Source organism: Diabrotica virgifera, chromosome 2 (genome assembly GCF_917563875.1).
Source record: "Diabrotica virgifera virgifera chromosome 2, PGI_DIABVI_V3a".
In the NCBI taxonomy this organism is placed as follows: domain Eukaryota; kingdom Metazoa; phylum Arthropoda; class Insecta; order Coleoptera; family Chrysomelidae; genus Diabrotica; species Diabrotica virgifera.
Window position 1 is genome coordinate 190,969,532 of NC_065444.1, and position 288,358 is coordinate 191,257,889.

General features: G+C 33.0%; 2 protein-coding genes across 3 annotated transcripts; both read left to right on the top strand.

Moving 5' to 3' along the window:
• Window positions 1–72,786: 72,786 nt before the first annotated feature.
• On the top strand, window positions 72,787–228,107 carry LOC114332032 (TWiK family of potassium channels protein 18). Of its 2 annotated transcripts, XM_050642979.1 has the most exons (6): window positions 72,787–72,965; window positions 90,910–91,399; window positions 167,752–168,018; window positions 203,467–203,669; window positions 216,109–216,783; window positions 226,778–228,107. In XM_050642979.1, the coding sequence occupies exons 2-5, from the start codon at window positions 90,982–90,984 to the stop codon at window positions 216,778–216,780; spliced, it is 1,560 nt and encodes a 519-aa protein (XP_050498936.1). In that variant the 5' UTR covers window positions 72,787–72,965; window positions 90,910–90,981; the 3' UTR covers window positions 216,781–216,783; window positions 226,778–228,107. The 2 variants fall into 2 exon arrangements, with proteins under 2 accessions (XP_050498936.1, XP_028137539.2); XM_028281738.2 differs by lacking the exons at window positions 72,787–72,965; window positions 90,910–91,399; window positions 167,752–168,018 and adding an exon at window positions 172,933–174,427.
• On the top strand, window positions 176,930–180,745 carry LOC126879750 (uncharacterized). Its single transcript, XM_050642980.1, has 3 exons — window positions 176,930–178,465; window positions 179,260–179,448; window positions 179,562–180,745. Exons 1-2 carry the CDS (start codon window positions 177,128–177,130, stop codon window positions 179,365–179,367), a joined length of 1,446 nt encoding a protein of 481 aa, XP_050498937.1. The 5' UTR covers window positions 176,930–177,127; the 3' UTR covers window positions 179,368–179,448; window positions 179,562–180,745.
• Window positions 228,108–288,358: the final 60,251 nt, after the last annotated feature.

Consider the following 288,358-nt stretch of genomic DNA (forward strand, 5'->3'; position numbering starts at 1 on the left):
AAGTATTCCTTGAAGTTCTGCGGTATAAATACTGCAGCCATCAGATAATCTAGTGGCGGAAATTACGTTTTCTGATACATTGGAGGCATCGGTAAAGAAAAGTTTGTAAGAAGAGTATTTGAGTAAATTTGTATGATATTGAAGCCTGATCTCAGCACAGGTGTGTGAATGTTTGTTAGAATTATGTAAGGAGAGGTCTACTATTGGTAAAGAAACTGTCCAGGGGGGTGCCTGATATTTTTTTATGGATGCTGAGGTGTTTTGATTGATGCTATACGGTAATCGTTTAATGCGTTCGTAAAATGGTATTGCCTTGGTGGTGTAATTTTTGTATTGTTCCGGTGGTTCTTCCGATACTAAACTTGCGAGAAAGGTATTTTCCTTTGCGTTTAGAATTTTTGAATTGTAGCATAGTGATAGGTATTGTCTTCTGAGGTATAATGAATGGTATTTCTCCTGCTAGAACTTGAAGACTTCTTATTGGAGTAGTTCTAAAGGCTCCAAAGATTAGTCGTAGAGATGTGGTTTGAATGATATCCAGTTTTTTTAGTTGATTTTTGTTTGCTGTTTCATAACACATGCATCCAGTGGCGGCTTTTCTTTATGTGCTGCTGAGCTGCAGAACTACCAAACAACCATAGCAAATCTTAATTATTAAAGAATAATTAATATAGTTTTATTTCAAATCTGCCATATTATCATATTAAACATCAACTGTTAATAATAATTCACCAACAACGATGATTAATATTATTTTTTTTACGTATTTACTCCTCTAGTGAAACCGTATAATTTTTTTACGTATTTGGTGCTCCAGTGAAGCAATCTTTTTACGTATTTGCTGCTCCAGTGAAGCCGCGTCGATAACAACCGAAACACTGGCAGCGGTAAAATGCATTTATTAGGCAAACGGCGATCTTAGCCGATGTGCTTCGGCAATCGGCTGATTAACGGCCTCGGAAATGTGTTTGCGAGCTGCAATTCACGACAGTTATTCGTGACCGTTGCATCTGTGCCGTGTTTAGAAATTCTTAGGTTACAATTTTGTTTAATTTGTTTTGTTCGAGCGTGTTTAAAACAATGGAGTTTCAATTTAAATTAGGTGTAAATAAATTTCAAAAACTTCACTATCAACAACAGTTGATTATAAAAGAACGTGGCCGTCCTATGCCTGATCTTAATATTGAAGTGTCCGGTAAAAGCCGTGGAAAAACATATACGCGTAAATTTAATAAAGACATGTATCTACGAAATCAGTGGATTTGTGGATGTTCCGAAAAAAATGCTTTTTTCTGTTTTCCGTGTGCATTATTCGGCGCAGATAAAGAGGAAAAATTGTGGCGCGAGACAGGAGTGCGGGATCTAGTGCATTTAAGTGAAAAAATAAAGAAGCATGAAAACACGCAAACTCATATGAACAATGAAATGCGATTTGCATTATTTGGGAAACTTAATATACAGGCCCAACTTGACTCTGCTTATTGGATAAATATACAAAAACACAATGAAGAGGTGACGAAAAACAGGTATGTTTTGTCAAAAATAATTGACTGTATAAAATTCTGTGGGGCTTTTGAGCTCGCCTTACGAGGACACGATGAATCTGAAACATCAGATAACCCTGGAATTTTTCGTGGTTTAGTGAATTTTTCTGCTGAACTTGATAAAACACTTAGTGAACACCTTACAAATGCGACAATTTTCAAAGGTACCTCAAAAACAATACAAAATGATATTTTGGATTGCATGCTAGAAGTATACGCTGAGGAGATTTTAAACGAAATCAATGAAGCCCCATTTTTAGCAGTGATAGCTGATGAGACAACGGATGTTTCTATGAAATTTCAAATGGTCATTGTTTTTCGTTATGTAAAAAACGGTGCTCCAGTTGAAAGGTTTTGGACTTTTTTGCTTCCAGAAAAACATGATGCTGAAACCTTAGCTAACACAATTTTGAATGTTTTAGACCCAATATTAAAGAATAACAAAAATAAGCTCATTGCACAAAGTTATGACGGAGCAGCTGTTATGAGTGGGATACATGGCGGAGTGCAAACAATAATTAAGAGAAAATATGAAACTGCTCATTTTGTGCACTGTTACGCCCATCAATTGAATCTAATAATGTCAAGAGCATGTTCTATTAATTCCCAAGTACGCGTATTTTTTGGAGATTTACATGATATACCTGGATTTTTTAGTCATTCACCTCAAAGAATAGCTGTCTTAAATCAAATAGTTGGAAAAAATATTCCTCGTTCAATCCCTACACGCTGGAATTTCAATATTCGTACAGTAAATGTCGTTTACGAATATAGAGACTTTATTATTGAGTGTATGGAGCAACTAGAAGAAGAGTCAAATGCTATTACTTCCAAGGAAGCAAGAGGACTTAGACGTATTCTGGAAGATCAAAATTTTACTTTCTGGCTGACTGTTTTTCATTATATTATGCCACATGTTGACGTTTTGTACAATAATCTTCAAAAAAAGAACATGGACCCAACCGAAGCACAGAAAGCTATACATGTTTTTGAGCAAAGTATTAACAATGTCCGAAATAAAATAGACCCTATCATACATCAAGCTTCAAATTTAAATGCGGCGCCTAGTGTCCAAAAAAGGAAACGCCCAAATAACAGCCAACAGGATCACCGTATTGCCTGTCTAGAAGTTTGTGATGTTATTATAAACAATGCAAAAGAACGGTTTGCATATACAAATCATCTAGTTGCCGCAACACTTTTATCTTCAGAACATTTCGAAAAATATAATAATAAGTTTCCTGAAAATGAATTGGATTTAACTTGTACAGCTTATAACTTCTTTGATAAAAACCGTTTGCGAACAGAACTGTCAGTTTTGTATTCCAATATCGAGTGTAGAACATTAAAAGGTGCAGTGCCTTTACTAAAATTTATAATTTCTAATAATTTAGAGGACACATTAACAGAAACCAAAAAGTTGATACAAATTCTGGTGACTACGCCAATGACCACAGCAGAAGCTGAACGTAGTTTTTCAACTTTAAAACGGGTCAAAACATTTTTAAGAAATTCAATGCGCGAAGACAGATTAACAGCCCTTTCCACACTCTCGATAGAAAAAAAGTTCATCGCTTCAATACCGAACTTTAACGATAAAGTAATCGAAAAGTTTGCGACAAAAAAGGACCGGCGTATTAATTTCCAATTTAGAAAAATGCAATCAATGTAAGTTAATCAGATTTTTATAGCATGTCGTTATTAGTTACTATTAATTAGTATTAAAGCTAATTTTATTGTTTTTGTTTTCGTATGTTATTCTATTTCTATTATTTTATATTGGCCGTGGTTCATGCAGCACACCCTATAGCAGATGTCACGAGCCGCCACTGCATGCATCCGTAGTCGAGCTTGCTTCTTATTAAAGTTTGATATAGCTTTAGGAGGATTCTAGTGTCTGAACCCCATTTATGATTGGAAAACACTTTTAGTAAATTTATTCGTTGTTGACAGGATTGAATTAAATTGTTGATATGTGAAGTCCATGTGAGTTGTGAGTCAAATACTATACCTAAAAAGTTGATTTCACGGACTTGTTTCAGAGAGTATCCATTTAGACACAGGTTTAAGTTGTATTCCTCTCTTCTTTTGTCAAAGATTATTACTTTAGTCTTCTCAGTTGAAAATGTTAAACCAGTCTCTAACGACCACTTTTCCAGGCTGTTTAATGTTCTTTGTAGAATTTGCCTAGCTAAACCTATATTTTTACTTTTAACATATATTACTAGATCATCAGCATAAATACTAGCTTTTACAGGAAGCTCTATGTAGTTTGTTATATTATTAATTGCGATTAGGAATAATATTGGGCTTAAGGCCGATCCTTGAGGAATTCCATTATGGAGTGATTTCGATGTTGATATGAATCCATTGATTTTTACTTGTATGGACCTGTTTTGAAGAAAATTTTTGGTAAAAGCGAGAAACTTACCATCTATTTTCTAGTTTTTCATCATTTTGAGAATATAATACGTCCATGTCGTGTCGAAAGCTTTTTTAATGTCAAAAAATATTGCGATTACTTTTTGTTGTTTTGTAAATGCTTTATGAATTTCCGATTCTAGTGCGACAATGTTATCAGTTGTCGATCTGTCTGAACGGTATCCGCTTTGTATTGGAGTAAAAAGGTTTCTGTTTTCCAAGTGCCATTTCAGTCTTTTACTTAATATTCTTTCCATTGCTTTGCATATATTACTGGTGAGCGATATTGGACGATATGAGGATGGTAAGTTTTTTGGCTTATTCATTTTTAAAAATGGAATTATAATTGCTTGACGCCATATTGAAGGGAACTTTTTATTTGTGTAAATATTGTTAAAGATGTCGACTAAAATTTTCTTTGCCGATTCCGGTAATTTCTCAATAAATATAGTTGGAATATCATCAGGTGCTGGAGAAGTTTTTTTAGCATTACTTAGGCTTTCGTTAAGCTCGTATAGTGTAATAGGCATATTGAGAGGGCATAAAATATCTTCTATTTCGATCTGTGACAATTCGGATTTTTCTTTGTGTTTTAAGAAAATAGGGTTATATTGGTCATTGCTTGAATGTAATTGATAGTGATCTGCTAAGATTTCTACAATTTCTAGTTTATTTGAAGTAATTAAGTTATCTGTAGTAATGGTGTCAATATGATTAACTTTGTTTAAGCCTTTTATTTTCCTTATTTTCTGCTATATATCACTTATTGGTGTAGATGAATTTATTGACGAGACATAATCGGCCCAGCTTTCTTTCTTAAATTTTTTGATTAGAAATCTGGATCTGGCTCTTAAGGCTCTAAATCTAGCTAAGTTGACTTCGGAATTGTGTTTTTTAAATATATTAAATGAATGTTTTGTTTGTTTCAAAGAAGTCTCTATTTCGATATTCCACCAGGGTATGGGTGTTTTAGTGGTAGCTTTAGTTTTTCCAATCGCTTCTCTTGCTGAATCAACTATAACATTATTAAAATTTGTTATTGTTGTGTCTACATCTTCTAATATTTTGAAGTCTTCCATTCGTGCAGTTACTAAACTAATGTACTTTTCCCAATCTGCTGACTTTAATCTCCATGTTTCATATGGTTTTGTATTAATGTTTGCGTCTTTAATATGAGTGATTAAAATTGGTAGATGGTCGCTGTCATATAAGTGTGAAAGCGTATTCCACTCAAGTAGTGGTGCTAAAGTTGAATCGCTGAGGGATAAATCAATGGTTGAAAACGTGCCATTGTATGCGTTGAAACGGGTAGGCATTCCCGTATTTAATAGTACTAGTTTGAGGTTGTTAATTATTTCCAATAGAGTTTTGCCATTTTTGTCAGTTTTTTTAGATCCCCAAGATTGGTTATGACAGTTTGTGTCAGCCAGAATTAATTTAGGAGATGGAATTTGTTCTATCACTTTTTGTAGTTCTAGGAGTATGGATTCGTCTGGATGTGGTAGATATATACTGCAAATGTTGATTTTGAAATGGTGAAGTATTGACACTGCAACCGCTTCTAAATTTGTGTTTATCGGAATTTCTTTGGACTCGACAGTAGATTTCATAAAGATACCTACACCACCGCTAGCTATCTGCTGCACCGGTCTACATTTAGTGTAAGATGTAGTTTTTTAAATTTACTTTATTATTAGAAAGTCGCATTTCTTGTAAACATATTACTAAAAGTGAAAATTCATTGATTAGTATTTTTAAGTTTTCGATATGGCTGTAGAAGCCATTTAAATTCCATTGAACTATGAATTTGTTATTGAATAGGGTTACAGTCGCTTTCTTCCTCAGTAACAGAAGAGTAGTTGTCTGTTCCGTTTATCTTTTTTAAAATCCTTGAAATATTGTTTTTAAGGCGTCGGTCGTTTGCGTTTGCGTGCACCATTTGCAATTCAGCGCTAAGTCCTTGTAGGTCATTAGTATAATCCTTTGCTATTGTTTCAGGCAATTTGGAGCCTATAGCATTTGTAATATAGTCACATAGTTCTGTATATTTTAGTGGGTGAAGAGTAGTGGCTGACGATAAAATGGCTTCTATAGGTTTCATTGAGGTTTCGATGTTAAATGCATTTTTTATTCTTTTGGGTGCAGATTGCTTTGGAGCTGGAAGTATTATTTTTTGATTTTCTGACTCAATTATTTCAGGAGATGTTGAAATTTGTCTTTTGATAGAAGTATGTGCTACTATGTTGGTAGTATTAGATGATGATTCAGATAGGTTTTGTGAGTTGGAGGAGGCACTTGGTGGTGGGTTGGTTATAGAAGTAGGAGGAGTACTGGATTGATGAGCAGTTGGAGACTCTGATGTAACGGATTTTTGATTTATTGGATAATTTTCTGTTTCAGAAATATTAACATTCATATGTTGAGATAACTGGTCAAGATTTTGTTCATTAATTGATTCAGTAGTGCAGTTTTCATCTTTATGCCCTGTGGTATTACATTTAGAGCAATTTAGACCATCTAAGGAAAGATAAATTCTGTAAGCGGTGTTGTCGTGAGATATTAGAAGTGAATTTGGGATAGACTTATTAATTGTTGGAGAAACAAATACTTGACGCCTAAAGCTCAATATATGACTGTATTCAGATTCAGGCATGCCAACTTTTAAAAATGTTATTTTAGACACTGCAGTGAGCTCCAATTTTTTAAGCTCTTCTTCGATTATAGTATTTGGAATACTGGGACAGACACCTGATATCACTAGTCGGCTTGCAGGAGTAATTAATCTTCTGATCTCTATGTCGTTTCCTTGTATTGAAATGGATTTGTGATTATGTAGTAAATTTTTCTACGATTGTGGTGTTACTAAGATAGATGCATACTCGGTTGTTTGAGATTCTCGACGCGAAGATGATATTTTTTGGTTGTACTAAAGTTCCTATTGCTGTTATGTATTCATGTATTTTTATGTCTGGTACAGATGACAAAACGACTGCTTGTTGCTTGGTGGGGAAGTTAAAATTCGTTACGGCGTTGGAGTAAGTAATTGTTGAAGATGTTGAAGAGGTAGTTTGTGTTGATAGTGGTTTGGTATGAATTAAATTATCGCTATCCATTTTTAATTTTTGCTTTCTTCATTTGAAGGAAATTTTCTAGAGCCGCTCCTGACTTAATTTAAATAAGCCGGTTATTCGGAGTTTTTATTTTAAATAAAAATGGATTTTCTGTTGGTTAGGTTTCAGCAATATTCTTTAAGAAATGGTTTGATATGGTCGAAATAAAAATTGTACTTACAATTTTTCTTCTCTGCACTTAAAAACCACTTTAAACTTCACTCTTATTACAAACTTGTTTTCTAATTATTGGTATAAACCAACAAAAAACACGTTTAATCGGAGCTGAAATGTATCGATACTTTTATAACGAGTTCCAGGGCCGGAGTCCATTAATTCAACTTTGTTTCGACATTCCAATTCAAGTTTATTTAAAAATAATCGAAACACGTTAATTGAAGATGGTTTTAAAATTACATCCTGTTGTAGAGAATGTCGTGACTAAATTTTACAACTTTAGAGTGAAGATTGCGCTCCTTAACTTTTTAAATAATAGGAACTGGCTACTTCTAATTATATTAGTCCATTCGCTAATAGCCCAGTGGGGATACCATTTTACCTTGCATTTGAAGCTGCTCCAAATTTTAATTTTCTAATCTTAAGGGGGGTTCAATGGTAGTATAAATTTAAAATCTCGACTGAATTCCACTGTTGCGTTAGCCGCCATCTTGATTTTAAACGTGAACTGTTTTTGGTCAATATCTCCTTCATTTTCAACTTTTCGAAAAAAATTGTAGAAACTGAAATTATTGTAAATGCGATTTTCTATAATTTAGTTAATTATAATTTTTTTAGTGCGGTCGATATTTTCAGAGTTATGGGGGGAAAATAGTGACAGTTAGAGCATAATTATTGAATTATTGAATTGTCTCGTTTATTATCAGTTTTACAACAAATATGTACCTATACAAAAACGAGAAGAATTAAATTTTGTACAATTTTGATATATCTTTCATTTTTTTCATAAAATCAGTACTTATGGTAGTAGGTAGGCGGTAAAAGAGCGGGCGTAAGACCTGATTGATTTTATAGCAATTGTTTTTATTCAATATTTCTGCCATTTTCAACTTTTCGATAAAAAGTGTAAGGACTGAAATTGTTGCAATTAGGATTTACTACAAGTTTTCGAGAGAACCACTGGCGGGTCTACGGTCCAAAATTTAAAAAAAAATTGTTGAAATATTAAAATATATTAGCTGACATGAAGCTTAAAATATAGACAGACAAATTAACCAATAAAACCCGCTAGTTAATAAAATTAAGTGAACTTAATGCATGTAAGTTATTATTTATACCTTTTATGTAGGTACTTAGTTTGGTTGATGTTTCATTGGAAGTTTAAAAAATTGTATAAAATATAATTTGCTTTATTTTTTGTACAATTACGTCGAAAAGTTAATAATAAATGAGACAATTCAATAATTATGCTTCCCCTCCGCTTCCACTATTTTCCCCCTTTAATTCGGAGAATATTGATCGCATATAAAAATTATCCAAGAGAAATTGTAGGAAATTGTATTTCCAACAATTTTAGTTCCAACCGTTTTTGTCGAAAAGTTGAAAATGGCGAAGATATTAAGCAACAACGGTTCTCCTTTAAAATCAATATAGCGGTTAATGCAACCGCGGAATTCAGTCGAGACTTTAAATTTACACTACTATTGATCTACCTAAAGGATAAATTTGGGGCACCTCGGAAATAAAATTCAATTCAATAATTATGCTCCCCCCCACCCCAACTTTTTACTATTTTCCCACTTAACTTGGAAAATATCAACCGCATGAAAAAAATTATTAAAAAGAAATTGTAGGAAATCATATTTGGAACAATTCTAGTTGAAAATGGCGTAGATATTGAACAAAAACAATTGCTATAAAATCAATCAGGTCTTACGCTCGGGCCATTTCGCATACGTGCTACCTTAAATATTAATTTTAGCAAAAAAATGAAAGGAATCAAAATTGTGTGGAATTTAATTCTCTCTATTTTTGTATAGAAACATTTTTGTCGTAAAACTAATAATAAACGAGATAATTCAATAATTATGCTCTAATTGCCACTATTTTCCGCCATAACTCGTAAAATATCGACCGCACGAAAAAATTATAACAAACAAAATTATAGAAAATTATATTTTCAACAATTTTTCTTCTTATACTTTTTGTCGAAAAGTTGAAAATTACGGAGATATTGAGTAAAAACAGTTCTCATTTAAAATCAAGATGGAGGCTAACGCAACGGCGAAATTCAGTCGAGATTTTAAATTTACACTACTACTGACCCATTAAAGATTAAAAAAATAAAATTTGGGGCAGCACCTAATGCAAGGTTAGGCCTGTTATTCGGCTAACCCGACTGGACTATAACGATAAAATATTCCAATAAAACCTCTGAATTTTAAAGAACGGCTTGGATTGTCATGAAATTTAGCATACACAGAGCTAAAATGTCAAAAAAAAAGTGATATTGTGCCAATGTGTGCTTTTAACCTGCGGGTAAGTTTCTCTCCTTCTCGTGGGGGAAAATATACGTTCAATATAGGTCTGGAAATAGATAAAATGACTAAATAAACTTTTGTTCTATAGCGGTTTTTTCTTAACTTGATATTTTCTAAGTTATTTTCAAGCGAATATGGTAATTTTTCAACAAAAAAACCACATTTTTAAACGATGTTCCGCAAATAACTCAAAAATTAAGTATTTCATTGAAAGAAATAGTCTTAGCAGAATATAGGCTATAAAGAGTTATAAAAATGGCCTATGTACAGGACCGTGCGGTGCTATGATGCGGTGAGGCAGTCGCATCAGGCGGCACCACAAGGGGGGCGCCATAATCAGTAAAATCAAAATACAAATTGAACTATAGGATCAAGTGAGCAGAGTATGGGTCCGTTGGTCGTGGGAAAATTTCGTATCTCAATAGCACTGTAAGCCCCGCCCACCACAAAGCCACGCCCACCACAAAGCCACGCCCACCGACCAATGATCGCCCACCTCAAAGCCACGCCCACCGACCAATGGAAATAAAGCCACGCCCACCTACCAAAGGAAACAAAGCCACCGACCAATGAGAACTTAGTCCTGCCCCTCGACCAATGAGAACTTAGTCCCGCCCATCGACCAAGGACCAATGAGCACTTACCGAACAATGAGAACGTCACAAAGGTCTCATCTAGCCTGTCTCTTCTTATAACACGGATGTAGTCAGAAAGCCAAATAAGACACTTATCCATCGGTCTACCCAATCCATCTAGCACCTATCTGCCATCTGCGCTGTTATTGGTTCGTTTATTACATGTAAGACATTAGCAAAAGAGCAGCAATCACAAAGACATTAGCAAAAGAGCATTGTAGCATGTCTCCGACCTGACTGATTATATATTGTTGGAAAGCGGAAGGAATATGTTACCATATAAACAAAGATGTCAGCAATGACAAAACGGCACTATATCATATCTTCGTGTCTATTGGTCCAATTCGTGTGAATATGGTCTCGTTGGAAAAAAGAGGGGGTATTGAATATGGTAACATAAAAACAAAGATGTCAGCAATGCCAAAACGACACTATATCTTCGTTGCTATTAATTTTAACGCAACAGACATCGAAGGGAAGGAAAAACATGGCAACACTGCCAAAACGGTGATATATTTGTTGCTATTGGAGATATTTTGACCTGTCAACTTAATGGGGATTCCACGTCTATTACAGTTCTTCGCCTAATCATGTCACCTGTCGGCTGCAACATGTAACTATGCCCAAGCCATCTAGAAGAACGTATACCATTCTTACAGTATGACCAAACCATCAAACATCCTATCACAGTTGATAATCTCGTCATACAAATCACCACCTGTCGGCTGCAGCATGTAACTATGCCCAAGCCATCTAGAAGAACGTATACCATACTTACAGTATGACCAATCCATCAAACATCCTATCACAGTTGATAATCTCGTCATACAAATCGCCACCTGTCGGCTGCAACATGTAACTATGCCCAAGCCATCTAGAAGAACGTATACCATTTTTACAGTATGACCAACAAACATCCTCGATCTCCCTCCAATCATACATTCCTACAATGAACATATACCATTCTTACGCTGTGGCCAAACCAGCAAACATCTCACGTACAAGTCTTTTCAGAAAAACGCGTATTATTTTTATGTAATTGACTGAATAGTTTCATACAATATTTTATCTACGGCAAGCCGGGTAATATTATTGTTTTTTTTTACAGTTTGATATTAAAGATCTGCGATAAGAATATATGAGGGCCATAGACGGTTCTTTAATAGCCATCAGGCAACAATTTCCCCTGATCATGTTTATAAAACATACGGAATGCACTGTATATACTAACCCAAGCTGACAACATACTTTGCAGATATGGATTACGATCAGCTTTTAGGTTTATGTACAATTCCCTTCGTAAAGGTACATAGGCGTGCATCCGTGCGGGTTAAAAGTCGACCGTCCTTTTTATACTCCAAAAGGAGGACCATATTTAAAGGTATTATATATCAGATATATTGAGAAAAAAATTATATACACTTAGAGTATACCTAGGTAGAAAAAAAAACTTTTGTTAATGTATAAAGACATATCTAACAGTATTGTCGTAAAGAAAAAGCATGTCGTAAAGGTCTTCACGTTAAAGCTAACATAGCTCCAAATTGCGTGCTGATTTTTTTTCAAGGATAATCTGAAACAAAGGTTACTCGTGTTGATTTCCAAGGCACCGATGAGGTACAACACATACCTCGTTGGTGTTTTATCGTGGACACCATCCCCTAGAGGCCTACAACCACCAAATTTCCTCAGAGGAATCAAATGTGATGTTGATTCAATATATATATATTTGTGATAGCATAGAACAAGCGATTGTTGCCCCACCTTCTAGTAAGTAACGAGCAAAGCTGTAATGATGTTACAAAATCACAAAGTGGTTCATAGCCGAAAACTGTTTATTGTATTTTAAAAATACCGGAAATGGTTCAGCAGACATCTTTTTATGATCTGATTGCCATCTTTTATAATGAGCGGCTACACGAGCAACGGTTCTAGAGTTAACCAGAACGGCTCATTAATTTGCCAGTGGGCTATATCAGATATCTTTTAATGGTCTTAACTGAACATCTTTTAAAGATGTTTAATCATGTAGGACAAACGACAACTCACTACAACTTTTTAGTACCCCACTTTTCAGTGTGACAGACGATCGGTTGTATCGCAGAGGAAAAAGCATCCACTGTTGACAAAACAAAAGTAATCTATTAATATATAACTTACTAGTTAAAAATGTTGATTGTGTGTGTGTGTTAAGAAAGGTATAGTGTTATAAAATAAAAAAAGCTGAGTCTGGGCCATAGTTTAAATTTTAAGTTTTTTATAACCATAAGGTAAGGATGTAAAATCGTCAAAAAAATTTCTTTTTGTTGAGTTTGGTCTATATTTTTTTTCAAGGGTTTTTGTGATAACACAATGATCCTGTGTCCTTTGTATTTGTTTAGTCACCACAGAAACAGGGTCAGACTTCATAAGTACCATCTTCTTAATGGTATCGAAATTAACTAATTTAGATGCCTCATAATTTAGACAAATACCTTTAACCTTACAACAAATTTTTTCTTTACCGTTAGGCAAAGTGTATTTATATGCGTAATTTTTAGGCCCTCCAGAAACAAACTCTGAAATTTACCCCCCCCCCCCCCCCCACCCAACTCATCAGTTAAGTCACCTATACACTCGCCTATTGGGAGATTAGGTAAGCCAGCCTTGGAAAGGTAAATACACGAATCTGTGTCGTAATATTTTGCCCGAGACCCAATAATCTCCAGATAAGAGTACAATTTGAGACGAGCCAGAGCCGTTACGTATGATGCCAGAACAACATTAACTGTTGACGACATTGAGTACGCCTCCTCCACATACTCCCACGTAACAACCAGTGTGTCCTCATTTACAGGGATCACCGTATTAACATGAATGGATGGATTAATCAACATAGCAAAAAATTCTCCAGACTTGTTTATTATGGATGTTTTAGGGAGGTTCTCTCGCTGAGCGAACTTACCCCAGAAAGAATTGAGCATAAGCTTAGCCAACGACCTCAGACCAGGGTTCTCCGTTATGTCGGAAAACTCCAGCCTGACATCCTCCCTCTGAAGAAACTCCTCGATGTACCGGCTCTTTTCCTCATCCGATACACATCCTCGCGGCCACCCTGAAGCTTGTTGTTTCACTTTGATAAATTTGTTCATCATATCGGAAAAAAGACCTTTCTGAGATTTCGATAACGGTAAAGTATCATAGGACCATATCTCATAGGTCTCAATTATTTTATAACCCTTTGATAAAGCTTTCACTACCTCCTCAATCACCCAAGTACCTGTTAGAGCCCGTTCATCATTCGAATGCTCACACTCTTCTTCCGCAAAGTCCTCTCCACACTTTCGGCATAAAACGAACATACATTTACTGTTCATCTTGGTAGGAAGAACAGGATGATAGAGGTTTGTAGGAGGAAGCACTTTACACTTTATTAATCCAGATAACTCAGTAATGTCTACAGCATTGCATTCCTGTCCAATATATATTTTCTTTGGATGTCCGATTGGGAACTTTCCGTACTTGCATACCCACGGATAAAGCGAACAAACATCAACGTATTTAATTTTTTCACCATCTTTACACTTGTAATACTCTACAGTATTGCCTGTACGCCCACCATATAAAGTATCTCTAGGATTCAAAGGTAAACTAGCCATAAGAGGATGCCCCTCGGTATACGACTTTATCTCGGCCGTCAGCATTTTACGGAATTGACATTCCCATATTTCAACCACCTCATATCCTATTGATCTGAGATGCTTAACTTTAGCAATTGTTTTATCATGACGATTTTCCATACAATCTGAAGGATCGTCATGAAGGGGTGCAGTTCTATCTGTAGGGTAACAAGTAGGACAACCGTGATAATAACAACCTTGGAATTCAAAGACGGTCTTTTCGTAAAGACCGTCCACCCTACAATTTCCAATAAGAGCTTCAAGTCCCCTGGCAGCGTGCTGAATTTCAATACAGCGTTGCTTCTCTTCCCACAATAACCACTGCAAAGCGATTTTAGAGTGATTATCTTTAAAACGATAGCCACCTTTTGGAATAAGGCCTATAGTGTCAGGCTGTAAGAAATTACGCCTGAATACCTTGTTGCAAGTCGATGCAACAGTTGTTGCCTCGAAAAACGGACAGACATTTGAAGTATCCATCAACTGTTTTCTGAAAGTGAGACAAGCCTTAGTCAAAATCTCAACATCACTAATACAATATTCAACAATTTCCTTTTGAAAATCAAAAACGTATCCCTCATCTACTCTTTCAGCGTGCCACGCGATCAGCTTGTCACGTGCATCATCTTTTAAATTATCGGGATCGTAAAATTTTAGATCAGGCATAGGTCCAACATAAGATTGATTTTCCTCTCTGTTAAACAGATGTGGAAAATATCCCTTTTTCAACTCTGTCAACCCAAAAGCTTTAGGTAGAGCAGACAGCGCCATTGGAAAGTAATTAAGACTATCGAGAAAACGAACGTTACCAACAGCCATTGACACTAGTTTCGTACCACGCATAATGAGATCAGGGGTTAAATTAGTCTTTGTTAAAATATAATTTAAAATAAATTGATGGTCGAAGCCTCCTCCATTGTGAGCTAACACGACAACATTCTTGAATTTTTTTCTAATTTGCAAAATATGATTCATAAAAAGACTTATTACGTCAAGACCCCTCAAAATCTTTAGGCGAAATCCACAAGATTGACAGAAAACTAATTTCATCTCAGGGAGACATTTGTAACAACGTTGATTAAATACACAGAGATTTGGTTCTTGAAGAAGCGAACCATCAGCCAATATCTTTTCCTGACTAGTTTCCAAATCATAAAATATAAATAGAAAATCTTTTGACGGTGGCCTACCAGAATCGGGCTGTATGTAACAAAGATGATCTGACGGACAATTTTTCTTACAAGTTTTACAGAAGACCTCACCACAGACATGACTTTTGGTGTAGATCTTGTAACAGGTCTTACACCTTTTGATTTTATCGCATACCGAACCAACATGAGCATTGAAACATGCCTTACCGTAGAAGTTTCGACCACATTGATCGCAGGGTATTTTCACGCAATCTTTGGAACAAGCTGGTGAACGACGACAAGCAAAACATGTACCACCACATCTGTGGTCGTTTTTGTTGTTAAACGGCTGGTGGCACTCCTCACAATAATAAATACAACAAAAAGCAGCTGTCAAAGAAGTGATCACGTTAAAGTGTCCTTCATGATACAAAAGATTTAACGCTGGACCATTAGTGTTACCACAGAACATAACGTCACGACCCTTGTTACCATAACTATACACCACAATTTTGTAATCTGTGAGGTGTCCCTGAAACTGTTGTAGCTCGGGTATTCCTGCCCCTCCGACAGGAATTGTTACATTAGCGGCTTCAATCAGTTGATGGGCTCTTTGTCCTTGTATTTTTCCAATATCTTGACTTACCTTCTTCCATTCTTGGTCCTTATCTACGTGAGCTTTTGCAACCACAAGAGCACGAGGTAAACAAAGATTATCCTTGTTTTTAATAACAACAGTTCCTCGCCTTTTCGAACACTCCTCGTTAAAGGAGTTATAAGCTCTTCCTCTCGGACCACCTTTTCCCGCGGGCAGTTTTACCGTCGTAATACCCAAACAAAATGTCTCGGTATTGAGGCCGATGCTATTACTCTGATATATGGAACTAATCTTATCCCATATATCATCAACGGTCACTTCACAGGCAGGCTTGAACCTCATCCAACCCTGACCTCTGGCAAAATCTTTCGAGCAAAAAGTGAAACCGACCTGATCGGTTGGTTCCAAACCTTCTGTTCCCTTAAGTACAATCCCCTCGATGGCCTTTTTTACCCATCCCACAGGTTCCTCACTCTGCGGCACATCCCTGATTTTAAATTCCAGAGTTCGTCCCTGGAGGCCAAATTTACGAATTTTCTTAAATGTATCTTTAGTGACTAAGAATTTGTTCATGTTTTCGTTATTAAAGGATGAAAAATTATTTAAAAAAAAATACTGACCAAATCAAACAACACTAAGTAATAAAATAATAATAAATATTCAAAACCTAGAATGCAAAAATTTAGAACCCAAACTCGAAAATATGTATACAATTTTCAAAAATTAAAAATTTTCAAAGTTTACCACTCACCAGAGCACACATCTGAACACTAGGAATATCTGAAACAGAATGAAGAACATACCTTAATGCCGGGTATTAAATATATGTTAGTCGGCCGGAAAACTGAATGGTAGCTCAAAAGACCCCTGAAGTGTGTGAATTTGTGCTTGTTCTTCCATAAGAATCAATGTAATAGTGCTACATTTAACACATTTATTGAACTTGGTTACATTTTTCCCTACTTATGCTACGAGAGATACATGAAAGTATCAGTACTACCAACATAATACCGATACAGCAAGTACTATAAACACTGTCTACCAACTTATATTAAATTTTATATGGAAACACTTAAAAATCTTGATTATTCCCCACCACTTTCATTACTAACTGCAGTACCTCAGAATTACAGAGGGGGGGTACCTCAGACGTACAGACGTCATCAGAGACATGCTAACATATAACTACACAGGGTACCTGAAACATTCAGATGCCATCAGAGACAAGCTAACAGAGGCTAGCACAGGGTAGCAGACGTCATCAGAGACACGCTAACAGATGACTACACAGGGTACCTGAAACATTCAGATGCCATCAGAGACAAGCTAACAGAGGCTAGCACAGGGTAGCAGACGTCATCAGAGACACGCTAACAGATGACTACACAGGGTACCTAAGACCTCATCAGAGACACGCTAACAGAGGCTAGCACAGGGTAACAGACGCTATCAGAGACACTTAGCACAGGGTAGCAGACGTCATCAGAGACACGCTAACAGAGGGTAACAGAAGGTAGCAGAGACATACAGACGTCATCAGAGACGTGCTAACAGAGGGTAACAGAAGGTAGCAGAGACATACAGACGTCATCAGAGACACGCTAACAGAGGGTAACAGAAGGTAGCAGAGACATACAGACGTCATCAGAGACGTGCTAACAGAGGGTAACAGAAGGTAGCAGAGACATACAGACGTCATCAGAGACACGCTAACAGAGGGTAACAGAAGGTAGCAGAGACATACAGACGTCATCAGAGACGCGCTAACAGAGGGTAACAGAAGGTAGCAGAGACATACAGACGTCATCAGAGACGCGCTAACAGAGGGTAACAGAAGGTAGCAGAGACATACAGACGTCATCAGAGACGCGCTAACAGAAGGCATAAACGACCACAGAGGGGTATCAGAGACATACAGACGTCATCACAGACACGCTTATAGAAGGCACAGACGACCACAGAGACGTACAGACGTCATCAGAGACACGCTAACAGAAGACACATATGACTACACAGGGTACCTGAAACATTCAGATGCCATCAGAGACACGCTAACAGATGACTACACAGGGTACCTGAGACATTCAGATGCCATCAGAGACACGCTAACATATAACTACTCAGGGTACCTAAGACCTCATCAGAGACACGCTAACAGAAGGTTACAGAGGTATAAATACAAGCAGTTACAAATCGAGAAGTCATTTGTTAACATGTCTTCAAATAGAGCGGTTCAAGTAAACAAACTTGCGGCAATAGTGAGAGAAAAGTACAAAGCTCTTAGAAGAATGCAAGCAGATGAAAAAGAACTTCTACAGTCAACGTTTAAACCAATAACTACTCCTCTTAAAGAAATAACCAATTATATGAATAAAAATGTTCCTAAACCAGATCTCAACGAAGATGACTCACAAACTAATCAACCATCACAGATCAGTGACCACGAACCTCTACATATACAAACATCGTACAACCCTTATTTAGAAACATATACGCAAGATTTAGGGAATACTGACCAGATCTTTGGCCCCACGTTTAACTGGGAGACGGGTGAATGGGAGTTTGGAAATCACACCATTCAGTTCGGTAAAGATAGCATTAAAATGGATTCACACATTTTTAAAGCTACACCCGGCCTGTACGAACTGATTTTCTCGAAGGAACCTACACAATATACTCTAGCCGATCAAAAAATTTACAAAACTCTTCTAGACGAATCCGGAGTGCATAAAGATGACCGTGGACGTCTACGTCACCAATCTCGCACAACAAAATACGAAAAAATTATTAAGCCAATGTATCTAGGAAAAAGAAGAACACAGGTCTTACATGGCACCGCAAAAAATGTCGAACCCGACGCAGAAAATACATCAGACATACAACAACAGGGTAAAAGAAGACATATATCACAGAAGGAACAAGATGCAAAGAACATGCAGATACAAGGTGCAAAGATACGTCACCAATCTCACACAACAAAATATGAAAAAAATATTAAGCCAATGTATCTAGGAAAAAGAAGAAGAAGAACACAGGTCTTACATGGCACCGCAAAAAATGTCGAACCCGACGCAAAAAATACATCAGACATACAACAACAGTGTAAAAGAAGATATATATCACAGAAGGGACAAGATGCAAAGGACATGCAGATAAAAGGTTCAAAGATAAACCGTGCTGATGTTCCCTCCAGACCTCTTGAAACACGGGATCGTGATATAGCAAATAAGCAGGTACTTAACGAACTGCAAGAAATATGGTTTCAGTATAACAAATATGGTGATCCGAACATGCTTGTGAAAGGGCTTAAAATTCTTTCAAAAGCCGATGCTTTAACCGGAAAAGAAGCAGCTGAAATTATAGAAGAACTGAAGTACCTAGATATTATTGACTAATAACAGACACATACTTCAAGAAAACAAGAAATTTTAGAACAACCAAGAAAAACTTCAGAATTTAAGTTCATCTTAATAACAGATAACATATCCGACCTTCAAGAATGAATATACTAAAGTTCTGTGTTTTATACGTATTAATTTTTAACAAATAAAATATTATAGATTTTATTTAGCGTACCTTTTATTATATACATACCAGTTCATCGATTGCACACGTCACTACCTTTAAAAGGAGCGATGACATCACCTATCCTAACTGGCTTTAACAGCCTAAACTATAAAAAAAATATTAGAAGTCACAGGTGTTCATAGAGGATATTTGAGACATCAAGCATTCCCGGATAAATTTAATAAGATCATAAAACCTTTGTTTAAAAATAACTCAAACATGCGTCGAAGCCCCTGTGAAAATGTTCGGAAAACTAAGAAAAAACATAGTAAGAGTGATGAACGCTCTGACCGACAATTTAAACAGCGCACAAGCATAGATTACAAGACATCATCGTTTAACCATTATGCCGTTGGACCTATGGATAAAAATGTTAAAATAAATCGACTAGGGCATTTAGTTTTTAATTAAAAACTGTAATAATGTACTAGTATAAAATAAAAATAATAAAATGACTCATATTGTTTCTTATTTACTAACCCAATGCAGTACAAAGATTGTCAATATATTTTTAAAAATAAAAATAAGTTGGGTCGTACATAAAATAGAAAATGCAACACGATTATTATCACACTGTTAAAAATAAATACCAGCTACGCTTGGTCGTATATAAAATATAAATGACAGCTACGCTTGATCGTATATTGCTGAAAAGCAAAAGTACGGTAGAATGCGGCATAAAAAGATACTGAAATAAATCATAAAATTGTTCAGAAATATACGGACAGGTGTTGCATCATACATGCCTGAAAAAACATGAAATAAAACAGATTTATAAATCAAATTAGAAAATAAGAACTAAACGGTAAAATACTATTATCCTAATGCAGATAACAAGAAAAATGTGCTAAAAGAAGACGGAGTACCGCGCTAAATGTATCATAAAAAGTTACTATTCTTGAGTGTCCGGGAGTCGGCATACCACCGATTCGGGACCACATGGCGATTTTGGTGCATGAAAGTGGCCCCCGTATCGGCATACCGATTCTGGCTCATGATGAGCTGGAATCCGCCTACCGCTTCTGGCTCATGATGAGCTGGAATCTGGTGCATGAAAGTGACCACGTATCGGCATACCGATTCTGCGCCACATGGCGATTCTGGTGCATGAAAGTGGTCACGTATCGGCATACCGATTCTGGGCCATATGCGGATTCTAGACCATGAAAGTATTAGAACTAAATAGTAAAATATGATTATCTTAATGTAAAAACCTACCTCATTTATTTATGTAATAAGGAAATATTAAAAGATGAAAAAAGTATAGTAGAAATGAGTCATAAACAGCTATTATTATTTTAGGGATAAAACGTAAAATCAGTTAAAAATATCAGCGACAGATACATCCTATGATATATAAAAACAAGTAATAAAATTACTTATAATAAATCACATTGAATATAAGAATAAAATCACCTATAGTACACACATTTTATTTTAAGAGAAGTATATATAGATACAAGAATCATAAATACTTAGAAGACCTGCAAACAAGTTGGGAAGAGAGAATTAAAACCAGTATTACCCATAGATAAAAAGAAACACATGTACATCAGAATTATTTAACAAAATAGCAAACCAATAAATTCACAAAAAACCATATGTAAAATAAACAACAAAATCGCTTACCTTAATTGAATATCTTTCACTGAACACTGCAACTATACTGTAGAAACTGTCAGATGTCGACTATGGTATATGCTCGTCTGTTTCAGCATTTATAGGCGAAATTCACGCAGCATGAACGTGATCAAATGTTTGAATGTGTTTTTACAAAAACAAGACCTTGTGGTTTTAAAAATATACGATAACATTTACACAAATAACAACTGTGGGTACGTATTATCAACCAACTCCATCCGGACTTTTAGCATTGTGGTTTGTCATATCTTTAACGGATTCCTGTTGTTGCAAAAATAACGTCTACATTCTTTCTTATCAACCATACGCATCCGGCATGTTAACAAACAACTTAAAATATTTTTGTAAATATTTCAAATTATTCGATTTTTCGTAATTTTGTACAAATATTTTTATCTTTGGAACGGATAATCAGAAATCAATGTATGACCCATCAAATTAAAGGATTTTGAATGACGAATTACGTTGTGATGTCTGTTTTAACACAATGTTCTGTATAAGGCCTTTTTTGGTACCATATAAGTACATTTTGTGTCAATATAGTACATTGAGAATTTGTAGTTTTTTGTTGTTTTCAGCCATAAATAATGACCGTAGCACACTTGGTCAGTGATTTTCATAATATGTATGAAAAGACCTTTCTAATGATATATTGCACGGAGCACTTGGTGCAAAATTGAGCTACTTAGGATTTGCTAGAGATCGAATTGCGATAAGAGATTTTTCTATGCTAATGGCTTTGTTTTAACGTCAATAACAATAAATAAGCATTTACAGTTCAACCAAGTTATCACTTAGGCCGTTATGGCAATGTACCATGTATCTTTGGAACGGATAATCAGAAATCAATGTCTGACCCATCAAATTAAAGGATTTTGAATGACGAATTACGTTGTGATGTCTGTTTTAACACAATGTTCTGTATAAGGCCTTTTTTGGTACCATATAAGTACATTTTGTGTCAATATAGTACATTGAGAATTTGTAGTTTTTTGTTGTTTTCAGCCATAAATAATGACCGTAACACACTTGGTCAGTGATTTTCTTAATATGTATGAAAAGACCTTTCTAATGATATATTGCACGGAGCACTTGGTGCAAAATTGAGCTACTTAGGATTTGCTAGAGATCGAACTGCGATAAGAGATTTTTCTATGCTAATGGCTTTGTTTTAACGTCAATAACAATAAATAAGCATTTACAGTTCAACCAAGTTATCACTTAGGCCGTTATGGCAATGTACCATGTATCTTTGGAACGGATAATCAGAAATCAATGTATGACCCATCAAATTAAAGGATTTTGAATGACGAATTACGTTGTGATGTCTGTTTTAACACCGTGTCATGTATAACGCCTTTTTGACACATTATCGTTTATTATTAGCATTGTATGGTGAATATCATCGTATGACACCTCAAATTACAGGATTTTGAACGACAAATTACGTTGTGATGTCGGTTTTAACAACATGTCACATATAACGCCTTTTTGACCCTCTATCTTATATTATTCGCATTATATGTCAAATCTTATCATGTAGCACCTCAAATTACAGGATTTAGAATGTCAAATTACGTTATGATGTTTGTTTTAACAACATGTCCCGTATAACGCCTTTTTGACCCTCTATCTTATATTATTCGCATTATATGTCAAATCTTATCATGTAGCACCTCAAACCTCGGTGGGTCTTGTCTGACTGCACAATGCACAACTCACTTTTATCGCATATTGGATCTAAATTACGATAAACAAACGTTTCTAGCTACTACCAGAGGCGTACGACAGGGGATGGTTAATTGTTGACCCTTCTCAAATTCTACGCCACTGGAGGAATTCCTATTTTAGTGACATTTTTAGATTCTCCAATACTTTCTACGAAAATAGTGTAGTCTTTATTGGTAACGATAAAGTCATTAGTTTTCGAGATATTTGAAGTTAAATATGAAAGGGCACAGTTATTTTGATTAATTGATGATATGGGCGTGGCTTTGTGGTGGGCGTGGCTTTGGCCGGTGGGCGTGGCTTTGGTCGATGGGCGTGGCTTTGTGGTGGGCTTGGTCGGTGGGCGTGGCTTTGGTCGATGGGCGTGGCTTTGTGGTGGGCGGGGCTTGGAGTGCTATTGAGATACGAAATTTTCCCACGCTGAAGTGGCCCATACTCTGCTCAAGTGTCAGCCGAAAGTATAAATATTATATTATACACACAACGCCTATCTTTTTCTATAAGTTCTTTGTTATTCCGATGTTGAGGTATATGATTTATGGATTTATGTTTTTACAGCAATGTTTTGTTTAAGCGAAAAAATTAAAAGTTACAGACAATTTGGCTATAATCAAATGAAAATTACTGCCAATGAAATTGTAGGAAATCTTGATAAAGTTGATATCTTGATATAAGTTGATTACGTTGATTACGAAAAGTCTGTGGATCAGCTCTTAACAGTGGAATATAAATTTAAAATCAATTTTTTCATTTCTATTTTAGACATTGTCATTAATGCTTTAATTTGATCGATATTCGCTTCTATTTTAGAAACCTAAAAATTTCAAATTTTTTGGTAGATTTTATTGTAGTTTTAAATTGAGGGAAATAGATAGTAAAACACTAGAAAAAATGTTGTATGAATCTACATTCAATACTTTCAATAGAAAAAGAAAAAGAATCGGATATAGAGTCAAATGAGCTTCTAGAAGAATTTCGTGATATATCCCAAATGATACCATACTCCATTAAATTTTAGAGGGTATGAACTATTTGTGCCAATATAACCTAATTTCTTTATACCTAAATATAGTTGTATGACTAACAATTTTATTAACACTCCCTGTCTCGGTAATAAACTACCTAGTGGGGAAAGAAGCTTTTCAAAATTAAAAATTATTAAAACCTTTTTACAAAGCTCCATAAGACAAACAAAACTAAACAAATTAGCACTCAATCAATAGAAGTCATCACTAGCTGCTACTTAGACTACACAAATCTGATTGAAGAGTTTGGGAAAATTAAAGTCAGAAGGGTAAAATTGTAATTTTTGTAAATGTTATTTAAATACATTTAATTTAAAGTAGGTTGTGTTTTTTAAATAAAAGTTTTGGTTCATTTTGTGTTTCATTTTGGAAAAATAAAAGTTAAGTTTCAATAATACTTAAGGGCATTGGCGCAACATTTCGGCTCCAATACTTTTTAAATGCATTCTTTTTTTTTTCGAATTCTGAGAAAACTAATAAATATTTTTGAAAAATTTAAACACAGAATGAAATACTACATTATTACCAAGGGCCAAAAGTCACTTAAACAAAAATTTCTATTGAATTAAATATTTAAAATTAAAAGTTACACTAAATTTTCACTTTTTTTTCACCCCTGTAACTTATTAAAATAAACATTGAAGTTTTCAGGGACTTTCGGCCCTCGGTAATATCGTAATCTTTCATTGTGCGATTAAAATTTTCAAAAATACTTATAGTTTTCTCAGGATTAGAAAGAAATTAATGCATTTAAAAACCATTGCAACCGAAATTTTGCACCTACCCCCTTAAGGGGCGGCATTTCAAAGACTTGCATCATATTAAAAAGATGTACCGCACGGCTCTGCCTATGTATAAAGTCTCCTGACCTAGAAGAAGCAGAATTGTACCTAATAATGAATAATAGTTTCCTATTCGTCACATTCCAAATCGAATACTTCAACCTGAAATATCCAAAAAATTAAGGGTTTTTTGGGGAAAATTTAGTACAACTTTTTTAAAGTGTTAAAAAATAGCTTTATTTTTGTTACTTTTTAAGTTTCTACCATCAAAAATAAGGCAGTTACGCTCAAAAGAAAGTTGGTCCTTTTTTTTGTAAAAAATCGTGAAAATCACTCCCGAATTAGCATATAAAATAAAATTAATCGTTACCGCCTCACAAGCTACTTTACTTATACAGTGATGAGCGCGCTATAACTGGCAAAATAGCGCAAAAGATGGAAAACATAATACATTGCGAAACAAAAAGAGATGAAACTAGTTAAGGTGGAAATGATCGTTATAAACGTATAAATTAACATTACATTACATAGTTTTCCACCTTCAGACGTCTGTGACGGGAGTATTTTATAAAATTCTACTGTCACAGAGACAGTTGTCATACTCCTCTGATACCTTTAAAGGTGGTAAACTATGTAATATAATGTTAATTTATACAATGTATTAGGTTTTCCATCTTTTGCGCTGTTTTGCGGGTTATTAGCGCGCTCATCACTGCATATTGTTTATGTATGATTTGTAAGTTTCATCGCTTCAAAGCGCTTATTTTTGAAAGAGCTGTAGTTGAAAGGGCTTGAACGAGTCACCGATCACGAGTGTATGCAAATTTTATACAATCATATCCCAACCAACTTTTAAGGGCTATATTTTTCCTTAGAATATGTTTTCGATACTTACTGGAATAATACTTTTTAAGATACTTACTTTTTGAATTATTTGCAAAAAATTGTCTAAAAACGTGATCTATTTGTTGAAAATTGAACATATTCACTCACAAATAACTCGAAAATATTGGCTTAGTAAAAGAGCTGTATATAATAAAAGTAGCTTAGAATTAGTCAGTTGATCGACTTCCGGACTTATTTTGGAGGTATGTTTTTCACTGCCGAGAAGGGGCGAAACTCACCCTCAGGGTAAAGGCACTCATCGGCACAATATCACGTTTTGTTCTGACATGTTAGCTATGCTTACGCCAAATTTCATGTCAATCCAAACGGTTCCAATTTACAGCAAAAACCGTCAAAAAATGTACTATATGTCAGTTTGTAGACATAACTCATCCGTCATTAGACCATATAGAATAACAAATAATGAGGTGCCGAATGAAAGCTTATAACAAAATGATGTTATCAAAGGCGAGAAATTTTACCTCGGACTTATTGTTCAGAGTTGCAATCGGAAGTATTGTTTAAAGTCACCCACAATAGTAACTGTTATATTATTCGACGCACCTTAGCAGCATGAAAACAACTGTATACTTCCAGTTTGATACATCATTTCTCTCCATTCGCATGTATGGTCGTGAACACAATTCCTCCGTTACTAGAAGAGATTAAATGACAAATGATATGTGTCGAATGAGAAATGAGAAGTTGTCACCCAAAGATGTGAGAAAGGACATCGCACACATCTTATGGAAAATATGTCACTCAAATTCAATAAAATTTATACGAATAGATTCGTTTTAAATTAACGGTCAAATCTTATCATTGCGCCAACTCTATATTTTCAATAATAAGAGCAGAAATTGATATAAATAAATCTGAAATCAAATGGATACCTACATAAGTTAGAGAGAGAAAAAATATTTTAAAACACCCAAATTGTCGGTACTCCATAAATCAGAGGATTAGTTTCACTAATTCGCTTAGGCCCAGCGGGGGGTTTAAGCTCTTTTGAATAGCACCCAGAGCAATAGTGATTATAACTGACACGTTTATAGACTCCAAAAATGTGATTTCGATAAACTTTAATTGCAATTTGCGCCGTAATTAATCATAATTAAGAGTTGGCGCAATGGTAAGATTTGACCATTAATTTAAAACGAATCTATTCGTATAAATTTTATCGAATTTTAGTGACATTATATTTTCCATAAGATGTGTGCGATGTCCTTTGCACTCGAACTTTCGGTTGCCTGGTTGCAATTATTGGAATTACTCTTTTTAAGTGGCAGAAAATAGGACAAGTGATATATTATGCGACGCACAGTGTTATCGCAAGATGGGAGCAAATATAAACTTTTGGTTTTTATATCATCACCGATTAAAAATTCTAACAAATCGTGTATAAATCGACGCAAAATTACACGAAGAGTTCAAATTTCCACTTACAGTTGTACTTCCAATTTTTACTTTGTGTCTCACCCATTTCCTTACGCCCCGCTCAAATCGTCAGATTTTTAAAATGTACACTGTTCTGCATACTTAACTTACCGTATCTCAATCTGAAGATTTCAAGTTTTATTAAATATATATTTTTTTTCGTGCCCCTCTTTAACGAACTCCCCTGTATCAAGATTCAACATATGGTAGGGGTACATTTACAGGTTACAAGGTTTCTCTCCATGTGATAATCTGACGCGCTCCAAAAGAGCAATTGAGTAACTGCAAAAATCCCCGCTTGGGCTCCATTACCATGAATATATTAGTAAAATATTGAAATAGAATGAGCTAAAAGTATGAAATAGTTTAATATTTATTTGACATTATGCCACACGAAAAAATATCTATAATTCATATTTGTTCGCTGATTATTTTAGCATTCCAAGAAATATTTGGCGCCATCACCTATTTAATTTAACATTTGTTAAAAACAAAAAGCTCATAAGTCTAGTAGAAACTAAACTAATTAATCAAATATTTCTAATAATAAACTGGGTGTTTTAACAATATTAATCCTAAAAATACTAATCCTAATCGATTTTATGATTCATAAAATAAAAATATATCTACGAATGCTGTTTTAAGGTCAATGATATTTTAACTGATAATGTATTTTTTGTGACACATTTCAATTAATTTTATTTTTCAAGAAATGACTACTCTTGTAGTCTCCTTGCGTAATGAAAATTTAATATATAGACCAGGGCATTCATTGGCACAAAATAAATCGATTTTTACGTACAGCTCCTAGAGACTTAGGGGAAGGGGGGTATGATGGGGTATCTAAGGAAAATAACAAAAATACAACATAATTACTACGTTTATTACTATTACTAATTGATGGCGCGTTACGTCATTAATCTAACTACGATTTGGTACAATCTTTGGAAAATCAACCTATCACATTTTTCAACATATATATATATATATATATATATATATATATATATATATATATATATATATATATATATAAAGGGTTGTCTACAGCTAATGCCGTTTCCCTTCCGTCAGCCAGGACTTCCATTTTTTTCCATCTTCCCAGTCTCCGTCTTCCAATCCTTTCTTAGACATTGCTTCGCTGACTTCATTTTTCCAAGATCTTCTAGGTCGTCCTCTTCTTCTCGTTCCTCTTGGGCTCCATTCTGCAACCTTGTTTATCCAAGTGTTTTCTGCTCTGCGTACGTGGCCGTACCATTTCAGTCTTCTCTCGTCTATATATTGCAGGGCATCTTTTTCCACTTGCATTCTTCTCCTTATCTCCTCATTTGTTATTATGTCTCTTCTGGTGAGACCACAGCATCTTCTCCAGTATTCCATTTCGGTTGCCAGAATGCTTTTTTGTGTTTTTTTGTTTATGACCCAAATTTCTGCGGCATATGTCATGATGCTTCTTACTATTGTTTGGTATATCATTCTTTTTGTTTTTCCCTTGATGTTTTTATTCCAGATTACATTATGGAGTTGTCTGATGCAAGATCTTGTTTGTCCCAATCTACTTTTTATTTCTGCTTCTGTTGTTCCGCTTTTCGACATTATAAAGCCCAAATATTTAAAATTCTTCGTTCCTTTTATTTCAACTTGTTCTTCTACTTCTAAGTTTTTTACGTCTTCTTCCGATATTACTAAGTATTCCGTTTTCTTCATATTTATTTCCAGGCCCACCTTTTTGTATTCCTCTTTTAGTTTTCTTACCATGTAACTGATATCCTCTTCATCTTGAGCCATCACCACCTGATCGTCTGCGAAACACAATGTGTAGAGATAATCGTCCCTTATCGGTATTCCCATACCCCTACACTTTGTCTTCCAAGTTGTTAGTGCGTTTTCTAAAAATATTTTAAATAGAGTCGGTGACGTTGGGCATCCCTGTAGTAATCCTTTTGTTGTTTTGAAGTTAGCAACTACCTTGTTTCCGATTTTTATATTTACTTCATTTCCACTGTACATGTTTTTGATTGCTTGTGTTAGGTTAGGTGGTATCCCTATTTTAGTCATTGCTTTGTACAGTTCTTTCCTTGGCACGGTGTCGTATGCCTTCCTAAGGTCTATAAACGCCATGTGTACATCTTTGTTCTTAGCTCTTTTTTTCTCTATTGTCTGTTGTATTGTATGGATATGATCTAGACATGATTTCCCTGCTGTGAAACCTGCTTGTTCTTCTCCGATTTTACCTTCTATATTTTTCTCTATTTTGTTCCTGAGGATCCTGCCATACAGTCTTCCCATTGTAGCGATGACGCTTATCCCCCTGTAATTTTCGCAATCTTTTCTGTTACCTTTTTTGTATATCGATGTTATGTAGGCTTCCTGCCATTGTTTAGGGATGTCCTCTCCATTTATTGCTCTTTCCATGATTCGGCATATCATTCTTCTTAATTTCTGTGTTCCGTATTTGATTAGTTCCGCCACAATTCCTCCTGGTCCTCCAGCTTTATTGTTCTTCATGGAATTTATTGCTTGTTTCATCTCTTTGTCTGTTATGACTATTTTTTCTTCCTCTGTGGTCATTATTTTTTGTTCGTCTCCATCGATGCTGAATTCTGGTCTTTGCTCTATCAGTAGATTTTTATAGTGGTTCTCCCACTCGTCGTCTGGTATGTATTGTATAAAAGTTTTCTCTTTCCTGTTAGTTCGTAATGATTTTACAATTTTCCAGGATTCTGAACTTCTTGTTCCTCCCATATTCTGTTCTATACTTCTACACGACCTTTCCCATTGTTCATTTTTTTCTTTCGTTGTAATAGCCCTAACTTCTCTGTTCTTATCTCTATATTTACGGAGGTCTTGCGGATCTTTTGTGCTTAGGTATTTATGGTATAGTTCTTTTTTTTTCTTTTATTTTCTCTAAGGTGTCTTCGTGGAATTCGCATTTGTAATTTTTATCTCTTGTATTTTCTATTTCTCCTAGCGCTTCCAGACCTGCTTGTATTATGCTTTCTCTTATGTGTTCGTATGTACTGTTGATATTCTCCTCAAAACGAAATTCCACTAGCTTCTGATCTCATCTTCTTTGGTACAAGTTTCTTATGGAGTCGTCCTGAAGTAAGTGTATCTTCAGTCTTTTTTCTGTTGGTAATTCTTTATGTGGTTCTTGGTTACTCTGTGCACTTTGGTGTACCCATGGTAGTTCTAATCTTGCTATCAGTAGTCTATGGTCGCTGCCGCATTCTGCTCCTCTTTGTACTCTTACGTCTCTTATTCGCATTGTGGTTTCTTTCTTCAGTATGACGTAATCTATTATCGACTTAAGGTTTCTTGTTTCTTGAGTCCATGTGTACTTGTGAATGTCTTTGTGTTCAAAAAAACCGTTGGTGATTCTGAGGCCGTTCATCTCACATAGTTCTGTAAGTCTTTCTCCATTGTCGTTTCCAACGTCTTCTCCAAATCTTCCAATTGTTTGGTCATTTTCTTTTTGCCCAACTCTGCCATTCAGATCTCCTGCGATGATTATTTCTTCCCTTTTTTTGACCTTTATGATTTTTCAACAATTAGCCATTAATAAGAACCTTATGAAAAACCATCTTGCCCCATACTATGTGGTATGATGGGGTAATGGAATTGGGGCATGATGGTGATGCTAATTAATTCTCACAAAACAAACAAAAATGTGTATTTGCTCCAGATCTTCATTGTCCACCACAGCACAAGCATTGTGAGCTCAACATCCACAGATCTGGCAGCCTACCCAGGGTTCTGACGATGTCACTTTATCTATGGTGGTTTTCATAGCATCTCTCCGACCACTCTCCTCTTTTTGTTTTTTTTTTTCTTGTAAGTACGTACCATGGTATTATCTAAAACAATAATCCAATGTTATTTATTAAGAAATTTAAATTAACCCAGACTTACTACCAATTTTCCATCATACCCCACACCCAATACCCCATCTGGCCTCAAAAGGTAACTTTGAACAAAAAAACATTCACTGATTAAATGTTTAACGTATTCACACAAACAATATTCCATTATCAAAATAAGAATACTAGTAAACAACGATAAAAAAGACATTAATGAGGTGATCATAATTACCTTAAAATAACGGAGGTTGTCCTTGCACAAAATTAGATCAACGGGGCACTAAAACAGTTTTCCGTTTGTAAACAAAAAACGCGTGCACTCTCATTCACGGTTTCTCTTGCAGTGACCGTTAGTCGAATGACTCTTCCTATTGAGTTAATCCATGCTATTCACCAACGTGTAGTTTCTTGTTTGTGTGCGGTACTCCGTCTTACCTCGCGACCCCGTCATGCCCCCCATTCCCCTATAACTTTTTGCATTGCATTCAGGATGATGCCAGAAAAAAATTCTACTCTAGAGAAATGAGTGGAAATGCACAGTTGCATTATAAGATGCATCTTAAAGTGCGTAATCATGGTTTTTGGGGTTGCTGAAGAAAAATAAGCCATCAGAATCAACCGTCGGAGCACCAAGTGCCCAGGTTTACTATTAAGATACGTCATCTGAATTCTAGAGGGTTTTCGGCAGTAAATTGATGTAAGTAGATTACTCGGGTGTTTTTGGGGTTTCTGAACAAAAATATGCTATCAATACCGAACCCCCAGTGAACCTGGTACCAAAAACCCTCCAAACTCCAGATGATAATATGTGTCTTAACAGTGACCTTGGGTACCAGATTGCCCCGGGTAGGTTCTGATGGCGTGTTCGTATTCAGCGACCCCAAAATCCATCTACTGATGAAAACCTACGAAACTCTAGAAGATGACGTGCCTTAGTAGTTTACGCTGGAGACCAGTTGCTCCGGGATCAGTTTTGATAGCGTATTCGTGTTCAGTAACCACAAAAAACTCCTCGTGGAATCTGTTTGCAACAATTTAGTTCCTACCTCTCTCGAAATTCCAGAAGATGACGAAGTCCTAGACACCAGGTGTTCCGGGTGTCAGTTCTGGTGACGTATTCGTTTTCATCAACCGCAAAAACCACCCGAGTATACTATTTGCTTCAATTTAATGCCGAAAATGCTCGAATCTCCAGAAGATGACGTACCTTAAAAGTGGTACTGGACACCAGGTGCTCTGAAGTTTGTTCGGATGGCGAATGGGTGTTGGGAGTCTCCAAAAACTTCCAAGTAACCTGTTTGCAACAATTTAGTGCTGATAACCTTCGAACCTCCAGATAACGTGCCTTAACAGTGACCTTTGGTACCCTGTGCTTCGGAGGTCGGTTCTGATGGCGTTGTCGTATTCAGTAACCCAATAATTCTCCGAGTAACAAAACTGACTTTTAATATGCTTATTTTGACATGTTTTTGCACTTTTGGATGTATTTTATATACATTATAATACAATTATGAATTTTCACCCATCATTCCCTAGTAGACTCTTTTCCTGACATCATCCTGAACACAATACAAAAAGTTGCACGTTTCTAGGTGCTCTATTTAAAAATCGATTTATTCCGGTGCTTCTAGTGCTAAATGCCCTGGTCTAATATACTCTGGGCTAATTAGCAAAATACAAGGAAAAGTTATTTACCAACAATGTTATCGCTGGAATGGAATTGTATGATTTTATTTATTAATAATATAAGTATGCAAAGTCCGCAGATAGTGTGCTACTTTTTTAAAAACAAAATGACGCCCGAAAGTAGTGTTTTTTCAATTTTTGCTCTATAACTCCAAAGATTTTAACTTTACACCAAAAACACCCAAATAAAATTTACCATAATTAAATTCTGCATAGAGATAGATCAAAATATTTAATTTTTAACTAAAATTTTATGTTATTAATTATTTATCAATAATTAAATAAATGGTGATATAAGAGTAGAATAGAATAGAAATATGCTTTATTGTCACTGAAAATACAAATTTTATGGACAAAGCTTAATTAAAGTCAGAAAAAATAAATAAATAATATCTAACAATAACAATAACAAATACAATTTTCTGATATTTGATAAATCGTCAATATAAAAAAAATATACATAAATACAAAATATAAGTTAATAAAGTAAAGAAAAAAAAACAAAATCGATATATTGCAACAATTTATAGAAATTGCAAAGTGAATATACAACAAAGTAAACTATTTATAAACATAGGAACTAATAAGTTTAAGCTGCTGCATGTGACACCCAGATATAGATAAGTTTGGTTACTTGTACATTACTGTAATTTCTTAGTTAGTCATTAAGAAACTCTTCTACTGAATAATATGGTGTTTTAGATAGATGAGCTTTTGTCATTTTACGGAACTTGGGGAAAGATGTTGCAGATTTGAGTTGTAAAGGAAGATGGTTGTATAGTTTTCTTGCGGAATATAATATAGATTTCTTTACTAACTCAGAGGACGGGATCGGTAAAACGACATCAAAATTTGAATTTCTGGTGGAGTAGTCATGACGAGGCCTTGCTGGAAAGACATGCATGTGTTTGCGAATTAAGCAAACAGTTTCTAAAATATATAAAGATGTAAGGGTTAAAATGCCGTGATCTTTGAAGTAACTTCTGCAATATGTTGTTCTTCTGAGGCCAAACAGATACCTTATTGCTCTTTTTTGTAATTTAAAAATAACATCTAATTGGGCAGCTGTACTAGAACCCCAAAAAGGAAGACCATATCGAAGATGAGACTCGAACAAAGAAAAATATGTTAGTTTAGAAGATGCTAAATTGAGTTCTTTCGAAACAGATCTTATAGCATAGCAGGCTGAGGCGAGTTTCTTACTTAACACATCTATATGAAGGGACCATTTGAGGTTGCTGTTTAAAAAAATACCAAGAAATTTTACAGAATCAACGGTAGAGATCTGGCTGTTATTAACAAGCAGGGGTTGAAGAGCACTTTTATAGGATAATGCTACTGTCTTATCCACGTTAAAAGAGAGTAAATTAGAGTCAGACCAGGTTTTTATCGTAAGCAAATCAGAAGTTATAGTTGCATGAAGAGATGCAATAGTTGAGTTGCTCCAAGTGATACTGGTATCATCAGCAAAAAGAAAAATTTTTCCATCGATTTTTAAGAGCTCTTTTTATATACATTATAGTTCCAGAAGCCGATGCAAATTAAATGAAGAGTTTAGCAACAATCAAATTGTTAATTAAAAACTTACGGTCGCTATAATAATCACAATAATTATGATGCATAAGAATAACGATGATTTTTGTATAAAAAGGCACTATACCTATCCGATGTACTTTACAGAATTTAAATTGGCCTATCTAAGCGGCGTCAGATCTAAGCGGCCTCAGAAATATTTTAAAATTATAAACAATTTTTTGGTTTATAAACAAATAAAATGTCTCGGAAAGTATTAAATTAAATTAAATCATGAAAATGGTATTGAAAATAACGCGGCAGGGCCTCGATTTTTGACCCTTTGCTTCGTTATCTAACGTATACGCTTCGTATCTGTTTAGCATACGTTGCGACTACGTTCGATAACGAAGCGGAGGGTCAAAAATCGAGGCCCAGGACGTTTTTTTAAAAGAAAAAACGTTTAATTATTGCGATGAGTGCTTCCTGAGATACAACCAGTCAAAGTTGACCGGCATGTACGGCGAAAATATAAACAATAGGATCATAATTTTCGAACCGTCACCTTTTTATTTCGGTCCTCTTTCTTCACACAAATTTTCATATCTTTAGAAGATTTACAATACATATTGTAATAACAAAAACTATCGGTATTAGGAGTGAAAAATACCGAAAATACCAAAATTTCAATAAAAAACCAGGTTGGAGAAAATGGAATCCCAAAGTTCACAATCGGTATACCTACGTTATTAAAATTCATTTTCTCGCCTTCCCATCGAGCAATTTCCTTCATCATCTTTTTTTTTGTTCCCAAGTAACTCGAGTATAGCCATCTAACTCATTATAAAATGTCAAAATTGGTCTTGTTTGTCATAATAAATTAATTGTTAATTTGTTTAAACAAAAATTGTTTAAATGATTATACAGCTTTCAAATGATAATATTTCTATTTTAAACGTTAAAAGGTAAGGGAAGGCGTGGCGGAATGGGTAGCGGGACGGAAGGAAGATTGGTATTTTTAAGTTTCAACGACGTGCTGCAGACTAGCAGTGATAAGAAAAAGTACATCAGTGTAGTGTGACTGAAGACCGGTAGGCATGTTTGTCTAGTTCAGTGATTCCCAACAGGGGGGCGATCGCCCCCTTGGGGGCGATTTGAGATTTTCAGGGGGGCGATAGAGCGAAGGGGGCGATATGGGGGTCAATCTGGGAAAAGAAAAATGGGTAATAGAGAAGAAAAAACAATACTTTCAATGGGATATCCATAGGATAATAAAAAGTAATTAAATGTACACCAATGCAGGTAATAATAACACAAACATCTCGTCTAGTAACAGAGGGCTATGAATCATGATACAATTTAATTCTATAAGTAAGTAATACATTATAATTAATTCTGTATTTTCCTTTGATCGAGCTTTCGTATTGGGCGAACATCCGCACAAAAGAGAAAGGGATAGAAGTGGGATAAGAATGATGAGAGTAGGTACCGACCCTGCCGATCTGACTCCAACAAAAAGTGTACGGCCAAAATTGTGGTCGTTTTGTCATCTATCTATCTATTGCCCTTCATTTGTCCAAAGTTGAACGTAGGCCTCCCTCTTATTTTTCCACTCTTCTTCGTTCAGTGCTAATCCTGTCCATCTGGTCCCAGCGTATCTTTTTGGGTCATTCGACCATCTCATCTGTGGTCTGCCCTTTCCTCTTTTACGGTCCCAAGGTCTCCAATGGATTGTCGCTTCATTCCATCTTCCGTCTTTTTTTCTGTCGTTTTATCATGTTTTTAACTAGAGAGTAGCTGCATGTTTGTTTAGTTAGATCTTTCACTTTGGTTTTATTTCTGATCCATGTATTTTTATTTTTGTCACTTATCTTGTTACCCAGCATATTTCTTTCCATTTCTCTTTGAGTATTGGCCATTCTTTCTATATTTTCCTTCGTGAAGGTCCATGTCTGTGCTTCATATGTAAATATTGGTCTTATCACAGATGAGGTAAATAAAATTAAAGCAAAACCAAAGAATGACGGAATATTTCGTACACTCTGACACTCTGTAAAGAAAATGATGAGATATTTAATACATTGCTACTACAGTACTACATACGGAAGTCCGCTGGCTTTCGAAAGGGAATTGCTTACGGCGGTTCTGCAGTCTCATGGATACTATTATCGAATTTCTGATAAATACTGACCCCACACTGAGTACAGCACTGCAAGAGAAGCGAAATGACATCGCTTAACTATTAGATATTTCTGAAAATTTAATGGAACGAATCTGGAATTACAAAGGAAGAATATAAATATGGCCAAAGCGAAGGGAGTAGTCGGAGCATTCATTGACAAACTATCTATTTTTGAAGAAAATATACAGAGAGGAGGTCTGACCAAATTCCCCAGAAATCATCATGTGGTTATTCTGAGGATCTTCAAACATATTGCCTCCACCTTGGAAGGGATTGGAGGTACATAGCTATTAACCAACATTGAGCCAGACATAAAGAAATTATGTGAGTATCACCAGGCCCAAGGGAGAAATTAACAATTATTACTAACCATGGTCACCAACACGTTGACAAAATGCAAGAGGCACAAGATCGAAATAGAGGGAAAATTATGAGAGAGATCTATGTCCAGCAGTGGACAAGCGAAGATTGAATGATACTTACCATGTATCATTTTACGAAATGTAAAAATAAATCAATATTGTACTGAATAATTTTTTGTTTCAATTTAATTGGGGAGGGGGGCGATTATAGTATTCACAACCGGTGAAACCTGTCTAAGGGGGCGATCATGGGAAAAAGGTTGGGAACCACTGGTCTAGTTCTCTGGACGTTAACAACGTGAATCTATCGTTGCGTGGTTTTTCGCTTATAATTTGTAGCTGTTTGTGATTTTATGACCAAGGTATTTTACACACGCTTGTTTTTTTACAACGTTAGTTGGTAATACTTGTAGGGTATTTATTTAGCTTTCGTTTAGCCTAGGCAAAAGTTTTCTTACCAATCGTTTTCGAGTGACCATAGCTTGATGAAATAAATCATGTGCTTGGGGCGGAATGGGGAAGTACCCCGTGCCGCCCACACTATTTTTATTAAACAGGAACTCTATATCTAACTATTTTTCTTCTATTTCAGATGGTTCTAATATACAAAAGGAAGACGAATAGACAGCCATGGTCTACTAAAAGTATGAATAATGCTGCCGAAGCGGTTATTTCTGGTCAAGTAGGTTATTTGAAGGCTCCAAAGCAATTTAATGTTCTCCAAAGTAACTGGAGATATCCTGCAGAGAAAAGGAAAGATCCGCAGTAGGTACCATATTGACAAAACAGCAGGGAAATTTTAAGCTGTTTTTACCGAAAGGCAAGAATATGAGTTCATGAGCTATTTGAAAATTATGGAGTATCAATTATTTGGTCGAACGATGATAGATTTGCGTACCTTAGCTTATCAGTTAGCTGTAAGAAATGGCCTAGCCCACATATTTATGAGCGAAGTCGCCGGCCAAGATTGGGTCAATAAATTTTTAAAGAGAAATCCTACTTTATCACTTCGACAACCTGAGTTAAAATATGGCGCCAGAGTTATGGGCTTTAATAAAGTGGCAGTGATGAACTTAGCTTAACATAACTTAACATACAATGCCTTTTCAACGGTACTTAATAATTGGACTTAATAATTACAATTATTAAGTTATTTTTTTATTAATTTCACTAATCTTGTAGCAGGGGCAGAACGGGGCAATTGACATTGTTTAATATTTTAGTAACAAACTTACTGTTCTTGTTCTTATAAAAAAATAATATTGTTATATAATGTCAACAACGTTGCAATGAGTTTATATAATGATATTCAGCTTAAATAATTAATCCTAACTTATTTTTAAAAATCAATTTCAACTTAGTACCCCAATTCCGCCCCGCCTTTCCCTACACTTGTACTAAGTGTACCTAAAAAAGTCTACAAATGGAAAAATATATAGTTTTATTTTCTTATATATAACTTAATTTATTATAACAAAACCTAATCAACTTTATCTAATAATGCATTAGTTAGATGGCTATACTCAAAGTTGCTCCATGGGAAGACGAGAAAATGTATTTTTTTTTAACGAATACCGATTTTGAAATTTGAGATTTCATTTTCTCTAACCTAAATTTTTATTGAAATTTTGGTATTTTGGTATTTTTCAGTAGTAATACCGATAGTTTTTATTATTATAATATATGTTATGAGTCTTGTACAGATATAAAAAATTGTTTGGAGTAGTAGTACCGAAATAAAAAGGTGATGGTTCGAAAATTACCATCCTATTATTATATCTTCGCCGTACATGCTGGTCAACTTTGACCGGTTTTATCTCAGAAACCTCTCATCACAATTAAACGTTTTTTCTTTAAAACAAGCGTCCTGCCACGGAATTTGCAATACAGTTTTTATAATTTAATTTAATTTAATTTAATATTTTCCGAGATATTCTATTTGTTTATATAATAAGACAAAAAATTGTTTATAATTTTAAAATATTCCTAAGTCAGCTTAAACAGTCCAATTTTAAGTCCGTAATAGTCTGCAATGAAGAAATATAATCTATACCAAAAGAGATTTTATACCACCAAGTTATTTAATTATTGACAAATAATTACTAACCTAAAATTTTAGTTGAAAATTAAAGACTTTGTTGAAAAAACCCGCATTTCATTAAAATCTTTGGAGTTATAGAGCAAAAATTGAAAAAAAACACGATTTTCGGGTACCATTTTGTTTATAAAAAAAGTAGTACACTTAGATTGTCACAACTGAATATTAATAAGGGCCAGGACCCGATGAGATTCCTCCTATTCTTGTAAAAGAATGCAGCTAGATACAGTCTAGACCACTTTATCATATTTTCAATGCCTCTCTCGATTCTGGTGAATTCCCCGACTGGAAACAATCTTATGTAACTCCTATTTACAAATCAGTTGTTAAATCTGATATTAAGAACTATCGCCCCATACCTATTCTAAGCACCATCCCTAAAGTATTTGAAAGCATTATAACTGAATTTCTTACTTACGACTGCTGTAGTGTTATTAGTAACTATCAGTTTGGGTTTTCTTCCGGTAAATCTGCTGAGCTAAGTATACTTAATTATACTGACTACCTATCTGAAGCCCTGGAGGAGGGTTTGCAGGTTGATTCAGTGTAGTACACTGACTTCTTCAAAGCCTTTGATAAAATAAACCACGACCTTCCATTACATAAATTACGTTCTTACGGTAATGATTGTCTGGTATTTAGGTGGTTATGTAGTTATTTAAAAAACAGAACTCAAATAGTTAGAGTAAATCACTGTTATTCCAACATTTTTCCTTTGACTTCAGGTGTTACCCAAGGTTAACACCTTTGACCGCTACTATTTAATCTATTTATTAATGATATTACCACTGACTTGTTCTTCAGCTCTCCTTTGCGCTGATGACCTTATGTGTTTTACAATAATAAGATCTCATGATGATACTCTTGGACAACAATGTGATATTAATAAATTATCCTAATGGTGCTCTCTGAATGGCATGAAATTAAATGTTGGTAAGTGTTATATTATGCGTTTCTGTAGGAATTACCATTTGCTAATACATGACTATACTATTAACGATCAAGCATTGCAATCATGCACACAAATCAGACACCTGGGCATAATATTAGACTCTTCACTCATCTTTAAACACCATATTAGTACCGTTGCTCAAAAGTCTATGAAAAGTTTCATTAAAAGAACATCCCGTGATTCCACAGATATCAGTTCATTGAAAATTTTATATTGCTCACTTGTTAGATCTCATCTTGATTTTTGTTCCTGTGTGTGGTCTCCATATTATCTAGTCCATAAAGATAAACATGACAGAGTTCAGCATACCTTTCTCAGATATGTAGCTTTTAAAAAACATAATATACTATAATAAATTAATAATAAATTATGGTTTTGCTTGTTTTTGTTTTCGACTCAGAGGGTTGCACACCAGCTAGACAGGCTGTTTCTACCATTTCAGGCGTCTTCAGCAGTTTTTGTTAGCGTGCACGCCTCTGAATCGAAAAATAGCTCCACCATCATTTTAAAGGGAATCTGAAAAATAATTCAAATTTCCCATTAGACGCGATACAGCGACATCTCATAACAAATTGAAGAGTCTCAGATGCAGAATCCACCAATTTAATAAAAATTAAAATGGTAAATAGTAGTTTAAACCTGAGACTTTTCTCGTTCAAAGTTCTTACTGGTACATCCTTAATCTGCGACTTTTTCAATTAATAAGACAGCAGACGACGAATATAGAAAACAAAAGGGAAACGATCACATTCCGCCTTCATTCGTCTAGGAAAAGGACAGCAGAGGAACTTTCAGTACTCAAACCGAGTAAAGGAAATAAAATAATAAATGATGGTTTTGTTTGTTTCCCCTGCTGTCCTTTTCCTAGACGAATGAAGGCGGAATGTGATCGTTTCCATTTCGTTTTCTATATTCGTCGTCTGCTGTCTTATTAATTGAAAAAGTCGCAGATTAAGGATGTACCAGTAAGAACTTTCAACGCGAAAAGTCTCAGGTTTAAACTACTATTTACCATTTTAATTTTTATTAAATTGGTGGATTCTGCATCTGAGACTCTTCAATTTATAATATACATGTATATCGTAACTACACGGATATTGGTTTATTATTGAATATTAATTCATTAGTAGCAGCTGTCCCGATCTTCTGTCAAAAATTAGTCTTTTTGTTCCTACTCGGTCAACAAGACAAACTCAAACTTTTCATATAAGCTTCCATAGATATAACTATATTTACAACAATTTTGACCACGAACATTTAGACTTGCAAATTCTCTAAATGACCGGAATATATTCTGCAATTTCTTGTCTAGATTTAAAAACCATTTGTTGAACCTAGAAATATAACTGGATGGAAATAATTTATAATTTCCACCATCAAATTTTAAGCTTAAACTTTGTTTGTATTTTATGTCGTAATGTTCTTTTTTTTTCCTTTAACTTGATAGCTTTGTTATCTAATACATATCTTAATATTTGTTCTTTGTGTTGACACTATTTTGTTTTTGTCTTTGTGATACTTTCTTTTGTAATAATCTTTTTTTTTTAATTGGGCTGGCCCGTAAATAAACAAGTAAATAAATAATTGAATAAAGTAAATAATCAACAATAAAACTTGCTTGAAACCGAACATGACAAACGTACAAATAGCCTATTGAGTTTTTTAATATGTGTCTTTCTTTAACTTGTATTGAAATGAATTTCAAGCAATTTTCTTTGACAAAATGCAAATAGTCCAGGGCGCATCTGTTTTGAGAGGGACGTTGAGAGGTGACTCAAATTTTTTTGCAGAAATTGCTTGAAAATAACTCAAATACTAATATTTGAGTTATCCTCCCACTCAGCATGGTCCGGAACATTGTCTAAATAATCTAAATGTCAAAATATGAAGGAAAAGCTCGATTTTTTTTATTGGTTTTTGATTATAACTTTAAATTCATTTCTGATAAAAGTTGTACTGACATAAAAGTTGCGAAATTAAATTTCCTACAATACATAATTCGTTAAAAATTTAAAAACTAGTCACCCTTGTTGCAAAATAGCAATAATTGCGAAAAAACCCATACAAAAACAAGTATTCGCATTTTACATTTTTCAACCATTTATGCTATACTCCGGACCTTCATATATTACCCAGAAAAACTTTATAACATAGTAAAATAACACTGTAAATTTCATTAAGATCGGTTTAATAGATTTTGCAAAATAAATTTTGCAATCCAGCTTTCGCAAAAAAAAATTATTTTTTTTTTAATGTTGCAGGACTGAAAATAAAGCAGATAGCAAGTTGAATTTTTTTTTGCTTATAGAAGTGCACTGTACCTTTGATTTGCAATTTTCAAAATTAAAATCTATTAATTACCACGGCGTCAGGAAATTTATTAAATAAACAATGATTTTTGGTGCTACGCGCAGGACAGCGGTGTTCGATTCACACAAGTTGACTTCCACCAAAATTTATTCCAATCTTGATGTAATATATTATTTTCTTACTCTATATTTTGTTGTATTTTAATATTTTAATTCCACAACAATCAAACTAATTTTATTATTGTTTGTGAAATATTGTTTAAACAATTGCATATGTTTAAAAATAATAAACTTTTATTCTCTAACCTAAAATATATGAACAAAGAAAGTTTTTGCTAAAAAAAGTGTTATTTCAATGGATAGAATATGTGTTTTTTCGTACTTCCGGGCCTAAAGTGACAACTTCACTCCCTTGTGACAGGTACTAAAGTGTCACATTTAATCCCTCCGGGATTAAATATTGACGAAACTCCCGGAACGATTAAATCACAAACAAACGAATTTAAGGGATATTTTATTGAAAAATATAATTAATTAGAATGGTAATTAACGTTAATATTCAAATTAATATTGTGACAGTTCGTCATATTGACCAGTCTTTCCTGGGTTAATGCAGCAGGTAACTGACGAGTAACAGATAGGTCCTTTTCATATTGAACTGGTGTTTGTTTCGAAGATCCTGCGGAAACAGGAAGCGAGAATGAGGACTGTGGCATAACTATAGTGGACGAATCGGCGACTTGACCAAATATTTTATCTGAAATTTTTTGTTTATTTTTAATAGACGATTCAATATATCCCTCGGCCACGTTGGAGGATTTCCATCCTCCATGTCTCTTCAGCACGTCTATTGTTGCTCCCGAATCAGCTAACAAAGACGCAGATGTGCGTCTAAAACAATGTCCCGTATAAGACGTCGCATTTTCTAATTTCAAGAAAGCTGCTATTTGCCGTGGAATTGTACCAAACATGTTTTTTCCTACTACTCGCGTAGTACATTCTTTGTTGATGTATTGAACAAAAAATTTTGAATGAGTTGTCCCTGTCTTTCGCAATGCCACATATTTCCGAAATATCGCCACAAAACTGATGGCACTGTTTTCTGAATTTTTGATCACAAAATTTCGGTCAATTTTATTTTTGGTGTTTCTAATCGCAATTAGGAAGGAATCGCCCAAATCTCTCACATCGTCGATTTCTAAATCAACCAACTCTTTTCCACGACAAGCTCCCGCAACGCCCAAAATAAGTGCAACCTACAAAAAAATTGATTTCTTAAAATTTCTGAATATAAACAAATTTCCAAATTTACCTTAAGCATTAAATATTTATCATCCGGAGCCTCCCGTAAGAACTGATCTACCTGCTCAGACGTGAGAATTCTTGACTTCTTTGGCTTAAATCCCTCATTTCTTCTCTTCAAAAAAGCTAATAATTTTGGAAATTTACTTATATCAATATCTTCTCTAATGTTAATAACCGATTTCAGCATTGAGTAATGTGCCCAGAGAGTTGAGGCACAAACCGCTTTTGATTTATCATCGAAGTAGACTAACAGCGCATTTTCAGTAGGTTGTCTCACATTTTTTAAGCGGCACCACTTTTTAAAAGCATCGTACTGCTGCTCGTATAGTTTTCTAGATTTCGGTGGTAACAATTCTTCACCTACTTCGGCTGCTCTTTTATCAATATCAGATACACCTTCTTCACTCATGATACCAATAATTATCAATAACAATGTTTCTTTACAATGACACTAGTAATGACAATGTTTCTAAATTATAACTGTCACAACGCAATGTTACTATGGTAACTTATTTTAAAGACAGTTTATTAAATGAGTTGAAGAGAGAAAAAACTGATTGAAATTATTGAAATAATTAATAAAATCATACCGGAAGTACGAAAAGTATCGTATATACCTTGCGACTGAAGTACATTTAATCCTTCAGGTAAATTATGGCCCTCCCTGCGGTCGGGCCATAAACTTTACCTTCAGGATTAAATGTACTACTTCAGTCCCGCGGTATATAATGTACTATTATTTTGCAATAAACAAATTTATTTATTTATACCGAAATGTAATAAAAATTAAAATGTATCAATCATTATCAAAGGTCATTGGAATACCCAATTAGAGCAAACTATCTGCTGTCCTGCGCGTAGCACCAATAATTAATGTTTATTTAAAAAAATTCCTGACGCCGTGGTAGTTAATCGACTTTAGTTTTACAAGTTGGAAATGAAAGGTAGAGTACACTTCTATATGCAAAAAAAAATTTAACTTGCTATCTGCTTTATTTTTAGTCCTGTAACATTTTGAAAAAATTAATTTTTTTTGCGAAAGCTGGATTGCAAAATTTATTTTACAAAATATATTGAACCGATCCTAATGAAATTTACAGTATTGTTTTACTGTATCATACAGTTTTTCTGGTTGAAATTAGAAGGTACTAAGTAAAGCACAAATGGTTGGAAAACATAAAATGCGAATACTTGTTTTTGTATGTTTTTTTCGCAATTATTGCTAATTTCCAACAAGGATGACTATTTTTTAAATTTTTAACCAATTTTATGTTGTAATAAATTTAATTATGCAACTTTTATGTTAGTACAACTTTTCTCTAAAATGAATACTTTTAAAGTTATAATAAAAAAATGAAGAAAAGAATCGAATTTTTCCTTAATTTTTTGACATTTTCATTATTTAAACAATGTTCCGGACCTTTTTGAGGGGGAGGATAACTCAAATACTATTATTTGATTTATTTTCAAGCAATTTCTGCAAAAAAATTTGAGTCACCTCACCATCCAAATGTACTAATATTTTTACAGCTGCGCCCTGGTCTAAAATGCTAGATACTATTTATTTGCGAAATATCATAGCATCATAATTTTCAGTCTCGCTTGCCTGATATTTTTAAACAAAAAACTGACTTTGAATTCACAAATGCGAACACAACTTGCAACTAATAGAGACTAAATTCAAATATGTTTAAAATGAACAAAGTAACAACTATCACCGCCCTTCTAATACAAAAATAATAGATTTACGCTGTCAGGTCATAAGTCCTTTGATGAGCGCTCAACATATATCTATAGATCTTATACCTCAATGAATGTTAGCAAGGACTTGGTGCTGACCTGCTGACCAGAACTTTGGCGCTAGGTGATAAAAGCGGCCCTTAGTGGGCGAATGTAGAAGCAATACAGTAACATAATGTATAAACTGCAAGAAATCAAATGTTAAATATAATGTTGGATTGGATGAGAATCATTCAGTGTTTAATAATGACTGTTTCAGTGATTTAAAAAGGCTAAAAAAATTTTGAGAAGAACGTAAAGAGCAATATAGTAACAAAAAGTAGAAGATACATCTGCGGTAAGTATGCTTGTAGTCAATGCTGCAGGGTTAATATGATGCTGCATGGATAGTACGAAAATACTGATTGATAAATCGAAACCTCTAATGATTATATTTACTTACTTACTTACTAGCCAAGGCCCACCCTTGGCATGTTAGCCATTTGGCGGCGCGCTGACCAGTATAGACGAGCCGTTTCTCGTAGGCGATCTTCATCCTCCTCGGGTGGGTCTGTTATCAGGACTGGGCACTCTGGGAGGTGACCAGCATCCATCTGGGGCTGATTACATAGTGGGCAGTTGTCATTTTCGCGGACGCCGATGCGATGCAGATGGGAGGCCAGGTAGTCATGCCCCGTAGTTGTTCTGAACGCGACTACACTGATGCGTCTCGGCAAGTTGCGAGGGATTGGTGACTCTATTAGGTGGGCCCAAGATTTTCCAGCACCGGCTTGTATTTGCTGGTCTTTTATCTTCGCTTTGATTCCTCTTCTAATGGTGGACTTTGCGGATGTGTACGATTGGAAGCTAGGGGGCTGTGGAAGAGTAGTTCTTTCTTTTGCAAGTTCATCCGCCGCTTCATTCCCTTCAACAACGACATGACTAGGGATTCATTGTAAAGTAATCAGCCACCCTTTTTCCAGCAAGTTCGATAGTTGGACGCGGCAAGATATTGTTTAGGCACAGTCGGTATATCGATTTGTCGACAGGGCGAGGATTGCGGCTTGGCAGTCGATGAAGAAGGCAACTTTTTGGGGGTGTTGGAGATTCTCGAGACTTTTAGCGGCTTCGTGTATAGCAGCAATTTCTCCATCATAGTTGGTGAGAGGGGCACCCACAGCTATGGAGCCTTTGGAGAACGTTGAGACATATCCTGCTCCTGTTCTTCCCGAGCCCGGCATCGAGGAGCCATCGCAGTAGATGTGAAGCCACTCATGCGCTGGGTAATTGGTGTGTATCGTCTCTAGGGCGGCTTTCCTTAGGACAATGTCTGACGATAAGTGCTTCGGGTCGTTATGGTTTTCAAGACGCAATTCTGTGTTTGGTAGACAGCGGGCGAGTGTAGTTTGCGCTGGGAAGGGGGCGGCTTCCGACAGGTCAATGTGGTATTTTTCCATGATTTGATTTGCTACTGTAAGCGGAGTGGTTTGTGTTTTAAGACGTGAGGCTGCTTGTCTATTATCGTCCCATTTTTGTGGAAGTATTCGTCTTTGCCTTTCCCAGAAGGTTAACACGTGTTGCTCTCTGCGGCATTGTATTGGTTCAATAACGGTCTGGGCTTCCATTGATGTAATCGGTGTTGATTTTGGAGCACCGGTGATGACGCGAAGGGCAGTGTTCTGGGCGACTTCAAGCTTGGAGGTGGTGTTTGTACTCGCAGTTATTGTAGCTTCACTCCCGTATTCTAGTATCAGCCGGACATAGGTTTTGTATGTTGCTACCAAGACATCTTGCGTGGCGCCCCATTTTGTTGCTGTGAGACGTTTGAGCAGTCGACATCTCTTTGTGGCTTTCTCTGCAATGTCGTCGATTTGAAGTTTCCACGTCATTTTCTTATCTATGTACACCCCCAGGTATTTTGTTACATCCTCTCTTTCCAGATCGACTCCTTTGTATGTCAGCTTGACAGCAGTCTGTTTTGTTGAAAGGGTAAGTACTTGATATACGGTTTTGGTTGTACTGACAGTTAGGCAGTTTTTATCCGCCCATTTTTCTAGATTTTTGAGAGCCTGGTTCATTACTCCCTCGAGCGCTTTCAGACTGCTACTTGATGCCCATATTAGGAGGTCATCGGCATACAGGAGGGCTTCAACACCAGGTGTCTTTCTAATCATTGCGACCACATCGTTTATCATTAGGTTGAACAATTGACAGCTGATGACAGCTCCTTGTGGCAGCCATTGTCTTTGTAATCTGAATTTGGAACAATGGTTGTGAAATTTGACTCTCTGATACCTTTCCCCGAAAAAAGATTTTATCCAATTGAACAGTTTACCGTCAATTCCAGACTTCGCTATCTTGTGTAACAGCAAACCTCTCCACACTGTGTCGTATGCAGCTTTGAGGTCTACTAGTACGGCTACTGTTGACATCTTACGGTGGAAAGCATCCTTGACTTTTTGAGCAAACTCGACTACATAGTCCATGGTGTTCCTGTGTTTCCTGAAGCCAGCTTGTGCGTCGTCAATCAGTTCAAGGTTGGTTATGGCTCGGTTCAGTCTGTCCAGAACCATTTTTTCGGCTACTTTGCATAAGGAGCTTGTAAGGGATATTGGTCGGTAGCTATCAGTCAGGCTCGGGTATTTTTGTTTCTTTAGAGTGGGTATAACCTCGCTCTTCCTCCATTGACTTGTGACTCTTGAATTCCATGTTAGGTTAATCAAGTTCAGGATGGTGCTTTTGGCTGCGGCTCCCAGATATTTAAGCACTTCCGGGTACAACTCGTCAATCCCTGCTGCCTTTTTCGTTTTTGTGTCAGAGAGAGCCGCTTCCAGCTCTGATATCGAGAAGTATTCTGTACAGATGTCCTTTATACTCTTGCTCATCCGTCGGGGAGGGGGATAACGCAACAGTCTCGCTCTCTTCCTCTTATTTATCTTAATATTACTCACTTTTGTGTAGTGTTTACAGAGTTCGTTTGCTATATCGGCATGTGTAGTGAGTTCTCTAGCCATGCCTCTCATAGCCGTGCGCTTTGACGCCGTCTTTTCGGAAGTCGAGCTTAGCAAGGAAGGACTTGAAAGCTTCTCTTTTCCCTAACTTAATGGCTTGAGTTAGGATCGCTTGCCTCTTTCGAAGCTCTACACAATCGTTCATTTGCCTGGATTTTTCAGCTTTGTCCCTGGCTGTATTTCTGGCAGCTTTCAATTTGGATAGCGATGGGGACCAGAAAGTCTTATACCCTTTAATTTGACCTCGCGGTATGCACTCTTTTGCACATTTAAGTATGGCCTCGGTTACTTTCTTTGCTGCTTCTTCTGGTTCTTGTAGTTGTTGGTTGAGTAAGGACTTCATCTGTGTATTCCCTGTACTTTTTCCAATCCGCCTTTTTAAAATTCCAGCGCGGGGCGCGATTTTGGGTTTTTGTCCTTTGCCAGTTTGCATGTCACTAGCAGAGCGCGGTGACCACAGCCTGCTGCGTCGTCCAGGAGGGTTACGCTGGTCTTCCCTGTAATGTGTGGGTGTGTTACGACAAGATCGGGACTTGTTTGACTTCCTCTAAACGATAAGAACGTAGGTGGGGTATTCACTACATCAAGATAGTTGTTATCCAGAAAGTCCTCGAGGTGTTTACCAACGTTGGTGGTTCTAGAGTAGCCCCATCTCGTGGTTGGACTATTGAAATCTCCAATTATGATGGTACTTGGCTGGATGTGTTGCTCTACCAATTCCAATGCAGGTATATTATCTGGCGGATTGTATAGTAAGAAAAGGGTGACATGTTTTGAGTTTTTCCAGACTTCGACCTGGAACATTTCCAATTTATCTCTATCCTGCATTTCGTGGATTATGTTAGTCTTGCATATTAGAGGGGTTTTGATTCCGATGATAACTCCTGACGCTACTTGTCTACTCCTCTTCAGCACATGGGTTGAATAGCCAACTGTAGAGTAGAGGTGAGGTGTGTCTGTAGCGGCTCCTGCCTCTACAATGACATATATATCCACGTTTATTTCGAGAACGCTTCGTTTAAGTTCTAAAAACTTGCTGTTGCTTAGATCTCCAGCGTTCCAGAAGATGACTTTGAGATCTGCGTCGCTGCCCTGAGAAGGGCCGTTTCGAGTAGGGATTCGTACACTCATGGATCAGCGCGCGTAACGACGAATCGCTGCTGCTCATTTAGCGTTACCCAGGGGACACGTGTGATCGTACCTTACGATAGACCACGGACGCGAGCAACTCTGTTCCCCTAATGATGGTGATGACAGAAGCACATGCATTTGATGAGGATAAACCAGCTCAAAAGTTATGTACTGGCTTCTTGTCCTTCTGAATCCAAGCATGCACGGGGCGTACTGTTATAGTTATAAAAAAGTTTAAATAATTGAGTACAGCTGGTAGAGCCAGGAGAAAGAATGGTGGCTATTGAAGGAGGAGGTGAAGTTGACTGGTGTTCAGGCAAGTCTGGTGTTCAGGTAATTGCAAGTAAAATGAAAGTTGTTATGTAGCGCATAGGAATAGTTTTAAGAATAAAAATTCAGTATTTGATAAGGAACTGGTGAAATATATCAGTTATTCATAGCTATAAAGACCAAGTAGTAGTATAGAACAGCTCAAAAGTAGGATATTATTGAATGTTTTAGGGCATACGATGTAAAAAAAAATAGACATTGTAATTAGTCGTACGGTTATCTATGCAAATAAATAATAATAATCATAAAAAATATATATTATTAATCAAAATAATATCTTACGTATACAAAAAACTTTATTGAAATTATTTAGTTTGTAAAAATCAGTATATCAATATACAGGGTGTAACAAAAATACAGGTCATAAATTAAACCACATATTCTGGGACCAAAAATAGTTCGAATGAACCTAACTTACCTTAGTACAAATATGCACACAAAAGAAGTTACAGCCCTTTGAACTTACAATATGAAAATCGATATTTTCGAATATATCGAAAACTATTAGAGATTTTTTGTTGAAAATGGACATGTGGCATTCTTATGGCAAGAACATCTTAAATAAAAATTATAGTGAAATTGGTGCACCCCATAAAAATTTTATGGGGGTTTTGTTCCCTTAAGCCCCCCAAACTTTTGTGTCCGTTCCAAATAAATTATTATTGTGGTGCCATTAGTTAAATTCAATATTTTTAAAACTTTTTTGCCTCTCAGTATTTTTTCGATAAGGCAGTTTTTTATCGAGTCGCGGCTTCTTTTTTAATATGTTTACATAAACATTTTATGAGGGTCTTGTTCCTTTAAACCCCCCAAATGTTTGTGTACGTTCCAATTTAACTATTACTCCGGTACCATTAGTTAAACACAGTATTTTTAAAACTTTTTTGCCTCTTTGTATTTTTTGATAAAGCATCTTTTATCGAGTTGTGGCTTCTTTTAATAAGGTTCTAAATATACATAAAAATGTAAATCTTAAATAAATTTTCATATTATTACCAATACAAGTCTCCATAATCATACTTTACCATATACAAATATGTGGTGGACTTGACAAATATTCAAATATCTCGATAAAAACTGACTTTTTGAAAAAGTACTAAGAGACAACAAAGTTTTTAAAAACTTGCGTTTAACTAATAGCACTACAATAATAATTAAATTGGAACGTACACAAAAGCTTGGGGGGGTTTAAAGGAACCAAACCCCCATAAAATTTTTATGGGGTGTCCAAATTTTATTATAATTTTTTCTTAAAATACTACTGACTTAAGAATACCACATGTCCATTTTCAATAATAAATCTATAATAGTTTTCGATATATTGGAAAAAATCGATTTTCCTCTTGTAACTTCAAAGGGCTGTAACTTTTTTTCCGTGCACATTTGTACTAAGGTAAGTTAGGTTCAATCGAACTATTTTTGGTCTCAGAATACGGGATTAAATTTATGACCTGTATTTTTGTTACACCCTGTATTATAGGATTACAATTATTAACATCAATAATATAAAAAATTGGTCAAGTGTGAAACAGACTGGCGCACCGATTGTTCCGTACAAACCTGTAGGTCTTGCCTGCAAAGGTAAAATAGTAATGTGAAAAAAATGAGTTTAGAGGTAAATGACTTTTTGTTCTTTTACTGTGCCATTTTGTCATTTATAAAGTTAGAAAAGTGAAATTTGCAATATAAAAAAAGTATGTTATTATAATAATTATTACAACAGCAAATAGGCATAGTTTCTTCAAATGTGCTTGTAAAGTGACATAATATACTGTTTTACCATTTTTCCAGTATACCCAAAGTGTATATAAAAGACTTTATACTTATATACCGTAGGGAGAGACAAAAATTCCCATTGGTCATACTATGGCAAAGGAGTATAATATGAAATGTTATACTATTGTACCATTGGAATTGGGACACCGTTTTTATGAAATATGTTACCGTATAACAGCATATTATACCACATATTATACCTTTTTTACCAGTAAAGTTTCAAAAAATAGGTATGACATAATTCCAGGGATAAGCAGTGTATGACGACGTATACTATTCTGCCTTTGTAGAGTTTGTCGAATATACTGTCTTACCATTAGTCCAGGGCGCATCTGTTCTGAGATGGACGTTGAGAGGTGACTCAAATTTTTTTGCAGAAATTGCTTGAAAATAAATCAAATAATAATATTTAAATTATCCTCCCTCTCAAAAAGGTCCGGAACATTGTTTAAATAATCAAAATGTCAAAAATTGAAGGAAAAATTCGATTTTTTTCCTCGTTTTTTGATTATAACTTTAAAAGTATTAAGAAAGTAGAAAACTCAAAGAGGTACCACAAAAATGTATATTATAAAAATGTCATACAAGGACGCGTTTCGGCTCTTACCGAGCCATCATCAGCTTGAAATACAGAAGCAAAGTCTAAAACTGTCCTACAATATAAAAAGGAAATTTTTAAGCATGTGGTGATCACGCCCACCTCGGCAAAGGAACTTACCAGACCAAGAAGGAGGAAGAATCTAATGGCTTACATTGTATTGGGTTCTTTAGGTTTCATTCTAAGTTATAAGTAGTGTATTAGACATTAAGGGTATAAATTCATTTTAAGATTTAAATGACTTCCTCTTTGAGAGAAACCATCTTGCGAACAGATCAGGTGCAAGGAACTTTTCGGTGAACTGTCAAATTGCTGTCAGTGATGACAGATGACATGTAGTACTCAAGAATGAATTTGTCGTTAGGTGGTAAATGTTGTAACTAGAAGACCCCACAGACTAGGGAAAGAAAAAAGAAGAAGATTAAACGTCAAATTCAAAATTCGTAAGGTGAAAGAATAGAGGAAAATAAATAGGACAATATTGAATGTATACGGTATTAAAACGAAGAGGAAAAGCTGAAAAACAATGAAGAATAGCAATAACCAATAAAATTTGATAAGTAATTACCGAGGAGGACAAGACCACCCCAAGTTCAAAAAGAAGTAGGACAGTTTAAGAAAAACGGACAAAGATTCAATCAGGACAAAACATATTAAGATCATAGAGGTATATATTAACATAGAGGGAGCCTACCTTCCGCGCTTCCTGACGACAAGATCTCATGGACTGGTTTGCTGCATCTCTTTCTAACACATTGTATCGAAAATCTATGATGACATTCAGTGTGAATATAGGCACGGAAGAGGAGGACCACTGTAGCTGCTTTACTATGCGTAAGAGTGAAAGAGCACTAATCCAAATAAAAAAGATGGTGTCGTCACTTCGCTCTGAATGACACTCTCTCTATGCTAATATATAACTCTATGATTAAGATAGCTCCATATAAAATACATTAAAAAGTCAAGTATCACAGTACAGTTGTGTCAATACAACTTATTAATTAGATATCACAGTTTTTTCCCGTGTCACTGAAAGATTAAACCCAACCATACCAACACCTAGTTCACTCATAAGTATTTGAAATAGAAGAGTCTATAGACTCGGTGTATAAAGTTATTAGGTGATATTATAGGTGTTGTCACGGTTCTGCTGCAAGTTGTTACAATCGTAATGAAGCCCTACAATGATAACAGTGACAAAATTATTATTGAAAATTAAAGGTGTATTTGAATGTGTTAGCTGGCAGTGGTATCATTAGTAGTATTTGAAATAATAAAGAATTAATGTTGAAATGTTGTTGTTTGATTGAAAAGTATAAAGTAATTTATAACTATATTATGACAAAATATTATATTTATTGTAATATGGGAAATGAAGACAAATAGAAAAGGTGGCTATGTTATTGAAAAAATGAATTAAAAAATTATTATTATTATTTGTCAAAGAGAATGTTAAAAACAGGTCATAACGACAACAGCAGCTCAACCCCAAGTAGACACCACCAATCAATTCATTGTTCAAAAGAGCCAAGAAAAAACTAAATAACTCCACCCGAGTTATCAATAGTATACTTATATTTATAGAAGGAAAATGGAAGAGGAAAATTAGGAAAACCAAAAAAGTGTTATCTAGTAGAAAGGAAGAGGTAACGATTAGGTTAAATATGAGTAAAAGTTAACCAAGAACTTAAGGAAGATCACACTTTTCTGGTTTTCCTAATTTTCCTCTTCCATTTTCCTTCTATAAATATAAGTATACTATTGATAACTCGGGTGGAGTTATTTAGTTTTTTCTTGGCTCTTTTGAACAATGAATTGATTGGTGGTGTTTACTTGGGATTGAGCTGCTGTTGTCGTTATGACCTGTTTTTAACGTTATCTTTGACAAATAATAATAATAATTTTTTAATTTTTTCAATAACATAGCCACCTTTTCTACTTGTCTTCATTTCCCATATTACAATAAATATAATATTTTGTCATAATATAGTTATAAATTACTTTATACTTTTCAATCAAACAACAACATTTCAACATTAATTCTTTATTATTTCAAATACTACTTATGATACCACTGCCAGGTAACACATTCAAATACACCTTTAATTTTCAATAATAATTTTGTCACTGTTATCATTGTAGGGCTTCATTACGATTGTAACATCTTGCAGCAGGACCGTGACAACACCTATAATATCACCTAATAACTTTATACACCGAGTCTATAGACTCTTCTATTTCAAATACTTATGAGTGAACTAGGTGTTGGTATGGTTGGGTTTAATCTTTCAGTGACACGGGAAAAAACTGTGATATCTAATTAATAAGTTGTATTGACACAACTGTACTGTGATACTTGACTTTTTAATGTATTTTATATGGAGCTATCTTAATATGTTTTGTCCTGATTGAATCTTTGTCCTTTTTTCTTAAACTGTCCTACTTCTTTTTGAACTTGGGGTGGTCTTGTCCTCCTCGGTAATTACTTATCAAATTTTATTGGTTATTGCTATTCTTCATTGTTTTTCAGCTTTTCCTCTTCGTTTTAATACCGTATACATTCAATATTGTCCTATTTATTTTCCTCTATTCTTTCGCCTTACGAATTTTGAATTTGACGTTTAATCTTCTTCTTTTTTCTTTCCCTAGTCTGTGGGGTCTTCTAGTTACAACATTTACCACCTAACGACAAATTCATTCTTGAGTACTACATGTCATCTGTCATCACTGACAGCAATTTGACAGTTCACCGAAAAGTTCCTTGCACCTGATCTGTTCGCAAGATGGTTTCTCTCAAAGAGGAAGTCATTTAAATCTTAAAATGAATTTATACCCTTAATGTCTAATTCACTACTTATAACTTAGAATGAAACCTAAAGAACCCAATACAATGTAAGCCATTAGATTCTTCCTCCTTCCTGGTCTGGTAAGTTCCTTTGCCGAGGTGGGCGTGATCACCACATGCTTAAAAAAAATTTCCTTTTTATATTGTAGGACAGTTTTAGACTTTGCTCCTGTATTTCAAGCTGATGATGGCTCGGTAAGAGCCGAAACGCGTCCTTGTATGACATTTTTATAATATACATTTTTGTGGTACCTCTTTGAGTTTTCTACTTTCTTACCTCGAGACCACATTTGAGAATGGATACTCCTCTTCATGTTTTTAAAAGTATTCATTTTCGAGAAAAATTGTACTGACATAAAAGTTGCGTAATTAAATTTCCTATAACATAGAATTGGTTAAAAATTTAAAAAATAGTCACCCTAATTGCAAAATAGCAATAATTGCGAAAAAACCATACAAAAACAAGTATTCGCATTTTACGTTTTTCAACCATTTATGGTAAACTTAGGACCTTCATATTTCACCCAGAAAAATTTCATGATACAGTAAAACAATACTGTAAATTTCATTAAGGTCGGTTTAATAAATTTTGCAAAATAAATTTTGCAATCCAGCTTTCGCAAAAAAAATTCATTTTTTCAAAATGTTACAGGACTGAAAATAAAGCAGACAGCAAGTTGTAATTTTTTTTGCTTATAGAAGTGTACTGTACCTTTCATTTGCAATTTTCAAAATTGAAATCGATTAATTACCACGGCGTCAGAAAATTTTTGAAATAAACAATAATTTTTGGTGCTACGCGCAGGACAGCGGTGTTCGATTCACACAAGTTGATTTCCACCAAAATTTCTTCCAATCATTATCTAATATATTATCTTACTCTATATTTTGTTGTATTTTAATATTTTAATTCCACAAAAATCAAACTAATTTTATTATTGTTTGTGAAATATTGTTTAAACAATTGCATATGTTTAAAAATAATAAACTTTTATTATTTAAGTTAAAATATATGAACAAAGAAAGTTTTTGCTAATAAAAATGTTATTTCAAAGGATAGAGTATGTGTTTTTATTTTGCAATAAACAAATTTATTTATTTATATCGAAATGTAATAAAAATTAAAATGTATCAATCATTGTCAAAGGTCATTGGAATTCCCAATCAGAGCAAACTATCCGCTGTCCTGCGCGTAGCACCAATAATTAATGTTTATTTAAAAAAAATTCCTGACGCCGTGGTGTTAATCGATTTTAATTTTGCAAAATTGTAAATGAAAGGTACAGTACACTTCTATATGCAAAAAAATTTTCAATTTGCTATCTGCTTTATTTTCAGTCCTGTAACATTTTGAAAAAATGAATTTTTTTTACGAAAGCTGGATTGCAAAATTTATTTTGCAAAATCTATTGAACCGATCTTAATTAAATTTAAAGCATTGTTTTACTGTATCATAGAGTTTCTCAGGGTGAAATATGAAGTTCTTAGGTATAGCATAAATGGTTAAAAAACGTAAAATGCGAATACTTGTTTTTGTATGTTTTTTTCACAATTATTGCTATTTTGCAACAAGGGTGACTATTTTTTAAATTTTTAACCACTTCTATATTGTAGCAAATTTAATTACACAACTTTTATGTTAATACAACTTTTCTCGCAAATGAATACTTTTAAAGTTATATTGAAAAAACCAAGAAAAAAATCGAATTTTTCCTTAATTTTTTGACATTTTGATTATTTAAACAATGTTCCGGACCTTTTTGAGAGGGAGGATAACTCATATATTATTATGTGATTTATTTTCAAGCAATTTCTGCAAAAAAATTTGAGTCACCTCTCAACGTCCAAATGTACTAATATTTTTACAGATGCGCCCTGGTCTACATAGCAAAGACGCAAGTACACGTACTCATATTCGCGGTGTGCAAGTACTTGGAAGGGAAACGAGAAACGACCGTGCGCGAGTCGCGGAGAAATATTGCAACCATCTTAAATAATTCATATTGTCAATTGAAATTGTCAAATTGACCTATATTTCATACCTTCTGTCATTGAAGCAGAAAAATTATATATTGCTCCACAATATCGATATGATATGCAATTATTATATAAAGGTAAATTTAATTAATTGTATTTTGCTTGCAGTACTGCATTTTAATAACTAATTTTATTTACTACATACAATTGTTTACGTTTGCATAACATAACCTGCATCTTATTTTTTCTTCTTATTATTTTTTTGGACTATGGCGTTGACAATTATCCAGTAACCAGGACTAATATAATTGGCCAATATAATTAAAAGTGCGAATAAAAGTACAGAGCGTAGAAATAGGGGTCGCTTTGCTGAACTTGCACGGTCCCAATACTGTTTTACCAGTGTCACATTTTAAAAATTAAATGATATAGAAATAAACTAAAAATTTCATATGAAAGAGCGGAAAAAATAACCCAGTTTCGGCGCCAAATTCAAAAATCGATTTATTTCACATATACTGTTTTACCTTTGCTGGCAAGAGGTATATAAGTAAAAGTTCACCCATCACGACAATTGAGTAATAATTATGGTATTTTTATTGCAACATGAAATCCACAACATTAATAATATGGAAAGCTGGAAGAGCACAAACTAACGACAAAACTCTCTTTCTCGTTTCAGTAATCCTTTATTTTATATTAACAAATATCATTTATTTTATAATATAAGCTGCACTAGCCCGCAAAACTCTCCTGACAAGTAATTGCAAGTTTTTTATCAAAGTTATTTATTTAAAACGCTTTTCTTAAACTAAGTTAATGGCACTCGCATAGCCAAAAGGCCAGTCATGTTTACAACGTTTTTAGTCTCTATTTAGAAATCTTGTGCAAAAATACTAATTAAATATTAAATTTGAACCAGATATATAAATAGTTGCTGAAAAAAGTATGAAAGTAAGTAATGTATGTAAGTTTAGAATTATTTTAAAAAAATGTGATGTAAGATGTAAAGGTGACCTAAAAATGTAAGATTTTGGGAATTTTTTTTTATTATATAAATTTGTAAAAACGCGGCTTACATTGCTGTTCTTTTGGATTGCCTTGACATAGAAGTTTAATTTTGTTGCAGCTTATAGAAATTACATACCGGAGTATTTGATATCAATTTCAATTTAACACCTCTACAAATTCATGAAGAAAGGGGTAGTAACTTTGAAATAATTATTAAATAATTTTTTATAAATATCAAAGAATTTATGGTCTTCACAATGTTTCCTAATCTGTGCTACAAGACGTTGCCTCATAACAAACTTCAAGACTGAGTCCACGGGAAGTATCCGAAGGATACAAAGGGAATAACAAGGCATTTGTTGAACTTGAATAATAGTAAAAATAATGAATATTTCTCCATCTATCTAGCATCAACTAAAGTGAGGTTAAATCAGTAAATGCAAAATAAACAACAACAAAACACTGACCGTCTGTTTACCCCTCCTACGTTAAAGCTTAAATCTGGCAGAAAATGGCGGAGTCAATCAGCTTTTAGCGCATACCATGGCCACACTCTTCCTCGACGCACACTGACAGGAATATAACACAACCTTAATAATAACAACAATTTGGCGGTTGTGTACAACTTATCAACAAATTATTATTCTTAATATCTTTTGACAACGATTCTAGATAAAAGATGTAATTTTCATTATAATCTAACTGTGGCTGATCGCATTATAATAAATAACATACCGTTAAATTAAACATGCAACAAGTGAAGAGTTTCAGAAACTTACTAATTTTTTTAAATTCCTATGGTAATTCTTTAGCAAATTTATGGAAACTAATTAACCTTCAGTTGTCATATTTTAGCCTGCAATGAATACAGAAAAAAATATATCTAAATCTCTTGATATTCTAAAGTTATGCTCGGTAATTAGAAGGGCATCTTGAAGAAAATATAAGACAATAATATGTTTGTCCCGACATTAAAACTAAAACATTAGTAAAATTAAACCGTAAAACAGGCGTATTAGTGACTAATATCTCGTCTGCCGATTAAATGTGTCTATATTTATGTCGAGGGTGTCACCAAAGGTAACGAGCTGGAATTTATTTTTTAAGTGAGTTTGTCTAAATATAAATCGGGACGAGTCAACAGTGATGAGTTAACAACACTACGAATAAACTATTTATATTATAATACGTAATACTTAATACGAAACAACGTCCCATAGAGTGTAAAATCTTGCAGAGAGTAAATTTTAATAATGACGATGCAAGTGACACTAGTGTAATAAAGATTCAGTAAAACTAGTCCGTGGAAATAAAGATTTTCTGAGGATACTGAATTATCCAGGTGTCTGACATCTTGTTCAGTTATTGTAAACCTGTAGGAAGAAACCTACATATTTTCTGCCTAGAGATTGAAACCCTTTTTAATAACCTACAAAGAATTTAGTGCAAAAAATGCGATTTTTGAATTTTTTTTCATCCTATTAAAAATCTAAATACTTGACATAAAATTACAAAATTTGATATTTTAGAACATCGAGAGATGTTCAATATGCCAATTTTTGAAAGTTAAAAATTCATTGTGTATTGGGGTACTTAACACACTTTTAAAATTGAGACCGATCCATTAATTAGTTTAAAAATTAATATACTAATTTCTTTATCCCAGAGACCTTTTTTAATTATTGTTTAAACAAATTATACTGTTTATTAATTAATAAATGTCTGACAAATTGCAGATTTGTAATGTACACAAAAAGTCTAAAACACATTGAGTACATAAATATTATATACAGTAAACGCCACAGTACTAGATACATAGGAACATTGAGCTATTACAATCCTGGACCCTTCACTTGTCGCAATGTTTATTTTTATGTCTAGTGACGTTTAGAACGCCAGAAAATGTATAAAAACTGAATATTAACATAGAAAGTTGACAAATAAGAGATCAGCAGTATTAAATACAGCTGATCTAATTTTGACGTTTATAGTAGTTGTCATTTTGTTAAAGTTTTAAAAGTTTTAAAGTTTTGTAATATTCTTGGTGTTTGAATAAATTTATTTTAAAGCAGAGTAATAATAATATTAATTAATATATTTTTTGTATGAATAACAATAATTATTTTGAATAGTTTCTTGACAGTAACATGACATGGATAAAAGTCACATCTGAGAACGGACCGATTCGTTTTTCGTTTAAGGAAAAAATCGCAAAACAGATCGATTTTTATTTTAAAATTATGATATTTTGGCATATCTATATGTCATACTAGTAACGCCATCCATCTCGACGTGATAAAATAATCGATGATTTTTTTAAATAGGAATAGGGGTCGTGAGCTAGCTCATTTGAAAGGTAATTTAATTCTCTATTGATTAATATAAACACTTATGGTTTGTTCAACAGTAAATGGTTTGAGTTCAATTAGTGCGGTCGTAAATATTATTAAATTTATCTCACCTGGCCCATTGTTAAGACCCACCCGGAGCGATAAGCCACCGAGGTAGACAGAGTTGGTCTTTTGCAATTAACACTGACTAGACGGTACTCCCATAATAAAGCCTAAAATAAATTTTACCTGAGACCGGGTCTTTTATACTATTATCGGTTAATCCGGGCTGTTTATAGTGGTAACTAATTGAACTTAACCATTTACTGTTTAACATACCATACATAATTACGTATACAGCGTGTCCAAAAAAAATTTTTAATTAAATTCTTTGACAAAAAAAAGAAGAATGTATGTAATTTATTTATTTCAAAATACATTTTACTGTTACCCGAAAACAGACAAGAATGTGTGTGTACTTTGTATGCATGTAAGAAGTTATACTTTTATTATATAATTTCAAAGAAATAAATACATTTAAAAGGTATAAAAACGATACCAAAAATAAAAAAAAAAATACGAATCGTCCAGGATTTGATCTCGGGACGTTCCGATCACACGCTCGACCACTGAGCTATATTCTCTTTGCTTTGACAGGTTATAAGATTTCTCATACATACTGACAAATTTAATAGACCAAGTGAAATATACAAAAATACTTTAAATATACTTACTATTATTATAAAATATCTTATTCCCGATTAAGACAAATCCAAAGACACAAAAATTATAATAAATAATACATTTACTAAAAACACTTATATATTCTTTTAATGACTTATTTGCGCTGACAGCGCTGATACATACATATCTTGAAAGATTAGCAGCGAACTACATACTGTCTATGTGCTCATGCGCCCGGCATTATAAAATTTCACTCTCGATCGTAAAGAAGTATAACTTTCAAAAAATGTTTATTTTACAAATAAACATTGCTCTTTGAGTAAATTCAATGTTCAAACCAGCTTCCGCCAGCCACTTTCCTCTTGAAAGTTTGAGCATTTAATTTAAGCGAAAAGCAATGTTTATCTGTAAAATAAACATTTTTTTCTGATTTGCAACAGCAGTAGAATGTATTTTAAATTAAATAAATTACATACATTTTCTTTCTTTTTTTCAAATAATTAAATAAAAAAAAAATTGGACACCCTGTATAAATAATTATGTAAATATTTATATTATTAAATAGAGAATTGAATAAGCTTTCAAATGAGCTAGCACACTATGGCTATTCCTATTAAAAAATATCATCAATTGCGTCATCACGATCCGATGGACGACGTAACTAGTATGACATATATGCCAAAATATCATATCATATCATCCAAAATCGACTTGTTTCGGGATTTTTCCTTAAAGTCGCCGATTTACGAAATAACGAATTTATTACTTTCATTTGCACCATACTGTATAGAAAATGATAATAGTTTTAATGATAAAAAAATTTTAAGTTGCTTTTTTAGTTTCTGAACTCGAGGATTTCTAGGCTCCCAGCTCCCCCTTCACTTACCGCGACTAGTTACCATTTGAACTACATTTTTTTTTTAATTTGTTTAAGAGCCCCAGTGCACGTTGAAGGCCAATTAGTTGGGCCCCTAGTTCGGTAACCAACTAGTTGGGCCCCTAGTTCGGTAACCAACTAGTTGGGACAACGTGTACAGGACCACTTGGCGTAAATTTGGCATTGGCGGCCAGCGCAGCGTTCGTCTACAAACCGAATATTTTCGGTTTTTCGTGCACATATCAAAGGATTGTTGGCGCGATCAGCCAAACCAGCGTTCACACGTTGGTCATTGATTTGGCTTTTTCTCGGTATCTTTTTATATTTTTGCGGCATAAAAAGTCGATTTCCAGTCTACAATGGTAGTTTGGAATAGTGAAGAAGTTTTAATAGTATGACAAAATTGCTCCAAATAATGGCATAACCCAGACATCAGACATCCAAAGTGAAAGTTATCCTCCAACACCAAATTGTTCTATATAGTTCACATAATGTTCAGAAAAAGTCACACCATTTTGAGCGTCGGGTTTTGGGGGGAGAGGGGGGAGAAATCGGTAAATTCGTAGTTTTTTAGGTTCTTCGTCAATATTTCTAAAACTATGCGGTTTAGCATGAACAACCTTCTTTACAAAAATGTTCTACATTAAATTTGAAATAAAAAAGGCCCTTTAAAAGGTACCCATAAACTGACAATGTCATACAATTACATTAATTAATTACATCTTTTTTTTTAATTGATTTACAGATTAAGAATTTAAATAATTGTAAATTACGCAAAAACTATGACACCTAGGTATAGGACATCGATACCTATACCATTCAAAAGAGGTAAAGGACATCGCACACATCTTACGGAAAATATAATGTCACTCAAATTCAATAAAATTTATACGAATTGATTCGTTTTAAATTAACGGCCAAATCTTATCATTGCGCCAACTCTGTATTTTCAATAATAAGAGCAGAAGTTGATATAAATAAATCTGAAATCAAATGGGTACGTACATAAGTTAGAGAGAGAAAAAATATTTTAAAATACCAAGATTATCGGTACTCCATAAATCAGCGGATTAGTTTCACTAATCCGCTTAGGCCCAGCGGGGTTTAAGCTGTTTTGAATAGCACTCAGAATAATAATGATTGTTACTAACACTTTATGGACTACAAAAATGTGATTTCGATAAACTTTAATTGCAATTTGCGCCGTAATTAATCATAATTAAGAGTTGACGCAATGATAAGAATTGACCGTTAATTTAAAACTGATCTAATCGTTATAAATTTTATTGAATTTGAGTGACATTATATTTTCCATAAGATGTGTGCGATGTCCTTTGTTTAGTATAATTATTTATTAATATACATGGTGTTCCATTTAAAGTAAGCATCATATGACACATTGAATACTCAACTAATGAAACCGTAAATTTTGAACACCCTGTAGAGAAATTTGTAATAATTAATCATGGAATACATTCAACCAATATCCAACTATTTAGATGTAAAAGGAATGTTTTTATAATTTCGTAAATAACTTGAGAATAAGCCTTTTTTTAAAAACTTTACATTTTAAGAAAAGTCAACATAACTCAGAACACTCTGTACATAGGTATAGGGAAGCCTTATGAAACTTATACCTTATTTTTTGCGGACAATTAAAAAATTCAATAAAATACAGGGTGTTCCATAAGAAAAAATATAACTTTGATAGATACGCCGCCATTTATTGGGACACCCTGTATATTTCAAAATATTTTTAAAATGTAACTATTATCAACTTACAAACTATTCAATTTAAATTTTTTTCAAATCTTTTACCATTTCGCTGTAATCTTCCGTCGCGTTAGTGGTGACTCACCCTGTATACAGTGCTAGTCAAAAGTCCGTACCCCCCCCGTATCTTTTGAACGGTTATACTTATAATAGTGAAATTTGGAGGGAGGAAATAAACGGACGTAGGCTTCTTAACTAGTCATGACAGGTGACGTAATAGTGACAGGTGACTTTACAACGCCACTGTGACAGATAATTTTAAATGGGACCTTATGGCAAGTGATACCTCACTTAAAAGGTATTGAAAATACCTATTCAGTCATACTAATTTTTTTGGGTATAAGTTGATTTTGATTTTGGTGAAATAATGAAACAAATATAAAATTGTAGTTTCGCATTTAATTAATAAAAATTCAAATATCCGCCTATGGTTTTTTTGTCAAAAAAGTTGACGTTTTTCAGCTCTCTAGTAGTTTTTACGTCAACGTTAACCTTTTTGATAAGTAACCATAGGCGGAGGTTTGAATTTTTATTAATTAAATGCGAAACTACAATTTTATATTATCTCATTTATTCGTTAAAATGAGCTTAAACGCAAACCAAATTGGTATGACTGAATAGGTATTTTCAATACCTTTCAAACGAGGTATCACTTACCATAAGGTCGTATTTAAAATTATCTCTCACAGTGGCGCTGTAAAGTCATCTGTCACTATTACGTCACCTGTCTTGACTAGTTAAGAAGCCTACGTCCGTTTATTTCCTGCCTCCAAATTTCACTATTATAAGTATAACCGTTCAAAAGATACGAGGGGGGGTACGGACTTTTGACTAGCACTGTATAGGTATGCTACATCAAAATAACTAACAATAAAAATTTAGTAACGTTGCATTGTCGGGGTGACTTTTCATGTCCTATAATAGTAGTTATATGGTCAAATCATTGTTTGTAATCATGGCGCCGTAGTATAATACTACGGCACCATTATTAAAAAACTTCTAATAAATTATTATAGGTCTGGATCCCGCGTATGAAAAAAAGTTGATTAATAGCAAGCTGAAAATTTGTTAATAGCTTAAGGGTGTGTAATCGGACAAACTTTGATATATGTGAACACTGGAACAGGGGAAGTTTTAATTGTGGAACAGGTTAAAAATGTGGAACGGTCAGACCACGAAAACGGCACGTGTATTTGGTCCGACAGAACAGACTTAAACGCCCCGAAGAGAGATTAAACTCTCATGCAAAAATCAGACTGCTATTTTTTACCAAATAAGCGTTTTAATAAGTGGAACATGTAGAATATGTGAAATGACAAGAATTATGACAGGTGATAAATAGCAGTCTGATTTTTGCATGAGAGTTTAATCTCTATTCGGAGAGTTTAAGTCTATTCTGTCGGACAAAATAAATGTGCCGTTTTCGTGGTCTGACCGTTCCAAATTTTTAACCTGTTTCACAATTAAAACTGCCCCTGTTCCAGTGTTCCCATATATCAAAGTTTATCCGACTAGACACCCTTAAGCTATTAACAAATTTTCAGCTTGCTATTAATCAACTTTTTTTTCATACGCGGGATCCAGACCTATTATTATACTGGAGGTTTTAATGTTAATAGTTTCGATTTTTAGGAGCGTACAAATATATCCTAGCGTATGCAGATGACACCGATATCATAGCAGGAACAAAGGCGGACCTGGTTCAATCTATAGGACCTAGAATCTATAGAATCTATATGGTTCAATCTATAGACCAGAATAGAAGCTGATTCTGGAACAGGCCACGACCAACCATGACTTGTAGAGCCAATGATGATAATAAACTGTTTTCTCTACAGTTTTAGTTTAACACAGAATAAAAAAATATAAAAAAACCATTTTTAAGAAACGCTTTTCTTTAGTTACGAGTGACTAAAATTAAAAATATTATAAAAAATCAACTAAAAAGCAAAAAATTAAAAAAAAATGGGAAAAATCTAACACATTTGTCAAAGAAAAGCGTGGCGCGTATTCATCGAATAAACGGTTTTCGCCCCACGCTTTACTTTAACGAATATGTTAGATTTTTCCACTTTTTTTATTTTTTGCTTTTTAGTTGATTTTTTTATAATATTTTTAATTTTAGTCGCTCGTAACTAAAGAAAAGCGTTTCTTAAAAATGTTTCTTTTTATATTTTTTTATTTTTTACTTGTTAGTCTTACACTTTGCAAACATTAAAATATATCGTCATGTTTATTAAAATATGTATAATACATATGATGTACTAACATGAAAAGTAGTCGGAATCGGCAAAAAATTTGAAACTTTATTGTTTATTTATGAAGCATAACGTAAACAATTAACGTAAAAAGTGAAATTATGTATAGTTCATATCATTAGCTACAATCCGTAAAAGTTTCAAGTTTTTACATTGTAAAAAACAAGAGAATTTAAGCATTTTTTATTAAAATTGTTATTTTTTTTATTTAAACAATTAATAAACATAAAAAAAAAATATTGAAAAATTCGTGTATTGTTCCCGCGAATGCATATGTCTGCAAATTTTCATTCATTTGCATTGAAGAAAAGGCAGTCAAATTAACGTCTAAAAATTTGACGCAAACTATTGAACTAAATAAAAGCGTTTAAAAATAGATTCCTAATAACGAAATATTAAATGATATTGTAAGTGTACTAAAAACTACTACCTATTTAATTACTCTTTTTAACTACTTTTAAATAATTTTAAAAAATAATTAAAAATAATCAAGTTGTTTTTCACTGTAATTATAGATATTGAGTATGACCGTGAGGCTGTATAATTTAAATTGGAAATAATAAATTGGTAATGTTTAATGACATATTTTAATTTTTTTGGAACTCTGAATAGAAATTTAGGTACTTATAATAGTATATGTACGAAGAAATTTGGCTTTTTACTTTTTCCATGAGCCCCAGATCATACTATTGACTTAAATTTAAATATATATTGTAATATATTGTATAGTATATAGTGTAATTAACTATTCTAATTGAGAAATAAGCCACAGTTTAACTTGAGAAAATAATTTTATTAACGTTTCGACTTCCACGTCGGACGTTAGGCGCCACTTTTTCAATATGGCGATGCGAGCGGCGGAGATACGAGGTAGCAAAGTTGAAATTCAAAAAGAGCATACCGAAATCTATATAATCTCTAATTTTCAAAACTCCCGGAAAACTTACCAGGTAACTCCATTTTTTTCCACCAAATTATTGAACTATTATTGCAAATCCAATATATTCAATATATTTTGTCACTTCTGATTTAAAGCTAAATGTAGTTTTCAGGATATAGTGTAGGAAACAGATGTTGAAGGTTGCAAACTGTAAACAAGTCCGGTGTTCTTTTTTTCTGGTATATCAGGAGGTTTTTATTATGAGACTAATGTTTTATTAAAAAAATTCGCCTTGAAACCCCCATTTTCATCCCTTTAGAGTGAGTAATTTGTGGTTTTTGCGAAACGTAGCCCTTACTGTACGTTTTGCAAAAAATTTTAGAAATATGAAGATGACTATATTTCCTGCAATTTATTCCCAAAAGCATATGTCTATTACTCACCGTTTAGCGGTGGTACCGCCCCAAAGTTAACAAGTTAAAAAACTGAAAATCAAGAAGATACTCTGCGCCAATTAATCACAAATAAGTGGCTGTTTATTTGGTATAGGTTTCACTTAAGTTCAATTGCCCATTTTTTGTTTACAGGGTGTTACATTAAAAAAAAACCTTTTTATACCATCTGAACCGCATATACCAGAGTAAAAAAACTTTCAGCACATTAAAAGCGATTACTTGGTGCAACTACTGTAGCCAAAAAAAACGTGGGGTTGAAAAAAAAATTCTTTGCTGGGCATATGCTTCATCAATGGGGTTTTTCATAAATATATATGGTTATTGCAACATCCCTACGGAAATCTCCTCTATGCCATATCCCTTAAAATAAGTTTGGAGAGCATGTTTTTACTATATTCTCATTACTTATGTATTTGTTTTTAAGCAAAACTTATACAAATTAAAAACCACTATTTGCTCTACAAAGACGATCCTGTGCATTTTTTTCGTATAAGCAACCGTTACGGCACAGTGGCGCCGTAAGCCTCAGAAATGCTTTGGTGGGCTCCAATTTTTATTTTTGTTTTCGTCACTTGTTCATTTTATTGATAAAGTACTTATGTCAAATAAAAGAACACAATTTCTACTAAATATTATGGCCTATGCATATTTTACTTTATTTGCACCCTAAAGCCACAGTAGTGGTCCAAATTCAATTTTTGCATAATATTTTCTTTATTAATTCTCCTTTTTTTTGGTAGTTCCTGGAAAAAAATGGGGGTGTACTATACAAATTTGTAAATAACGCCAGTACATAGGTAATCGCCGAATGTTTTGTACCCTAGCATAAGAGGTTCAGATGGTATAAAAATGGGTTTTTCATGCAGCACTCTGTAATTAAAAAAGGGGCAATTGCCCTTAAATTAAACTTATACCAAAAAATTAGCCACTTACATATTTGTGATTAATTGCCGCAGGGTTTTTTCTTGATTTCCATTACAGTTAGGGAAAAATAGATTTTTTTAAAAACATCGTTTTCAACCTTCCGTTACTCGCGCCAATTCTTTGTGATCGAATTCTCGCGCACGGTGCAGAAGACCGGGTCCGAAAATATGAGTCAGCAATATTTAAAAAAAATATTTTTTTGCAAAATTGTATGTAGTTATATTACTTATTGAATATCTGATCATATAATTTTGCAGATATGCGTTTGAGTCAACATTATATTAGTTTAATCAAAAGTAACTTTGTTCATCATCTTTTTCATACGTTTCCTCGTCGGTCAATAATTCCTCAAATAATTTTAATAATCTTTGCTTCTTCGTCTCGTAATCCATATCTAAATATAAATAAACAAATATATAAATTAGGAAATTGTTGAATGCTCGAATAAATGAATATTAAAGTCAAAAGGCAGATATCGAGCACTGAATTTAATTAAATCTTGCCAAGTATACTGTCGCTCACAAGAGCATCCTCAGGGGCATTTCGTAAATAAAAAGAAGGTATCCTCGAATGTCATTTTATTAATAAATAATTTTGGTGGCAAACTTAAATTAACATCTAACTAAACACTGAACAAGGGACAAAACAGATAAATTAAATTGCCAGTAGGTTCTACATTTTACAATATGGAGGCAGAATGAAGAATGAAGTAATCATTCCAGGCAACCAAAAATTAGGAAATGGTTGAATGCTCGAATAAATGAATATTAAAGTCAAAAGGCAGATATCGAGCACTGAATTTAATTAAATCTTGCCCAAGTATACTTTTGCTCACAAGAGCATCCTCAGGGGCATTTCGTCAATAAAAAGAAGGTATCCTCGAATGTAATTTTATTAATAAATAATTTTGGTGGCAAACTTAAATTAACATCTAACTAAACACTGAACAAGGGACAAAACAGATAAATTAAATTGCCAGTAGGTTCTACATTTTACAATATGGAGGCAGAATGAAGAATGAAGTAATGATTACTTCATTCTTCATTCTGCCTCCATATTGTAAAATGTAGAACCTACTGGCAATTTAATTTATCTGTTTTGTCCCTTGTTCAGTGTTTAGTTAGATGTTTTATTAATAATTTATTAATAAAATGACATTCGAGGATACCTTCTTTTTATTGACGAAATGCCCCTGAGGATGCTCTTGTGAGCGAAAGTATACTTGGGCAAGATTTAATTAAATTCAGTGCTCTATATCTGCCTTTTGACTTAAATATATAAATATCGAAACTAAGAGAAATATCTTAAATTACCTTACTAATTAACCCGGGAACAGTCACGCTCTATTCTGTCACGTAATCGGTCGCGTGTTAGATTTTGCCTAACAATACGAATTTAGACGCGAATTTATAACAAATATTTATGTTATAGTATTTTTATTTAGTTGTGATGTTAGAAGTATTATTTCTAACAAATATTAAAGCTAATTTTTTCTCACCAATGCCATAAATTTCAAAAAAAAAGAAGAAGAAAAAAAAAACCACGCATTACTACATCCTTCCTCGAGGCACTTACGAGTGGAAAGTTATGTTGCAAAATTTGTCATCAAGTTATCACGAAAAAGGATAAAATGTTAGATTTTTTCTGATTTAAACACAAAAATTTGTGCACAAATACCCGCACAGGGTGTGGCGCACCGTATTGGCTAGTAATAAAAGTACAATACTCTTTCTTACACTGCACGTAGACTTCACCCATAGTTGACTGACGACTTAAGAGGTATATGCAGCAGCAATTCAAAATCTCCACTTCAATCAAAGTTACAGGAAGTTATTTATCGGGCCCGTGTCACACACCGTGTGCGAGTAACGGAGGGTTAAAAACTTTTTAACTGGGACGCCACTCCCGCTAAGCGGTGAGTGACAGACATACGCTGTCGGGGAATAAATAGTAGGAAATATAGTCCTCTTCATATTTCTATAAAGGAAATATTTTTAAAAACGTAAACGAAGGACTACGGTTCGCAAAAACCACAAATGACCCCATTTAAAGGGATGAAAATGGGGGTTCCAGGGGGCGATTTTTTTTAATAAAAAGTTAGTCTAGCAATAAGCACCTCTTTATATACCAGAAGAAAATAAAACCGGACTTGTGTCCACTTTTCGAGGTTCAACCTCTGTTTCCTGTTCTAATATAGTAATTCTTAGGTAGAATTTAATGTAGAAGTTGCAGGTTTAATGGAGAGATATTGGCTTCATTCCGTAGTGGTACTTATATATGCGGTGCACTACGTGGTAATTTAGGATATCCTACCAAAAAGGGGAACAAGAGAGAGAATATTATAATAAATATTTAATATATAAAAAACCAAGGAGGAGTTTTAAACAGTAAAAATAAGTCGATGAACTAAAACAGACACTACGTTCTTCACTGTTCACTGTACTACTGCAACTGCACTACACTGCAGTAATACTGTGGATAGCGAAGAGTGTAATGTCTGGGGTCTCACGATACTGAAACCTTGGAAGTCTTAAAAATGACGTCAGAAAGATGTCGAAAGCTTGACCCTGCGAATATCGACGCGGTTCAACACGGAAGCCTGGTGAGTTTAATATTAATTCTTATAATAATTTTAATTTTAGTTTTAGGTTAAATTGTACACTTCCCGTCCTATAAAACTGGTACACTTTTTTCCCATGTAATCCTGTGCACTTTTCCAATGTAAACCTGAGAAACGATCGTGCGCGAATAGCGGAGAAATCTTGCAATTTTCTTTTCATAATTCATTGTCAATTGAAATTGTCAAAATAGAACAGACATCTTGCAACTTTCTTTTCATAATTCATTGTCAATTGAAATTGCCATATTGACGTATATTTCATATCTACTCTCAATGAAGAAGTAAAATTATATGTTGCTCTACAATATTTATATGATATGCAATTATTATATAAAAGTAAATTTAATTAATTGTATTTTGCTTGTAGTAGTGCATTGTAATAATTAATCTTATTTACTACATACAATTGTTAACCTTTTAATAACATAACCTTATTATTACTTTTTCTTCTTATAATTTTTTGGGCATGGCCTTGACAATTGTCCAGTAACCAGGAGCAATATGATTGGCCAATATAATTAAAAGTGCGAAAAATTTTGCCGAGCTATGAAATCAGGTGTCTTTTTTCCGAACTTGCACGGTCCCAATAGATGTCGTGATTCGCTATTATAATGAACTGGTAATGTTCTTCTTCTGTCTGTTAAGTATTCCTTGAAGCTGTGCAGTATTTTATATATTTTATTTTCTAGTAATTTGGTTGGATCTCTTTTTAGTTTTGTGTAGAGAATGTTTTTGACAAATTCGAGAATTTGTCAAATTCGTGAATTAATCATATACTATATTAATCACAGTAGGGTTGCCTTATTAGGGTAGGGTAGTATTATTGCGGATTCACCTTCTTTTAGAGCTTTGATAGCTTTGTGTTTGAGCTATACTAAAATTTGCTTTGGATTTTTTGCTTTTCTTTCAGTTCCTATTTTCACATTACTCAATATTCTTTCTATTCGTCTGGCAGTTCTTGACACTCCTTTTCCTCTGAAATAGGTATGTCTAGTTTGGAAATGGATATTCATGTTAAAGAATAATTCAGACCCTTTGACAGCCTCAGGTTCTCGTTTGCGTTCAACTGTCTTTAGTATAGATTGTCAACTCCTGTGCTATTTGCATTATATATTAATTATTATTATCTATTATCATTATTTGTTATTACTGGTATTCTAAAACAGGTAACATGTGTTAATACGTGGAGTCTTTTGTGATTGTATATATTCGAATAGACTTTGTGTATGAAATGTCTTATTTCATTAAAATCATAATTTGATATATATAACACAGATTGTCTTCAATACTTACAATGTCCAGTTTTAATAAAAATAAATTAAAATTGTGGTATTGACTCTTCTCCCTTATGAGGACGAGATTGGCTCTGTGGAGAATTTATTTTGCCTAATCTGCTACTTGAATGGGATGGTTTTAGCTTCAAGCCTTTGGAAATAATGTTTTTAGGGCTCCATCAGATTCAGAGCATATTTGTTACCTTTTGATTACTTAAATTTGGTAAAATTTGGTTACCATTAACATAAGTTCATATCAAAGTTGTTAACTCCTTTGATCTCTTTTTTGCTAATGTAATTTGTAATGTAATTTCTAATGTAATCTCTAATGTAATTTCTAATGTAATTTCTAATGTAATTAACCCTGGAAACTCACACTTGGGTGTGAGATACCCATCGCGACACTTAACTGCATGTAGCTTCTGCAGCTGCATTTCAATGGTAATGCTGCTTTATGTAAATTCAGTCTCTAGTCTGCCAAGGACGGGTGTGTAGTTGCGGTCTCATTTGAGCAATATTTCCAATCACGAAAATTTATTGAATACAGGCTAGGGTATGTAGCACCCATGTGTGAGGTTTGCGATCAAGTGTGCGTTCCAGTTAATGACCTAACAACACAATATCCCACAAATTTAGTAAAGCAAACTAGGTGTTATTTCTACAAAGGCAAAGATGGAAAAGCAAAGAGTGCATGCTCGGCTTGCTATAAAGCATAACGCATGGAGCATAGAGCCACACTGCCTTATGAATGTAGTCACTAAAATGAGTGAAACTGAAATACCTGGCTAAGAATGAATATGAGTTCTATAATCAAAAGGTGTTATGTTTTAGTTAGAAAGCTCACTTTTTAGTTGTTAAAATAAATTAAAATATTTTGAATTATATTTCCGGTTTTTTAGAAAATATTTGTTAATTATTTTTAGATATCTTTCATATTTTTTTCTTTTGTGTTATTACAATTAAGAGAGAGAAAATAAAATGATTGATTTAATTATTCTTATGTATTCAATAGTAATTAGAGAGTCTCTGGAAATTATAAAACATTTATTTTTTTTTATTTCTTCACAAAACATCATTGGGTATCTGATACCCATATATGCGGTTTATTTAAAAAAAAAACTGTTGCTGGAAATATGTAATATCTGATAGAATAGCGATAGTATAACTATTTTAATATTTTCTATTCAATATTGCTAATACAGTAGGATTATAGTGCATTGAATAAGTTGATTTTATCAAATCTACATTTTTAGAACATTTTTCTTAAAAGCTCTTAGTCTCACATAAATATTGTCAAATTGTTTCTCGAAAAATTCAAAACTTATTTTTCCAAAAATATCCCCACATGATGGCACGGTTCGGAGAGAGAGCCTTCAACAACTCGAAAACCAAAATACTAGTCGTCGGGACGGATTCAATTTAGAGAGACGCATCATAAAAACAGTTCAAAATATTATCTGTTGATTGTAGGAAAATACGCGCTAGAAAAGTGAAGTCAGTTTTATGTAATTGAGTGCGGTTAAGTGACTGTATTTTGTTTTTTTTTATTTTTTTTTTTAAGTTTTCGTAAGTGAAATATTTATTTTATTATTTTGTTACTAACTTTTTTGAGCTTAAATTCTGAGTTATACCTATTTCATTCAAATTGATTTTACTCTTATTGTCTGAAATTGTCAACGTATGATTGTCTTATTATCTATAATGTTTAATGGATTTTAATATTATTACAATTTATTCCTTAATTTTTAAAAAGACCCTGTCTGTAGGTATTTTTGTATTTAAGAAACAAACATCCCTTAACTTTTTTATTTTTGTATTCAAAATTGAATGACTGATATTGTATTCAACCGTTACTTGATGGAAGTTCATTTTATCTAACAATTAAACGCTCAAGATCCTTTGTTTTCGATCTTTTCATAAAAATTATCACAAGTTAATATCACTACAGTTGTTTCGGTAGTGTGGCTATCTCAAATGATAAATTTTACTGTGTATCTGCACTTTAAAGTCTTTAACTGAATAGCCTGAGGAGTGCGGAGCTATTTCTCTCAAGTTTGTGATTAAAAATAATTATTTCTGAATTTTTTAATTAGTTAACTTTAATAGATTCTAATAAAGATAGCTTATGTCCTTTATTTTGAATAAGGAGAATTTGAAACTGTTCATTAAAAGGAAGAATATGATCTCGAAGGTGAAGTGCTTACGTAGAATCATTTTTCTTTAATTGAAAGCCCTCTTGTATTCTTCTATCCGTTTGTTAAGTTTATGTTCGGCCAATTTGACCGATGTAAGTTTTTAGACAGTTACCATATTTATGTCAGCGTGTGTACACCACTCTCACATTGCCATTTCTTTTAGCTCTTATTGCTATGAATGTATTTGTTTAAATTGTTTTTTTCTGAAAGCTGGTGTTATTCCTTATTTATTGATATTCATCTTTTGTTGATATCTTACCTATATAAATCAGTAATAGAGCAGAAGATTCTGAGTGTTTTTTCTGGTGGGGGGAAGACTAGCTTTAGGTCTTGATTATACAGTTTTTGTTTAAATCTGTTTATTGTTTATTCGTTGTATCCATTGTACAATTGAATATCATTGAGGAATAGCAGTAAATAATGGGTACAACGAATAAATAATAAGAGTCAAAGAAAAAGCAATTAGAGAGTGATGTTTACAAACTGACATGTGGTTAATGTCAAAATAACGACACGAATCAAACTGGCAGAACCTTTAACAAACGCAAAGCAGAACACACAAGGGCTTTCAATAACTAAAAAATAGATTCTGCGTACACACTTCACCTTCTAGATCATAATCATTATTTTAGTTTCAAATTCTTCATACTCAAAATAAAGGCCTTAACCCGGGAGCAGTCGTGCCGTGAAAAAAAATCTCACATTTTATCCTTGTCCGTGATAACTTGAACATTTTTTCAACCCTGCTTTCAACTTATAAGTGCCTCAAGGAAGATCGTAGTAATGCGTAGAATTTTTTTTTAATTTTTTTTTTTGTAGAATGTATGGCTTTGGTGAGAACTAATTAGCTTTAAAATTGTTAGAAATAGATATTTTTAACCTAAAAGATAAATAAAAATATTATAAAATAGAAATTTGATTTAAATTCGTATTTAAATCTATATTGTGAGATTTTTTTCTCTGCGCGCGACTACTTACGTTACAGAAGTGAGCGCGACTGCTCCTAGGTTAAGCTATCTTTATTAAAATCTATGGAAATTAATAAATAGTCTAGGCGCCAGAGGTGTCAATGTGTCTTTTTTAATTCTGATGGACAAACTCAACGGTTTTATATGGATTTTTGGCTGCTGATTACGAAATTTGAGGGTGGATTTCGATCCAGGTGGTCAAAAAATTGTTATAAACAATTTAATCGTTTATAAGACTCTGGCTCATAAACTAAAAGAGATACAAAAAATATTTTAAATAAAATTTGTTCCTTAATAGAAACGAAGAAAAAACGTTTACTAAACTCAAATCCAATAATTAGAACTCAAAATATTGTAACATTAGTGCATAATGCAAATTTAAAATTGCAAAATAAGTATTTTTCGAAGCTTTGTCGATCGTAACTCGGCTTCTACGTATGAAATGAGCATTAGAAGGTCTCATTTTAAAGCTTAATTAATGGGTTTCCAAACATAGTTTGTTAAATTATTTTGTCTTTATTTGTTTTAAAGTTATACCAATTTGAATTTATAATTTTCTTAAAGGAATTGTACATTAATTTGTTTATAAGGATTTCAAGCAAATTTGAGCCATAAACATTTATACTTTAATTAACAATAATGACAGAAGAACTCAAAAGAAACAATTTGAGCCTATGAAAATATTCGTGAGTTTATTTTTGGCCAAGATATCGATATTTTAATGGCGCACTATGAGGTGCAAGATCGACTCACAGTCAAGTAATATCGCGGTAAAGACACCGATCGACTGCTCTCGTGTTACATTATTTTGCTCAGGAGGCCTTGCCTATCCTTAATAAATAATATCAGCTGTCTTTTTAGTTATATTTCTGAAATATTAGTTTTTATTGTTTTTTTTTTCTTATTTAGTAAAAAAATAGAAGACAAAATAAATAGAATGAAAGGTTATACGAGGTACAGTATGACGATTTAATATAAGAATTATATAAAATTTGATTAGGATCTTCCAAAATGAAGAATGAAGATAACGTATATATACATAGAAATTATAATTTGCATGGAGAAGTTAGCACGTCAACCTTTACAGTGTGAGCATCAGTCGATCTTGTTTCTCATAGCGCGCCATTAAAATATCGATATCTTGGCCAAAAATGAACTTAGAACATTTTCGTAAGCTCAAGTTGTTCTTTTTGAGTCCTTCTATCATTATTGTTAATTAAAGTATAAATGTTTATGGTTCAAATTTGCTTGAAACCCTTATAAACAAATTAATATCCAATTTTTTAAAGAAAACTATAACTTCAAACGGATATAATTTTAAAAGAAATGAAGACAAAGTAATTTAACAAACTTTGTTTGGAAGCCCATTAATTAAGCTTTAAAATGAATGAGACCTTCTACGGTTCATTTTCATGCGTAGAAGTCGAGTTAAGATCGATAAAGCTTCGAAAAATACTTATTTTGCCATTTCCAATTTGCATTGTGCACTAATATTCCACTATCTTGGGTTCTAATTATTGGATTTAAGTTTAGAAACGATTTTTTCTTCGTTTTTTTTAAGGAACAAATTTTATTTGAAACATTTTTTCGTATCTCTTTTAGTTTATGAGCCAGAGAATTATAAACAATTAAATTCTTTATAACAATTTTTCGACCAGTCGGATCGAAATCCACCCTCGAAATTCGTAATCAGCAGCCAAAAATCCATAAGAAACCGTCGAGTTTGTCCATCAGAATTGAACATGACACGGTGACCTCTATTTGGCGCCTAGATTAAAATTAAAAATATAGATATAATTCTGAATGTCCAACTTGAGACAATCAGCTTCCCACTCATCAACCTATTCATTAACGACTGTAAATTGTAGACATACAATAAAATATATCACTTGAGAAAGGCACTCTGCGGAAACAGCTATAGTGATATTAATTAGTAATAAATTTTGTGGAAGAATTGAAAACAAAACTTTTCAGTATTAGATGAAATTAAATGATATTAATTATTAAAAATATGTGTCCACTAATTCGATGCTTTTCCTGATATTTTGATTCCAGAAACTTTCCAATATTTATTTTATCTATTATTACTTTTACGTTATATTTGATTTATGAATTTATTACGTTTTTTTATACTTCCTGCTCTACTTCACAAATTTTTGATATAATTGACTAATGTGTTAGTCGGCGAATGACTGGCTCCATGTCCCCATATTTCTCTCTGATTTATATCCTCTTGTTTACCAACTTCTTCGCTATGTTAATTTTATTGCTGTTTTAAAACAAACAAACTGTGAAGTGATAAATCTTGTCTAACAATAAAATACTAAAATCTTTTGTTTTAAATATTTCCACCAAATTTATTATAACTTAAGGTTACTACAGCTGTTGCGGCAGAATGCCTTTCTCAAGTGATTTAATTTTACTATGTATTTTTTCTGCATCTTAATAGTCTCTATTAAATTTTGTGAAAGTATTGAAAACAAAACTCATTATTTTATTGTTAGATAAACTGAAATTAGTCAAGTAACGATCGAATCGATCAAATTATGATAAAAATATTGATTTATTACTTTGAAATTATTTTTGGACATATAAAGGTGTCCCCGAAAATAGTGCGTTCCTTTAAGGTGTGGATATAATACACAATTTAGAACAAAAAAGTCGTATAACATTTCTTCCTAAAGTTAACCGTTTCCAAAAAAAAAATACATTGTTCTCCATACGAGTGAATTTTTATTTTCATAAATTTTAATGACCTGGCAACATTGCGTAGAAGAACATGTGATTGTAGAAATTTTATCTAATGGAACCCCTTGTTTATTTACTAATTGAGGCGTGATTTTTAGGGTTGATGACCCTAGATGTAGGTACCTACCTGCAAAATAATTATTTCTTGCTTTAATAATGTGGCAATTTTGCTATTAATATCTAAATTATGGTTTTGGATTACGGCTCAAAGTTTTACATAAAAAATAACTTTTACTTAAGAGCAAAGAGTAGCGATCAACAGGAAGCAACAAATTTTGAATATTTTGTCGAGATATTTGGCACACATATTCGTAATATAATAAAGAATGGCGTTACAGAGCCTAATTTCAGAAATATGTTAGTATGTGGAAATTACTCTATAACTAAATAAAATATTGAAAAAAGGAGCCTGTACGGCCATTAAGAAAGACAAAAAAATAAAATTTCTTCAAATAAACTTTTTTATCCCGTGCCTAGATTTTGTGTTACATTGGAACTACTAAAAATCGATTTTTTTATAACAAGAAATCGAACGTCACTGACTTGGCAACATTTCGCGCCTATATGTATAAAAATTATTGTGTTTGATAGTATAAACGTCACTGTCAGTGTCGAATTACCGACGCACTGTTGCCTCACTTTTGAAAGTTCGCAGAACTTTCGCAATCTTGGACCGCGTTTGTTGCTACCTGTTGATCGCTACTGTGTGCTCTTAAGTAACAATGGTTTAACTCCTAAAATGTAATTAATGCTCTTAGTGGAAAAATTATTTGCATCAAATGTTTTTCTGAAATCTATTGAAATATGGAATAATTTTAAACGAATTAATAAAATGCCAATCATTTACAATAAAAACACTTTAATCTTTTAACTAAACTAGTATTATGTATTTATTAAACTTTAAAGGTGTTGAGTGCAAGGGTTTTAACTAAATTACATAGTTTACAATAGAAACTAAATACAACAGACAACGTTTAATGATTCTAATTTAAAAGATAAAGTTTTTCAATCCTAATAGCAACATTAAGATATTGAAAAATATTAAAAATATTACTAAAAGATTTTTAAATTGAAAACTTATTGGTACATTTCCCTGGTGACACCTCCAAGGCTTCTACAATTTGCAAGCCAAATGGATGCTGCAGTGACGACAAAAGGGAAGGAATTCTACACTATGTAATTAACAACCCTGTCTGTAGCTTGGTAAAGTTCCAACGGAAAATGAACCTGGTTACTCCACGGAGTAATACTACTATAAAATAACAATGTATACCATTTTTATTCATCTGCAATGCGAAGCCAAAAATATCTTAATTTTTACTTACATAGATTATAGAGCGCAACCAGCACTGGTTGCTTTCTCTAATCCAGTAAACTTTTCGAATTAGTCCCACATTGCAACTGACGTGAATGGATTAGGTGACTAGCTAGGTGACTAGCTGATTCTAATTTAGTTTTTTGCACTATGTTTTGTCTATCAATAATTTGTATACTTGTAGTCTAAAAATACCTTGAAAACACATACCTTGAAAATTCTATTGAAAATTATCCACGCCAGAATACACTCTAAACTGGAGCTGGATATTAGTGACACTCAATATGGGTTCCGCAATGGTATGGGTACCAGAGAGGCATTATTCTCCTTCAACGTGCTGACACAGAGATGTTTGGATGTTAACCATCCTCTTTACGTCTGTTTTATAGACTACAATTAGGCGTTTGATAAAGTAAAACATGATCGACTCATGGAAATCCTAAAAAATAAAAACCTAGATGAAAGAGATTTAAGACTAATAACACACCTCTATTACAATCAGCGAGCAATAGTAAGAATTGAAAAAGAAACATCTGAAGAAATGGAAATAAAGAGAGGAGTCAGGCAAGGCTGCATACTATCACCTCTATTATTTAACGCTTATTCTGAAGAGGTAATGCGAGAAACTCTGGAAGATGAAACAGTCGGCATAAGAGTAAATGGAGTCTTAGTTAACAACATCAGATATGCAGATGATACAGTAATAATAGCCGATAGTTTACAAGACCTGCAAAGACTCATGAGTAAAATAGTAAGGTGTAGTAGGGAGTACGGACTCTCTCTCAATATCAAAAAGACGAAGTTTATGAAAATTAGTAAAAACAACCATAATACTAACGAAATCTTGATAGTAGAGGGCCAGCAGATCGAAAGAGTAAAAAAGTACACTTACCTAGGAACACTTATAACAGAAAATAATGACTACACTGCAGAAATAAAAGTCAGAATCGAAAAAGCACGCTCTAATTTTATAAAAATGAAAAAGGTCCTATGTAGCAAAGATTTAACATTAGCTCTTAAAGTACGCCTAACAAAATGTTACGTCTACAGTGTTCTATACTATGGAGTGGAATCATGGACGTTAAATGTAGAGACAATGAGACGACTTAACGCCTTTGAAATGTGGACCTATAGAAAAATTATGAGGGTTTCCTGGGTAGATAGAGTTACAAACAATGAAGTACTGAGAAGAATAGGTAAAGAAAAGGAAGTTGAACTTACAATTAAAGAAAAGAAGCTACAGTATCTCGGACATGTGATGCGGGGCGAGAAGTATGGTATCCTACGACTCATAATGCAGGGAAAGATAAATGGCAGAAGAAGCATCGGAAGAAGACGAATTTCATGGTTGAAGAACCTGAGAGAGTGGTTTGGATGCAGCTCGAAACAACTATTTAGAGCTACTGCCTCAAAAATTAAAATAGCTATGATGATTGCCAACCTCCGTAGCGGAGATGGCACCTGAAGAAGAAGTCTAAACATTAAATTAAAGGTTTGTGCTTAATTGACAATAATTTTTATAATACTTAAATGTTCGAAGTCAGCTCTACCATGCATCGATACGACGAATCCGGTTGTTAGTAATGCCATAGTTAACTAATGCCTGGTTGCACCAACATTTCTTAAGCTTAAGCGTACCTTAAGCTCAGCTTACGAAACATACGCGTTGCACCATTAAGTCCTAGATCAATTTTCAGCTTGCCACAATGGATTGTCACGTGGAATGCACCTTAAACTTCGTCTTAGTTAAGATGTGCTTTGATAAGGATCGAAAATTATGGTGCAACGTGGTGGTGCAAGTGAGGCTTAAACCGGCCTTATCCATAAGCTGGGCTAAGCTAAGGTGGAGCTTAAGATTTGTTGGTGCAACCAGGTATTAATTATGTAGGATAGTTTCTGCAGCACCAAAAATGCGTTTCTGTAATTCAGCTTCTGTTTGGATTTTATGTCGGTTATCATACACTAACGATTTCAAATGTCCCCAAAAATAGAAATCCGATACATTGAATTGTGGATTCACGATGGCCACAGAATGAGTCCATTCCTACTAATTCCACGATGAGGATGAGTTGAATCCAGAAGATTTTTCACAGCTTTGGTAAAATGTGCTGGGGCTCCGTCGTGAAGAAACCACATTTGACGTCGCGTCGTGTTTGCGAAGGCACATCTTCAAGAAGTACCGGCAAAACATTTTGCAAAAAATTTATATAGACCGGTCTAGTTAGACTCAAAAATAGGAGTGAGGCTACAATAATTACCATCAAGCTGAAAATTGGCAGGATTGTTCAAAATACCATCATAAATGAAATCTTAAAAGTCCTCATAAATCCGACCCCTGCTAAAAAATTTACGCGGGGTCAAAAGTCACCAAATATGGTCTTTAGCGATTTTCAGCGAAACGGTAAGTTTTATCGTAAAATTAGTTCTAACAAAAAATGTAGATTAGATAATTATCTATAAAAAATATTTTAATAGTTTTTTTCCTAAGAGGCACTGTTTTTGAGATACAACGATTCAAAAGTTGAAAGACTTCTAATCGTCATAATATATAGTACACCAGGTAATATACGTATATACATCACTGAAGCTGTAATACAAGTAAACATAATATTCTACGGTCAACTTAACTTATATTACACATAATATTATAAGATTATAAATATGATAATGTTTCTACTATACAGCTTGCGGTCTACCGAGGGATGAAATCCATAAGCTGTATTATATTACAGTGCCAACAAAAAAATTATTTGAATTTTACGGCTTAATCCCAACAAGAATACACAACAAAATACAAAAAATGACAAAGTATTAACTTATAATAATTATTTTTATTTATGCGCCTTAGTTCAATTTGCAAAGATGGGTTTTGTCGGAATAAACACGTTCGTCAGCTAATCTAATCACCCTACCAATTCTCTTCTCAGAAGGGTTTGAACATAATAATCAAAGACAAGTTTCTAGGCAAAATGTTTATTGCTAAGTACTAATAAATACTTATGCAAATTACACCGTAATTTTCCTGGGTGGCGAAATCCTTCAGGTAGATGACACCCTCGAGGTATTAATTAGTCTTGAGTACTACTCCGGAGTGAAAATACATGTTAAACCTATATTTTTTTTTATCGTGCATTTCGTGTTATTTTCATTGTTATAACAAAAATGTCAGAATATTGTTTTATTTGCGCTAAAATTTTAACTGAATGTGAAATTGTTACCGTTGAACGTGGTACAAAAACATTAATCAATGCAAGTACTGAAAGAGCTGATGGATTTTTAGAATTTCTTAAACAGCAGAAATCTGTGACCATACATGTGGAGTGTCGTAAAAGTTATACTCGAAAGTGTTCTATTGCTGCAGCTATTAAAAGACAATATGAAAAACAAGAAGCCAGTACATCGACCAAAAGTCCTCCTCTTACTAGAGCACGTGTAAGTGAACCAGCTTTTTGTTTTAAAAAACAATGCTTATTTTGCGACCAGGAATGTAATAAAGAGCGTGAAAAAAATGGCCATCTCTTCTCTCTCTATGTATGGAGCGCCTAAGAAAACTACGTGCTTAGATAAGTTTCGATATGCATGTTTTTTAAAAGTACTCGAAACAAAAAAAAAGTGCTGTTATCTTGTCTTCCTCCAACCTCAGCGGCTTCTCATCAACAACCTTTTTGGGTATATTACCAAGTTCAAGTGTGGCTTGGTTATCAGCTAGATCCAAAAGACTGGGGATGGAAATTAGTCGACAGTTCATTAGAACCAATTCAAACTTTACTCCCCCCTGCGCCGGAAAAACTCCTGAACACAATTTTTTGCAACTGTAAAAGGGGATGTAACGCTAAATGTGGTTGCAAAAAAGTTGGACTGTTTTGTTCGGTAGCATGCACTAATTGTCAAAACCGGTCATGCTCCAATGTTGAATCACCAACAATTGAGGATTCATTTGATTCTATCGAGGAGCCATGCGATGTGTCATTATTGGGACAATTTACTTGCACCCAGGATGAACAAGAAGAAGAAGAAGAAGAAGAACAAGAATAATAAGAAGAAGAAGAAGAACTAGAAGATGAAAAAGAGGAAGAAGAACAATGAGAAGAAGAACAAGGGAAGCAGCAGTATTAGAAAATTATGAACCAGTTTGATAAATTTCCCTTTTTTTTTAATTTATACCGCTTTATATAATGTTTAATCATTTTTAACCCTTGCCAATATCAATTATTAAATAGCTTTAAATTAAACAGAATCATAACAGATCCGTGGAATAGGCCTACTGGGGAAACCACGTTAAAAAACGCGCTAAGTACACTACCTCAAAGGTGGTGTGGAAACGTGTGCGCATATTATGACGATTACCACTTTTTGAATCGTTATATCTCAAAAACGGTGGCTCCCAGGTAAAAAAGTAATAAGGCATTTTTTATAGATAATTATCTAATCTACATTTTTTGTTAACACTAATTTTACCATAAAACTTACCGTTTCGCTGAAAATCGCTAAAAACCATATTTGGTGACCTTTGACCCCGCGTAAAATTTTTAGCAGGGGTCGGATTTATGAGGACTTTTTAGATTTCATTTATGATGGTATTTTTAATATTCCTGCCAATTTTCAGCTTGATGGTAATTTTTGTAGCCTCGGATGCGTAAGTTGACAGGAGTAATAGGCCTCTACATTTAGTGTTTTGGGTAATTCATAAAATATTGCACCCTTTACCCTTTCTGTATCCTTTACAAATTCCTCATTGTTAAGAAATACCTGTTCTTTTGGAATAAAACTATGACCCCAAAATATCCAATGTCATTATGTCAATAACATCAAACAAACCAAGGGGTGAAAAAATGTAAACACTAGCCATTTAGTTGATATTTACATTTTTATTTTACTACCTACCAGATACAAATGACCGACAAACCTACTATTTTTAAATGTGTCAACGGTGTTGCCAGACTTCAATTTACATATCAAAATGTATTTTCGTTTTTTGGCCAAACGGCTCAATTTAGAAAAAAATGTTATAAGACTTTTTTGCTCTACACTGTGTCTTCTATCTATACATTTAAAGAACGCACTATTTTCGGGGACACCCTGTATATCCTGTATCATGATATTTCAGACTATAATATAGATCTAATAATACAGTTGTTTCGTATTCTTTACGATTAGACAAGCCGAAAGCGGTGGGTTCGTTGGAAAAAATATTCCTATGAGATTTTTTTGCATAAACAGATTCGTGAGACATCCCAGAATAAGGTTCAAGAAGTCGTCCACGTGAAAATTTGTCCAATTTTTTTAACAATTATTTTAATCAAATTGCAAAAATAAATATTTTCGGCCCGGACACTTCTTTTTTACATTTTTTGGGCAGTTCTGGACAAAAAAAATCTTATAATTTTTCTCTAAAATTGATCGTTTTCGAGTTATAAGCAATTTGAAATTAAAAAAAAAAACGAAAAATGGCGATTTTTAAGGCTTAATAACTTAGTTAAAAGTTATTAGAAAGTCAGAAAGTGACTAAATAAAAGAAAAAAGTCACCCCTACAAAATGTTTGTCATTATTTTATTAATAAACTGTTATTTATAAGTAATACTAATGAGCGCCATGCACGTATTAGGCTGCCGTCAATGATGAGTGCGAGAGAGATGCCATTTCGGCAGTCAATGGTGCATCTTACTCGTTATCACATTTACAGCTGCGTCAATACGATCATACCGCTCATTGTTAATAATTAAAAATAACAGCTTAGTAATAAATTAATGACAAAAATTTGTTCAGGATCATGTAGGGGGCTTTCCACTTTGATTAGTCACTTTCTGACTTTCATAGTAATAATTTTTAACCGAGTTATTATGTAAATCTTAAAAATGGCCATATTCGCGTTTTTCAAATTTTCAATTGCTTAGAGGAAAGGATGCAAATATGGGCTACCCATTTTATTTTTCTTTGTAAAAAAAGAATAAAAATTCTATTTTATTTCCAAAGGTATGCAAGAATACCTACATTTAGTTACTTATAACCTGCCCAAAGTGCAAATCGATTAAAATAAAAAATATACAACTGTTTTAAATGTATAAATAATGAAGAATTGTACTTTTGCGCCGTTTGAATAATGATCCTAAATATGGGCTACCCCGAAAAATGTGTCTTAAATTTGTGTGAAATGAGATAAATGCATGACAAATATATTTTAATATCTAAAATACAAAAAATACATTAAATAACTCATAGGCTAAAACTATTTGCAAAAGTCACACACATATTCTTCTTTTTCGGCCCCAGCGCACTCGTTATGTGCCCACAAATGGAACAGAAGCACTTGACCCATATTTCACCAAGATTATCCTCTGAAAAAAGTACTTCGCAAAACATACACGTTACGTCAGCTGCGTCTTGTGGAGGCTGTGTGGAAGGAAACTCATTGTAATCGCTTTCATCATCTGCAGGCACATATTCCTCCCTATCCTCGCTACTAGAAACCGATTTCTTTTTTTGGTTCTTTGTGACTTTGGTAAGCTGCTTACGTTTTCCTTTTTTATTTCTTTTCCTTTTTTTTTCTTTGCCTTTTCCTACTTCGTTTTGCCTACATTGCTACATTGTTCTAAATATGGGCCAGTAGCCCATAATGAAAACAGAGGCATAGCCCATATTGTAAACACGCTTGCTTTGCACAACAAAATAAGTTATGTCTAAAAGCAGAAAATTTGAAGAAAACTCATTAGCATATATCAAAGACTAATAATAGAGCTTCAACGTGACACAGACTTTTTTTGAAATTCGTGTTTATTTTTAAATACTGGAATTTATCAACTTACCCGAAAAAGTTTTGACACTCGCACCAACCGACAAACAATTATTATAAACTGGGAAATATCTACCACAGTGGTGCCATCGGTACGGTGATAGTTTAACTTCGTCAAATACCATTTGAAATAGTCAAAATGTAGAGATCTGCAACGAATAGCTGTGAAACCCACCTAGCCCATATTACAAGACCAGCCCATATTTACAGCCTTTCCTCTATAACTCGAAAACTATCAACTATACAGAAAAATTACAAGAAGCCTTTTTTGTCCAGAATGGTCCAAGAATCTAAAAAAATTTGTCCGGACCGAAATAATTTATTTTTGCAATTTGATAAAAAAAATTGTTAAAAAAATTTGTACCGCTTTTCGCGTGGGCGACTTCTTGAACCTTATTCTGGGGTGCCTCACGAATGTGAATATGCAAAAAAATCTCATGGGAATCTATTGTCCAACGAACCCGCCGTTTTCGTCTAACTATTTTATTTTGCGCGCAAACTGTCTATGTTTCTTATCTCAAGTTCTTCTACAATCGCTGCCATTTTGTGGTTAGTTGTTGAACCTAATTAGAAACCGTTTGCGGCTATCGTAAAAATATAGTGTTTGATTTCGTGACAAGTGACTGTTTATGGGATAGATAATTTTCTTTTCTAATTTTTGTGTTTACAAATATCGTAAATTTAATAACAAGGTGTGTATGCCTATACTAATAGGTAGTTGAACAACATAGTGAGAAATATAACAAAACCGTTTTATTAGGTTAAATTCACATTTGTTTTCATTTCGGCCCAGTTTTGTACCTTGGACCGCTATCAGGTCTTGTACTTAGCCACGGGCCGTACAAAGTTAATGAGAAAAAAAACACACATTTTTGCGTTGCACAAGTAACTGCAGTAAGTCCCTATTAACCGCTGCAGTATCTAAAGAGAATTCTGAACAGCAATAAATATTCTGGACCAAGTTGTCAACAATTTGACATTGACATTAAAGATATTTTGCTCAAACTTAATCCACCAAGTCAGGCTGGGTTGTCTGAAAGGAAAAAAGGAGTACATGTCTTTGACTTAGATTTTGGGAGCTTCAGTGTTGAAGAACACAATTTTTTTGTATATATTTTTAAAGGTTTACGGGTGGTTCAACGTACAAGACTATGTGTTTCAAGGTACAGGACTGGTTTGTACCTTGGACCAAATTAGCTCTAATCAATAAAATTCTAAAAAATGTGTCTGGTTTTGTTTTATTCCAATGACCTTTTAATATAGTATACTTGTATACTATGGTGTGTAAACTACAAGTTAGTCCAAAAATTTGTCTTTGAAATTTAAAAACTTAAAAATAATTGAACTTTGAAAAAATCCGGTTCAAGGTACAAGCCTCTCCCCTACATTATTTGAGGCCTAGCAGTAAACGTAGAAAAAACAGAATCCATGTGTATTGGGGAACACAACAAGACTTACAACTATCAAATGGTCAAACAATCAATATGCAAATATGTACAAGTATTTGGAAATGAAAATTGCAAAGAATGGAACACTCGATGAAGGAATACTTGGTAGAAATATGAAGGGAAGAAGAGCAATACCAATGTTGAACTGAGTCTTATGGGAGAAGATAAACAAAACAAAAAAAAAGAGAATATATGACACTATAGTAAAGAGCATAATAACGTATAGCTGCGAAATATTGCCATTGAAAAAACGAGTCGAACAATAATTTAAAGCCACAGAGATGGACTACTGGAGAAGGGCGGCGGGAAAGTCTCATCGAGAGAGGGTTACAAATGAAAAGATCAGAAAAATGATGGGAATAAGACAGATGAACACAGATAACAGATGAAATACGAGGTAACAATTAATATGGTACGGGCACGTACAAAGAATCTCAAAGAAAATATTTGAGTGGAACCCAAAAGGAAAAAGAAGACGAGGAAAATTACGGAAGAGTAGGCGAGAAGGTATTTACAAGGAAATGAGAGAAGGGGGTCTGAAGAATGACATGCGGACAAACAGGGAAGAATGGAGATTAGGAATCGCAAGACGTCAACGCACGATTTAACGCGATATGTATATTTACATACCAGGAAGTGGTTCCACGAGAAGTTTCAGATTAATTGTTTGGTACATTCCATGTCAAATCACTCAGGCAAAAAATTTTGGATCTCCGATTTGTCTGAAAATTGATATATAGCTTCTGCGGGACGTAGAAATAAGATATTTAAGGTCAAAAAATCTTCTTCTGCTTTTTTTCTCAAAATGTGATTTTATGGGGTTTTAGAGTGATTTGGTGTTTATTTAAACAAATTTGCATTTTCTGTTGTAAAGTATTACTGAAAAACATAATATTTTAATAGAAAGGACTCAAAAATGTCATTATGTGGCATTATAACAAGTTATTTTGAATCAAAACAAGTTTTTGGTCAAATTTTATAGTGTAAAAAACGTTAAAATTCCGTTTTTTACATTTTCCTTCATTCCCAAAATACATCATCATCGGTTTGGCTGAAAATTTGCCCACAGATATCCAAAAGATAGAACTTTAAGTGGTTAGAAGGATTTGAATTATATTACAATACCAAAAACGTTACATGCAGTAATATCAGACTCAAAAGTATATATTAGTCCAGTCGGGATAGCATTTGACCTTGAATGCCGAGCTGCCCAAAATTTTATTTTTCTGATCTTTAAGGGAGTCAATAGTAGCCCAAATTTAAAATCACGAATGAATTCCTCCGTTACGTTAGCCGCCATCTTGATTTTAAAGTAGAACCTGTTTGGCTCAATATCTCCGCCATTTTTAATTTTTCGACAAAAATGGTAGGAACTGAAATTGTTCCAAATAAATCGTATTTACAATTATTACAATTTTTTTTAACAATTTTTGTCTTGAGGTCGATATTTTCGAGTTAATTTTACTTACAGTAGACGCTTATATTTTTGACTATAATATTGCATGTAACTTTTTTGGTATTGTAATATAATTCAAATCCTTCTCAACACTTAAAGTCCTATGTTTTGTCTATCTGTTGGCAAATTTTCAGCCAAATCGATTATGATGTATTTTGGGAATGGAGAAAAATGTAAAAAACGGTATTTTAACGTTTTCTACACTATAAAATTTGATCAAAAGCTTGTTTTGAATCAAAGTAACTTGTTATAATGCCATATAATGACATTTTTGAGTCCTTTCTATTAAAATATTATGTTTTTCATTGATACTTTACGATAGAAAATGCAAATTTGTATAAATAAACACCAAATCACTGTAAAATCGCATAAAATAACATTTTGAGAAAAAAGAAGAAGATTTTTTGACCTTAAATATCTTATTTGTACGTCCCGCAGAAGCTATATACCAATTTTCAGACAAATCGGAGGTCCAAAATTTTTTTTGCTCCAAAATTGAATGATTTGAAATGCAATGACCCGTTTACATCTGGGAATTCTCATTTCTCTTATCTATTTGTATCTATGTATACAACCGTGTTTCAAATTTAGCCCAGTCGGGATAGCATTTGATCTTGCATTACGAGCTGCCCCAAATTTTTCTTATCTTTAGGGGGGGGTCAATAATAGTGTAAATTTAAAATCTCGACTGAATTTCGCCGTTGCGTTAGCCGCCTTCTTGATTTTAAACGAGAACGGTTTTTGCTCAATATCTCCTCCATTTTAAACTTTTCGACAAAAGTGTGGAAACTGAAATTGTTGAAAATCCTATTTTCTATAATTTCGTTTATTATAATTTTTTTCGTGTGGTCGATATTTTCTGAGTTATGGGGAGAAAAATAGTGACAGCATTATTATTGAATTATTGAATTACCCCGTTTATTATTAGTTCTACAACAAATATGTACCTATACAAAAATGAAGAGAATCAAATTTTGTACAATTTTGATCTGTTTCACTTTTTTTTATAAAATCAATATTTAAGAGAGTACGTATGCGGTAAAGCTGCGGGCGTAAGGCCTGATTGATTTCAAAGCAATTGTTTTTGTTCAACATCTCCGCCATTTTCAACTTTTCGGCAAAAAGTTTAAGGACCAAAATTGTTGCAATTACGATTTACTACAATTTTTCGGGAGAAACAGTAGCGGGCCTACGAGGGGGAATTGGGGAAATTCCCCCCAACAGGGTCTAAAAGTTGAAAAAATTGTTGAATTATAAAAAAAATATTAGCTGGCATGAAACTTAAAATATCGACAGATAAATTCAACCAATAAAAACCCGCTAGTTAATAAAATTAGGTGAACTTATTACATATTATAAGTTAATATTTACGTCTTTTATGTACTTAGTTTGGTTGGTGTTATATTGGAAGTTCCAAAATTGTATAAAATATAATTCTATTTTTTTTGTTTATGTACAATGATGTCGTAAAGTTAATAATAAATGAAACAATTCAATAATTAGGCTTCCCCTCCGCTTCCACTATTTTCCCCCTTAATCCGGAAAATATTGATCGTACTAAAAAATTGTGCAAAAGAAATTGTAGGAAATTGCATTTTCAACAATTTTAGTTCCTACCGTTTTTGTCGAAAAGTCGACAATGGCGGAGATATTAAGCAACAACGGTTATCCCTTAAAATCAATATGGCGGCTAATGCAACAGCGGAATTCAGTCGCGATTTTAAATTTACACTACTATTGATCTCCCCTAAAGGATAGAATTATAAAATTTGGGTCAGCTCTGAAACAAGATTCAATTCAATAATTATGCTCTCCCAACCACTTCGTATTATTTTCCCACTTAACTCGGAAAATATCAAGCGCATGAAAAAATCGTAAAAAAGAAATTGTAGGAAATCATATTTGGAACAATTTCAGATGAAAATAGCGTAGATATTGAACAAAAACAATTTTTATAAAATCAATCAAATCTTACGATCCGTCATTACCGCATACGTACTACCTTGAATATTAATTTTAGCAAAAAATGAAACAGATCAAAATTGTGTAGAATTTAATTCTATCTATTTTTATATAGGTACATTTTTGTCGTAAACTAATAATAAACGAGATAAATCAATAATTATGCTCTAACTGCCAATATTTTCCTCCATAACTCGGAAAATAGTGACAGCACGAAAAAATTGTAGTAATAGAAATTATATAAAATTATATTTTCAACAATTTTGGTTTTTACACTTTTTGTCGAAAAGGTGAAAACGGCGGAGATATTAAGCAAAAACGGTTCTCGTTTAAAATGAAGATGCTGGCTAACGCAGCGGCGGAATTTAGTCGTGATTTTAAATTTACATTACTATTGACCCTCCCTAAAGATTAGAAACATAAAATTTGGGGCAGCTCCTAATGCAAAGTTAGGCCTGTTATTCGTGTCTAACCCGACTGGACTAATTATTATTAGGTACATCAATTTAGGAAATCACCTCTCTACTGGCGTCTCCCTGATAATCCTAACACATTATATTTTACACTGTTTAATACAATTTTTTATTTAGTGGCTGCTTACTATTTATCTGTTTTTCTCTTTTTAAGATTTATATGACTAAAAAGCTCAAAGCTTAAAGGGCCCAATACTGAAGTACCTAGAGAGCTAGACTGATAAAAATGGCAACGGACGCAACATCACTCAAATCAAACTCAAGCAGCAAACCCAGAACTCCAGGAGTAGAGACTGGTAAAAGAGTAGGCTTCGCTAGACCTACGTTGATCATTCCTCCTCCTCAAACACACTACCCGCCACAGTTCAGTGCATATACTCCTGGAGGAATCAGCAATCATTCCCATCATTCTCATGGATATCCACCTTATGCTTACGGAAGAAAGGCATCGATGTTTATGATGCATCAGTTTGACGGAATTAAAGACTTTGCTAAATCTGGTTTAGGTGTAGGTGAAAAGTGCTCGTATTGGTGTTATGGCAAGATAACGGGTTTAAGCAAAAAATGGTTTACACATTGCTTCCTGTCTATAGTGCTGAGCTTATACACAGTTGGAGGAGCTCTTTTGTTTATGTACGTAGAAGGTAAGACTAAAATATGCCTGATGTGCTTCATAATACTACTAATTTTGATTGATTTTTATAACAACTAACAGTGCGATTTTAACTAACCTAGATATCAGGATGAAGTGGCAATAAAAAAATTGACACCAGGATGAACTAGCAAAAACTGGATGTACTTAAGTCTCAAAGTTCCTGCTAGAAGCAAAGTAAATTATAACGATACACTGTCAAAATTGAAAGCCATAATCAAAGAACGACACACAAATTTCTGTATCAACTCCATAGTAAATGAATGGTGGAGTAAAATGATTCCCAGATATACCATGGTTTCAAAAGTTTCCACCATATAGTGATATAGGGTAGGAATATAAAGAAAAAGTTTAAGTTTTTAATATAGTACATAAAATGATATTTAAAATACGATTTTTATAGACTACCAGATTAACAACAATAAAAAACCTTATGTGGTTACACCATTTACAATTTATAATTCACATCCCATCTGCTCAGGCAGCAAATTTCCAGTGAGAATGATACCCTTACTCCTCCAAATTGAATGAATATATAAATTTAAAATGAATAAATATTCTCAATTTAGTTGAAATCCGAAACTGCAGTCGTATTATATTTGTAGTTGACAGTAGTACAGCAATAGGGATGCGAAAATCCTACCGGTTATAACCTAAAACCGGTTTTTTTACTTCGCAATAACCGGTTTTATCGGTTCTTTTTTGTCCCGGTTTTAACCGGTTTTTTCTTTTTAAAGTAATAACCGGTGAAAAATCGGTGAAAAAAAGTTATCTCTGAAAAAAATACTGAATTCGGAGAAAATATATTGTTTGCAATTCATCAATAACTCTTGCTTGATTTGTTTAATGTTCATTTTCGTTAATGACTTTCACATTCATATGTTTAAAAAATGTGATAAGCTGAATTAGCTATTTTGATCAACTTGAGAATAAGCACGTCTGGTTTATTGAATTGGGGAGTCCTAGTAAAAATATATATTATTATCAATCATCTGTGCAGTCACAGTTGAATTTAGGTCTGGATCCTACGTATAAAAAAAAGTTGATTAATAGCAAGCTAAAAATTTGTTTTTTTTTTTGTTTTTTTTGTTTTTTTATGGCATTGACTTGGGTGTCATTTAGCCAGTCACAACTTTTTTTTTTTGTTTTCTGTTCATACATAAGGAAGGCAATGAGGTCCTTAGAGTTCCATAGCAAACTCTTCTACAGCTCTCTACTCAGTTCAAAAGCTGGCCGCTATGGACTGTCCAAGTTGCTCACCACATTTTCCATTATGTATCTTCTTCTTCTTCTTCTTCTTTTTTCATATGTACATAATATACCAAATAATCAGGATTAACAAGTTTAGAGATTAATTTTAGTTTCACAGATAAATTTCATTAAACAATCATATATATTCTTGCTGTTCAGAGACAATAGATAGGATACATTGAAAGGTGGAAAAACATTACATTTTATTAAATCTTGGATTAAATTATATGTGCATGGAATATATTTTGCGCACTCAAAGAAAGTATGATTTAAGTCACCAACCTTCTGACATTCTGTACAAAGATTTGAATCAAAAACTTTAATTCTTGCTAGATGTAGAGGGAAACATGCATGTCCAAACTTCATTCTAATTAATGTTGTTATATATCTTCGAGGTACTACGTAATTTTTAAACCAATATATATTTGGAACAGAAGGTTGAATCAGTGAATACTGAGATTTGGATTGTTTACAAAGATCTCGCCATGATTGACTCCACTGATTTTTAACTCGATGCTTAATAGTGTTAACTAAGTCAGATATGCAAAACTTACGATTATGTGAAGTACCATATTCAATGGCTTTTTTAGCCAACCTATCAACATATTCATTATGCGTTAGTCCTATATGAGCCTTAACCCATAAAAAGTTCACTCTTCTTTTATTTTTATGAATTTCAAAAAGGATTTTCTTAATTAGTAGGATATAAATATTTGAATTGTTATTGGGAAAATCTATAGTTTGAATAGCAAGAAGAACAGAGAGTGAATCGGAAATAATTGTTGCAGATATATCTTCTGATTCTTTAAAATATTGCAGGGCCTCATAAATTGCTATGGCTTCAGCACTGAAGATAGAAAAATCATGGCCTAACTTAAATATTTTTTCTGTTTTAGTAGCAGGTATGAAAAAGGCACATCCAGTGCCAACTAACGTCTTAGATGCATCTGTATATATATTTATAGAATCTGGCCAATTATCTAAGAATGTTCTTAAGATGTTAGAGCTAATATTACTGTTTTCATGGTAACTTGGTTTTACTAATTTAACTGTATGTAAAAAAGAATGAAAATCTTCGAGTCCAAAACTATCAATCATGTTATAATCACAGTCAAAATTTAACAGATCTCGAAAAGCCTCGCAAAGGGGAGGAGAGTTCTTTAGCTTCCAGTATTTATTAGTTAAATCTGCTACATTCAGCTTGTTAATATTTTGGTAAAGACCGATATTTAGGTAACGAATTTTCATTAAAAATTTCTGGCTGAGATATTTCCTTCTATAATTGAGTGGAATTTCTAAAGCTTCTACATGTAAAGCTTTATTTGGGGTTGATTTCATAGCTCCCAAACAGATACGGAGTCCTAAGTTTTGTACAACGTCTACTTTGTTTAAAATATGTTTAGAAGCTGAGCCATATAGAATACTACCATAATCAATTATAGATCTAATATATGATCGATAGAAAAGCAAAGAAGTTTCAACATCAGCTCCCCACCAGATCCTTGAAACTGATTTAAGAAAATTTAGACCCTTATTACATCGATTTATCATAAAGTCAATATGTAATTTCCAAGTCAATTTACGATCCAAAATCATTCCCAAATACTTAATGGAAGAAGCAAATGCATAGTCGTAGCCATTAAGTTTTAAATTCTCTATTTTTGGGATATTATGTCGAGTGAAAATACAGACAGTAGATTTATTTTGAGCTATTTCGAATCCGTTTTGATTGAACCATAAATTAACACAACATTGAATTCGTCCTAAGGTTTGAACCGAGTTATCATAAGTTTTGGCCTGTGAATACAGGAGAAAATCATCAGCATATTGTATTATTTGAAATTTAAAAATGTCAGTAGGGACTTTATGCAAATCCGCAGTATACATATTAAACAAAAGGGGACTCAATACTGATCCTTGTGGTAGTCCTAAATTATTATATCTAGGTCCTATCAGTTTATTATAATTAGTTCTTAGATATATCTTTCTGCAGGAATAAAAATTATAAAGAGCTTCAGCCAACTGAGGCGGTATATGAAAATGTTTTATCAATTTTTCCCTTAAAATGTCAAGACTGACATTGTCATATGCACTTTCAATGTCTAAGCATATAGTAGGTAAATAGGTGTTGTTAGAAAATGTGTTTTGAATATCTGTTACTAGTGTAGAAAGTGCGTCTAAAGTACCATATCCTTTTTTATAACCAAACTGAAAATCTGGAAGAAGTTTATTTTTTTCTACCCACCATTCCAACCTGTGTTTTATCATTCGTTCTAGAGTTTTCAACATACAGGACATAAGAGAAATCGGTCTATATGACTGAGCCAAATTTGAGTTTTTACCTGGTTTTAATATTGGTAAAACAATTACATCGTGAAATTGATCAATAACTGATTTATTGCTGATTACACAATTAAAAATATCTAACATTAGAAGTTTGGCAATTTTAGGGAGATGTTGAATCATTGGATATTTAATATTATCAAATCCTGGACTCGTGTTATTTCGATTTTTTAGAACATATTCTAGTTCTGTAATATTAAAAGGTTCTAGTAAAAAATGGCTTTGCTTTTCTGGAATATAATTATGAGTATTAGGTGGTTTAACAGATGGCGGAGCAATTTTATCAAAGATTTCATCCTCTAAGGTGTTATCCAAATTGTATGCATTTGGAATTGATTTTCTATTTAGTTTTCTGGCTTGCTTCCACAACGTTGTAGTTGGAGTATTTTTGTTTAGAGAAGACACAAAATCTTTCCAACTCTTTTTAGCTATCAATTTTAGATTCTTCTTAGTTTTAGCCATGCTAGCTTGACACTTTATATAATTATTAAAATTAGCATTTTTTTTATATTCTGTCAGTGCTTCTTGCCTTTCTTTAATAATTGTATCACATTCTGTATTCCACCAAGGTGGGGAACAACGAATTTTATTTTTAAAAGTTTTATATTGCGGGATTGAAATGTGCGCAGCATGATTCATACTATCTATTAGAAAGCAATATTTATCAGATGTACTGTCCATTTCGTAAACACTATTAAAAAAATTTTCAACTGAGGTTGTGTATAGATTCCAATTGGCTTTTCTAATGTTCCACTTACTTCTGGGTATAAACTCTTCAGTTGTAGTACTATCTAATATTTCCATATTGATAATAAAATGATTAGAGCCTAGTGTGTCAGAATGTATGTACCAGTGGATTTTATTAGCTATGTCAGGAGTAACAAAAGTTACATCAATTGCTGAACTATTTTGATCTGGTCGAGTAAGAACAGTAGGCTCGCCATTATTTATTACGATAAGGTTGAGATCATCTGCAGTATTAATAAGCTGTGTTCCAACTGTGTCATTGTAACTAGATCCCCAAATAGTATGGTGAGCATTAAAATCTCCTCCTATAATTGCTGAATTATTAACTTGCGAGAAGATGTTTGTCCAATCATTTATTGAACTTTTACTTTTAGGTGGTCTATATATAGATAAAATATTCAGATCCTTTGTTTTATATTTAATTGTTACACCACAAACTTCTATTTCCGTGTTAAAATTAGAGTTTAAATTTAATTCACTAAAAGTAATTGAATTGTGGATGAGAATAGCTACACCACCGAAGCCATCATTTCTGTCTTTTCTAACCAAATTATAATTTTTAAAATGATAACTAATATCTTTTTTGAACCATGTTTCACTAATTAGGAGGATGTCTATACTTTTATTATTTAAATAATGCATTAAACTACCTTTGTTTGATATAGCAGATCTGGAATTCCACTGACTTATTTTTAAATTATGTTGTATTGACATTATGAATTAATTATGAACTGTTCTACTTCTTTAATAATTATTTTGTTGTCTAAGGTTTTTATGTCTTCTACTGTATGAATATTTTTTAAAAAGTTTATTATAAATGTTGCTACAGATTTAGCTAGTTCAGTTTTATTTTCGATATTATTATTCGGTGTATAAGAATTAGTTGGCAAAGGTTGAGACGGTCCAAAAGTGAAGGGGAACATCGGTTTATGAGATGTTGATTCTAAAATAGGTGAATTTGCTTTTCTTTTCTTTCCTGAGTGTTCATTTGAATTATTTATATTAGAGTTTGATTGAGTCAAAAATTGAGATCTATTAATTTCTACAGTTGGCCGAGTCGGACCAAGATTTTTATCATTATTATTAATTGGTAGGGATGGAAATTCTTTTTCATTATTATTTAAACAAGAGAAAGAGTTGGGACTGATGAGTGCCGAAAAGGAGTTTTCACATATTAATCTAGCTTCCACAAAAGTAGTTTTTTGTTCTATCATAATATTCTTAATTTTCTTTTGTTTTTCATAAAATGGACATTTTTTTGATATTGTCACATGTTCGTTATTTTTGCAATGTATACAAAACATACTTTTTTCGCAATGATGGTCTTTATTTTTAATTTCACCGCACTGTATACATAGTTCCTGTGTACTTCGGCATTGCCCTGAAACATGCCCAAATTTTAAACACTTATAACATTGAACAACTCGGCCAAAAAACTGTTCAACAGAAAAATATACTCTATTAAAGGCAACATAATTCGGTAAAATATTGCCTTCAAAAGTTATAATTATAGTTTTTTTGTCCACATATTCAATTTTATCTTCTTTTTGTACCCTACGCTTAGTCCTATATATACTCAAAACATTAGAAGGAGTTTCGATGTTATCCATGAGATATTTCACATCATATCTAGTGTCAACGTCTTTCACCACACCTTTTATTTCTAGTAAATGACTAGGAATATATGCTTTCAAATTTTGTTCTTTAAGTGAGCTGTTATTGACGAGGTTATTTGCCTCTAACCGAGAAGTAAGCAAAACTTTTACACGGTTCCTACCTATACTTTTAATTTCTCGAACATTCGTTAACTTTAATTTTTTAAAAATAAGGTGCCCAATCGTCATTGCATGTAATTTTCCCAAATTAAGATCATCACCAATCCTTTCAATGTAAACCCAAATATTATCAAGATTATACTTATCTGACAGCAAATTGAATTGCTTAATCTTCGGTCTCGCATTTTGTCCATCATCTTGCATATTCAATTCCATTTTACTAATAATATCACCATTATCCGCAGTCACTCGCGTCACAAGAGACGTCCCTGACTCACTTTTATCCCCCATTTAGGGGGAAATAAGTTTTAAACCACTATATACTGAAATGTTTTTGTTTATAAACACTAAATTAATTATTAACCACTACTTTATCTTCCAAAAAACACCAAAACTTTTATCTTTTACAGGAGCAGATCAAAATATCAACATCAACTTTGACAGTTATTTTGACAATCGTAAAAATTTGTTAATAGCTTAAGGGTGTCTAGTCGGACAAACTTTGATATATAGGAACACTGGAACACGGGAAGTTTTAATTGTGAAACAGGTTAAAAATTTGGAACGGTCCGACCACGAAAACTTCACATGTATTTTATCCGACAGAACTTCCAATTGATTTGTTACCCATTCATTAAACTCTCATGCAAAAATCAGGCTGCTATTTATCAACAAATGGGAATTATAATGAGTGGAACACGTAGAATATGTCGAATGACAGGAATTATGACAGGTTATAAATAGCAGTATGATTTTTACATGAGAGTTTAATGAAAGGGTAACAAATCATTTTGAAGTTCTGTCGAACAAAATACATGTGACGTTTTCGTGGTATGACCGTTCCAAATTTTTAACCTGTTCCACAATTAAAACCTCTCCTGTTCCAGTGTTCCCATATATCAAAGTTTGTCCGACTAGACACCCTTAAGCTATTAACAAATTTTCAGCTTGCTATTAATCAATTTTTTTTCATACGCGGGATCCAGACCTCATTGTATAGATGCCATACCTACACAAACGAGAATAAGCTTATATTTTATCATTAATAAATCCAGGAGGATAAAGTCATACCTGTGGAATAACCTAAAAAAATTAATAAAATAAAATGGTTTTGTGTATGTTGTGTAAAAAGGAATTATTGTTTTTCAAAAATACAACAAATTTGCAAAAACATTTACGACAATAATACATCCAGTTCAGAATTTTAACAATGATTCATTATTATAAGTTATAAATTTTACTATTTTTGATGTTACATTTTTGTTTTTATAATTATTCATACAGTTACATGATGTATATACAGGATAGTCTAACTTCAGTACTTCCTATTACGTTCATAGTTTTATAAATAGGTGCTTAATTTTCATTACCTTTTGTATTTTGTAATTATTTGGTATTATATTATTAGGACCCGACACTTTCATTGCGTTAGTTTATTATAAAGGTAGTTCATAAATTAAATCACATATATTCTGGGACGAAAAATAGATCCGTTGAACCTAACTTACCTTAGTAGGTACATATGTGCACTTATACAAGTTTTGAGCTTGAGCTTCAAAGCGCCCTTTGAAATTACCAAATGAAAATATGTAGATTTTTTCCAGTATATCGAAAACTGTTATTTTATATTGAAAATAGACATGTGGAGCATCACAAACTAAAGCGCAATATAAATGTAACGTTGTTACATATTGTGTATTGAGTATTGATTAAAAAAACCGAATACCGGTTTTTGGAACAACCGGTTTTTTTGACCGGTTATAACCGGCAGGTTAAACCGTAAGTAAAAAAAACTGGTTTAACTAAAAACCGGTGTTTAGTCAACAACCGCCATCCCTATACAGCAAGCATCTCTACCGGTTTCGAGGCTTCTTAACCCCTCATTAGGAGATACATAATATGCTCTTCCCTTTAAGAAGCCCCGAAACCGGTAGAAATGCTTTTTGTACCCTCTGATTGAACTAGATTTATTTATTTATTTAGCAAATGGCTATATCACAGTTTTTGTATGTAAATAAAGATAACAATGTCTACATTGTATGAATAAACGAGAAATATAATACTACTGCAGTTTCGAGTTGCAGCGAAATTTTAAATGTTTATTCATTTCTAGGAATATAAGAATTCAAACAGTATATGATATATTTAGAATAAATTTTTACATGAAATTAATATTAACCCTTAAACGTCCAACCTTTTTTAGGTTCCATGTACGCCCAAGGGTGGGTAAAAAATGTCCACCTCCAAAATAGCTAATATATTTATTGAGAGTTGTTGAAAATGGATTAAACTTAACAATCTTATGCTTAATAAACACAGCATCTTCTAAAATATTAATATAAACAATTTACAAATCTTACAACAACATTAAAATGTACGTCAAAATTAACATACCAGTAAAAGCCATTAATTCAGATTTGTCGATTTTCTCCACATTCTTCCTTTCAGCCTCCTCATTTGCGGATAATTATGCCGACTATTTCACTTATCTTAAAATTTTCACATAATCTGACCAATCACAAACCAAAGGCAGCTTGTGTTATCGCGACAACACCAACTGCCTTTCAATTCTGATTGGTCTATCAGCTTCGTGTTTTCAACGACGTAACCATGGATACCGATCGCAAAGCAAAGTTTGACGTTTGCCAAAAAAATTATTGTAGCTGTATACGTCAAAATGAGTCTTTTCGGTGGTACTTCAAACGAAGTTATAAACCAAAATATTGAAGAAAATATACCGAGTAACACAAGAAAATCTAAATCTTATATATGGAGACAATTTATGATGTTCTGTGTGGATCGCAACTACAAATTAGATGCAGAAAATAACAACGAAAAACTAGCATTCATTCTAAAAGACTGGGCCGTCAACTATTTATGGTTATAAGTAAAAAATAATTATAACAAATTATTTATATTTATAATAAATATTTCATGATTATGACTAATTTTCAATTATTCAAAAAATGGGTAGATTCGGGTTACCTAGATCAAATGTATTATTATTAAATTCCTTCCTCTCATTCTACTGAATTTTTGACCTATCACTTTGTTCGTGAAATAGTCTAATAAAATACCACTCGTGATTTAATTTATCTTATAAGTCTGTCTTTTATTTCTAAACTCAACTGAGTTGCTTAAAGAAAACACCACTCGTCCTACGGACTCGTAGTGTTTTCAAGCAACTCAGTTTCGTTTAGAAGTAAATCGACAGACTTATCGCGAAAATTGAATCACTAGTGGTATTACTATTGACTATGTAATTATACGTCGATAATTATAATGGATTATGTTCCTACCAACGAGAAATTATAGAGAAACCTTTAGTAAAAAGTTTTACCAAGGTTGTACTTTTTATGCCCACCCATATTTAACTCAAGATATTACTTTTATTTTCAAAAATATCCGTAAAACCAAATTAACATTCGATAAAGGGCTGTATTTTTAACAATAAATAATTTTTGAAAAATTTTTAAATACGTAATAATTATGTTACAAGGGAATACGCATTAGGTGGACATTTTTTACCCACCCTTGGGCGTTTAAGGGTTTAGCACATCCAGACTGCGAATGCGGAATAAAAGTTGTAGATCATAGTTCCCTTCATTGCCCAATTAATAAAAGCAATTCATGGGATACCCGGACCCAAAACTATAACTATGCTTGGATCTTATAACCCGAAGTAACTTTTCAGCCTGTTTAATACCATTCATTAACTTACGAGGGATAAAGTTAAACTCCTTGTTCGTGCTATGTGTTTTTTACTAGCATTGTCATCAACATGATTACACCAAATTCATTAATATCTTGCAAAGAGTGTTGCGTATTTCCACGATCACTTTGAAATGCAATACTAACAAAATGTACTGATAAATGCCCTAGTGTACAAGTCAAACGTGAATAAAGAAGAAGAACCTTAATCTGTTGTCAGTATGTCTTATTAATCCTCCTATGAATCACGGTTATTAGACTTTATTACGGTTGTCTTGACCGACGGTGGTGGGGAGACTTATATTTTTGACTTTAAGTCACAAGAGTACACAATCCCATATTTTTAAATGATTTTCGATCATTGAATGTGTGTTATTGTGTACATATGTGTAAGGTTCTTTTCATGAGCATTTTCATTGCGTCACAGTTTTTCGATTTCTCTCTAACGCATTAAATTGTATGTGACAGAAAAAAAACGCACGTCGCTGATTACATTTCGTCAGTGACATTTATAACATTTAATCTAGTTGTCAATAGATGGCGCTAATAATATAATATTAAATAATATTATATTATTCTATATAAAAAAAATTTAATCTGTACAATTTATAAGATTATACAAATCAAAGGAAATACCATTTTATAAATGCAATAAAAAAAATTGATTTGTTTTTATACCAAATTGCAAATAAAATGTGACAACTGTCAGATTTAACTAAAATGTCATGTTAGAATAAATGTCATAAATGTGTATTTATCACGGACTAACCTTTTTTTCTATCATTTGTGGCGCACTGAAAAATGCTCATGAAAAGAACCATATTATTTGTGTTATTATGAAATAATAAGACAAATAATACACATTTTATCTTATACCGGATGGTGAATCGTAAAACGGGCTATAGGAAACTACCTACATAGATGTAAAATTCTATATTGTTCAATTCCTGCTTCCCTAATTATTTTACATCAAAAGTCATGAGAGAATACTTGTAGAGAATTAAAATCTGTATTAAAATCAAAAGTTAAAATTTAAATGCATTCCAAAATTTTTAAAAATATGATACTTTGCCACAATAGGTATGCGTGTAAAAGTTAGGCCACACGTTACTATTTAACTGAGTGCTCACACCATTGACTGCATAAGATACCTTTATTATTAATACTTTCTCCGCAACTGAGGGTATCTTATCAACTATATTGTTTTTAAACAATAAATGATAAAATAAAAATATTGACAGTTCAAAAATGTGAACATTATTTGTGTGTGAACAGTGTGTGGCCTAAGTTTGATCTAAAAACTGAAATGTATTACATTTTTACAATATTTTGGAATATGTTTAATTCGTAGACCAATTTAAACAGCGGTTTTCAATACAGATTTTAATCCTCTACAAATAGTTTCTAATGTCTTTTGATGTAAAATAATTAGGGAAGCTGGAATTCAACAGTTTAGAATGTTACATTGAGTTAATTCAAAATTTTGACGCATGTCAAAATTCTTAATGTGTTTTAATTGTATTCATTTTCTTTTCGAATTCTGAGAAAACTAATAAATATTTTTGAAAAATTTAAACTCAGAATGAAAGACTACATTATTACCGAGGAACGAAAGTCCCTGGAAATTTCTATAATATTTATTTTAATAAGTTACGGGGCTGAAAATAAAAGAGAAGTGTGATATTTAATTTCAAATATTTCATTCAATAGAAAATGCTTGTTTATTCTAAGGGGCTTTCCGCCCTCGCTAATAATGTAATCTTTCATCTTGCGTTTAAATTTTTCTAAAATACTTATTAGTTTTCTCAGGATTCGAAAAAATCATATTACGATTCAAATGAGAGTACACTCGTGACGTAATCGCACCCTTAATGTTCATTGATTAGTCGGTCTGGGCAACCGTAGTAATGTCTAAGGACCGTGCCTATAAATAACCACAATTATTGCCTAGAGAGATGAAAAACCAGAAATGTTACAACGCAAAAGCCTGATAGAATAAAGTAGCTTTTAAATGTTTCTAATGAGATACTTTTAACATAATTTACTATTTTTATTGGGAATTAACCACAATTTCAGTTTGAAATACGTTTATTTTGACGTTTGGATTTCCACTTCGAGAATCGTTCCCAAAACACAAATTTTTAAAACTATTGAGAAACTTTTAAATTTTGTTTACTTTAAATATTAAGCTGTAAGTTTTATTGACAATGTATCTTGTTTATTGAGTTTATTTTTCTATTCTCATACTATAATATATCAATAATGATGTCACTACCTGTATCATAATGAACTTCATTATGATACAGATTTTCATTGAGATACAGATATTTAACCAATAGAATCGCGATATGGCATTCGCGATAAAGGTGGTACATGCGCAGTGACCAATGGCGAGTCAAATACATACGCTTTGACAGTTCTCAATATGTAAACCAACTGTCAAACTGACAAACAATTTAATTTTTTTGCGTTACAAAATTAATAAATTTGAATATATTTTATCTTGTGAATGATCACAGAAAAAATAGTGTATACAACTTGCATTTAATTATCATTATGAAGCTCGTATTCTATAAGAAACTCGCCGCATACGGCTCGTTTCTTATCCCTCATACTCGCTTCATAATGACCATCATTATAGTCGGAGAGATAGAAGCGGCTTTTGTGCGTGATAAGTAATATGGAAAAACTATTATGTTGAATTATTTTGTACATGACTTTCACCAACGGCCGGAAACCGGAGTAGGGGCCGAGGGTAGATATAAGGGGTCAAAGTCGCGGTTTTTATTATTTTTTTTGTGACGCTTATGATCGATATGGTGCACCAAAATTTGAGAAAAAGTAGGTCATGACGTAACTAAGTAAAATCTCTAATGGCGAAACGCTGCGTGGCCGACAAAGGGGTGGGGGTAGGGGTGAATATAAAAAATATAAAGGGTTTTTTGCGACGTTCGTGATTGAGATAGTGGACCAAAATTTGGGAATTAGTAGATCAAGACATTACTAAGTAAAATCCCCTAGAACCGGAAACCAAAGTGGGGACGAGGGTAGTTATAAGGGTCAAAGTCGCCGTTTATATTATTTTTTTTGTGGCGCTTATGATTGAGATAGTGCACCAAAGTTTGGAAATAAGTAGGTCATGGCCTAACTAAGTAAAATCTCTAGGGGTGGCACGTTGCGTGGCCGACAAAGGGGTGGGGCAGGGGTGAATACAATAAATATAAGAGGTTTTTTGCGACGTTCGTGATTGAGAGAGTGCACCAAAATTTGGGAATAAGTAGACCATGACATAACTAAGTAAAATCCTCAGAGCCGGAAACCCGAGATGGGGACGAGGGTAGTTATAAGGGGTCAAATTCGCCGTTTAATTATTTCTTTTGTGACGTTCATGATCGAGAGAGTGCACCAAAATTTGGGAATAAGTAGCTCATCTCATAAGGTAACTAATTATAATCTCCAGGAGTAGAACGCTGCTTGGCCGATAAAGGGGTGGGGGTAGGTGTGAATATAAAAAATATAAGGGGTTTTTTGCGACGTGCTAGATTGAGATAGTGCACCAAAATTTGGAAATAAGTAGACCATGACTTAGCTAAGTAAAATCCCCAGAGCCGTAAACCAGAGTTGGGGATGAGGTTAGTTTTAAGGGTCTAGGACATTTCGCCATCGCCGTTTCGCCGTCGCCATTTCGCCGTCGCCGTTTCGCCGTCGAGCAATTTCGCCGTCGCCGTTTCGCCGTCGAGCCAATTCGCCGTCGCCATTACTTGTATATAAGTTTTGAATGGTTTTTCAACGACTATATTTCGAACACTTTTGCATAATGAAGTTTTTTATTTTTGATACAGTAAAAACAATTGAAATTGAAATCCCCTTTCTCAATACTGTTTATTTCGGGGAATCTGATAATAGTCATATTTTTAATACTGTAAATATTTTATTTTTCAGACGAAAACAATGTATAGATGAATACGAAAATATAACTTGGTTTATCTACCAACATCATCATTTTATTTACACTAACATTTAGTATAAAAAAAAGTTAGTATGTTATCACGTTCTTGTAAACTTAACCAATGCCGGGATGGCGACGGCGAAACGGCCGACGGCGAAACGGCCGACGGCGAAGTGGCTCGACGGCGAAACGGCGACGGCGAAATGGCGACGGCGAAAGGGCGACGGCGAAACGTCCCAGTCCGTAGTTTTAAGGGGTCAAAGTCGCAGTGTGTATTATTTTTTTGTGGCCCGACACAACATTTGTCCCCCACGAACGGCAAAAAAACCCCCATATATTTTTATACTCATCCCTGTCTACCACCCCTTTGTACCCCAAGCAGCGTTCCGCCCCTGGAGATTTTATTTAGTTACGTCATGACCTACTTACTTCCAAATTTTGGTGCACTATCTCCATCATGAGCGCCACAAAAAAAATAATAAAAAACGGGATTTTGACCCCTTATAACTACCTTCCTCCCCCACTCTGGTTTCCGGCTCTAGGGATTTTACTTATTTATGTCATGGTCTACTTATTCCCAAATTTTTGTGCACTATCTCGATCACGAACAGCAAAAAAACCCCATATATTTTTATACTCACCCCTGCCTACCACCCCTTTGTACCCCAAGCAGCGTTCCGCCCCTGGAGATTTTACTTAGTTACGTCATGACCTACTTAATACCAAATTTTTGTGCACTATCTCCATCATGAGCGCCACAAAAAAAATAATAAAAAACGGGATTTTGACCCCTTATAACTACCTTCCTCCCCCACTCTGGTTTCCGGCTTTAAGGATTTTACTTATTTATGTCATGGTCTACTTATTCCCAAATTTTGGTGCACTGTCTTAATCACGAACGTCGCAAAAAAACCCTTATATTTTTTATATTCACCCCTACCCCCACCCCTTTGACGGCCACACAGCGTTGCGCCCCTAGAGATTTTACTTAGGTACGTCATGGCCTACTTATTCCCAAATTTTGGTGCACTATCTCGATCATGAGCGTCATAAAAAAAATAATAAAACCGTGACTTTGACCCCTTATAACTACCCTCGACCCCCCACTCTGGTTTCCGGCCGTTGGTGAAAGTCATGTACACAACTAATTCAACATATCCCCGTGTAGTTTTTCCATATTACTTATCACGCACAAAATCCGCTCCCAGCTCTTAGACTAAATCAGCGATTCTCAACCTTTGGGGCGCGCCCCCCTAGGGGGGTGCGCTTTTAGTAACGGGGGAGGGGGGGCGTGAGCACATAAAAAAATGCACCAACATCATTAACTAATCTACTAAAATCAAAGCAAAACAAAATTCTGACAAAATAAAAAATAAAATACACATGAACTTGAATAGGAGTTATAACCATAAATAGCACTCAATACTAAAAAGTAAGATTTTACTGTTTTTTGTCAAAATTATTGAACGAGGGGGGGCGCGGTGAAAATAATTATGGAATATTGGGTCGCAAAGGGTAAAAGGTTGAGAAACGCTGGACTAAATATAGTATTTCCGTCGACCGTCCATTTATGATCAATTTTAACACCCTCAAAATCATTGATTAATGACCCCTATTAATGAATGATTTTCTATTAATAAACGATTTCATTATAGGCAACACAACATACATGGCTTGCATAAATTAATTAAACGCTCTGTGATTGGCAGTGACCTGTGGTGTAGGCAAACAAACATATACCTATTTATATTCCCACTAAAAAATTTAAAATCAAGTAGCCGCTGTTAGTACTATCTGTCATTGTGTATCATCATAGATAAAAGTTTTAGTAGGATTGGGTAGAATACGATCTCACTCTTCAAAAAATGTGTCGCGTATCTCAGCGCCACCTGATTAATTGGAAGTGTACCTACTACAATCTAGCCTCCACGCTAGGTACGGCTAGATAGCCGTAGCTAGATATCTAGATAGCTAGATAGCCTCCATACGGTACTTCCAAATACTTCCAATATTTAATATTTTAGTCAACTGGACAATAAAGATAAAACACAAGCAACTTTTGTTTCTTAATTATTTATTTATATAATGTGACAATTGACATAGAAATATGAGTATTTAATTTGGATTGAATATATGTTTACTTGTTGAACTTTTCCACCGTCTGCGCACAACAGCTGATCGGAGCCATTAGACCTAACAAAAAAACGCGAAATAAAATATGCATTTTAAACCCGTTGGATAAACAGTACAATCAGAAAATCTCTACCTTACACTCAGAAAAACTTACCTTTAACTTTAAAAAGGTACTCGATTACAACATAACAAAAATATCAAAAAACACGACTGAATAATATTATTCTTTTTATGGCGACACAAACAAACACAAAATAATACCGACCATAATGACTGAACACAAACAGCGCAGGATTTGTCAAAAGTCATGTTCCACCAATCACGATGCCGAAATCAGCGCCTCGCACACCCTCTGATTAATTGGAAGTTCACTAAATACTATTAAATTTTTTTTACTGGAGTGCGTGGGGCATGTATGTCATTATTTACTTCATTGTTTAAAATTCTCTGTATATGAAAAATCAAAAGATGGATATATCTTTATTTCTGAAAAGTACGGTCGACAGAAAAGTTTTGTAATGAACTCGTGAATTAAAATGGCGATTAACAATCTCGAACATTAACGCGCTCGCCCCGCTCACGCGGAGCGGAGCGGGCGCGTTAAAACATCTCAATTGTTAATCACCGTTATTAATACACTTTTTGGTTAAATAACTATTAACACCCCGTAAATATGGTTTTAGCGTACGTATTTATGACATTATTCTAGTTTGTGTAATGTACAAATAATTATTAGCAACAAAAGTAACTTATGGATATCAAGTATATACTCAGGTACAATAAATTCTGTAAATATATCAAACAGATCCACAAAAAATTCTATTAATTTACAGTTTGTAATAATATTGAAATTATTATTCATAGCAAACTGTCAGAAATTATGTCATGATTGATTAGTAAATTCTGGAGGTTAAAAATATATTAGACAGGTATCAAAGTCTTGCCAAATATTAAAAAGCAGTTAAAAATACAGAAAGTAAAGAATTTTTACATAAATAAAAATTATAATTTGAGGTAAGTAATTATTTTGCAGATACTGTTTTCTTTTTTGTATTTATTTATACGGAATACACCACTTTGCGCTTATCAATTTTGATTATAAACGAATGTGTCGATGTATTTGAAAAATAAATCCATTTTAACAAATTCAAGATTAGAGGAGAAAGAAACAAAAGATGTTGCTATATTAAAAGTTAAAATTGTTTATTCTCCATATGTCTTGTGATCAAAAGGAACAAGTTGACCAACAGTTTTATTTAATAGAATAATGTAAGTGGAGCAAATACCTGGTATTTCTTCTTTAGGTGACGTCACCCAATCGGAGGTTGGATATCATCGTTACTCTCATTACTGTATCTACCTCTATTATGAAGAGTTCTGTTAAACTAAACTACATTTAAACCAGTTCCTTATATTTTTTTAACTTTTCAAAGATGACACTCTTTCTATGACCTTTCTTTCTCATATGTATTGTTTTTCCTTGTATTACCAATCTTAGCATTTCCCATCGATGTTCCCAATTAAGGGTCTCAATAAATATTGTAACTTTCTTATTTTTTCCTATATGCAGCTGCTGCATTTTCGTGTTGCAAAGAAATTGAAAATGTTTATACATTTCTTATTTTTAATTAATTTATTATCTCTTATTCGTTGCACATTTCTCACAATATTTCCGTATTAATTTTCTTTGGTATCAATGTTATTCAAAGCATACAGAGTATTGTTTGCATTCTTACAAACACATTTCTTGCTATTTCTACACTGGCCCTTATTTCTGTTGTTTGATATTAATTATTTCTGAACTCCACTGGTATATCATCTTCTGGTACAATGGAGAAAAATAGATCTGTACAGATACGTCAAATGCGTTATAATATCATTATAATTGCCTGCAGAGTTTCATGGATATCGTATTTTTCATTGCACAGAGATTTATTTGATTCTCTAATTTATCCCACCCTTGTATATCAGTCAGATTTTAATTGACTTTCAAAAGAGGGTGTAAGATTTTATTATGCCAATACATAATACAGGTTAAGTCGCCACTAAATAGAAATAAGATTACAGAAAAAGCGTAAAAGATTTAAAAAAAAAACAGTAGTTTATAAGTTGATGACGGCTACATTTTAAAATTATTTTGAAACATACCGTATGTCTTAATAAAATGTATCGCATGAAAGTTATATTTTCTGTTATGGGATACCCTGTATTTTATTGAATTTTCTAAAACAAAACACAAAAACTGCAAGTATATTTATTTTTAAAACCGATTTTCCGATTAAGAATTTACATAATTTTAAAATATGCAAAAATTATGAGACTATGTAGATGTATGATACCCCTCTACCATTGGAAATAGGCATATATTTTTATAATAACTTAATATTTACGATGTTACATCTAAAATATTCTTCATATTACACATTGAATGGTCCAATAATAATACTGTAAATTTTTAACACCCTCTAAGTAAATGTTGAATAATTAAAGATATTATTACATTCAACCAATATCTAACTATTTAGGTCTAAGAGTAAAATTGGATAATAATTGCTTACATAGGATGAGAATGAGTCTTCTTTAAAACTTTACATTTTAAGAGATGTCGACATAAATCAGAACACTCTGTAGATAGGTATAGGGAAGCGTTATGAAACTATAACTTATTTTTTACGAACAATAATTAGAAAATGCAGTAAAATATAGAGTGTCCCATAAGAAAAAATAAAACTTTTGTCCGCCGAACTTTATTGGGATACCCTGTATATTTAGAAATAATTTTAAAATGTAGCTATTATCATCGACATACAAACTACTAATTTAAAAGTTTTTTCAAATAATCTACCATATCGCTGTAATCTTCCGTCCCGTTAGTGGTAACTCTCACCTTGTATATACATGTTTAAATGATTTCTGAAAATAATGTTGTTTTTATCGGTCCCTTTATAGCGACACCTTCACATATTTAACAACCCGAAATAATTGATTAATTAAGTTCTAACTGTCACCATTAAATTGATATAGTAGTTTCGTTTTTTATTGCTTTGGCAAAACTTCAAATAATTTATTTAGTTATAAATCGCAAGCTTCAGAAATTAACACAAATACGTCAAGAACATATTAATATTCAAGTGACTGTGTGTTGGTTAAATATATTAACTTTATTGGAAGTATCAATCGTAACCCTAATTCGTTCGCATTAGCTGTACTGTACTGTAAATATTTTAGAATCTATATCTACGGATAATATTGAAAGGCATAGTCCTGTCGCCAGTAGGGGTACAACGGCCTCCTTAATTCAGATGGACTTACCCAAGTTTTTTTATGTATTTTGATCCGTAGAATACGAATTTTTTTGGGCAACAGTCGATCCGGATGTCGATAAGGTTGTTATAAACAAAAAACTTGAGGAATCGCATAACAGCGATTTTTCGCAAAACAAAGCATTGTATTGTATTTTTTGGGTCATTCTAAGCAAAAAAATGTTTTTACAAGTGTTTTCGTAGGATACATAGTTTTCGACATAAACGCGGTTGAACTTTCAAAAAATCGAAAAATTGCCATTTTTGAACCCGAATAACTTTTAATTGAAAAATAAAATAGCAATTCTGCTTAACGCATTTAAAAGTTCAAGTCAAATTCTATCGGCTTTGATTACATTCATTGCTAAAAATTAATTTTTTTTATCGTTAAACAAAGCTATACGCTGTGAGCTCGTACGTAGAGGGGATATTTACAAATTCGCGAGCGCCAGTAGTGGCAAGTCTGTAAACGTTTACCGGAAATTTGACATAAATGTCAAAGTGATTAATTTAAAATTAAAATTAAAAACATTAATTATAAAAAATATTAGTTGGTCAAAGCTGTGGTATATATTTTTACCTTAAATATACTTACGTTTTAAATACTGAATAAGTTTTTTTAATGTTCCGTAATATGTAATTATAATTTAATCTAAAAATCTTAGCGCCATCTACACGATAATTGTGAAAGTATCCGAAGTAAGAAATTCATATTTTATCAATAGAACGTCAAAATGATTAGCAAAATCTCAAAAAAATCGATTACAATTTAATTACATTTTTGCGTTGTAAATGTTAAGCGATAACAATTAAATAATAAATTTAAAAATTACCGGTGAAACTTGAATTAGTAATCCGCTAGGAGCGCCACCAGCGAAGCTCAGAGCGTATAAACACATAGTGATTAAATGATGTTTTCAATGTATTTCCCATTTGAAATCGAACGAGTAGGCGCGCATACAAACAATTTTACGTAGATTACGTACAGTATTTCTCATGATCATCTTTCAGTGCGTGACAGTTTTTCGATTTCTTTCTAACGCATTAAATTGTATGTGACAGAAAAAAAGGCACGTCGGTGATTACATTTCGTCGGTGACATTTTTATAACATTTATTCTAGTTATTCTAGTTGTCGATAGATGGCGCCATAATAAAAAAATAATTCTTTTTAATTAGATAATAATATTACAAATATAATTTGTATAATTTATAAGACTATACAAATCAAAGAAAATACCATTTTATAAATGCAAGAAACACATTTGAGTTGTTTTTATTCCAAATTGAAAATAAAATGTGACAACTGTCAGATTTAACTAAAATATCATGTTAGAATAAATGTCATAAATGTGTATTATCACGAACTTACCCTTTTTCCTATCATTTGTTACGCACTGAAAAATGATCATGAAAAGGACAATACATTAAAACGCATGCATTGGGCCCGGGAAACACTATGTGTTTATGGCATTGTTTAACAAATAAAATCTTAATTTTTAACAATGCAAATAATCAAAACCGATAGAATTTGACTTGAACTTTCAAATGCAGTAAGCAGAATTGCTATTTTATTTTTAAATCAAATGATATGATGGGGGCAAAAATTGCACTTTTTGGATTTTTTGAAAGTTCAACCGCGTTTATCTCTAAAACTATGCATCCTACGAAAAAACTTGACAGACCATGTTTTACTGAGAATCACCCAAAAAATACAAAACAATGTTTTGTTTTGCGAAAAATCGCTGTTATGTAATTCCTCAAGTTCTTTGTTTATAACAAACTTATCGACATCCTGGATGAACTGTTACCCAAAAAATTCGTGTTCTACGGGTCAAAATACATAAAAAAACTTGGGTAAGTCCATCTGAATTAAGGAGGTCGTTGCACCCCCCCCCCTTGGCGGCAGGACTAGCAATAAATATGGAAGACAGAGGTAATTCTGAAACATCGGGAAATCTCGTTGATTTTATCCATTTACAAGAAATAGAGCAATTCCTTTACTATGCACGTCTATGCAAGCCTTCGAAAAAATAATTGAGAGGCGAATGTATAAGAAAATTTTTATCAAATCACCTGAGAAGTTATAAATTATAGAAATGAATTTCGACTCGATTCAAGTTCTCTGTTTAACCCAGGTTAGTTCTGTCGCCAGGGGGGGTACAACGGCCTCCTTAATTCAGATGGACTTACCCAAGCTTTTTTTATATATTTTGACCCGTAGAATACGAATTTTTTGGGTAACAGTTGATCCGGATATCGATAAGTTTGTTATAGACAAAGAACTTGAGGAATTACATAACAGCGATTTCTCGCAAAACAAAACATCTTTTTGTATTTTTTGGGTCATTTTAAGCAAGAAATATTCCTACAAGTTTTTTCGTAGAATGCATAGTTTTCGAGATAACCGCGGTTGAACTTTCAAAAAATCGAAAAATTGCAATTTATAAACCCGAATAACTTTTGATTAAAAAATAAAGTAGCAATTCTGCTTACCGCGTTTGAAAGTTTAAGTCAAATTATATCGGTTTTGATTATTTGCATTGCTAAAAATTAATTTTTTTATTGTTAAACTAATCTATAAACACATAGTGTTTCCAGTGCCTAATACATACGTTTTAACGCATGCTACGTAGAAATTGCCTCGCTTGCACTTGTACTCTATACTTGCACTCTACCTACTCGTTCGATTTTAAATGAGAAATCATAGAAAACATCACTCACATACTAGGTGTAAAAAACTTGGGTAAGTCCATCTGAATTAAGGAGGCCGTTATACTCCCCTGGCGACAGGACTAGGTATGACAACACCAAAAGGCACCGTTAGGAAAATATTCCAATTTGCCGTTCAGAGAACCTGTATCAAACGAGTCTGTGTACACTAATACAGAGTATGGCATTAGTAAAATAAGAAAATCGACGGTTTTGTTTTGTTTTAAATCTGCCTCCCTCATTTTCGGAGAAATCAAATGGAGGAATTAAACGGATTACTCTTAGGTTATTAACTCCAGAAGATAACCTGTCTTAGGCACGAGGTGCTCTTGTGTCTGTGCTGATCACGCATTCGTGTTCAGCAACTCCAAAAACCTATAACTTATCCGTTTGCATTAGCGTAGTAACAAAGACCCTCGAAACTCCAGGAGCCTCTTTCATTGACCTTGGAAACCAGGTGCTCCGGGAGTCGGTTCTGGTGACATATTCGTGTTTAGCGACCTCAAAAACCCTCCAGTAATTCATTTGCATCAATTAAATGCCGAAACCCATAGAAACTCAAGAAGATGACGTCACTTGCAGCAGCCCTGGCCACCACGTCCTCCGGAGGTCAATTCTGATGCCATATTGGTGTTTAGCGATCCCAAAAACCCATGAGTAATCAGTTTATATCAATTTAATGCCCAAAACCCTCGAAACTCTAGAAGATGATATCTGTTGAAGGTCAAGGTCAAAGTAAAGTTCGCCATTGAATAGTCAGGAAAAAATCCAAGACTACTAGTACTTTTCCTTGATCCAAACTTTTACATGTTGCCAGATAACCAGTAACTCAGTGAATTGAGAAAACCCTCGAAACTCTAGAAGATGACATTTGTTGAAGGTCAAAGTCAAAGTAAAAGTCGCCATTGAATGGTCAGGAAAAAATCCAAGACAACTAGTACTTTTCCTTGATCCAAACTTTTACATGTTGCCAGATAACCAGTAACTCAGGGAATTGGAATACCCAGTAAATCTTATAATTTTCCGAGTTTGTGCCTCTATATCTTGAAAATCCTTCATACAATTGGGTTGTGCCATGAGAACTTTTTATCAGGATGCTTCAAAGGGTATTTTCCCAAAGTATGAACAAAATCCATTGGGACCTAATTTCCATAAGGTTTGTCGGGGTATTTTGTCTTCCTCAGAGCCTCCTTGACAGCAGGTAGACCTAGAAATAGTACTATCGGAGGATGGAGGGAGACAGATTTAAATCAAAACGAAACCGTAGATTTTCTTATTTTAGTATAAATTATAGGTATGACTTTTTATGAGTTTGCGTATATGGCAAATTATTACGTATATTGCGTAATACGTATTACGTAATTACGTAATATTATGTATAATATCCCCTCCGCAAACACAGCAAAACTGTGGGAAGTCTTTAAATCAGATATTCCCACATGGCAGAGTTTGAAATCAAATTGTTAGTAGAAAATTGGTGTTACGGTGAACGGGAGTTCACAAGAATTACAATGGAACATGTTGCTAGAATTGAAGATGGAAATTGGAACAAGAAAATTTTAGAGTGGAGACCTAGACACGATGCATATCGTTGTCGGGGACTTCCTCCAGCAACGTGGATGGAAGGCATCAAGCCTTCCATCTAGCATCAAGCGCATTCAGCACAACTGGATTCACGATACTTTAGATCGGACGCAATGGGGTATTTTATGAGAGACCTATATTCAGTATTGGATTCAAACTGCGAATGATGATGATAATGATGATCATAATTATTTTTGATTATGTTTTATTATCTTTTCTATTCAATTATTATCTTTTTTATGTATTCAATTATTATCTTTCATAATAGTATGGTAAAATTGATCCAATTAATGGCATAACCCAGACATCCAAAGTGAAAGTTATCCTCCTGTTCAGAAAAAAGTCACACCATTTTAAGCGTCGGGTTTGGGGGGGGGAGAGGGGGAGAAATCGGTAAATTCGTAGTGTTTCAGGTTTTTCATCAATATTTCTAAAACTATGCGCAGTGCCGGATTAAGAATCCTGAGGCTCCTAGGCAACCCAAGCTATGAGGCCCCTTAAGAAACCTAGGTTTCCCCGTTTTTATTAATTTTTATTTTTGGAAATGTCCGTTCGCCTATTGCGAAATAACCCAAAATGACTGTGAAGCAGGAATAAATTGTTTTCCCTGTAAGTTTGAAGCTGGGCTATAAAATATTTGAACTGTTCTAGTTCATTTTTCAAGTTCAGATTCAATATCATCAGGATAGTTTTCATGTAGTTTAGAAGCACACTCCTTTATTTGATTATCACTTAATTTTGAAAAAAACACAAAAGACCAGATACTGAGTTTATTGACCCGTACACTGTCAACCGACGACTCAACTCAGTAATTAGAGTATAGTAGAGAATATTCAGAGTATTGTATGTAGGTCGCAGACCCTCTGCTCGTAATAAGCAAAATTATCTTTTTGGAATTATGAGAACTCTTAAAGTGAGTTTAGAAGCTGAACTGCAGTTTGAAGTTCAATCTCTTCTCTCTGCAATGATTTACTGACAGCGTTGATGCGTTCTAAAATTGTTACCCAAAACTCATTCATTATGAATGTTCCTTTTTTTGACATTTCTTTCAACAAATACTTAGCTTCATAAACTTTTTCAGCTTGCTGATTAGTGTCTTCAGCAAGAGTATGAAGAGCAGGTTTGAAAGCGTTTTAACCTTCAGGCAAAGGTCTTATGCCATGTGCTGCTTGTTCTTATCAGGACTAGATCGTGGCGAATGAGATCGCTTAGTACAGTTTCATTTAAGAATTTGATCATAACTTCCCAACGGTGGGTAGAGGGTGAAAAAAAGGTGTACACAGACTGAACAAACCCAAAATACGATATTATATTTGAGGGAAAATAGGTCAGCCAATCTCTTTTAATTTTGTTGTTCTGAAGCTATATTCTTGTGGCATTTTTACAATTTTAACTATTTATAATGGGAAATAAGCCACAATATTATTAAAAAAAAATGATTTTTATTAACGTTTCGACGCCCAAATCGGGTGCCGCTGTCAAAATACAAAATACAGTAGTATTTTGTATTTTGACAACGGCACCCGATTTGGGCGTCGAAACGTTAATAAAAATCATCTTTTAACTTTTGTTCCACTGATTTTTTTTTTTTTGAAAAACCATAGATTGTATAAAAAGCTTGTAATGCCTTCAAAATTTCTTTTTGACGCTGAAACACTTCCATCAAGGTTTTTACATTCTGAAGACCTTTCTCAAGCCAAAATGTTCTTACTTCTTTAGTTACTGTTTTCCGTAATCCTATGCCGTTTTCCGAATTTAGGACCCAATTTATCTTTAACTTAAATTTTTAACTTAGTTTCGGTTTCTGGTTCTTTAACTTATTGAACTGGAATAGAACTGTCGTTACATGTTTTTTCATCTCTTCAGTTAGGGAAGCTATGTTTCCCTCAGTTATTTCTATTCCATCATGTGAATTTTCATTGCTTGCTGCTTCACTAGCTATGGATTTCCGTGTGGAACTGAGTTTAAATAAGTTATGCTTCTGTTTTGGATTTTGATTAAGGATCTTTTCTTTCTCCTGATTTTTATTGTGTTTTTTGCTCATTTTCGATTCTTGTATCCATCTGTAGTACTGGTCCTTCTACCAAAGGGCATTCATTAGCGATGTATTCCCACAGCATATACTTTATATGTGAGCAAAAGTATGCATTGTAATATAGCTTTATACGTCCACCATAACTTTTATGGGATTGCGCGATATTTGAATCTTTCAACATTTTTTCGTTTTGGTCCCCGCGAGGCCCCCTTTGGGGCCGAGGTCCCTAGGCAACTGCCTACTTTGCCTAATGGTTAATCCGGCACTGACTATGCGGTACCTTCTGTACAAAAATGTTCAACATTAAATTTGAAATAAAATATTCCCATGTAATATTCTTCTAAAATGAACGGTTGCAAAGTTACGAAGGTAGTATTTACAGTGTAGGTCCAAAAAAACGCCTAACCCAGACATCCAAAGTAAAAGTTTTCCTCCAACACGTCGGTAAATTAGTAGTTTTTTTACGTTTTTCGTCAATAGTTCTAAAATTATGCTTTAACGTAAACAATGTTCTACATAAAATTTAAAACAAAAAAGGTCCTATACATAATTGTTATAAAATCAACGGTTCCAGAGCCAAACGGAGGGTGAAAATTGAAGGTTTTCGATACTCCTTATATTGTTTGGACAATTGATGATGATTTTGGGTGGTGAGGTCTACGTTTCTTCAAGGGCTTAGCACTAACATACGATAGGCTACTGAAATAGCAAATTCTATTTACAAAAAAATTTCTTTCATCAGTAGTAATATTATAAATTGCCCAAAAAATATAAAAAGTATCGAAAACCTCCAGTTTTCACCCTCCGTAACTCTGGAACCGTTGATTTTATAACAATTATACAGGGTGTCCCGAAAAGAATTGTCATAAATTATGCCACACATTCTGGGGTCAAAAATAGTTCGATTGAACCTAACTTACCTTAGTACAAATGTGCTCACAAAAAAAGTTACAGCCCTTTGAAGTTACAAAATGAAAATCGATTTTTTTCAATATATCGAAAACTATTAGAGATTTTTTATTGAAAATGGACATGTTTAATTCTTATCTCAGGAACATCTTAAAACAAAATTATAGTGAAATTTGTCCACCCCATAAAAAATTTATGGGGATTTTGTTCCCTTAAACCCCCCCAAACTTTTGTGTACGTTCCAATTAATTCATTATTGTGGTACCATTAGTTAAACACAACGTTTTTAAAACTTTTTTGCCTCTTAATATTTTTTCGATAAGCCAGTTTTTATTGAGATGCGGCTTCTTTTTCGATATATTTACGTAAAAATTTTATGGGGGTTTTGTTCCTTTAAACCCCCCTAATGTTTGTGTACGTTCCAATTAAACTATTATTGTGGTACCATTAGTTAAACACAGTGTTCTTAAAACTTTTGTCTCTTAGTCTTTTGTTCATAAGTCACCTTTTATCGAGATGTAGCTTCTTTTTCAAAATATACCTAAAAATGTAAATTATAAATAAATTTTCAGATTATTAACAGGTATTAAATAACCGTACTTAACCATATACAAATATGTGGTGGATTCGACAAATATTCAAAATATCTCGATAAACACTGGCTTATCGAAAAAGTACTAAGAGGCAAAAAAGTTTTAAAAATAATGTGTTTAACTAATAGTGCTACAATAATAATTTAATTGGAACGTACACAAAAGTTTGGGGGGGTTTAAGGGAACAAAACCCCCATAAAATTTGTATGGGGTGCACAAATTTTACTTAATTTTTTTTTAAGATACTGCTGTAGTAAAAATGCCACATGTCAATTTTCAATAAAAAATCTCTGAGAGTTTTCGATATATGAAAAAAAATCGATTTTCATTTTGTAACTTCAAAGGGCTGTAACTTTTTTTGTGTGCACTATTGTATATAGGTAAGTGAGGTTCAATCAACCTATTTTTGACCCCAGAATCTGTGGTATAATTTATGACCAATCTTTTCGGGACACCCTGTATATTGGACCTTTTTTGTTTTAAATTTTATTTAGAAAATTTGAGTATAGAACAATTTACGCTAAAGCATAGTTTTAGAACTATTGACGAAAGACGTAAAAAAAACTACTAATTTACCGAATTCTCCCCCATCTCCCCCCCCCCCAAACCGGATGCTCAAAATGATGTAACTTTTTACTGAACAATATGTGGACCATATAGAACAATTTTGTGTTGGAGAAAAACTTTTACTTTGGATGTTTCGGTTAGGCCTTTTTTTGGACCAATTATAATATACTATCTCCATAACTTTGGAACCGTTCATTTTAGAAGGATTATGCATAGAACCTTTTTTATTGCAAATTTTATGTAGAATATTTTTGTATAGAAGGTTGTATAGAAGGTTGTTCATTCTAAACTGCATAGTTTTAGAAATATTGACGAAAAACGTAAAAAACTACGAATTTACCGATTTCTCCCTCTTCTCCCCCTTTTTCTGAACATTATGTGGACCATATAGAACAATTTGGTGTTGGAGGATAACTTTCACTTTGGATGTCTGGGTTTGGGTCTAGTTATACCATACTATAAATTTAATTTTCAATTATCATACCAACTGAAATTGTAATTTGCTTTGTAATTTTATATTGTAATAATTATTGTAATTGTATTTTGTCCTCACGCTAATAACCCTCTATGGTTGGTGCGGTTAATAAAAAAATGTTATCATATTCTTATGTTTAAAATTTTGTCACATTTTTTAACTATTAAATCTACATCTTTTAATATGGTACACTATCTAAAAATACATCACATAATTTAAAATTCTAATGGGTTTGTACTATTTTTACGCCTTCAATAAAAATAAAACGATCATAATCAAAATTCAGAAGAATGATTCACAATATTTTTATAATATTTTATCCTACGAATGAAGTTTAAACACCCAAATATCTCGAACTGTTGCCAAAATCATAGACAACGTGTTCTAAATTATGATTAAAAATTTTAAATACGTGTGTGTACAAAGCAATTAATATCAGAAAGACGGCAGTAGTATTTTGACGGCAGCTAAAAGCAGTCAAATTAGACGTTTATAGTCCGGTCGGATTTGAGGAAACACTCTCAACCTTGCATGGTGAGATACCTCATGATACCTACAAATATTTTAATTCTGACCCATAAGGAGATCAAAAAGAGTGTACATTTAAAATCGCGACTGAATTACGCCACCCTGTTAGGTGCCATCCTTAATTAAAAGAAGAACCATGCTCAATATCTCCCCTATTTTAAATCCTGAACCAAATGTTACGGACTGAAATTATTGCAAATGCGGATTCCTACAATTTCTTTTTCAAAGATTTTTGCTGCGGTCGATATTTTCCGAGTGAAGCGGGGAAATAGTGACAAAGCATAATTATCGAATTATGACGTTTATTGTTATAGACCTTTATGAATTAAACGTATATAAATTATAGTTTACATAATTTTATTATATTTCATTTTTTGCTAATATACATATTTAAGTTCGTACGAATGAGGTAAGGGCGCGAGCGTAAGGGCTGGCGGATCATGGAATTATAGGGATTGAACTGTTGCAGTTGCGACTTTTTACAGTTTATTTTTTGCAAACGTTTGCGTGCTGTAAATATTTTCCCCGCTGATAAGAATCGAGATAATTGAATAATTTACTTAGTAACCGTTCTCTCCTTAACTCAGAAAATATCGACCGTACGAAAAATGTTCATCCTGCATGAAAACAATGCATAAATACGGCTTGGATATAATATTTTCTTCCACAAAATACCTGAAAGATGCCCTCTCCCATGGCCTTGGTGTTACAATCACATCCTTCAGCCACCTTGTATTTGTGTCAGCTTCACAGGTAAGGACTAGAAAGCCCAACCTATGGGCTTTTCTCAGGAAGCAAACCTCAGGTCCTCCTTCAGGAATTTTTTCATAAGCCAGCAAGATGAGTTTTTGGGCTGCATTAAGCTTATCCATATCCTTCTTGGTATCTGGGAATTCTAATAGTATAGAAGCTACAGCTTCGCTTAAAGTCACACCTTCAGTTCGTGACCTTTTTCTTTTGCGTGTGGTGCATCGGGTGGTGTGCTTTCGTCTGACCTTGGCCTTTTTAGATATTTGGCCTTATAAGTATATTGTTATTTTATAATGTCCTCCAGTGGCTTTAAAGACATGTTTTTTACCTTTTCAATGGCCTAAGTGAAATTGGTCTTGATTTGAGGCCTATGGAAGTATAAAAAGTAATAATGGAACTTGAAGACATTTTGTCCAGAAACTAAATGAAAAGACTAGGCAAAAAAACAGTTGGAAAGTGTTAAAAAATAATTGAGTGGCCGTTTGCCAAAAGCTGATATGTCCACTTTCGATATTTTACAGAAGAGCAAATTCAAATGTCCACGATGTCCATAAAATTACAGTTTTAGAAATATCATATTTGGTTTTGAGTTTAATGTTTATACAGCTATTCATGTGAGTTGACATTATAGGAAAAAACTGTAATTTTATGGCCGTCGTGAAAATTTGAATTTGCTCTCCTGAAAAGTACCAAAAATGGACATATTATCTGCTTTTGGCAAACGACCACTAAATTATATTCGTTTAAAAACAAGAAAGTACAAGAGATTATAGAGAAGCTTTCAAGAAAATCTGCTGATTTATAGATATACATATATCCATTTAAGTGAAAAGGCTGCTGTAACAACAGCTGTGATTACTCTAACGGTATCTTTCGTGACGCCGGCGCCAAATGGTTCTTCAAATATCCCTGAAAGCCAGTGAATCTGCTAATTCATTTTCTTGAACTCCTTCATGACCCGGCACCCATAACAAATGCATTTTATTATCTCTGGCTAATTTATTACAGAGGTTTTATTTAGATATTTTAATTAGATATTAGATCACAATATAGCACTCCCATAGATTTCATGAGGACTATCAGTTTAAATACTTTTGAAATGAGTTGATGAATACACTGGAATTCTGGAATAATTTAGCTTTCTAGTCTCTTGTCTGGATGCATGAACAATAGGGCTTTTCATTCAAAATCATTTGTTTCGAGCTTCTGTCATATGTCGTATAATCTGTGTATATTAATATTAGACACAGATTATACAACATATGACAGAAGCTCGAAACAAACGACAATCGATGAGAAGCCCTATTAACAGTTCTCGATATATTTTGTGATTTTTGTAATTTAATTTTGATCTCCGCTAAGAAAAATCCCGCTAGGAATTTTGTTGTGCCCTAAATTATCGTATTCGTTTTTTTTTGGTAAAGAAATGTATGAATGAATGTAATGAATGTGTGAATTAGCAGTATTAAAAAGGCTACTGGTAAAAACATAATTTCAATGACTAGAAATCACTAAGAACGTCGTTCATGAACTTTTCTTGATCCCTCTGATATTAAGAAACGTATCTGTAGTGTAGTATAATTTTTTATACATATCTATACTTCCATATATCTCAAAAAAGAATCTTAGTTTTTATATAGTTTAAAACCGATTTACACATATTATTGTTAGTCGTGCTACTGCTATATACAGCGAACAAGTAACCCTTTCATCACCCAGGATTGCACTCTTTGGCAGTCAAAAAATAGTTTAGCAAAAAATACAGACTCTTAATATAATAATTAATATAGAGGTAGGTATATCAGTAAAGCGACTAGAAAATATTAAAGTTTACTAAATAAATCAGCATATTATGTTAGGCCTGGATACCGCGTACCAAAAAAAGTTGATTAAAAGCAAGTTGAAAATTTGTTAATATCTTAACAGTGTCTAGTCGGACAAACTTTAATGTACGGGAAAACTGGAAAAAGGGAAGGTTTAATTGTAGAACAGGTTACAGGCTTCGAACGTCATACTACGAAAACGTCCCATGTATTCTGTCGGAAGATGCGAAGAAGAAGAGCTGGAAGGAATTCGGTGAAGAATTGAACGAAGGTTTTGGAAATAACAATAAACAGTTTTGGAATAAAATAAGAAGCATGAAAGGAACAAAAAGGAAACAAATAAGAGGAATTAGAAATGAGCGAAATTAATTGAAGACAAACATACAGGACATACTAACCATATGGAATAAGCACTATAAAGAAAAATTCGAGGCAAGCAACCAACAAAATAAGGAGAGAGGACAGCAGGAAAGAGAAGAGGATAGGGACAATCGAGAAGACGAAATTCATATCACAGATATTGAAGAAGGATTGGCAAAAATAAAGATTGGAAAAGCGGGAGGTGCAAATGAAATAGATCCGGAGATGATAAAGTACGTGGGAGAACGAGGCAAGTTTTGGCTACTGGAAATAATGAGGGAAGCATGGAGAACAGATAAGATACCGAAAGACTGGAAAGAAAATTTATTGATACCAATACACAAGAAAGGAGATGAAGCGGAATGTGATAACTAGAGCTATATGCTTATCATCAGTGGCATATAAAGTCTACACCGGGATAATAGAAAGAAAGCTCAGGAAAGAACTGGAAGGAAAACTAGAAGAAGAACAAGCTGCTTTTAGGAAGGAAAGAGGAACAATAGATAATATATAAATACTGAGAAATATAATTGAAAAGAAAAACGAAATAGGAGAAGACTTATATATTACCTTTATAAATATTAAAGCTGCTTTTGATTCTATAAATAGATAAGTAATATTAATATGGTCAGTAATGGAAGACCTGCAAATCCCGCAAAAGATATAAAGCGTGGTAAAAAGTACATATAGAAACGTACTTGCTAAAGTACAAATAAACGGAAACAGATCGCCAATAATTTATTATTATTATTATTATTAACATTCAATAAGAATAGAGGATTAGAATCCTATTATACTCTAAAAGCTAAACAAATTTTGGTACTTAGCTGTTTTACACTTATGCTGACTTACATATAATTAAATTAAAAATACAATCAATTATTATCGAGTCTATTCTTAAAACTATTTGTACTAGGCGCCATAGCGACATAAGCCGGTAATGAATTCCAAGCACAAACAACCCTATTTGATAAAAAGTTTAACCTGATGTTGGTTCTGCAGAGTTCTCTTTTTAGCTTTCTGGGATGGCCTCTTAACCGCTCATCTGTATTTATTGTAAAGAAATTTCTGAGTGAAGAAGTTTCGTAATGAAATGAATTGAATGTTGTAATTAAGTCGCCTCTAAGTCTGAGGGCGGATAATGGAACTAAATCCATGATCCTTAAACGATCCTCATATGAGGGACGCACCAATGAATACGGGATCCGTGTTACTCGTCGCTGTACATTTTCCAGCATATTTAGGTTACGCTGAAGAACCGGGCACCACACTGAATTAGCAAATTCTAATATAGGTCTCACATAAGTTTTATACAATTTTGCTAAGGTTCGACTGTCACAGGACGAAAAAACTTTACTAATAAGGTATACCATGCGATTGGCTTTATTACACTGTTGCAACGTTTGATGAGTCCAGGACAATTGTGAGTCTATTAACACGCCGAGATCAGAGTGACAATCGGTCTTTTTTAAAACGGTGCCGTTAATAAAATAATTTAACCGAGGGTTATTCTTGCCGAGATGAAGAACGACACATTTTTCTATATTAAGCGGTAGTTTCTATACACTTTCTATATTAAACACTGAGAGTTTATTTTAGGATTGTTGTACAGCTTTGTGTCATCCGCATAAACCGAAAACTTTGATGAAATGATGTATTTTAGCTCCGATGTAAATATATTAAACAGTAGTGGCCCTAAAACAGATTCTTGGGGGACTCCACTTATCACGTCATATAGGGGGCTACTTGAAGACTGTATTCTTACTGAAAATTTTCTTTCACTTAAGAAGGCTGAAATCCAGTTTAACAGTTGCCCGCGAATTCCAATCCTGTTTAATTTTTTCAAAAGCCTTTCCCTTGGAACTTTATCGAAAGCCTTGCTAAAATCTAAGTAGATAATATCAATATCCTGTCCCATATCTACTTCGGCAGTCCAGTCATTTAGGCAACACAACAAGTTGGTAACAACCGATCTTCCACTGGTAAAGCCATGTTGTTCGTTCGGGATTATTTGATGCTGGTTCAAAAATATGTGTAAATTATCCACAATAATTGATTCCATAACTTTGGATATAACTGGAGTGAGACTAACAGGCCTATAATTTTTGGGGTCTAGTTTATCTCCTTTCTTAAAGATTGGTTTCACCCGTGCTTCTTTCCAAATAAGTGGCAGAGTAGCAGAGTGGAATGATTGTTCCATAAGCAAATGGAGTGGATATTCCAGAGCATTTGCACATGATTTCAAGAAAGTAGGAGACAGATTATCTGGTCCTGGAGATTTGTTGGTGTCAAGTTCTTTAAGTTTTTTAAAAATATCATCAGGAGAAAATTCTACTGAGGTAATAGAACTATGATTTACGGGTTCATAATGTAAGTCTGGGAGCGGGCCATCAGGTTCTAAAGTAAAAGATCCGTAAAAGCTCCTAGCAAAAGTTGTAGCCACTTTCAAATCATCATTTGTAATATCACCTGAGTCTGTTTTTAATTGAGGAACAGAAACTTTTGTGTTTATGGAAGTTCTAATATACTTATAAAACTTCTTTGGATTATTGCTGTCTATAATATTTTTTGATAGTTTCTCCTAGCATTGCAAATTTTTGTTTTCAATAGATTGGCAACATTCCTATGCGTAACAAAATCATTCTCCAAACGTGATCTTTGATACTTTTGCCAAAGAGCTTTCTTTCTCTTAATCAATCTTTGAATATCCCAATTAATCCAGGGTTTAGAAGGAAATGTAGTTATAAGCCTTGAGCTTGTATTCTTTTTTATGATGTTGCTACATTGTTCATGAAAAATATTCCAGTTTTCCTGTACATTTGGTAACGACAGGACGGAACCCCAGTCAACCAGTGACACATCATGATTAATACCTCTATAATCAATAAAATATCTTGATGAGTATAGTTTTTTTGGATCAGTAACAAGAACTAACTGCATTTGGAACTGAAGAATTGCATGATCGGATTTAGCAAAAGGGGGATAGTATTCTAGATTGTATATTAAATCATTATCAGAAGTAATAATTAAATCCAAGATGGAGGGTTGCTGCCCAGAACGGAAACGAGTTGGTTCAGTAACGATTTGTTGGAGATGTGAATCTTGTACAAAATCAAGAAGAAGTCTAGATGAAGCATTTTGAGGTACAGGATGTGGCCGTTTTAAATCTCTATGATTGAAGTCACCGGCAATAATTAGGTTTTTGTAAGTTGAAGCTAGCACGGATAAAAAATTAATAAGTTGAACATAATTATTATAAGCAGTATCAGGCGGTCTGTAAACACAGCAAATCGTAAAAGATAAGTGTTTATTATGAAAGAGAAGACATATTGCCTCGAAGCCAGGAATATTGGAAGGTAAAACAGTTACTGTAAATTGAGAAAAACAGAATCTAACACATACTCCACCTCCAGTCGAAAGCCGGTCGTTGCGGAATATAGTATAACCTTGTACATCTATGATAGAATTAGGTATATGTGGTTTAAGACAGGATTCTGTTATAAGCATAATAGCAGGCTTCTCTAAATCCATATAAGAAACAAATTCATTGAGTTTTGCCATTAAAGAATCAATATTAGTATAAGATATAGAGAAATTAAGAAAATTTGACTGTTTCAGTTTTTTGATGGTACAATAGAGGGGGTTCCTCTGATGAACTTTATAGTAATATCAGTCTCGCCTTTAGCCTTTCGATCATTTAGCTCCTTTCTCAACTGATCCAAATACTCCATTTGCTTAGGTGTTTTATCATCTCTAATAATAAATTTATCAAAATGGGTTCCCGTTAATGAGTTCTTGCGTTTAAGAATATCTTTTGAAATTGATGCATTGTTAAATGAAAGTTTCATTAATTTTGGTCTATTGAGTGAAGGTCTATAAACCTATGGAGAGGCATAAAACAAGGGGACAGTCTCAGTCCAGTTTTATTTATATTAGTAATGGATAGAGTAATGAAGAGCGCTAAACGAAAGTCAAGGCAATTGCAGTCAACCATAGGGTACAAGAATTTCGTACCAGTGAGAATGGAGGGATTACTATATGCAGATGACCTAGTAATAATAGCAGACAATAAAGAGAAAATGCAAAAATTAATCGACATCTGGGTGGAAGAAATATAAAATTTGAAAATGGAGGTAAATGTAAAGAAAACGAAGACCACGATAGTAGCCCAAAAGAAAAGGGAAGAAATAAACCAAACGATATTTAGGTGCAAAAACGAAATAATAGAAAAAGTCTCGACGTTTGAATATCTGGGAGTAATAATATCAGAGGATGGAAAGCTAGATCAAGAAATCTCATACAGGGCGAAAAAAGCAAATAAGATCTACTATGCACTAAATAAAACAATATTTGGAAAGGAAGGAATAGATAAAGAAATAAAACTGAAGGTATACAATGCAATATCTGTACCAACTTTAATATATGCAAGTGAGACATAAGTAGACAATTCAAAAATAGACAGTACAATAAACGCAGCGGAGATAAAGCATCTGAGGAAAATAGAAGGAAAAACGAAATTGGACAGAATAAGAGATGAAGACATTAGACAAAGACTGAAACAGGAATCGATAATAACCAAGATCCAAAAAATAAAATTAAAATGGTATGGAGTATGGACACATTAACAGAATGGTCCAAGGAAGCCTACCAAAGCAGGTGATGGAATCAAAAAGATATGGTAAAAGAAGGAAAGGGAGGCCAAGGAAGAGATGGATTGATCATATTATAGAAATTGAAAGAGTTAGCAAAGGACCGCAAGAAATAAAAGATATGGATAGATGATGAATAAAACCTCCGACGCTCCTGATGGGCATAAGGAGTTGCGAGAAAGAAGAAGTATTCTGTCGAAAAGAACTTCCAATTGATTTGATACCCTGCCATTAAACTCTCATGCTAAAATCGGACTGTTATTTACCACCAATATAATTCCTGTCATTTGACATGTTCGACGTGTCAAACTTATTAACCCTTAAGTACTAACACTTCGTCTCTCAGACGGCCTCGCTTGTCGAAAGTGGGATATTTTCCCTTCCTTGAACATTTGAAAGTCACCCGTTTATGACTTTTCAAATTGGGTTGTTCTTTAGCAGTATTGAATTCGGCAATTTGCGGCAGGTTGTTATTCGAAAGATATTTAGGCTCAAAGTGTGATTTCCGTCTAATAGACGGGGTGTTAGTGTTTGTGCCCAGTTCGTCGTTACACATAATGTGCCCCAGTTCGTCAAAAAACATCAAATAAGGGAATAAAGACCCTAACGAAACTCTTTTGAAATGGTTTGATAAGGTAGAAGACGACATAAGCGAAGTGGAATCAATTTGTGATGAAAATATTGCCACTGACTACCATTGCTACCCTGTACTAATTATAGTACCTGTCAGTTTTTTTTTTTGTTTTAACATTTTTTAAAAACCTTTTTGTTTTCATTTTTCTTACTCTTTGTTTAACTCGATTATAAATTTTTATTAAGATTCTTTAATTTGTTTAAATTTTATCACACTTTTTTTTTTAGGAGTAAAAAGGTACACAAACAATCCTTCCATTCTTGTTATAATGTTTTTTATTTAAATAAATACAGAAAATCTAGATCAATTACTGTGTTTTTTAGATAATCAATACTTTCAGTAAGTCATCGAGGTATTTGTTTGCATTAAAATATTTAACAAAAACAAAAATTACCACTAAAATGTTAAACACGTCTGTCAGGCGGTTAGTTAGTGTTTACGTAATTGATTTAAGGTGTTAGTCTTTAAGGGTTAAAATATCCAACATATTTGTCGGACAAACAGTCTTTCATATAACAAATAAAGTTTGCTTTTGAATAAACTTCAAAATAACCTGCTAGTGTTCACAATCAGAAACTTGTCAGGATGACATGGTAGAAAATTAAAATCACGTTCAACAATTAAAACTTCCCCTGTTTCAGTTTTCCCATACAGCAAAGTATGTCCGATTAGACACCGTTACTCTAATAACAAATTTTCAACTTGCTATTAAGGTGAAACAGTAGCGATCAACAGGTAGCGAAAACGCGTTCCAAGATTGCGGCTGTAATTTTAAATATTTTTTCGAGATATTTGGCACACGTATTCGCAATATAATAAAGAATGGCGGTACACAACCCAATTTGAAAAATATATTAATATGTGGAAATTACTCTGTAATTAAATACAGTATTTAAAAAAACGAGTCTGTACCGCCATTTAAGAAGAACAAAAAAATACACTTTCTTAAAATAAACTTTTTTATCCGATGCCTAGATTTTGTGTCATTTTGGAACTATTAATGAAATAAAAAATTTTAGTAGTTCCAAAATGACACAAAATCTAGGCATTGGATAAAAAAGTTTATTTAAAGAAAGTGTATTTTTTTGTTCTTCTTAATGGCGGTACAGGCTGGTTTTATTAATATTGTATTTAATTACAGAGTAATTTCCACATATTAAAATATTTTCCAAATTGGGCTCTGTACCGCCATTTTTTATTATATTACGAATACGTGTGCCAAATATCTCGAAAAAATATTCAAAATTACAGCCGCAATCTTGGAACGCGTTTTCGCTACCTGTTGATCGCTACTGTTTCCTCTTAATAAACTTTTTTTTGGTACGCTGGATCCAGTCCTACTTATTATCCACGTCTTTCATAATTTAAAAAATAATTTTACCTTATGATTTACTGTTTCCATTAAACCTTATATTTTTATGCATTTGGGCATCCATGTCTCATACTAAAAATATGTTCGCTGATGATATTTTGGAATATTCGAAATCTATTTTTAGGAAAGATTTAGAAATTGGCGAAGATACTGTAAACACTGTATTGAACTTCCAGCAGATTCCTCATAATTCATAATGATAATTAAAGATGACTTAATGAAAATAAAACAATGAAAATCATTTTTGATCCATATGATAATAGGTAAGAACGATTTTAGTTATTTTTTTAATTAACTGAAAAATCTCTACGGATATTTCATTTATTTTAAGTACTAAGTGCTATGCTTGTTCAATTGATGCACTTTTAATAATTATAGTATCGGTAATTTAGACAACGCGCGACGTTTACACACCGAAATATACAGAGTGAAGAAATCACGAAACAGGTCGATTTTTGATCTAAGGGGGACACATTTTTACGGTACAAACATTTGTCATTTGTCAGTCCACCCTTTCCACTTCCCCTACCCCTTATTTTAAAATAGGGAATAAGGGTCGTGTGCTAACTAATTTGAAAGGTTACTCAATTATCTATTCAGTAATATAAACATTAACATAATTATTTATACAGGATGTCGAAGAAATAAATATTTTAATTAAATTAATTGACACAAAAAGAAGAATGTATGTAATTTGTTTAATTCAAAATACATTCTACTGCTGTCACAAAACAGAAAAAAATAATTTTTGATAAATAAGCATTGCTTTTTGCTTAATTTCAATGTTCAAGCTGCCACCCATCTGCCTCTTGCTACGTTGAATATTGAATTATAGCGAAAACAATATTTATTTGTCAAATAAACATTTTTCTCTATTTTCTGTCAGTAGTAGAATCTATTTTGAGTTAAAATTTTGAGCATACATTCTTCTTTTTGTGTCAATTAATTTAATTCAAAATAATTTTTCTTGGACCAAAATAATTATGTCACTGTAAATATTACTAAATACAGAATTAACTAACCTTTCAAATGAGTTAGCACACCACCCCTATTACCTATTTAAAATTAAGGGGTGGGGGAGATGAAAGGGAGGGGGTTGACAAATGGAAGATGTATGTACCGTAAAAATGTGTCCCCCTTAGGTCAAAAATCGACCTGTTTCTTTATTTCCTTTAGATCTAATAAATACTGCCAAATATCCAGGTAGGGTGTTTTATTTTTCTTACACTGTATTTCATTTTTTGTTTGCTTAATGACTGATGAAGCTTCTTCTCCTTTTTATTTTTTGCCTCTGAATTTTATTTTTCTATGTTCCTCCAGTGCTGTCGTTCAATCGTTCTGGTGGTGTTACTATTGATGATCCGATCTCTCTTGTTGTTTTGAAGCTATTTCTTTGTTCTCTTTTGTAATTAACTAAATGTAAAAATGATAGTGTGTTTTTTTTGGCTCACTGAAGACAAATATGATATCGGAAGTCATCTACGTAGAACCTGGTACCCAGGGTACCACCTGTTTACCTCGTCTTCTAGAGTTTTCGGCAGATTCATTAAAAAATTAGTCAAAAATTAATACTTTTGGGTTTTTGGGGTAACTGACAACGAATATGACATCGGAAGTGATCTCCGGAGTACCCGGTGGCCAGGGTACCTACTATTTATCTCGTGACTAATGATTTTTGTCTAATTGTTTAATGAATTTGCCGAAAACTCAAGAAAAAGAGGTAAACAGTAAATACCTTGGGTACCAGCTATTCTGTAGATTAATTCCGATGTCATGTTTGCCGTTAGCGACACAAAAACCCCCAAGTAATGATTTTTGACTAATTTTTTAATGAATTTTCCGAAAACTCTGAACGGCGAGGTAAACAGTAGGTACCCTGGGCACCATGTACTCCGGAGGTCACTTCTGATGTCATATTCGTCGTTAGCGACTCCAAATACCACTCAGGTCATGATTTTGGCTCATTTTTTAATACATTTTTTGCCGAAAACTCCACAAGACGAGGTAAAAAGTAGGTATCCTGGGCATGAAGTACTCCGGAGATCACTTTCGATGTCATATTTGTCGTTAGCATCACCAAAAACACCCCGAGTAATGATTTTTGTCTAATTTTTTGATGAATTTTCCGAAAACTCCACAAGACAAGGTAAACAGTAGGTACACTAGGCACAGGTACTCCGGAGATTACTTACGACATCATATTCCTTTTAATCGACCCCAAAAACCCCCGAGTAGCAAAATTGAACTCATTTCCGCTGATAATAATTGACGAGTTCTGAATTTTTTTATTGTCTGTTTGAGATGCACTTTAAGAATGCATTTTCTTGTATGCAGTTTTTAATATTATCTCATGGCTATGGCTCACAAAGTTTCCTGGCGCATTCACGAATCCAATGCAAAAAGAATTATTAAGTTCCGTCTTGTCGTTTTTTTTTTCGGAGGTAAGCAGATTTTAGTACTTTTTTATTTCGCCTACTTATTCATATTGCCAGTTCAGCAAAATATTATATTATTTTCGTATAAATATCTTTTATCCCATAAAAAGTATGTGTTTTCTAATAGCAGGTTAAGGGAAATAATATGTTGGATTATAGGACACAGGGATCGAGGCCTGTACAGAAAAATTTTAGCGAATGTGGAGAAAAACTGCACTGTGCTTGCGTTATTGGTGTAGTGGCCAAATCAAGCCGGAAACAATGCTGCTATAAAGCGCATGCAGGCATGAAACGTCCAAAAATACTGTCAGGCCATAACAGAGACCATCAGAAATAGATGGGTCTAACTGATAAGAACATTACTTTACATAATCAAGGAAAATGATCAAAGGCAATAATAAAAAGACCTTCTACTCCAATACTCACAAAAATTATTCTGAAACGATGCCCTCTCAAGAGGTAAACTCTTCCGAAGGAAAACTGAGCATCTGTTCGGATTTCCAGATAAGGACCATTTCAGAGGTTAGACTATTATAGGTCATAAAACTTAGGATATTGTCTTGAAATTTTGGTCTCATTTCAAACTCTGTTGTCTACCTGCTGTCTTTACGTCATACAGATAAGTGTATACAGTTCGTAGATGCGCTTAAAATAAGGAGAATATAAGTTGTTTGCATTCATGAGACGGGGTGGAAGGTTGAAACGATAAATGGATAAAGAACTGGGTGAAAGATAAAAATTTTGATATTTAAATTGAATTGGAGTTCGTATAATTACAAAAAAATTAAAGATGACGTAATAGAAGTTTTAAGAATAAGTAATATATAATAATATCGGTTAAATTTTTACTCAATTAGTTGATATACTGAATGACATTCCATCATAGGATAGAGCCATAATAGGAGGTATTTTTATTGCATAATAATATATTGGCCAATCTAAGAGATGACATATAAAACAATACATAAACGACTAGGCTTTGGAACTAGAAATATAGCCAGAAATATTGTGCAATTATAGGCCTGGATCCCGCGTACCAAAAAAGAAAAGATTAATAGCAAGCAGAAAATTTGTTAATAGCTTAACGGTGTCTAGTCGGACAAACTTTGATGTATGGGAACACTGGAGCAGGGGAAGTTTTAATTGTGGAACGGTTTAAAAATTTGGAACGTCAGATTACCAAAATGTCGCTTGTATTTTGTCGGACAGAACACCCAATTGATTTTTGCCCTTTCATTAAACTCTCATGCAAAAATCAGACTGCTATTACCAACCAACATGATTCCTATCATTTGACATGTTCTTCGTGTTCTACTCATTAAGATGCCCAGTTGGTGAATGAACACCAGTCTGATTTTTGCATGAGAGTTTAACGAAATTGTAAAAAATTAATTTGAAGTTCTGTCCGACAAAATACATGGAACGTTTTCGTAGTCTGACGTTATAAATTTTTCACCTGTTCCACAATTAAAACTTCCCCTGTTCCAGTGTTCCCATACATCAAAGTTTGTCCGACTAGACACCGTTAAGCTATTAACAAATTTTCACCTTGCTATTAATCAACTTTTCTTGTAGGTACGCGGGATCCAGGTCTATTAGCAGCAGAATTGAAAATGGAGTTTAATGACACATTTATTAAAATGAAAAAGCGAAATTAATCAAAATATCGGCGAGGACCACAAAAAATCAAGTGGTAGTTATTAAAAGATGAGAAAGGTATATTCCGGGAAAAAGCAGACAATTTGAAGAAATGTGGCCAGCACTATTGGAGACACTGCTGTTAGAAAATCCTGAGGAAAGCAGTTTGAGGATAAAGAGATCTGGTAGTGGCACTAGTTCTAAAATGAATTTACCAAAGAAATGAAGGAGAAGCTATATGAACTAGAGAAGAGTGGAAAAACAATAGTGACACATTTTCGAAACTAGAAGATCGCCATAGAGCAAACGAAAATAATAAATAGTTCACGAAAAAGATATCAAAAAGAGATGGAAAAAGTACTTTAATAGGTTATTAAACGAATGACAGAAAAGCAGTTGAGTTATCGAAAGATCAGTATCGGTTAATAATTGATCTCTACATTGAAATAATTTTGAGATCGTTAGATATGACAAAAGATAAAAATCGACTTTAGGGCGATTTTGTTTTGTTTAATATAAACGATTCGATAGAGGTAAGACGAGTATTTTTCCTTTACGATTTATAATTCTTTATAACACACCTCTGGTATATTTTTCTAGATACCTATGATTAGTAACTAATAATATTGCTAATTTTAGCCTGTCCTCACATTATTCAGAGAGAGTTCAGCAAGTGTCTGCCGAAAAGAGGTATCTATTTTTGTTTAAGTAAGCGTTAGGTGTATTCTCGTTGCCTTAGTGTGTGGTCCAAGTGCACTGTTTTGTATTCACTATTGTCTTCACTCCCGCTTTTAGGTTTCATTGTTAGTTGTAGTTGTATCAAAACGCTAAGATATTTTTAGTAGGTGCCAAGAGATTTACAGGGAAATCTTAAATCAACAAATATTTAGCAGCTGGCAGCAAGAATTTAACTGCATTTACGCTAAAAATTAGATTGATATTTTCTATAGAGAAATGACAATAAAGAAACGAACTTTCGATATATACTACAATCATATATGTACATATAGTTCATGTAATTTACTTACCGTTGCACGTCATCCGCGTCATAACCTGTGATGTCACATAATACCAACACGAATTATTTAGGCGGTAGGTGTGTTCTTTTTTAGAATCATTTTGCTTAGTACACTGGAATTACAGCCACTAGACATATTCTATTATATACGCGTAGAAATAATATTTAAAGATTTCTGTTAATGTCAACCTAAAGAAATACAAAATAATATGTTTCATTTAATTTGTATAAATGGATTATAAAGTCTTTTTATGAAGCACATTTGCTCGGAAAACACTGTAACTGTAATCGAACGAAGGTGACATTTTAGAATAAATTGGTAACATTTATTTGACAGTTGCGGTGATGACACTTCATATTTGTTTATATTCTTTAACTACAAGTATTTGTTTTATTATATTAACTGTTTTTATTATTTACTTTAACGTAAAATTATAACTTAATTCTGTTTCTCTATTTCTAAAGTTTTTATTTACTTACATTGAATATTAATTTGTTTTGATGTATAATCCACATCGCAATAATTATGTGATCTATTTGATTTAAAATGGATTCAGGATTTTTTTATCCTTTGACAACTATGTCAACTTAGATCTCTGGCGTAGATAATGACGTGCAACGGTAAGTAAATTAGACAGACTGTATAAAACTAAATCTAACAGAGGGATTACGTATAATTTTGACAGCTACTCAACGTATCTGTTTTGCCTTCGTTACATTTTGTCACTCTGTCAAAACTGTCAAAATGTCACTCGGGATGTAATATAGGTAGGACACTCTGTATAGAATAATATGTTTTAAGTTAATTTTAAATAATCTTATAAGATGTGTACTATTGGAGTGACATTGACCGCAGGTGAACTTATAGACGTGTTGTGGTAAGTAACAATAGAATATAAAATTGACGACAAAACATATGAGGAATCAATTATATTATTGTACGTAGAATTGCGACATATTTTGGCTGATTTAATATTATTGTTTATAATGCACTTCGAAGACTTGTAACTAAAGAATGTTGTAGCAGATGAAGCAGTAATTATCTGTATAAGGATTATTTGGGTACCAACCCTTCAATATTTCTTTACAGAGATACAAATCTGTTATTTTAGAGCTCTCGTGTAATTATTACTGAAAATTATATTTTAAATAACGTTTGACGTTCCGATTTTCACTCCGGAAATCGTTTTTAAAAAAGACTATTTTAAAGATTCTGCAGATATATATGACCAACAGATGTTGTTTAGGTTATGTTTTTCAAATTAATAGTTTACTCCCTTGACCTCGAGCTTGTAGGCAACATCATGATTATGGTAGAAAAAATTTGATGCTGCTCTTTTTGCCTCGGAATTTCAAAGTCTGAATGTTTTGTGTGATGTTTGTTGATGTATGGATCATGTGTCTAGTAGCTGTGGTTGTTCAATTTAGGTTTTGTAATGTGGATTACATGTTTGTGTATTTGGTGTTGCATATCGTCGGGGACACAAGAAAACCGCGTAACTCCAATTTTTACTTAAAATGAGATTTTACTGCCATCCATTAACCAATCGCCTATTCTAGCCATCCGACAAATAATACGTCATTTAAATGTAGATTCCTAATTTTAAAATGTATACTAGAAAAGCAGGTATCACCCTTGTCAAAAAATTATATGTTAGTAAAACACCCAACTCCTCCGCATTTTCTGTTAAGTCAGTTACGTGATTATTGCCGTTGATTTGATTTGTTTTGGAGTGAAATAGAGGTTTTTAAGTTCTAATTTTACATCTGTAAGGAAGTAAGCGAAAGTAAGTTGATTTAGGTAATAAATGTTTTTAGTACGATTTAAAAATAAATTTGTCGTTGGTCAACAATAATTTTGTTGCTTTAAACTATCGCTGGAGTAACATGGTTTTCCATATTTTATTTTATGAACCCATGTTGGAGTTACATGTTCTTCTAATGTTACTGTTTTTAGGCTCTCCTGAAAATTTAAGGAAAATGGAATTACGTTTTTCTTGTGTTGAGGATGATACGTATAGTGCATAAATTGCAGGTAATGTACTCTGACTTCCTATTACGCCGCTGTGGTTGGTATATTCTTTTTATTGCCTTATTCTGTTAGTATTGGCAACTTCAGCCTGCTGAAAATTTTGCTTCCGTAAGTAGGGGAGCTACTTCTTTTAATTTTGTCTTCTTCGTGTGTTTATTTAATGATTATTGATGAATTTTTCCATTGTATTTTGTGCTGGATGTCCCACGCATGTTTGCATATTTAGGATTTGTTGAAGTCTTTGTTACTGATATGTGTTTAATTCTCATTTATGGTACTTATCTCTGATACTTCTCTACACCCTACACACAACTTATCTATAGTACACTGCTCAAAATAAAAAGTTGCACTAAATGTCGCTGGCCTATACCTATTGAATATCTATAACTAGGTAAATCCATTTAAATTTCAATACAAGTTGTAAACATTTCAAATTAAATGTTTATGAAAATGGAAGATGTTTTATTACTTCGTAAAAGTCTTGTAATTCGGTAAAATTTGTTTTCATGGATTAAAAAAATTAGGTTATTTCCGACACGTCTCCTATATAAGAATATGCATTTGCTAACAAGATTTTTTATTTTAGATTTATTATTAGTAAACATAATAATAAAACAATTCGTAACAAACAATTTATATAAACAATTAACATGCAATTTTTTTAGCAATGACTTATCTGAAATTAAAGATAGTAAGTAAGCTACTAGTTAAGAAGATTAGGAAAATGGAAAGGTTCCATAGAGCATTTTTAAACGTTGAAGATTATTTTTTGCTGTATTTTGCTGAAAGAAACCAAAATATGTTATATTTTATAAAAGTAGTAATCATTATAGTATTGGGAACAGTTATTCCTGCTTACGGAATAATGGTTTTAGAAGGTATATATGAAGCATTATTTTTTTATTTTATAAGGTACATGTATATGACACTTTAGTATTACATTCACCAGTTATATACAATAACGGGCAAAATATTGCATATTTTGAAATTATCATGAGAAGTGAAATTTTTGTGTTGCTATCCTTAGCTCCCCAGTGTCATAAAAATAGGATTTATTGTCCAAATGCGACGTTTTGAAGTGTCCTATAAATGCCTGACTGAATTTAAATCTAATATGGGCTATATGGAGGCCAATAGAAAATTGAAGCTAGCGACTATTCTAGCGACATGAAGAATGAAGACATACGTCAGCACGAATTTGTCATTTTCAATATTGCTGGCAAATAGTAAAACATGATATTCTAAAACGTTTTTAATGTACATGTCAGCTGTCATTCTCTCCATAACCTTCACAACTTTAGTATGTCATTTCAAAGAAATACCACCCAAGTAGCACAATAAAAACAGTTTAGTTTTATTTACGGTTTATAAAAATTTTATTGTGGTAAATAAGAAAATAATGGTTTTAAAGTTACCTTGTAGATATACCCTTGTATACTTGTCAGAACTTTAAAGCTGTCACTTAAGCATTTGGCACTAGTTTTAAAATATCTACTTAGAATAAGAGTATCAATTAAGACTAATTAATCTTAATAGATAATTTGTCTTATTGTGGTTTTAAATTGGTTTACTCTCAGTTCACTTTAAAACTAATTAGTTTTATGAAAAACTTCCGGACTGTTTGGTTTTATTAGATTCTATTTTGTGACCTTCTGTTTTATTGGAGTTTTAAAGATTTTTTTAATATGACTAATAAAACTTATTTTTAAAACTACTTGATCTCAAGACAATTATGTCAGTAAATTATATGCCTTAAAGCTACTTTTTTAGTGTTCTTTAAAATTGCTTTCTGAAAAGCCAATCGTAGGCTATATTAAAACCGGACGCTCTTAACTGGATCAATTTGGTTATCGTAAAGACTAAATTATGCTTCTTGTTAGAATCAATAAAATTAAACTCATCCCCTCTTCTTTCATATTCAAAATGGTCGGCCATTTGTTTTAGAGCGATACAGTGGTGTAGTGTGTTGTAAAAAGAGGAAGTACAGTTAGTATGGAAGAAACAAGTCGCAAGTACATAAAACATAAACGAACTGGTCATTTTAAATGAAGAATACCACACACATACACACAGTACAACGACGCCTCGATCTTAGATTAGATTCACATTACAACCTAGTGGAATTATTGACAGCAGCGTTAAAACTAAACGGTTTTAATTCCAAAGCAACCTTTCTTTTATGTAGGATATATGCTCTTGGAAAGGTATAAAATATAACCAATTGATCTTAACAATTCTCTGTCAATAGTATAAATAGTTTTATTTTGTTTTCTGTCATATTGCTTTCTAGATATGCTGAAAGCCGTGATAGATTACAATTTAAGGCTTACATAAAAATTATAAAGAAGTGACTTAAAGTAATAAATTCGATTTATTTTAACATTAAAACATTAAAATTGTAGATAAAATTATTTTTCTTTCACATTCATATTTTTCGGATTTAAATATTTTTTTATTATTATTTTTATAATTGCCAAAATTCAGAAATTTTAGGGCGCGTGAGTTAGTTAGAGCTATTTTTGTGAAATTGTTTTATATAAAATTGGGTGCGCAAGTGTTTTTCTACCTTGACTGTCCGAAATATCCAAGTAATTTTTATTATTTTATGGTTACAAATACGTATCTACCTATCAAAACACATGTAAAAATTTGTTGGCCTATATGGAATAAAAATACATTATATGGTTTTAAAGAATCATTTTAATTTGGAGTTTATATTTATAATAAGGTAAAAGTCTCCATTTGGAAAACCTTTTTAAGTTTGCTATAAAACTATCTACACTTAAAGTCTCTTTTAACAAGGTTTTAAAAATACCTTCACGGCAGCTTTAAAACCAGTTGTTTAAGAAAACAAAGTTTTGAATGTTTTTATTTTTGGTTTTTTGTACCTCCTTTAGTGTAGGCCCTATTATGCTGAAAGCGGTTTTATTGCAACCTTAAGGTTTACTTAAAAACCAAATGGTTTTAATTTTAATTTTATTCTACATTTTTAAAGCATCCTTAAAATACTTAATAAACCCGTTCGGTGCTACTTGGGCACTCATACCACTATGCCGCCACCACCAAAACTAACGCTCTGTATGAGGTTACAACTATAAATACCGCTCACCATAATATAGAAACGAGATTGTCAAAACTTCGTCTACAGAAGAGTTGTTTAACAACGGTAATCCGGTTGTAACCTGACTACAGCGTTAGTTTTGGTGATGGCGACGTAAGGCTGATGCCACATTATGCGTTTTGACCGGATGCGGTGAAAACGCATCCGTTTCCAACGCAACCGGACCGACCTGTCACACTATGCGTTTAGTCTGGTGCAGTTTGTAAGCGCGTACCGATGACTCAAAACGCATCCGTTTCCAACGCAACCGGACCGATCTGTCACACTATGCGTTTTCACCGGATGCGGCGCAAACGCATCCGGTCAAAACGCATAATGTGGCATCGGCCTAATGCTATGAAATGGAACGGTATTGCCTTGAAAGGACGGGCAGACACGAATTTACTTTTAAAGGGTTTACTTTTATACCTGAAAAAATCGCACGAATTGAGGACCGAGACTTCTGATAATGAAATCATTATACTCAGGTATAAAATATTATTAAAAGTACGAATCTCAATAATCGTAGATATTTATCGCCTATTTAAGAAACAATATCTTACACATAAAAGCATAATGTTTGTAAAATTTTCTCTTGTAATACATATTCATTTCTTTATATCATTTTCAGGATTGTGCACTGTTTCTTTTCGGGAAATTGTATTATCTACACCTAGCGTAAACAATTTTGCGTTACATTTATTTACCGTACACACAGATCCAAAACTTTTCACCACTTTTTTCACGATACTTATAATCATCCAACACAAGTAATGAGTATCCCTTTTCACTTAAGATTATTTTAAGTTCACTCAATTTGACTACCTTTCAAGACAGCTCAAAATACACTAAATCTAAAATAATATTTTATTATTAAATATTTCTTTACTCATTAAAATCTCGTTAAAGAATCGGACCCTCATTAACACTAATTACCTACCTTAACCTACCTAACTATCTCTCGTACGGTCCGTAATTCGGTGCACTTATTTTGGCTGTTCAGGTAGCGGTCCTCAATTGGAGAATACCGGAAAGGACACACCGAACGTGTGGAGGTGATTGGGCGAATACCAGCTTATATGTACATTGTAAACATTTTAGAAGATCATGTTTTTCTATTTGCTAATCATATTACATATTATGACATATTCGTGCTAATTCACGATAACGCACGTCCTCATGTCGCTAGAATAGTTAATATCTACCTTGATGAGATTCACTTCAAAAATTTTATTGGCCACCCTATACGGGTAGCCCATATCAAATTTATATCCGATCGAGCATTTGAAATTAAATTTTAAAAAATCGCATTTGGAAAAGAAACCACAGACCTATGACACTGGGGGGACTAACGACTGCAACACCAAAAATTCACTTCAAATGATAATTTAAAAATATATGCAATACTTTTGTAAATAAGTACATAATTTTATCGAATTTTCTAGTTCGCACACTGGTTTTGTATATTTTTTTATCACAAGAATCATTTAGAAACAAGGCATGTTAGTAGTTTAGTCCATAGTAAGTTACGTTAGAATGGCATAATATTTATGACTTTTTTATTTAATTTGATGGCTTTGGTAAAGACCAATAAGCTAAGATCTTTATGACTTAATAGTCAATATAAAATTTGATTATAAAAGAGTGGCCCCGAGAAAGGCATGGATATAAAGCAGCTTAAGCACGACAGCACATGCGAAAATTAAAAGTAAAATAAACTAGAAATTAAGGAAAATCAAAGAAGATAATGTGAAAAATGTAACCATTGGCTACCAAAAATGGGTAAACTGCAACATGCCTTTAAGTTAGTTGGAAAAGAACACCTTAAATCACTTTTTGAAAAAAAAAAAAAAAGGAAAACCTTAGTGAACAGTAGAATCCTTGAACTTATGAAAAAACGAAGAAAATATAAAGCATAAGATCTGATCAAATACAACGAAATTTCGAGAACCATCAGAAAAAAAATCGAGAGGAAAGAGAGATGGCTCTTCGACTGATACAAGGAAAAGAAGATCTGAAAAAAGTGTGAAAGCATTAGGTTACCAAGAAAGAATTAATAACTATACTTAAATTGGTAAAGGGGGTCTTATTAGTGATGTAAAGGAGATAGTGTGTCAGTGGACTTATTACATCCAACAACTATTTAACGATGAAAGAGAAGAACTGTCATTAGAAACCACACAGGATACTGGAACCACCATTATTACGAGAGGTTATATATGCCTTCAAAAATACAAAAGAGCGCAAAACTACTAGACCAACGTTTTAAAGTTTGACTATTATCATTGCTATTTGGATCTTAGATAGAGCTGCATAAAGGCTCATTCAAGTTACGACCAAATCAATCTCCTAAAATTTCGCAGTCTTCTTTTCGCATCTTTCTACACGCTAGACTTCCCCCCCCCTGAAATATGTGTAAAAGAAGTTGATACTTATTTTTATCTCGCTCATAAAATGTCCAAAATATTGCAGTTTTCTACTTTTAACGGTCAAAAGTACATATTTTTCTGTTCTCAGAATCACAACTAGCTTCGTAACTGAACATTCGTCAGTGAAGGACTATTTCATGGAGATTAATAGCCCTGCATATATAATGTGGCAGATAATATGAATTGTCAATCATATTTCGCATAGCTAGGAGGGACTATATCGGAGGCGACAAAAACTTTTTTAAGCTATCAAATGAGTTCAAAATAATATGGTATACATTCACTAGGCCTCTGTAACCTAACACAGCGTTCAATAATTGTTATTCTTGACAATAAGACACTTGGATGAAGTACCACCACTTTGCAACAGATGGTTATCAGAAAAAACAGTATTCCGGCTTATTTTTAACGTTTTTCTTTAGCACTCCTTGAATCACCCAAACATAATTTTTATAAAGTTTATCAATTAGTACAAATTACACATTTACTTATATAAATATTGACTTCCGATGCTTAATCTTATTGCTGGCTTTGAGAATGTTTATGTTTTCACCAGTTAATTAAGACATTTTTATTGACACCAGAATACAACCACAAACCTTAAATGAAAATGAAGTCTCTTGGCTGTAAACTCTTTACCTGAAGTCTTAAAATAACGAAATATTAGGTCATATATTTTAGGAATCTAGGTTGGCAAAATCTTATAATATAATATTATACTTAGTGCAATTTTCACCGAAGTTTGATAATATATACATACTTACAGGTTTTATAAGGATAAATTATACACACCTCGCAATGAGGTGAGCATCTGCTGAGAATAAAGTTAGGGTTACAAAGTAATTTGAATTTATTGTAGAAATTTTTATTCTTTTTTAACTAGTTTTTAACGTTTAACATTTTTAACTAGTAGGAATCGACTATAAAGACATTCAAACAAAATAGCGAGTCCCTCTTGGGGTCCAACAGCTAAAGTTAACCTAAGATCTACATTAACCAATAAAATTAAGATCAAGAAAGGGATACGGCAGGGCTGTATCTTGTCTCCTATTCTCTTTAAGCCAAGCGTCCACAGACCCGCATCGTACGCATCGTACGCAACGGATTTTAGTTTGCCTTACAATTGAAGGGCTCGGGTGAAGATAATGGTAAGTCACACTTCTGCAAATGTCCAGAAACTCAACTTAAAAGTTTACTAATTAATTACTCTGTTGTAATGACATTTGTCAGAGCAGTATTTTCACATGTATAATCGTTAATCTTCTAACTAGCTTATTTTAACTTCACGGCTGAAAATGAAGTTTAGTTTTATTAGTAAAACGATACTTTGAATAAAAAACACTGTAGATACCATTTTTTACGTTTATTGAATTGCACATAGGTTATAAAAATGAAACAAATATACTTAACAATGTTACTAGAAATAAGCACAAGAAACAATAATAGAAATAAGAAATACATTAGAGGGACAAACACGAAAGTACATGTTCAATTTACTAGGTTCAATACCAAGCCGTGTAGCATATTTTTTCTGAAGATCTTGAATAAAATGTTCTTGTAGGATCCCAGTTCTTCCTCTTTTTTGAATTGAGTATGAATTAAACTCACCATTGTATGTATCAGCGATTTCGATATGTTCAAAGTTTTCAGCAAGAAGCGCATTCGCACAGCATTTCTAATACTACATGGATTAGCCGGTGTAGATTTGGGTTGTACAAAATAGTTTCTCATTTCAGACACTTTTAAAAAATCTTCTTGATTCATCTTGTAAACGATGAATGGATTTTTCCTTTGGCATGTTCTCAGTATGTTTTCCCACTCAGCTGGAGAATATACATATTGACAATGAGCTCGTACGTATTTTTCTACAACAGCAAAATCTCTGTCTGATGGTAACATTGTGTGTCCAACCTGTGGAAAAATATGTATTGTTTCCTTAAAATTTCCCAGAGCTAGTAAACGAAGCCACACTCCAACCAAAGACCAGTTTTTATTTTGGCCGATGCAGTTATCAGAAATAGCTATTAACGTATGTCCTTTAATATTGTGCATTTGGAAATGTTTAAGCAGACAGCTTCCGATCTCGTCTGCGCCTCTAGCAGCGGTTGACTCGTCCCATAAATAAAAGTATCCCTGTGAGGGATACAATGAGTGTATACCGAGATTGTAAGAAAAAAGTTTCTTTTTATAAAATGTAGGACCAGTAGACAATTTGGGGGTTGGAAGTGCTTGTTGAAGGTCAAATGTTATTGCATATGTTTCGTTGTTCTCTTGTGCTGTTTTTGTTGCGTTTTTTATAGCGTCTTGTCCAGCTTTAGCCTTCCTGTGATGCAGTTTTTGCTTCAATTTTAGCGCTTGGATTTGTTCCTCATTTCTTTGTATCGTAGCCTCTTTCATACTAACATAGATTGAATCACATATGTGGCACGTATCAGATTTAGGTGATTTAAATTTAATATTAAAATCCTCGGTAAATACTCTTCGAAACTTATCAGCAGATACACATTCTTGATTTTGCGACAGACATTCAATTTACGGCGTTAGTAAACCTTGTTTGATGTTTTTAGCAATATTCTCGACTCTACCCCTATTATGTTGTAGTCCATGAATATTCAGAAATGCTTTCTTACAAATTTGATACCTCGTATTGCCTGTAGCTGTTATTAAATATTCGACAGTGTGACTCCTTCGGGAAGGCGAGTCCTTTGGTTTGGTACTGCGGGCCTTTATTTTAATCTGCATGCATCCAAATAAATACGCATTTTGGGTATTAAAATTATTTATCTCCCAAAACTTCTGAAAAATACTTTTCCTTTCGTCTGCTGATACTACCTCAAAACATTTGCACAAACAATCGTCTCTCATCGATTTTTGTAGTAGGTATAACGTTTCCCTTTCCTCTTTTACAAGTATATGATTGCCCACTGTTGCGTTTGTTTTGTTGTCGCTGATCAATGTTACATCCGCGTTTCCTTTTTCTTCCTCGAACAGAGTTTTCCTTGTCAGGTTCACCAGATACTGCATTAGTATTGTTGTTGGGCAAAGGTGTAAGCCATATCTTACGATGTTTCTGCAAAGAAAATAAATTTGTACATACAGAACATTTTTAAACATAAGAAAATTTCGGGTCCATGCATTTTAAATGCATACATTTTTTAGAATCCTGAGAAAAATAATAAGTATTTTTGAAAATTTAAACACAGAATGGAAGATTAGATTGTTACCGAAGGTCGAATGTCCCTTAAAATAAACAAAAAGTTTCTTTTGAATAAGATATTTAAAATTAAAAATCACACTAAATTTTCTCTTCATTTTCAGCCCCGTAACTTATTAAAATAAACATTATTGAAGTTTTCAAGTACTTTCGGCCCTCGGTAATAATGTTGTCTTTCATTCGGCGTTTAAATTTTTCAAAAATACTTATTAGTTTTCTCAATATTCGAAAAAAATAAATGCATTTAAAAGCATTAGCCCGATCTTTACAATGTATCACTGCACATGTAAATTGACGAAAATAATGGTAACTACTCGTGAATTGGTTATATTCGTTAGTTTCGTCATTATACGTAAAAAATGGTATCTACACAATTACCATTATTTTCATGCTAAATGAAGTTAGAGACAAATATTCAAAAACTTACCTTTTTCTTGCCAATCTCTTCGTTAAAACTGTAGTCTGGATCTTTATCGCTATCATCGCATTCAGAACTACCATTTGTGTCACATATTTCTTGCAAATTTCTCTTATTTTGTTCACACAACAACTTAGTGTTCGCCGCCATGATGACAGATACCATTATATTCGTCACGACGACTGTTAGTTACCAGGATGTTAGGGTGCTACTGTAGCGCCATCTATCAAGATATCGATAAATCTTCACAAGGAATCTATTTCTAGCCACATTTACCATTAATTCCATATAAAAAGTAGATTTCGCCAAAAATGTTAGATACCATTATCTTCACCCGAGCCCTTCAATTATTGCCGATAATGCGATCCGTACGATGCGGATCAGTGGACGCGGTTACATAAGTTTCTGTACAAGGCAAACTAAAATCCATTGCGTACGATGCGTCCGATGCGTACGATGCGGGTCTGTGGAAGCTTGCCTTTAATGTATACTCAGAAGAAATATTTAAGACAGCGCTGGAGGAAAGCACAGAAGGCAGAATAAAGGTAAATGGAGAAATAATTAATAACATAAAATATGCTGATGCCACTGTGATTCTAGCGAATAGTATGAAGAAACTGAAGTGCCTAATGAGTAAGATGCAAAAAACAAGTGCACAATAGGAACTCAAACTAAACATCACAAAAACCAAATGGATGTTACGTTAGCAACACCCAACAACGTCCAAGACAAGTGATATTAGACAATCAAAGAACTGAACACATGGATTCGTACATCTACTTGATCAAGAGTTAATGTAAGTCGGTATCAAACGGAGGAAATACGTATAAGAATAGAAAAAAGCAAGAGCATCGTTCACTACCATGAATCAAATTTTTACCACTAAAAGCCTGACCCTACCTCTCAAAATCCGACAGTTGAATTGGTTTTGTATTCCCGGTTTTGTTATGGAATGGAGACGTGGGCAGTGACCGCAACATTAATGAAAAAAGGAGAGGCCTTTGAAATGTGGGCTTACAGGCGTATAATACGTATGTCCTGGGAGGTAGCACGTGAGCACGTGACCAACGAGGAGGTACTACGGCGGATAGGTAAAGAGAGGAGGTAGGAAGAACTATACAGGAAAGAAGGTTGGACTACTTGGGTCACCTTATGAGGCACAATAAATATAGAGTACTACGGCTCAGGCGCGGATCCAAGGGAAGTCAATGGGGTCAATTGCCCCCTCCTTGAGACCTCGCCTGGTGTCTACTGATAGTTTTTTTAAGAAAGAGATAATCACGATTGAAAATAAATAGTGAGTTTTTTGTCCTGTTGATAACTGAATAACTGAAACATAACACAGAATTCCTTGAAATCGAAGATTATTAAAAGTTTTTAGAGCATAATAAATGAAAAATTCTCACAATAAATCTGTTTATTACCATCTAATGCCAGATACCAGATATCAATAGTGATTTGTTTTTTCTTTGTGGCAAATTAATGACTCAGTTTCGTTTCAAAAAATGTCATTCTCATCTAAGGCTAATTTAAGATATGAACTACAAACAGTAAAAATTCGGTCATGCAAAGCTTTAAATTTTGCGATGAGGATGTGCTTCCACATTGTAAAATACTATTACAAATATTGCTTACTTTGCCTTTTAGTACATCACGTGCAGAACAATCGTTTTCTGCTTTTAAACGCCTTAAAACTTGGCTTATAACAGGGCTTCCCAAACTGTGCGTCGCGACGCCCTGGGGCGTCGCGGCGTTGTGCCTGGAGCGTCGTCTGTCAGCCCGGACGTTTAATACAGAAAATATATTTTTTTGATTTTAAATGAGTAAAAAATATTAGTAAATAAATCAAATAAAAAATATATGTAACATCAAGTCGATAGACCCTTGAAATGCGCAAAACTTTATTCATTCAGAGTTCGTAATAAAATTAGCATACCTCTGTGACATACTTAACAAATTAAATGCTCTTAATAAGTTTTTGCAGGGAAACAATACTCATATTATGCAATCGGCAGATAAAATTATTGGGTTTCAGAAGAAGTTGCTTGTATGAAAGAGAAAATTAGAAGATCAACAAATTGACGGTTTCCCTGCTTTACAAGGTATTCTACAAAAAAAAATCGATAGAAATCTTCGATCCCTCTTTAAAATTATGTTTACACAGCACATAATATCATTGAGCGAAAACTTTGAGAAATATTTTCCCGAAGATCTGGAGCAATATGACTGGGTCACAAACCCTTCCAGTCATCCACACCATCGATACTTTCAACAGAGGAAGAAGAACAACTGACAGAATTGTCCTTTGATTTCAGCCTAAAGCTTCAATATGACAATGACAAACTGTTTGCCTTTTGGAGCTCAGTTTCTCAGGAATATCATGCCATCAACACTGCTGCATTAAAGGTTTTATTGCCATTTGAGACTTCGTACTTGTGCGCAACGGGCTTTTCTGCAGTTGCAGTAATTAAAAACAAGTACAGTTCAAACATAAACTTAGAAAAAGAAATGAGAGTGCCAGTTTCCAAACTGGAGCCTTCATAAGGGTTTCATAAGCTGTGCTCAAAAAACCAAGCACATCCCTCACATTAACCAGCCAGTTACATAAAAAAATATCCTTTTTTTGCTTTTGTGCCTATGTTTTTATTTAGTTTTTAATTTCTAATAAAAATATAACTATAAGCTGTTACTAGGCTAGTACTAAAATTGGTAAGTATTATTGGGGATTGGGTTGAGGGGCGTCGCAAAAAAATAGCAAAGTCCCAAGAGCGTCACAGTACGAATAAGTTTGGGAAGCCCTGGCTTACAAACAAAATGAGTCAGGATCGATTGTTATTGTTAGGTCTATCTTTACTTTATGTTCATTTTGATTTAAAATTAATATAATAAAATTGATTATTTAAAATTAACAATCGTTTTCTGATTTCAAACGCCTTAAAACTTGACTTGGAAACAAAAGGAGTCATAATCTATTGTTAGGTCTAGCTTTACTCCATGCTCATTTTGATTTAAAATTAATATAGAAAATATTGTTAATAAATTTGTGTGATTTATTTATGGGATATACTTCGAGCGATACTGCGTTTTCGTCTAATAGCGATTAAATATCAAATATAGTTGGTGTTTATGGTACTACTGATAAACATTACCAAATTACAAGTTTTGCTATCCTTTAGAAAATAATTATTAAATGTTATTAAGGTAACTTTAAATAAATTTACAAACTTTGGATGTATGTTCGTTTTAATTAAATATATTTAACAAAGCAAAGTTAGTTAAATCTATTTGATCATTTACTAAAAACCCTCCGAATAAAAGCCGCTTTTAGAAGGACGTCCAAATTATTATGTAACAGAGACCTAAAACTGGAATTAAGGATGCGCCTACTTCGCTACAAAAAGAGAAGTACGTGGTCTTGGTCTTACTGTATGGTATACTTTTACTGTGAATAAAATTAATCTAAATCGCCTTGAGGCTTTAGAAATATGGTGCTATAGAATAATTTTAAGAGTTTCTTGGGTGGAGAAGATTTGAAACTCCAGAATACTAGAACGTTTCAGCCAGACTACTACGATTTTAAAAGGCATCAACAAGAGGAAGCTGGAGTATTTCGGACATGTAATTAAATAAGTGGTCCCAAATATAGGTTGCTACAAAATATTATGTGAAAATATAAGGCAAACGCAGTCCAGGACGAAGAAGCACTTCGTGGTTCATCTAAAATGGCAGTGAATAAATATAAGCTATGATGCTAACCAACGTTCTGAAAGGATATGGAACATGAAGAAAAAGAAAGTAATAGCCCATTCTGAAAAAGAATCCTGCCTACGCCAGTGACGAGAAAATTTTTATTTCATTGCCCCCACCTTGACAGGTTGCTGGATCCGCCGCGCCGTTGCTACGGCTAAGAAGAGGTCCAAGGAGGAGGAGACACTCAACTTCCGGCAATGGTTCGGATTGTCATTTGTCGAACTATTCAGACGTGCCGTACACAAAGTCAGAATAGCCATTTTAAATTCCAACATTAGTAACGGACAAGGCATATGAACTAGTTTCTGTTGTAACATAGTTTACTAATGGATTGTTTGAAAACATTTTTGTTGTTGCTGTTTGGATAAAGGTTTGAGATTAAAATGGCCTATAATCCTAACTCCCAAGAACCATTGTCAGCATAGGTTTTGTATCTGTGGTTTTAACGTCAATAATAAATTGTTTATGTAGTGTTGTCACTGTCAGTGTACTGTAATAGGGAATTCCAAGACTTTGGTGTTTATATTTTTTGTACGACATTGATAACTTCGCATTCCACATTTCAAAACCAAAAGAAATGAGGCATATCTTTTTAACTAAATTTGTTCAGTGATAATGTTAAATTAATCCTGGTACAAAACAAAATTCGAAAGAAACGCAAGAAAAATTATCCAAAACACATCAAGCACTGATAGAATAGCATTTATGTTTGTTTCCCAGCCGCCATATTGGTTTAATTCTGACAGCATGTTGGAATGCCCTATGAGCATAGGTTTTGTTGTGGTGATAAGAATAATTGTAGCGGTGTTCGAAGATGGCCACCACGGTGAGTGGTAGGCATCGTTTTTTGCAAGCTGTTATTACTGTCAGAGGAGGGAATACTCTCTAGCGAAGTTCTTAAATTTTTTTAGTTTCAACAAAAAGGGCATGTGCTTTTTCTCATGAGGATCTTTCAGTGCGTCACAGTTTTTCGATTTATTTCTAACGCATTAAATTGTATGTAACAGAAAAAAACGCACGTCGGTGATTACATTTCATCGGTGACATTTATAACATTTATTCTAGTTGTCAATAGATGGCAGCATATTCGAAAATAAAATAATTTGCGAATTAAATAATATATCTACGAATATAATCTGAATAATTTAAAAGACTATGCAGATCAAAGAAAATACCATTTTATTTATGCAATAAACACAATTGATTCCTAAATTGCAAATAAAATTTGACAACTGTCAGATTTAACTAAAATGTCATGTCACTAAAATGTATATTATCACGGACTTACCTTTTTTTCTATCATTTGTGACGAACTGAAAAATGCTCATGAAAAGAAGCATACAATTAAAATTGTCCTTTTTCAGTATTTACCTAGTATATCAAAAGAAATTGTTCATGTTCATTACTTTCAATAAAGGATAAAAGCATTGTTTTGTTTCCTATAAGCAATCTTTTAATAAACTATGTTTTAGTCGAAAATGGTTAAAAAAGTGTATGAATTTCTAAACTAAATTACTGGGTCATCCTATTTTCATGCTTGGCGTTGTAGTTTTCTCTTAATTTAAACGAAAATATACTAAAAATAGATGTCTATTGAGTTTTACTATGCCAATTTAGGGTAATGTAACCTCCTTAAAATTTTAATAGTTTTTAAACACTTATTTTTTTCCATAGATCGCTTCAATTAAGGCGCACAGGGCAACAGTGGTGTAAGCCACAAATTGAGCATTTTTAGATCAATATATCAATAAAAGCAGCAACGTTATACTTTTATCTTGTGATTAACAAGAGTCTGCACAACCTACCTCTATATTTGATAAATGGCGCTATATAATTTGTAGAGACATCCCATAAGCATAATGGAAATATTAATGCAGAGTTTGCATTTATTCCAAAACTTCGTTTCTGGGGTTAGGCCACTGTTGTTCTGAGCGCCTCAATTATGGGGATGGATGTTTTTAACATCATCGCTTGATTTTTTTAATAAAATCAACGAACTACCGTTTTCATGTATATATTTTTTAAATAACAACCAAGGTTTTGTTAAAATTTACTTTTCACTTACGCTATACTTTAAAGTTAACCCTGTGCTGGGGGTTGTTTCAACACTAGGGTGCCACTCTTCCTCTGGGGTAAAAATTTTTTGATTGAAAATAAATGGAAATGTTTATACATATCCATATTTGTTCGTAAACAAATTACTAAGTAATTTGTTTACGAATGTACCAAGAGATGAGACCATTCCTATAGTGGAGAATTTACTTATTAGCAGTAACATTAATAGAGATACAATTTCAATTTCATTTGGGGGGTGGAAATTTTTTATTATATTTTAATTGCAAAAGGTGGTAAAAACGTTCATTCTAAGCAAAAAACGTTCTATACATTTATTTGCTAAAATTGATAGTTTTCGATTTATTCGCTATCGAAAGTGTTGGGTTTATATCGGAAAAAATCAATGTTTTTAATCAGTTTTCTGCTAATAACTCCAAAAGTTTTCATTTTATCAAAACAACTATGTTTAATAAAAATTTACCTTTATAAAAAATAAACAAAACCGTTTTTTTAATTTTCTTTAAGACCAATAGTAATCGAGCTATACGTTATTATATGTTGGCTCTTCTTCGTCAAATGTTAAATATTCTAGTTTCAAAGTCAAAAGACTGCAAAACTGTGCATTCTTCGAGGACAACTTACTCAAACTAATTTAAAGTACTTAAAAATATCTATCCCGAAATTAAAAAGAAGTCTCTAGCTCAAAAATTAAGTGACTTATAATAAAATGAACGTCAGTCCCCATTTTTTTTCATCGAAAAAGTGATCGCAAGCAACCCCCTAATCACCACCCTAATTAAAATTAGTCATTAACCTTATTTGAACTTTTTTACTTATGTATTTTTAATAGGTTCTAGAAGTTTGATCGGCTTATAATGATTAGTTTTTTAAAAAATGGAGTTAAAAGTGAATAACGAATTTTTGTAGGTTAGAAAAAATGGCATTTTCTTCAGAATAGCAAGATTACCATCAGAGATACGAAAAAGTGTTTAAATATGAAATTGTAGCTCGTTAAATTCCCAAGAAAAAAATTTATAAAAAAATTTTCTACGGTAAAAATTGAGTGAGCTATTGACAATTAAAGCTTGTAATAACATGCAAGAACCACCTTTACCATCCCTCTAAACGTCACCTCTTTTTGCGATTGAGGATTACAAAAAGATTTAATATTAATAGGCTTATAGATCTTATAAAAGCCTACAAAATTATTTTTTACAAAACTTTCTAAGATAAAAACTAAAAAAGTTACGGTTAAAAAATCAATATATCTTTTTGAAAAAAAAAAGGAGAAATCCAATTGGAAGCATAATAATGTAAGTTGGCGGTATTTTTAGTCATTGGGCTTATTCATTCTTATTTATTTATGTATTGTTGATAGATTCTAGAAGTTTGACTGGCTTAGAATGATTAGTTTTGAAAAAACTGTAGTTAAAAGCAAATAAGGAATTTTTGTAATCTGGTAAAAAATGCCATTTTCTTCAGAATAGAAAGATTAGCATCAGAGATACGAAAAAATGTTTTGATATAAAATTGTAGGCTATTTAATTCCCAATAACTTGGTTTGAGAAAAATTTTTCTACGGCAAAAACTGAGTGTATTGTAAATGAGTATGTATCGAAAAACATTGATTTTCCTATACAATACTAACACTTTCGATAGCGAATAAATCGAAAACTATTAATTTTATCAAAAAAATGTATGGAACCTTTTTTGCTTAGAATGAACGTTTTTATCAACTTTTTCGGTCAATATATAATTAAAAATTTCCACCCCCGAGATGGGGTGGCAACCACCCCCATGATAAAAGCGCCTTTCGGCATCATATAGATTTTGATCCTTGGACTATCCACTACTTATTCTAAAATTTTCAAGCAAATCGATCCATTCTGTAAAAATTGCGAGGTGAAAAGCTTGAGTTCCTGGTCTACAAATCTATTTTTCTCATACTAAGACAAAATTAACAAAACTTCGAAAAGTGGTATATATAAATTGTCCTGTGGAGACTGCCCGGTGGCTACGTGGGTAGAACGATGCGACCTATGGCTACACGTATTAAAGAACAAGTGTCAAAGATCCATAAATCTAGCTTTCGTCATCATTTGCATGCATCGAAACATTACTTTGATCTCCAAAGAGATAGTAGGATCCTACATAGCATACCTAATAATAGGGCAGAGTCTTGTACCTTGAGCCAGCTTGTACCATGGGCCACCCCATTTTTCTTTTATTTTGCGCGCGAACTGTCTGTGTTTCTTATTTAAAGTTCTTCTACAATCGTCGTCATTCTGTGGTTAGTTATTGAACGTGATTAGAAATCATTTGCGACTATCGTAAAAATATAGTGTTTTATTTCGTGAAAAGTAACTATTTATAGGAAAGATAATTTTCTTTTTTAATTTTTGTGTGTACAACAACATATATCGTAAATTAAATCAAAGGGAGTGTATGCCTAGACTAGTCTATGCCTAGACTAACAGGTAGTTAAACAATATAGCGAGAAATCAAACAAAACCGTTTTATTAGGTTAAATACACATTTGTTTTCTTTTCGGCCGAGTCTTGTACCTTGGACCGCTATCACGGCTTGTACTTTGGGCCGTACAAAATTAATGGCAAAAAAGAAGACACATTTTTATGTTGCACAAGTAACTGCTGTAAGTCCCCATTTAACGGTCCAGTATCTGAAGAGAATTCTGAAGGGCTACAAATTTTCTAGGCCAAGAGGTCACCAATTTAACATTGACAGCGAAGATGTCTTGCTCAAACTTAAACCACCAAGTCAGGCTGGGTTGTCTGAAAGGCAAAAAATGAGTACATCTGTTTGACTTCGATTTTGAGAGGTTCAATGTTGAATAACACAATTTTTTGTATATATTTTTAAAGGTTTACGGGTGGTTCAACGTACAAGACTACGTGGTTCAAGGTACAGGACTGGTTTGTACCTTGGACCAAATTAGCTCTAATCAATAAAATTCTAAAAACTGTGTTTGGTTTTGTTTTATTAAAATGAACTTTTAATATAGTACACTATAGTGTGTAAACTACAAGTTAGTCCAAAAATTTTTCCTTGAAATTTACTTAAAAACTTAAAAATAATTGAGTTTTTAAAAAATCCGGTTCAAGGTATAAGCTATATATACTAAGATGAGTCTAGTAGAAAATCTAGAAATAAGCAGAGAATTGAAAAGAAACCCTCAAAACTGTGTTAACAGTCATATTCAATTAAATTGTAAATTTGATCTTATCTTTAAGAAATATCTTTAATATTTTGGTTTAGTATACAGTATAAATTATTGCTGAAAGTTTTTTGAACATTACTTTTTAGGTATTCTTGAGTTTTCTTTCATTAATTACATATAAGTAAAATATTTGAGATTTGACTTAATCTATTAATATTGTTATCAATTTTATAAAATAACAGCTTTCGAACTCTGAACCTGGCAAATGAGACTTCTCCTTGGTTTGTTTTAATCTAACTTCTTCTACATTTAGTCAATCTAAAACAGTTATGTTTTGGAAATAATTTTTGATAATTTATATATACGTTAACATTTCACTTCAACATTAACAATTGTAATTTTTAAAATTTAACTTTAAAATTTAGTATATTTAACTAACATTCATTTAACCTACACATGGATTTTTAGTCATTTTCAATATTAATTCATTTTTAATTATTATTTACCAATATAAAAGGTTTATTGTCAAGAAAAAAAGTTATCGCTTATTTTCTCAGATACGCAAATAATATCCTAGATAACTGCCAACCGGTAAAGTATCTCCCGACGTTCGTTTGTGTCGGATATGATAGATATGGCAGTTGCTACTAGATGGGCCGACAATATAGTTTTTGCAATTTTATTAAATAGGAGATTGGAAACATTGATGCGCACAATTACCCGACGCGCACCATTAGCCGACTCTCCCCTAACACATTGGCTGCCACCATAAGAGTATTAGGTACGTTCACCAGGTGCCAAAGTGAAAAATGCTTACAAAACAATATTTATTCATACAAATGGTTAATAATACAATGTAAGTTTACATTCTTACAAATTTTTTTGAAAAAAATAGCAAGATCACGGGTGATCCTAATGGCACTGCACTAACATATTACACACGTATGTGCCACTAGTATTACCGGTGATCGTGAACAACTTAATGCTTTTTAGTGAAACATGTCACACAGTAAAATTTTTCACAAACATTACAAAATGTAGAAACAAGTTTGGGTTTCTTTTGAGCTTCTTTGCTGCCTTTTGTTGCAACTGTTTCAGTGTAACATTGGTTACAACGTTTTCTCTTCTTCCTATTGTTTGTAGTTTTGGCGTCAACTGTAACAAGCATATGCTTTACAGTAGTAATAGGCTCAGGCATCGGACTGTAATTGACTAAACTTAGGATTAGCATTTCCCGAAATGAGATAACTTGTTGTTTTGGTGTGTTGAAGAAATTATATATTACCAAACTATTGATGACAGCCGTATTCAATAAAACTTCAATTGCAGCTTTATGGTACCAGCGAACACTTTTTCTCAGAGGTGAGAAATAGCTTGCGAGTTGATCTGAGACATCAACACCATCTTTTCCTTTGTTGTAGTATATAATGGCTTCAGGTTTAATTATAGCTACACCATCTTTCTTATGTTTACCTGTCTCTTTCATGTCGATTCCATGTCTGGTCGTCAAGAAGAGGACATCACGTTTATCGTGCCATTTGCCTATTACAATGCCATCACGATGTTTCTTTCCAATTATCTCTCCTTTTTTTAATTTTGCGGAAAGTATATCTTCTGGAATATATTTTCTATTTTTACGTAGTGTCCCTAATAAGTGACTATTAGCATCTAATAATTGTTTTGCTAAAAGCACATACGTATAGTAATTATCTGTTATTAAAACAAACTCTTCCTTTTTGTAGATAGTCGTTTGCTAAATCTAGTACAATTTTTCCCGATAAATCCTGCCCTTTATTAGCCATTTTTCCGGTATACATAATCATTTTTAGAGTATAACCTGCAGGATTACATAATTTAAACAGTTTCAAGCCATAGCGGTGACGCTTTGAAGGTATATATTGTTTGAAAAGTAGTCTTCCTCGAAAGGGAATCATACTTTCATCAACAACTAGTATTGAGCCAGGATTACATTGTTGGGCAAAACGTAATTGTGTCATTTCAAATAATTTTCTAATTTTATGGCAACGATCGTTTGGTAAAGCAGCCGTGTTATCAGCAAAATGCAAGAATCTCAAAAGAAGCTGAAATCTGTTTCTAGTCATTACAGAAGAAATAAAAGTAAAATTATACAATGGTGACTTACTCCAATAATCAGCAATTTTGGGAAGCTTGACAACTCCCATATACATAACACAACCCAAAAATTTTAAAATTTCTTCTTTATTGGTAGGTTTCCATGCATGAATTCTGGATGATCTGCTATAACGTTGTGCATTTTTTACTTGCGCAGCATTTCTGTTAGTCTCCTCTACAATAAGTTGTAAAATTTCATCATCGATCAGTTTCCTGTATACATGAAAAGGAGTTAGTTCGGTTCTATTTTGAGGATACCTATCATCATAGACATATGATTCATTACCAGGAAACTGTATATCGAGACGTAAATGAGTACAGTCAACTTCGTACCATTCATCGTCATTATTTTGCTGGTCGTTAGATTTTACCGATTGTCGTGCATTTTCATCTAATAAGCTTGAATCACTGTTAGATTCATCTTCTATATCAGATTCTTCTTCGTCACTCGGGTTGTACTCTGAACCGGATAACACAGATTCATCAGAATCCTCCTCTAAAAATTTGAGCAACTCCGCCTCTGTCAACTTTTTATTTTTATTTGGCAGACGCTGCATTTTACTTGTACTTGGTAAATTATCCATGATCTGAAAGACAAATTCCAATTAAAAAAAGTAACTTTACTATCACCATTTTTCATTAATTAAATCTAAGCAAAAACATTTGAGGTTATGTAAAATAAATACTGTAATATTTTGTTTATCCTTACAAATATTCAAGCAACAAGATTTTAAAACGAATAAACTACATAATATACTTACTTCATATAATTTCAAATCCACCAAAAAAACTGTTAATTCCATAGAAAAACTTGATAATGAATGCCACTAATCGTTTCTACAACGCCTTATTATCAACTGTCGTTATGGTCCAAGAGCTGTGAGACATTTTTGAGTAGGTATTTTAGGCAAGCTGAAAATTTTTCAGGTGACTCTTCCATAATAGCCTAATACAAAAATGCCGGTCTGGCTGGAGGGTAGCGGTTATTTTCCCCAAAAATCCCCCCCAAAGTTAAAAAAAGGGTAAAAATTGTTATTACAAAAAATATCATTGACGTGACTTTAAAGTAAATTTAAATATTCAAATATTAGGAAAATAAACAAGCCAGGCGATTTGAGGGCGATTTTAGCTCTGCAAGATACTTGCATGGGCGTCCCAGGATTATTTTCAGGGGATGCATATTAACTTCAGAAGATTTTATCTGAATCTGTACATACTATTAACATGTATAAAATATACAACTATACATGCATAGCTATGTATATTCCTTCTGGACAGGGAGGTACAATTGTTATTTTGACAGGGTATTTTTTAATATTAAAAATAAATATTCTAAAAAAGGCAGCTTTTTGGTGAAATTTTCCAACTGCCATGTGATCAAACAAATTACGGGTTCATATAAATGAAAAGCGCTATAGGTAAGCAGCAGTGTGAGAAAGAGCGTATACCGATAGCTGTTTGCGTCCTCTGTTCTAGCGAAGTGAGTACGTTCGCTCGAGAAAAATCACGTGACCTGGTGATACCCATGTTGTTGTGCCTCGAAACGTTAGAGTAATTGTTATATATTATAGTTTTTTAAGTAACTTTTCCTTAATTAAAGGAAAATAATACGTACTATACAATAGATTTTGCAAATATGATAGGAAATGACAAATTTATTATTATAAATATATAGGTAGAAAATTATAAAACTATAAACTAAATAAATTCTGTGTCCGAATCTTGTACTTCTTCTTCAAACTCCTCATCTGAGCTTAAATATTCATTCTTTTCTTCTTCGTCAGACTCCCCTCGAGACTCAGATTATTCTTCTACATGAACTGTAGATAGTTGTAATATGCATTTAGAATTTATTAAAAATTAATTACTGATTAATTAATTGATTTGCTACGTATTCTCTGTCATTTTGTACGGAGTCGAAGCCTGCACAACCACGGGCGCATCTGAAGAAAGACTTGCCATTGTTGAGATGTGGTGTTATCGAATAATGTAAAAAAATAATGTACACAACACGTAACAAACGCGGAAACATTAAGAAAGATGAAAATTAGACAAGAAATACTCAACACTATGAAGGAAAAAAATGAGCTACTTTGGTCATATACTAAGAAATAAAAAACCTGATGTGATTGGTTATATAAGGAAAAGTATTAAGTATTGGTTTTAAAAGAAAGAATACGTAGCAACTCAATTAATTAATCACTAATAATCTTTTAATTAACTCTAAATACATATTATAACTATTTACAGATTAGGTAGAAGACGAATCTGAGTCTTGAGGGGAGTCTAACAAAGAAAAAGAGAATGAATATTTAAGCTCAGATGAGGAGTTTGAAGAAGAAGTACAAGACACAGAATTAATTTAGTCTATAGTTTAATACTTTTCTACCTATATATTTATAATAATACATTTGTTTTTTTTTCTATCATATTTGCAAAATCTACAGTGATGAGCGCGCTAATAACCGGCAAAACAGCTCAAAAGATGGAAAACATAATACATCTCGAAACAAAAAGAGATGAAACTCTTTTTGTTTCGCAATGTGTTATGTTTTCAACCTTTTGAGCTATTTTGCCGGTTATTAGCTTGCTCATCACTGTATTGTATAGTACGTATTATTTTCCTTTAATTAAGAAAAAGTTACAACAACATGGTTATCGCTAGGTCACGTGATTTTTCTCGAGCGAACGGACTCGCTCAGTTAGAACAGAGGACGCAAACAGCTATCGGTATACGCTCTTTCTCACACTGGTGCTTACCTATAGCGCTTTTCATTTATATGCACCCGTAATTTGTTTGATCACATGGCAGTTGGAAAATTTCACCAAAAAAAACCTGTCTTTTTTAGAATATTTATTTTTAATATTAAAAAATACCCTGTCAAAATAACAATTGCACCTCCCTGCCCGGAAGGAGTGTACATAGCTATGCATGTATAGTTGTATATTTTATACTCGTTAATAGTATGTACAGATTCAGATGAAATCTTGTGAAGTTCAGATGCATCCCCTGAAAATAATCCTGGGACGCCCATGCAAGTATCTTGCAGAGTTAAAATCGCCCTCAAATCGCCTGGTCTGTTTATTTTCTTTATATTTGAATATTTAAATTTACTTTAAAGTCACGTCAATGGTATTTTTTGTAATATCAATTTTTGCCCTTTTTTTAACTTTGGGGTGGATTTTTGGGGAAAATAACCGCTACCCTCCAGCCAGACCGGCATTTTTGTATTAGGCTATCATAGAAAAGTCACCTGAAAAATTTTCAGGTTGCCTAAAATACCTACTCAAAAATGTCTCACAGCTCTTATACTATTACAAGCTATTTACGACATTATCGCGCCTAACAAAATAACATAAGCTAGCTATGGGTTCCTAGTGTGCCACAGTAAAACTAGTTGAGCGTCCTCACAGTGCCGACCGTTATAATAATTCTGAAAATTAAATACGCACAAGTAACACCGGTGATCCTAATGGCACAATTGTAATCTGTTAGTTAGGATCGCCGGTGATCCTTGTGGCAGCCAATGTGCTAATCCAGACTCCTAAGTATTTCATTATGTCCACTTGATCGATATCTTCATTTTTTATCTGGATCCGTGTGATAACGAGTAGATATAGTGAATGAAAATACCAACAGTAGAAATATATTTTGTTTATATTTGATATTTTATTTACTCTTTCGGTATCTAAGCCTAATTAGTAATTAATAAGGTACGTAGTTTATTTTTTGTGTAGATTTTCCACATAAACAAAAATTGTTTATATAACTGACAAAAATTACCATCATGTTATTTATGTATACACTTGAATCTTTCACTGAAATATTAAATTTTTAAGAGATTGAGCTTTTCAGTAATTATATTACTGTTTGATACGTTTTTGGACAGATAACCTAGAGAGAACTTTATGATGTTTATAAACCTTGACTTTAATATTCGACCGGGTACATTGCAAAAATCTGTTTTTTTAATCAATGAAAGCGATAAACGAATAAATGTTAAAGAAAAGCAATAAAAAATTTACATAAAAGCGTGACGACGGATCGGAACAGGCGTGTGTTTTCGTTCGCTTAGTTTACATAAACAGTTTAGACATACGAATCTAATAGTGGTGATTGTACTAAAATTATTTCTTAATATTGTTCTGAAGCTATTTCCTTGTGGCATTTTTATGATTAATTATTTATATGGGAAATAAACCACAATTAAAATGAAAAAAATAATTTTATTAACGTTTCGACGCCCAAATCGGGTGCCGTTGTCAAAATACAAAATATTACTAAAATAAACTAAAGTGTTGTTGCTAAGCAAAAAAATTCTTCTAATAATTTATTTAATCTCACTCATTTATATTGGCAATTCAGACATATATTATACATTTTAAAGTTGGGGTTAATTTCATGTAATCGAATGAACTATCTTTCAGTAAGTCGTCCCAGGAACGCAACTCATAAATATTGGCAATATCATTTTAAAGTCTTCTACTTTAAAATGTATAATATATGTCTGAATTGCCAATATAAATGAGTGAGATTAAATAAATTATTAGAAGAATTTTTTTGCTTAGCAACAACACTTTAGTTTATTTTAGTAATATTTTGTATTTTGACAACGGCACCCGATTTGGGCGTCGAAACGTTAATAAAATTATTTCTTCTTGTACTATTATTTAACTTAATTATTTGACTGCTATATTAACCCGGCATTTGTCGCTATGTGGGATTTTATCTCACGGTTTCAGGTTATTGCACACAGCTTCTTCCCTGTTAAATTACATAGATACTCTAGTTCCCTCTAGTATTCTATTTATTCCCCCTCTACAATCTAATAGACTCGTTTGCTCAGATTGTGGTTCAGCTAACTTCTTTATCATTCATTTATCTATTCAGAAATCAAACTTTATTGGAGTAAGTACAATAATTTCTCCATGGCACAATATTATAATAAAACTTCCATCATCGACAAGCTTTTAAAAGCGGTAATCTCTAGGATAGTGCCATTTTTATAATACCTAAAATTAATTAATGGCATAGGCGCAAAATGTCGCCTGTCAAAATGTTCAATGTGTTTTAAATGCATTATTAATCTAATTCATCTAATTGTCAACAAAATCCACGAGGAAAATAAACTTCCTGTAGCTGGCTGTATACCATAAATCACAAAAATACCAAGTTTCTTGTAAAAGGTATATATTAAAATACCCTAAATAAGGGTCACAATACAAAACGTTTTCGGATTAAGGAATCCATCATCAGTATTTAAAAGTCCTAAAATTAAGTATAACCTAATTAAATGAGATAAAAGTTAAAATTGACAGAGGTTTTCAAGAACAAGAGGTCATACTTACAAAATTTGCATGCCTGAGCCACCAAAATGTATCGGGTAAAAACCCTTTAAATTTAAATAATAAGGATGTTTTACATATTTATATAAAATTCATTGGATGATATAGATAAACCTGGATGTTACCCAGGGCAACACAGGACTCTCCCCACGTGGTTGGAACTTTTTTTGGAAAAAACCTCACATATTGGATTTCAATGGCCAACTGACAAGTGAATTCAAGAGCAACCCAAAATGACATCAAGAACTGTCAATGTAACCTAGTTGTAATATTACTTCAGCCACAACATTAAAGATTAATTTAAATGTTTTAAGATAAAAAAAAACAGTACCAAATTTACAAATAGTAAAAATAAAAGATGTTCACAAAATATGAAATATTTTTTTTTATAAAAATAATGCATTAATTAAGTATTCAAAATAGGGAAATGAAATGTTTACGTTACAGGAAGTTATGCAGTCAACAATACCAATAGGTGTTGTATTAGTGGTATAAAATTGTCAATACGATTAGACAAATAATGGTAAAGGCCTTATACTAGGAACACAAAATAGTATGTAATGTGTACATATGTGTACGATTTTAAGAGTATTGATGAAATGATAATTGTTTAATGACTGATAACTTTCTTGGTAGTCGACCCCACATAAATTGTATAATGATAGAAAAAGTGATATGATAATTGTAAAAATACTGTTTTGTTTTTATCTGATTTTTATCTGAAAATGAGACTAAAGTAACTTGATGACACTGAGTCCTCCAGAGACCTGACATCAAATTGGTTAAAAATGAAATGATTGTAAAATATGGGGGGGAGTAGGACGGTATGAGAAGTCTGACAGAGTATGTTGTGATATTGGACCATGGAAGATGTGTAGTGTGTTGTTATGAAATAATAGTTATCTAATCTATAAGCTATGAGATGAGGCTAAGAAGACAGGTGGCTGGAATGAGATTCAATTCTGATGGATGTGGTTGTATATGTGATGTAGGAGCTAAATTTTGGAAAATTAAAGCTGGTGTGAAATAATGAGGATGTAAGAGGATGAGGTACAAATGAATATTAAATAGTTAAAGTAAGATGTTGCTTATCGACAATTGGGAGTGAAATAGATGTATGTGGTCGTCACGAATGGTGTAGCAGAGAAGAGGAAATTGTATCTGATGTGGTTTATGAAAAAAGTTGACGGTGTAGGGGTTGAAAATCTCGGTTAAATGACACATGGTGATTGACACAATTAGGACTTCTCTGCTTCTCTTTAACTATTTCTTTAACTCTTACACCACTGTATAGATTACAATGTTCTGATTGTGACGCTACATGTATAGGTAGGACCTGTAGATCCTTATCTTCACGCTCCTTAGAGCACACCAAAAGAGAAAACACTTCTACTTTCTCTCAACATCTTGTAAAAAACAAACATACCCTTAATATCCCAGAAGATGTCTCGTTATTACATAATATTTCACAAAAAAACTTCCTAAAATTGGACCTGTATGAAGACTTAGAAATAGTTAAAGAGAAGGAGAGAAGTCCTAATTGTGTCAATCGCCATGTGTCATTTAACCGAGATTTTCAACCCCTACACCGTCAACTTTTTTCATAAACCACATCAGATACAATTTCCTCTTCTCTCCTACACCATTCATGACGACCACATACATCTATTTCACTCCCAATTGTCGATAAGCAACATCTTACTTTAACTCTTTAATATTCATTTGTACCTCATCCTCTTACATCCTCATTATTTCACACCAGCTTTAATTTTCCAAAATTTAGCTCCTACATCACATATACAACCACATCCATCAGAATTGAGTCTCATTCCAGCCACCTGTCTTCTTAGCCTCATCTCATAGCTTATAGATTAGATAACTATTATTTCATAACAACACACTACACATCTTCCATGGTCCAATATCACAACATACTCTGTCAGACTTCTCATACCGTCCTACTCCCCCCCATATTTTACAATCATTTCATTTTTAACCAATTTGATGTCAGGTCTCTGGAGGACTCAGTGTCATCAAGTTACTTTAGTCTCATTTTCAGATAAAAATCAGATAAAAACAAAACAGTATTTTTACAATTATCATATCACTTTTTTTATCATTATACAATTTATGTGGGGTCGACTACCAAGAAAGTTATCAGTCATTAAATTATCATTTCATCAATACTCTTAAAGTCGTACACATATATACACATTACATACTATTTTGTGTTCCTAGTATAAGGCCTTTACCATTATTTGTCTAATCGTATTGACAATTTTATACCACTAATACAACACCTATTGGTATTGTTGACTGCATAACTTCCTGTAACGTAAACATTTCATTTCCCTATTTTGAATACTTAATTAATGCATTATTTTTATAAAAAAAAAATCTTTCATATTTTGTGAACATCTTTTATTTTTACTATTTGTAAATTTGATACTGTTTTTCTTTTATCTTAAAACATTTAAATTAATCTTTAATGTTGTGGCTGAAGTAATATTACAACTAGGTTACATTGACAGTTCTTGATGTCATTTTGGGTTGCTCTTGAATTCACTTGTCAGTTGGCCATTGAAATCCAATATGTGACGTTTTCTCCAAAAAACAGTTCCAACCACGTGGGGAGAGTCCTGTGTTGCCCTGGGTAACATCCAGGTTTATCTATATCATCCAATGAATTTTATATAAATATGTAAAACATCCTTATTATTTACATTTAAAGGGTTTTTACCCGATACATTTTGGTGGCTCAGGCATGCAAATTTTGTAAGTATGACCTCTTGCTCTTGAAAACCTCTGTCAATTTTAACTTTTACCTCATTTAATTAGGTTATACTTAATTTTAGGGCTTTTAAACACTGATGATGGATTCCTTAATCCGAAAACGTTTTGTATTGGGACCCTTATTTAGGGTATTTTAATATATACCTTTTACAAGAAACTTGGTATTTTTTTTTTAATTGTCAACAACTTATAGAAACGACCAAAATCTGAAAACGTTTTTACTATTTCAACAATTCACCACTAGAGGACATAATGTATAACAATGAGTAAAACAAACTCGTTGCAGTCGCCACAAAGCACCGATTGATAAGTATTTATAGGTTAACATAATTTAGAAAACAATTTCAGAACCCCAGGTAATGTCACTGTGACGACGACGCAGGAATATTTGCTGAACGCGTGGAAGACTTTCAGGTCTTTGTTAATCTTGTTAATAAAATAGCCCCGTTAAATACATATTTTAATAACAATATCGCAAAACTTAAACGGATAGCAGTAGGGAAAATACTTGTGTATCCAAATTAACTATAACGGTATAGTTGTTGAACTGGAGAATATTTTATATAACTTGAATGAAATGAATACTGGCAGTGACCAGACCGAGAAAATTATTTCTATAATTGATGCTAGACTAAGAGCCACTAGAGATGAAATTTGCTAATAATTTTAGGCACCTTAAGAGTCTAAAACTTACATAGGAGAACGTAAAAGAAAATGTATGAGCCCTATGCCGTCGCTTTTTAGTGGTACATGCGTTGAGAGTGGCGCAATAAACTTTCCATTTATGGACAAGATAAATAAATTAAACGGTACTCCCCCACTGCCAGAATTCAAATTTTCACATTTTTTATGTAACTAAAAAATAAGACACAAATTAAGTTCTCAATCCAGGAGTACAGAAAAGGACAATAAATATCGTTCTCATACCACTAGATTGACAACAGATGGAAACTCTCTGGTCACTACCTCGGCGAGTTTCAAAAATTATAACTCATACGGGTGCTGAGACGAACATTAAGATTAGGGAATTTTAAATAATCCACGTCCCATCTGCTTAGCGTCGTAAAGTTCCAACGAGAAGGTTTCCTAAGTACTCCACGAAAGATTAAATGAATTAAAAATTTATAAACATTTTCAATTTCTTTGCAACCTTAAATTCAGCAGCATTATACTCTAGTTAAATCGGAGAGTGTAGGAAGAGTGTTACCGGTTTCGGGGATTTTTCCCCTCATCAGTAGTCCCATATCCTCTTCTCTCCAATTCAACCAGTTACCTCGATCTGCGCCTTCCCAGATTGCAAAGAAAAAAGGTTGCAGATGGGATGTGAATTATTTAAAATTCCCTCATCTTAATGTTCGTCTCGGCACCCGTATGACTTATCATTTTTGAAAGTCGCAGAGGTAGTAACCAGAGATTTTCCATCTGTTGTCAATCTAGTGGTATGAGAACGATATTTATTGTCGTTTTCTGTACTACTGGATTGAGAACTTAGTTTGTTTCTTAGCAAATATCGCTACGATATTCGTGACATTTCTTTCTTTGCAATCTGGGAAGGCACAGATCGACGTACCTGGTTGAATTGGAGAGAAGAGGATGTGGGACTACTGATGAGGGGAAAATCCCCGAAACCGGTAAAACTCTTCCTGATCTCTCCAATTTAAGTAAATCATAATAATGCTGCATTTTCAGGTTTGCAAATAAATTGAAAATGTTTTAAGAAATAAGACTCGGCGCAATTTGTATATTTATGTATAATATAAATATAATATAAATGTATATTTATTTAGAATTCGTTAAAGACAATCGTAATAAAAGTCCGTGTGATGTTTAACAGTTTTAATTAATAAAATAAATAACTAAATTCTAGATACTATTAAATTGACGAAACGTAAAAGTGTTTGTGTAATTGCGACTAAAATTTTACGTGTTCTTATTCTTTCAAAAAGAAATGTATTTATAGATAATTTGCGTCTAACCAATATTATAACCGTCTTGTCATAATACCCGTCTTTATTCGTCTTTTTCTATTATCCCAAAGATCACGTCCGTCGCGTTTATGATGTTAAATTCGACTGCCCCACTAACCAAAACAGTCTCCTGTCTTACCATTTTCATGCTTAAATCCGAAACTATTAAAATTCTACTGCAATAAATTTCGATCACTATTAATAATAAAATTTGGTTCACAGTGGCGAGTGTTATTCTTACTTATAAAGTTAAAATTAGTCCGCTGCCGTCGTAATCCACAATCCATTCCACCCATCTGGACCAACGTAGGTCCATATGTATGAGACACTGATTTCGTTTTCGTAATAATTATTAAGAAAAATTGTATACAGGGGAATTGAAAATATACGGTAAAATATTTACAATAATTACACATTTATATAAAGACTTGTTAAAAAATTGTATGCCACTTATTTTTATTAAGCCCATTATATTATTTTGCAAACAACTTTCTGCCTTTAATTTAAATGTTTGCATGTGTAGTAAAGAATGGAAGCAGTTAAAAATATAACCTGACTAATATGTTTTTAACAAATGGTCCATATCTAAATCATGCATCATCTGTTGCAACTTCTAATAAAATCTTTAAATTTTTAGGTTCACATGAAACCAAAATAGTAGAACATGATCTTAGGACAGATCGATACAATCTAATTAGGAATCTACGGAACTTATCAATAAGTATGCCTGACAAAACATCAGAAGGGGAATGGGAGGGAGCCGCCGCTCGAATGATCTTCAAATATGAGGATAATATTATAGCAGCTTATCAAAAATCACAACTCATTCTTATAAACCGGGGCAACAAAATATGGACGCTCTGGAACGCTATTGTATATTGTGCAACTGTTTATACCACATTGGGTGAGTATGTCTTTACTTTTTAACTTAATGTGTCATATTGATCATTATCAATCCTTAACCTTCCACAACTAACATAGGTTTTCTGAAGATTAAAGCTAACGTTGGTGTCAGAGACCGACATAAAAAAAATGTTTCCTTTGACACATTTTCAAGCGTTGTTGTGTTTACTCCTTGAAGGAGTGAAACTAAACAAGAATGATACCTATTTTTGATTTATTAAGCCTCTTAGACGTTAGCAAAATACCAAATAACATAAAAATAATTACATAGTCGGTTTGCTAATTTCAGACACAACTGGCTGGTGATTTTAGTAGGTAATTTTTTTTTGTTTTTGGCCAATTTTGCCAAAATTGGAAAAATTACTAACTATTTAGTAATAATTAACTATTTAGTAATTATTTTTTTTACTAAACCACTAGCCAGTTGTGTCTGAGTTTAGCGAACCGACATATAACATCTCATTAGTGAAAAACAAGCTCAATTTTTGCACTGCTGTCTTCTTGTACCAAGCTTCACCTTTTACTCCTGGAAATTGAGATACTAAATTGTCAGCATCTGTTCGCACATTTTTTCGGTAATACAAATATTATTTGAACTCTGTCCGGACAAATAATCCCCGGAAAAATGATACCGGACAAGAAACCCCCACAAATTTTCTCTGGTCAAAAAATTCTTCTTCTTCTTATACTTGTTGTAGATCTATCTGTAAATTCGGACGTTGAAGTATTTCTTGAGAGGTAGACTGCCAGCTATCTCTCCATCTTTTTGGTGGTCTCCCCGGTGGACGCTTGCCTTCTGGTTTTCCTTCTAGCGCAATTCTTGGTAGTCTGTGCGCCTCCATTCTTTTTACAAGACTGAACCATTCTCTTCGTCTTTGCCTGCCCCATCCGACTACATTTTTCACGCGCCACATTGTTCCCTGATGATGTTGTTTCGTATTCTATCTCTTCTTGTCTCCCCTGCTATTGCTCTTAGTGTCTTCATTTCGGCTGTTCGTAGCATGTTCTTTGTTTTATTGCTGTCTTCTCTTGATTCAATGCAATAGGTCACAACAGGTCTGATGCCAGTTTTATAAATTCTAACTTTGCTTTCCACTCTCAATATGGGATATTCCAGACCACATCTCTCAAACATCCGGACAAGACAAAGGCCTTGTTAATTTGTCCTCTTAGGTCTCTGACTGGGTCATGATAACTTAATAACTCTACACCTAGATACTTAAACTGGTTTAGCTGTTGATAGGTTTCCCCTCTACAACGAGCTTGCATCAAATGGGGTCTTTCGCAGTGGTAATACATTTTGTTTTCTGTGTGGATATGTTCGTGATGAGCCGTCGACATGCTTGATAGAATTGATAAAGTTGTCTTTGTAGGTCATCCTCGTCCTCTGCAATCAGGGCTGCATCATCAGCATAGCAGAATCTACTGATTCTACTGTGGCCGAGTCTGTATCCTATAGTTGTAGAAAATAGTATATTGAATAGAAATGTACTGAGGCTGTCTCCCTGCCTGATTCCTTCTGGTGTTGGTATGTTGGCCGTAGTGGTGTCGTTTGTTTTAATTTTTGTCATGTTTTTATTGTTTATTAGTTTTATTACTTCAACAACGTTTGCCGGTATCCTTTTTTGCTTAATTTTCTTAATTATATCGCTAAGTCCGACTCTGTCAAATACTTTCGTTAGGTCTACGAACAAATATATGCAGGTTTGTTATATTCTATTGACTTCTCTTTCATTTGTTTCATGACAAATATTGCGTCCGTCATCGACCTGTCTTTTCTGAATCCTTGCTGTTTTTCTCTGTTCTTTATCTGTGATTCCAATCTATCCTTGAGTATGCCTGTGAATAACTTCATTGTCATATTTAAGAGAGTTATTTCTCTGTAGTTGTCCGCATATAATCTTTGCCCTTTCTCAAAAATCGGTATTGTGATACTGGTGTGCCAATCTTGTGGTATCTCTGCTCTGTCTAAGATTTTGTTAAACAATGTTGTGAGAGAATTAGTGAGTTTCTGACCGCCGTATTTCAGCAGTTAGTTGAGTATTCCATCATTACCTGGCGACCGTCTATTCTTTAAGACCTTCGTTATCGCTTCTACATACTTCAGTTTCTTTAGTGATATACCTGTCTTCTCTTTTGTAATCGTGTTGGTGATCCTCTAGGCGTCTTTACCTTTGTAGAGTTCTTTGAAATATTTTTCCCATATCTCAGTTGGTATCCCCTTTATTTGTCTGAACAAATTCAGTTACTAGTTTTTTCTGTTTTTTAACATTTTCCAAACTATCCTGTGTCCGCCATAGATGTTGTGATCCATGTCACTTGTGAACTTGATCCAATGCTCTCTTTTTATTGCTCTCATTCGCGAATTTATTTCGTTTCTAGTTTCTATGTAGATGGCGAGTACAGCGCCGTATTTAGCATTAGGAGGACTAGTAGGCCGCCTAGAGTCCGGGCACTTGATGGGGCCCGCATCCCGCTCAAATGCATTAATTAACTAGGGCTAACTGAGACAAAAAAAAAATGATTAATTTATGATTTTCAATCAAACTTAGTGTTTTGCTTTGTCTTCTGTCAAATATCAGGAAAATTCAACCGACTTCAAGACAAATTAAGCAGTTATCTTCAAATGCATTTTTATATTCCATGTTCTAATAATTCCCTCAATTTGGTAATCAATTTTGCAAGCAAATTTTGCTTAGAAACTGGTAATTATTTTGGTATGATACGTTTTTTTTTTTCAATTTCTACCCACCGATGGGCCTTATAGTCTATTCACTCACGGTAAAATATTGCAAAATATCCGAATTTTAAAGAGCCTTTGTATATGATAGAAGAGCTTGGATTGATATGAAATTGGGCATACCTACGCATTGTTTACATGTCAAAAAAAGTGATTATTATTTTTCGTGTGTGTATTTTTGCTCTAAGGATGAGTCCACCCATTCTCGTGGGTGAAAAATATACCGTCAAAATACGTCCGGAAATAGATAAACTTACTAATTCTAAGCAACTTTTGCTCAATAGAGTTTTTTCATCAAGTCAATACATTTCGAGTTATTTGTAAGCGAATATGTTCATTTTTGAACAAAAAATAAACACCTTTCTAGACGGTTTTCGCAGATAACTCGCAAGAACGAAATATTCTTAGCAAAAAAATAGCTTTTAAAAAATTGAAAAAATGGTTTATTGTCTGTAAAACCAATAGAAGCAGAGTTGTAGCTAATAAAAAGTATGTTTTTATTAATCAAATTTAAAATGGAACATTGCAACGTGAAATAATCTTCTTCTTATTTCTCGAAACTCCTTATGTCCCCAGGGGCGTCGGAGGTCTGAAATAATCAAAAAATGAAATACTTTTCAGGGAAAACTCACCATAACTTTTTTATATGTTTAAAAAAAGCATTATTCTTGTTTAAAAAAAAGTTTGAAGCGTAAAAAGTATGCAAGAGATGCTCAGAATAAAGTTGACCCCTTTTTTGAAAAAAAAACAGGTGAAAGTATCCCCCTACCCCTAATTATTAGCAAACCAAATAAAATTAATCCTTACCGCTACTTAAGCTACTTTACTTATGTATTGTTGATATGCTCTGTTGTAAGTTTTATCGGTATAAAGTGCTTATTTATAAAAGGGTTGTAGTAGAAAAGGCTTGAACAAGTCACTAATCATGAGTGTATGCAATTTTTTTTATTTAGCTTACTGCCTCGACAAATAAGTGTATTACGAAAAATGTCGCTGTTTTGCGTCTCAAAAGGTGGATTCATTGCATCGCGATGTTTTCCCTTAACTTAAATTGGCAGGGTTTGTTGATTTTGTTTTAGAGTTGTGACTGCATAGCTCCACTGAGGATGCATAGATGCTGAAATAGCTATATGGAGATGGTGGATGGTGGTCCAACTCTGAATCAAATGAAAACAGAAACTACCTTTATCTTTTTCATCTTTACTCAGATTTGAGTACCTAAAACTGTCTTTCGGTCCTTTTCCTACAGGAAAAGAAGGTAAATACGTGGCCTAAGTGTCCTTTATTTACTTTCTTTTATATTCGTCGTCTCTTGTGCCTATATATTTTAAAAGCCAGAGATAAAGGATGCAGGCAGAAAGCAGTTTCTTATCGAAAAGTCTTTGATTTAAATTATTGTTTATTATTTTTATTTCAATTATTCTAATTGCATAAAAGTAGTAACCTTTGCATCTGTCGCTTTTGACTTTTTTTCAGTTTTTCGGTCCGATGTTCGTTTCTTGAAATATTTGCCCGTCGCGCTACTTTTGACACACCCTATATAATAAATAATATTTTATGTGTGTTTAATAATCTCATGTGGTAGATATTATTTAATTCTAAATACGCATCTTAATCCATCTATACTTTCCTGTAGGTATATTAAAATTTTTTGTTATCAAAAAATTATGGCTTATTCCAGTTTACATTATTTGTATCGATAATATTCAAATTACTATGCTATTTATATTTTTTCGTTGTTTTATCTTATCTTCTATAATTTCTCTAAAAAGTTATATTTATTTGTATTTATAAATATAGGATTTTATATCACAATTGCAGCGCTCTGTATATAACAACGCGAACTTATTTCTAGACTATTTTAAAACTTTGTACATAGTAGTTCCCCCTATACTACAGATAATGAAATTTTAATCTATCAATACGTTACAGTATATTATTAATATCTGTTGTTATCACAGAATTATTATGGCTTATTGCAGTTTATATCTGTATCAATAATATTTAAATTAATACGCTCTTTATATTATTTCTTTGAATTATCTTATCGTGGCCTGTAATTCCTCTATACAATTCTACAATAATTATTATATTTATTTATATCACAATTGCAGCGACCTGTATATTTTTTGTATATCCCAACGCGAACTTATTTCTAGACTATTTTAAAACTTTGTACACGGTAGTTCCCTCTACACTGCACACAATGAAACGAACCACCTGATGCCACCGCATTGCGATATTTCCCCGAAATAGCTTCCAGTCGACACACATCTCCTCGCTCTTGATTCTATATATAAATTTAGTTGGTCGGCAAGCATGGATTCCATGCCAACATCTCGCGAGAAAAGTGAAGTGAACTGTGTGAATAATGAATCGGAAAAAATCGACATCGAGAAAATTAAAAACCTTCTCACAGAAGAACAAGTGCATAGTGATACAATTGCCAGAAGACGACGAAGATTCACAAAGAAGCGAAGTACTAGCTTGACCAGACGAGATCCTACACCGGTAAGAAACTTGGATGACAAATTTACTTCGGACGAAGAACCAGTCGAACCGAAACCGAAGACACCCGAACGACCACGTAGGCCGAAAAGAAATAAAAGTCTAATAAAACACAATCTGAGCGAAACAGATACACCTTCTGTTGAAGATAGCAACAAAAGCAACAATGTTAGTAGAAACAATAGCTTTAGAACTAAGCTTAAAAGATTTGAAGCGCAACTCAAGGCCATTGAAACAAATGCTCCTAGAAAGAAAAGTTTATCGGATTTGGCTCAGGATGAAGTGGTTGCTCTATTTACGAAAACTAAGAAAACTATAACAAATGCTGCTATAAAAGGTAGGGAGAGGTTTAGAAATAATAAGGAAGTAGCAAAGAGAAGCCAATCGGCACCAAATAAAATAGTAGATCAAGAGTTTAATAAACATGTCCAAAGCGGAGAGCAAATGGAACAACTCCTACAAGAAAAACCTAGGAAATATTCTGAGTCAGATATGATTGTGGAGAGACCACGAAAGTATTCAGAGACTAGCTTACAGACAACCATGCAAGATATTGAGTTCTCAGGTCCTATAATCAAAAAAGCTAAAGCGTTAAGACGAGAGTCCCCATCAGGACTTCGTCACAGAAAAAAACCTGAGTACTCTTCAAAGGTAGTGGAAATACTTGATCCTAGGACATTGAGTGTTGTTTCAAGGAAAACAGTTGTACGTCTTCCACAGGTAAAATTAAGAGACCTGTACAAAATACTAAGGTTCTATTCAATATTTGAAATTATTAGAGCTTACAGATTATACAAAGTTGAGATGAGAACTGAATACAAAAAAATAAAAACTTTGTGGAATAAATGCATGTTTGAACTGTTTTTGATTATGATGTTTTGTGGTGCAGCTGGTTTTATTTTTAAATTTACTGAAGGCAAATTTGAAAATTTCTATAAATGTGGAGTTAAAAGAGTCAAACGAGATTTTATTGATTTGCTTTGGTCCAAAAGCCATAATTTAAGAGAAGATGATTGGAAATCGTTGTTCCGAAATAAGCTGAAAACATTTGAAGAAGAACTGCATGCAGCTCATGAAGCCGGTATGACCTCTTACAGTGGACAACGATCCTGGAGTTTTTTGAACAGCGTTGTGTATGCTTTGACTATTGTCACAACCATTGGTAAGCAACTTAGTTTAGTTAATAAATTTAATATAACTTTGTCAGTGAAGACAAATCTCTTATTTTGTGTTTTACAAAAATGTCAGTATTATTCTTTATATTAGTTTATATTAGTTTTATATATTGCGACATTTTAAATATCTTGATTATAGGTCTATTCTATTTGGTCTAAATTTTAGACTTTTTTATGTAGCTGATGTTGTATTATTTATCTTTATTATATTCTTTACGTTTATCTCTTTGCGTTTGCGTTTATCATTTAGTTTCCATTTATAGTTGCGTATCATAATTGTTTTATTAATCTTTATTCATATAGGGTATATAACTATTATTTGTGTTATTCTATTAAAAATCATAAAAACAATGATGTCCAGTTGCACCAACAAATAAACGATTGATTTTTGAAGTTATACTTCCATAGGCTCGTAGGGAGTAAATGTACATGTGCGAAAATTCATCAAAAGTCTTGGTCCTGGGCGCAGCTGAAACAATATACGTGCTCTGATTGGGTAATTACAATGACCTGTCAATAAAATTGTTCAATATATGTCGGTTGTGGGTAAAGAAATGCTGTGTATATTAGTTTTTATTGTTGTGAGAACAGAGAAAAAGCAAGTTTGTAATTGTAGTGACTTTTTAAATAGTTTTAAAAAGCACAAGGTACGTAATTGTAAATGGTTCAGTATTTTAAGAGGGAGATTTACCTTGTAAATATCAGTATTTTAAACGCTTTCGTAGTCCCCCACTTTTAAAACTTATTTTTAACTTTAGGATGACGAAAAAAATGTATAATGTAGGTAGAAGCCCAATCTTTGTTCCTGTGGAGAGATTTTTTAAAATTTTTATTTAGTTTTTTCTAAAAAAATTGGTAAAATGTCGGTTTTTTACCCATTTTTCTCAATTTTTTTTAAGGAAACCTAAATAAAATTTTTAAAAACTCTCTCCACAGGAACACAGATTGGACTTTTACCTACATTACATAATTCTTTCGTGAGCCTAAAATCAAAAATAAGCTTTAAAAATGGGGGACTACGAACTCTTTGCAATCCAATATTTTGCTTCTATAAAGTGGCTCCGCCGATTGGAAAGTAAAGGAACCAATATTTTTTAAAGATAATAAACTCATTCACAGATATTTGCATTTTACCGGGGAACGATGAAAAATACTTTTTAATTTTTGCCTTTATTTCTATATATCTTTGGTACCTTCATAAGTAATTTTTGTGTTCTCTTTATATAAAATATTTGTATCGCTACGTATATTTGTATCGTATTTAGTTATTAAAATCTGACATTAGTTTTCAAGTTAAAATATTAGCAAATATTCTAATATATAAAAAAGAATTAGTAATTCAATGCAAAAAATAAAATAATTATTAGGAATCACATTTTAATAAATCAAATTAACTAAAAACTAAAATTGTTGTTTTTCTGGTGTTGATTTCAAGATTATTTTTTTATTGCATTAAATTGCCAATAAAAATAGCTTCAAATGAGGAATCGCACTTTGAATTTTGTAAGTAACTATTATTTTTACCTGTAGAATAAAATATTTGCATCTATTAGGTTTAGTGTCTGACAGTGGTATTTTTGGTATTACAATTTGGTATTACATAAAAACATCTGCAAATAATATAAACAATCAGCAGGTAGGTATCGAAGGTAATTATATCATTATCTTTCCTGTATTTGAGCAGTAGTGTCGTGTATTTTGTGTATTTTTCGGACTTATCTGTGTATTTTTGTGTTTCGAGTGTTATTTTGATATTTTGACGATGCCTCTTCGAAAAAGTGCCAAAAAACGATTATGGATGTCATCTAAAAGAGTATCAACGCGATCCCTAAATCGCAAGCGTCAGGAGATATTGAAAGTAAGTAAGAAAAAAGAAAGTAGCGAATAAATTCATATATTACTCAGGTTGTTTTATAAAGAGTTGACTAACTTTAGAGCTATTAGCAACGTAACTATATGTATACAGTGTGCCCCAAAAGTGTGAAATAAATTCATTATTTTCTAAACTATAAATATTTTCGGGAAACATTATATACCTATAACAATTTAGTAGATAATTGAAATACCCTTCAAATGAGGTAAAGTAATCTTCTTCGCAACTGTGCCAGGAAACGTAATTTTAAGAATTGAAATCAACCTATTTCAGGTTTTTTGAAAATATTTTCAGTTTATGAAATAATGAAGTTATTCCACACTTTCAGGTCACACTGCGTATAACAGTGGTGACAATGGATATCTAGTGAGATATTTAAGATTTTATTGGTTTTCTAAGGGACTATTTTAATTAATATAAGTAATTATTAATAATCACAGTTGAATTGCTTATTAATTGCAAAATTTAAAGGAAACCCAAAGTTTTTTTATTAGACAAAAAGTAATTGGTAGGTACAATACATTCATTTAATTTTTTCTTGTAGTTTTAAAAATAGAAATTATACCCAGGTTTAGCTTTGCAGAGTTATTCAGGTCTTTACAAAGTACCATATAAAACAAAATGGACACAATGAAACGCCCTATATAAAATTTATGCGATTGTAAAAATCTTATTGTCTATGAAAATGAATTCTATCAAAGTAAAATGGAGAAATTATTGATACAAAATACGGTTATTTCAGGATAGAGCTTCAACATCTGGACAATTACAACTTCTAGAAGTTGAGGACGATTTGAATTTGCAACTTAATAATATGGCAAGTTCTACTCCTGCTATTGAGAATTATACCGAAGAAAGCAATAATTTTATTAATGTAGATAATGTAGACAATATTTATAATAGTTCAGTAGACAATTATATGGTAGAAGCAGTTTTACGTGGTGTACAATCTCTGAGTGAAAATAAAGTTGATAATTCTCAACTCCGACATGAAGAAAATTCAAATAGCGGAGCAAACCTTTTTGAGAATTCAAATAGTGGAACAAACCTTTGTGACAATTCAAATAATGGAACAGACCTTTGTGAGATTTCAAATTATGTAAACAAACAACTCAAACAAGTAGTAGTTTCTAATGTTAGTGAAAATATGGACGCTAGTGATACTTTTAATTCCGAACTTAGTCAACTTACAGTTTCTAAAAATGTGAAGAAAAATGAAAAAGTAGACTCTGACTCAAAAATAAACCTCGAAGGACGCAGAATAGTTGATATTCAATATTTTTTAGATTCCCTGATTTTAATATCAAACCATGCGCCTCACTTTGGATGTTCTCTTCAAAATTTAAAAGTAACAAAAGAAACAAGATTTGGATTAGCATCTAAAATAACATTTAAATGTAATATGTGTCTTTCTACTGAGACTGTGACAACAGTTGAAGATTTCGAAGAAATCAATAAAAGTGCTGTCCTTGGCATTACTAACGTTGGGTCAGGATATGCACATTTAAATGAATTCAATTCTTCTTTAAATATACCAACATTATCCTCTAAAACATATAACAAGATACAGGATAACTTATCGGACCTTTGGGAAGAAGCGGCATTAGAAGAAATGGCAAAAGCTGCCAACGAAGAAAAAAGATTAGCAATAGAATGCGGTGAACTAAGTAAAGACGGAATCCCTTTAGTTATCGTCGTTTGTGATGGTGTTTGGGCTAAAAGGTCATACAGAATAAACTATAATTCATTTAGTGGGGCTGCTGCAATTGTGGGTTTCAAAACAAAAAAAGTACTATTTTTAACAGTGAGAAATAAATTTTGCATCATCTGCAAAAAATATTCCACTGATACACCACAACATAATTGTTACAAAAATTGGAACGGTTCCTCAAGTGCTATGGAAGCTAACATTATTGCTGAAGGATTTACCAAGAGTATTGAAATGTATGGATTAATTTTTAATAAAATGGTTGCCGATGGAGATAGCAGCTGCTATGATGCTATATTGCAAAAGAACCCATATAAAAATTTTGATATTTCTGTTCAGAAGGTGGAGTTCCGAAATCACTTGCTGAGAAATTATCTCAGAAAAATAAGAGACCTGACTCAACAAAAGGATTCTGGGCCTTTGCAACTCCGAAAAGAAGTGAAGGTAAGATTGTTTTTTTCTTAACTTTCAAGTTTTATTTTTTTGTAAAGGGCTTTCAGGACATTTTTGATTACAGAAAATAAGCATTTGTCGGTCTTGTGACATGTAAGATTTAGGATACTTAACCTTTTAGTCAGCTTTTGACTTATAACGCCCTTTCTTTTAAACAACCTACATTTAGAATTCACAGACATTCTGTTCAATTATAAGTTATATCACAAATATTTTCTTTATTTATTCAGTTATTTCGGTTACGTTTACGTACCTTCTTACTTTGTTTTTCAAAATCAGATGTGTTTGTGTTCTATCAACTTGACAACTAATAGCTACGTAATGTGTAAACATTGTATATAATGTATTTTATTTCAATTTTTAAACAGTATGAAATTATAAATAAATCAATTACCTACGTTACACGTCCATGAAGTGATAATTAAAGTAGGTACTCGTTTAGATGTTCTCAACTCGGCTCCTTCATCGCACATAAGATCTACTCGTACTTTAACAAGTCACTTGCCTGTCTTATAATCAGTTTCTTGGACCCGATCCGACAAAATACGATTTTCGAGCCTCAATGACCTTATGTCAATACATAAATAATAATTACAAACACTGAATTCAATTTAGAAAGTAAAATGAGTTTTATAATCTCAAAATGAATAAGTGTCTTTTTTGTTCCTAAAAATACTAGTTTCAACTAAGGCGGTGTAAAAAGGATATGTTCACACTAATGCATCTAATAAAATTTGTAGAAAATATTGAGTATGTGAATAATTTTTTACCATTTGATGTTTTAGAAAAACATGTTGAGATTTAGATATGCTATAACAGAAGCTATCAAGTATAGAAAAAATCAGCCACATATTTTGGGCAAAAAAATTGAATATTTAAGGCAAGATATTTAACCAGGAAACCATAAAAATTGTGCAGAATACTTTTGTACAAAAATGAAGTTAGTACCACTATTTCTGATATGAAATTAACTCGTAAGTATTATTATTATTAAAATGCTGCTTGATAAAACAGCTGCAGTAAAAACTGTTTAGATATAATTTTTTTTTGTACAAAATTTATTAGTATAATTTTTTCTTATTTTTAGCTTTATATGACAAGCTAATGGTACCTGTCAGATATATTGCAAATCATCCCAAAAGCTTAATTTATGATGTTGACAATAATTGTGAAGAGCAATTTAACAATATAATTGCTAAACATACTGGTGGGAAAAGAATTAATTACATAATGAGAAGATCATACCAGACGCGATGTTATGCAACTGTTGTGGCCCTAAATAGTCGAAAGGAATTGACCACCATAAAAAATAAGTACGGAGAGTGCAGTAATCAATTCCTTCAAACATTCGAATCTATGAAACAAAGAAGACTTGCACAGAAATCTATCTATAGACAAAAAATAAAATTAAAGACGCGACCACAAAACAAAAAAAAAACCAGATATGGATGACTTAACTTATCAACTGGCAAAAAAAGATTTTTTGAATAGCTTATGCATTTCTCTGAAAGAAAAGCATCTTATTGAAAAACACACCAGAAATCAAGCCGATTCCAGTTTATGGCATAACGAAAGAAAAAAACGCATTACTGCTTCAAATTTCGGCGAGATTTGTAAAAAAAGGGAGAAATCTTCATTAAAAAATCTCATCAAGTCAGTTGTTCATCCTGAACAATTTTTTTCTAATGCTACACAATATGGGGTTGACAATGAAAAGATTGCTAGAAATGATTTGCAAAATTACTTAAACAAAAAAATTGTACAATGTGGTCTTTTTATTGATTCTGAACTTAATTATGTAGCTGCCTCTCCTGATGGAATTGTAGAAAATGAAAACTCCATTGTAGAGATAAAGTGTCCCTATTCATGTAGAATGTTTACAATAGATGAGGGAATAGATACAAGAAAAATTACATTTTGGAGAAAATACAAATCAATTAATGAAAACCACAATTGGTATTATCAAATTCAAGGTCAATTGCATGTTACAAAAATGGATTTTTGCTACCTTTGCGTTTGGACTCCAAAAGGAATAAAAATAGAAAAGATTCCAAGAAACCAGGAATTCTGGACCCAAAAAATGGAAGAGAAAATAAAAATGTTTTATTTGGAGTATGTTTTGCCTGAAATCGTTGACAGCAGGGTTAACAGGGGAATGGCAATTAGAGATAAAGATAATATTAAATAAAGTGTTATTTTTACTGAATGATTTTTTATTTTTATACCCAAGATGGTCAAAAGGGACATGTAAGTCGTTTTTTCTAATTTTGAATTTTTAGGACATAAAAACACAAAACTTTAAAAAGTGTGATTTTCTAAATTCTGTCTTATTGATAGTACCTAATAATTAAAAAAAATAACTTTATCTTGCCATTACATATTGGTACATCCTGTAATTTTCAAAATAATTCAACTTTTATCTCTGACTGTTAAGATGACAGAGATTTTAAATTTTGTCATAGATAGGTTACTGTGTATATTTTTCCTGTAAGATTTTTTATAAAAGGCAATAATCCGAAACCATATCTCAATATAAAATCATTTAAGAGTTTGTGTTTAAAATATTTCTTGATGCAATTGATTTTTCATATCTTTTTCAAATTTTTTTATAGCGAGTGTAAGATTTTTTTATAGCGAGTGTAAGTTTTTTTATTTTTACGATATTACCGAAAATCGATAGTTTAAGCCCTTTTTTAACTTGTGATCAGTATGACAGATATTCACTATTCGATAAGTTATGACAGAGTTGACATTAAGAGGAAACAGTAGCGATCAACAGGTAGCAAAAACGCGTTCCAAGATTGCGGCTGTAATTTTGAATATTTTTTCGAGGTATTTGGCACACGTATTCGTAATATAATAAAGAATGGCGGTACAGAGCCCAATTTGAAAAATATATTAACATGTGGAAATTACTCTGTAATTAAATACAATATTAAAAAATCGAGCCTGTACCGCCATTAAGAAGAACAAAAAAATACACTTTCTTCAAATAAACTTTTTTATCCGATGCCTAGATTTTGTGTCATTTTGGAACTACTAAAATTTTTTATTTTATTAGTAGTTCCAAAATGACACAAAATCTAGGCATAGGATAAAAAAGTTTATTTGAAGAAAGTGTATTTTTTTGTTTTTCTTAATGGCGGTACAGGTTCGTTTTTTTTTTAATATAGTATTTAATTATAGAGTAATTTCCACATATTAATATATTTTTAAAATTGGGCTCTGTACCGCCATTCTTTATTATATTACGAATACGTGTGCCAAATATCTCGAAAAAATATTCAAAATTACAGCCGCAATCTTGGAACGCGTTTTGGCTACCTGTTGATCGCTACTGTTTCACCTTAAATAAAAATGTTCAAACAAAAATTCATCTTATTTTCACAATTATTTACTGATATCTAAATACATACCCTAGTACAGAAATAAAAAGTAGAATTGCCAAAGCAAGAACAAGTTTTATGAAATTTAAGAAAATCCTGTGCAGTCATGATCTAAATTTGGAACTTCGCATAAGAATGGTCCGATGTTATATATTCCCAGTACTACTTTACGGGGTTGAAGCATGGACACTGACAGAATCGCTTTTAAAAAACCTAGAAGCATTTGAAATGTGGGTCTACCGCCGTATTCTGAAGATCAGTTGGGTAGAAAGAGTCACAAACGAAAGGGTTTTGCAACGTTTGAATAAAAGTTGCGAAGTAGTGAACACGGTTAAAAGGCGCAAATTGGAATACTTTGGTCATATAATGCGTCACCCAGAAAAATATGACATACTTCACCTTGTCATGCAAGGTAAAATAATGGGAAAAAGAAGTGTGGGCCGCCGTACAACTTCTTGGCTTAAAAACCTACGCCAATGGTTTGGGAAAACTAGCACTGAACTAATTCGTGCGGCTGTAAATAAGACAATGATTGTTAATATGCTGCGCAACATGAGAGCCAACGATCTACAAGCGGTCTCGGCACCTTAAGAAGAAGAAGAAATATTCATCTATGTATATGTAACAAACTCACAAAAGGAATTAGTAGAGTGTAGGTATTACAATATTCGCTCTAGAAAACGATTTACCTCCCACTTATTTGTAACAAGCTGAATTTTTCAAGGATAAAGTACATGACAAGGTAATCCTTATTTCCTTATTATTGCAGACTGTGCAAAATAAGTCTTTAAACTTATTTCAAAGATTTCAAATCCCCTCGTATTTATGATACTTAGAGATAAGGAAGATTATTTTATTGTATGAAACGTAATTTATAGTATTTACGCTCCGCCCATCAGTAGCCAAATATCTACCTCCGCCTTTACCGAATCCCCGCAGGTCTTGCTCTTGATAAGGTAAATCCCCCACTTAATAAAAAATTACATAGGTACCTACCTATTTGGAAAATGTAAAACACTATGTAGTAGATAATGCTTTGATTTATATAATTTGATTACAACAAAATTTCTACCAATCTTCATCTAATACATTGTTTTTTTTACTGTATGATTTGTGGATTTTAATATTTTAATTCCACAAAAATTACTAAGATTAAATTCAGAACTGTCAAACAGGTTAAAAGGTTCAGTTGATCTATCTTCCCAAATGACAGGTATGTTGAAGTGATTAAACGCTAAGGTGCTTTGATTCCAAAACTTGACCACCCTAATATACGAGGGTTCGATCCACAATGCAAATTTTTATTTTTTTATTTATTTATACATTTTATCATTCTAAGTATATTTATTATTATTTTTTTAGAAAATACGTATTTATTTAAAATTTTTACCAACAATTATTGTACAGAAATAATTTCTTTGTGGCATTTTTCAATGTGTTTGTGAGTGTTTTATTCTTTTATATCATTTTAAATTTTTGGTATTGTTTTAATAAAAATTTTTGGAGTATTATTAAAGTAGTAAGTATTAACCCGGGAGTAATCGCGCTAACTTCTGTAACGTCGATAGTCGCGTGTGAGATTCTATCTCAAAATACGAATTTAAAGCAAATTTTTATTTTGTACTATTTTTATCTACTTTTTATATTGAAAATATATATTTCTAACAATTTTATTGAAAAAACCTGTGTTAACGGCCACCTGCCAACATCGGCCACCTGCCAACATCGGCCACCTGTCCTAACAGACAGTTTAAAAATTTCCCAAACCAATTATATTGTAGACTACAAAAACTGGCAATACCGTCCACCTTTATATATCGGCCAATAGTTCTTTCATTTTTAGTGGCCGTTACTGACAAATTTTACTGTATATATTACGAAAAAGGATGAAATGTGAAATTCTGTCTAACGGCGCGACTACTCGCGGGTTAAAGCTAATTGGCTCTCCCCAAAGCCACAAATTCCAAAAAAAGAAGAAGAAGAAGAAAAAAGAAAATTCCTACGAATTACTACACCCTTCCTCGAGGCACTTACGAAATTTTTTCAAAATTGCAAAATTTTTCATCAAGTTATCGCGAAAAAGGATAAACATTGAGATTCTATCTCACCGCGCGACTACTCGCGGATTAAAATTAGTTTAATATTTAAAAAAAACATAAATAAACTGTTTAAAGTATAGTAATTTCATTGAAATCATATAACAGAAGTATAACTTCTTACGTGCTTACAAAGTACACACATATTCTTTTTTTTATATCGATTGCCCGTTTATTTTAAAATAAATTGTCAAAAAACTGTCAAGCAAAAATATAAATTTTAACAATTACATCCCGAAAAATATTAAATTTTTTACATCAAATATAATAACGGAACACTTTTCTTTAGAAAAAGGTTAAAATTTAACATTTTTTGGGAGAATCATTAAAATTTCTGTTTTAATTTGACAGTTTTTTGACAATTATATTTTAAAATAAACGAGCAATCCAAATCAATCGTTACTTGCTGGTGCAACTGGATTTGAGACCCGTTGATTGTTTTATATACATGTGCGCTTTTTAAACATAAATGTAAATATACAAAGTGAATCACGTAAGTCATCTTTATTTTTAATGAGGCACCCTCTCTATATTTTGATGTTTTTAAAAGCTACTTCACAAGCTTATAAAATAGCTATTTGTAACACAAGGGAGAAAAGTGCTACTTTTCCTCTCGAGAATGAAGTTTACTGCCCGACGCGTAGCGGAGGGCATTTATCATTCGTGGGAGGAAAAGGCACTTTACTCCCATGTTATACATATGATTTTTCCACCGCCCTCAAATATATCAAGTAATTTTTTCATTTTTAAATAATTTATTTATGTATCTAGCTGGCAAAATTTATTAGAGCGCTAAAGCTAACAAGTAGGTACAGTATAACTGTCAACTGTCAAATATAAATTAAATTATGAATGTAAACATTGTTAAATCAAAATAACAATTTACTGTTTTTACCATTCTGCAAAATACAGGGTGCTCTATAAATAAAGTTAAAATGTATAGATACTTACGTAGTAGATAATAGAATATTGTATAGGGCGTCAATAAGTCATTTCGTCAATGACATACCATGACGTCACTTTGACTTTTCCTCCCTAGTGAGGAAAAGTACTTTCCCTACCCAGGGAGGAAAAGTACGACTTTGCTCCCTACAATCAGGTCAGGAAAATTATACTTTCGGTAGAGGTAGGTGGAAGAATATATTATTATGTAGGTTCTATTATTATAGATAATACCAGGTGAAATTTTGCAGTTTATATATGTAATTTTCGTCAAGACATTTATTGGGATCAATTTTAGAGATAAAGCCAAATGGCTCTAACACGTCGATTTTTAAACTTCTTCTAATATCGGACGACATCAAAGTTTCTGCATATTATTGGACCTGTATCAGGTGACAGCCACCCTTTTATTTTTTTTTTTGTATTAACTGGTGTCAGGTGACACTTCATTTGAAAGGTTATCGAAGTTTGTTTCCAACAATTAATTAGACTAATAATATTTTCTTGTTTATTAATTCATTATAAAAGAAATTTTACAAATAAATTTATTGACACAAGCTCAAAATTGTAGTTTCTTAGGTTGGTGGGGTTCAAAATAATCAAAAAAATTTAATGTGTTTTTATGAAAGTCCCATGTGTCGTTCTAAACTTTTCTACCTTTTCTACGATAATTAATAGACTAATTCATGCTTTTTGCATTTTGCAATACATGAGGAGTTTTTTCTAAAAATTTTTTCCACACCAAAAATGAAATCCCTCGCATTTTATTAGTATTTGACGTAAGTTAAAACTTCATTAAATTTTTTAAAAATTACTTATACATTGTGTTTCAAAAACAGGTAACACCGTCTCTAGGATATTTGTAACACATTAAAAAATAATTCGGGTTTGCTTAGTAAAACATTTTTGCGACGCTGTCCATTTTTAAGATACAGGGATTACTGCAGTTCAGACCATTACTCGTATGCTCACCCATGATGAATATCAAATTCTTGATTATATGTCATAAATGCACAATAATTACCTCTTAAAACTACTATGTATATGCCAAATTTCAATGTCATTAGTTTCGGCAAAATCATAGAAAATGTGTAATTTTTTTTTTCAACGCCCTGTATCTTGAAAATGAATGGCGGTACAAAATTTCTTTACTAAGCAAACCCCAATAATTCTTTAGTTTTTTACCTATCCTAGAGACGGTGTTGCGTTTTTTTGAAACACCATGTTTACTTCTTTTTAAGGATCTTTTTAAATACTTTTAAATCTTTTAGATCTTTTAAATACTTTTTAAGGATCATACAGAACAAGTAAAAACTTCGTTTGTATAATGGTATAAAAAGTTTATTGAAAAACTATTAAAAAGTCATCCAAAAGGATTTGCAAAACGTTTTCAATCTAGATCAGATCATCTTCAGTGCGTTCGGCTTAGTACATGGAACTAGCAATCTTGTAGAATAGGTGACATCGAGAAATATGATTTACATTTTTAAAAGATGATGTTGTGGCGACTCTCAGTCGATGTTAAACGATAAAATTTAAGAGTGCTCAAAGGGCAACATGATTCACTGCTCGATGGTAACGTGTGGTACTTGCCAGTTAGATGGACACAGACCAACCTGGTTGGTCTGTAAACGAAGTTTTTACTTGTTCTGTATGATTTTTAATTATGGTATACAGCCAGCTACTGGGACTTTCCCATTGATTTTATTTTTTTTTTACTTTTTAAGGATTAAGATATTTTGTTTTTTGAATAAAAAGATATATTTTTAAAAATAAAATAAAAATTTTATTTTTAATTCAGTTGCAAAGCGAAGGCAAAACAATCGTACTTTTCAATTAGAATACGGAGCGCAGTCCAGTCCCTTGAATCGCGATTTTCGGCTCTTATTGGAGCCTCATCGGAAAGAACGTAGGCTTGTTCTCCATATCCCAATTGATCCGTACTGAGAGGTTTTCCCACCCATTGCAACTGAAGTGAAAATATTAGGTGACTAGCGTCATCTGGCAATTAAAAGATGAAGTTTTCGATCCTAATAACATTATTAAAAATATTTAGAAAATATTAAAATATTACTAAAAGATTTTTAAATCGAAAATTTATTGGTCCATTTCCTTGGTAACACCTCCAAGGCTTCTAAAATTTTCAAGCCAAATGGATGCTGAAGCGAAGAAGACAAGAGGGAATTCAAAAAACTTACAATTCACGACCCCGTCTGTTCAGCTGGTAAATTCCAACAGAAAATGGACCTAGTTACTCGAAGGAGTAAAGACCAATATAAAAATAAATTAAAAATTTTATTTTTGAATTCCCTCTTGTCTTCTTCGCTTCAGCATCCATTTGGCTTGCAAATTTTAGAAGCCTTGGAGGTGTTACCAAGGAAATGGACCAATAAATTTTCGATTTAAAAATCTTTTAGTAATATTTTAATATTTTATAAATATTATTAATAATGCTATTAGGATTGAAAACTTCATCTTTTAATTGCCAGATGACGCTAGTCACCTAATATTTTCACTTCAGCTGCAATGGGTGGGAAAACCTCTCAGTACGGATCAATTGGGATATAGAGAACAAGCCTACGTTCTTTCCGATGAGGCTCCAATAAGAGCCGAAAATCTCGATTCAAGGGACTGGACTGCGCTTCGTATTCTAATTGAAAAGTAAGATTGTTTTGCCTTCGCATTGCAACTGAAGTAAAAATAAAATTTTTATTTTATTTTTATATTAGTATTTACTCCTTCGAGTAACTAGGTCCATTTTCTGTTGGAATTTACCAGCTGAACAGACGGGGTCGTGAATTGTAAGTTTTTTGAATTCCCTCTTGTCTTCTTCGCTTCAGCATCCATTTGGCTTGCAAATTTTAGAAGCCTTGGAGGTGTTACCAAGGAAATTGACAAATAAGTTTTCGATTTAAAAATCTTTTAATAATATTTTAATATTTTCTAACTATTATTAATAATGATATTAGGATCGAAAACTTCATCTTTTAATTGCCAGATGACGCTAGTCACCTAATATTTTCACTTCAGTTGCAATGGGTAGGAAAACCTCTCAGTATGGATCAATTGGGATATGGAGAACAAGCCTACGTTCTTTCCGATGAGGCTCCAATAAGAGCCGAAAATCGCGATCCAAGGGACTGGACTGCGCTCCGTATTCTAATTGAAAAGTAAGATTGTTTTGCCTTCGCATTGCAACTGAATTAAAAATAAAATTTTTATTTTATTTTTATATTGGTCTTTACTCCTTCGAGTAACTAGATCCATTTTCTATTGGAACTTACCAGCTGAACAGACGGGGTCGTGAATTGTAAGTTTTTTGAATTCCCTCTTGTCTTCTTCGCTTCAGCATCCATTTGGCTTGCAAATTTTAGAAGCCTTGGAGGTGTTACCAAGGAAATGGACCAATAAGTTTTCGATTTAAAAATCTTTTAGTAATATTTTAATATTTTCTAAATATTATTAATAATGCTATTAGGATCGAAAACTTCATCTTTTAGATATATTTGTAGTAACAAATTGAACGAGGAATTTAAAAAAGATTATTAATTTACAATATCTTAGTTGCGTACTATTTTTGTTCTTAGAATGATGCAAACCAGTTCTTGTATGCTCGCCAATGATGAATATAAAAATTGTAGGTAAAAAAATATACAACAAATACCTCGTAAAATCCAATCATTACAATATTGGCAGTAGTTTCGGCAAAACCGTAAAAAGTATGTATTTTTTTAACTTCATATAATGATACTTTTAACTGAAAACTTTTTAACTTCATGATAAAGTGAGAAACAATGGATATGTCGCGCTACTTCATCAATTTTGGTAATTTCTCCTTAGTGAGTTCTTTTAATCAATCATGTAGTTAATAGGATATTGTACAACTAATGAGAAATACGTCATTTTCTCAAGTGATGTACACTGTACTTTTTCCATGGATGCGTTGTAGTAAAGAGTTTAAACTTCAAAATAGAAAATAGTTTAGGTACTTTTAGTATATTGCATGCTAAATTGAAATAAAATATATAATAATATATGTAGGTATTTTATAATTTTAATATTTATATACTTAATTTATTTAAAACTATATACAATTATATTTGAACAGTTTTAAAAAGTAATTTCTGGTACGTTTTGCTTCAACACATTTTGTTTGACAAAATAATTGTGTTTGTATTATGCATGCTACCATGAAAACTGCGATCATCTGTACGGAAATCGACGGAGAACCAGTGCGAAAAATTATTTTTCTACAACCACTATTCAAAGTGCACTTTTCTGCACGGTTTTATGTTAGCAAACTTGATATTTTCTCACAGTATAAGATATTTGACACTAGTGTGCAGAAAAGTGACGTTTCTGTGCCGCAAAGTGACGTTTCTGTGCCGCAAAGTTCTTTTCTGCACAGTTGACTACCTCATTCTGAGTAACGTTATATTCTGTTTACATCCGTGGACTACCGCATTCTGAGTAACGTTATATTCTGTTTACATCCGTGGTTAAACTTTAGACAAATATATAACCTATAAGACAATTATTATATTTAACTATAGCATAGAAACTAAATTATGGATGTTACAACTGTTTTATTTTACAATTTTATTCTTATTAAACATTTTATAATTATCAAATAACCAATAAGGATTTAGCAACCTGTGCAAGAGACGTCGAATGAAGTAGGTTTTGTGTAAATCCGTGACCATAGAGTTATATATTAGCATAGAGAGAGTGTCATTCAGAGCGAAGTGACGACACCATCTTTTTTATTTGGATTAGTGCTGTTTCACTCTTACGCATAGTAAAGCTGCTACAGTTGTCCTCCTCTTCCGTGCCTATATTCACACTGAATGTCATCATAGATTTTCGATACAATGTGTTAGAAAGAGATGCAGCAAACCAGTCCATGAAATCTTGTCGTCAGGAAGCGCAGAAGGTAGGCTCCCTCTATGTTAATATATACCTCTATGTCCGTGACTGCATAAATATAATGTCAATAATGTGTAATAATTGTTTAAATTTAAACAAATTAAGGCAGTGCATTAATTTTTTAACTGATTTCTGTGCAATTTATTTAGGTATAAGGAATTTAAATTGATTAGTTTAAATACAGTTTAAAATTTATCACATAGGTACCTCCCACATAACAATTTCATGTTCTTAGTAGATTCATAGAACATACTTTTCAGAAAAAGTATATACTTAGAATATGCGTAATTACCATTGCGAATGTGCAGAGCATATACTGAGTATATACTACATTACAGTACTTAAACGTTCTATGTATATACTTAGAATGTACTACCGCACTTCTTTTCAGTATATACCAAGAACATACTTTTTAGAAGATTCTAAGGAGGTGCTATAAACCTTCTATTTATATACTTAGAATGTACTATCGCACATATTTTAGTATATGGGAAGAATATTCCAAGGAAGTGCTATATACCTTCTAGTTATATACTTAGAATGTACTATCGCACATATTTTTAGTATATGGGAAGAATATTCCAAGGAAGTGCTATATACCTTCTATGTATATACTTAGAATGTACTATCGCACATATTTTTAGTATATGGGAAGAATATTCCAAGGATGTGCTGTATTTCTCAGAAGTATGTTTTCAACATCACCCAATCTCATCCTATAGGTTCTACCAAAGAATACTAACACACCCACAGGGTGTGTTAGTATTCTTTGGTTCTACGAATATATTATATTTACATATTTTAATTGCATATGAGAATGTAGATATTACATTCTACAATATTACGTAAAAAGTAAGTATAAAATATATAAACTTTAGTTAGTTATATAGGTACCTATGTATAATAAATATTATATGGGTAAGTAGCCTATATATAAAATATAAGTAATATATTTAGTTATTATGTGCACATCAAAATAAAAATGCTGCTTATATAATTATATAATAGCCAAATATATTATAATATGTATGTAAATTACTAAAATTTATAGGTATCTATATACATTATACATACTTTTACTTACTAGGTATTTAGGAAATATTGAAATACCAATATGAATTTATTATTTTCAAACTGCTTTTTATGTTCTTAAAAATGTTTTAGTCCTTGTAGCTAGAAATACTTGGTCCTACCTAACAGCGTAGACATAAATGATAAATGCATAACTGTACTGGAAACTATTTTCATATTTTGCTCTTTTGTTACCTACCCCCTTCCCTTGTGCAGGTATAAAATGCAATGCAAGGGTCAGAATGACAATGAATGGCCGTTTCCGGATTCCCGAAAATTATTTTACTTATGGTATAAACTACTTAAATCAAAATGGTATATTCATTTCAACTGAAAACGAAACGAGAATTTCTCATTTTTCTTCACAATAGAATTAAGTTTTAAACTTTTTACCATAGAATTAAAACGGTTTAAAAAAAATGAATTAGATAGTTCAGTAGTACCTACTAAAATACATAAATTTTATTAATTATTCGAAGTTGATAATCTATAGGCTCACATTATTCTTCTTCCTATAGGTAGGTACATACAGTATATTATTTTTTAGATATTTTAAAAGTATATACAAGTAGGTACGTGTGAAGTATATACTTTTGCATATACTTACGCATATACTAAGAATATTCGATTAAGGTATATTCTAAGAATAAACTTTTACGAACATTCCGAGATACTACGTACCCGAATGTGCTCAGTATATTCGGTGCAAGAATATTCTTTGAGGCACATGCAAAGAACATGAAATTTAGAATGTTTTTTATGGTACATGCTATGCTTGTACTACGCATATACTAAAAAGGATATACTTCGACGAATGTTGGTAGGATATGCTTAGAACATGATGCGAACATCATTGTTATGTGGGCTATTGGGACCGTGCAAGTTCGGCAAAGCGACCCCTATTTCTACGCTCTATACTAAAATTCGCACTTTTAATTATATTGGCCAATTATATTAGTCCTGGTTACTGGATAATTGTCAAGGCCATAGTCCAAAAAAATAATAAGAAGAAAAAATAAGATTTTAAGATTAAATAAAATTAGTTATTAAAATGCAGTACTGCAAGCAAAATAAAATTAATTAAATTTACCTTTATATAATAATTGCATATCATATCAATATTGTGGAGCAATATATAATTTTTCTGCTTCATTGACAGAAGGTATGAAATATACGTCAATTTGACAATATGAATTATTTAAGATAGTTGCAATATTTCTCCGCGACTCGCGCAGGGTCGTTTCTCGTTTCCCCTTCCAAGTACTTGCACACCGCGAATTATAATTAATCGTCGTTTGGAAATTGTGATTTTTATTTTTAGGAAAAACTGTGCTTGTAGAAAAAGTATAGTGTGAAACACGTGCAGAAAGGTAATTTCTCACTCGTTTGAATTGCGGCACTCGCTTGCGCTCGTACCGCAACTTTTCAAACACGTGAGAAATTAGTACCTTTCTGCACTTGTTGCACAATATACTATTCTGACTGCGTGAGAAATATTTCGTTTTTAATGTATTTATGTAGTGAGAGAAGTTGTGAGAGAAGAATGTACACCGAAAAGAAGTATTGGGAATGCAATATACAGGGTGTCCCGAAAAGATTGGTCATAAATTATACCACACATTCTGGGATCAAAAATAGTTCAGTTGAACCTACCTTACCTTAGTACAAATGTGCTCATAAACAAAATTAAAGCCATTTGATGTTACAAAATGAAAATTGATTTTTTCAATATATCGAAAACTATTAGATATTTTTATTGAAAATGGACATGTATCATTCTTATGGCAAAAATATCTTAAAACAAAAGTGTAGTAAAATTTGTCCACCCAATAAAATTTTATGGGGGTTTTGTTCCCTTAAACCCCCCCCCCCAAACTTTTGTGTACACTCCAATTAATTCATTATTGCGGTACCATTAGTTAAACACAACATTTTTTCTCCTAGTATTTTTTCGATAAGCCAGTTTTTATCGAGATGCGGCTTCTTTTTTAATATACTTACATAAAAATTTTAGGGGGTTTTGTTCCTTTAAACCCCCCAAATGTTTGTGTACGTTCCGATTAAACTATTATTGTGGTATCATTAGTCAAACATAGTGTTTTTAAAACTTTTTGGCCTATTAGTTTTTTTTATGTCACCTTTTATCGAGATGTGGCTTCTTTTTCAAAATATACCTAAAAATGTACGTTCTAAATAAATTTTCAGATTGGGAACAGGAGGTGTCTATAATCATACTTAACCATATACAAATATGTGGTGGATTCGACAAATATTCAAAATATCTCGATAAATATTGGCTTTTCAAAAAAGTACTGAAAGGCAAAAAAGTTTCAAACACATTGTGTTTAACTAACGGTGCCACAATAATAAATGAATTGTAACGGACACAAAAGTTTGGAGGGGGGGTTTAACCCTTAAACGCCCAAACTTTTTTTGGTTCCATGTACGCCCAAGGGTGGGTAAAAAATGTCCACCTCGAAAATAGCTAATATATTTATTGAGAGTTGTTGAAAATGGATTAAACTTAAGAATCTTATGCTTAATAAACACAGCATCTTCTAAAATATTAATATAAAAAATTTACAAACCTTCCAACAAAATTACAATGTACATCAAAATTAACATACCAGTAATTCAGATTTGTCGATTTTCTCCATATTCTTTCTTTTAGCCTCCTCATTGGCGGATAATTATGTAGATTATGTAATTATACATTGAAAATTATATGGATTATCTTCCTACCAACGAGAAATTATATAGACACCTTTAGTAACAAGTTTTGCCAAGGGTGTACTTTTTATGCCCATCCATATTTAACTCAAAATGCTGCTTTTATTTTCAAAAATATTGGTAGAACCAAATTAACATTCGATAATGGGCTGTCTTTTTAACAATAAATAATTTTTAAAAAAAATTTAAACACGTAATATATATGTTACAAGGGAATACGCATTAGGTGGACATTTTTTACCCACCCTTAGGTGTTTAAGGGTTAAGTGAACAAAACCGCCATAAAATTTTTATGGGATGCACAAATTTCACTGTTCTTCACTCAAATATTTCTTGGGGATTTTTTGTCCGGGATATTTTGTGGGGATATTTTGTCCAAAAAAATTTGTGGGGATTATTTGTCCGGGATTTTTTGTGGGGATTTTTGTCCGGGGATTATTTTTCCGGGGATCTTTTGTCCAGGGAAAATTTGTGTTGATCTTTTGTCCGGGATTATTTGTCCGGGGATTATTTTTCCGTACCCCATTTTTAACGTTATATGCCTTTTTACACTTAGCATAAGAAAAGCATTACTTTTCTACCACCCGGTATACGTTCAAAAAAAAAAAGTTTGTATACACAACTGTATGTCCAAAGACCAAAGAAAAATCTAAAGTAATAAAAAAAATTAGCGCAATCCGTTAAACAGTTTAAGAAAAAATCAACTTTGAAGAAAAGCATAATTTTAGGTGATGAATACACAGGCCTACAGTGTTTTTGGTGCCGAAGTATTTAAAGCTGATTTTGGGTATATTTGGGGTGCTGGTTCCGAATATGGCCTTAGTTTTGCTCTATCAGCTCTAGTTTTCCAGATAACGTAGATCATGCCAGCTTTTATGCATTAAAATTCGAATATGCTGATATGAATATACTAAATTAAAATAAAAACCAAACAATTAAAAAATACGTATATTTTAAGCCATTTCATCATCATCATCCTCATCCAGCCCTTTGCGTCCACTGCTGGACATAGGCCTCCCTCATTTTTGTCCATTGTGCTCCATTTTGAGCACTTTGCATCCAATTCCTTGACATTTTCTTGAGATCGTCAGTCCAACGAGTAGGGGGTCTTCCTCTACTTCTTTTGTCTAATTTAGGCCTCCACTCAAGTAATCTCTTCGTCTACCTCCAATCACTGATTCGGGCGACGTGCCCGGCCCAGTTCCATTTCAGGGTGGCAATTCGGGAAATTACATCGGTAACTCATGTTCTTAGTCTAAGTCTTAATTTCCAACTCGGTCACGAAGCGATATACTCAGCATTGACCTTTCCAGTTTCCTCTGAGCTATTTGCAGCATTTTAGAAGTTGTAGCTATCAATGTCAAAGTTTCGGCACCATAAGTCACCACAGGCAGCACACATTGGTCACATGTTTTACGTTGCCCATGCCCAGCATTTTGAAGATGTCTTTGAGTTTTCCATAGGCTGCCCATGCCCCGTCTTCCTTGGTAGCGGTCCTCAATGGTTTTTATTTCTTGGTGAAGTCTCTCACCTTACTCATTACTTGTGTCATCTAAGTTTTCAGCAAAACCGTACAGGTGGCTGTGAAGATAGTTGACTTTGATGCTCATATTCCATCCAAGTAATTGGAAGTCATTCAGCAAACGGTTTACCAGCTCAGCATAGTTTTCACTTTTGTGATTTCCCAGAAAATTTTTCATAATATCCACAAATGAAAGCCGAGCTTTTTTCTCTACCTCATTCATTGACCCCACAAAAGCCGGATCCTCTGTAAGAAGTCTGATCTGTGGTCCATCAAAGATTCCAGCTTTAAGTTTTTCCATACTTATCTGGGGAAGCTTCCTTCCTATGTAGGCGAAGCACGGTCCATGGGCTATGAGCCATTATTAGATGGAGGCTGAATGGGTTTACAAGTGGTAAATGTATCATTTTAAAAGTTTAAAAATACTCTCCAAGCTTTTTTATTTCCTTATAAAATAGTAATGTAACGATAATAAAGTATTATTTCTTGCATAAATAAGGCATAATACAGTGAGGACAACAAATATATAATGAGAAATAAGTTTAATTAACAATATTCATTCCTTTGAATAGCACATTCTTCATTATCTCAAATATTAAAGCTCTAATTTCGGATTTTGCCATATCCATAAAACTAGAGCTGATACAAAGAAACGAAATCCATATTTCGATTTATCGCCCCTAATATAGTAAAAATCAGCTTAAAGATTCACGGCACCAAAACAATTTTTTTTTTCTGTAGGCCTGTGTAATTTTTGAAACATTGTTTATTTACCCAATTAATATTTTTCTTTTTTTAATTTATGTTTATTTAATCCGACAATATCTTATAAGCATTTATATATTCCTTTTATATCTTTACAACATATTAATATTGGAGTTAGGTGTAGATTCCCTTTTTTAGTATCTTCATTTATTCATTTATTCGTCACGCCATGGCGACCAGGTCCCTATAATTCACGCTTTGAGAAATCAATTTGATGCGTCCCGTGATATATGACTGAAGCATAGTTATTAGGTTGTTAATTAACTAATTGCTTCATAAACTAGTTTGGCTGCTATCCTTTACTTACACTGTTTTTTTTTCGTATAAATTCCTATATAGACATAGAGGGTGAGTTTTTAATGCGACATTGGCGATAATTCCATTACGGTACAGAATATCAAGCAAACCTGTTTAGAAAAAATGTAGGCAATGATATTTGTCAGGCTAGATTAATATGCCGAATTCTAGATGGTATTTAATATCTACATGGTAAAGCAAGCAAACAACTTTTAAAATAAGACACCCTATTTCTCATATTTAAAATACCCCCAAAACTCCTGTTATTACCAGGGCCGCGTTTAGGTCAATTGACGCCCTAGGCAATTCTCTAGTAGCCGCCCTTCAACCATGTACCATTTTTGCGAAAAAAATTGCAGAAATTTGCAGAAATTTGCAAAAACACTAAAAATTGATTTAAACTACGATGTGTATATACCTATAACAGAAAAAATTGTCATTCCAGTTCGATCACATCAGAGACTTTTTTTCAAAAAAAAAAAAATTTTCTTGACAAAATCGACAAATTGCACGTTCTTGCGTCATACTTGATGAGAAATTATTTTTAGTTCTTCATATTTTTGAAAATGACCTTTCAGCGGATACGTTGGCACCTGGGATGCACAAGTAAATGTGCAAAGCGATGTCAAAATTAGGAAAAATATCTTTCAATCCACTTAGTGCAGTCACTGAATGTTTTCACCTCCGATATCGTTGAACCTTCATCAATTTTCATGAAAATTGGTGAGTAGTTAGAGGGTACCTCAAGGAACACAGGTGACATGATGCCAACTTGCGCTTTTACCGTGATGGTGAATACCACACCTTCTCGAGGATGAAAATTATTATTTTTTTAATAATTAAATAAATCGATAGAGAGACAAATTCTAAGCAAAATTTGTTATATAAACTTATTAATATAAATCAATACTTTTTGAGTTACTAAAGATCAATGATTTTATTTTTTCTTAAAAAATGCATATTTTAAAGCTGTTTTTCACGTAAAACTCAATAACTATAAGCTTTTAAAAAAAGTTATTATTATCAAAATTGAAGATAATAAAAATCTAAATACACTCCTTGCTTAAAGAACTAAACTAATGTTAATTCAAAGTGAGTTATGGTTAATTATTGAATGTATATTTTTTTCGACGAGTACTCAAATCTAAGTATTCAAGCTTAAATAACGGGAGAAGATGCATCTTATAAAATATATCTACTAAACACTTGTCAAAGTACTTCGGAGTACCTATCAAATAAGCTCCAGTAGAGGTCAATATCATCACAATTAAGCAAGTTATGATGAAAATAAGAGAACCATTTAGAAGTTTTTAGGAAAAAGTGAAAAATAAAACATACGCCATTTCCACACAAATTAAAATTTATAGTAGTCCTTAGAATAATTTCTTTATATTAGCATAAATAATGATTTAACAATTTTGACTGGTTTAGAATGCATATTTTAAAAAAGATATCATTTTAAAAATCAGAATTTTTAAAGGTATCGTAATTTTCATTTTCTTTTGATAATAACTCCAAAAATACTCAATATACGTAAAATGTTATATATGTATAACCAAATTTTAGTTTTGTCTATCAAATATTTTAACTTTATATAACTATATAAAACTATAGGGTATATAGCTACGGGGTAAAAAATAACGGAGATAGAAACGTTTAATTAAATTTTTCTTCGAGAACCATGTAACCGGGGCCATTTCACCTTTTATTTTTAAAAGAAGTAAGGGGTTTAAGAGATTAAATTCAACGTGGTTTAATAGTCAATAAAATTAACTTTCGAATGGTGTTAAGGCACACCTGATATCGTAAAAATTAACGGAGTTATTTAAAAAAAAACAATATTTTTTTTTGAAAAATTCTTAAAAGATAAATTTTGAAAAATATTTGTTGCATAAATTTTAATGCTATCAACTTGCTCGTGTGCTCATTTGATAGATACTTCTAAGTACTTTGACAAATTAATGTTTAATAAGGTTATGTTATAAAATGTATCATTTTCCCGTTATTAAAGCTTGAATACTTAGATTTGTGTACTCACCGAAAAAAGTATACATTCAATTACCTATAACTCACATTTAGTTAACATTAAAAGATCTTTTCAGTAAGGAGTTTATTTCATTTTTTATTAGATTCAATTTTGGTAGTAATAACCTTTTTGTAAAATCTTATAGCTTTGAGTTATCTATGAAAAATCGGTAAAAACATGCATTTTTCTCACAAAAATTAAAATCTTTGATCTTTAATAACTCAAAAAGTTTTGATTTATTTTAATAACTATATGTAACAAATTTTGTTTAGAATTTGCCCCTCTATCGAATTCTGGGGATATTTTTAATAAAATAATTTTCACTCCCGAGAAGGGGTGGCATCCACCCCCAAGGTAAAAGCGCAAGTTGACACCATGTCACCTTTGTTCCTTGAGATATTCTCTAACCACTTACCAATTTTCATGCAACTCGATGGAGGTTCAACGAAATCGGAGGTAATAGCTCATATCCACCTTCAGTAACTGCACTAACTCTCTTTAAATATTAAGATAATGTCAATTGGTGATTTTATTGTGGTTTTCAAAATGCATTCCGAATGCATTCATGCATGAATGATGTATCTTGGTCTCTTTATGTTGTGCCGGATTTTCAGCTTCTTTAATAATTTCTTCATTGCTTAATTTTGGCAAATCTGTTAACAACATGAAAACGTTGATAAATAAGTCGATAAGATTCCAGATGTCTATTCAGGTCTCTAATCAGAGTGTCGATTATAATATAGAATGTGTGGATTTTCATCTCACCACTAGCTGAAAAGTTTAGTTCATCATCGGCCCCCTCGTAAAATTGAATTTTTATTTTTCTCTTGTTTATTTCTTTATATGTTTTATTTGGGCACAATTTTTTGGCTTCCTTGCGGTAAAGTAATTTGAAAGAGCTTCATACAATTTAATGATAGAACCCAGATCCATAATTTTTATATAAAAATATTTTTTGTACAGTATTTGTGCCGCCCTCTCATAATGTGCCGCCCTAGGCAACTGCCTATATTGCCTAATGGATAAAGCAGCCCTGGTTATTACAATATGGTGTTTGATACTATTACATTATATGGTGTGCGTTACGACTATTTCTATTTCTATATCGCTATTAACCCTTATCCGGGCAAGGTGGGTCCAACTGGCCCGAGACGCCAATTCTTTTATCATAAACTGATAAAAAAAATTTTATTGAATTTTATACATCACTGAATTTGTTTAGAAGTATGTTTCCTTCAACATAGTTATGAGCTATTCAAAATATTCATTAACATTTTTGAAATTAGTGCGTCGAAAGAATTTTGTCACGTAAAGGGGCAACACAGGCCCGTCGAACCCTATTTGTATTTATACCTAAAGTCTAAATCTTTGTTACAGAAGTTATTCTGGCAGTCAGGTAATGTTTTTGTGGATTATCTAAACGACTTTTATGATTTCGGAAATCGAATAATAAAGTCTAAAAGTCTAACAAACAATGTAAACATGTCTTTGATGTGAACATCAAAGAGATGCTTACAAAAGGTGTTCCATCTATTATAAATCAATTTTAAAAACTAATAATTATTGTTGGAATGCAATAATATTGTTAGGTAGGTACCTATACACATTTTAAAATAAATAATGCATCTGCTCTTAGTCCTTTGATATCGATGTTAGTGTCGACAACTAGCTCCTAAATTTATATTGAATTACAGTGAAAGTAGGTAGTGCGAATAAAATGACCCGAATTATAAGTATTGCAATAAAGAAAAATAAATGACTAATCTATGGTTTTTTTTATTTTTATTGTTTTTTTGCCCAAAAATAATTTAATTTGTCATATCAATTTGCTATTTTAGTTGGGAATAAGCTAATCTTGTGGCTTAGTCCCAACTAAAATAGTAAATTGATGTGACAAAGTATTAATTTGTAAAAGTAAAAGAATAATAAAAAATAAAAAACCTTTTTAAAAGGTATATGTATTTAAAATCCCTAAAAAGGGCTGTATCACAAAACGTTTTCGGAATCAACATTCCATCATCAGTGTTATCACCTAAAATAAGTATAACTCTATAAGTAAAACAAACGTGAGGTTAAATTTTGACAAAGGTGAAAAAAATTGAATAGGTAGTTATACTTACAGGATTACATGCTTTAAGCCACCAAAATGTACGGGTAAAAACCCTTAAATTGATTTTAAACAGTTGGGGTTACATTATATTATTTGATTATGAAAGATGTTTAAAATATTTCCAGATTAACTCCTCGCATCACATGACATCAACCATATTGGTTGGAAAATTGAAGGTAGACCTTACATGGCAGAGTTTAGGTGACAACTGATCGAAATGATCGAAGGATGTCATTATTTTTTCCTTGTGATATTTTTAAATTAATATTATTCTTCTGACTTTGCGTTTTATTCATTTTGTAAAGATTGTTTTTGTCAGTACTTTATACATGAACTGCTAGTTACCATAATCTTTTTTCAGTATAAGACTCATAATCTCAGGTTTTCACATAATAATGAAAGGCTACAACACCGTAATCTTTTTCCAGGGTATGCGTAAACGTCAACCCTTTACAAAAGTTTTTATTTATTTATTAATTAAGTCTTTATTTGGCTCCAAATGTTTATTACTTGTGAATAAATATTTTCTCTACAAAAGTTTTCTTGCATTTCATTATTTTGTGCAAATCCTTCAGGTAGATCACACCCTCGAGGTAGACCGCATACTATGGTAGCACCTTTTTTTAATATAGACAATTTAAAATTAACTTTAATAAAAAATCAAAAAAGAATATTAGAAATATATGGGTAAATATGAATAGTACATTCAAGAACAGTGGTGGACCCAACGGACCCAAGTTGCCCGGTTACGTAAGTAAAATGTGTTGTCCGGATAAGGGTTAAATAAATACCCCGAATATAAGGAATAATAATTCAGAATAATCAATCCATTTTACGTAAAAAAGTAAACAGTACATATAATTTAGTTTTCAAATAAAATTTTAGAGAAATAATTGTCTAACATTTGTTTACAGGGTGAACTATGAAAATATATAATTTTTAATATTTTTAAATGTACCTACATCCTACATCTCTATATTTTATTTTTATAAAATATTTGATTTATAATCTTTTTGAAGCATTTTATATACCCAAACTTATTCTTTTCTGAGATAATTTTAGTTTTCTTCAAATTTCGGGAATAACTTTAATTTATTAAATAGAAATAACTTAGTGCGCTGAAATATTATTATAAAAAATATATGTTTCTTTGAATATATATCGAAAAAAAATATATAAATGAACATAATATGCAATAAATACAATAGTTTTTAGATTAATGTTAATTATCACTTTAATCGGTCTGTTTGTAACATAAAGGTATATAGGTAGGTATAACAAAAAGATTATACAATACAGAGGGCCTAGATTCCGTACACTGTAGATATCTACAGTCGCTTTCTGTCGATGGCAATTGTCATGAAAATATTTGAATTTTTAGTTTTAATTCAAATATTTTCTTGTTTTACTAAGTGTCACTTTAGCATCAATTAGAGTATAACCTAGCAAAACTAGAAAATAATTCAATTAAAGTTAAAAATTCAAATATTTTCATGACAATTGACATAGATAGAAGGCGACTGTAGATATCTACAGTGCACGGAATCCAGGCCCAGGTTAACAGATTATAGGTTCAGATTCCTTACCACCTATAAATATCAAAGGAAAAAAATATATATAATAATAATTTATTAAGTTATCCATCAAATTGCTTACAATGTAACTGTAATAAAATTAAATAAAATTAGATTCTAATATTTTATGGGTGATTTAATTATAAATAAGAACAATGCAAAACCTCATTATTTTGTAGAACGAAACATATAAAAAATGGTTAAATATACTAAAATGTCAGTTATGAGTTCAGATTTCTTTCCAAGATGGCGCTAGGAGTTATCGTTCCAAACAAACTGCTCTTTCGCTTGATGTTGCTGTATAAAATACGCTATATAATATGTCTCTCATATTTGAAAGTATCGTCTTTAGTCCCAACTTCAACATTAATACAGTTCTTACAATTGTAATTATATATTATACATAGTATACTAAAATCACAATAAAGATGCACTAGAAATAAACAAACCAAGTTAAGGGGACCGGCGCAAAATTTAGCCACTATGCTATTTATATATTTTTTGAATCCTGAGAAAACTAATGCGTATCTTTGAAAAATTTAAACACAGAATGAAAGATTGCATTATCACCGAGGGCTGAACGTCCCTGAAAAATTTAAATAAGTTACAGGGGTGATAAAAAAGAAAAAAAATAGTGTGATTTTATTTTAAATATCTCATTCAAAAGAAAGTTCTTGTTTATTCTCAGGGACTTTCGACCCCGGTAATCATGTAATCGTTTATTCTGCGTTTCAATTTTCCAATAACATTTATTAGTTTTTCCAGGATTTGAAAAAAATTAACACCATGTCCGTGGTGATAATTTCCAAATTGAACATTCGCTATCTTTGTCATACAACGCACTTTAGTCGAACATAATGTGCTGACAAGACAGAGGCAATTTTAAATATTTGATACGGCGCGACTTCAGGAATATTTTGATTTGTTTGTTAAACATTTGTGTATTTGATAGATAATTGATTTAAATCGTGAAATTAATAGAAAGTTATTTTATTGTTTATTATCTATGGAAGATTCAAGCAGGATGTATATTCTGTGATCCAAGTATTTTACCAACTATTTTTTACCCAAGCATATATTATTAAAAAAATTACTTTTCCTCTTTTCTCGATTAATTTGCCGTGTAAAAATAGTAAAAGTAGGGATAGCTCTGTAAAATATTTGCGCCTATACTTTTAAATGTTACGAGGAGCACTCCAAAATCATAATTTACAATTTATATACATTGTTAATCCAAAATAATGATTTATAACGTTTATACATTGTAAAACATGATTAGGGAGTGATCCTCGTTGTATTTACCGTGTCTGGTTTGTTTATTTCTAGTGCATCTGTGATTTTAGTATAATATATTTTTTACATGTAGCCATCAATACTATGACTAATATGTACTTTACTTAGTATTAGTATCAGTTTTAGAATAAGAAACGAAAAATGACTAATAAAGTAAAAAATTGGCGAATGGCTTTAGTGTCCGCAGTCGTATAAACCTAAACAAACAACAATACTTCGTGAATGTACTAAAATAATTTTTTTTTTGTTTTTAGGATATGGTCACCTCTACCCCTCCACTACCACTGGTCGAGCTTTAACGATCGTATACGCTATAGTGGGAATTCCTCTCTTTCTTATAGCGCTTACAGATTTTGGTAAATTATTCACCAGAGCTATTAAATTCTTATGGTCGTTTGTTAGACGACTTTATTATACAGGAAGCTGTAGGAAAGTTAGAAAAAGTGCAACTGCTTCGGTAAGTTGTTTAAAATGTAGTAAGACTCATATCAGTCTTCTAAATTCAAAACGCGATATCTCCACTTAGACGAATTTTAAGTAACCTGAAAAAGTTATACGTAGAAACTTTATTTCAGTTCGAAACAACCTGCATCAAAGTACATAATATATTATTTTTAAGTGGCTATTTCTACACTTAATAAAGGGAGCCCACAAATTTATGGTATTGGAGTTTTTTACTTACTTACTTAGTCCTAAGCCTTTCTACCTTTAGGTGTAAGGCTGGTGGAGTTGAGTTTGGCATTGTAGTCTCCATGCTTTCCGATCTTGCGCTAGGTTTCTTGCACTTTCCAATGTCAATCCCTTCTTCTCGACTTCTTTCCTGATTTCATCTACCCACATAACTCTTGGTCTCCCTCTTTTGTTTTTCCCCTGCACTCTCGTTTCGAACACTCGTTTTGTTAGCCTCTCGTTCGACATTCTACACACGTGCCCGAACCATCTAAGTTGTCCTTCTACTATTTTTTCATTGATTGGTTCTAGTTTTAGGTTTTGTCTAATTGTTTCGTTTCGTATTTTGTCTGTCCTTTTTCTGTTTGCTATTTTCCTCAGGAACCTCATTTCCATAGCATTGACTCTGGATTTTTGTCTCCCCGTCAATGTCCATGTCTCGCTGCTATACATGATTGTTGGTCTAACTACTGATTTAACGACTGCCGTTTTTACTTTTTCCGGTATCCCTTTTTTCCCAAAAAATGTTGTTTTCATAGTGTTAAATAAGCTTCCTGTTCGTCCCATTCTCTCGTTTATTTCCATGTCTTGTTTACCATTTGATTCGATTATTACTCCTAGGTATTTAAAATATTCCACTTGCTCTAGTTGTTTCCCGTCTAATTCTATTGCGTGTGTCTTCCTCGTATTTGAAATTATCATTGTTTTTGTTTTCTCTGTATTAATTTTCATATTTATGTTTGATAGTTCTTCTTCTAGGATTTCAAGATTGTTCTGTAAGTCTTCTCTGTTTTCTGCTATCAATACCATGTCGTCTGCAAATAGTAGCTCCGATAGTTGAGTCTGTTTCATTTGCCAGTATCCTAATGTTAGTTTTCTCATTCTTCTCTTGGCTTTCTTTATCGCTTCATCCAGTACCACTGAGAATAGCAGTGGACTCAGCACGCATCCCTGTTTGACGCCTTGACTTGTAGAAAATTCTCTGGATTCCTCGTTATTGGTTCTTACTGTATTTGTATTATTTTTGTACATATCCTTTATTACTTCTATTATGTGTCTGTCGACTCCCCTTTCTGTTAGTGTCTTCCAAACGTCCTTTCTTCGGATTCTGTCAAACGCCTTTTCCAGGTCAATGAAGCACATATGTATCTCTCTATTTTTCTTGATTACCTTCTCACTTACTTGTCTTAATGTGAATATTAGGTCTTGCGTGCTTCTGTCCTTCCTGAATCCACACTGTGTGTCTTCCATAGTTGTTTCTATTTGTGTTTTTATTCTTGTCTCTAGTATTCTTGCTAATACCTTCCCAGGGATACTTGATATGGTGATACCTCGGTAATTATTACAGTTTCTCTTGTCTCCCTTTTTGTGTATTGGTAATATAATGTCTTTCTTCCAGTCCTTTGGTAATTCTGCTCTATTTATGATATCATTCATTAGTTCTTTCATGCTATCCATTTCCTCTGTCCCCATGAATTTTATCATTTCCGGGGTGATATGATCCTTGCCTGGTGCTTTGCCCAGTTTTACTCTTTCTATTGCTTTCTCTAATTCCTCTCTTGTTATGGATTCCACTTGTTGTTCTTCATTCCTTTCTTGTATCTCCCCTATGTTGTCCTTGTCTACATGAGTTAGCTCTTTGAAATGTTCTCTCCATCTTTCCATTATTTGTTTTTCTTCTGTTAGTACGTTTCCATTCTTGTCTTTTATATTCGGCATCGTGTGCTCTTTCGTTTGTCTGAGTTGTTTTAATGCGCCGTAGAAGAGTTTTTGGTTTTCCCTATAATTTTTTGTCATTTTTTGTCCAAATATCTCCCATGACCTTTCCTTTCCTGCTTTCACCGCTATTTTAACCTCTTTCCTTTTTTCTTTATATGCTTCGTAATCTTCCGGGTGTTTTGTGCTTAGGTATCTTTTCCATTTGTCTTTTTTGTTCTTTATTTTCTCTCGTATTTCTTCCGTCCACCATTCTGTTCTCCTCATGTTAGTGTTTGCTATTTTTGCTTTCCCGCAAGTTTCCTCAGCTGCTTTGATTATGCTGGTTTTTAGATATTCCCATTTTTTTCTATATTTGTATTTTTTGCCCTACCTTTCAGTATTATCTAATTTTTCTTGGAATTTCTTCTTATATATTTCCTCTTTTAATTTGTAACTTTTTATTTTTTCATTTACTACCTTTCTTCTCTTTTCTTCTTTTTCCTCTGTTGTTCTCATTCTCATTATTACTAGATGGTGGTCACTGCCAATCTCCGAGCCTCTTTTCACTTTCGTATCCTGTACTCTTTTCCATTTGTTGCTGCTTACCAAAAAGTAATCTATGATTGATTTTTCGTTTCTGCTGTCTTGTACTCTCGTGTATTTGTGTACTTCTTTATGTTTAAATTTTGTATTTGTTATAACTAGTTTATTCTCCATACATATTTCTATTATTCTTTCACCATTTCTGTTTAGCATTCCTTCTCCTTCTTTTCCCATGCACTCCTCTATTCCGCTGTTGTTGTTTCCGACTCTACCATTTAGATCTCCCATTACAATTATGTTTTCTTCCCCATTATCAATTTGCATTTGGAGCTCCTCGAAAAATTTATCTTTCTCTTCCTTTCTTGCATCTTCATTTACTCCGTAGGCTGTTATTATTGTCCATATTTCTTCGTCCATCAGTTTAATTTTCACCGATAATATTCTCTGGTTAACATATGTTTCTTCTATAACGTGTTGTAGTCTATTCGGTGCAATTATTATCCCGACTCCTTCTTTTGCTCTCTCTTTTGTATCCGCTCCTACCCAAAGTAACCAATATCCTTTGTATATTTTCTTAAGACCTTTTCCTTTCATCTTCGTTTCTGTTATTCCTAGTATTTCTATTTTTTGTCTTATCATATCTTCTACCAGTTCTTCCTATTTTCCATTGATGCTTCTCACATTCCATGTTCCCATTTTTATCTCTCCTTTTTTCTGCAATCTAGCTTTCCCCTTTTTCCTATTTTCATCCTTGTTTACCTTTGCATCATCTTTTTCCCTATCGCTTTTCCCATTCATTGCCTTGGTTGTCATTGTTGTGGGTCCGGTCTCATTATTTTCTTTTAGTTTTTTGAAGTCCCTTCCCCGATATTTCTGTGAGTTAGTATAAGTTTCTCTTTATTATGGTCCCATTTCCACTCCTTTCCATTAATCTCCAGTTTCATATATCCTATCTTCGTAGTATTACCTTTGTCTTTTTCTTCTTTTGCCATTTTCCTAATTTTTGCTTGTATTTCCCTTTCCTTTCTTGTTAAATCTGATTCTATATACACCTTTTGTCCCTGTAGATTTTTCAGTTTTCCTTTGTTTTTTAGTACACTCATCTTATCCGTTAGGTTTTCCATTTCTGCTACAAAGATTTGGTCGCCGATCTTCACCGCTCCTCTCAGTCTGACCTCTAATTTCAGATTTCTTCCTATGAAGTGTTCTACTGACTCCTTTACAGGCTTTCCGTCGGTAGCATCTAGTGTTAGGCCTTTTAATACTATATTATTTCTCCGTCTATCTTTTTCCAATTGTTCTATTCTATTGTTTGCCATTTTTAAACCTTCTTCCAATTTTTCGTTTTTTTCTTTCAGCTCCTTAATATATTCCATCGTTTCTTTTTGGTCTTTCCGTATGGTTCTTATTTCTGCCATCATTTCATCATTTTTCCACATAACTTCCCGCATCATTTTTATCATCTCTTCATTTGTGTCGTTGCTTCTATTCGGTGTTCGTCTCGTCAGGTTACTCTTTTCAAAATATAATTTATCTTCTTTATATTTTTTCTTCTTAGATTCTTCGTCGCCACTATCAGATAGTTCTTCATTCTTTCTATAGGTTTCCTTTCGGATTGTTCCTGTTCCGCCACTGGCCATTTTAAATTAAATGTTAACCTCAGCACTAATATAAATATTATTATTATACACTTAGAAGTTTATTTTTATTTCGCACAAGAACGCTTTTTAAGTTTAACGATTATCGATAACGATAGGTCTTTTAAAAAACCGGTGTTTTTATTGTGATAGGTTTCGAATTCGAAATTACCTTATCGCCAATACACCTGCCACACGACCTCTCGCCTCGCTTGCCAAACTCGAACTCTCAGGAGTTTTTTAATGAAATTTAAATTCGGACATGTCGGGTTTTCCATGCTATCGGGTTGGGCATACATGTCGTGTTTTGACCCTATGGTCTTGTGTGAAATCGGAAAAACTTAACGTTTAAATATTTTTATTAAACAGTATATATGTAAGCAAGCAAGCAATTTGGTTAAACCCGGTGGCTTACGCCTTTTTTTTTGTTTTTTGTATTTTTTTGTTGGCTTGCGCCTTTTCCTCTATTTTCTTACTGGCTGACTTTACCTGGTTGTGGTGTTGGACCTACGTTTGGGTTGCGTCTTTCTTCGGCACTTGGTGTTTCGAGCTACGAACTAACTACTACTTTCACTTTTACTTTTTCTTTTACTTCGTCACTCTTTGTTTGCTTTATTCGATTCACTTTAATCCACTATTTGCTGTTTAGGACGTTTGTGCTTCCATCGGTGGAAAGCGTCATACCTTAGCATCTCTCGCAGTATGTGACTTGAGTGGTGCTCCAGCTCCGCGAATTTGACCCTTGCCTTATCTGTCATCATTTCGGTGACTCTCACCTATTGTAGTTCTCTGAACAGGACTCTTTCTGCGACGTATCTTGGGACTCTGGCTGCTTCTCTTATGCTGCTGTTGTGGACCGCTTGTATCTTCTTTTTGTGGGTGTTGCATACTTGTCCCCATGCGAGAGATGCGTATGTTAATACCGGTAATATTATGCTGTTTATTAATCTTAACCTCGTTTTTAGTCTTAATTTACTGTTTCTGCCTGTGAGTCCTCTTAGTGTTGCTCTCGCCATGTTGGCCTTCTGGACTGTGGCTGCTACGTATTTTTGGAAGGTTAATCCTTTGTCCATGATGACTCCCAGGTATTTAGCTTCGTTTTTCCACTCGATGGGGTTGTTCTGCACCGTCAGCTGTTCTTCTGGCTCTTGTCTTCCTTTCTTATATAGTACCGCTTGCGTCTTTTGTAGGTTTGTAGGTTGTTCACTGTTATGTCTACGTTTCTGTGTTTGACCGCTATCGCTGTATCGTCGTCGTAGAGGCTCATAAGGGTACCTGGTGTTATAGGTACGTCAGCGGTGTATATTGTGTACAGCAGAGGTGACAGGACCGCTCCCTCTGGCACTTCAGCCTCCGGGTTTCCGAGCTCGGACAGGACTTGTCCTATCCGAACCCTGAAACTCCGACCGCCTAAGTACGAGGAGATCAGCCTCGTCATCGCTCCGCTGTACCCATAACCTCGCATTTTGTATATGAGCCCCCTATGCCATACTCTGTCGAAAGCTTTGCTTATGTCCAGGAATGCTGCTCCAGTGTACTGCTTGTCGTTGAATCCAGCTGCTATATACTCAGTTAATCTGAGTACTTGTAGCTCGCTGGAGTGCTCTGCTCTAAATCCAAATTGAGCTTCTGGGATTATCTCTAATCTGTTTGTTTCCGTTTGCAGTCTGCTGAGAATAATTCTTTCCACTATCTTGTTGATCGCTGGGAGTAAGTTGATTGGCCTGTTGTTCTGCGGGAATGTGTGGTTCTTGCAAGGTTTTGGAGTCATAATGACATGGGCCTTTTTCCATCTGTTCGGGAATATTTTGTATCTTACTATCGCGTTCACTATGTTTGTAAATTACACTATAGCTCTTATGGGTAAGTATTTTAGGGCTCTATTTGTTATTTCGTCTAGACCAGGCGCTTTTCTCGGTGAACTGTTTCTTAAATGTTCGGTTATTTCTTCCGGTGATGTTGGCTAAATAATGTCTTCTGGGTCCTCTAGTCTTTCTTCTTGCTCTTCGACTTCTTCCATGAAGTCTACGTCCTCGTCTGGGTGGAAGTTTAACCTGCATTCTCTTTCGAGCGTAGACCCCATTACCTCTGCTTTTTCTTCTTTAATATATACCATGCCGTTTTCTCCGTGTAATGGGGGGATGGGTTTTATGTCACTTCTCATCATTTTCTGGAGCTTCCAAACATTTTTTCATCTCTTGTACGAAGTTGTCCCATTTTTCACTGCGGTGTTGTCGAAGAGCCGTTTTGACCTCTCTGTTTAATGAGTTTGCTCAGGTTTTGTCTACTCGGTTTCTTTTTCTTCTGGCTATTTGCTTCGCTTTTTTTTTCCTTCTCAAGTTTTGTACTCCTTGTGTCATAGGCATACATGGACTAATGACATGAAATAACACAAAATATTTTTCAGGCGTAATCAGTTGTTTTGTTGTCTGCTTCAATCTTGCAATATTAGACAAATAGCTTCTTTTGACATATTATATTGTAGGTTTTTCGTTAAATGTTTTTTTAAATGACATTTTTTTATCATTTTAATAAGAGTCCTCGCATTGTTGATCAACCAGTTTACTTGTACTATTATTTTTATTTGGTTTTCATAATATTAAATTTTTCTTTATAGCTGCAGGTTTCATATGTAGTTTATGTCCCCTTCTTAACAAAGAACAATCAAAGCACTTCGCCAGTCCTTTCTGTTTATCGCTTACCGATTAAGATCCGTCAAGATCGTCAATGATCTTCCTCGGATCTTCCACGCTGTCTTGTTCTGCCTTTACTCCTATTTTTACTTTTGTAAGCGTCTTTTACTCACTATTTCTGAGTGGGTACGTTGAAGCTGCGCTTGCTGTCAAACTTTGGCATCGAAGCTCTGGATGCTACGGCAGATCTTATGAAACCATCTTGTTTCTAACCACTAAGAGGTTCCTTACCATCTTCTAGACATAAGTTGTGCGATAAAGTCAGGCAACTGACCTGTGGACTTATCTGTTCGAGAACCGGGCCCACTTTCCCACTCTCGATGGTTGACTACAGCTAACAGAATTTTAAGACTGTATGTAAGTGTGGAAACACCTTCAGTTGAACATAAATTGTTAGTGTCCTTCATTCTTAAATCATACATGCCTGTATGGTTCAAAATAAAGTACAGCAAATACATAGCAGATGAACCTGAACACGTTTTTGAGGCTATCAAATCAACCAGATTTTGTACCAGAGAATTTGATTAAAGAAGTTGATCCTGCAATCGAAATAAATGCATTTTTTCCCACCCAGAAAATTTGCTACTGAGGATGACAGTGGATGAAAGGAAGCACATAAGGGAATTATGATTCCGAAGAATAATCAAAGAAAGGATGTAAGCTACAGAAACAGAAACAGTTAGGATTTTTAGACCTCCAAAAATCAACTTTCATGCGACTGACTCTACGGAATTAATTGATTGGAACACCACTGAAATTACACCACCATCACTGTTACAAAGAGTCTCTGATGATGAAGTTTGGGCTAAAATCACTGCTGGTGAAACACCCGAGGATTGGAACATAGGAAATTTCCATGTCATACTCAAGCCCTGGAACGCTGCGTCAAGTTAGTGACTGAAGCATCTAAAAAAGTCGTCGGTGCTAAGTAATGAGATGGTTTCATAAGCTCTGCCGTATCATCCAAAGCTTCAATGCCAAAGTTTGACAGCAAGCGCAGCATCAACGTACCCACTCAGAAACAGTGAGTAAAAGACTCTTTCTAAAGTCAAAATTTCATTTAATTTGTTGACATTGTTTGGCTACAATTTGGTTTCTTTTTTTTATCAATTAAACATGTTATTAAAATTATAAGTTGTTTTATTTATATCCTTTATAACTTTAAAAACACTATAATAATTAGATTCCAATTAAATGGAGTGAAAAGCAAAAGTACAAAAAATGGATTGTGCTATTAACACCCAACACAACAAACCAAACCACACCTTCTTTTAAAGTGCTAATATGTGAATTTTACCAATTTTTGTGTATTTTGCGCTACCGCAAAAAAGACATTGTCTGTTTCAAATTTATTTCCTATTTTTTAAACTATTAACTAAACAGTTTTCACTCTAGCAGGTTCAAATATTATTGGCTAAAGATTGTAAAAATAATTGGAAAATGTCTTAATTTCTGAAAAAAAACTAAATTTTAAGTATGATGCCCTAGTTGGGGATTCAAAATAAAACTTAATTTTATTATGCATTTTACTTATATACCCCAAAGGCAAGTTTTCCGCGGTATAGCGATTAAAAAATGAAACATTATTATTTGTTCGACCCAACCTAAATTGTACAGCTCATCTAAGTCTATCTAAATATATGAAGATATTACATCTCTACCATTTACTATTTCTTTATACCTCTCTAAAGTCTAAGTCCAATTCTCTAAATTCTAACTTCTTTAATTTATATCGCCTTCTCTAAATACCATTCTCACTTCTCACACATTGCGCCCGTTACTCTTAGTATCTACCTTTTGAACACCGGCAGACGATCTGACTCATCTGACCCATCTGTTAGAACTAACTGGTGGGACGATTGTTTTTTATAGTTTGTTAGTTCGTTTTTTGGTCTAAATTTCTGTTTTTTAGTTATTTGTTTAGTCCAAAATAACACTGTTCTAAAGCTACTTCTTTGTGACATTTTTTTTGTGGCATTCAGGAACGCAAATAATAAATATTGGCAATATCATTTTAAAGTCTTCTACTTTAGACTGAGTCATATTAAATTAAATTATTAGAAGATTTTTTTACTAAAAAACAATATTTTTGTTTAAATAATTTATTAATATTTTGTATTTTGACAACGACAACCAAAGTGGAAGTTGAAACGTTAATAAAATTATTGTTTCAAAATTAAATTGTGGCTTATTTCCCAATTAGCTTATAGCTAATTAGTACAAATAGTAAATTATAAAATAACATTTGTTAGCTAGCAGTATCCTTCGTTTTACTTCTTCATATATGTGTCATTATTGATTATTTTGAAAGAACTCAGATAAACTTATTTACGGCCTGACAATTTAGACCAAAACTGGTCTATGCTGAAGTTCTGTTCAGATGTTTCTAGTTCTAGCATTACTATTTGGAATCAAATCGGTTTATTTTAAGGACCATATTTTGTAAGGATATTAGAAGGTAGAAACCATCTCCTTAAGTCCTCTTGTGGCTCAGGCGATCAAATCCAAATCACCCGCGCAGGCCATAATCTGCGTTAACCTATTAAAGATTTTTTCTCTCTTGTGCACCTTTGCATCTCTTGTAGTCTTTTTTAAGGGTACGAATATGCCGAAGATACATGGACGAGCGCGGTATAGGTCGCGATCGCGGTCGAGGTTTACATCGATGATGGGCAGAACATACCGAAGATACCTTCCTTTCAGTGTTATTTGCGGTTTTCATATAACCAAAACTTGTCGCAACCTGATTACAACAAGAAATGAATAAATACACTAGCCGTATTTCCGGCGAATGTCACATGCTTTAAAAACCACCAATAAACTTTAATTTACCACGCGATCAGCACCTCAATCCCGATGTAAAAAAATATTTTGTTTTGGCATCGACATGCTGTAAACCGCGATGATAGGTCGCGAGGGTGAACGGATGATACATCCTTGGTATGTGCGATCTCATAAAAAAAAAGAATGTGTGTACTTTGTACGCACGTAAGAAGTTATACTTCTATTATATGATTTCAACGAAATCAATATACTTTAAACAGTTTATTTATACTTTATTTAAATATTTAACTAATTTTCATACTTACTACTTTCCAAAATTTTTTATTAAAACTATACCAAAAATTAAAATAATAAAAGAATAAAACACACGCAAACACATTGAAAAATAAAACAAACAAATGATTTCTGAACAGTAATTGTTGAGGAAATTTTTAACTAAATACGTATTTTCTGAAAAAAAAAAATATAATAAATATGCCTACAATCATAAAATGTATCAAAAAAATAAAAAAATAAAAATTTGTATTGGGAATTGAACCTGCGCCTATCAGGTTGTTAGATTATTTTGAACTCACCCCACGCAGAATTTAACTACCGAGACATGTGAATGAACGGAAGATATAGCAATTAAACGTTATTAAAAAATTTTTACAGTTGCTTATTCTCTTAGTTTAATCAAATAAATTTGATTCTTGTGGAATTAAAATACGACAAAATATCAAATTATGTAAATCAAAGCATTAATACCTACTAGCTAGGTAGGTACATTTTCCAAATAGGTACGTAATTAGTAATTTTTTATTACAATGATGAAATATTTACAATAAGGAACGTACCTGTTGCTTTTAAAAACTATTTAAAAAGTCACTAAAATTATAAACTTGCTTCTTGCTTTTGTCTCTGTCCTCACAATAATAAAAATAATATACTGTTATGATCTGCTTTCTCTTACTTTTATATTAATTAGTATTTATTTAATTAATTATTCAATTGTCGCAAATCATAATTAAAATTAGAAAAAATCTCAGGGAGCCTTTTTATCACACAAAAAAATAACTAAATTATATTAGGTTATACTTATCCTTTCTCGTGGTTTCAGTATCTCTTAGTTGTTCCTTATCGGGATAAAATAGGAAAAGGAAATAAATAGAAATACCATAAATAAGCACATACAAATATCTTTTATTATCAAAAGCAATACTCTGAAAATGTATCAATTAAATCCTGTGGGCATAACTGTCCCAATGAAACTGTTACTATATAAATTAATTTTAATTCCACAATCATTTTCCTTGATAACATTGATAAAACAAGCTAAACAAACAAATTTAGGTATTCGCAAAACTACTTATACTTCCTATTAAATTTTTGAAACATGTATTGGAATCTTAGTTCATATGCTTTTACTCAAAAAAAAATTAACTTCTGAATATAAAGAAAATCTACCACATAAATTATTGACTGACCTTTCGATTCACACACAATGATGTCTCCTCTTGACCCAAACAGCTCTCCCTTGTTGATTATGTTAGGCTACCCATCAAAGCCCTCTTCGTTCTCAGCATCAATCCAGCAGCATACCAGCAACTAATTCTCAAAAACACGAGCCAGGCCTCTTTTAACCAATACTCTATACAAAAACTCCAAAATTCTCTTCTCTCTTTCTCACAATAATATTCTCTCCCTTGGACTTTACAGAATCAAAGAGGCATTTCTTCTCAATTTGATCTATCTCTCGTACCACTGGTACTTACTTCTGAACTATTCACGAAAACTTTGACTGCTCTTCTCCGATGCCGGTCACATAATAATCTCCTTTTCCAAACTATCTGAACATTCAACATTCTCCCATCCCCATTCCAAATTGCTAAGCCAATCAGAAACATTTCTCTCTCCCCATTCCTCTTTTTTTCATTCAAAAAACCCATGCATCCTTCCAAACACATACTCATGATAATTACTTTTCGGGAATTCTACAAAGTTACTTGGGACTTAAACAAAGAGACTTAAAATTCCAACTTTCTGTACATTACTTTTATAAATATAATAATTACCTGTAGCTTTTTGGCCTCGCGCGTAACAAAGCAACTGTTTTAAAATTATAATCCCGAAACAAATTGTCTATTCACATCACTTTATTTATTAGTGTCTTTAATTCTTCAGGAAAAACTGATTAAGGATAAACCCACTGCTTAAAACTAACTTATAATAAATACTTACAAATCAATACACAGGGTGTATCAAATTTATGTGCCCGCGTTACATTAAAAAAAATAAAGTTTTTATTCTACCTTTGATTGAAAAAATGATACACAATAATACAAAACATTTGTTTATCCATAATCTCCATATTATTATTATTGAACAAATTTGACAGATGATTTTAACACCCAATCAGATCCCGTATAACGTTTGAGTGACTAATACCATACGTGACCATACTGTCGGTGTGCGCATGCGTCCGGCAAAATAAAAATTCACCCTCGTGCCTAAAGAAGTATAAATTCAAAAATGAAGGTTTGTTTTGACATCGATGCAGCCACCGAGATCGCGACATACACCGCGCATATCCATGTATCTTCGGCATGTTCGTTCCCTAAAGCTATATTAGAGAGAGAGCTGCATCATTTTTCAAAGGCGTGTGACAGATCGCCTTGTATTTGCACTCTGCAGACCACTTTACTCATAATCGTGTTTACAAGGCTTATTAATTTATGGGCAACGTTAAGGTCATTCATGGCTTTATATTATTATCATTGTTTCCTATTTAATGTTAAGTAAAAAAGTCAAGAAAGGAATAAATCATCCTTTTATAAATTACTTACTAATTTATAGTCATCTAAGAAAATATTCACATGTTATTATGTTTTAGGAAATATTTAAAGGAGCCCAAATGATGTACGGCATAGCAACTTTCCGTAGACCCTCAAAGGACCCCTCCGCCGAAAGCGCCGCATCACCGTTTTCAACAGATATTACCAGTATAAAACCTATGTCATCGCACGACACTGTGATATCGGCAATGTCCGAGGACACACCAACAACACCAGATTTATCAACTTTTGAAATAGATGATGAGTTTAATCTACCCATCTCCGTCGCTCTGTTCATACTTGTAGCGTATATGTTTATCGGAGCCTTAGTATATTGTGCCTGGGAGGGGTGGGAATTTTTCACCTCCTTCTATTTCGTATTCATTTCCCTCTCTACAATAGGGTTTGGCGATTTTATCCCAGCTCAACCCGTTGTGCTAATTGTATCAATAGTTTATCTAGTTTTCGGATTAGCTTTAATGTCAATGTGCATTAATGTCGTTCAAGTCAAACTCAGTGATACTTTCCAACAAGCTTCCATTAAGTTATCCAGTACCATGGGTTTTGAAATGCCAGATAGTGGGATGACTCTCAATGAGGATGAAACAGATGTTGTTCAAGTACATAAAGATGTCGAAAAAAATGAGGACGAGGTTAAGAGCGAGAAGATAGAAGTCGAAAACAATAACTCAGCTACCGTTGATAAACCAGAGTCTGAAAAATCACAATAAAAGGTAGAGTATAACTATTTTAATCTGTTCACTTACATTTACGTTTATTATATAAATATGTATTCTCACAGAAAAAAATATTGCATATATTATTTTAAACCTGTTCATCTACACGTAGTGGTAGGGGAGCAAAGTATGCTAAATGTGCAGTCACTCGAGCGCTTTGGGGACCTATTGGCTTGTGAAGAGTAGGTCCTAAAACCAAAAAAAGTTAAGTAAAGTTTTCCATTTTAGTGGGCGCTTGCCATTTTTTAATTTAATTTTCCATTTCCAACAATCGTTTTTTCCGATTATAACGCCATCTATCCATAATTCGAAAAAATGTTTCGAATAAAAGTTACTTATTTTTACGTAACGAATCCAAATCTGCAATAAAAAATGAGGGCTCCTATTTAAGATTTTAAAGTAACCCCCCACCCCACATCCATGGGGGGTCGTGTTTGGTACCATTCGATATATTTTTCAAAAATATTGAATAAGTGTATTTTACAGTTTTTCGATCTGATGTTCATTTCGCGAAATATCGCGGGATTCGTATTTAAAATATTAAATTTACCCCCCACCCCTCTCCGTGGGAAGTCGTGTTTGGTATCATTCGATAGATTTTTAAAAAACATTGGGCACAAATTTTTCAGTTTTTTTCGATCTGTCATTCATTTCGCGAAATATTCGCTTTTTTCTTGTGAAACTTTGGGACTCACCCATTTCCTTACGCCAGGCTCAAATCGTCAGATTTTTGAAATATACACTCTTTTGCATGTACTTAACTTACCTTATCTTAATCTGACAATTTCGAGTTTTTTTAAGGATAGATTTTTTTTTTCGGGCCCCCCTTAACGAACTCCCCTGTGTTAAGAGTCAATATATGGTAGAGGTACATCTGCAGGGTACCAGGTTTCTCCCATATGCTAATCTGACGCGCTCGAGTAACTGCAAAAATCCCCGCTTGGGCTCCCCTACCATAGCGCTACAACACTGTTCCGTTAACCTAGGTTCAAATAGAATGTGTTCATTTTCCGGAGAACTGCTTGGATGTTATCTCTCCAACGCATTCCAGGACGTCCAAGCGGTCTTTTACCTGTACGAATTTCCTCCCATACCAGTCTTACAAGTCCCTCGTTATGAAATCTGTGCACGTGGCCTGACCATAATATTAGTCGCTGTGATTTATTTTCTTGGATAGTATCGGCTTCATTGTAGAGTGCTTTTAATTCGATATTGGTTTTGATCCTATACCGGTTTTTGGTGATGTCATGGTGAGGTCCGAAAATTATTCGGTATTTCTTACGGAATGGAAAGTAGTTTTAGTTCAAAACGTTTGAGCTTTTCTTCGTTTGCTTTGGTCATGATCCACGTTTCGCATCCATATGTTAGTACAGTTCGGTCAATGGATTTATAGATCTTGATCTTTAAACTTCTTGTAAGGTTTGGTTTTAAAAACTTAATCCACTTAGAATAGACAGCGATTTGCCGATTGGATTCTGTCTTTTATTTCTTAAATAATACTTGAACGCTGTGATTACGGCCCCCAAATACTTGACACGTTGTATTTTTTAGAAACTGAAGGAGTTGGTCGTCACAGTTTGTTCTAGTCTGTCTCTTCGTGTCGTTTATTAATACACATATATTTCGTCTTCTCTTTATTAATATTCAGCCCTACTTCACTTATTGCTCCTTCCACCTTGTTAAAAATATCTTTTATGGATAGGATGGAGTCTCCAGCGAGATCAGTGTCATCTGCACATGCTAGTAACAGCTTGGGACCTTGAACCGATAATAGCAACTCTCTTTTTATTTTGGCCGACCTCGCGGCTTTGTCTAATACAAGGTTAAAAAGTAGTAAAAGTAACGCATCACCAAGTTTGACTCCACTGTTGATTTCAAAGATGCCAGACAATTTAATATTTACACGTACATTAGATGTTCCACCCTCCATACAGACTTTGATCATTCTAATGAGTTTCTTTGGTATTGGCAACTCCGCCATGGCATTTCATAATAAATTGGCTTCTTTCTGCGCTATAATATGCCTGTCGAAAGTCTATAAAGAGATTGCGTATGGGCCTACTATACTCGTATTCCTTCTCTAGAAGCTGTCTCAGTGTAAGTAGTTGTTGATCTCTTTGCTCTTTGGTCTCTTTGGTCTTTTGCCTGTACGAATCTTCTCCCATACCAGTCTTATAAGTCCCTCGTTATGAAATCTGTGCACGTGGCCTGACCATAATATTAGTCGCTGTGATTTAATTTCTTGGATAGTATCGGCTTCATTGTAGAGTGCTTTTAATTCGATATTGGTGTTGATCCTATACCGGTTTGTGGTGATGTCATGGTGAGGTCCGAAAATTATTCGGTATTTCTTACGGAATGGAAAGTAGTTTTAGTTCAAAATGTTTGAGCTTTTCTTCGTTTGCTTTGGTCATGATCCACGTTTCGCATCCATATGTTAGTACAGTTCGGTCAATGGATTTATAGATCTTGATCTTTAAACTTCTTGTAAGGTTTGATTTTAAAAACTTAATCCACTTCGAATAGACAGCAAGTTGCCGATTGGATTCTGTCTTTTATTTCTTAAATAATACTTGAAAGCTGTGATTACGGCCCCCAAATACTTGACACGTTGTACTTTTTAGAAACTGAAGGAGTTGGTCGTCACAGTTTGTTCTAGTCTGTCTCTTCGTGTCGTTTATTAATACACATATATTTCGTCTTCTCTTTATTAATATTCAACCCTACTTCACTTATTGCTCCTTCCACCTTGTTCAAAATATCTTTTATGGATAGGATGGAGTCTCCAGCGAGATCAGTGTCATCTGCACATGCTAGTAACAGCTTGGGACTTTGAACCGATAATAGCAACTCTGTTTTTATTTTGGCCGACCTCACGGATTTGTCTAATACAAGGTTAAAAAGTAGTAAAGGTAACGCATCACCCAGTTTGACTCCACTGTTGATTTCAAAGATGCCAGACAATTTAATATTTACACGTAGTTTAGATGTTCCACCCTCCATACAGACTTTGATCATTCTAATGAGTTTCTTTGGTATTGGCAACTCCGCCATGGCATTTCATAATAAATTGGCTTCTTTCTACGATACAATATGCCTGTCGAAAGCCTATAAAGAGATTGCGTATGGGCCTACTATACCCATATTCCTTCTCTAGAAGCTGTCTCAATGTAAGTAGTTGTTGATCTCTTTGCTCTTTGGTCTCTTTGGTCTTTTGCCTGTACGAATCTCCTCCCATACCAGTCTTACAAGTCCCTCGTTATAAAATCTGTGCACGTGGCCTGACCATAATATTAGTCGCTGTGATTTAATTTCTTGGATAGTATCGGCTTCATTGTAGAGTGCTTTTAATTGGTTTATTGGTTTTGATCCTATACCGGTTTGTGGTGATGTCATGGTGAGGTCCGAAAATTATTCTGTATTTCTTACGGAATGGAAAGTAGTTTTAGTTCAAAACGTTTGAGCTTTTCTTCGTTTGCTTTGGTCATGATCCACGTTTCGCATCCATATGTTAGTACAGTTCGGTCAATGGATTTATAGATCTTGATCTTTAAACTTCTTGTAAGGTTTGATTTTAAAAACTTAATCCACTTCGAATAGACAGCGATTTGCCGATTGGATTCTGTCTTTTATTTTTTAAATAATACTTGAAAGCTGTGATTACGGCCCCCAAATACTTGACACGTTGCACTTTTTAGAAACTGAAGGAGTTAGTCGTCACAGTTTGTTCTAGTCTGTCTCTTCGTGTCGTTTATTAATACACATATATTTCGTCTTCTCTTTATTAATATTCAGCCCTACTTCACTTATTGCTCCTTCCACCTTGTTAAAAATATCTTTTATGGATAGGATGGAGTCTCCAGCGAGATCAGTGTCATCTGCACATGCTAGTAACAGCTTGGGACCTTGAACCGATAATAGCAACTCTCTTTTTATTTTGGCCGACCTCGCGGCTTTGTCTAATACAAGGTTAAAAAGTAGTAAAAGTAACGCATCACCAAGTTTGACTCCACTGTTGATTTCAAAGATGCCAGACAATTTAATATTTACACGTACATTAGATGTTCCACCCTCCATACAGACTTTGATCATTCTAATGAGTTTCTTTGGTATTGGCAACCCCGCCATGGCATTTCATAATAAATTGGCTTCTTTCTAATCTATAATATGCCTGTCGAAAGTCTATAAAGAGATTGCGTATGGGGCTACTATACTCATATTCTTCTCTAGAAGCTGTCTCAGTGTAAGTAGTTGTTGATCCCTTTGCTCTCACGCCGGCTTGATATTCTCCTAGGACGTTTTCAGATAAGAGGTTAGTCTACTAATAATGACGTTTGAAAGAATTTTATATGCCGTGTTTAGAAGTAAATTTCCTCTATAATTCGCGCATTTTGTCTTGTCCACTTTTTGTGGATGGACACTATGATCTTTTCCTTCCATCTTGCTGGTATCCTTCCTTCTACCTATATTGCGTTATTAACTGGTAGATTTCAGAAGTCTCCCATATCTCCCCCATATTTCAGAAATTCACCCGTGTTGAGCTGCGCCCCCCCCCCCCCCACTTGCAAAAAAAAACTAATAGTCCTGATTTATGAGCTATTTATGAGCTCGCATATTCCGCAAACTAAAAATTTTGCCCCCCCCCCCACTACTTAAAAATAGGAATATTGAATCGGTTTTTGCGACAGAATTACGAGCTATTTATGAGCTCTTGAAATTATATAGTTTCGATTTTTGAGCTCATCCCCTTCACCCCCAAAAAACCCTTTAATTGATTTAACTTAAGAGAAAAATGCTGAGAAAACTTAAAATATATCGTATTGCGGATTTAATTCCTATAGCGTATATACTCTAAGAATAAACTATTAAATCACGTGCGTTTCGATTATTGAGCTACAACCCCTTCGCAAGAAAACCACCCTATCTTCCCGGCTTAAGAGAAAGTTGTACTTAAAATGCATTAAATTAATTACTTGGTTACTACATTCTTTAATAATTTATAAGCTTTCAAATTACGCGCATTTAAATCAGTAAATTGCAATTTATTTTATATAGTGCAGTCACTGAAAGTAAAAATGAACGATTATCTTCAATTTCGGTGAACCTTCATCGATTTTTACGAAAATTGGTCAGTGGTTAGAGGATACCTCAAGAAACAAAGGTGACATGGTACCACCTTGCGCCTTTACCCTGAGGGTGGATACTGGGGGTGGATACCCTGGGGGTGGATACCCTGGGGGTGAAAAATTATTTTATAAAAAAATAACTGCACAAATATATAAAAGAACAAATTATAAGCAAAATTTATTATATAAAGTTATTAAAATAAGTCAATACTTATTAAGTTATTAAAGATCAAAAATTTTAATTATTCGTGAAAAAAATGCATGTTTTGAAGCGGTTTTTCGTAAATCACTGAAAAACTGTAAGTTTTTACAAAAAAGTTATTAGTAGTTTTATTCGAATAGCTTATATTCTAAGAATAAACTCTTAAATCACGCGCCTTTCGATTATTGAGCTACAACCCCTTCGCAAGAAAACCATACCATATTCCCGGCTTAAGAGAGAGTTGTACTTAAAATAATTTAAATTAATTATTTGTCGACTAGATATCGTTTAATAATTTATGAGCTCGCAAAATATACGCATCTCAATTATTGAATTGCCATTTTTTTCTATAGTGCAGTCACTGAAGGTAAAAATCAACTATGACCTTCGATTTCGGTAAATCTGCATTCATTTTCACGAAAATTTGAATAAAAAAATTGAATGAAATTGCTCATTTTTGATAGGTATTTCTAAGTACTTTGACAAGTATTTAGTACCTAAGTGTTATAAAATGCATATCTTTCCCGTTATTTAAGCTTGAATCCTTAGATTTGAAAAGTCGCAGAAAAAATTATACATTTAATTACCAATAACTTACTTTAAATTAACATTAAAGGGTTTTCAAGTAATCACTTTATTATATTTTTTATTAGCTTCAATTTTAGTGATGAACACTTTTTTGTAAAAACTTACAGTTTTTGAGTTATTTATGAAAAATCGCTTTAAAGCATGCATTTTCTTTCACAAAAATTAAAATATTTGATCTTTAATAACTCAAAAAGTGTTGATTTATTTTAATCACACTATATAACAAATTTTGCTTACAATTTGTCCCTCTCTCGATTTGTGGGGTTATTTTTAATAAAGTAATTTTCACCCCCGAAAAGGGGTAACATATACCCCAGGTTAAAACCCCAAGTTGTTATTGTTAATTCGTGAAAATGAATGGAGATTTACCGAAATCGAAGGTCATAGTTGATTTTTACCTTCAGTGACTGCACTATAGAAAGAAAATGGCAATTCAATAATTGAGATGCGTATATTTTGCAAGCTTATAAATTATTAAACGATATGTAGTCGCCAAATAATTAATTTAAATTGTTTTAAGTACAACTCTCTCTTAAGCCGGGAATATGGGATGGTTTTCTTGCGAAAGGGTTGTAGCTCTATAATCGAAAGGCGCGTGATTTAAGAGTTTATTCTTAGTATATAAGCTATACGAATTAAACTACTATTAACTTTTTTGTAAAAACTTACAGTTTTGCAGTGATTTACGAAACCGCTTCATAACATGAATTTTTTTCACGAATAATTAAAATCTTTGATCTTTAATAACTTAAAAAGTATTGACTTATTTTATTAACTTTAAATAATAAATTTTGCTTTTAATTTGTTATTTTATTGATTTGTGCAGTTATTTTTAATAAAATAATTTTCACCCCCGAGAGGGGGCGGTATCCACCCTCAGGGTAAAGGCGCAAGGTGGTACCATGTCACCTTTGTTTCTTGACGTATCCTCTAACCACTGACCAATTTTTGTGAAAATCGATGAAGGTTCACCGAAATTGAAGGTAATCGTTGATTTTTACCTTCAGTGACTGCACTATAGAAAGTAAATTGAAATTGACTGATCTAAATGCGCGTAATTTGGAAGCTTATAAATAATTCAATGATATGTAGTCGCCAAATAATTAGTTTAATGCATTTTAAGTACAACTTTCTCTTAAGCCGGGAAGATAGGGTGGTTTTCTTGCGAAGGGGTTGTAGCTCAATAATCGAAATGCACGTGATTTAATAGTTTATTCTTAGAGTATATAAGTTATAGGAATTATATCCGCAATACTATATATTTTAGGTTTTCTCAGCATTTTTCTCTTAAGTTAAATCAATTAAAGGGTTGTTTGGGGTGAAGGGGATGAGCTCAAAAATCGAAACTATGTAATTGCAAGAGCTCATAAATAGCTCGTAATTCTGCCGCAAAAACCGATTCAATATTCCTATTTTTAAGTGGTGGGGGGGGGGCTGAGTCAGCCCCCCCCCACTAAAGTATCAAATTCCTGCTCAGTGGAACGAGCTCAAAATTTTTATTTTGCGGAATATGAGAGCTCATAAAGAGCTCATAAATCAGGGCTATTTGTTTTTTGATTTTTGCAAGTGGGGGGGGGGGGGGGGCAGCTCAACACGGGTCAGAAATTCTGCTGGTATCTCGTCCATACCCAGCGCTATGTGATTTTTTCAGCTTATTGAGGCCGTCTTTTGGATTTCTTCAAAAGAGGGATTTTTGACGGGCATATCCGCTGTGATATCCATCTCTTTCTTGCGCTGTTCTTCCTGTATGATTTTTAGAAGTTCGCTGAAATATTCCCCAATCGCAACGTCATCAAGATATTATATGGCTGTTCCTGCGGCATGTGCACGGGTATTACCATGCATTAGCATAATATGCTCTTCGTGGACTTTCCGTTTGTACCCATCAGCATTCATTCTAGTATTCATCTTAATAAGCTTCGTATGACTCTCCCAACTACTGCCATCCCATAGCATTATGGAACCGCCAGTAGAGCTAACTTTGTCTACAATATTACATTCTGCGGAACGTTCCCCAGACCTTCTGTATACTCGAAGAGATCCATCTAGCTTCGATAATCGTATGTTTGTTTCAGTTGTAAAAAGAACTCTCCCATTGATGTTCGCTCCAGTTAAAATGGGCTTTTACAAATTGCAATCATTGGGTTTTGTGTCGTAGGAAAAGCCGTGGAACTCTGGTAGGTAATTTTGGATCTAAATCAACCTCCTTAAAGCCTCTCGTTACTGTGTTGACACTTACAGTAAATTGTCCTGTGATTATTTATTCTTTTTTATGATTGGGAGCTGTAAGTGTGTAAGATATCGCAAAGATTTAATTCTAAATATTGGTCATCTCTTGGCATTGCGCATCTTTTCCGTCCTTTAACAGGAGGCCGTTGGTATTCTACCGTATCATTGTTTTATTTTACTACACGGGGAACAGTCTCATAATGGATACGCAGTCCCAGCTCAATATCTTCTGCAACCCTCACTGGCTAAAATAACAATTCTAACACAAACTAACTCGCTTAAATGTGGCATCCCACCAAGAAAACTGTATTACTGAAAAAAAACTAAAACTGAAAAAATAAAACTTTCCAACTGATATATTTCAACTGATGTTTTAATACCAAGACACAAAACAAGAATCGTTGTAAGAAAAATAACAAATACGTCACGTTTATAGTATTACCGGCGATTTGAAATTCATCGGGTCTACCCCAAAATTCCGACAGCCAAAATTCCGACACGCCAGAATCCCGACAGGCCAAAATCCCGACAGGCCAGAATCCCGACAGTTTTGATAAGTTTCTTTTTAACATGTAATTACATTTATTTCTTTTTTTTTTTGTTTATTTCCATTTCTTTTTTATTTTTTGTTACTAAACAAAAGTATACTTTTCGTAACTATGCCCTTTAATATGAACTAATTTTCTAAATAAAATTTCTAACATGGGAATATGAATTAAATTATTGTTTTTGCCAATATATAGTCCAATAATGTGTATAATCAAATCCTGAATTCAAGTTCACTTTCATATAATAGATATTATCATGTCACTTACAACCTTCCATTTCAGTAAGTATAGCTTTTATATTATAAAATTAAGTGTTTAATTTTTTCTTTTAAAGTACATAATAATTTGGATTGTTGCATGTCGGGATTTTGGCTGTCGGGATTTTGAATGGCACCGAAATTCATCTACCTACATATCTATCAAAGCGCTCTTAGTTTTATAACTTCGTCCTCATCGCATTTATCGCGTTTACTGTTATTGCCTTCCATATTTGTCGGTCCTGTACCGCTATTTCCCATTGTATTACTACCATTTTCTCCAGATCTTTTTCTCTGACAGCATCGTTCCATCTTTTTCTATGCCGTCCTACAGACCTTCTGCCATCAGAATTTTCTCAAAATACATTGTTTATAAGGCGATTATCGTTGCTGCGTATTATATGCCCTGCCTCTCTTAGTCTTGGCTATCTGCCTATCTTGGCCTTCATTTTATTATACTCTGACTAATTTTTCTCTCCCAGTAGAGACTGTAACTTTTTATTTTGTTTGCACCTTTATTCGTTTGTCACGCTGTCTTAGCAAGGACCTTATATCACTCGGAGGATTTTACATTCCTACACCAGCAATTTATTTACTTCTCTTTTTGTTAGCGTCCATGTTTCGCTTCCATACGCCACTGCTGGTTGTATTATGATCTTACATATCTGACAGCGAAACCGGTCATCCGATGTTAAAAAAATTGATTGTGAGAACGTCTTTTATTTTATTACTTACTTTTTATGGGCTCACCTTATACCTATGCAATCCATTCATTATTATAGTTTTATAATTTTATATAAGTATACCTAGGATTTATTATAACTTGCATTGGTTTAATGTTAATACTATAAAAATGTTTTACTCTTATCTACCTCATTCCTAAAAAAAGAATAAAAATAATATTGCCTGTCTTATTTTATATTTTATGGATATTTTTCTAAAATTTTAAGCCCGCTGCAGTATGACGGATCAGTATAATACAGATTATGTGTATGTGTATATTATTAATTTGTTTTATTTATGTTCTTGATTTTTTTTTAGAAAGAAGTCAAATGTTTTCCTTTCTTCAAGTAAATACATGAAGATAAATTACAACTTTAATTACAATTATTGGACATTGAACTATTTAGATATGAATATGGCTGTTACACAAAAAGTTACTTTGTACATGTACATACCTACTTTTAAAGTTAACAAAACATTTTATTTCATAATATCTTATTTCGTTATCGAATATTGAACAAATTAATGTTCGAATTTTTTGACTTTAACATTAATAAAAATAATATTCGAAATTTGTAAACTGGGTGTTTATTGGTTTTATTTTTAATTCAAATTGAGACTCATGATTATTTTGTTTGTTTTTTTTTGTGGGAAGTGATTACCTGTTAAGAAAATATATTAAGAGCAATATTTTTAATATTTCAAGACCTCCATTAATGTTCTATGGTTAGTGAAAAAATTATTTTTATTGTTTGTGTTACGTATATGTACAGCTGGTTCCTAAAAAACTGATGCTTAGTAAGATGAACGACTCTATTTTGAGCAGTGTATTTGATTGCTTTGACATTATACTTATTATATTTATTATGACAGACAAATAATAAAATAAGCAAACAAATTACAAATAAATGATTACATAATGTTAATTCATAAATTATAATAATTATTAATATCTTAATTTTGATATTATTAGGTATTTTAAATTTTTGCAGTTTTCGCCTCTTCAAAAGGATTTTCTTCTAATCTCTCCAAAAGCGTACGATCTTCATGAGCGGTAGATATTTTTGGACTTCCATGACCTTGCTTTCTTTCGAGAGTTTCTTGTTCTTTCCATCTTTTATTAATATTAAGAACTGTTGTTCTGCTTACGTTAAAATGGTTCTTTACGGCAGAGAGTGACCAACCATATCTTCTAATTTCGTTACAATTCTTGCTTTTACTTATTTGCTAGCACGTGGAGCCATTTTTTGAGGTTGAACAGAATAAGTTATGTGGTATAAGTTATGAGTGGCAAATTTTAAGAAATCGTAGTGACAGTATGTAAATAATAAGTATTTATCCTTCAAAATAAACTGCTCAATTTTCTACAAAATACGCTTTAAGAGTCGTATCAGTTTTTTTTGGAACCAGCTGTAGTACCTGTCTATATGTTTTTAAGTATGTAACAAGTTCTAAGTCACTTTTCATCAACTATCCTTAATATCAGGTTACGAACTATTCATGTAGGTATATACTACATATTATGTAAAGACAATGCACATTGTTATCTTGGATTTCTTTTTCCTTTTTGCGGAAGATGCTAAGTGATTAACACTATAATCCATTTTATTGGACTATATATCAATGCCAAAGAGTTTTTGTGCGTATGGGAAAAAAGCTCATAAGCACAGTAATTATAATGTAGCTAACTAAACATATTAGGTACATTAGACAGAAAATCAATTTGGAATATTTTATTAATAAAAATATCAAATTAACAAATCGCTTAGTAAAAAATTGGATCATATTAGTATTTGTCGAACTTACCTATATAAAAATTTAGAAAAATTATTACCTATATTATGATGAACACTGAATATGTTCGCCTGAAACTAATAATTAAATACCCAGTTAAAGTATAAATTTAAAGGTAAAACTGATTTTGATCAATTTTCTAGTCAATTATTTTATTAGTTTTATACATTTGAGTGATATTTTGTGCCTAAATGTAGATATTGTAAATATTTATCTCTATTTTAATTATATAAATTTATATGAGAGTTTGTTAATAAAATTAAAATAATTTATTTATAATCTTCATATTTTGATTTACCTATTCCCGTCCTGTTTATTTTAATATAATAATAAATTATGTGTTATCCCTATGCCTCTCATCATCTGCCTATCAGCAAACGATATAAAGGCTCATAGATAGATGACGAAGTACTGCATAAAAAATCACTTAGCGATCGGCTCAGAGTAGAGACATGGCGCTTATCAATCTTAGAGCTCATTTACATGAGAGGCGCTTATCGCGCCTCGCTTAACGCGCGATGACGCGTGATTACAACTACATACATTTTACTTGAGATAGTTCACATGCTAACGCGCTTCTTAGGTCATTAAACATGATTAGATAACGAGTGATTACAACTATATAGGGTGAGGCAGATAACTGGCCTACTAGAAATATCTCGAGAACTAAAGGCAACAGAATCATGAAAATTGGAATAAAGGGGTTTTGAAGGATGATCTATTAAATGGAAATATTTTCATCTCTTCGTAACTTCCGGTTATACCGGAAGTTGCTTATAACTTCGTTTTTTTAAATGGGACACCCTGTATATTTTTACATTTTTGGATTCTCATCGATGTCTTCTTTCTTAAAATATGAGGTTTTGTAATATTATACAGGGTATTTTAAAAGATAATTACGTTTTTTTTATTAATTTCGTAGCAACATTCACACCCTGTAGAATTGTAGTAGTTTAACATCTAAAACTCTACTTACGTTCAAATTATTTTTAATATACTGTACTATTGTTAAGAATCATTAGTATAGCTAAATTTTTAATTTTAGTATACAGGGTTGGTCGAAACTCGGAATGAGTATTTTCTGAGTTTTCTTAAATGGAACACCCTGTATTTTTGTATTGTAGTGAAATGATACTTTATAGTAGGTTTTTATTTCTTAAGCATTCCCTATACCTAACTGCTTTAATTTGTGAGTTATTGGTGATTCAAGCTAAACAATAATTGCAACAAAAAATACGTAAAATTTTATTAGGTTGGCCGTGAAAATACTCAATCCCAAATAATTTTTCAGAAATAAATACATATTAATCCAGACTGGTCCTTAAAATTACCAATAATGGTTTACCTATCAAAATACCTACGTAGTTAAGATTGTTGGTGCGATTAACAATTAAGCACAAATTAAAGCAGTTAGGTATAGGGAATGCTTAAGAAATAAAAAAGTACCATAAAATATCATTTCATTACAATACTAAAATACAGGGTGTTCCATTTAAGAAAACTCAGAAAATACTCATTCCGAGTTTCGACCAACCCTGTATACTAAAATTAAAAATTTAGCTATACTAATGATTCTTAACAATAGTAGAGTATATTAAAAATCATTTGAACGTAAGTAGAGTTTTAGATGTCAAACTACTACAATTCTACAGGCTGTTAATTTTGCTACGAAATTAATAAAAAAACGTAATTAACTTTTAAAACACCCTGTATAATATTATAAAACCTCATATTTTAAGAAAAAAGACGTCGAAGAGAATCCAAAAATGTAAAAATATACAGGGTGTCCCATTAAAAAAAACGAAGTTATAAGCAACTTCCGGTATAACCGGAAGTTGCAAAGAGATGAAAATATTTTCATTTAATAGATCATTCTTCAAAACCCCTTTATTCCAATTTTCATGATTCTGTTGCCTTTAGTTCTCGAGATATTTCTAATAGGCCCTTTATTTGCCTCACCCTGTATACATTTTACTTGAGACCCTTCACATGCTAACGCGCGTTTTAGGTCATTAAAACGCGAGTTAGCGTGTGAACGGTCTCAAGTAAAATGTATGTACTCGTAATCGCGCGTTGTCAAAACGCGTGTCAACCGCCTCTAATGTGAACGGGCTATAAAGCAGACTGCTCCGAAAGTCATTATAGGACACGCATATAGTCGGTCCAATGCCAAAACAGCGAATGTGCCAAATTGCCCATTTTCATTTTATGTCATCAGCGTATGCAATGTTACTCCTAGTCTAGTATACATCACCAAAACCACGAAAGTGCTGACCTATCCCCTTTGCTTCACCCAACTGGAACACATTCCACGAAACCGTCAGTTGGAGATTTGCTGCTATACCGAATAAACGAATGTGCCACAATTGTGCTTTTTTTCTACAACCACTATTCAAAGTGCACTTTTCTGCACGGTTTTATTTTAGCAAACTTGATATTTTCTCACAGTATAAGATATTTGACATTACTGTGCAGAAAAGTGACGTTTCTGTGCCGCAAAGTGACGTTTCTGTGCCGCAAAGTTCTTTTCTGCACAGTTGACTACCTCATTCTGAGTAACGTTATATTCTGTTTACATTCGTGGACTACCGCATTCTGAGTAACGTTATATTCTGTTTACATCCGTGGTTAAACTTTAGACAAATATATAACCTATAAGACAATTATTATATTTAACTATAGCATAGAAACTAAATTATGGATGTTACAACTGTTTTATTTTACAATTTTATTCTTATTAAACATTTTATAATTATCAAATAACCAATAAGGATTTAGCAACCTGTGCAAGAGGCGTCGAATGAAGTAGGTTTTGTGTAAATCCGTGACTGCATAAATATAATGTCAATAATGTGTAATAATTGTTTAAATTTAAACAAATTATGGCAGTGCATTAATTTTTTAACTGATTTCTGTGCAATTTATTTAGGTATAAGGAATTTAAATTGATTAGTAGGTATTAATTAAATACAGTTTAAAATTTATCACATAGGTACCTATTATAATTAATCGTCGTTTGGAAATTGTGATTTTTATTTTTAGGAAAAACTGTGCTTGTAGAAAAAGTATAGTGTGAAACACGTGCAGAAAGGTAATTTCTCACTCGTTTGAATTGCGGCACTCGCTTGCGCTCGTACCGCAACTTTTCAAACTCGTGAGAAATTAGTACCTTTCTGCACTTGTTGCACAATATACTATTCCGTTGCAAAATATTATACTATGTAAGATTCAAAAATTAACGAATGGGCTATATTCGTTTTATTGGCAGTGTAAACAAGTCAGTTTCAAAGTTTTCTTGATTTTAGTAATATTGTTGAAATATTAACTATTTAGATGGGAAATAAGAGACAATTAAATTGAAAAAATAATTTTATTAACGTTTCGAATCCCAAATCGGGTTTCGTTGTCAAAATACAAAATACTACTAAAATAAACAAAAATATTGTTGCTAAGTAAAAAAGTTCTTTTAATAATTTATTTAATCTGATTCATTTATATTGCCAACTCAGATGTATATTATACATTTTAAAGTAGAAGACTTTAAAATGATATAGAAGACTTTAAATAATAAAAATTTTTTACTTAGCAACAACATTTTTGTTTATTTTAGTAGTATTTTGTATTTTGACAACGAAACCCGATTTGGGCTTCGAAGGTTAATAAAATTATTTTTTGTGGCTTATTTCCCATCTAAATAGTTAATCATAAAATGCCACAAGGAAATAGCTTCAGAACAACATTGTTGAAAGATGAGTTTAAGAATAGCAAGAATAATGAAAATTGCCGAAAATTAAAAAATCAAGGTAAGTAAATAGTAATAGTAACTATAAAGAACTTATACAAACTTGTTTTGTAACTTATTAGTAAGTTTTAAAATGTTAATTTGTTATAACTTTGTTAATATGGACTAAATACCAAGGCCTGAGCAGATTAAGGCTCAATTTGTGCTGTAGTGCCGTAGAAGAAGAAGAAGAATTTGAAGACACACTTTTCGTATAAAGCCCTAGGTTATATCAACACCTCTTCTGGTTAACCTTCTCAGCCATCTACCAGCTTGACCACAAATATTACATGAAAATTTGATTGTGCCTGATTTATGTTCGGATGGATATCTATGAAACTTCACCTGCTTCAGACACAGACAGTTCATTAGAAAGTAGAAAGTGATATTGAAGGTGTTTCTGACCGTAAGAGAACTAGACTAACAGACACAACACCTAAAAATTTGTCGAAAACGAGAAGATATAACAAGATGATATCAAAAGTTAAGAAGTAAAAAGGCTTAAAGATGAGTCTTACTTTGGCTATAGGAGAGTCGAGATACCTTCACAGCCTCTTTTTTCGGCAGCTTTTCTGAATAAGTTTCTAAATTTATAATAATTTTCGCAATCTTAGCTGCAATAACGATCAACGTCAATTTGTACATAATCACATTGAACAAAAAGACAAGCGTCTTTGGTCGTGCGTCAGCATATAGAGAAAGCAAAAGAATAGAATTATTGTCGTAAATCTAGTACAAAACAAGTACCTTGACTTATCCCTTAATGTGTCAATAGTGTACAGGATGTACAGTCCGTCCAATGTACTTACCGCTGCACGTCATCCGCGTCATAGCCCGTGACGTCACATGATACCAACTCGAAATATTTAGGCCGTAGGTCTGTTCTTTTTTAGAATCATTTAACCGAGTACACGGGAATTACAGCCACTAGACATATTTTATTATATACGCGTAGAAACAGTATTGGAAGATTTATATTAATGTACTTACGAACATTTACGAAGGGAACCATTCTCGTTGGAACTTTACCGCGCTGAGCAGATGAGACGTGAATTAGAAATCGTAAAATTCCATCATCTTCCTTAGTCTCAGCATCCGTTATGGCTTGCAAATCGTAGAAGCCTCGGAGGTGTTACCAAAGAAGTTTCCCATTGTTTTCAGTCTGGTAGGATGTAGAATGACATTTTTGGATATTGTTTTATGTGCTATTATATTAAAAACTAAGTTTTTTGCTAGGAGTTGCCGCTAGGGCATCCCTGCCACTTCGTTCGTTGCAATCCGTGACTGCACGCCTGCACGCCGGGGTTTTGTTCTAGTTGGGTCAGAGAGAGCAGCATATGGGTCGCCCCCAATTCGCCTAAACTGTGAAATGTCGGTAACACAGAAATAGTCACGAAAACGCATAATCGCCAAGTTGGATACAACTGGATACAACCCTATTCATATACACACCAACTCACATACATATTGAGAATAATATTTATACATAATATAATTAGAAATTGAATTAATGATGTCGTTATTATATGTATTATATCAAGTAATAGAACATGTATTATCCCACAAATATAATATAAGAGTATAAACAGTATTTTATACTTTTATGTTTGTTGGATAAGTTTGTATTACAAATGGGAAGAAAAAGAGAAGATTTGATTTAAGTACCTACCTAACCTATTAAAATGATATATAATAAAAATAGATCATAAAAATAAAATATAAAGTAGTTTTTGGAAAAGTAAAGTATATATTTCTAAAATATGTGTATAACCAGCAGATGATAGATAAAATATGGGACTAAGTTGTTAAAAATGAACAATTTTTACAATCCTGTTCCTTTGGAAATTGCTGAAATTTACAGATTTAAATGCAGATGGCAAGTAGAAGGAGAATCAGTGCAATAATTTCTATATAAATTGCAATTTTCAAGCACATCTAAAGTCTGCCATAAGGGACCAATTTGTTTTTGGATTATGTTCCAAAAGAATACAAGCAAGACTATTGGGCACCAGGCACCAGGAATCTAGACTTGGAGGGAGCAGTGGAGATTGCCAGTAGTTTGGAAACTTCTGAAATGGACAGTAATCAATTAAGTTACAATCATTCAATTCATTTTTACAATCTAATAAATCTAGATCAAATTGTATCTAAATTTGTAAATAATCACAATAAATATTTTTAATTATAATAGATTATAGGTACTATAATATACATATTCTAAATACAGTGCGATTTATGTAAATACAATTGCAATTTTATACCCTGAAAATATAGGTATGTATACCATTGTAATATTTATAACATGGGGGTGAATCCTTTATATAAATAAATCTTAATGAAAATTCATCAGAAAAACATTTTCTTAAAATTAATGGTATGTAATGGTGATTGTAAACAATTATTCATAGTAATAGGGTATTTAAATGCTAGACTAATCATAAAGAATGAGGAAACAGGCAAAGCAATAGGTATACATGGAGAAAATAAAAGAAGCAACAATGGCTTCAGACTGTTACAATAGGGCTTTTCATTGACTGTCATTTGTTTCGAGCTCCTATCATATGTTGTATAATCCGTGTATTATATGGCTTTTCATCTATTGTCATTTGTTTCGAGCTTCAGTCATGTCGCATAATATTAATATATCTACGTCATACGTCTTTGGTTTGTATCATTGTTATATACCAATAACATATGGCAGAGGACGAAAAAAATAAGTTAAAATGTTGATTGGAAAAGTTTGAAGTACACTTCCAAGAAAAAGAAAATATTGCATATGAAAGGTATAAATTCTTTACTTACAAACAAAACCCAGGACAACCAACCAATAATTGCATAACCGAGTTGAAGAAAAGGACAGGTAATTGCAAATTGGAAAAGCTTCAAGATAGTCTTATTGTAACAATGATTATATGTGGCATTAAGAACAATGAAATACGAGAAAGACTATTACAAGAAGATGGTCTTACATTGGAGAAAGCAATCGAACTTTTGCCAGGTAAAGAGTCATCCAGAGCCAGAAGTGAAATGATGAGAGTAGGAGCTCGAGTAATGTAATAGAAGTGGAAGCAGACAACAAATCAGGTAATCGTTATCAAGGTGGTGGGAAGGAGAAACATCAAGAGGTCAGAGGAGATCAGAAGGAGTCAGAATATACAAAATTGTAATAAATTTGGTTAAAGGTCGCATCGAATAAATAATTGTCCAGCCTTTGGTAAGGTATGTAATTTTTGTAAATTACCAAATCATTTTGCAACAGTATGTAGAAAGAAAAAATTTCAAAACAAAAAGGTTAATGAAATAAATACTGTAACTAAAAGTCCAAAGGTAACAAGTAGTTGTAATGATTTGTTCGTAGACAATGTACTAGAAGTTAATGCAGGGGAAAATAATTTCACAAATATAACAAGTAGTTGTAATGATTGGTTCATAGGCAATGTACTAGAAGTTAATGCAGGGGAAAATAATTTCACAAATATAGCATGGTTTGCAGATTTAAATATAAATAAACATAAAATTACTTTCAAAATAGATTCAGGTGCAATGGCAAATGTATTACCGTATTACCAATGAGTAGGTATTTTTGAAACTTTAGAAAGGATTTTCTAACAGGGTAATCATGAAAACAAATACAAAACTACAATCTTACACTGGAAATAATCTTAATGTGGTAGGTATAGGTAAATGCACATTACACTGTGAAAGAAATAAAGTTGAACATGATTTAGACTTTTATATTGTAAATTCTAAAACTGAAGCAATTTAAGGCTTAAATTCTAGTATTCAATTAAATTTAATATCTAAAATAAATAGTGTAGGGAATGTAGGTTATGATTTTGAAGAATATAATGTTTTAATTGAACAATTTAAAGATATTTTTTTAGGCATAGGATGCATTAATAAAAGGTATGCTATAAAAATTGATAATAATGCAAAACCAGTTATACACCCTACAAGAAAAGTAGCTTTACCTTTACTTAAAAATTTAGAAGAAAGTCTAAACAATCTTGAAAAGCAAAAAATTATTGAAAAAGTTGTAGGTCCTTCAGAATGGGTGAATCCTTTGGTACTTGTAAGAAAGTACTTGAGAATTTGTTTAGATCCTTTTGAACTCAATAAGGTTGTTAAAAGAGAACATTGTCAAATTCCAACTTTAGATCAAATAACGAGTAAATTACGCAATGCAACTGTTTCAGTACTTACATTAGACACGCAACACAAGGGTTTTATCAAATTCCATTAACAGCAGAAAGTAGTAGATAATCTTTGCACATTTGGTACTCCTTTCGGGAGATATAAATTTCTTAGAATGCCCTATGGCTTAATATCGGCTCTAGAAGTGTTTCATAGTAAATTCAAGGAAATTTTCAAAATGGATGGTGCCGACACATAGGTGCCTATATTGATGATATATAATTGTTTGGGGAAAAGACAAAGAAGAGCATGATGCCAAGCTCAAAGAAGTTTTCAAAATTGTTAAGAGAAACAATGTTAAATTTAATTTGTCAAAATGTAAGTTAGGTAAAACTCAAATTTGTTATATGGGTCATATAATTTCAGGCAACGGTATAAGTCCAGATAAATCCAAAATACTCAACTTCGTAGACCAGAAAATAAAAAAGATGTTCAGAGACTGTTAGGTATGCTGACTTAGTGCCGGATTAACCATTAGGCGGACTAGGCCGCCGCCTAGGGCCCGGGCACTTGATGGGGCCCGCATCCCACACAAATACATTAATTAATATTTAATAATTAAAAAAAAAAATTAAAATGTTACGTTTTTTTTTTCAATTTCTACCCACCGATGGGCCTTATAGTCCATCACTCACGGTAAAATATTGCAAAACCTCCGAATTTGAAAGAAACTTTGGATTTGAAACAAGAGCTTGGATTGACATGAAATTTGGTACAAGCATAGCTAACATGTCAAATAAAAAAGTGATATTGTGCCAATGTGTGTTTTTGCTCTACGGTTGAGTCCACCCCTTCTCGGGGGTGAAAAAATATATTGTCAAAATACGCCCAGAAGTGGATAAACTGACTAATTCTAAGCAACTTTTGTTCAATACAGTTTTTCCAGGGTTGGTAGGTTTAAACCAACATGCTTAAAACCTTGGTTAAACCATGGTTTAAATCAACTGTTTTTTTTTAAGAAAAAAACCTGGTTTTTTTACTGAACCTCCAAACTGGTGTTTTCATTTAAAGTTTTTTTATACAGCTGCCGCAAATGAAGAAAATTAAAATAAATAAATTCTATTTTTTACTTTCGAACTTAGCTATTTTGAATATGTTGAAAAATAAAGGTTGTCTTAATCATTTTTTTTTTATTGTTTATTACTATTATTTTATAAAATAATTTATTCATTTTTAAAGTATTTAGACTTATGATACTTTGTATCAAATAAACCTGGTTTAAACCAAATAAACCTGGTTTAAACAAAAAATCCTGATAATTTTGGTTTTTTTTGAAAAATCCTTTGGTTTTTGCCTACCCTGGTTTTTCATCAAGTCAATACATTTCGAGTTATTTGCAAGTGAATATCTTCATTTTTCAACAAAAAATAACACGTTTTTAGACGGTATTTCGCAAATAATTCAAAAAGTAAGTATTTTATCGAAAAAATATTCTTAGCAAATGTGTATGTGTGCAGTCTGTAGACCCAGTAGAAGCAGAGTTGTAGCTAATGAAAAGTAGGTTCTTATTCGTCAAATTCCAAATCAAATATTTCAACGTGAAATAATCAAAAAATGAAGCACTTTTCATGGAAAACTCATCATAACTTGTTTAAATGTTTTAAAAAAGCATGATTCTTGTTTTTTAAAAAAATTTCTATCATAAAAAGTAATCAAGATACGCTCAGAATAAAGTTTATCCCATTTTGTGGGTTAAAAAACTGGTGAAAATAACTCCCTAATTAGCATCCCAAAAGAAATTAATCCTTACCGCTTCGCAAGCTACTTTACTTGTGTATTGTTTATATGCTCTGTAAGTTTCATCGGTATAAAGTGCTTATTTATAAAAGGGCTGTACTAGAAAGGGCTTGAACAAGTCACTAATCACGAGTGTATGCAATTTTTTTTATTTAGCTTAATGCCTCGACAACTAATGGCCATTGGCATGGTACAGTGTACTTTTTCAATCAGCTACCTAGTGTGTGTGTGTGTTGAGTAAATGTCTTGTTACTTAGCAAAGTCGTCATATTGTTCTTGCAAACAGACGCTAATTGTATCCGAACGTTTGCGGTCCCTCCGGTGAGTACCGATCCCACAAGGATAGAAACTATTTTCATTTATTAATTTTTAATAAATGAAAAATTCTGTACCCAAGGTATGCAAATTTTGAACAGTCATATCTTAACCAATAATTTTTATCTTAAAAAAAAGCAAAAATCTGAAATATTCAGAAAATCAAAACCTATATTTTTACTCTTTAAGATTTTTGGTACCACTAATAATTTTTAAGTTATTTTGAAAAAAAAAATACATTTTATTTTTCAAAATTTCAAAAAATTTGTTTTACTTTAAATCCCAATGGTTTAAAATATAAGCACTGTGAACCGGTGAAACTTATAGATCATATACATAATATACATAAGTTTTTTCAAGATTTTCATAAATTTTCAAGATTTTTGTGCCAAAAGAAGGAATCAACATTATTTTAAGCTTTACTTACTTAATTTTGATACTTGAAACTTTATTAAAAAAAACAAAAATAAAACTTTTTTTAACACTATAAAAAAATATGATGATTTTTCACCGAAAAGTGCTTTATTTTTTGGTAATTTACGTTGAAATATTTGATTTGGAATTTGTCGAATAAGAATCTACTTTTCATTAGCTCCAGTTCTGCTTACACTGGGTCTACATACTTCATACATACACCATTTTTTTAAATTTTGTATAGGCTATATTTTTTCTAAGAATACTTTTCGATAAAATACTTAATTTTGGAGTTATTTGCGAAAAACTGTCTAAAAAGGTGTTTTTTTTTTGTTGAAAAATGAACATATTCACTCGCAAATAACTCAAAAGGTATTAATTTAGTGAAAAAACTCGATAGAACAAAAGTTACTTAGAATTAATCAGTTATCCATTATTTTTAATGTATGTTTTTTTACCCCCGAAGGGGTGGCACTCATACCCAGGGCAAAATCACATATCGACACAATATCCCTTTTTTTCTTTGGCATATATTGAATATTAATGAGCAGTTATTACGAAATGTAAAAAAAAAGAAAAATGATCTTTTTTACATTGTCGTAATTTATTTTTGGAGTAACTACTTCCCAAAACAACATAAATATCTGTAAATTTGTTTTAAGTAAATGGTCGATATAAAGGGGCCTACTTCTTATGGCCACCTAGGGCCCCATGATGCCTTAAATCGTCACTGTGCTGACTTATGTAAGTAAATTTCGCTCCGAGCGTTAACAAAGTGTCAAAGCAAAATCGACCGACCTGCTCATGGTGGCGGTTTTTTGAAATTTTATAAGGACGCTTTGTGTATGTTTAAATGACCCATTTAAAAAAATGCCGTGTCACGCTAGTGATATTATGTATTAATATAAACAGAAAATAAAAACGCACTATAAATTCTTCACTTTCCAATATTGATTATCAGTTTGATTTTGTATGCATAACTTCACTATCGCAGTTTATGTCAATAAATATTTATTAACGAAAAAGAAAATATTTTGTTGCACTATAAATTACAGTATAAATTAATAACTAATGAATTCTAACAATTGTATTCGGTTATTATCACTACAAAATAAAATATTCAAGTTTAACAAAATAATCCCATAAGACTCAATGTTAAAACGTCCTTACAAAATCTGACAGCGTATCACGTGACTGTACGTAGAGGGGAGACGCACGGAGCCAATTGGTAATTTCTCAGACATAACATATCCGATATCCACTACGTCAATTACTTAAAAAAAAATGAATTCATTTGCGAAAATGAACATGAAATTTCTCTTGAAAAATTAAGACAAGTTCTAATTAATAAACCTGTATTACAATTTTATGATATCGTTGATTGACCCATATCAATATTTCAATCAACGATGATATTGAATTAGAGACAGTAGTTTCAGCTTCAGTAGACGCATCGCAAAACGGGTTAGGTGCTGTGCTTTTTTTGTTTACTTCAATCATCAACTAGTCTAATTATTAAAAGAGGCTGCTTTCATATTTATCCTTTATTTCCTAGGATTATATTGGATTATTACAAAAATCATAGAGAAATAAAAACAAGGAATAAAAACAAGAAATAAAACAAGGAATAAAAACAAGAAAGAAAACAAGAAATAAAAACAATCTTGTTTTTATTTCTCTATGTTGTAGAATGAATAATGAATATTATGTATAAATAAACACTAAAAATATAAATTTATTTATTATTTGTTTTTGTTTTCCAAGCTAGGCTGTCATCTGTCTGTCAATAATAGTGGTCTACTCCGATTAAGGAATTACGCTTGAAATGAACGAAGCTAAAACGAATAATTTCACCAGAGTATGTGAAATGTCAAGTATATGAGTTGGGGCTCTCGATGAAGTGACTGTATACGAGTTGGAGCGTATAGGACATGCGCGTGACGTTTGACAAGTTCAAGGTTTTAGGTGAATTGGACGGCGCCCGCAGCATATGTGCCTGATCAGAGACTAATACGTTTCGAAACCGGTAGAGGTCCTTGCTGCACCCTGTGATCGAACTGGAATAATGATGTGGTTCAAGGTTCATAAATAGACAGGTTGCATGGTAACTTTCCACCAATCAGCGTCGAGAATCTAATGGCGGGAGTGACGTCACCCAGAATGCTGCATACAAATTCATTCACTTCACTCATTGAAATGTACTCGGAAAATAGGAATGTATTGAAAATGTGTATATTTAAAAAAAATACGTTTGGATTTTTAATGACTATTTATTTCATATATTCTTTAAAAAATGTGGTAGATACCTGTAGAGTTACAAAAATCATAGAATATAATTGCAATTAAATATATGCAGTAGAATAGCATTACTACTTAATTAAAGCAGAAGGAGATTCTTTCTTGTGTATATATGGGACTAAATCATTCAAATATCCTAGGTATATTAATAATGGGTTGAATACAATTTACTTTTTTAAATGATTTTGAGTAGGTATATAATAATTTTGAATTGGGAATAATGCATGTAGTACCGTATTATAAATTCCTCCTAACATGTAAACCATGGTGAAAAAGAGATTCAACTAAAGATTTATGTATCAAAATTAGTAGTTTTTCCCTTAAGTTTAACATAAGAGCATCTGATTACGTTAGGTACTGGATTGTAATATCTAAAACTATTAAAACATTATGATTCCATTCAATAGGTACCTGTGAAGTTTTACATTAACAGTAAATTATAAAAAAATACAATTTCAGTGCAATAAAGGGAATTTTCCCCATTTTATATATTCATTTAGTTTATAATTATTTATTCAAACGATCTTCAGATGGCTGCAATATTGGTTATAATTTTATATGAAACAATTACATATAATAGATCTATTATCTATAGACTTAATTAGATATATTGTTCAATAAGTCTAAGCAGATTGCAACCTACACAGATGATGTAAACTTGATGTGAAGAACCGCAAGAGACATTACAGAACTGTAATGTCTCTATACAAGAATGTTCTTTACTATACAATACAGCAGAAAGAAAATCCAGTAAGTAGGTACTTAATACAACCACATTAAAATGTATCTTAACACTTGTAAAAGAGTTTTGGGTTTAAGTTATTATACTAAAAACACTTAATGATATCTATAGATACATTATATCTCAAGATATAAACACAAATTAAAACACTAACGATATTTAATAACAAAATATAGCCTCCAAACCACGTATCCTATTATGTTTACAAACAATTCGTAAAATTGATCGTCTGGGTGACGTCACGATGACAATATTTCATTTGTCAATGTCAAAGTTACCATACAACCTATGGTATAGGGACCTTGGATGTGGTTGTAGTTTTTTGTTGCAACGAAATTGAAAATGTTTATTCGGTTTTGTTTCATTTTATATAATTTAACTATAAAGCGTTTTTATAAAGAACACTTGTTCGGATTACACTGTAACTGCGATCGAAAAAAGGTGACATTTTGGCATAAATTCGTAACATTTATTTGACAGTTGCGGTGATGACACTTCTTATTTGTTATTATTATACAACGCAAAAAAGTGATTAAATTGTAATCGATTTTTTAAAGATTTTGCTAATCATTTTAACGTTCTATTTATGAAATATTAATTTCTTACTTCGGATACTTTCACAATTATCGTGTAGATGGCGCTATTAGATTAATTTATAATTACATATTACGAAATATTAAAAAAACTTAAAAACGTAAGTATATCTAAGGTAAAAATATACACCACAGCTCTGACCAACTAATATTATTTCCTATTAATGTTTTAAATTTCAATGTTTTAAATTAATCACTTTGACATTTATGTCAAATTTCTAGTAAAAGCTTACAGACTTGTCAATACTGGCGCTCGCGAATTTCTAAATAGGGAGTTTTTGTGCACACAAATACGTAAACGTAACGCATCTTTTTGACATATACGCTTGCGCATTATTGGTTGAAATCCCGTATCTCGATACGTATTACATAAAGTAACGCTCTGATACGTACGTTCAGACGCATCCCTATCGAGACGAAAGTTACCGAATGCACAAGCGAATCTTACCCGATTATGGTGATTGCCTACCAAATGAACATTTCATCATTCATCAGAGTATTAGAGGATTGCCCGTGTATAAATATTTAAGGTTATATTCATTTAGTCTATTTGAGTAAAATTATTCTGTTTGTTATTGGAAATTGGAACTTCCTAATTTAAAATTTGATTGTTTTTAAGTTGTCTATTAATAAAGCAAAACAAACAAATCTTGTATTTAAGAAATACAGTGATCACCAAAATAACTTGATAAACAAACGACCTAATTTCAATAAAAATTTCAAATAAATATGAACAAATTATTTACATTATACTGGAATTCTGATGTAGGTACAATCATTTACAACTAAAAAGTAGGTATAAACAAAAATAAAAAATTTAAAACTAAGGAAAAATAATATTTTTTTATTTAAATAGAATCAATTAAAACCATACAATTTCATCATTCACCTTTATCTTTTTTTATATTTATATATTAATTGTATCTACATATATTGTGTAAACATTGTTTTATTTTTTTAATGTCAACGGAATTTAAAAATGACTAATACGTTACGTTAGGCAGTTACAAAAACTACCTATTAAGGCGGGTTGACATTACTAGTGAATAACGAACGTGAAATACAAATGTACTGCTCGAGTTTGAAAATAGATAACAAAATATCTAACAATAGCACGGGCAAAATACGTAAGCGTGAGCCACGTGCGTTATTCACTAGTAATGTCAACCCGCCTTTAACGTTCATCATTCTTACGTGCTTTCTAGTGCTTTACGTATAGGGAGATACGTTACGTTACGTAGTAACAAAAACTCCCTATTATCCCCTCTAGCTACGAGCTCATAGCGTACAAGTATTTGTTTTATTATACTTACTGTTTTTTATTTATTTTAACATAAGATTATAACTTAATTTTTGGTTTCTATTTCTAAAGTTTTTATATAGTTAGATTTAATATTAATTTGTTTTGTTGTAAAATCCACTTCCCCAAAAATTATGTGATATATTTGATTTAAAATGAATTCAAGAATTTTTGATATCTGACGTACATAATGACGTGCAACGGAAAGTATATTGGATGGACTGTATAAGAAGTTGTGCAGCACCAACAAAGACCAAATTGTACTGTATGAAAAATTTCACCAAATATTCTTCGGATATAACTTAAGATTCTTTATGTAGAAAATATTTTATATACAAAAATATATCTAAAGAACAAAAAGATTGAAGAAGAAGCGTATCAACAATATCTAAAAAGAAAAAAAATAAAGCTAGACAAGCTTGCGATGTTTGCAAAAACGAATCTTAAAGTTTTGGCTTTCAACTTCGATTTATAAGTATTTAGTATTAACAAAGCTCAAAGATTAGGCTACGCTAGTCAAATATTTTTTTTAAGAAAATTAGCGGTATTCAATTTTACCACATACAATAATTGTAAGTAATCAAAATTTATGTAATCAAAATGTTACGTGCTACGTTTGGGACGAAACTAATAGCCCGATCAAAGGTCACAAACGTTTACGAAAACCTCAAAAAAATTAAGGATGAATGAAAATTTGCAGATACGTAGTTGCAAATATATATAATTAAGAGGAAGTTTACCCTTCTACATCCTCTCCATTTAAAAAAAATGGGAAATCACCCCTTATCGGGGGTGAAAAAATATACATTCAAAATAAATCCGGAATTGAATAAAATGACTAATTATTCTAAACAAGTTTTGTTTTATAGGGTTTTTCACTTTTCGAGTTATTTGCGAGTGAATAATATGTTCATTTTAAACAAAAACGGACGGTTTATCGCAAATAACTCACAAAGTAAGTATTTTCTCAAAAATGATATTCTTAGTAAAAAGCTATACCTATAGCTTATAATGAACTATTTTAAATGGAATAAGCCACAATTTTACCAAAAAAATTAATTTATGTAGAAAATATTTGATATACAAAAATATATCAAAAGAACAAAAATATTGAAGAAGAAGCGTATCAACAATATCTAAAAAGAAAAAAAAATAAAGCTAGACAAGCTTGCGATGTCGCAATTTATTAACGTTTCGACGCCCAAGTCGGGTGTCGTTGTCAAAATACAAAATAATACTAAATAAACAAAAATGGTGTTGCTTAGTAAAATATTCTTCTAATAATTTATTTAATCTGACTCATTTATATCGGCAATTCAGGCATGTATTATACATTTTAAAGTAGAAGACTTTAAAATGATATTGCCAATATTGATGAGTTGGATAAGATTATATAGTTTATAAAAAAAGTGAACGAAATGGTGTATGTATGAAGTCTGTAGATCCAGTAGAAGCAAATTTGTAACTAATAATTAAAAGTAAGTTCGTATTCGTTAAACTCCAATTCGAATAATTCAACGTGAAATAACCAAAATACGGAGCACTTTTCGGAGACAGCTCAGTACAACTTTTTTAAAGTGTTTAAAAGAAGGTTTATTTTCGTTCAAAAAAAAACTTTTAACATTAAAATTAAGTAAGTTACGCTCAAAATATTTTTTTTTATTATTTAGAACACAAAACCACATCAACCGCGCAGGGTTATTAGTGGATATAACAATACAAAGTATTACATTAAATAGAGTTATACAATTTGATGTCTTTTAAATATGTTAACACTGATGAAACTTTTTTGGTGAGGATTGTCTTGAGGTCATCGTCTGTGATTCTATGGGATCTTCTTTCTTTTTGAAATTGAGGACACTCTTAATGTGATTGGCTTAGCTTCTAGGTCTGTTCTTACAAAGATGGCTACTCCGCCACTTGCCTGTTGTGCTATTCTGTTTTTTAGAAAACATTGGTGGTTTTGAAGATTAATATTGGATTGCTTAAAATGAGTTTCTTGAAGACATAAGATCTTAGGGCATGTTTCATTTATTAGAAGTTTTAATTGTTCTAAATGGGTGTAGAACCCATTGATATTCCACTGTAATATATAGTGGTTATACATTTTCGAGTTCTGACTGAGAATGCGTTTCATCGGTCTCTTCTGTGGAAGAGAAATTATTGGGGCTTAGTTTCTTTTTAAATCGAGTTATATTATTTTTTAATTTTGAATTGTGGGTATAAGCGTGAACAAAATTAAGGATCTGAATTAATTCGGCTGTTTCATTCGAATAGTTTTTTGAGGTTATTTCGGGATGTTTTGCGTTTAATGTGTTTTCGAGAAAGTCACATATGTCGTCGAAGTTAAGGACAAATGGTGGTGATCTGTTTGCGATTTTGTCTTTAATTGTCTCTAGGGAAAGTAAAGGTTCATCTCGAGAATTTCTTTTAGACGTTTTTGTTTTTTTCTTTGATTTCCTTGTTACTGGAGAAGTGAAGATATGAGAATCGGTCTGTGTGGTATTTTCGTTGATTTCTGGAGACGATGAGATTGGCCTTTTTTGATGTTTTGTGACGTTTGGAATAATTTTAGGTTGTGTTATTTCTAATGGAGTAAGATTGCTGATCTTGTTGGAAGTTGATGATGTTGGGATTTTTAAAGTGTTTGTTTCATTTGTATTATTTGTAGGTCTTGACATGTCGTCAGTTTCTATGGTAGATTCTAATTGGGTATTAGAGACCTGTACGTCTGGGATCTGATCTAATATGTTTTGGGAAGATGCTGGGTGATCGTTAGAGGTGGATATTAAGGCTTTGTCAAAAGGTTTTTGTTCTGTTTGGTTATAAGGTAGATTTGTTATATATTGCGTGTTTTTTTGGGAGGTTTCTGGGAGAGCTTTAGAAGTGGTTGGATTAGAATTGGTTGGGTCAGGATTTGTTGTATTAGAAGTGGGTGGATAAGAATTGGTTGAGTCAAGATTGGTTGTATTAGAAGTGGTTGCATTAGAAATGATTGTATTAGCATTGTCAGGACATTCTGTTTCCTGGTGACCAATAGTCTTGCATTTTGAACAGTTGAATCCTTCTATAGAAAGGTATAGTCTGTAAGTGGTATTATCATGAGAGATCATGAAAGAATCGGGAATGGACATATTTTCTAAAGGTGTGATAAATGTTTGCCTTCTAAAACTCAAGACATGGCTGTATTCGCTTTCAGGCATTCCTACCCTAAGAAAAGTAATTTTAGAGACGGCGTTTATACCCATTTTACATAGTTCTTGTTCAATTAACGTGGTTGGAACAGAAGGACCAGTTTGATAATATCAGTCTTAGAGCTGGAGTGATAAGTCTTCTTATTTCTACTTGAGTTTCTTTTATATTGACGTATTTGTGGGACTGCAGCAATGAATCAACCATATTTTTAGAAGAGAGATATATACATATTCTATTATTGGCTATTCTGGAAGCGAAAGATACGTTACGTGGACCAACTATTGAACCGACGGCTATGATGTACTCTTGAACTTTGGTTCCTTCAATACTAGAAAGAACTATGACTTCGTCTTTTGTTGGTTGTTTAAACGTGTTAACAACACTGGAATATGAGATGTGAGATGTAGTTTGGGTAGTGTTCATGGTGTTATTCGAAGTCATGTTTGATTAATTTTGGAGACGTTGCAAGGCCGGCCCTGTCGCCGGTTCAAAAAGCGGTGTGGATCTTGGCCCAAAACTGGTCCTATTTATATTTCTTGGATATTTTATAGGTTATATTATTATTAATATAAATATAATATGATGTGGTTTTTGGTACTCACGTCAGGTTTGCGAGGTTTACATGGTGTTTCCACTATAACAATGTGGAGGAACTAACAAAATAATTTTAAACTGTGTTTTTATCATTTAAAAACTGATAAATTTCGCAGCGGTTTACAACGTGATGTATATTATCACTGTCAGGACCGTACTCGCTCAAAATATTGTTGGTCCCTTTTATTTTTTGGTAAAAAAAATTTAGAAAATAACCCCCTAGTTAGCATCCTTAATAAAATTAGGTAATCGTTACCGCTTCATAAGTTACTTTGATTATGTATTCTTTATAATATGAACTATAAGTTTCATCGGTTCAAAGTGCTTACTCTTGAAAAAGCTGTAATTAATATGGCTTGGACGAGTCAATAAAAAGGCCAAAGAAGGCTCTAAAACCAATGAAAATAACAAGAGCTGGCATTTATGGAAAAATACCAAAACAGGGATCCGGATAAGTTTACATGATATAAATGTAGTTGTAAACGTTTTATTCAAACTCACGAACTTTAGCAGACTTCAATAATATGAAGTAAGAATAAAGTAAGGAGAGAAATCTGAAGATTTGTAAGTAGATGCAAACGAAAATATGTAGTTGTTTATGAAACAGTTCGTGAAATATGCTTTTTGCGAACGCACTCGATTTTTAGAGCATGAGCGACAGCAGAGCGAGTGCTATACGTCGCGTAAGTTCGCAAAAAGTACTTCACGCACAGTTTCATACAATATTTTATCTACGATAAACAAATTAAAAAACTGTAACTCTTCGTCACTTTCGTCATTGGAATTCATTTTTATTCTACAATTTTTAGAACTTTGACATTTAAAAATTCTAACTTCTTTCAAACCACAAAACTGTTAAAACTTTTGTTGTAATTTATTGCTCATATGTCATCACCATGACAACGCGCAAGTTAAGGATATTTGATTAGATGAAAGTGTATCAAAAACAGTGCGAAAAAGTAAATCCCATTTAAAATACATTGTTACTTCACGCACAATTTTAATCCTTCACGCACTGCTATCTATAATGACAGTTTTCACAAACTAAAAACTTATACAAATATGTGAGAGTGTAGATAAACAACATTTTATTATGTTATTTTAGGTTTTAATATAAACAAATATTTATATTATTTTTATTTGTAAAATACATAAACAAAATAATTTTAAAGTTTACTCAACTTCGACTTATATATATTTTAAAAATTGATGTTTTTAAAGTTATCACCTATCGATTTTATAATCTACGCTGGTGGCATCTCTTGGCAGCCAAAGAGAACATTGTGGGTCTGTTTTACAGTTTTTCGAAACAGAGAGCAGTTCTCTTTTTCAAACTCATGATATTCACCAACAGATGGCAAATAATACACCAGTCCAAGAACTTTAAAATTAAATAAAATAATTTTTAGAATTAGATTTCTTTTACAAATTGGCTGAAGAAAACATTGTAAATATACATTGTCTTGCGTCCATTCATTTGCTTGGCCTTAGTTGCACCAATCTGTGTTTACATTACATGTTTACATCTGTGTCCACATTATCGGGCCCTTCTTTATCAATGGAAAATTAAATAGTTAGTGCATCATATCTTGACTTGCTTAGGCAAGTGGTTGATCGTATTAGAATAATAGTAGAAAATGGTGATAACGTTTCCGAAGATTTGGTTGTATTTCAACATGATAGAGCTCCTCCACACTTTGCTCTACCTCTACCTATGCGACAATTTTAAAATGAAACTTTTCCCGCTCTTTACATAGGTGGAAGAAGGCAGATGATGGATTTGCCACCTAGGTCACCGAATTTAACACCCTTAGACTTCTTCGTATGTGGGTATTTAAAAACAAAAATGTATGCTACTCAACCAGAAGCTCTGGATGATTTACGACAAAGAATAGAGAATAAATGTCGACAATTAAATGCAGAAGTGTTAAGGAATGTCAGAGAAGAATTTCAAAATGGATGGTACTATTGTATCGAAGTGAATGGCAGGCATTTTGAACAATTATTGTAAATATTTTTGACAGTGAAATGTTCATTCTAAATGCTTGTAATGGTAGGGGAGCCGCAGCGGGGATTTTTGCAGTCACTCGAGCGCGCCTGATTATTACATGGGGAGAAACCTTGTACACTAAGAATGTACCTCTACGAGATATTGGCTCTTAATGCAGGGGAGTTCGTTAAGTGGAGGCCGAAAAAAAAATCTAGCCTTAGAAAAACTCGAAATCGTCAGATTAAGATAAGGTAAGAAGTACATGCAAAACAGTGTTTATTTCAAAAATTTGACGATTTGAGAGGGGCGTAAGGAAATGGGTGATTCCCAAAGTTTCACAAGACAAAAGCGAATATTTCGCGAAATGTATGAGAGATCAAAAAACTAAAAAATACGTGCTCAATATTTTTCAAAAATCTATCGAGTGATACCAAGCACGACTTCCCACTGAGAGGGGTGGGGGGTAAATTTAAAATTTTAAATACGAATCCCGCCATATTTCGCTAACTGAATATCAGATCGAAAAACTGAATAATCCACTTATTGAATATATTTGAAAAATCTATCGAATGGCACCAAACCCGACCCCACACGGAGGTGGGGTGGGAGTTACTTTATAATCTTAAATGGGAGTCCCCATTTTTTATTGTAGATTTGGATTATTACTTTTATTCGAGACATTTTTTCGAATTATGGATAGATGGCGCTATAAGCTAAAAAAACAATTGTTGGAAATGCAAAATTAAGTTAAAAATAGAAAGTCCCTCCTAAAATGGAAAACTTTACTTAACTTTTTTTGGTTTTAGGACCTACTCTTCACAACCCAATAGTTCCCCATCATAACGCTCGAGTGACTGCATATTTAGCATACTTTGCTCCCCTACCATAATGATATTGTTTAAAAAATAATTTTTTGTTAAAATCAGTTTTCTTGCTTTTGTATTTATTTTTCTCATAAACTAATCACTTTAACCATTAAGTCTTATACATTTTTGAAATCAGCACAGCAAGGAGAATTAAAATATAAAATTAAAAAGTAGAAGTAATTTATAAAAAATTAGGGGATGATACGGTGTAGACCGGGCCGAATTTTTTTTTTATTTTTCTACACGGCTAGTTGCCAAGAGTTGGATCTATTATTTTTATAATCCTATACCCAATTTGGGCCGGTTTAAAAATAACTAACCTACCCCCTGGCTTTTAAAATTTGTTTTGGGTCTAATTTTTTTTTATTTCTGGTACAAGGCTAGTCGCTAAAAGTTGGAACTAGTATATAGGTATATGTTATAGTCAAAGCCCGAATTTCAGGCACTCCTAGGTTTGACTAGGCAATCCTCAGGTCTGACTGACGGTCTTAGTCAAAGTCCGAAATAAATTACAGTTTCGGCCTTTGACTAGTCAAACCTAGGAGAGACTAAGTTGGTCAGGCAAAGGTCGAAATTCAATTTTATGAAATCGGGGTTTGACTAGTCAAACCTAGTCAATCGGGGTTTGACTAGACACAACATATCGTAATTTGTTATATTAGGTTTAATAAAACGTAATTTTTCAATTTTAATGTTTATTATTTTTATATGGTCGTAATTAAAATAAAAACATTAGTGTTTTTTCTCACATGTTGAGGAATTATGGCGTTTAGGTTTGCACAATACGTTAGACCTTTTACAATTACATAATTTTAAAGAGCATTTCTTATTGTAGTAGCATTTTATAAAGCCTTTTTCATGTGTTTATTTTTCTTTATTTCGTAACAACTCCATATAAACCGTCAATTGTTTTATCGTCAACTGTGAAAGAAGATATTGCAATCGGAGAAAAAACTAAGTATCACCATAATACTAATGAAGCCCCTGGATCATCGTCACTAGGAGAGGAAGAAAATTGTCAAACAATTCAGATTACATCTTCAGATGTGGTTTGTTCTATTTGCCAAAAAGAGAGCTCTGACGCACATACGTGCATAATTTGTAGTCTGGTGGTACATGTTGTATGAGCTGACAGCACACTTGCTGCCTACTATGAAGGTTTTGAAAGAAAAGTTACATGCCTGCTTTGTTCACACACAGAAAAGATTAAAATAAATAAAGGGAAGGCGATTGAAGGTCTTTATGCCCAGGCTAATGTGAAAAAAAATTCCTCCAATTTCGATCGGAAAAACTGTACCAATACCGACCACTAGCTTTGATACAGCCAAAGGAGACGCACGAAATATTTTGGTATCATACAAGATAAAACAATAGTTGGCGGTTTATATAGAGGTGGTACGAAATACGGAACAATAAACACACTTTTTAAAAAAAATCAAATAAGAGAATTTTCTTAATTTCGAAGATGTTTCAGACGTTAAGCTGTCTCTAAGAGAAATTAGTACAGAAGATTCTAAATTTGGATTACAAGGCTTGTATAATGTCTCAACATGTGAGAATAAACACTATTTTTTTTTTATTTTAATTACGACAATATAAAAATAATAAGCATTAAAATTCAAAAATGACGTTTTATTAAACCTAATCTAATAAATTACGACATTTTAAGTTAGATCGGGGTTTGACTAGTCAAAACCCCGATTTCATAAAATTTAATTTCGACCTTTGCCTGACCAACTCAGTCTCTCTTAGGTTTGACTAGTCAAAGGCCGAAACTGTAATTTATTTCGGGATTTGACTAAGACCGTCAGTCAGAACTGAGGATTGCCTAGTCAAACCTAAGAGTGCCTGAAATTCGGGCTTTGACTAGGACATATATAATCCTTTACCAAATTTGGCCGGGCCCTTAAAAAAAATTTATTTTGCTAAAAAATGTTTCTATTTTTAAGCGAAAGAGAGACAATGCAGTCGGCAAGCAAAATAAATAAGCTTTTTAATGCCGTTTTAAAAAATCTAAACTAAATTTTCAAGGATAATACAGCGCTGGTCATCGACAAAAATAAAATTCGGAGAGGAGTTAAGGAAAACCGACAGCAACTCCAGCATAAGAATAAAAATTAAAACAAGTCATTTAAAGGGCTATATTTTGATAAAAGAAAAGATCACATCATGGTCTTCGGAAACGCGAGACGAATTATGAAAACTGAAGACCATATAGCTTTAACTGAAGGACACGGCAGGTTATATTTTGGGTAGGTGCTTAGTTCTTAGCCAGTCTCATGTCATAGGATATTGTCGAAGGAATATTAGACAACTTACAAAGCCATAATATAGATCTAAACAAACTAAGTGTTATGGGATGTGATGGTACAAATGGGAAGGTGGAATCATTCGAATTATAGAAAGGCGAATAAATAAACCATTACAGTGGAGTGCATGCCCGTTGCACGCTAATGAACTTTCCTTGCGATATTTGCTGCACAAACTAGATGACCACACAAAAGGTCCCTACTCATATTCTGAGTCGATTGAATCCCTTCTTCCCAATTGCGAAAAAATGCCTGTTATTAAATTTAAACCCATAAAAGCTGTCCTGCCTCTTATAAATGAAAACGATCTAACAATATTTTTTTCAATTCAGTAGCAATACATAGAACTGCATTTAAAATACCGCGATGAATCTCTGTTGGCGCCATTTTATTTACCGAAATGCCTTGCAAGTTAATTGAAACATGTATAAGTTGATCAATTCACTTGACCCACGTCAACGCAGCTTAAGTTCAGATCAACAGAATTTGTACCAACGTTCTAAAACAATAATACATTGGAGTTGGAGTACGTTCTCAAAGTTTGGCAGAGACAAGTCCAGGGAAAATGGCACAAACACTTCATGAGAGCTAACCGCATTCTTATAGTTTATGTAGCTACAGCTGATCATTGTGAAAGCTTAAAGATTTTAGCTTAAGAGTTTGTAATACAAAAGTATATTCTCGTATGAGGTTTGAGAAAAAACACAGCCAAGATTGGAATATGGTTCCAAGTATCTATGGAAATTAATGCAGGCCTCGAGAGATTTCCGAATAATGTTTCATAAATTATCAATAAAGTTATTCTGCTTAATTTGCACACCCGGGAATCATTCAAATTTTTATGCTAACAGAATCAATTTCGATGCAGAATAATACATAGATCTCATAGACTGGATGAACAGTACGGTAATATCCTCCTCTTATACAGCATTTGGCCGACCAGGAGTTGGTGGTCATGGTGAAACAAGTTCCAAAGTTTGACAATTTTCCTTGCCATGCTCAAGCGGTCGAGAGGTGTGTGAAGATATTTGCTGATGCGTCAATAAAAGTGACTGGTGAAGAATCTAGAGATGGTCACATCCGAGTGAAACTTGATGCCAGAAAGAATTAGCCAATATTTGAAAGTAAATGTCGATACTATGCTTCAAGAAATGAGTAAGTAAAAATGTTGGGTAAAGGAGGGTGGGCTAGTGGAATTCCCCGTGCAGCTATCTCATCGTGGTGAGTTCTGGGTTAAATGAATATACGAAATAATGTTAAATATGTGCCTAAATAGTTCAATGTAAGAATCTTTTGTGCCAAATATTAATTCAAGCGAAGAGCTACACAGTTTACAGCGCAAAAATTGTAAGTAAATATGCATTGTTTACCCCTCTTTTAATTTTTAGTCCTGGGGGCCAGTTAAATTTTTTAGATCATGATGAAAATGTTTTAACGAGATAGTAGCATCGATATTAATATTTTAGACACAAGCCCGCCCCAACAATATAGCAAAAAAATAATTTTTTTTAGGTCCCCTGGGACCCGGTCAAAAATACCTTAATTCGGCCTATGTTTGGTACACAGTCTTAGGACTACTATACATAACTCTTTTACTAGCCCCTTTAAAATTTCCCAAAAAAATTTTTTTGTCCTTTTTCGACCCGGCCTAATACGGGGGTGAGATGATGCCTTTTCCAGCAGGCTTAAATATAACATAATATCTCCCACTTTAAATATTATGTGACGTGTTTTTGCGCTTTTTCTAAAGATCAGTGGGTCAAAATTTATTGAAGGTGGATCGTTTTATAAATACTCGATTATATAAATACAACTCGATAAAAACTGCCTTGTGGAAAAAACACTAAGAGCCAAAAAGTTTTAAAAATATTGAGTTTAACTAATGGTACCACAATAATAATTTAATTGGAACGTACACAAAAGTTTGGGGGGGGGGTTAAGGGAACAAAAGCCCCATAAAATTTTTATGGGGTGAACACATTTCACTATAATTTTTCTGTAAGATGCTCTTGCCATAAGAATGCCACATGTCCATTTTCAATAAAATATTTGTAACGGATCTCGATATATTGGAAAAAATCGATTTTTATTTTGTAAATTCAAAGGGCTATAACTTTTTTTATGTGCACATTTGTACTAAGGTAAATTAGGTTCAAACGAACTATTTTTGGTGCCACAATATGTGATTAAATTTATGACCTCTATTTTTGTTACACCCTGTATAGTAGGGGAGCAAAGTATGCTAAATGTGCAGTCACTCGAGCCTTTCTAATATATCGATCTCGATATATTGGAAAAAATCGATTTTTATTTTGTAAATTCAAAGGGCTATAACTTTTTTTATGTGCACATTTGTACTAAGGTAAGTTAGGTTCAAACGAACTATTTTTGGTGCCACAATATGTGATTAAATTTATGACCTCTATTTTTGTTACACCCTGTATAGTAGGGGAGCAAAGTATGCTAAATGTGCAGTCACTCGAGCGCTTTGCGGACCTATTGAGTTGTAAAGAGTAGGTCCTAAAACTAAAAAAGTTAAGTAAAGTTTTCCATTTGAGTGGGGACGTTCCATTTTTAATTTAATTTTCCATTTCCAACAATGGTTTTTTCCGATTATATCGCCATCTATCCATAATTTGAAAAAATGTTTCGAATAAAAGTTCGTAAGGAAACGTAAGTGAAACGTAAGGAATCCAAATCTTCAATAAAAAATGGGGGATCCTATTTAAGATTTTAAAGTAACCCCCACCCCACCTCCGTGAGGGGGTCGCGATTGGTGCCATTCGATAGGTTTTTCAAAAATATTGAATAAGTGTACTTTACAGTTTTTCGATATGATGTTCATTTCGCGAAATATCGCGGGATTCGTATTTAGAATATTAAATTTACCCCCACCCCTGTCAGTGGGAAGTCGTGTTTGGTATCATTCGATAGATTTTTAAAAAATATTGAGCACGTATTTTTTAGTTTTTCGATCTGTCATTCATTCCGCGAAATATTCGCTTTTGTCTTGTGAAACTTTGGGACTCACTCATTTCCTTACACCCGGCTCAAATCGTCAAATTTTTGAAATATACACTTCGAGTTTTTTTAAGGATAGATTTTTTTTTTCGGCCCCCCTTAACAAACTCCCCTGTGTTAAGAGTCAATATATGGTAGAGGTACATCTTCAGGGTACCAGGATTCTCCCCATATGCTAATCTGACGCGCTCGAGTAACTGCAAAAATCCCCGCTTGGGCTCCCATTTTATAATCTTAATTTCTGAAAGAAAACAAACAATAAACTACGGGTATTAAATTTTAATTTACTTTTACATATATAAAACTTTAAACTTAGCTCCCTTCAGGAGAGTCGACAGGAAGTGTGAGAACACTTGTCTCTCTTGGGAGATTACAGATAAATCAATCAGAGTGGCGGGTTGCTTCTGAAGTCCCTTATCACGTCCTCTTAGTCTAGACAATATTAATTAATGCAATAACATCAAGTCAGAGATCGGATCCAAATGTTGATTGATTGCTTAAAAGGTAAAGAAAGAGGGAAATATCACGTAATATAAAGATATACATATATTTGATTTAATAAATAAAGAAAATCTCTAAACGAAGTAAAAGTGAGCGGCGCGCATAATACTTCGCCTATAAGAGAGCGATATATTCCATTCACTCAAAGAAGTCTCAAACAAGGATACTGGATATGAGACTCAAGTATATAGAAAACTAACACACACCAGCAGATATCTCAATTACAAATCAAATCACATCAATGTTAAAAAGGGAATCATTAAATCCTTATAATATGATAGAGCCAAATTACTTGTTCTAACGAAAATTCATTGTTAGAAGAAAAACAGTTGTTATGTGCTATTCCACGAATATACGAATGTCTTGGATTATCGCGACAACGAATATTTTAGTGTGCAACATAAGAAGTGCGAAAGTAAATGGCTCTAATAATTGTTCCAATAATCAATAATGCATTTCGCAATTTACTTTCGTTCTTCATAATTTGCACAGTAAAATATTCGTTGTCGAGATAATCCACAACAGCCGTATGTTCGTGGAATAGGGTATAACATCTGTTTTATTAAAAAAATGATTATCCTTTATCGTTTATAAACTAATAAGGAATTGTCAAGATTGGATCGAATAGAACAGAACAACGTAGAACGGGATCCTATAACAGCCACAAGAAATAATACGAGGAAAATGTCAATACCATATATAAAAGGACTATCCGAGAAACTTAAAACAATAGGAAATAAATTCAACATTTCAACAACATTCAAAACAACAAACACATTGATATCTATTCTATCTAAAACTAAACCTAACAATGAACAAGAAAGAACAAACAATTGCATTTATAAAATATCTTGTGAATGCGGACAATTTTATTTAGGTGAAACATCAAGACCACTAAAAACGTTAGAATAAGTGAACATCAGTCTTATATTAAAAATAGAGAAATTGATAGATCTCAAATATGTCAACACGCATGGGATAATGAACATAGAGTTCAGTGGAGAGACTCAAGTATAGTCCTGAAAGAAATAGATAGTAAAAAGAGAAAAATCAAAGAAGCAGCTCTAATTATGCTAAATGAAACCAATTGTGTCGCAAATTCCTCGATACAATGCAGTAGGATGTGGTTACCCATATTGAAAGAGGAAGTCAATAGAAAGAAAATACCACGATTAGTAAGTCAGTAACATATCGAGTTAGTACATATTTTATGTTTTAGTATTATGTATATAATATCCATGTATTATTAATATTATTTATAATTTAAAATAGTATATACTATATTAATGTCGGAATTTGGTATTATATTTGAGAGTAAACTAAATGTAAGCCCAAATACTTACGATGTCGGGATAGTATCACGAGGTTTTTCCTGGTTTTCCCTCGTGATTTACTATGGAGTTGTCTTTTTAAAGACAGATCACATGCTATGATTTTTGTGGCGGATCTGAGTTGGGTTGATTTCATGTAATCAAATTAACTATCTTTTATTAAAGTCCTCCCAGGAACGCAACTCATTAATATTGGCAATATAATTTTAAAATCTTCTACTTTAACCCGCGAGTAGTCGCGCGGTGAGATAGAATCTCAATTTTTATCATTTTTCGCGATAACTTGATGAAAAATTTTGCAATTTTGAAAAAATTTCGTAAGTACCTGGAGGAAGGGTGTAGTAATGCGTAGGATTTTTTTTTCTTCTTCTTCTTTTTGTGGAATTTATTGCTTTGGGGAGAGCCAATTAGCTTTAACCCGCGAGTAGTCGCGCCGTTAGATAGAATCGCACATTTCATCCTTTTTCGTAATATGTACAGTAAAATTTGTCAGTAACGGCCACTAAAAATGAAAGAACTATAGGCCGGTATAGAAAGGTGGACGGTATTGCCAGTTTTTGTAGTCTACATATAATTGGTTTGGGAAATTTTTAAACTGGCCGTTAGAAAAGGTGGCCGATGTTGGCAGGTAGCCGTTAGCACAGGTTTTTTTAATAAAATTGTTAGAAATATTAATTTTCAATATAAAAAGTAGATAAAAATAGTACAAAATAAAAAGTTGTTTTAAATTCGTATTTTGAGATAGAATCTCACACGCGACTATCGACGTTACAGAAATGAGCGCGACTACTCCCGGGTAAAAATGTATAATACATGTCTGAATTGCCGATATAAATAAGTATGATTAAATAAATTATTAAAAGAATTTTTTACTAAGCAACAACATTTTTGTTCTTAGTATTATTTTGTATGTTGACAGCGGCACCCTACTTGGGCGTTGAAACGTTAATACAATCATTTTTTTTTGTAAAATTGTGGCTTATTTCCCATTGAAAATAGTTTATTATAAAAATGCCACAAGGAAATAGCTTCAGAACAACATCTAGCAACAAAAGTAAATAAGTTACGTTAAAAAGAAGTCAGTCCCTTTTTGTGTACAAAAATCATGAAAATCACCCCTAATTAGCAGCCCAGATTAAACTAATAGGTACCGCTTCACAAGTTGCTTTACTCAAGTATGTATTGTTTGTTTATGTGGTCTGTAAGTTACATGGATTCAAAGTGCTTATTTTTTAAACGAGATCTTAGTGAAAGGTCTTGAACGAGTCACTAATCGCAAGTGTATGCAAATTTGAACAGCCGTGTCTTAACCAATTCTTGTCTTACAGAAAAACAAAATATCAGAAATATTAAAATAATCAAAACCTAAGTTTCTAGCAACAAAAGTAAATAAGTTACGTTAAAAAGAGGTTAGTCCCTTTTTTGTAAAAAAATCGTGAAAATCACCCCTAATTAGCATCCCAGATTAAACTAACAGGTACCGCTTCACAAGTTGCTTTACTCAAGTATGTATTGTTTGTTAATGTGATCTGTAAGTTACATAGATCCAAAGTGCTTATTTTTTAAACGAGATCTTAGTGAAAGGTCTTGAACGAGTCACTAATCACAAGTGTATGCAAATATTGAACAGCCGTGTATTAACCAATTCTTGTCTTACAGGAAAACAAAAAATAAGAAATATTAAAATATTCATAACCTACAATTTTTGTTGTTTGAGATATTTGGTACACTAATAATTTTTAAGTTTAAAATATTTATTCAAAAAAATAATTTTGTAATTAAAAATTTAAAAATTTTACTTTTAAACCATTTTTTTTCAAAAATAAATAACTTGAACCCATGAAACTTACAGACCATAAATATAAACAATTCATATAAATGAATCAACCTGTGAAGCTCTAATGATTAATTCTATTGAGGATACTAACTAGGAGGTGATTTTCACCATTTTTTACCAAAAAAGGAACCAACTTTATTTTGAGCGTAACTTGCTTACTTTTGATACTCTTAGAAACTTTTTGAGAAAAGAAAAATTAATATTTTTAGACTCTTTAAAAAAGTTACAAATAATGAGTTATGCTCAAAAAGTGCTTTATATTTTGGTTATTTCACGATGTGAAATTTGACCAATATAAACCTATTTTTCATTAGCTACAACTCTGCTTCTACTAGGTCTAAGGACCTTGTGCATACCCCAGTTTTTCACTTTTTTATAAGCTATAAATCCTGCTAAGAATGTTTTTCTCGATCAAATATTTTATGAGATATTTGTGAAAAACCGCCTAAAAACAAGGTATTCTCTTGTTGGAAAATGACCATAGTCACTCGCGAATGTCTCTAAAAGTATTGACTTTAAAACGCTATAGGTATAACAAAAGTTGCTTAGAATTGTTCACTTTATCCATTTCGAGACTTATTTTGAAGGTACATTTGAAGGTACACCCCCGAGAAGGGGTAAAACTGACCCCCCGGGGCAAAAATACACATCGGCACAATATCACATTTTTCTTTGACACTTCAGCTATGTGTATGCAAACTTTCCTGGTAATTAAGTAAGCACTAATATACGGATTTTCAAGGGCTTTCAATCGATATCTTATTTTTGATCCCCATTGTTAATAAAAAATGTTGGGGGATTCTTACCCTGGCTTAGGGGTGGAAAAACTAAACAAATATACCGGAAAAATATGTATGCCTTTAATCAAAACTTGGCCTGTCCCTGGGTTGTTCTTACGTATATATATTTTTTGAGACAAAAAATTAACGGTATGTAAACCAGTACAAGTAAACTTTTACTCCGTTTTTAATGACCCTCTCCGAAATATTTTCAAACCCCTATATCTGTAATTAATTGTTGGAGATAAGTTATTCACTTTCTCCTAAGTAGCAATTAAAACAGAGCTTCTACAACCCAATTTCATGTTTCAGAGATTTTAACAATTAGTCAGTTTTAAGGGTTGGCAGTTACACTCACCTACTTTTCAGCTGATGAGAGAAAATGTGGGTAAATTTCATAAAATACCTACACACTTTTGCAGGCTTCTGGGAAATTTCTTCAGTTTATTTGCAATATATTTTTTGATAATTGCTTATTATAGACACTTAAATTGGAATACGTATCAACACTCTCTGTTCATGTGATAACTACTCTACTGCAGATTTAAAATATAATCGTTAATTGTGAACTTAATAAATAAAATACGGAAACACTAATTGATAGACTTCAGGAGCAGAATGTAAGTTTACTGCTGAATATTTCACCCTTACTATTAATATTAATGATATTATCATACAATTTGTTAGATTCTAAAATAAAAATTTAATATGACATCTTTACCTTTCAAATACTTGTGAGAAAAGGTTTATCTTATGCCATCCCCTCTTTGTGAACACACACTTATATAGACACTAAACAAGCTGAAAATGCGAGCATTGTCATAACGAAAACTTTGTATATTTACGTATTTTAATTCATAATATGGAAAATTTCTATTATGAAAAGTAGTTTAGAATTAATAATTATGTTTTAATGTGCAATTATATCATTCTAATTTAAATGTTATGAACTATAAAGGTAGTTTACTCTTGATCGAAATTCATGTTTTTTATATACCTCGTATAAAATTAATAAAATTTTATACAAGGTGACCCAAAAGTAGTGGAACGGTCGAATATTTCGCGAACTGAACGTCGGATCGAAAAACTGAAAAATACGTATTCAATTATTTTCAAAAATCTATTCAATGACACCAAACACCAACCTCGACTACACCCCCTGGAGGTGGGGTGGGGGTTAACTTTAAAATCTCAAATGGAAACCCCTAGATTTTCTTGCAGATTTGGATTCGTTACGTAAAAGTAAGCAACTTTTATTCAAGACATTTTTTCGAACTGTGGATAGATGGCGCTATAATTGGGAAAAACCATGTATCCTGATACCATGGGTACATTCTAGAGTGCTATATATTAAGAGTATAAGTCAAAAATGAAAATTTTTTATTAGGGACTTGTCAGTCTTTTTTTACCACTGATGAAATAACTATTAAAACTAAATATCAAAATGGTGACGAAATATGATTAATCAATTAGTAATTAACTATTTTACTTTCTACTTTGGTAATACCTTATTAATTATATAATTCAAAATATAGAAGAATCCCGAAAAATCTTGTTTATGACTTATACTCTTAGTACATAGCACGTTAGAATTATAGAAACGGTCTAATATCTCGAGAAATACACTTCCAAATGTTTCTCATTTGGACAAACAAATTTTTTAATACTTTTCGAAAATCTATCGAATAACACTAAACATGACCCTCCGACCCATCCCCCTGGAGGTGGGGTGTGGGGTAACTTTAAAATATTAAATAGCAACCCCCACTTTTTATTACAGATTCGGATTTGTTATGAAAAACTAAGCAACATTTATTCGAAACATTTTTTAGAATTGTTGATTTAATTGGAAAAATACGATTTATTAGCGCCATCTATCAGCATTTTTAAAAAATGTTTCGAATAAATGTTGCTTAATTTTTCATGACGAATTCGAATCTGAAATAAAAAGTGGGGGTTGCTATTTAAGATTTTAAAGTTACCCCCACCCCACCTCCAGGGGGTGGGTTGGAGGGTCATATTTAGTGTTTATCGATAGGTTTTCGAAAAATATTAAAAACCTGTTTTTTGTTTTCTTATTTGGAAGTGTATTTCTCGAGATATTAGACCGTTTCTATAATTTACCTATGGTATCAGGATAAATCGTTTTTCCCAATTATAGCGCCATCTATCCACAGTTCGAAAAAATGTCTTGCATAAAAGTTGCTTACTTTTACGTAACGAATGCAAATCTGCAAGAAAAACTAGGGGTTTCCATTTAAGATTTTAAAGTTACCCCCACCCCACCTCCAGGGGGTGTAGTGGGAGTTGGTGTTTGGTGTCATTGGATAGATTTTTGAAAATGATTGAACACGTATTTTTCAGTTTTTCCATCCGATGTTTAGTTCGCGAAATATTCGACCGTTCCCCTACTTTTGGGACACGGTTGCATCATAAATCTTAGAACAAGAAGAGCTTTTTATGAAGAATAACTTTTATTTCTCAAATTAAAAATAAAAGAGTTAAAAATGAAAATGTTCTTGGTATTCATAATTTGAGAAAAATTTTCAAATATTTTTTTCCATTAGAAGGATGTACACAGACACAATACTGGCTAGTGATTTTAGTCAATAATTTTGCCAAGTCAACAAAAAAAAATAATTTCTAAATAGTTAATAATTATTACTAAATAATTAGTAATTTTGCCAATTTCGGCAAAATTCTGAAAAAACAAAAAAATACCTTCTACAATCACTATCCAGTTGTGTCAAGTTTAGGGAACGACTAGATATACATATTATTTTAATTTTATAGCTAATGGAACAGTCCATTTATCATAAAGGGGAGGCCGTATTTATACTGGTATAAACCTTTTTAAAACTGTTAATAAATTATTGCTTTTAAAATATTTATACTCAAATTGTATTTTTGAACATCCTATTTATTTTATATAATAATTAAATTCACTATCAAATGTCATTGATGTTTTATTAATACTTAATTTAAAATTTAGTTTGACATTCACGAAGTGTCAAACTCAAATGTAAATAACCTATTCTTGGCAAATCGAGATTAAAAAAAAAGTAGCCTACTTCCTAATCAACCATTTGAGCTGACGTTTAGTGCGTCTGTAGGAGATAACCGGATTGTGACGTCACATTTTAGAGTTTGAGGTCGATTATCTCGAAGACGGTTAGATATATCGAAATTCGGTTTTCAGATTTGGATTCAGAAGGCAAAACTACATAAGAATCCATTGATACACCTGCTCTAAGTGTTGCAGGAACGGCAACGCAATAAAACACACACTTTTGAAAATTTATAAACGAAAAGTTTTCGTTGAAAAAAGTAGCCTACTTCCTAATCAACCATTTGAGCTGACGTTTAGTGCGTCTGTAGGAGATAACCGGATTGTGACGTCACATTTTAGAGTTTGAGGTCGATTATCTCGAAGACGGTTAGATATATCGAAATGCGGTTTTCAGATTTGGATTCAGAAGGCAAAACTACATAAGAATTCATCGATACACCTGCTCTAAGTATTGCAGGAGCGGCAACGCAATAACACAACGTCTTTTGCAAATTTATAAACGAAAAGTTTTCGTTGAAAATATCTAGGTATCACGACCAGTAATGTAGTTCTCAATATCTAACAAAAAACTTAAATACTTAGTAAACTAGTACCTAACATTCCATTCGTAAACTGGATGTTTACAAACAACATATATTATGCCACGAGAATTACTCAGATAAAGTGACAATGTTCAAATTTGTTATGTTTTTAACTTCAGATTTGTCATCAACAAATGCATCAAACTTTAAATTTGTACTCAAACAAGGATACTAACGAGCAACAGTTTTGATTAAGTTCTGATATTTAGCAGATATTTAAAGCATGAGTTTTGCGAAAAGGATTGGGAATACTCATTCGTGAATTAATGATATTATAGTTCATTGGTACTTCTCTTAATTTGAAGTGTTATTTTTTGCAGATTTTATTTAAATACCTTTTAAAAAAACACGAAACAATTTAAGTTAGTTAAAATTTAAATTAAAAAATCCGCATCGATAAGTTTGATGTCTTGATAAGACTTATATTTTGTCGGTTCCATTTTGTCTGCTTTGGTGGTAAAAGCTACTTTGATGAGCGTGCATGATTCTGGAATCTACCATAGTATTTTAAATTGGTATCGTATTTTTTAGAAAACTATATCTTGCTAAAGCTCATCTAGACCTTGCTTTAGTGCAAGCATGCATGATGGTTGCAAGGACATTATGGACAGATTATCTTGGATCGTTCATATAAAATAATATGGACAGTGGTTAGAAGTGACTGCTCAAACAGGTTTTGTGAAAAAATGTATAAACAGTTTCAATTTCTTTGCAACACGAAAATTCAGCAGCTGCATAATAATATAGTCAAATTTGAGAGTGCAGGAAGAGTCTATACCGGTTTCGGGGGTTGTTTCCCCCTCATCGGTAGTACCATATCCTCCTCTCTCAGATTCTTCCACGTACCACACTTTGGGCCTTTCCGAATTGCAAAGAAAGAAATGTCACGGATAAACTAGGGCCATCTACCGAAAAACAAAGTAAGTTATTAATCGAAGTAGCACAGAAAACGACAATAAATATCGTCTACATACCACCAGATTGACAACAGGTGGAATTGTTTCTTTGGTTACACATCCTGAGATCTTCAAAATTTATAAATCATACAGGATGCCGAGGAAATTAAGATGAGAGAATTTTAAATAATTCACAATTCATCTGCTCAGCGTGGTAAAAGCTCAAACAAGAAATATTTCTTAATATTCAAACAAAAGAGTAAATGAATTAAAAATGTATAAACATTTTCAATTTCTTTGCAACACGAAAATGCAGCAGTTGCATAACACTATGGTCAAATATGAGAGTGCAGGAAGAGTCTATATCGGTTTCGGGGGTTGTTTTCCCCTCAGCAGTAGCAGTAGTCCAATATCCTCCTGTCTCGGATTCTTCCACGTACCAAACTTTGGGCCTTTCCGAATTGCAAAGAAAAAAATGTCACGGATGAACCACGAATCTTCCTTGTTGGAGCTTTTACCACGCTGTGCAGATGAGTTGTAAAATATTTAAAATTCTGTCATCTTAATTTCCTCGGCATCCTGTACGATTTATAAATTTTGAAAATCTCAGGAGGTGTAACCAAAGAAAGTATTCCACCTGTTGTCAATCTGGTGGTATGTAGACGATATTTATTGTCGTTTTCTGTGCTACTTCGATTAATAACTTACTTTGTTTTTCGGTAGATGGCCCTAGTTTATCCGTGACATTTCTTTCTTTGCAATTCGGAAAGGCCCAAAGTGTGGTACGTGGAAGAATCTGAGAAAGGAGGATATGGTACTACCGATGAGGAGGAAACAACCCCCGAAACCGGTATAGACTCTTCCTGCACTCTCAAATTTGACTATATTATTATGCAGCTGCTGAATTTTCGTGTTGCAAAGAAATTGAAACTGTTTATACATTTTTAATTCATTTACTCTTCTGTAGGAGTATTAAGGAATCTTTCTTGTTGGAACTTTTACCGCGCTGAGCAGATGAGTTGTGAATTATTTAAAATTCTCTCATCTTAATTTCCTGGGCATCCTGTATGATTTATAATTTTTGAAAATCTCAGGAGGTGTAACCAAAGAAAGTATTCCACCTGTTGTCAATCTGGTGGCATGGAGACGATATTTATTGTCGTTTTCTGTGCTACTTCGATTGATAACTTACTTTAGGTTTTGTGAACTTTGGAGGTAGGCCGGGGACTACTTCCTTATTATATGGGTGTAATCGAAGTGATCTAAAACCCTGAAAACCTAGACTCCGACTACAATGTCACCTTAATGTGGGTACTGGGATACTTAAGTTTAGAGAGGAACAAGCGGACTGATATTCTTGCAAGAAGGTCTCGTCACATCTACCTTAGAGACCAGAATCTGTGATTGGATCGAAAAAGTCCATAAGAGCTTTTTCGGGTAGTTTTCAGGAAACTTGAAGTAAAGGTTGATTCCAAGAGGTCTATCTCAAATTGTCCTACTTAGCAGTGCCGAAATTATGCTCACTTAGCACTATACATTTTTACATCCCACGTAAATTTAGATTGCTAGATAACTCCAAATCTATTAAGCACTAGCCTACCAGAAGTAGCAAGAACTTAGTTCCGCGTTATTTTATCCGAGCAATGGGAAGCTCGTGGATTTCTGTGAAGCAAAAAGTATGTCAAGGTTAAGATATGTACCTAATAAAATAAATCTTACAGCCTATGTAGGTCAATATAAAACTGTAATTAATGCTAAGTTTTTGTTTTTGTGGCCTACATTTATGACATCATGGATGAAGCGCCTAAAATGAAGAAAATCAATATTTATACAGATATACACTTAGAAAAGGCGACCGGAGGGTTCGTTGGAAAAAATATTTCCACGAGATTTTTTTGCATAATCACATTCGTGAGACATCCCAGAATAAGGTTCAAGAAGTCGCAATTTTTTTAATCAAATTGCAAAAATCAGTATTTTTGTCCCGGACATTTTTTTTAGGTCTATTCTGGCTATTCTGACCATTCTGGCCAAAAAGGTCTCTTATAATTTTTCTCTAGCGTTGATCGTTTTCAATGGCGATCCAAAAATGGCGATTCGATCCAAAACTGGCGATTTTCAAGGCTTAATAGCTCGGTTAAAAGTTATTATTGTGAAAGTCAAAAGTGACTAAATCCAATTTTAAAGCCCTCCCTTCAAAATCCTGGAGAAATATTTGTCACTATTTTATTACTAAGCTGTTATTTTCAAGTAATAATAATGAGCGCCATACACGTATTAGGCGGCCGTCGATGTGAGTGCGAGAGAGACGCCATTCCGGCAGTCAATAGTGCATCTTACTCGCACTCATATTTACAGCCGCGTCAATACGATTTTACCGCTCATTGTTAATAATTAAAAATAACAGCTTAGTAATAAATTAATGATACAAATTTCTTCAGGATTATGTAGTGGGGGCTTTAAACTTTGATTTAGTCACTTTCTGGCTTTCATAATAATAATTTTTAACCGAGTTTTAAAAATGGCCATATTTGTGTTTTTCAAATTTTAAATTGCTTATGACTCGAAAACAATCAATTTTAGAGAAAAATTACAAGAGATATTTTTTGTCCAGGATAGTCCAAAAAACCTAAAATAAATTTGTCCCGACCGAAAACACTGATTTTTGCAAATTAATTAAAAAAAAAATTAAAAAAATTTGGACCACTTTTGCGTTGGCGACTTCTTGAACCTTATTCTGGGGTGTCTATTAGACACTTGTTTTTTATTTCATTTATAAAAACTTTATGTGTCTACTGGGTGGACGCACATTTTTCAGTTCATATCTAATGAAATAAATAATTTACATTAAATTAAGCTAGTGGCCCTTTTTCGTTTTGATCAGTTAGACAAGGCGAAAACGGCGGGTTCGTTGGAAAAAATATTCCCATGAGATTTTTTTGCATCATCATATTGGTTAGACACTGTGTCTAACCAATATGATTATGTTTCAAATACAATCATAAAATGAGTAAGTTCAAAACTACAAATATCTTTATAATTGGCTCCCTTTTCGTTTTGATCAGTGTATAAGTGATTATGCTGACCGCAAACAACCCACTCACTAGATGAAAAGAAGTGAGAAACTGCAAAGATTTTGTCAACAACCTGGCAGAAATAACAACGCATCTTTAATAATAATTATAATATAATTAAATAATAACGCACGTGAAGGAAAGAGCAGATTTGTTTGCAAAACAACGCTTGAGGGAAATATCTGTAGGCCCAGAACCATTCTGTGGTATCATTAGAGATGCTTAAAAGTCGGGAATTCCAAATTGGCTGATAAAGACTTATCAAAAGAAATGGAGATCTACTTCAATGGTGCAGAAAATGCAAAATGGAAGAAGACACTGTCATACACATCCAGTGTAATATGCGAAATATGAGACAGGAGTACATGGTCAACTAAGGATTGAACCAGAACAGATCCTAAAACTAGTAAGATGAAAAATGTTGGCTTCCGTGGAGGTTACAAGGACTTACTAGAGTTCAATGGAAATCGCCAATATCCGAAACGTATACTGGGGTGTGTTCTGTAACATTTCCGTTAAATTTAAAAGCCCTCTAAAATTTAACATTTAACTGTCCTCTAAAACTTTTAGGTTAGATTGACATTCTGTAAACACTTATAAAGGACCGCTAAAATAATTTTTTTTAGAGGAATGCTCTAAAAGGTTTTGAAATAAATACGGCAACGTAGCACTTTTTGCGTTTTTGAACTACTTTTAACCTAGAAATTGACCGAAAACTGACAGTCAGAGGTCAAAAATCTTAAGAAAGAAGAAGAAATTGACAGTCTGCTAAAAAATAATATTTATTTTATTTAATTATTCTTTAGTAAAACTCATATTTTCCAATTAAACATTTTTATTTAGAAAGTTATTATTAAAATATTGCTGAAAAATTGAATATTTTATTTCTTTTCCCCTTCTTCATTAATTTTGGTCAAATGGTCTATTTTCAATTACATGAACGTCATCTGAATCTGGTTCTAAACCTTCTGAAACTTCATCTTTATAATCATTTGATAGGTTTTGTATTGTTCCACAGTAATATTTAATTCATTTTTTCCACATGTTTATTTCTTCTATACCACATCTCGCTCCTATGACCTCATTTCTTACTCTGTCTTTTAGAGTTTGGTTTGTTATTTTTCGTAAAACTTTCATTTTTGCTGTTTCCAGCTGCCTTTGTGTGTTCGCTTTATCTGCTCTTGTTTCCGCTGTGTACTAGGCCTGGATCACGCGTACCAAAAAAAGTTGATTAATAGCAATCTGAAAATTTGTTAATAGTTTAACGGTCTCTAGTCGGACACACTTTGATATACGGGAACACTGGAATACGGAAGTTTTAATTGTGGAACAGTTTGGAATATCAGATTACGAAAACGCCCCATGTATTTTGTCGAACAGAACTTTTAACTGATTTGGTACCGTTTCATTAAACTCTCATGCAAAAATCAGACTGTTGTTTGTCACCAATATCATTCCTGTCATTTGACATGTTCTTCGTGTTGGACATTAAAATGCCCAGTTGGTGATAAAAACCAATCTGATTTTTGCATGAAAGTTTAATAAAATGGTAACAAATCATTTGAAAGTTCTGTCCGACAAAATACATGGAACGTTTTCGTAGTCTGATTTTCCAAATTTTTAATATGTTCCAAAATTAATATTTCCCCTGTTCCAGTGTTCCCATAAATCAAAGTTTGCCCGACTAGACACCGTTAAGCTATTAACAAATTTTCAGCTTGCTATTAATCAACTTTTTTTGGTACGTGAGATCTAGATCTATACGTCATCCTCGGTCCTATTCTTGATTTATATATCTTGGTTTTCGTTTCCGTTGTGAGGTATTTGTTTCTCCAGATTGTGTTGTTAAGACATACTGCTGCTCTGTTCGACATGTTCACTTGTTTTTGTACTTCTTCTTTTACCTCTTAGTAGCTTGAGAGTTTTATTCCCAAGTATTCCGTTTCCATCACTTGTTATATTATTTTGTTATTTACGACCAGTTCACATCGACTCGGTTCTGCTGACATCAGTATCGATTTAGTTTTCTCTGTTGAGATCACCATGTTGTATATTAGGGCCGTGTCTTCGAATTCTATAAATTAATCTTTCTTGATCAACTTCATTTTCGGCTGTTAATATGGCGTCGTCGTCGTAGCATATTCCCACCCATTACTTTTAAATAGGGAATAGGGATAGTATGCTAGCTCATTTGAAAGGTTATTCAATTCTCTAATCAGTGATGTGAGCATTGACATAATTATTTATACAGGGTGTCCAAGAAAAATTATTTTGAATTAAATTAATTGACACAAAAAGAAGAATGTATGTAATTTATTTAACTTAAAATACATTCTCCTGCTAACAGAAAACAGAAAAAAATGTTTCTTTGGTAAATAAACATTGTTTGTTGCTTAAATTCACTATTCAACCTACCAAGAGGCAGATAGGTGGCTGCTTGAACATTGAAATTAAGCGAAAAGCAATGTTTATTTATAAAAAAAAACATTTTTTTCTATTTTGTGACAGCAGTAAAATGTATTTTGAATTAAATAAATTACATACATTCTTCTTTTTGTTTCAATTATTTTAACAATTTTTTTCTTGGACACCCTGTATAAATAATTATGTTAATCAAGAATTAATAACCATTTTCAATTTCGTTGCAACACGAAACTACAGCCGCATCATTATTCCAGTTCAATTAGAGAGTGCAGCAAGCCCCTCTACCAGTTTCGAAACTTATTGGTCTCCCATCAGGAGGCACATAGGCTGCTCTCTCTGACCCAACTAGGACAAACCCCGGCGTACAGTCACGGATTGCAACGATCGAAATGGCAGGGATGCCCTAGCGGCAACTTCTAGCAAAAAACTAAGTTTTCAATCTAATAGCACATAAAACAACACCCAAAAATGTTATTCTACATCCTACCAGACTAAAAACAGGAGTTTGTCCTGGGTCAGAGACTTGTTTGTTGGGTCAGAGAGACCAGCATATCGATGGCTTAGTGTGAAAACCTCGTATCTCATTTTTTTTTGAAAATGACATTTTTGTGGTTTTAGTTTGAAAACTTTGTCTCTAACGGTTTACAGCTGTTAGAAAAAATCCAAATACACCATGTTTTTTTCTAGAGCCATAAAAAGAAAACACGTATATCAGGTGATTTCGTGATTTAGTGTGAAGACCACGTATATAATCAAGAATGTGGTACTTAATTTGGAGTGTTTGTTTGAGAGTTTTGACTTGGAGAAGTGTTTTCTGTGAACAATGGTAAGTTGTCATGCAAGTAGAAACATTTTATTTATCTTAATTCAAAAGATTTGTACTGCATTAACCTAGTATTTGGAGGTGTCCACTAGGAGATTAAAAATGAAAACCTCGTAAATAATCATGAACACAGCATAACTATCTATGAAAAACACGTATATCAAGATATACGAGGTTATCATAGTTACTTGAACAACGTCTATATGTACTGCAAGGATAATAATTACGAGTTTTTCATAGTTAATATTTGTGTCTTCATTTTAAAAGCAATATTTGAACCATATAACAAAATATTATCTAAAATAGACCAATTTTTCAGCGCCTAATAAACGCTAGAGATCTAAGCGCAGCTGAAATTGACAACGGACCATATAACAATATTTTTTCTGTAATAGACCGCTTTTTACGGTACCTAATAAACCTTAGAAATTTAAACGCATTTATTGTAACTAAATATTAACCGACCAGAAAGAAATAAAATTTAATTTGGATGGTTCAGATGTTGACAAAACAATTATTATATTCTTCAAACACAACCGGAAACTCAATATAATACTGTAATATAAAAACCATCACCAATTCGATATAATTCAATACCTAAGCTAAATCTCCGACCCTATAATAACATCCTTTTCACAATAATCCCATTTTACAATCATTGGAACATTTTTAAAACGTAAGCTTTATCTCAGTGTCGATAGTACCTGATTAAGAATACGGGAGCTGTGTCAGTTGACTTGTGTTCGTTCAGAAATTAGATTCATTTATAGCCTAGATTCAGGAGGGAGTAATAATATATGAAGGTATGCTATTTGTTACCAGAAAAATCTATATGCTCTAATCTAATATTTTTGTCTTATAGATAATAATGTCAAGAGGAAGCTTAATGTTAAACCTTGCCCTAAAGGGAAAACAGTTAACGCAGATCGTGTTCGTAGCAGTTCTAAATACATTCCAGTTACCAAAAAGTTTACTCAAGGTAAGTTACAAACTAATAGGCCCAGTACTAAGCCTACTTATGCACTAAAGGTGTATGATGTTATCAAAAAAAAATCATAGGCTATTTTGCTACATCTTAACCTTCCGATTACCAAGGGGGTGAATTTTGACCCCAATGCATGTTATATTTAATTAATTCTGACATTTTCAATTTTAAACTCATTATTTTTTTTATTTGACTTTAATATCATTCTAGATACTCTCATATTTTGTAATAAAAAATATTTTCTATATTTTACGAAAAAAAAATATTTTCTGAATTTGAGAGGAACGAACTCCTTTGGCCTTCCATGTTCCAATTTTATATTAAGTAAATACCACCTATTATGTGGAATTATATGTAAGAAACATTCCAATATTGAAAAAATATTGTTTGTTAAACCTGTGGCGACGTAAATTAGTGTATATTTTAAAACTTCTTTAGTTATAAGTTCAGAATGATGATTCCTGTTTTTGTTCAATTGTAATTAAAAATATGTTTTACTAATGTTTATTTATGATTTATTGATACAATAGTAACATAAAAATTACGAATACATACATTATTTTATTTTTTAAAACAACTTAATTTTTTGTCAAATGTCATTTTTTACTGGGGGTCATTTTTACCCCCGTTGGTCATCCGTGTAACAAAAAAGGTTGGTCATCGGAAGGTTAACTGAATAATTATATTCCTTATTATTATTACTGTAGTTTTTTAATTGTTTCAGACGAAGAAAATCAATCCTACTATGTAAGGCTAAAAAAAATAATGAGTGCGCCTGTATTCTTAGGTAAGAGTGGACTCTAAACAAAGTACAGACTGACATAATTAAGAAATAATTAAAAGACTGAGATATAGTCCTGTCGCCAGGGGGGGTACAACGGCCTCGTTAATTCAGATGGACTTACTCAAGTTTTTTTTATGTATTTTGACCCGTAGAACACGAATTTTTTGGGTAACAGTTGATCCGGATGTCGATAAGATTGTTATAGACCAAGAACTTGAGGAATCAAATAACAGCGATTTTTGGCAAAACAAAACAATATTTTGTATTTTTTGGGCCATTTTAAGTAAAAAATATTTCTACAAGTTTTTTCGTAGGATGCACAGTTTTCGAGATAAACGCGGTTGAACTTTAAAAAAATCGAAAAATTGCAATTTTTGAACCCGAATAACTTTTGATTAAAAAATAAAATAGCAAGTCTGCTTACCGCATTTGAAAGTTTAAGTCAAATTATATCGGTTTTGATTATTTGCATTGGTAAAAATTTATTTTTTTATTGTTTAACAAAGCTATAAACACGTAGGGTTTCCCGTGCTTTTACATGCGTTTTAACGCATGTAACGTAGAAATAGTCTTGATTGCACTAGTACCTATTCTACCTACTCGTTCGATTTTAAATGAGAAATCATAGAAACATCACTCACGCACTAGTTGTTTGTAGCTTTGTTTAGCAATAACACAATAAATTTTTAGCAATGCAAATAATCAAAACCGACATAATTTGACTTGAACTTTCAAAGGCGCTAAGCAGAATTGCTATTTTATTTTTTAATCAAAAGTTATTCGGGTTTAAAAATTGCAGTTTTTCGATTTTTTGAAAGTTCAACCGCGTTTATCTCGAAAACTGTGCATCCTACTAAAAAACTTGTAGAAATATTTTTTGCTTAAAATGACCCAAAAAATACAAAATATTGTTTTGTTTTGCCAAAAATCGCTGTTATTTGATTCCTCAAGTTCTTGGTCTATAACAATCTTATCGACATCCGGATCAACTGTTACCCAAAAAATTCGTGTTCTACGGGTCAAAATACATAAAAAAAATTTGGGTAAGTCCATCTGAATTAACGAGGCCGTTGTACCCCCCCTGGCGACAGGACTAATAATTAAGACATTTTATTATAGCATTGAGTGTGTTATTTAGATTAAAAGTCAATGATTTTATTGTTTCAAAAATCAATATATAATACTTTCGTCGTTTAATGTTAATTTTGTAAAATATGTCAATAAACTAAATAAATAACTTATTTTTATTTTTTTTTATATAACCCTTTTAGTATTCAAAATTATGTTAGACAGATATACATGAATCAATAATTAATATGAAAAAATCGTATATTTTAAATATCTAATATGAAAACCACGTATATAGAGAACTTAAGAATGAATACCTCGTAGGTCAGGTAAAAAATTAAATAATAATAATATATGTGCAAAATTTGTGTGTAACTATCGAAATGTGTCCAAATTAAAAATACGTAAAGATAGTTTTTTGTTTTGATGTTATAACATGCAGTAAATCAGTTTTTTGTCTCTCCTGTAAAATTGTATTTTATTGAGATACGAGGTTTTCACACTAAGCCATCGATATGTGCCTCCTGATGAGAGACTAATATGTTTCGAAACCGGTAGGGGTGCTTGCTGCACTCTCTGATTGAACTGGAATAATTATGCGGCTGTAGTTTCGTGTCGCAACGAAATTGAAAATGGTTATACATTATTGATTTACATGTTTACTCTGATTAGAGTACGAAGGGAACCATTCTCGTTGGAACTTTACTGCGCTGAGCAGATGGGACGTGAATTATAAATCGTAAAATTCCCTCATCTTTCTTAGTCTCAGCATCCGTTATGGCTTGCAAATTATAGAAGCCTCGAAGGTGTTAACAGAGGAGGTTCCTATTGTTTTCAATCTGGTAAGATGCAGAATAACACTTTTGGGTGTTGTTCTATGTGCTACTAGTTTGAAAACTTAGTTTTTTTTTATTATGTTAAGTTTATATTAGTGAGTAGAGAATTGAATAGCGTTTCAAATAATCTAGAACACGACCCATATTCCCTATTTAAAAAGAAGGGGTGAGAAAGTGGAAGGGAGGATGTTGACAAATGACAGATGTAGGTAACGTAAAAATGTGTCCCCCTTAGATCAAAAATCGACCTGTTGCGTCATTTCCTTAAAATATAATACTGTGAACTGTTTTCTTTGGGCCACCCTCTATATATAATATATACGATATACAAAATATGATATGTTTTAATTTACTAAACAGTAACAAATATCTTACACAAACACAGAAGTATACTTATATATTTCTTTGATGGCAGTCTTGCCTGAGTAAATATTTATTTCTAAATCCTGTAAGCTCCCTCCATGTGTATACTTAAACTTTGAGGATTTTGAGAAATTCAAACGATTTTGTTACACCTAAATGGAAACCATTGAAACTTTTCTCAAAGCCAAAAGCCAAATCATTCGTAAAACATACCGCTGCTTTTACGACACAAAAAGCGGAAAAGAGAAAAACCGAATCATACACTGTAACACAACATCTTAGTTACTTTGGCTTTGCTGTTAAAATGTTTCGTGTATTTTAGTAACACATAATAATAATTAGACAGTGATATGATGAAAATATCAGAAACGAAAACGAAAATCTTATAACGGGCCTCTGCAGCATCAAAGAAATATTATGTAATAATAATACATTTTTCCCTAACAAAGAATAATATAAATACACTTTTGATATTACAGACGACAAAGCTCTATGACAGACTATATTGTATCGAGTAGAAAGTTATATACGTCTCAAATCTGGTATGTAATAGCACTATCATTAGCAGAAATAGAAAGCGCACATAAATTGGTATTGTGCAGATGCAGAATGAAAACTATATGATAACAAAACACCAGAATACAACATGGTAATGATCAGTCATATTACCCGTATGAGCGTCAATGGTAAACCTCAAATTCTTAATTGCATGTTAAAAAAAAATGCGCAATAAATACCTCTTAAAATCCACCAAATTTAATTTGCATGTCTCACACGGTTTCAAAGCAATAAATAAATCGTCAGTTTGTAAGAAAAAATTCAACACCCTGTATCTCGGAAACGAAGCATATGCGGACATACGATTATAACGCAAACAGTATTTTTTTTAATACAGAATTACCCCTTAAAGTTTGTCGAACTTATTTAGAAACACTCTGTACTGATCAATAACATAACCAGTTGTTAAAGTACCTAACTTTTGTATGATCCACCATAACCGAATGAGTAAAAACAGAATGTTAAGAAAACCTGAGGCAATAATTGGGTTTTAACTTTTAGTAGTATTATATAATAGCTAGAATATTCCACAGGGTGTTGCGAACTTTGAGAAAAACACACAGATTGATTCGTACACCCGGTATACAATGAAAATTTACCTATTTAGCAAAAATATTAATACAAGATATTGATAAAGGATAAGACTATAACATATTAAAAAATTAATTAAATCGGACAACAAATTTAGGAGACACGGGATATCAAAAATGACCCATTTTTTTGAGTAGCCGCTTTCTAGACGAGCAGTGTAGAATACCGGAGAAATGGACAGCAAGCGAACTAATTCTACGATTCAAAAAATGAGGTAAAAAGCAGCCAGAAAACTACGTAGGAACTGGATATTTTCAAGAAATTATGAATCAAAGGATAAGTTTAGCAAATGAACCACAGGGTTTTGGTGCTGGAAGATCCTTTACAAATGCAATATTCGTCATAAAGCAAATTATTGAGAAATCGCTAGGTAGTAGAGTATAATAATAGACCAGAATGTCTGTGTCTGAATGACTTGAAGAAAGCATTTGATAGAGTAACACTCCAAGATGTAATCCATCTTCTGTATAATAAACAAGTTCCCCTAGATATAAAAACTATTGAAAACTTCTACCAAAACAACATAATGGAAGTCAAAATAGATGGACAACTTACAATACTCATAGATATATCCAGCGAAATATGGCTAAGGAACTCATTGAGCCTTATTATCTTCAGTAATAAAGTCAGTAAAAATAGTAAAAATTACTACGTCAGTAATGAGTTAATAGGACAATATTACTTACAAAAACCATGACAAATTTACAATCTTGTATGTCACTATTACATTTTCAGCCATAGAACTTTTTTTGACATTCTTTTATTGATATTTATATTGAATATTGTCTTCTTCCTATTCTTCTTTATGTGTAGACATGACTCTGTTTGACTTTCATTGTGCCCCCAGTAAGATGTTGTCACAAACTGGGAGTTAAAAGTAGAAAACTACAGTGAAAAATGCTTCAATCAAAAACGCTCAGAAATATATTGTCTTTGGTTAACAGCTTCTCCCTCTTTTCCAATAGCACTATAGTCAAAATTGAGTCTTGGTCTTCTGTAATAATCTGTCTCCAATAAACGTGGCTGTGAGCCGCTCTCCACAATTTCTGACGTTCAGCAAATAGTGGTAAATTGTACTCCCATTTAGGCTTTGAAATATTTTATGAAAATTTTGAAATAGTAGTTATAACTAGAGCTCGGGAAATATGCAAAATGCATATTAAGTGCATATTTGCATATTTTAGATAAATTGTATAAGTGCTTAATGCATTTATTAAAAGTGAATATTTTAAGATATCAAATATGGACAAACATCTGAGGACACAAGCAATACAATTGGTAAAGTTTAATCTTTAATAAGCTTTAATCAATTAAAACTCAGTTTAAAGAAATTAAATCTACTCTAGATAGTCAATTGAAATGTTATCTACATTTAGGGTTGCGTTTCTTAGAGGAGTCAATTTTATTTTTTTAATGTATAGGGGGTTCAGTAGAAGCTTAATTTCGAGGTTTTGGGGTCGGCATTCTTGTCCACTGGCCGCCATCTTGGAAAAGGGGGTGCATAGGGCTTTTGCGCTGTATCTCCTAAACTAGCAACTCCGTTGTAAATGTAGAAAATTAAATTTTATAAAATTTTACATCTACCACATTTTATCGCCAATTGACCAACAAAAAAGTTATAAACAAAAATAAGAGAAAATTTTGTAAGAACTTTCCTTTTGCAGGTTATAACTTTTTTTCCGTTCATTTCACAATAAAATAATATTGTAGCGAATTTGTAGACGATTTTTCAACGAAAAATTTTCACTATAAAGTTGTTTAATTTTATTTATTTATCTAGGTTTTACAGCGCTCCACACTTGACCAGGTTCTCGAATTCTTATAGGAATACGATAAAAACAAAACCTGAGGCTTAGATACTTTTCTATCTATATATTTATTTATTATAATTTTAACACTCCTATACTATTATTAAGCTATTTTTGACCCTTTTTCCCGCCACCTATGAGGTAGAGTCTGGAGGTGCGTTTTTTGTGTGGTATCCCCAATAAGCCTAATCCAAGGACAATTTGTAGACAAAATAATATTATTTTTTATTATATATTGAAAGAGATCTATCACAGTTATTATTTTTTCATTTTTTTCGATGGTCCAGGCTGCGAATCAAGATCTGAATCAGTATGCGTGGTGGATTTTTGTGGTATAATGAGAGTCAGAATTGGCGTCATTGTCGGTAATTCATCTTCCAATTTATTTTCCTCAATAATTAATGTTGATATGTCCACGATGTTGCTGCAACTTTCACCACCACAATGAAGGCACACTGCTGAACATCTGCTTTTTGGCAACCACATGCACTTCCAATTTCCATTGCATCTGCAAAAAGATTTTGTCACACATTTGGATTGGTATCAAAAATTTTCCATAATTTTGCCAGTCCCAATCTTCTGGATCACAATATTTACCGAGCCATGGCTGAATCTGGTCATACATTCGGAGTATGTGGAATCGGGCTGCATCTTGTGTTGGAGGAAATGAGAAGAGATTAAATGCATGTTTTTCATCATCATCCAGCCTCAAAAGTCCACTGCTGAACATAGGCCTCCTCCCCTCGTTTCCAACCCCATCTATCCTGCGCCGCCCTCATCCAGTTTTTATTTACCTTTCTTAAGTCGTCAGTCCATCTTGTAGGCGGTCGACCGACGCTTCTCTTGTCTCCTCTTGGCCTCCATTCCAATAACCTCTTCGTCCATCGCCCATCTGTCATTCTGGCTACGTGTCCTGCCCATCTCCACTTCAACCTGGCTATCCTCTCGATGACGTCAGTCACCTTTGTTCTTCTCCTGATTTCTTCGTTTCTGATTTTGTCTCGCAGAGTTATTCCTAACATTGACCGCTCCATTCTTCTCTGCGTGACTCTTAGTTTGGTAGCCGAGGCTTTAGTTAAGGTAAGTGTTTCTGATCCGTACGTCAAGACTGGGAGGACGCACTGATCGAATACCTTTCTCTTTAGACATGTGGGTAACTCACTTTTAAAAGTTTCTCTCAGTTTTCCAAATGCTGCCCACCCAAGACCGATTCTTCTCTTCAGCTCATGAGTCTGGTTATCCCTGCCAATCGTAATTTCATGTCCCAGGTATTTATATCTATCTACGAGTTCTATTTCCTTCCCACCAATACTGATGTTCTGGTTGGGTACCAAATTTGTCATTATTTTTGTTTTTGAGATGTTTATATTTAAACCAACATTTTCTGTAGCTACAACGAGTTCTTGTACCATCTCTCTTGCCATACCTAGATCCTCAGCTACTATGACTATATCATCGGCGAAACGTAAGTTGTTTAGGTATTCTCCATCTATTTTTATTCCCTTTGTCATCCAATCCAAACTCTTGAAAGCATGTTCTAAGACCGTATTAAAAAGTTTAGGTGACATTGGGTCTCCTTGTCTAACCCCCCGTTCTATTTTTATGCGATTACTGTTAGTATGTAATTTGACAGTGGTTGTTGCCTGTAAGTATATTTTGTGTAATAATTTTGTATACCTATAATCTAGCCTGCATTCTTTAAGCGCCTGTAATATTTTGCTAAGTTCAACTGTATCAAAGGCTTTATGAAAATCGATAAAAACTAGAACTAGGGGTTTATTGTATTCCACTACTTTCTCTATCAGGGTTTTTATACTTTGTAGATGGTCATTTGTTCCGTAATTTTTTCGGAATCCTGCCTGTTCTCTTGGTTGATAAGTCTCTAACTTTCTTTCCATTCTCTTAACTATTATTCGCGTAAATAACTTATATAAATGGCTGAGGAGGCTAATCGGTCTGTAATTCTCTAAATTGGCTTTGTCTCCTGCTTTGTGTAATAGAATCATAGTAGCGTTGTTCCAGTCTGTTGGAATATTGGCGTTGTGAAGGCAGATATTGAAAAGTTGTTTAATTTTTTCAAGTAGTATATTTCCTCCAATTTTTAGTGCTTCTGATACTATTCCATCTTCACCTGGGGTTCGATTATTTTTCATTTTCTTCAGAGCCTCTTTGATTTCTGATTTTGTTATATCGGGCATTAAATCCGATCCTTGATTTAATACTCCAGTTTTTACTGTAATTGGAGGTTGCGCATTGTCATCTTTTTTTTCTTGATTTGTATAACTCTGTGTAGAACTCTTCGACTATTGTTAATATTTCATCTCTGTTTGTAGTTTCTTTTCCAGTTCTGTTTCTTAGTTTGTTGATTTCTATTTTTCCTTTTTGTTCGCTTACGTTCTTCAAAACTTTCATGTTCATATTTTGCTCTATTGCTTGTTTTGTTTTTTCTGCATTGTAGTTTCTTATGTCTTTTCTTATTGACTTTGTGATAGTCTTATTTATTTGATTTAGCGCTTCTTTGCTGGAACTTGTATCTCCTTTCATCTGTCGTCTTAGTTCTATAAGGGTTTTAGTAGGTTGACTTAGTTTTTCATCTTTTTGGTTTGTTGGACAGTATTTAGTTTGAGCCTGTTGTATTGTGGTGATTATTTGCTTGTTCAGTATATTAATGTCTGTTGTTGTTGTATCTTTCAATGTATGTTTTTCATAGTTTTAGCGAATCGTTTGTATCTCAGGGTTTCCAGAGAAGCGTCTTTATTTCCGCCATATAAAGAGGTGAAAAACGTTCGCCCACAACAGTAAGTAAAGATGGTTCAACTTTCCCACTGACAAATAATTTTCCCCAGAGCTTTTTTACAAATAAAATAACCGCCACTAATGATGCGCGCTTACAAAAAACACAAAATGCTTATCTAATCACAAAAATATAAATTTTACCCACAAAACTCTCAATACTTTTACCTATAAAACTCAAAATATTTTTCACAATTTTTAATACGACTTCACGTGGCCAAATAGGTAGCACAACTGTAAGAATGAATTAAGTAAAGGGGAACCGACTGCTGTACCTCCCAGGATAAATTATAATAACAAAACTAGAGTCCGGCACTGATATCGAATAAGCACACATGCTTTTTGATCGATCCTGACAAATAGTAAATTTAACTTACAAAAACCAATCATAGTATTCTTACACTACGTTAACATCAAGTATAATAGTGTTAGTTAAGTGCGTATAGAAAAACATTTTCTGTGAGTACATATTTTTCTATTAATAAGTATTTCATAACCAAAGAATTTTATAAAACCATCAATAAACAACACCAGTCATCGATCGACACCAATTTTTTGTCTTTAAAGACAATTACCAAAACCCGAAGCGGAACAGGTCCGTACTTAGGAAAATCAAATGGTGTTGAGAAATGGAATTCGACGTCACTAATAATAGCGATGAATCATTATCGCAATCCACATCACAAAAACCTTTATCTTACTCTGCTGCAGCTAGTAGACAAAAAGAAACAATCTACCCATCCAAGCTACAAGCAGTAGTTTTTAATTCTCTCAATGATGTTAAATTAGAAGAATACTTGTTAGCGGTAGGAGCTTTAGTTAGTCCAAAACACATTATTTTTTCATCAAGAATCACCAACAATCGTATCTGTATCTATTTCTCAACCAAACAAGTCCTAGATGAATTTTTTTCAAACAGTAGAGGTTTCATCACTGTAAACAATACACAAATTCAAGTCCGTAGACTAATTACTCCAAGTGAAAGACTCCTAATATCCAATGTTTCTCCCACTATCCCGCATAAGGTAATAGAAAACGAACTACTGCTCTTAGGGCTAAAACCAACTTCATCAATGTCATTTTTGCGAATAGGAACCAACAATCCTGAATACAAACATGTACTCAGTTTCCGTCGACATATTTACGTATCTCCACCCACAGGTCCAATTCCCGATACCATTTTAATAACTCATGAAGATACTACAAATCGAATTTTTTTGACATTAGACAACTTATGTTTCATTTGCAAACAACATGGCCACATTTCCAGTAGTTGCTCAGTAAATGTAAATCACTCAGAAACAGCTGTCCCAACTGCTACACTTTCAAACAGAAACGAACCTAGTACAGTAACTTCAACAGAAACGACTGCTATTACACCTTCAACAACATGCACTTCTACAAACATATCAAATAATTCAACGCCACTAACAAAAATATTATCTACAACCAACCTAACACCTCTTGATACATCAACTACAGATAATACAATGCCAGTGATATCCAAACCAAATATATCCACCTCATCAGCCCCCTCATCTCACATAGTCATAACTAACCAGCCTTCATCTTCCAGTCTAAGCAATAATTCTTGCTCGGTTAATGAAAATAAAGAGAATCCAGCACCAAAAGAATTTAGTGTATCCAACGAAGAAAATACATCTAAATCATCCTCCAAACGAACTGTATCTGAAGCAATATCACCCCCGATTGAGACATCAGCTAGTGACGATGTATTTTCAAAGCCAACTCAGAGACAAAAAAGAATAAAAACAAAAATATCAACAATACCATTAGAAACGCTAATGCAACCAATTAAAGAATTATTCAATTCCGAAAAGCAAATATTAACTTTTGAGGAAACAGTTGATTTATTTGAAAACGCTCATGGAACAAAAGATGTTATCAGCGTTATAAATAAATATACAGTAGACATTCTAGAATTTAAAAAACTCATAACCAAAATTCATTCATATACATCCGAACGCTCATTAAAATTGAAATGTACAAAGCTTAACAAAAAAATTACGAGACAGCTCACAAAAGACAACTACGAGGATGAAGAACCTGACACGGATACATCGACTGAATTATCCCAGGAGCTGAACACTCAATAATTATAACTATAACATTCAATTTATTACAATGGAATATAAATGGGTTTTATACCCATTATGAAATGCTAAAACTTTTAATTAATGATATTACCCCCGCTATCATTTGTCTCCAAGAAACGAATTTCAAAGACCAATATTGCCACACATTTAAAAATTTTTCAACATTTTATAAAAATAGAAACAACCAGGAAAAAGCAAGTGGTGGAGTGGCCATTTATGTTAAAAATACTCTTGAAGCACAAACGATTCCACTAAAAACAGACATCGAAGCTGTAGCCGTCTCAGTTAAAGCTTCCCAATGCATTAATATATGTTGCATCTATACTCCCCCAAACACACTTATCACCTTAACCTACTTAAAAGCACTCATTTCACAAATACCTATGCCCAGATTAATAGTAGGAGATTTCAATAGTCACAACCCAATGTGGGGCTCAACAAATTTTAATATCAAAGGCAGACTAATCGAAGACTTGTTAACTGAAGAAAATTTAAACATTCTCAATGATGGAAGACCAACCAGATTTAATGTACATACTGGTACAACATCGGCAATCGATCTATCGATTTGTGACCCAACTCTTTCAACTGCTCTTAATTGGGATCCCCTACCCTTTTTATATGGGAGCGACCATTACCCAATAAAAATGTCTGTATTTTCTGATGACAATATCTCTGAATACCAACCAGTCCGAAAATGGGACCTGAAAAACGCTAATTGGTACAAGTACGCTGATGCCATAGAAACAGGCATAGAATCACAAGAATCTAGTTTTGAAAACACTGATATAAATGAAACTCTCAACATTTTTACGAATATTATTACATACGCGGCAGAAACACATATAGGAAAAACTAAAATATTAAGGAAACACAGACCTCTACCATGGTGGAATACGGAATGTCAAAATGCAATCAAGCAATATAAAGCATCTTTTAATAGAATGAAAAAACATAGTAACACAACTAACATAACTGAATACAAAAAACAGAGAGCACATGCTCGATATATAACAAAAAATGCTCGAAAAACCAACTGGAGGAAATTTGTCTCAAATATAAACAGTACAACACCTTTATCTACAGTCTGGGCCAATATTCGTAAAATATCAGGAAAAAACAAATTTTACCAAGTGCCTTTTATTACTCATAATACTAATATAATAACAAAACCTAATGAAATAGCTAATGCTTTTGCTACATACTTCGAAAAAAACTCCAGCAATAGCAACTATTCCGAAGAGTTTATACAACACAAAATCATCACAGAAAAACAACAGCTCGATTGTGAAGATAGAGATAACAGTTCCTTCAATATCCCTTTAACCTTAGATGAACTTAACTTTGCCCTTAATACTACAAAAAACTCTGCTCCTGGACCCGATAATATACCTTTAGTATTCTTGGAAAAACTGCCAGACAATGCAAAGTGTACTCTTCTAAACATTTTCAATCGAATATGGTTAAATAATGTCTTTCCAACCTCCTGGAGTGATTCAATAATTATACCTATTCTCAAACCTAACAATGCACGAACTAAAATTTCCTCATATAGACCCATCTCTCTCACCAATGTAATGTGCAAAGTCATGGAAAAAATAGTTAATAAAAGATTGCTATGGATATTAGAAGAAAATCACCTCCTGGTTAACGAGCAAAGTGGATTTCGACAAAATCGAACTACTACTGATAACCTCATTGATTTAGAATCTGAAATTCTTGAATCTTTCGCAAACAAACAGGAAACTATTGCAGTATTCATAGACATTACAAAAGCATTTGACACAGCATGGCGTTACGATATTATCAGATCATTACACACTTGGAATATTAGAGGTAATATCATTAATTTCATTTCAAATTTCCTTAAACAACGCAATTTTCAAGTAAGAGTCAATAACTGCACATCTTCAATAAGACTTCAAGCAAATGGCACCCCTCAGGGGTCTGTAATAAGCGCAACGTTATTTTTAATTGCCATTAATAATATTATAGCATCAAACTCCAGCTTAGTTCATGGCAGATTATATGCGGATGATCTGGTATTAGTATCTTCAGGAAAAAACATCTCATCAGTACAGCGTCACTTACAAACCTCACTTCATGAACTCGAAAACTGGTCGAAGAAAACAGGATTTCAGTTTTCACTCAGCAAATCGAAGTGTTTGTTATTTTCAAAGAAACGTGATCCGAATAAACCGCAACTAAAATTATGTAACCAAATCCTGAATTATGCCGATGACATTAGGTTTTTAGGGATGATTTTTGATACGAAACTCACATGGAAAAAACACATTCTACAAATAAAAAAAACATGCCAAAATGGAATTAATCTTATGAAAACTCTCTCTAATAAAAACTATGGAGCTGACTATAACTGCCTAATCCATATTTATAAAACCCTAATTAGATCTAAAATAGATTACGGTTCCATAGTATATGCATCTGCGAAAGAATCCTTATTACACCACCTTGACGTAATCCAAAATACGGCATTAAGAATAGCTACAGGAGCATTTCGGACCAGCCCAATAGAAAGTTTACGAGCAGAAACTGGAGAGCCATCACTTGAACATAGAAGGATGCACTTAACTCTCACATACGCATTTGCTGCTAATTCTAATCCAAACAATCCATCTAGAAATAACATATTCACTGATCGTTTTAAAAACCTATATACTGAAAATAGGAACATGAAACCGCCATTCTACGAAAGAGTTAGACAAACCCTTAGGACTTTACAAATTCCGATACCAAATACCTATTCCAACTTCATAGAAATTCCTCCTCCTTGGACATTAAGCATTCCTCAATCCGATACATTCTTAAATATCTTTAGAAAGAACGATACTCCACACTCCTTAATAAAACATACTTTCATCAACAAACTAACAAAATTTTCTAAGTCCTATCATATATATACAGACGCTTCTAAAACATCTACTGGAGTTGGGGCAGCTGTCATTACTCCAAATAGTACACTTGAGTATAAACTACCATCCTTAAGCTGTATACATACTGGCGAGCTATACGCCATCTATCAATCTCTCGTTCATATTAACTCCAGTAATATATCCAATGCTCTTATAATTACCGATTCCCTCAGTTCCATCCATACCATTAACCAACTATACACGAAGCATCCAATTGCTCTACTAATTAAAAAAGAACTAGCTACCATTCAAAACAACAACCATATTGTACAATTCCTATGGGTTCCTTCACACATTGGCCTCCAAGGAAATGAAGCGGCGGATCGGACAGCCCAACAAGCCAGGGACAGTGAAACCGCGAGTGAAGTGAGAGATGTAGTTCTTAATGATTTAAAATCATTTATTAAAGTGAAAGTCGAAAATCTGTGGCAAAACCAGTGGGACAGTTCAACTTCAAAACTTCGCGAAGTGAAAACGTTTGTAAAACCGCGGAAATCTCAAATTCACAACAGAACTCACCATGTCATTGTTACTCGCCTTCGTCTAGGACATACCCGACTTACCCACGGACACATAATTGGTCACACTAATCCCACTTTATGTGAAAACTGTAATATCTCACTAAGTGTTAAGCATGTACTTGCAGAGTGTCCAAAATACCAGTTGCAGAGACAGAACAACCACATCATCGGATCAACAAGTGAAATCTTAGGAGAAAATTGTAAAATTGAACACTTGGTAAAATTCCTTAAAGATATCAATGTATTTAACAAAATCTAACATTTGTAAATAAATTACCTTATGTATATGTATATGTCGCTAATAACCTCCGAGGTTGATGCGACTATTTTGTAAAATAAAAAAAAAAAATAACAAAACTAATAGCAGGCAGATATTCAGTCCGGTATGGCGGAAGAATGACGTAATTGCAAATTTTCTCAATTCCTGTTTATTACGAATTAACTTCTAAAATATTATGCACAGATGATACAAAAACGAGAGAACTGTAAAAATGTAAGTAGCCACTATAGGGTAGTTGCGTCTTTACTGAAATACGCGCTACGTTAGACCTTGTTTCAGATGCATAATGATGCAACTGTAGATAGGGTTGAAAATGGGGCGATTAAATTAAAATAATGAAATTTCGAACCAATATCGATGAAAATAAAAGCCATCGCTGCCAGAAAACAAACGCCATACCGATGCTCCTGGACAATTACTCTTAATTTAATATATAAAATATCGGTTTACAACGTTCTTCGACGTCTTCCGATTTCCAATCTCCATCCCGTTCTGTCATTCCACAGATCGTCCTCGTGTTCTCTATCCCTGATTTCTCTATCAACTCCTTCTCTCCAACTTCTTCTAGGTCTTCCTGGTCTGCGCCTTCCTCTTGGTTGCCATTCGAGGATTTGTCTTGGTATTCTATTCTCCGGCATTCTCCTTACGTTTCCGTACCAGCTGAGTTGTTTCGTCCTGATGTCGTCAACAATAGTATGTGTAACCCCCATGATTTCTCGGACTCTCTCGTTTGTTATTCTGTCGCGTCTAGATATTCCCGCTGAACGGCGCCAGAAGTCCATTTCTGTTGCTCTAAGCATTTTCTCTGTTCTGTCTTTTAGGGACCAAACTTCGCATCCTTATGTTGTGATGCTTTTTATTATAGTGTTATATATTCTTCTTTCATTCTCCTTAGAAATATTTTTATCCCACAGTACGCTGTTTAGTAAGGATATGCCTTTCCTCCCCTGTATATTTCGTTCCTAACAGCTGCATCTAATTTTCCGTCTTGAGTGATCTTTACTCCTAGGTATTTGTAGTCTTCACATAATTTTATTTCTTGATTTTCCTCTACTCGGAGGCTAAGTTGGTCTCCTCCGATACTCATGTATTCAGTTTTTTCCATATTCACTTCTAGGCCCCACTCTGTAAACTCTTCTAATAGTTTTCGCATCATGTAACTAAGATCTTCAGAGTCCTGTGGGATGATCACCTGGTCATCCGCAAAGCACAGTGTCCAATAACAAATATTCAGAATTCATATCCGATATTGAACAGAATAATTATACCACCCAGTAGATTGCACGAATTTATTTGTTTTTATATTCACACACGTAGATTATTAGTTTAGATCCAAATTGGTCAATTATCAACAATATAATTTGGAAATGACACGAAAGTGCTGACAAAAGTAGAATTATTTACCTTAATTAAATATACAAATCACGCGGGCATCGTGTCACCAATGACCCAATTTAATCTTCTATAAAACCAAGATATCTGGCCTAGAGAAAGAGAATTCATCAGTCTACATCAGTCTTTAGCTAATCGCGTATCAGTAATTAGTCAGTGTTCGGAAGTACTCCCAGGGTAGAATTACCCATGTGTCGGTTCTATCAATAAATACCTTTATCGCTATTCGGTGTTTATATCCTTATCTTTATACACACAGCGTGTACAAAGTTGAGTCCGTTAGTGGTATGCCCATATTCGTACATTTTTTCTTCCATTTGTTGAGTGCTGCTTCGAGGTATATTTTGAATAGTGTTGGTGAGATACAGCATCCTTGCCTTAGTCCTATAGTTACTGTGAATCCAGGTGTTA

Coding starts and splice junctions, on each gene's coding strand:
- LOC114332032 (XM_028281738.2), top strand. CDS start 173,077: ATGGATTCCATGCCAACATCTCGCGAGAAAAGTGAAGTGAACTGTGTG. Junction 174,428..203,466: donor GACTATTGTCACAACCATTG/GTAAGCAACTTA, acceptor TTTTGTTTTTAG/GATATGGTCACCTCTACCCC. Junction 203,670..216,108: donor GAAAAAGTGCAACTGCTTCG/GTAAGTTGTTTA, acceptor ATTATGTTTTAG/GAAATATTTAAAGGAGCCCA.
- LOC126879750 (XM_050642980.1), top strand. CDS start 177,128: ATGGCAAGTTCTACTCCTGCTATTGAGAATTATACCGAAGAAAGCAAT. Junction 178,466..179,259: donor AACTCCGAAAAGAAGTGAAG/GTAAGATTGTTT, acceptor TTGATGTTTTAG/AAAAACATGTTGAGATTTAG.